At 46.1% G+C, this 284,772-nt stretch overlaps 9 protein-coding genes and 1 long non-coding RNA gene across 25 annotated transcripts in view; 5 read left to right on the forward strand and 5 right to left on the reverse strand.

The window, feature by feature from the left end:
* Positions 1 to 28,988, forward strand: part of NTNG2 (netrin G2) — a 49,085-nt gene extending 20,097 nt beyond the window's left edge. The window contains exons 3-8 of the mRNA XM_027687803.1: positions 1,823 to 2,466; positions 14,079 to 14,251; positions 15,975 to 16,001; positions 26,573 to 26,740; positions 27,392 to 27,526; positions 27,835 to 28,988. Of these exons, the coding sequence (XP_027543604.1) occupies positions 1,823 to 2,466; positions 14,079 to 14,251; positions 15,975 to 16,001; positions 26,573 to 26,740; positions 27,392 to 27,526; positions 27,835 to 28,058 (1,371 nt within the window). The 3' untranslated portion in view covers positions 28,059 to 28,988. The remainder of the gene's footprint in view (positions 1 to 1,822; positions 2,467 to 14,078; positions 14,252 to 15,974; positions 16,002 to 26,572; positions 26,741 to 27,391; positions 27,527 to 27,834) is intronic.
* A 5,465-nt stretch (positions 28,989 to 34,453) lies between these two features.
* On the reverse strand, positions 34,454 to 62,185 carry SETX (senataxin). 6 transcript variants are annotated; one of them, XM_027687660.1, is made up of 27 exons: positions 61,487 to 61,765; positions 60,997 to 61,184; positions 59,691 to 59,871; positions 58,249 to 58,459; positions 57,939 to 58,048; positions 57,482 to 57,701; positions 57,076 to 57,195; positions 56,225 to 56,396; positions 55,868 to 55,958; positions 50,768 to 54,994; positions 49,827 to 49,926; positions 49,203 to 49,379; positions 48,333 to 48,562; positions 47,671 to 47,838; positions 46,982 to 47,138; positions 46,032 to 46,133; positions 45,654 to 45,766; positions 44,963 to 45,034; positions 43,976 to 44,125; positions 43,380 to 43,487; positions 42,518 to 42,705; positions 41,802 to 41,894; positions 41,016 to 41,180; positions 40,405 to 40,545; positions 37,960 to 38,047; positions 37,136 to 37,494; positions 34,454 to 37,087 (listed from the first exon to the last, which is right to left on the reverse strand). In XM_027687660.1, exons 3-27 carry the CDS (start codon positions 59,868 to 59,870, stop codon positions 36,580 to 36,582), a joined length of 8,250 nt encoding a protein of 2,749 aa, XP_027543461.1. In that variant the 5' UTR covers position 59,871; positions 60,997 to 61,184; positions 61,487 to 61,765; the 3' UTR covers positions 34,454 to 36,579. The 6 variants fall into 6 exon arrangements, with proteins under 6 accessions (XP_027543461.1, XP_027543458.1, XP_027543460.1 ...); XM_027687657.1 differs by lacking the exon at positions 61,487 to 61,765 and adding an exon at positions 62,103 to 62,185 and having other exon boundaries at positions 34,454 to 37,494; XM_027687659.1 differs by having other exon boundaries at positions 34,454 to 37,494; positions 40,405 to 40,542.
* A 3,707-nt stretch (positions 62,186 to 65,892) lies between these two features.
* Positions 65,893 to 73,257, reverse strand: TTF1 (transcription termination factor 1). 2 transcript variants are annotated; one of them, XM_027687859.1, is made up of 13 exons: positions 73,226 to 73,257; positions 72,887 to 72,991; positions 72,456 to 72,555; positions 71,406 to 72,279; positions 70,351 to 70,601; positions 69,829 to 70,014; positions 69,323 to 69,401; positions 68,913 to 69,043; positions 68,169 to 68,397; positions 67,798 to 67,887; positions 67,525 to 67,590; positions 66,852 to 66,937; positions 65,893 to 66,456 (listed from the first exon to the last, which is right to left on the reverse strand). In XM_027687859.1, the coding sequence occupies exons 3-13, from the start codon at positions 72,523 to 72,525 to the stop codon at positions 66,305 to 66,307; spliced, it is 2,214 nt and encodes a 737-aa protein (XP_027543660.1). In that variant the 5' UTR covers positions 72,526 to 72,555; positions 72,887 to 72,991; positions 73,226 to 73,257; the 3' UTR covers positions 65,893 to 66,304. The 2 variants fall into 2 exon arrangements, with proteins under 2 accessions (XP_027543660.1, XP_027543661.1); XM_027687860.1 differs by having other exon boundaries at positions 72,452 to 72,555.
* A 309-nt stretch (positions 73,258 to 73,566) lies between these two features.
* On the forward strand, positions 73,567 to 133,635 carry CFAP77 (cilia and flagella associated protein 77). Its single transcript, XM_027688021.1, has 6 exons — positions 73,567 to 73,820; positions 109,004 to 109,103; positions 109,642 to 109,870; positions 122,080 to 122,182; positions 123,336 to 123,431; positions 133,413 to 133,635. The coding sequence occupies exons 1-6, from the start codon at positions 73,695 to 73,697 to the stop codon at positions 133,479 to 133,481; spliced, it is 723 nt and encodes a 240-aa protein (XP_027543822.1). The 5' UTR covers positions 73,567 to 73,694; the 3' UTR covers positions 133,482 to 133,635.
* Positions 133,636 to 137,457: 3,822 nt separating this feature from the next.
* On the forward strand, positions 137,458 to 144,892 carry BARHL1 (BarH like homeobox 1). 2 transcript variants are annotated; one of them, XM_027687590.1, is made up of 4 exons: positions 137,458 to 137,680; positions 139,001 to 139,720; positions 142,857 to 143,079; positions 144,598 to 144,892. In XM_027687590.1, exons 2-4 carry the CDS (start codon positions 139,270 to 139,272, stop codon positions 144,890 to 144,892), a joined length of 969 nt encoding a protein of 322 aa, XP_027543391.1. In that variant the 5' UTR covers positions 137,458 to 137,680; positions 139,001 to 139,269. The 2 variants fall into 2 exon arrangements, with proteins under 2 accessions (XP_027543391.1, XP_027543390.1); XM_027687589.1 differs by lacking the exon at positions 137,458 to 137,680 and adding an exon at positions 138,226 to 138,616.
* A 6,002-nt stretch (positions 144,893 to 150,894) lies between these two features.
* Positions 150,895 to 197,736, reverse strand: DDX31 (DEAD-box helicase 31). Its single transcript, XM_027687581.1, has 20 exons — positions 197,701 to 197,736; positions 195,981 to 196,228; positions 195,734 to 195,809; positions 195,274 to 195,317; positions 194,781 to 194,851; positions 194,495 to 194,559; positions 193,635 to 193,679; positions 192,320 to 192,361; positions 190,593 to 190,657; positions 189,662 to 189,781; positions 189,281 to 189,387; positions 188,328 to 188,563; positions 187,815 to 187,991; positions 185,102 to 185,161; positions 179,176 to 179,226; positions 177,031 to 177,170; positions 171,563 to 171,644; positions 165,153 to 165,264; positions 159,793 to 159,973; positions 150,895 to 151,270 (listed from the first exon to the last, which is right to left on the reverse strand). Exons 1-20 carry the CDS (start codon positions 197,734 to 197,736, stop codon positions 151,132 to 151,134), a joined length of 2,097 nt encoding a protein of 698 aa, XP_027543382.1. The 3' UTR covers positions 150,895 to 151,131.
* Positions 197,737 to 198,092: 356 nt separating this feature from the next.
* GTF3C4 (general transcription factor IIIC subunit 4) lies at positions 198,093 to 206,485 on the forward strand. Of its 3 annotated transcripts, none has more exons than XR_003534907.1 (6): positions 198,168 to 198,321; positions 199,604 to 201,424; positions 202,827 to 202,957; positions 203,619 to 203,707; positions 204,368 to 204,797; positions 206,085 to 206,485. XR_003534907.1 is itself a non-coding variant. In XM_027687580.1 (5 exons), the coding sequence occupies exons 1-5, from the start codon at positions 198,268 to 198,270 to the stop codon at positions 204,430 to 204,432; spliced, it is 2,160 nt and encodes a 719-aa protein (XP_027543381.1). In that variant the 5' UTR covers positions 198,093 to 198,267; the 3' UTR covers positions 204,433 to 205,257. The 3 variants fall into 3 exon arrangements, 1 of the variants encoding a protein (XP_027543381.1); XR_003534908.1 differs by lacking the exon at positions 206,085 to 206,485 and adding an exon at positions 205,382 to 205,584; XM_027687580.1 differs by lacking the exon at positions 206,085 to 206,485 and having other exon boundaries at positions 198,093 to 198,321; positions 204,368 to 205,257.
* Positions 203,894 to 204,349, reverse strand: LOC113969626. The gene is made up of 2 exons (XR_003534909.1): positions 204,275 to 204,349; positions 203,894 to 204,235 (listed from the first exon to the last, which is right to left on the reverse strand). It is a non-coding gene; the product is annotated as an uncharacterized LOC113969626 (long non-coding RNA).
* Positions 206,486 to 211,113: 4,628 nt separating the features above from the next.
* Positions 211,114 to 278,678, reverse strand: AK8 (adenylate kinase 8). Of its 5 annotated transcripts, none has more exons than XM_027687583.1 (14): positions 278,489 to 278,678; positions 276,334 to 276,418; positions 272,451 to 272,500; positions 271,644 to 271,757; positions 266,119 to 266,187; positions 258,500 to 258,581; positions 256,881 to 256,952; positions 256,128 to 256,328; positions 253,407 to 253,538; positions 251,452 to 251,541; positions 237,900 to 238,041; positions 221,793 to 221,863; positions 213,368 to 213,448; positions 211,114 to 211,709 (listed from the first exon to the last, which is right to left on the reverse strand). In XM_027687583.1, the coding sequence occupies exons 1-14, from the start codon at positions 278,579 to 278,581 to the stop codon at positions 211,513 to 211,515; spliced, it is 1,479 nt and encodes a 492-aa protein (XP_027543384.1). In that variant the 5' UTR covers positions 278,582 to 278,678; the 3' UTR covers positions 211,114 to 211,512. The 5 variants fall into 5 exon arrangements, with proteins under 5 accessions (XP_027543384.1, XP_027543387.1, XP_027543386.1 ...); XM_027687586.1 differs by having other exon boundaries at positions 278,449 to 278,564; XM_027687585.1 differs by lacking the exon at positions 256,881 to 256,952.
* A 33-nt stretch (positions 278,679 to 278,711) lies between these two features.
* On the forward strand, positions 278,712 to 284,482 carry SPACA9 (sperm acrosome associated 9). 3 transcript variants are annotated; one of them, XM_027687594.1, is made up of 5 exons: positions 278,714 to 278,841; positions 279,386 to 279,541; positions 282,123 to 282,325; positions 282,925 to 283,063; positions 283,178 to 284,482. In XM_027687594.1, exons 2-5 carry the CDS (start codon positions 279,398 to 279,400, stop codon positions 283,262 to 283,264), a joined length of 573 nt encoding a protein of 190 aa, XP_027543395.1. In that variant the 5' UTR covers positions 278,714 to 278,841; positions 279,386 to 279,397; the 3' UTR covers positions 283,265 to 284,482. The 3 variants fall into 3 exon arrangements, with proteins under 3 accessions (XP_027543393.1, XP_027543395.1, XP_027543394.1); XM_027687592.1 differs by having other exon boundaries at positions 278,712 to 278,841; positions 282,925 to 284,482; XM_027687593.1 differs by lacking the exon at positions 278,714 to 278,841 and adding an exon at positions 278,943 to 279,051 and having other exon boundaries at positions 282,925 to 284,482.
* Positions 284,483 to 284,772: the final 290 nt, after the last annotated feature.

Raw genomic sequence — 284,772 nt, forward strand, 5'->3', positions numbered from 1 at the left:
GGGGAGGCACCCAAGGCCCGTTTTACAGGCACAGAATGGAGAAGCTCTAAGTAGTTCCCAAGACCTTTGGTTGCCCAGCTGGCAGTGGCAAAGCACAGATTTTCCAAAGCACCTTATGTTACGCAGAGGTTTCCATGTTCAAAGCACAGCCCCAAAGCTCCCTTTTGCACCCGTTTGTACAAGCCAGCTCCCCTCCTCTGCTTTGCCTGGGGTATACACAGGGCACCCTAAAAGCAGGTCACAAGCATTCAGACTCCAGCAGTTTCCCAGATCAAAGCAAGCCACGGTGCAGGGTCAGTCCCCAGTGCCATGGACACAGGAGCAGCCTCTTCCCAAGCCTGCAGCAGGGCTCTCCCAGTCCAGGGACACAACCAGCCTGCAGAGATCCCAGCCCTGCATCTCGATTTTCGGAGCCCCCAGCTACCAGCACGAGCTCCCTGCACCCCAGCACAGCCCCAGCACTGCAGGAGGTCTCCAGAGAGGGGTAGGAACACACTGATCCCCCCAAGCAGCACCTTCCCATGGCCCAGCCACACACAAGGCACCCACAAACCAAACCACAGCACCCGGCTCGGTCTTACCTTGTAAATCCACTGTGCTTGGGAGGGACAGACCTCACACCCCAGCAGGCTCCTCACCTCCAGCCAGAAGCTCTGAGCAGCTCCAGCTGCTTTATCACCTCCTCCTCCTCTGCCAGGTGCTTCTGCCTCCCTGACAAGGGTCCCACTGCAGCAGAGCCTGCTGTTGTACCAATGCCTCTCCCTCTCCAACCCTTTGGATTTTAAGTCTGAGAGGGAGGTAAAGTGACAGCAAAGAGATGCTTCATATGCAAAAAATATTTGCATTGTGTTGCAGAGTTGATCTGTGGTCTGTACCCACTATAACACAGGCCTGCATTATCCCCAAGGAAGGTCTGACTCACACTCACTCCTGGAGGCAGAGGCTGCAGGGCAAGTAATGTTGGGCTTTAACACACATGTGGATGAGCAATAAACCCATTGGCACAGCTAATAACCCTGGTGCCCACCTCCAGAGCTTCCACCTTCATGCTATGTCCTGGTGCAGCTCAGCACACGGATGTGTACGTGTGTCCCTGCAAAACGCTCCAGCTTGGCCGTGCACTGTCATTTGTGGGCAAAATGGGGTGGCTGTTCCTTTTCTCCCATTGCGACATTTTCACCTGGATGGGATGAGCCATCCTTCCCTCCATGGTCCCTGCAGGCAGGAGAGGACCGTGGCACTGGGAGCACAAATCTCTGCTCTCCCAGCTACTCCTCAGTCCTGTCCCATCTTGGAGCTGGAGAAATTTGGTTTCCCTCCTCTAGCCATGCTCAGTGGTACAGGGGGGATGGTGTGTCCCCAGGATTTTTGGCATCAGGAGCCATGAGAGGCAGGGATGTGTTTGGGGGATTTAAGCCATGCAGTTCTTCCAAGGCAGAGCACAGCTTTCCATAGGCTTGTAAATTGGCCAAGCTTAACCGAAGTTTCCCAGAGACCATCTCAGGGAAGGTGCTTTCTATGAAAATTGCCCCTGTGCCAAATTGAAAAGCCCTTTCCCAGAGGGCCTTTCAAAGGAAACAGCTCAGCCGTTCTTACAGTGGAGGCAAAGCCGCATCTTTCTGCCTTAAATTCATTCTCAGAAACAGCTTCCTGCAGAGCCAGGCCCGTGGCACTCTCCAGTTCAGCCCAGCAGTTAATGTTTGACACGAGCAGCCAGATCCAGGGCCCGGTAACGGTGTGAGCTTGGCTGTGATGCCCACACAATGCCCACGCGATGCCCAGGCTTTGCCTTCTTCCCCGGTGACCGTTGTTGTTGTTCCAGGAGAACCCGTACCTGTGCAGCGATGAGTGCGACGCCTCCAACCCGGACCTGGCCCACCCGCCCAGACTCATGTTTGACAGCGAGGACGAGGGGCTGGCCACGTACTGGCAGAGCGTGACGTGGCGCCGGTACCCGGAGCCGCTGCTGGCCAACATCACCCTGTCCTGGAACAAGAGCATCGAGCTGACGGACGACATCGTGATCACCTTCGAGTACGGGCGCCCCACCATCATGATGCTGGAGAAGTCGCTGGACAACGGGAGGACTTGGCACCCGTACCAGTATTACGCAGACGACTGCATGGAGGCCTTCAGCATGCCAGCACGGAGGGTCCGAGACCTCTCCACCACCAGTGCCAACAGGGTCCTCTGCACGGAGGAGTATTCCCGCTGGGCGGGCTCCAAGAAAGAGAAGACCGTCCGGTTCGAGGTCAGGGACCGCTTTGCCATCTTTGCTGGCCCCGACCTCAAGAACATGGACAACTTGTACACCCGGCTGGAGAGCGCCAAAGGGCTCAAGGACTTCTTTACCGTGACTGACCTGCGGATGAGGCTGCTGAGACCCGCCCTGGGGGGCACCTACGTGCAGAGGGAGAACTTGTACAAGTACTTCTATGCCGTCTCCAACATTGAAGTCACCGGCAGGTAACCGCTGCTGTATTTCTTTGGGCGTCTCTTCTCTGAGGGATGAGAAGTTACTGCTAGTAAACTAAGCCATCAGTGTTTCTGCAAACAGTGTTTCTCCCTCTGACAGCCCTTCTCCCCAGGCAGGGCAGCACTGGAAATAAAACAGATGTGTCCTTGTAGGGAATGGCTGGGACACCTCCGAGGCTGTGTCTGAGAGCAGGGCTGTGTCCTCCTGCAGCCGGTGCTGGGGGAAGTGGGACATGGCTTAGATGGACAGTTGGGGTCTGAATTCCCTCCCAATACCCTGTCCCCAGCTGTGCAAACACAGCCAGAAGTCCCAGGGGTGATGCTGATGCATCTGGAGGGCAAGGAATGATGCTCATCCCACTAAACTCCAGCTCACTGCCAGTACAAGCAGGATGGGTCATCCCGAGTCAGCCCAGCACCCCCTGAGCGGCCTCGGCTCCGGCAGAGGAAGTTTGGGGTGAGGGTAAACCCTCCAGGCAGATCTGGGGCAGGGCAAGCGGGTGGGGGGTGTTTCTCCTGGGTTTTGTTTTTAATTTCTCTGTACGGTGCCATATGTTACGTTATGACATCAACCGAAAAAGCAAAGTAAGGTGGAAAAGTGCCGAGATGGCTGATTTCCCATCCAGCTTGTGCGAGACTTACAGGCGAGAGGGGAGAAATCTCCCCATCACCCACCCCGTGCTAACAAGCATCACCACAGCGACAGAGGAGCCGTTTGTATCGGTTCCAAACTGTTTGCTACTGAGACTTGCAAGTAGAAATGTTTTGCAGGTGCCACTGAGGCTGGCTTTGAACAGGCTCCAAGGGGAAGGAAGCTGCAGCGAGGGACGGGAGAGCCCCTTCCACCCGCCAGGGCAGGCAGGAGGCAGCGGTGAGGGTCTTTCTCACAGTGTGGTCGCCTGTCTGGGACGAGCAGCTGTGGCTCTCAGCTGGACTGGTGGCATGTTGGGGTGCCCACTGCTGGGATTGCTCAGGGAGAAGCCCTGAGGGGCTCAGGCACATGAGCAGAGGAGTGGCAGAGCCCAGGTTTCAGTGCAATGTGCTTCTGTGTAGATATGTGCTGCCCATAAGAAGCATTGCCAGGTGTACTAAATATCCACAGTCCAAAACCAGCTCAGGATGCAGCAAAATAGCAAAGTAAGGAGGGTGGAAGGGAAGGAAAGCAGGCAAAAAAGGCAAGGAAAAAGGCAAGTGCGTTACCATCACCTCCACCCCAGTGACAGCCAGTCCTGTCCCCTGCTCCTTCTCTTGTGGCCCTGCTCCCCCCCAGGTGGCCCAGCTGCCCACAGGAACACTTGATGTTACTGACAGTGGTGGCAAAACCACAGGGGTCAATCCCCAGTCAAAGCCCACACTGACCAGAGCATCTGGCAGGAAGGGTTGGAGCTGGTGTACCAACTTGTCTGGGCTGGTTAGACTCTGTAGCAGGGACACAGAGTTTTCAGCCTAGAAAGTGGTAAATTAGGACTAAAGGTTTGATGTCAATGCTTGTGCAATGACCTTTGGCTTCTAAGCATGGAGATAACTGCAGATAACCAAGGACTTGTTGCTGCTCCTGCAGCAGCTGCAGGATACTTAATGCTTCAAAGAGGTAAAATACTCTTGGTGTCCTGTGAATGTGATCCTCCTCCTCCTCCCTTTACCTTCCCTGTCTGGCTTGGGCAGCACTTGTTGCTTCAGTGCTTTGGATTTCAGGCCATGCTGACAGGATTCTCCCCAAACCAGCACCTTGCTGTTGGCTGCCCTCCTTCCCCCCCACCCAATCCCTCACCAGCTTTTGAACTCACCAGCCAAGTTTAACACCATTTAATAGTAGCAGCCATCGGTTCAAGAGATTAAAATCCAAAAAAATTCTGCGAAAAGAACTAGGGCAGGGGGAGGGAAACCCTTTCAAACACCCAGGGCTGGGGTGGGGAGGGGGGTTGGGGGTGTGTCACAACCTCTCGGAGACATCCAAGATTCCACAGCCACCTGCACCTCGAGGACAGGGCTGGCGAGGGAGGGCCGGGCTGTGAGCGCCCGGTGGAAGCTGCAATGCTGCTTTTTAGCTGGGGCCAGGATGAGACAGGTTGGGGTTTGTTGGCTGGTTCCTGGCAGCCTCCCCCCGGCGCTGGCTCTGTGCCGGTGTGGCCGGCTGCCCACGGCTGCTGCAGAGCAGCGGCTCCCGCTCTCCTCCACTTCCCTCTTGGCTCCACTCACCACGAGCTGCCTGACCCACTCCTCCCATGCAGCAGGGCCTCTGGGAGGACAGGGCTTTTCCTTGGCTGGGAACACAGAAAACTCTGAAATCTGCTTTTTTTTTCAGCCCAAACTCCCAAGTCTTGAGCTGCAGCAAGACCCAGCTTTGCTCTGCTCCAGCTCTCCCAGCTTGCTGGGATGGTTCCTGGGAGAGTGGGACACAGCTTGGACAGGGAAAAGGTTGATGCCTGTTCTGTGCTGACTCTTCCAGCCCCAGTGGGCACTGGGCAGGGAAAGGTGACTGGCTGAGGAACTGTGGATAAGTGGTGTATAAGATGGAGAAGCCTCATGTGAATTAACTCTGCTCCTGTGATTATTCCAGTCCCAGCAAGCAGGTTTCTCACTGAAAAGCAATCTAATTCCAGCTGTAAGCAAAGCCAGTTACAGTGCAGGGACTAAAACCAAATTAAATCTTGTGTATGGCTCAACAAGGGATGGGTTATTGAGAGGAAGAGAGGAGAAATCAATGTGAGCCTGACAGGAGCCCTGTGCAGGGAAGGGGGGAGGAAAGGTAGGCAGGGATGGGGATGGACACACAGTGCCACTTGCAGCATGTGGGAACGACTGTGTTTGAGGAACGGAAGGAAAGTTCCTAGATAAAACTGGAGTGGTGTTAGGGATCCACTGCAGGGGGCATGGAAACAAGAGGGAAGATGATTATGAAAAAATGAGGGCTCAGAGGCAAAAAGCAGCCAGAAAATTCCACCTGGAGAGCAGAGGTGTGAGCAGCCTTGGGAGGCTGGAGGAGCTGTGCCCGGCCATGGTGTGTGGCACTGGAGGAGCAGTGTGTGCTGTCAGAGCGTGGCATTGCCTCTGTCCCTGCACACCACCAGGATTTTGGCAGCAGCTGGCAGTGCCCACGGGGTGATGAGACACTTGGCAGCTTGTTTCTAGTTGATGTTCACAGTCAAGGGAAGAGTAAAACGCTTTGCCCTCAGAGCAGACCATGAGCCGGGGCAGTTTCTCGTGCTGCAGCCTTGGCTGGTGGATTCAGAGAGGTTTCTGTGATCCCCTCACTCCATGTGCTCCTGGGCCCCCATCCAAGCCCACCCTTTCCTTCACACCTCAGCCTCCCACCACAGAAGACCTCTCACCACAGTCTCCCAGAACTTCGGGGAAAAGCAGAAAGGGACAGAGCAAAGGACATGGGGACAAGGGGGAGGAATTCTCTGCCTTCTTCCAAAAGCCAGATGGACTGGGGTGGTCAAGAGTTTGACAGAGGATCTGGTGAATCCAGGGGGTCACTGCTTCTTCCCTGGGAGCTGGTGCAACGGGCTGGTGTTTCAGGGTCTCCTCTGCATCTCCTCCTCCCACAGCCTCAGTCGGGTCCATTTCTCCGTTCATGGCTGACAGTTTATTTTTACTCTCTTTCTTCTTGGTATCTTTTTCTTTTCTTTTCTTTTTTTTTTCCTCTCTTCTCCCATCCTGTCCCTATTGATCCGCGGAGTAACCGGAGACGCAGAAGAGTCAAGACAGGAATAGACACGAGCGAGCCCTTGGCCTGTGTGCTCTGTGTGTGTGTGTGTGTGCCAGGCAGGGTGGGGAAGGGAAGCGGAAAGACTTTCCCCCACAGATCTCTGCCCATTGCTTCGTTTTCTCCTCGGTGCAGCAATGAGCTCGGTCATCTCCTCGGGAACGGGTGAATGAGCTTTCCCCGGCTGCCAGGGCCGGTGCGATGAAAGCCGCTGCTTCTCTTTCCATTACACGCTGAGTCTCTTTGGAGTAATTTTTTCCCCTCCATAACGTCAGTCACCGCCGTGCTCAGCAGGCCAAGCTCCATCACGGAGACATTAATAAGCTGTAATTGAAGTTAATGTGCCATGGCCGGGACATGTGGATCCAGTTAGGAGAAATCACATTGAGCAGAAGCGAATCAATTTTAGGCTGATTTATATTAGGATTTCTCTCCTTTATCCTCCCCTGCCCCAATGCATGCACTGTCTGTCTGTCTGTCCATCCTGCTGGTGATGAGCAGTCCCTGGAGGAAGGCAGGAGGAGGGAGTGTTCTTTGTCCCTGAGCAGCTCCATGGAGCAGTGCCTCCTCTCGGGCTGCACTCAGGCCCAAGAGGGACCAACAAGATGAGGTTTCCAGTTTTGTAACAGCATTTCCTTTCCTCTTTTCTTGCTCTTCTGATGGTTTCCTTGGCTGCTGCTTTGGTTACACAAAAGAATTGAAGGGAAAGGCTCTTTGTGCTCCCCTCCTTCTTTCCCTACTTTCCCCTTGTGTGCTCTTGGTGCTGTGCTCGGATGCTCTTCGGGAGGCTCTTTGTGACTTGGAGAGTTTGTGCTAGTGGAGCAGACCAACTTTGCCCAGTCTCCAACAGCCAGGATCAGGCACTCCAGACCTGGAGGATCAAGGCCATCCCCAAAACCACCCCTTGCAATAAATGGAGCTGGTTGATTGTCAGTGGTACCCACATGCAATGGATGTATTTTTCTGCATTCATGGTCAGTTTTGAGGCGTAGGGATGCTCGATGCTGCATTGCTGTTAAAGATGAAGCAGTTTCTGCTTGGCCTGGTCACTGTCTCCTCCTCTGCCCTCCTGGCCAGCACATTGAAGCAGCTCAGTGAACTTCCCTGCAGTTGTAGCTCAGCTTAAACCAGGGGTGCCAGAGCAAAGTGCATCCTGGCAGCCTCTGGGCTGCTTTGCCCTGCTTGGACATTCCTCCTTCTGGCTCTGCTGAAGTTGTTGGAGACCCTCCAGCTGATCTTGGCTTCTCCAGCAAAGGTGTCTCTAGAAAGGAGAAAAGAAGCAGGTTTGGTCCATGGAACAGTCTCTTGTTGAGGGTCTTGGATTTTGTGTGATGGCCGATGTCCCTACTGAGCATCTCTCCCTGGGGAGCAGGGTGGGACCTGCACTGCTGCTGCTTTGCCAAAGGGGAACGGGCAGGACCTGGGGTGATCTGTGAGCATGGGCTTCCCCAGCTGAGCTTTCCCAGCCACAGTGCTGGAGCATCACCCCCAAAATAGCCACGGGCTCACCCAAACAACTCCCAAGAACTTGCCCAATGCCCCTGCAGCCCTGGGCCAGCTGCCACCCACACTCAGCAACTTTGGGAAGACCACAAAAACCAGGGCAAGCACTACCTGTGCCTGTCCCTGCTCCTTCCCCTGCAGCTCCTGGCAGACAGAATTCAGGTCCCAGGAGGTAGCAGCATCCTCGTGTCAAGGACGGCCAAGTCTGTGCCAATGGTGCGCCGTGTTCCTCGGCCCGTCCTCGCCTGCACGCTGGGCAGCCCCTGGGAGCTGGATGGCTGAATTTCCCTGGCACTCCTCCAGGCTGGAATTAGCTTGAGTTCATGCAAAATCTTGCTCTTGGTCAGATAGTTAAATTGAGTTAATGCAGAGCAACTGTTCGCTCGAGTCTTGCGAAGGTTTCTGCTCCCACTGCAGAACAACGGAGGGGAAACTTGCAGAATGAGAGGGAGGGAGGGAGTTAGCGAGAAACCCGGAGAGCTCCTCCTTCCCCCACAGCTCCTGACGCTTTGTCGATAGCCAGAGACGGATGCCCAAGGTCCTGTTACCTGCTCCTGGTTTCGCTTTGTGAGGGTTTTTATTTCCCCTCCGATTCTGTTGCCGAGTTGCGTCCGGCCCTGAGCGGATAATAGGATTTCATCGATAGACTGAGAAGGTGATGTATGTTAAAGCACTTAATATAAAAAGAGACTTCTACAGGAGCCCAAATTCAATTTGGCCAATGAACTCAATTGCAGGCATTATTGCATTCCAGGAGAAAGACCAAGAGCATTTATACACATTACTCTGCAAATATTTATGTTCACATATCCGTGTGATGTCCTCTTCACCCTTCCTCCCTTCTGCTGCCCGACCCCCTAATGGGGAAGTTTGGTTTCGTGTTTGCTTTTTTAAGACAGCTTTGAATGTAAATAATGTTCCACCAGTCAGCAGGATCTTGACAGCTGGTGAGTGTCAACTTATTTAAAATAAATAGCCTCTCGGATGGGAACAGCCAGCTAGCGTGCTCTCCACTCTGGCATCTTTTAAATTGTCTCATCTTTGTAACCCAAACCTCAAACCATTTCGAAGGGCAGCAAGGAGACTTCCTTCCATCCCTGCCACACGACCAAAAGTAAAAACCCACAAGGAAAATGACCCACTCACATGTCCCTCTGACCTAACTCAGGGTTTTGTTTTTTTTCATTTTTTTTGGCTCTGCACAAAGTAGTGAAACCCAGAAGCCTCTCACCCTGATTCAAGCTGAAAGAAACAACATGTTAAAATGGCTTTTCTTGCCCTTCAGTCCCTAGACCACAGGCTCCAGTAAGCTCCCAGTCCTGCTCCTGGGACGAATGAGCCACCTTTGTCTTCTTCAGCCCTTTCAGCCCTGCTCCAGGCCTGGCAATAGCAAACCTCTGCCAGAGCAATCTCCCAGCAAGGCAAATCCTCATATAACTGCTCCCCACAAAGGGACTGTGCTTCTTCCATGGCCCAGCCATTAGAAGCTATTTTTACCTGCTTCCACACGCACAGATGGGCCAGAAACAATCCAAGCTCAGCACCCGTTATGCTTTGCCCAAAAGATTTGCTCCCTGCTTTTGCTGAGCTGCCAAAACAGTTGCAAAGGAGCAGGTAAAAGTGGGTAAGTGATGGCCAGGCAGCTGCTGGAGCGTGCTGAGAGCAACGGCTGGGGATGACAATAGAGAGATGGAAAAGAGTTATTCATGTTTCCCCGAGAGCCGAGATCAGTTGAAACATCATTTTCCTTGGGGATGGAGAGGAAAGAGCTCCCTTCAAACACATCGTCCCATGAGACTCATTAAAGGCTCATCAATTACGGTGAGAGCAAACAATTCAGGGGAAGCTCTGATAAGCCTTCCTTTGGCCGGCAGTCATTAGCAGCTCTCTGAGCGCTGCCTCTCCCCAGCACCAGCTCAGGGAGCAGGGGGGCAAAGCCACACCGGTGAGGGTGAAAAGCAGGAGCCCAATGTCTCAGAAACCAGCAGGAGGGGACCAGTCTCCACAGAATCCCTGGGGACACATGGCAGCATCCTCGTGGTAAGCACAGGGTGGAGAGGAGTGTGCAGGCTGGGCTGGAAGGAGACTTGGAAAGATGGTAGCCCACTGTAGTGGACTTCTGCTACTCCATGTCCTGTCCCAGGATTTTTTAAGGAGCTTAGGGCAGTGTTGTCTCCGTGGGAACTCGGTGGAAGGTGCAAGGGGACAGAACAGCTCTCTGGGTCTCCAGTCAGCAAGTGATTCCTCCAGCCCTACCCCACACAGCAGTGGGGTCACTGCATCAGTCCTGAAGGGGAGTGCCAGCACCCCAACACTGTCTCGGCCCCATGGGGAGGGAGAGGGATAAGGAGGTGCTCTTTGCCTTTCTCTGCCTTACTTCCCTGCTCTGCAAGTGGGGTTAGGGACAAAAAAAAGAGGTTGTAATAAGAATCCTTGGAAGGAAAACAAAGGACTGGGAGGACTTTTTAACTTCAAAAGTCATTATTAATGAAAGCTCAGGGAAAGGGGCTCTTTTCCCAATCCCAGCATGGCTTCTGTACTCACCCCCTTCCTCTGCATGGGCATCTCCTTCCCTCACACATGGGCTTGGCACCAGACACCTCTCCAGCCGCTCGCTGCTGTGACCTCCAGGATGCTGACTTGGAGAAATGCAGGAAACTGTTCTTTATGGCTGGGAAAAAAAAAAAAGAAAAGAAAAAAAAGAAGGACACTTTCCTGTAAACTTTCCTTGGCGCTCCAAGCTCCGTGATGTTCCCTGGTGGAGGCATTGGCAGCATCAGATCACACTGCACCACTCTGAGGAAAGGCAGCAGCTGAACAACTGCACTGAAATAAAGTCCTAAATACCCCATTGTGCAAACTGTAACGTCCTGGGCCACACAGTGCCCCAACCTCCCTTGCTGGGAACAGTGTGAGCCAGTCTCTGTTTAATGCACAGTGCAGTTGTGTGACCTGCTCCCCAGTGCAGGGTGGGTGTCCCCAGGCTGTGGGTGCTGCTCACGGGTGTGCTCTGGGGCTGCTCTCCTCGGGCTCTTCCCCACCGTGGGCTCTGAATGCTCACTGAGAAACAGCACTGTCGCTGTGAGCCTTGACCCACGAGTTGGAGGAGAAACACTCCTGGCTCTTCAGCCCTCCAGAGCCGGAGAGACCATATTGCAACCAGCACTTTGCTGGAGCAGCCCCGGGGCTGGAGCGGGGCCATCGCTGCAGGACACGGCGCAGGTGTCTGCCCCGAGCCTGCTATTTAAGCCTCACTGCTAAGTAGCTCCTAACCTTTCCCTTCATCCTCTCCTTCCTGCCATGGCTGGCCGCCGAGGAACACGGGCAGAGGCGGGCAGGACTAGCAGCTCCCACCCAGGGGACTGGGCTAATGCCATTTACTCCAGTCTCTGCCAGCTGAGTCTTGGCTGTGCGCAGACCATCAACAAGCACATGTCCTTGGGCTGCAGGCCCAGAGAAGGAGGCAGAGAAGCCTGAAGAAGGGGTTGAAGACGAGCCTCTGAGCCCAAGCAGCAGGAAGGCTGGGATGCAGAAACCTTCTCCCCAAAACAAGGCTGGCAATCAGGGCTGGCTGACAGCACTCGGCTGTTGGCCATTAAATAATGCAGCCTGATTGATTGGGCTGAAAAGTGCTGTGCTGCGGGGTCAGCCTGCTGGGGTTACAGTTCTCTGCTTAGATTGATGATCCTCAAAGGTCAAATTCAGAAAGCAATTCCCAGGTAAAATTGATCCTTTGGATAAAAAAACTTCTGCACGGTGGCAAAGGGCGAGTAAGAAAAATCAGTGACCTGGGCCCAGGCAGGCAAGGTGAACGTCTGCCTCTGCTTTCTCTTTACTTAGTTTTCCTTGTTTACACCAATTAGGAAGTGAGGATCTTCTCTGGGAAGAGCAGAGCTCCATCACACCTACATGCAGTGGCTGAGGGACGTCCTTGAGCACCCACCCCATCTCCATCCCGCTGGCCAGGGCAGGAGGCAGCTGGGGCTGTCCCAGGAGCTGGTGCTCAGCTCCCAGCCCTCCTCAGCAGTAAGTGAGCAGTGTGTGTGTGTGAGCAGACACATCTGACTGCTCTTGTTTTCCCTAGAGCAAGAAGTCTGGGTCCCACTGCTTGGTGAGGGTTTTGTAGCTGGAGCCAAATTAACAGTGAACAGGTCTTGCCCTCCTGCACTGCAGCAGCTTGGAGCCAGAAGAAGCACCTCAAAACATCTGCTTGGCTCTTGGTGGGGGATGCCAGGAGCAACGATGTGCTATGTGTGGAGGGGGTTATTGAGGCTGTCCCAGGCCACCTCAGGGACCAAGTGGTGGCCCCCCAGGGCTGCTGTCCCCACTGCAAGACTGGCAGGGTCAAGGACTGGAGCCAAGTGCTACCCTCAACATCATCCCAGCCTTCAGGGAAAACAAGGGGCATGACAGTCCCTGCATTCCTTGTACCCACTCCCTGGGGCTCTTAAACTCACCCTCAGCTGGATTGTGATGCTGTGCCCTGGAGCTGGTCCCATCCCCTCGCTCCCACCACAGGAGGAGGGAGGAGAGAGGAGAGCTGCAGCTCCCAGAAGCTGTTGCTCTGTTCAAGCTGGGCCCAGAGCAGCAGTGGTGAGGCTTTGACCTGCTTTAACCCACTATCTTGCCTGCTTTGCTCTCGTCTGCTCATTTTGAAGTGAGAGAAGGAGGCCACACTGTGTGGACGCTGAATAATTCAGAGCCAGGCTCCGCAGTACTCTGGGGCTGGGCATCACCTCTGCCACAGGGCTGGGACAGCTCAGCCAAAATCCTTCCTCACCAGAGGCAGAGGGGACACGGAGCATCTGAAATTCAGCCTCCCTCCTGTGTAGGTACCAGCCAAAGCCACTTCCTTCCCCTGGATGCTTGGATTTGTGACTTGCTCCCAGAGCACCGATGCTCGGAGGCTGTTAATGCTTTCAGCCGTGACACGGCATCTCCAGCTCTCACCAACACACAGTTTCAAGTGGAGCATGCTGAGTGTGTCTGCCTCTGCTCCCTAGAACACGTTTTCTTCCTCCCTCCCTTTTAGAAACTGCAAAATTCCCTCCTCTGCTTGGTCAGAGACAGGGCAGGATTGTAAGATGGGGAGAGAGATCGTTCATCCAGCTTATGCTGAGCCTCTGAGCGGGGTTTGCTAGAATTAAGGGCAGGGAGGGGAGGGGGGGAAAATCATACATGAGGTCAGCTTATCCAGCCATGCGTGAGGAAAGCACAGCAAAGGCAGCCTCAGAGGGTCAGGCAGGTGGCTGGGGAGCTTCTTTGGGGGCTCCAAGGGAGAGGGGGAGAGGCACCAGGAGCTGGGGGGCATGTGCAGCACCTGCTCCCAGCTCCCAGCCTAATCCAGGCTGTTTATCCCAGTGCAGATAGAGCACAAGGAGCAGCAGGCCATGTTTCCTCTGTCTTCTCTGCATGTGGTTCATTCCCTCAGCTCTGCATCTCTTCAGCCTTGTAAAACAAAGTGTTGCCCCATCAGATTTCACCCGTGCACAAAAGGCTCAGTGTTACTGTTTTCCTAATGGTTCTGCTTCTGAGAGTGTAAATTATCGCACAAAGCATCGGGCTGTGCTAGGGATCGACTGTCTGGAATGAAATGAGATGTTTTGGTCCCCAAAGTCTCTGTCTGATGGTCTGAGCTCGGGCCCAGGAGTCACCAGAGCCACGTGTGAGTTATGGGCTCAGTCTCTGTGCTCTGCGCAAGTCACCTCCGGAGTGTGAGCAACAGGAATTATTGTGCACAGAGATAATTATTCCCTGCATACTGCACTACAGCTCATTAAAAGTTTCTTAATGTTTGCAAATTGCTGAATAGTGTTTTTAGTTGTTGCCTTCTCTGATGAGGCGCATTCTGATGGTGACTTGCTCTGTTATTTTGGTCACAGCAGGCTGGGGAAAAGGGTTTGTGCTCTGCAGCTTCACACCACGGGAGAAAACACTGCTGACTTTATCACAAGGGGCAAGGGCCAAGTCCCACCAGTGCTGGCCATGCTCCTCCATCTAAAGTCCAAGACTGCCTCCCAGTAAAAGCCTCTATCTGAGGTAATCACCCAGATTTCTGTAACAGCCCTGAAATGTGAGTGACTCCTTCCTGGAGTCTCAGCTGGAGACATTGACTTACCATTAAAGTCTGTGCTACTGCAGTCGGATGGTGGGAGAAAGCATCTCTCATCTTGGACTAGAGACAGCAGATGCACCTTGGGCAAGGAATTGGACATCATAACTCCAGCACATACCTGGGGAAAACTGCTGAGTTCAGTGATAAAGTCCTGCAGAAGGAACAGAAAGGGGGTGACCAGCCTGGCTTCAGCACTACATTTTCAGCACTACACCAGGGGCAAAGAGGAGCAGCAGTGACACCTGACAGCTCTTCCCTGTCTTCTTCCTCCAGGTGTAAATGCAACCTCCACGCTAACCTGTGCACCTTCAAAGAGGGCAGCCTGCAGTGCGAGTGTGAGCACAACACCACGGGGCAGGACTGCGGCAAGTGCAAGAAGAACTTTCGCTCCCGGTCTTGGCGAGCAGGATCCTACCTGCCTCTCCCTAACGGGTCCCCCAATGCATGTAAGTAACTTGCAGGGAGCCAGCCCTGGCTGCACTCCCACCTTGGGCTGCACAACACCCACAGATGGGAGCAGGGTCTCATCATGTCCTTCTCCGACTGGAATCGGTGCAGGATGCTCAGCTTTCGAAAGGGAAGCGGGTATTTACCCCTGTCTTTGTGCACAGAGACATGAAGGAGGATCTGGTGGATGCAGAGGTGGTGTGTTGGCTACTGGTAGATGAGCAATGAGCCTAAATGATGGTCAGGAATAGGGAGGATGACCTCAGGCCAAGACACAGGTCCATGGCTTTGTGGCAGTGCAGATTATTGTCCGTCAGAGAAAGCACTGTTAACCACAGCAGAGCACTGGCTGTGGAGTAGGAGTAGCAGTGCAGGTTGATTCCTGGATCCCGTTCTGTGCACGTCAGTGTTCCAGGCAAGCGCCGCGAGCTCCGGTCCCTCTGCGCAGCTCCAGTCTCATCCAATTGCTGCTGGAACAAGGCTCTGACAGAAGCAAAGACGGGATGGAGGATGCATCCCCACCATCGCTCGAGCAGGGGAATTGGGGCAGGAAACATCACAGATGGGCCGGTTCCTCCTGGGTTTCTGTCCAGTCCACATTAGCAGACTTGTTTAAATGTCACGGAGCCACGGTAGCCACTCCAGCCTTTCAAGCAGCAGCTTTGAGTGTTGCCAAAGAGAACCTTTTCCCTCCCACCCCCCAAATTTTTTGAAAGATTCATGTGCTTTAAGATGATCAAAGCTGAAATTCAGGCTCCGAAGGCCGTGACAGGAATGTTTTGTGTGTGCCAGGGCTGGTAGACGAGCAGGTTCTTTGAAAGGGAACGAGCTTGTCAGCTCCCACCAAGCGGCTGCATTGCTTCAAAGGAGCCTGGGAGAGTTTCTGGTGTTGACAGGCACAGACATGCTGTTCTGTCTCTCTCCCTCCCCTCCGTTCCTTGTGTCTCTTCCTATTTCTCTTTCTCCTCTGCTTGCTCTTCTCCCATTCATCTCTCTTCCCATCTGTCACTCAGTCTTCTTCCTCCTCCCCACCCCAACTCTCTCTGCTGCTTCCTCCTCCCCACATCAACATCCTCTTCCTCTGCAGCAGAGGCAGTTCTCTGAAGCCCTCTTCTCTTGGTAGTCCTACCTCTTCTGTTGCTGCTCCTGTGCTTTATATTCATGCAGAGCTGAGACATTCCATGATTCACCCACTTGTTACAGCAGGGAGGAGCAGGGCCACTCATCTCCTGAGTGCCAAAAGCCAGAAGCTGGTCCTTGGATGCACTTTGGAGCTGGTGCCTTTGCAGCGTCCTGTGGAGCAAATGCTGCAGTGGGAAGAGTGTCCAGCCCTTCTTGCTCACTGAGAACTGGTTCAGTCCCTACAGCTTGTCCTTAGCCCACTGAGCCTCAGAGGATGTGCTTGTCCTTTGCTGGGCTTTAAGGGCAGGTCAAGGAAATGGTTAAGAGAAAAAACCATCAGCAAAGGCCACGCTGGTTTTCCTTCCCCACATGACAGGCTTGAGATGCCAAGACCCCAGACAGCACTGTCTGGTTGCTTCTGTGGTTTGACAAAAGCAGCTTTTAAGCTGTTTGTTGCAGCAAACTGATGTGCCCATGAGCAAGATCCCCACTAATTAATTGCCATTTGCTCCAAGGTTATGTGTCTGTATGACCTGCTGGTAACAGAGCTGGTGGTGCCCTGCTTCCAGTGACTGGGCTTCTTCTTCTTTTTTTTTCCAGGTGCAGCTGCAGGCTCAGCCTTTGGCAGTAAGTAAAACCCAAACTGAAATGCTGGCATTTAACACCTCGGTGCATGGTCCTTGTGGATGTCACTAGGAGAAAGAAATATGGTTATTTTCTGTCCATTATCGTTTTCCAGGCAATAAGTCTTCCCTAATTGTGCCTCATTTTCTGTCTTGTCAAAGAGTCTTACATTTTCCTCCTTTGACTTCAGGAGCCTCATTTTGCCTCTTCCTCTGGCATGGTTTCCCCCCATGAGGTTCGTTAGTATGGCAGCCGGAAAGGAAATAAAAAAAGACTCTTCAAAATCACCAGCGCTCGCTGCGAACTCCCCCCACCCCCCAGGATTGCAGGATTCTGCTCTGAGAAGGAGCTGGGTGTGAATTATTTGGCATAGAATCCAGTCTGGGTCACCTTGGGCTATCAATAAAAAAACATATAGAGCATGTGTACATCTGCATGTACACGTGTAGGTGTATGAACAAATGTCTATGAAGTGTCGGCAGCAAAGGCAGCAGAGCTCAGTGGGGATTTCTGCTGCAAGATTGATGGGATGAGAGGACTCCTTATTTAACAAAGCTGGAGGTAGTTTGATATCAAAGAGCCTGGAGTTTTGGGTAAGCAGAAGCCTGGGTCTGAATTTTGTGGCTCAGAATTCCCCTCCAGAAGAAACAAATCAGAGAGCTGAATGAATAATGAATTCTTTGGTTTGCAGGCAAGTGGGAAGAATTGGAGGAGAAAGAGTTTCAGAGAAATGCAAATGCAATTAAGAAAAATGCACCTAATTGACAAGTGGAGGACAGGTTTTCTGGGTAAATGAACCATATTTAGATTTTAAGCCGTTAAACGCTTAAAATTTTCAAATGAAAATTAAAAGTCTCCCTTCAGTAATTTAGAATTAGAAAAAATAAATGTTTCAACAGTCCAAAATGTTCTTCAGCTTCCTGGTCAGAACCATTTTGATAACTCTTTTTTCCCCCCTTGACAAAGCTTGGCATCCTCAGCGCTACCTTTGTTTCACTGGAAAACGTTTCCCATCAAAATTTGCTGCTGGAGAGAAGCTTTGGGGGTGCTGGGAGCGATGTGCAGGAGGTGGACAGGAGGGATTTGTGTCCAAGGCCAGTTAAGGAGAGATTATTTAGCCCGCACAGGAGACTAGAAGTGACCTAAATTAAGTATTTAAACTAGCTCAGGGCTATTATGAAATTAAGCATGATAATCTGCATGAAGCAGTGGGACAAACAAGGACAGGAGGGCAGCAGGTGTAAGTTAAGTAGGAATTTGTGTTTGAGTGTTATTTCAGTTCGGGCTGTTGTGGTGCCGCACTCGGGGCCGCTCCTGCCCAGCTCTGCGGGGGCTCCCTGACCCTGAACCATCCTTTAATTTGCAGGGTGCCAGTGGAAATGAACAGGTGCCAGTGATCCTGGTTGGTTTTGATGGTGCTAAGTAGTTTGGGGGTGTCAGGAAGGAATGGTGCTGTGTAAGGAGCACAGCTGGGCACGTGGACACCGGGCAGTGGAAGCACAGCTTGGGCTGGGAGTTCATCCCGCCTGCACCTCACCCCATCCCTGCCCAGACATGCCTTCATTTCCCCTTTTCAGCTTAATTGGCAATTAGTTTATGATAGAGCTGTAAGTATTTAAGCCAATATCTGCACCAACAGAGTAAGCTGATACAGGCACAGCCTCCAGCCCCTGCACACACACACTCACTCACTCATGTGCTCGCTGCGTCCGCCGTCATCGAGCTGCCATCGCCTTAATCCTCTCGGTGCCCCAGTTGTGACCGTGCTGAGAAATCAGTCGCCAGTTCAGCCCAGCAGCAGCAGCCTCGTGGGAGTGCAGGCTGGCAAGGAAACCCTCCATTCCCCCCAGTAAGTGCCTCCCACCTCTTCTCTTTGCTTGTCAGCGTACGAGCGACCGCAGCGGGCAAACACCCCAAAAACCACCACTGCAAAAACGACCACCACAACAACGCCCACCACCACCACCACCACCACCTCAACCACCACCATCACCACCATCACCACCACCACCACCACGCCCCTACCAGCCACCACCACCCAGCCAGGTGGGTGCCACGCTCGCTGCCTCGCCTGGAGGCCGGGACTCTTCCCAGCTCCTCTTTTCAGCTGCTTCCCATGGGACTGCCGTGTCGGTGGCCCTGGATATCTGCTCTGTAGGATGGTGATAAAGAGACATGGATAAAAATCACCCTGACTCATTTCACATCTCCCAGCCTCCAGGCAGCTCTGGTTTGCTGTTGTCTCTATTCAGCTCCTGTCCAACATGAGCCAGGAACAAGGTTTATGGTCCCTGTAAGCGAGGACAGCCACAGCAGGTCCACCTCAAAGCCAAGAGACAATCACCCCATGAGTTGCCATCCCACCTCACCAGCTGTCCCTCTGTTACCATCAGGGCAGCAAGAAGTAAAGCCAGGACTGGATGTGGGGGAACCATCGGTTTTCCCTTTTTTTCCCTCTCAATTTTGTTGTTTTTTAAAAACAGAAGGTTTTCAAAATCCGTCCCTCCTGGAGCCACTTGGCAATGCTGTCCTGCACAGGGCTGGCATGGCTGCAAGAGGTGCTCTCTTACAGCTCCACCACAAGGCAGGGCAGGAAGGCAAGGAAGATTTTACTGTCCCATAATAAAGTTAAACCACACATCTCTCTGGAAGGAGAGGGGAACTGCACCCCATCCTGCTCCATCCCTGACCTCCTGCCAACATTCCCCAGGCAGCTGCTGTACAAGCAGCCAGGGAGCATGTGGGGCTGGAACTCACACACACATGCCAGAAACATCCTTTCCTAATTTCCAAAATCACCCCGTGGAGGAAAACTTGTGTCCTTTTCCTGGGGGTTCCTCCTTCCCTCCCCCCGTGAACAAGGAGACGGCGTTTTCGCTTGTCTTTTGGAAATGAGCAGATAAAACTTAACAGCAGGACATTTTTTTTAAGCTTCTCATGGGGGAATTAGACACGCATTCCTCCCCTTGCCATGCTTTCAGGGGCCTGATATTTCCCAGGAGGACGTTTTACACCCACAGTATGTTAGTAACAGTCTGTCTGGGGGAGCTGCCAGAAGCCAGTCAAAGGGATGAGGAAACTTGATTGCATGTTTATGCAAATATAGATTATATTCATGGAAGTACCCTGCTTGGGGAGTTAATCAGGAAGCTGAGGGCTTAAGACCAACTTCCATGGAGTTGGAGTGACCCTGGAAACAAAGTGGAAGTCTCAGCTCTGTTAAGAAGTGTTCCTCACCCAGATCCATGCTGTTCATGTGCAGGAGGAGCTTATTCTACTACCCCTGCCTGGAGCTCACACCATGAGCACAGCCCCAGCAGGGGCAGTGATCACATCTCCATCCACACCAAATGCTTGGGGTCATTTGATTTTTATCCATGCTCTCCTGTAGCAACATTTTAGGGCTGTTTTTTAGCTGTGTACACGTGGGTGATGTGCTTAGTGCCTCTCTTGTGTCTGACTTGCAGTGCTCTGCCTTGTGTCGTACAACTGGTGCGGGCAGGACGCATCTGTGGGGCTGGGGGTGGTGGGGGAAAATCTCTCCTGAGAGACATCATGCACCTTGGGGTTTATTCCTTCTCCAAAACCTGCTTCCTGGCCAGAGAAAATGTTTTCCTCATCCTTTCATTAACTGAGGGCAAGGGACAAAATTAATAGATTGCAGCCCAGCTGACAGATCCCTGCCTGGATACAGCCAGGCCTGAGATCTGAGCTCCTCGCCCCCATCTAGATCCCTATCTGTGCTTCTGCACAGCCAGGTCCTACCACAGAGTGGTGACAGTCCCTGGAGGGGCTGTTCCACATAAGAAGGCAGCCAGGGCCACCCAGGAGCTCAGGGAGCTGCTCCTACCTGGGCAACATGCTGGGTTTGATGACAAAGGTCCACCTGTGCCCTTGACCAGCAAAAGGGAATCAAGGCCCAGCTTAATTCTCATCTGCTTTTGGCCAGAGATGTTCCTCCTCCTCCCTGCAAAATGTAAAGTATTTCTTTAAACACTATGACATCCCCACAGGGTGCAGATCTAACTCACCTGGGCCTCAAGGGAAACATCCTGTTAAAGAGGTTTCCCCTCGAGCTCCTGGTAGGACACACGTTTGCAGGAGACACAATAACCCCAAGCAGGGTCAGAATCCCAAAGTGAGACACCCTGTTGTCACCTCCTTTCTGAGTTTTAGAAGCATTAAAATCCCTCCTTGCTTTAAAGCCACCTCAGTCAGCCAGGCTCTTAAAAAAGTCCTGTCAGAGCCCTGCCCCATCCCCGCACCGCTTCACCCTCTAACTGACACACTGTCTTCTGCCCTCTGAATTTCTTCTTCCCACCATAAGCAAGCATCATCAGACCAGCCTCTGAGTTTGCTGCCTCTGAGCCCGTGACAGAAACACAGAAAAAACCAGGTATTTAAAGCCAGCCCGATGTGTTTTCCCCCTTCTCCTTCGTGCCTCCGCACACCAGTGGGTAGCAGCAAGGCAGAAAGCAACGCTGCACGTAGGCTTAGAGGAGTAGATTAGATTTGGGTTGTCTCTGGGTTGCATGGATCTGCTAGACATCTGCTTCCTTTGGCTGCTCGTGGTGTTTTCCGTGGTCAAGGTGGAGCTGTGGTCGTGTTTGGAGGATGATTTTGTCGCCTGTTGTGCGGTGAGAGGGGAGAGAAGAATGAGTTCATGGGCAAGGCCTGTGGTCTGAAGGCAGTCGAGGCTGCCAAAATGGGTAGAAGAAAGGGAAACTGCAGAGTTACCCTAAGGAGGATGAATTAAGTGCCATTCTCCTTTGCCTTCTGCAGTTCTGTTATTTCAAAACCTTCCTTGAAGCCTGTCAGATTCTTCCTTGCCATTTGTTACATTTTTCCCGTGTTCAAAATAAGCAAAAAAATAAGCTTCCCCCCCCCTCTGGTTTGTGGCAGTTTCAGCAGTGCCAGTTCACCTCTGGGAAAAACAAAATAAACCTGAGCCCTGCTAGATGGTTACGAGCTCCTGACAGCCTGGCTTTGTGGAGGTCCTGCAGAAAGGGGACCCCTGTTTATGTTTTGAGCAGGACTTTTTCAGGGCCCCCCAATGCCCCAGCACTGTTTGCCCCAATGACTTCTTGCTTCAATTTACTCCACTTCTCCAGAAACCCACCAAGAGCAGTGATTTCCATCAGAGCTGCCCATCGTTTCCCGTTTGTATGACCTGGGTCTGGGGGCAAAACGTGTCTCTCCCCCTCCCAAAATGTAAAACTGTCCATTATGGCCCTGAGCTGCAAGGGAAAGGTTCTCAGGATAATGAGCATTAATAATTTTCCTGGCTCTGTAAATGTGATTGAGTGGAGGTGTATGTGAATGACTAAAAAGCAAAATGCCTCCAGGGCTGTTTTTTATTGTGACTCTAATTAAACCCTTGCCAATTTGCACCGGGCTTTTTTCATATTCTCTTTAACACCATATTAATATCAATTGGTTTCCACTTTCCAGCTGAAAAGGACAATGTCTATCACCTTCTCTTAGAGCTCGTCATTAAAAAAATTATTTTTTTTTACTTTTTCATTCTGTATTGTTTGTCATCCCCCTGACAAGGCTGGGAAATCACATTTTTCTCCTACTCGGGTTTGTCCTTTGAAACTTGGCAAGGATCAAGAGATTTTTTTTTTTTTTTTTTCCTCCTCCTCCTTATGTTACCCAACTGGAGCTCGAAATTAATAATATGGCTTTTAAAATTTTTAGTCCTTGGTTTGTTTTCTAGCAAACCTGAAGATTGTTACCAATACTGAGGAGCTGGGGAGGGGGATGGAGCCAGTGGGGGTGAGGGTTTGTGGGGAAATCAAACGAGTGAGCTATAAATTTCTTGCTGGTTTAATTTCCCTGCAAACTGGCATTTTCTGAGGAAAGGGCAGAGCCTGAAGGAAGGCCTGGAAGTTGGGATTAGGAACCAGGACTTGGTGCCTCCATCCCCAGACACCTGTGCTGTTTCTCAGCGCTGTTATTTCAAAGGGGTGCAGAGCAGGTGCTGATGCAAACACACAAGCAAACCCCTGTGTGTTGAGCTGAGCTGAGAACGGGCAGCTCAGCACACGCTGCCATCCTTCCCCTCCCAATCCAAGGGCTTCCCAGCCCCTCCAGAGCCTGAGGACACACTGGCCACCCTGTGCCACGAGCAGCGCTGGCATCAAGCAGGTGCGAGAACCCACGTGGCACAGGGCTGGGGGGTTTGGTTTGGGGCTCTGGCTCACCCTCGGGGTTCTGCAGGACTCCTCGTGGGACACCAGCCCTCCCAGCACACCCAGTAACACAACTTTCCCCTCTGATCACTCCAAGATTACACCGACTTGTCGGCAGCTGCCCCGCTGCAGGTGGGCTCTCCCCCGGCCCAGGCTGGCCCAGGAGCAGAAGGTAGGAGCCACTCGGTGGCTGAGCTGGGTCCTGCCAGTGAGAACCAGCTCCTGGTGCTCCAAGAACGCTTTAGTTTCCAGCTCTGAACCTCTGCTTTCCATGCCTCTCTCCTCCTCCACCTGGGAAAAAGCTCGGGGTTTGTCTGTGCCCTGCACGCAGCTGGGACTCTGGTGAGGCTGCATTGAGCCTCGGGGTTTAGTTGTGTACATGAAAGATGAGGATGGTAAGTGGTAGAAGGGATTGTTCACAGCTTGCTGCTGGGGTGAACGGAGAGGATCATGGAAATCCTGTCATCTCCCGAGACCGGAGTCTGTTTGTAGAGCAGAATCACTCTGTAAATGGATAAGCCTGTGTTGTCTAGAGCATAGATGCCTTCTTGTTCTCCTGAGTGACTGCCTAAGGTGAGCTGCTCCTGGTGGGAACCTTGGGAGGTTTCACGCTGGCTGTCGAGGCTGAAGCTTCTCCTCCTCAGGGTTCCCACCAGCACACACTTCAGCAGCTCCCGCTGGTGCTCAGTTCCCATTTCCCACCCAAGATCCTGTAGCTGCTCCTGCTGTAGACACTGGCATCACTTCCAGTGCAGAACACGGCACCCTGGGCCTGTCTCTGGCCTCACAGAGAGACAAAGCTCCTTTCGGTGCAGTAACAAGGGATGGGGCCACACCACAGCCATCGGGGCTGGGTGGTGCTGACAGTCTGTGCTGAACCAGGAGGGCTGTGCTGAGTCCTGACAGTGGTCTGCAGATTTGGCTTCTCTCCGTGCTTGGGCAATGTAAAGACCACATGCCAACACTCAGCCACCCAGCAGCTCCCACAGCCTCCCCTTAGGAACACTTTCCCTGTCTCTCTTCCCGTTTAGAAATGCTAATTTTCAGGAGACTTCATCTCTCCTTCCTGCTTCAGCACATCCTCAACCAGATACAGCTCTACCCACCCACCCTAGAGACCTGCCTAGAGCTTCCAGTGTCCCTTTGCCACCTTTGTAAGCAAACAAGGGGGGATCTGTGTTAAATCTGATGTTCTCTCTGATGCCACCTGTGATGACCCACCAAACACAGCAGCACTTGGACGCAAGCTGAAGCCCCCAGACCCTCCCAAGAACATGCGAGGTAAGGCTGTGCCCATCCCCAGGGTCAGGACAGGATGGGTTTCTCCCTCAGTGCCATAGGCCAGGACAACCCACCTGTCCTCAGCATGACCGTCAAATAATCTAGTCTCCCTCTTGGAGGGTCCATCTCAGCTCAGTTCTGCTCCTCCAGCCCCATGGAGGTCTTTTTGGAGACATGTTTGGGGCTGGGAGAGCCCATGGGCTGCTTTGGGAAGGGGTTTTATGCCATGGCCAAAGTCAATTGGGCTGATGGGCTGCTCTGGCCCATCAGGGCCAAGCCTTGTTAGCAGATCACCCTGTTCCCAACAGCCCATGGAGCCTCCTCAGAGCCATGGCCCCCTTCTCACTGAGGGCTGTTGCTGTCAGGACGTGACTGACACAGGTGGTTGTAGCTGGCAGTGCCCACCCAGCGCCTCCCTGAGCCCCACAGCGCTTGCAAGGGCTCATGTTCCACAAATAAACAGCGAGACCCGTTCCCAAACACCCTGTGGGACCTCAGTGCTGCTCCACCTTGCCCCTCACTGGGGTCACCAAAGCGCAAAAACCCCCCAAGCACCAACCAAACCCCATCAGCTCGATGGCCTTTACCCCCAGCGCTGGGTCATTCCATGTGGGACGGGGTCTGGCTGGCAGCACAGCCCCCAGGGAGCCCCATCCCGGCTGGGGCAGTCCCTTATCCAGAGGAAACATCTCAGCCCAACCATACTGGGCTGGCCCTGGGAGCCCTCTGCCCACCACAGCGCTCAGGCGTATTTTGTCCTCTGGCGTAGCGGCTCCGAAGAGCAAACCAGGGCGCACAGCACACTCTGCAGGCAAGAGGCACGGCAAAAAAACAGGTACGTGCTGCCGGGGACGGGCCAGGCTGGGGCAGCACCTGCTTTGCGGGACCCTGTAGATCCCCTGCCAGATCCCACCTCTGCAGCACTTTTCCTCCTCGCAGCTTTTTGGTGGTGACCGCCACCAAACCAAGTAGATGTTGGTTTTAAGCTGTTTAGACTTGTAGATCCTTATCCCAACCAACCCAATCCACACCACCGAATGTGCATAAAGGGGGGAAGATGTGTGAGTAGCTCCTCCCAGCTCTGCAACAGAGCCGTGCATGGAGTTTTTCATGCATCAAACTCCGAGGAGGGGAGAGGAAGAGGAGGAATTTAGCAGCTCCCAGCTCCCGGTGCAGAAATAGAGAGGGGTGTTCCTGGCTTGGCATTGTTCTCGTGGCAGAGCTGCTCGTGGTTTTAAGCAGTGAGAAAAAGCGTGTCTCTGATTTCTCTTAAGCGTCCTCAAAGAGCTCAAAACTCATCCGGCTCAAACCAAACTCTGGCCCAGTGGCTCCTATTGAATCATACAGAGGTAAGAGGAGGGAGGGTGGTGCTCCAGGGCTCCTTGTCTTCACTCAGGTGATATGGTCCAAGAGACTCAGACATGGAGAGCATGGGGAGGGTCAGGCTATCCAAGTCGTGGTTAGCTGTCAGCTGTATGTAGGAGTGCATCCCTAGACTGCAACAACACTTGGGAATTGCAGACACAATAATTTGAGCTGAAATTCTTTGGATATTGGGTTGTTTCACAGCAGGTCAAGATTACAACAGGCTGCCAGCTCCTCCTCAGGCAGCTGTGAACCAGGGGGAAACCTCTGCCCTGCTTCATCTTCCCTGGTCATCATCTCATTGAGACAAGTCTCCTTCTCCAGTTGCATGTGCATGGCAACCCACACCCTTCCATCCCATCCCTCTGCCATCCTTGAATGTTTAATGTTACTTGCCTGGAACAAAGTCCCAGCTCTGAGCTTTCCTCCTCCTCCTCTCCAGAGGCTGGGGAAGCTCAGACTTGGATGACACCATTTCTTCCCACATTATTCCCTGCCCATGCTGGCTGGGAACCTCCTGACCAGGACAGCTGGGACACAAGGGAACTAAGTCATCTCCTTTCTTCCTGCATTATCCTTTTAAACTCCCAGTAAGATCCAGCACCTGGATCTGACACTGCAAGGTTGTCACTGTCCCAGGTCATGGTAATAAAAAGCAAACACAAGAACCACATCATGCAATTCCTCTGGCTACAAATTCAGCCTGGCTGGTTGTGTTCTAACATGTGCCCACAGCAGAGAGAGGTCAGCCCTGTGGACAGGAGCAGTGCTTGGCCAAGTGACGGTGGCATCTCCCACCCCACCAGCAGCCTTCAGGCAGTGCTGTGCCAGGCAGCCCTGCTTCAGACCTTCACACACCTGTCCACCAGCATTTGAACAACCCACCCAAGCCACACTGCCTTGTACAGACTCATTTTAAACATTTAACCTGAGAGTCATCACCCTTCTCAAGCAGCACTGGCTTGGGAGACACAAGGGGTGTGCTGAGAAGGGACATAGAGGGGAAAAAAGCCAGAGACAGCAAGGTTTTACCTGGACATACAGCAGCTTCAGGTCCACCTGAGCACCCTCTGCCAGCCCCATCCCATGGGCCAGTCCCCTGTGCCCAGCGAGGCAGAGCCTTCACCAGGGCTCTGCACCCCAGCTCAGCTCCTCATGGGTCCTGCAGCCTCCCCAGAGCCAAACCCAGCTCTGCTCATTAACAAGGCAGCTCTGTAATTAGCACCTGACTCCCCTCCACTGCCTGCTCCCACAATTATGCAGTTCCTGAAAGAATCATACAATTGTAGAATCAGCCAGGTTGGAAAGGACCTCTGAGATCATCAAGTCCGGCCCTTGATCCACTACCACTGTGGTTACTAGACCATGGCACTCAGTGCCACATCCAGTCTCATCTTAGAAACCTCCAGGGACGGAGGATCCACCACTTCCCTGGGCAGCCCATTCAAGACATCATGTCCTGGGGTTGCCAGGGGCTGGCTCCACACCCCGAGGGGAGAGAGACCCTCACCCTGCTCTGCTCTCTGAGCGATGACTTCCAGCCCCGATGCCCCCGTGGTGGTGAAGAACAGCCACCCCTGTGTGCACTCATCCCGCCCAGCCCAGCCCTGGGTGGGCAGTGGCCATGACATTCCACCCGGGCAGGAGCATCCCCCGAAGTGGCTCCTCTCCTCCGCCCAGCGGGAGGGAGGGTGTGCCCAGCCCAGCTCCCCAGCTCTCTCGTCCTCTCCGCAGACTGTGAGTGCTACGGGCACTCCAACCGCTGCAGCTACATCGACTTTCTGAACGTGGTGACCTGCGTGAGCTGCAAGCACAACACGCGGGGGCAGCACTGCCAGCACTGCCGCCTGGGCTTCTACCGCAACAGCTCGGCCGAGCTGGACGACGAGAATGTCTGCATAGGTGAGTGTGCCAGCCCCGGGCAGGGCCGCCGGTGTCTGGGATGGCTCATCTGGGTCCTCGCTCTGTGGGGTGGGCTTCGGTTCAGCCCCTGTCTGGAGGATGGTGTGCCCACCTGCGTGTTCCGCGAGGATGATGGTTATTACAGCCTGTGCAGCTTCCCAAGGAAGCTCTTCCCTGAAAACAAACCCCAGATAATATCATAGAATCACAGAATTGTTTGGGTTGAAAGGGATCCACATTAAAGATCATCTCATTACAACCCCCTGTCATGGGCAGGGATACCTTCCACTAGCCCAGGTTGCTCCAAGCCCTGTCCAACCTGGCCTTGGACACTTCCAGGGATGGGGCAGCCACAGCTTCTCTGGGTAACCTGTGCCAGGGCCTCCCCACCCTCACAGTAAAACAGTTGTTCCAACTGGATTCAGATGCGTTGCTGAGCCAGGAGGGGCTGAGCTATGAGAGGTGGCCTTTGCACCCACGGCTGTTTGCACCATCAGGGTGTCTCAGGCCACCATGTCCTCCCTTGGTCTGTAATGTCCCTCCTGTAGCACATTGCTGGGCTTTTCCAAAGTCCCCAACACCTCCCTCAGGGAATGGGCATGCACAGAGGCCCCAGGCAGGGCAGGCACTGACCAGAATGTCTCTGGCCAGAATGTAACTGCAACCAGATCGGCTCCATGCACGACCGCTGCAACGAGACCGGCTACTGTGAATGCAGGGAAGGCGCCACGGGGCCCAAGTGCGACGACTGCCTGCCCAACTACTACTGGAGACAGGGCTGCTTCCGTGAGTACCGGGGCTGGAGAGGCACGGGGACGTGTGGATGGGTCCAGGCAGGAGGGGGATCTTCAGCACTGTGATGCTCGGGGTGGAGGGTGAGCAGATTCCAGCCATTCCTCCCAACTCCAAAACGACTTCGTAGCTCTGTCTGTGGAGTTTGCACCTCCCGCTGTGTTCCTCTGGCCTTGGAAGTGCTCTAGCGCTACGAGGGTTGGATAATTGAACCACTAGGAGCTAAAAGCTTCTAGTTCCTGCTGCAATCAAGGGGTTTAACACCCACACCCTTCCCTCCGTCCCTCCCTCTCGCCTCGTAGCCAACGTCTGTGACGACGAGCTCCTGCTCTGCCAGAACGGCGGCACCTGCTACCAGAACCAGCGCTGCATCTGCCCCGTGGGCTTCAAGGGGGTGCTGTGCCAGCAGTCCAGGTGTGAAGTGGACAAGAAGGACTGTGACGGTGCCCCCAGTGTGGGCGGCAGCCTCGGCACCATCGCCCTGGGGGTGCTGGCCCTGCAGCTGCGCGCCTGGGGGGACCTCTGACCCCACAGGGCAGGGGGCCCAGCCCAGGCACGTCGCCCGAGGGACCCGGGGAGCCCAAGGTAACGGGTGGCTCTCCCCACCGTCTCCTCCGCCTTCCTTCACGCCAGGACTTGCACAACTTTGGGCCCACTTTCCCAGCAGAGGTACCCGCAGAGAACCTGGGGTGGCTCCTGCCCAGCCGGGGTGGCCCAGCCCAGAGCCGGCTGCGGAGCGTGGGGACTGCACCAGCCTGTGCCAGGGGCGTGGGCACGTCCTTCCCTCTGCACAGGGACTCTCCTTCCCTGCCCCACACAGGGCAAGCCGGGGCCGGGGCCGCCAGGGCCCTGCTGAAATAGTGCCGCGATCCAAGGGAGATTTTTTTTATTCTTACTTTCTTTACTTTGGTATAGGCTGGGGTGTTCTTTTTATTTTTCCTCCTCTTAGTGTCCTGTTTCGGAAGAGCCTGTCATGACAACTCCGGAGCCCCACGACACAACAGGCAGGGGAAGGGGAGGGAGGGAAGGGGGGACTCTGGTCCATCCCTGCTGCATAGACCCACATCCCACCATTGGCCTGGCCTGGCCACGCACATACTGTTGCCTACAACTCTAGTTGCTGCATTGATTTTGTATTTTCATTGCTGGGTTTTCTTTTCTTGCACTTATGGAGGACACAAGGGGCCATGAGGCCCGTGGTACGTGAGGAGTGCAGTGTCTTATCCACACATGTCCGAATAGTGTACGGTTCAAATACTTTTTTTGGTAGAGACTTATTTTTGTTTGGATTAAATGTTATAACAGAACCACAACTTAAAGGGACATTTTGCCATGAGCATTTGATTCTGGTGTATTCTCCTCCAGTAAAGCAACTATTAATGGCTGCTTGATCACCACGTTTTCCTTTTTGTGTGCACAGTTAATTACAGGTAAAGACTTATTTTTTGATTCATAATGTCCTCTTGTGTTTTCTGAGTCACTACCAAGGTGCACCACATGGTGAGGGAGAGGGGAGGGAGAGAGAGGTTGCCTCATCGCTGAGAGCTGTTAATTATTTCTCCTAATTACTTTGCTGAACCTAGGTTAGACTACTAACTGTAGTCGATGAACAAAGCCTGAGTGATGCATTAAGCACTGGTATTTTGTGGAAAGGCCATTTCCAAATGAGTCTGTGGCAGGAGAAGACTGGCCAGTCCAGGGCTGCTTCTACAGGGGGACCTCAGCTGTCCCAATCCCATTCCAGCTCCCCCTGCCTCCAGCTGATGCTATGATGCACCTTTTGCAGACAATGCTCTTTATTTTAGCAGCCTAGAATTTCAGTATAGAGATCACAGGGACTAGATAACTTATTTAAGGCCCACAAACATGCCCCTGTCTGAGGAGGCATTTGCAACCAAGTGCATAAGCAAAGGCAGGAGAAACCAGAGACAAGAAATGATGTAACTCAGTCAGAACAATGGGAATGTCACAAACACAAGAGCTTTGGTGGTGTCATATCCAAAGATTTGGATTTCCTTGAGAGGTGAGCAGCCCTTGGTCCCCATCCCAACTCCAGGATGCTCCCTGAGCCAGCCCAGGAGCTCCAAACAGTCCAGGCTTCAGCCTCCACTGGCATCTCCAGGTTGCAGGATGGATATTGTCACTTCAAAGGGCAACACAAATCTGGTGCACATTTGGAGCAGCATTTAACATCACAAAGGCAGGACACAGGGCTTAGTTAATCCGCTGTAAAATAAAAGAGGGTTAAACTCACCCTGCTGAGATTTGATCCTTGAGGAAGTGGGCTGGCCCCAGCAGTGCCTCCCTGTCTGTAAAACTCTCTGTTGGTATCAACACTTGCTTTTCTTTGTAATTCCTCACTGCCATAGATTTAAATCATCATGTTACTGTTCTTACAAGTAATAGCAGAGAAAAGACTGTAACAAGATCAAGATCTCTAATGGCACTTCTGGAAGGTGAAGCAACATTCTCCTTTCCCTGCACTGGTGTTTTTCTCTAGAATATTAGATTAAGCATCAGAAAATTTACTGTTTCATAAAGCCATATCCCAGACAAGCTCTGCTCCCAGCAGATTCACATTTATTGCAATGCAGACAGGAACGTGCCAAGCAGCAGCACCAAATTCCTGCAGAAAATAACCTCAGAAGGGCACAACAAAGCTCAGAACAGCCCAGGAATGAAGACTGCTGAAGGCAATAGACCCCTGCACTAGACCTTTTGAGGTCTGGGGATTTTCTCTTGGTTGATTGGGTGTTGGCTGTTTGGCTCTGGGGTTTTAGAATCATAGAGCAGTTTGAGTGGAAAGGGACCTTTTAAAGGTCACCCAGTTCAACTCTCCTGCACTGAGCAGGGGCATCTTCAGCTAGACATTTTTAAGATAAAGCATCATTGGCTTCTAAACTCAGCTCCAGAGATGGTACCACCTCCCTATGAGCCCTGAATACCAGTAAGATTCAGCCCTGGACCTGCTTTATAACCAAAGCCCAGTGGATGGTTCTGTAACTCCCATCAGAAGCAGAAGGTTGGAGCACAAACCCTCCTGCAACTGTGCCACAGGACACCTGAAAAATGCTGAGGAACAAAACCACAAGTCCACCCTCCACACCATGGGCACCATCCTAAGGCTCTCCCCAGTCGTGCAGAAGCAAAACCCTCTGAATCAGTGACTGCAAAGAACAAACACATGTTCCACCCCACAGAACAAATCAAATGGCCTAAAGGCCGTGAGCAGGGGGGAGTTTTGGATGTCCCTCCCGTGGCTCTGCCTGCAGCACAGCTCAGACACAGAGCCAGCCCCATGTGTGGGACATCAGGACAGCATTTTACTTGTCCCAACGTGCTGTAGAACTTGAAATCACATAACACAAACCACTGCAAGGCAGAAAAGAAAACCTCTCACAGAAAAACTTACATTTGGTATTTAAGAAAATAATTTGAAGCTTCTGAAAGCTTCAGCACTGAAGATCCATTAACTGCAGACATCTGTTAGCACAGGGGTGTCTGCACAAAGAGAACTGAGCATTATTGAAATAACACAGAGAAACCCATCACAACAAGTACCCACAGATCCCAAAGTTCATCTTCTTTAAGATAGAAACATTTGTTCATCAGTTAATGCTTCCAAATGGGAGAAGTTGTCCAATGAGCTTGATGCTTTACTTGGAGCAAGGTTAACCAAAAGGTACTTCTCTTTCTGAGAGAAGCCACTTGCACTCTTTCAAGAGGCTCCATGTGCATCCTGTCACCAGCATTTGATTCCTTTGAAAAAGTTTTTAAATTACACTTCTGTCTGCAAAAAAGTGACCTCTCCAAACAGCACAAGTAGAGCTTTTGATTTTTCTTGTTTACCTCAAATTTCTACTCTGATTTTAACTATTTAGAGTACCAGCAAATCTAAATAACCAAAAGCCCCAAGGCAACAAAAACCTACCTGATGTAAAATGTTAAACCAAGAGTCCCTGGGAGCCGGAGACAGAAGGGGGGGGGAAGAATTCCATTGGCACTTCCCAGGTATGTTATCTGGGTTTTCAAAGATGAGGGAGCAGACATCTCATCTGCAGGAGTGACTCCTAAGGACTCCTAAGGAGCCCTGTGGAGGCTGGAGGAGAGAACCAACACTTTAGTGGAAATAAAATTAATGGTCTCACCTCCCAGTTCTGCTCTGTAATTGGCTTTCATGAAAAGACTCAAATGTAAATAAAATGAAGTATAAAGGAGGAGCTGAGTGTTCTCGCTCAGAAACAAGAGCAGAGCTGGGTTTTGAAGAGTTCTGTATCCCCCTCTTCTCAGCCCTGCTGGCAGGGAGCTGGAGTTTGGCCACAATCACATAGAAAATGGCTAAAGAAAAAAAAGTCACACCTTGATTTGAGATGCAGAGAAAAGCTTCAGACCCTCCTAAAGGCTCCTTTGGCATTTTGATTCCCTGCGTGTTGTAATAAGTTTCACTGCAGGGTGAAACGTGTGAGGAAAGCCTAAACCCACCCATTTCTCCTGGTCAGCAACAACACCAGGCTCCAAAAGCTCCATCCTGACCCCATTCTGCATCACTTCACGGATTAAAACAGAGGGGGAAACTGATGGGATTCCTCTGTAGCAAAGGGAGTTCTTGCTTCGTGCAACAGTGAAATCAGTGACGACACTGAACAGCTGCACCAGTGCAGCCTGTTGGGCCACAAAATGAGGTTTTCTCCATTTTCCCAAAAACAGATGTGATGTGCTCTCAAACCATCTTCACTTCCATCATGCTTTTCCTGGGAGTTGGTGGCAAATTAGCCGAGGCCAGAGCAGACAGGTACATATGGTGAGGAGGTCTCGTGTCAGCGATATTGGATGTCCAAGGCTGCTTAGCTCACATTTATTTGCACTAAAGAATAAGGCATTGGGCTCCTTTCCAAGCAGCTTAAAAAGACAAGAAAGGAGACCTTTTATATTACTTGGGAATGGACCCGTTGTGGCAAGAGACTGAATTATATCATTAACATTATAAATTCCATTTACAATACAGCAGTCATTCATCCATCATTTATTCATGCAGAAGGGAGAGGACGTCCTGCATTTTTAGGACAGTGGTTCACCCTACCCACAGTATTGCTCCAACCACAGGGCTGTGAATGAACAGCCCAGCTCCAGCTGTTGGATGATCCCAGGTTCTCCCTTCTCCACACAAAAGTGAACCCCAGCATCTCACCACACTTCAGTGGCTGCCAAAAACCAAAATCAGCTCTAAAATTACTGGTGTTCCATGTTATCTTTCAGATGCTGACTGAGAATGTTGTTTACCCCCAATCAGTAAGTTTGGTCACTACAAGTTCTGTCTTGCTCTGGAAGTTCTGTGCTTCCTCACATCAGAATAGCAGGGGAGGGGGCTGTTCCCATTCCATGGGCTAGCACAGGGAAGAGGGGAAGTGCCTTTCCAGCCTGCCCATCTCTCTCCCAGCTCCTGTGCCACCATCCATTAGACCAGTTGCTAATTAGCTACTGCACTCAGATGCTCTAGGAGACAGCACTGTAAAAAACTCATTATCCCACCAGTACTCCCAGCAGTGGAAGTGTGAATGTAGAGACTGGGAGGAAGGAGAGGCCGATGCCTCGTGTCCTCCCGGAGCCTGGCACAGCTCTTGTGATTGTCATTCACAACCCAGTGGCACCACCAGCTCTCAGCACCGCTCAGACCCCCCAAAACCACCACACCACGAGGCCAAAACCTCCCTCCTGCACTCCCCAAGCAGAGAATGCTCCTGCAAACTGCTGGTTTCCCTCTGGTGTCCCACAGACAGCTGGTAAGGCAGCACCCCACTGCATGCACAGGGACACAGAGGGAAGGGACACTTCCCAGAGAACAGCACCTGCTGGGTGTCACCACTGCACACACCTGGTTTGCTCTCACATCTCCGGGACTGGGAGTAACGACATGGAAAACGATCACAGCAAACCTTAAAGGAAAAGGGAACAGCCACAGTTATACTCCACCTTTACTGGAAAGCCTATTTTGTGTACAAAGAATAACTTTAAAAAAAAAAACCCACACCCCCAAATCCCCTGAACAAAACATAGTCCAACACTTACAAGAGACTTTTCCTTCTTCCTGATATCCAAGACCACAGAGGGAACTGGCTTTGCACTGGGAATTAAGCTGCCAAGCTTGGAAGCAGCATGGAAGCCTCTGTATAAAAACCTGGATGCTGCTTCTTCCAAAGGGTTTTGGCACAAACTCCAATAAAGTATTTTACATGAAGTTGTATTGAATATGTTTCTTTACTGATTTTTTCCAACTTTTAACACTCAATAATCACTGAACAGCCTCCTCTAATGGCCACCAGTTCTGAGACATTATAAATGACTAAAGCAAGTCTGTGCTCACAGTTTTCACACACTGACTGCCCATCACTACTCAGCACTTTGTAACACACAGTGGAAACAGCAGAGAAGATATGAAAATTGTACCTGATCTGTTTGTTGCCCATTGCAGATTTGAATCAGTGAGAAAAGTGCTTTGGATGGAATTTTGTTTGGTTTTCCATGTTATGGGTATAAAAACAAAAGGGAAAGAAGTTAATTACAGCTACAAACCTACTCTGAGCAGTATGTGAAGAGGGAGAAGTGTTCTAAGAGCAACAACCTAGCATTTTTTAATTAATAAATACATCATTAATGATACAGACTGATATGGCAGCAATAAGCCACTGCTGAAAGACTGACAGCTTAAGCCAGATAAATCTTGGATTAAATCAGCAAAAAGTCTGAGCCACTGACCACACCTCAGAGATGACTTATGGAAAAACACAAGTATTAGAGAGCACAATAAAAATGAAATATTAAACCAAAATTCCTTCCAGCATGGGGCAAGTATCTCTCTCAGAACACGTTCTGAAATGCAGATTGAGGAGAAAGAAAACTAGAAGACAAGTTTGAGAAACGTTCTTGTGACAAAGTTGTATTTAATTACCAGCAAAGCATTTCCTCATTTTATTTTGTTGCCAGCTTCACTTTATTTACATCAAGACAGTCCAAATGGCTTCCCCAGCCGTGGGGTTCACAGAGCAGCAGCCTTTTAATGTGCTAAGTACAAACAGCAGGCAGGGCAGCACAGCCCTGCCAACAAGAGCCAAGGGGGTTGAAAGATGGCAGTGTTTTTAAATATTCCTATTAACATAAAGGGAGATAACATACAGGGCAGGGAGCCTGTGATGTGGGAGTGACCGAAATGTCAGGTTCATTAAAGTCAGACTCACTCCAGCTGCCTTCCCTCCTCTCACAACAAGGGCCCCAGCAGCTGGAGAAGAGCACACACTGCTGACAAGAGGTGGTCAGGGCTCACTGAAGCCACTCAGATTGCAACAGAACGAGTAATTTAAGCCAGACAATGCACAGATGCTGCTCCCACCTCACAGGGATCTCAAGGATTCTCCCGTTACACTGAAATGCTCTGTCCTGCACAGCACAAGCTGGACAGTCACAGATGGCAACTAAAAGCCTCCCAACACACCCACAGTGCAGCTGCTGCCAGTAAAGCACCTTTGTTCCAGGCTGGGATGCATTAAAGGATGTTTTACTGGCAGTTACAGTGTGGTTAGTGCTGTAAGTCCAGTTTCCCTTGACTGGATCCCACAGACCCATTCAGGGGAGGGTTAAAAGGGCAAAGCTGACACTGATCATCAAGTGCAGGACAGAAACTGGAACTAGAAATGATGGCAAAGAGAATTCTGGTGGCTCTTTTGCTTCAGCAAAGCCCCTGCCCTGACACTGGTTCAGTCAGTGAGCAAGGGACAGCAGGGCCCTGTCTGCTTCAGGCTGTACTTGAACACACACAGGGAGATGGCCCAACACTCCCAGTGCACCCAACTGGCCCTGACACTACAACTACTGCATTCCCAAGGTGCTGCATTACCAGGTTGTCTCCTGCAAAATTCTGGGCAGGTGAAATGTTGCTCTTCCCCTCCCTGAGACAGGCACATGGCTCCAGAAAAAGAAAGTGATACTTCAGAGTGACCCAAAGGGATTCTTAATAGAAATAATTCCACTTTTACTGGGAGATGTTGTGATTAGAGGAAGGCTTCCTTACAAATAGTTTGGTTTTCCCCCATCCCCTGTTAGTGGCTGTATATTCCTCACCAGCACAGTGGAAAGAATCCAGTAATAACACCTAGAAAGAACTACCTGCCCTTTTTACCTGTAGATCTCAAAAAAGCTCCACACAAAGAAACTCAGGTGTTATTACCAATAACTGTTAACTAAATCTCTGACCAAGATTCCACAGTGCTACTGATTATTCCTCACATGGACACAAACGGACTTCATGGGTTTTAATCTGCAGGTTGTGTTGCCACTGCAACAGGAAAGGGATTCCAACTGATGGAGCAGCAGCAAGAGCAAAACTCAAGGCACATCTGTATAAACAAAAACCTCTTCTGTTCCTATAAAAACAGGCAATAAAATATACAAAATAAGTAGAATTCTCTCCATTCAACCAATGTACATCTGCCTCAGTCTTTCCTGAGGCACTAGTGGAGCATGAGGGAGAACCACTGCTACCACATTTTCAACATTCACTTTTGCTATTAAATAAATTAGACTCATTAGTGCAAAGGGAAAAAGAAGTCTGGCTGTTTTTTTGATTTGGGGGTGGTTTTGTTTGGGGTGGTTTTTTTGCTTTGCTCTGGTTCTTCATAAAAAAATTACATCTCTAAGAAATTAGCATTTACACAAGGAAAAAAGAAGCTACATATTTGCCAAATTAAATCTTAAAATAATTCTGTATACTGTACAAATATACATTGTTAAACATTTACAACCCTTAGCTTCCTAGATGACAAAATTCACTGCTCTTCCAAGCAATGCAGCTGCCCAACTTCTCTTTTCCAAACCTCAAAGCTCCCACCTGTCAGGCATAAAGTCCCTTCACAACTAGGGACAGGATGGGAAAAAGATCTACTGAGAGTAGTGGTATCAACAGGAGGGAGTTCCAGGTGTGCTGAATAATTTAAAATACAGTCCTTGCTAGACAGAAATCTGGGAATACACTTTTCAGTGATGAGCCAATAGTGAAGTCAATGAGAGATCTTTCTTCGTTTGGTAGTGCCTGATTCTGTGCTCTCTGGTGGTTCCTCTGATGGTCTCCTGGTTAAACCACGACAGTCCTTGTTCCCCTCACTGCTATTGCTTTGACCTCCTTCACTGAGGGGTTTTGAACCACTTTTGGACACAGCCCCTCTCCTGTCACCCTCGTGCTGAGCTGTGGAAGATGATGTGGAAAGCACATTGCATTGTCCCGTTGTTTGCTGGGCCTTCCCAAGGTTTTCTGTTCTGGAAATCTGATCCCTGGCAGCTGAGGATGCATTAAGGCCTTGCTGTGATGTGGCTCCTGGATTGCTCTGGGCTGACCAACTGCCATCTTTCAAGGCCTGCTCCTTCCCTTTTGTCTCAGTTCTACTGGCCAGCCTTGGGTCCCGTGGTTTCTCTGCATTGGCAGGAAGTGCTGCAGCCCCCACGGGCACAGGGGCACTGCCCGTCCTGGAATCTCCAGCAGGAATCCCCATGGATGCAGGGGCACTGCTCCTCCTGGAATCTGCAGCAGGAGTCCCCACAGGCACAGGGACATTGGGCCTCCTGGAATCTCCAGCAGGAGTCCCCATGGATGCAGGGACGCTGCCTCTCCTGGAATCTGTAGCTGGAGCCCCTGGAGGCTGTGGGGGCCCTCGGCTTCCTTGGGGCACTGCATGGCCAGGGCCAGCAGCAGCTTCCCGTGGGCTGCTCCCAGGATTTGTGAGCTCAGCCCTCTTGCCACTGTTAGAACCAGACTGCACCAGAGGAGCTGTTATTGTTCCTGATTTGGCCGAGGGCTGCATTGCTGGCCTGAGCTTCAAAATCTTCAGAGCATCTTTCTTGTAGTTCTTCTCCGCTGTCCTGATAATGGCACCTCTTTTCTGAGCATCCTGAATCAAGTGATTCCAGTTTTTATCTTCCTTTAAAAAAAAAAAAAGGGGGAAAAGAAAAAAACCCCAGTTATTAGCCAGAAATCAACACAAAAGGACAGAGGTGTCAGAGGATGAACAACCCCTTTAACCAAGGTACCTGACACAACTGTCATGGAAACCACTGTTATGTTCCTTCTGGAATGGAACAATCTTATGTTTCAGCTGCAAAACAGCTACAGACACTCTGGCTGCTGTAACACAGGGAAGGTACTTTGAACCAGCAGAAGTACCAAAAATGACAAATTCCCTATTTCCAGGGGTTTCTCTCACTGGCACGTGGCTCTATCGCCCTCTAATGGCGAACGGACACCCCCCGCCCTCGGGAAAGAGCAACCAAGGGCTAAGACACAAAGTTTATTCTCTTCCCGGGAGGAGTCTCGAGGGTGGGTTTGAGTTCCCAGCCCTGCCCCGAGGGTGGATCACAGACAACCGTCCAGCTGACACTGCACCTACCATGAGGGTCTGCAGCCTGCCCAGGATGAAGAGGCTGAACCTGGCTCGGGTGATGGTGACGTTCAGGCGCTGAAGACTCGCCAGGAACCTGAGTGACAAGAAAACTAAGCTCCTAAACTACTCCTTCCACAGGGTTTAGGGGTTGTGAGAAAAAGAGATAAAATTAAGTGTCAGTGAAATGAACAGCAGCAGTTCCACAGGCAGCAGCATCCCCAGACCCCCTGGCAGCAGCCCTGCCTTATGTGGAAGGCCTGGCATGAACTGTGTTTTCTTTCACCACACTGATTCCTTGAAGGGAATTCCAGTTCTTTCCAGCTCTTGCCGTTGATGTTTCCTTTCTTAGAGCAAATCCCCTCTTAATGCCAACCACTGCTTCCTTAAACGTTCCTCAAAGTACCGAGGACATCAACCTCACTTCACCTATCAAGACTTTAAGCTTCTTTTTGACTTGAACTGAAATAGATTAACAATATTTGGCATGATTAATGGGAAAATATCCTATTGAAATACTGAGCACTGGACATGAATATTTTATTTTAAAGGTGACCTGCACTGGAAGCACATCAAAGCAGACTTTTGCTTTGTCATGCTTCAAGAGTGGAAAGTGTATTCTTGCAGAACAAAGTCTGGTTTTGCACTGTGAAGAGTGTCTAGTTCTGTTTTTGTGGGATCACCAAGGTACTGAAACCTAAGCAAATGCTTAGTGTATTCTTAAAGGTTCATTTCTGTTAGGACTTACTTATGAAAACTGAAAAAAAGGTTTGTGAAACTATTATCAGCTATTTCTTATCTAATAAAAAAAGCTCCCCAAATGCACAGTTTATTCCATACTAAGCAACATCTGCAAATCAAAGTCCACGTACAACTTAGTTTGAGTGTGTTCACTATCAGTGCCTGACACTGCGGGCACTGCACTGAGATCTGATCTTCAGCAGATTCACAACCCCTGCAGTATAAACATTGCAAAAACCACAGAGTCACCTCCAAAAACTTGGACAGTGCAGGAAAAAAGCGAGAAAGGCAGGAAGCAGATGGGGGAGAGGATTCAGCAGCACAGGTATTGTAATTCTCTGGGTCTCGAGAAGTAAAGGAGGGGGGATTTTGAAAGACTACTAAATATTCTTAACAGCTTTTACAATTGAAAGACAGCAAGATTATTTTCTCAGGAAAGATTTAAAAAAATCCATTGTCATCTCTTCGTGTTTTCTCCTCCCTTTGCAAGTTACTTTCAGAGTAAATTTAACGCTGGATCAGCAACCTTGGAGAACAAAATACTTTGCAAAGCTACAAGATCATAGGTAAGGGTGTGGCAAATTTATCCCATCACACCTCACCCTGAAGCACAGATGTCCAAGTCATCAGTACCTACAGCTGCTAAGGCAAAACTTGAATATATAAACCTTCATATAGTTTTATAGTAAGCTGGAAAGTTTTCTTCCAAAAGAACAGAAAGAAGTTAAGTCCTGTGTCAGCCAAAAGAATTGGCAGGTTCCATCTGCCTTCAGTTTCCAAACTCAAATCAACCAGATTAAGAAAACTTCAAAAAGCATTATTGTTGTTTACTATAGGATTTGGATTCTTTCTCCTCCCACAGTAACACGGATCAGCACAATTAAAAGCCATTTGTCTTGCAACCAGAGAAACATAAGCAGCTTAGGGAAACCTGGTATGTAGAAACAAAGATTTTTGTTTATGCAACCAGGCTTTCTATAGTTTAACTTAGAAGCCAGCAAACTCTAAGAAGGCATATTTCATATTTCCACTACCATTTTTTTAACTAAAATTATCCACAAGTTACAGAAACAAATCAGCAACTGCTGTAGTGCTCTGAGGTTAAATAGCACATTCAGTGTTTAGTTCCTTCTGTTTCAGACAGAAAAAGCAACATATAAAATGAACAAATCTGTGATCTTGAATCGAGATTCCTGCAAATTTGCCCTTTACTCAAAAGACAAGGACATTCATCTACAAATCCCAGATCCAGCTCGGCTACATCACATTCCAAGTAACATATATAACTAGTTAACCATATTCTCACAACAGAATGCTGTACTAACAGGACAGCAACAGTCAGAAAATGGATTTCATTTTGAGAGAACAGTGTTCAGAAAGTTACAACGTGTACCAAAAGCTACAGGAACAGTAACTGCTGCAGAATTAATGCACAGAGCCAAGATCCCAAGGCCAATCCTGCCAAGCCCAAAGAGCCACAGGCTAAGGGAGCCGTGCAAAGGGATCAGCAAGGAACAGAGAGCAGGACACCAGCATTGCCCTGTCCCTTTTGTTCTCAGATCTCAAACCAGTAACACAAATTCACGCCCTTTAATTCACTGACTGGTAGAAGTGACTCGTTCTCTGTAACCTTCTCACTGGTCCTATCAAAAATACAACTTTATCCACAGTGTCATTGGAAATGTAACTTGCAACTCAGTGCAGGACACGTACCCAATGGATCCTTTGGTGCTGTTTGCCTGGACATATGTCAGTGCTGACCCCTCAGAGCTGTTTGCTCGGACACAGGACACTATGATACAATCCTTCTCTCGACCCTGGAACGCATCCACTGTGTCCACTTCTCCTGGGCTGTTGAAGAAAGAATTTAACAGCTTGCTAATTCTATTGGTTGAATTTTTCAGCAACTCACTGATGCAAAGAGTCCAAACACTGTCCTTAATGCTCTGTCAAAACTACCCAGGGTAAATTTTAGCTTCTGTGTACAAGTCTAAAAGATGAATTTACTTTTCTGAGAGCAGCATCATTACTGAAAAGCTGTTCTGGTCCACACAGCTTGGAATTTTAGGTTGTCTTTTAAACCAGCTTTATTCAGAACAGCAATATAATCAAAGCATGTGCACAGGCAATAACTAAGAAATGGTACAAGGAGACCATGCCTGTTTTAAGCAAGAGGGTTGCACTTCCCCTTTGAAGGCACAACCAAATACAAATTTTAGCAGTAGACAAAGAAGTTTGAGAGTTTTTACCATTACTTTAAGAGGATAAACAAAGGATTAGTATGCAAGAGCAAGGTCTCATCTGAAAACTCGTGGTTTCTTTACCTGTTATTCCTAAACACACTGTCCAGTTGACCTTGAATTCTCTTTTTCTGAGCACTGTAAGGGGTGATTATTCCAATGCGACGAAGACCCAGATCCTTCCTTTTTTCTTTAATTGTTCTAATTAATTCCATCACCAGCTTCACTTCCCGAGGGTTACTGTAAGAGCTAAACAGGACAAAATGGAAACATTACAGAAACACCTTTGACAGATCTTTCCAATTCAATGCCCAATTTGTTGGGGGATTGTGAGTCACAGCTTGGCTTGAACTTGTGCAGCTTCTTTCACACAGAGGCTCAAAGAATTTGGCAAACAGACTCTGAGGAGGGGCTGCCAACCACGAGAAGTGCAGGCAGGGAAAGGCTGCACTTCCATGTTCCTTTAGCACCTCCCAGCTGTGCTTTCCTTACACAACAGGCAAAGGGGAGGACTGAGCCTGCCACCTCCTGGCATCACCTCAGCCTGCACCTGGGAAAGGAAAGTCACTGATGATAAAAAAAAATTAGGAACTCAAACTATTATAGAGTTAGATACCAGTAAGTGCCTTCAGGCTCTGCTAACAGGTAAGTCAAACCAGGATTAAAACCAGTTTCAGATTTAAAAAAAAAAAAAAAAAGCCGAAACCATTCAACAGCTGTTTTTTGTAAAATTAAATCAAATCAAGTAAAAAAATGCAGTTCTAGCTACCTAGTGTATATTGGGAACAACAGAGGAGAGAAGACAAGCCTTCTCTAGGTAATTAATTATCAGAAAATCTGAACTTTGGCTGATTAAAATGCAGGACTTACTCGCAGTCTCGCTCCTCACGACCATCTGCTACATCAAAAATAAGGTAGGGCTGGAATGGCCAGTCTGAAGAACATCTGTTCTCTTCTATTGCTCTGTAAATAACATTTTAATCACTAGGTAACCATACAGAAATGCTAACAACTGATACTTCATTTGTTTACATCAAGGTTATCAAACGCAAGGAACTCTCCAGGATGAGAGGAAATGGCCTCAAGTTGCACCAAGGGAGGTTTGGATTAAATATTAGGAATTTTTTTTTTTTTCCAGGGAAAGGGTTGTGAAGCTTTGGAACAAACTGTCCAAGGAAGTGACAGGGTCACCATTCCTGGAAATGTTCAAAAATCGTGTGGCACTTGAGGACATGGTTTAATGGTGAACATGGCTGACACTTGAACTCGATGATCTTGAAAGGTCTTTTCCAACCTTAACAATTCTCTAACTTTCAGTTTTCCCCCCTCTGCCAGAGTCCTTAATTTTCACTGCTCCCCAAATATACTGAGGCCTAAAACTGAGCTCTTGGCAGTCTGTATGCTCCATTTTAAGGGATCTAGTTAACTCACCTATCACAGCCAGCACCGACAGGACATGGAATGCACAATTCCTCCCGTGAACCATCTTCGCCCCCCTCCCACAACCTCAAGAATTTTTAGACTTAAAAGAATATCCTGACCTGAGAAGTTACCTTTGACAGAAAGGAAAACAGAGAGCTACTCACTTGGCAGTCTTCAGGGTTTTGCCATAGACATAGTTGGATGGGAAGAGGCAGATGTCGGGGTGCATCCTGTACTGCACAGTGAGCTGCACCACGGGCAGGCTCCGCAGGACATTCCTCTGCACTTGCTCCTCCAGGAGCCTCTGCAGACGAGCCATCAAGGACTGGTCGTAGCCAAACTGCTGAGCTTTCTGCCAGAGGGAGAACAGGACACTGACTGCTGGGGAATTAAGTCCCAAATTACAAAGAGGAATTTGTTTGGTTTTTTTTTTAAATTAAAGCTATTCGTTTTCTTCTAAATCGCTGGCAAAATGGCAACTAGTTGCACTTCAATTTTTCATGTGTGTTAGTCTTACTATTGCAGTAAAGGTCAACCTGCATAAATGTGAATTTTTGTCTTTAGCAAGGCAACTTTCCTTTCTGAGTCACAACACAGTAACATTTTAAAAACATCAATAATGAAAAGCAAAGTCTTCCAGGTGGGATCTCATTAAACAAGCCTCTGGAGAATTTATGCCTCTAAGGAAGCCAGTCTGTTTTTCTCTCCTTTCTTCATCAGGTGCTTAAAACAGTCCAGAGTGTTGGATACAAGGAAGTGCTCCTATATGTTCACGCTTAGAACATGCCTGTAGGGTAAGGAAGTGTCCATACAAACAGGTAGTCTTCATCCTCCCTTCCTTAAGGAATGTGACACTTACTGAAGCTCCCATAATAAGATACCAGCCTGCCACAACATCCCTCACAACCCACCTGAAGTTTCTATTGCCACAATGAAATGTCTCTTTTCCCCTCCTTTAAGTATTTTCTATAAATACAATTTTTAAACTACACAGCAAGAAAAAAAGAGTATAGTTTGAACACTTACTACTGATTTTACAGTAGGAGGGAGCTGTTTGGGATCTCCAACAAGGACGAGTTTATTACAGCGATGGATCAGTGGAATCAGTGTCTCCACCTCACAGGACTGTCCTGCCTTTTGTAGATGCAGAGAGGACAAAAAGTAGTTGTAAGCAAAGGAGGGAAGTATGTTAAATTTCCTGTAACACAGCCAGATAACTTACATGCTTTAAGTCTTCTTAAAAAAAAAAATAAAAAAGGAAAAAGAAGGACTTTTCCCTAGTTAAAAACTGCAACCAGATTTATTTTATTATTGCATTTGCAGAGCTCTCCAAACAGATATAAATATAACCAAACCATCTGGAAATCTCTACAGCAAGAGCCACACTTTAGCCATGATTTTCAAGTAAAAGCTGCCTGCCATTAAAGCACCAAACAAGTCAGCAAAAGAGGCAATTAAAAGTCATTCTTTGTCCTCATGGTTCTACACAGGAGGACTGGCTGGGTATCAGTTAAAAGGTGGGGATGGGGCAGGAAACCCACAATATATTCCACCAGCAGCCAAACAACTACAAGCAGCTTAAGCAGAGCTAGAACACTGTAGTGCCAAAAAGCTCCTCTGACCTCATCCACGATGACACAGCTGAAGGGGTCGTGGCCTTGCCGTGCAAAAGCCGATTCCAGCAGACTCCCTCCACTGGTGCTCAGGGTGCAGCAGATGATGTCAGACTCCAGGATGATGTCTGCCTGGACCTTCTGGGAGTGCCCACGAACCTTCAAGTACAACAGGACACCTCTTTTAGCTTTCTGTAACCTCCTCAGAGCAACTGTTAACTGCCTGCACAGGTCTAATTGCCAATGAGCTCGTGCCTGATGAACCATCCCAATGGAATTGTTTCCATTATGACAAATGAAAGTCACAGGTTTATTAAACTGAAGTGTTCCCTTCATTTGAAATTACAGGTCAGTGCCATTGAGGGTGGTAAACTGAAAAGAAATACTCCTTTCTACAGCTAAAACACATTAACTGAGAGCAGAGTTTAGTTTGCCATCCTATTTGTAACTCCAAGCCTCCATGACCATTAAGGGTCAGCATATATTCATTAGAGGAATCTTCATTCATCTCGTTGTTCATGCTACTTCACATTAATTACTGGTTTTGCTATCAGTGCCTGTTTCCTCTTTCAGATCTACAAACACACAGAAAACCCTCCAGCTGTTGCTTTACTCAGAAACTTTTAAGAGTATCTCAATTCCAGCAGGACTGTATGAAAGTGTGGATGAAGATACATCCTAGAACATGAGGACAGGCACATTTTTATTACCTTATTTGTCAAACATGTTATGTTTGGTTTAAAATTCACCCTTAATTGTAACAGTGAATATTCCTGTTTGGCTTTTCTGTTTGTTGCTGGCTTTTTTCCCAGCCAGAGCACACACCCAGATTTCACACCTGCCTGTCCATAACTTACTCAGCTTATAACCTTTTATTTACTTTATAAATATTCCCAACTACATCAAAACCAAATTCCACCACAATTAAAGGACATCAAGTATATAAATACATCAGCTGAAGTTTAATAAAGAGCTGCCTTAAAGACAAATTCCTACCTCCTTTTGCTGAGAAGCAAGTTGTTGTCTCTCCTTTGCAAGTCTGGCAATCTCTTCATCTAACATTTGACTCTAGATGGGGAAAAAATAAAGAGAAACCACCTTTAATACCACCCATTTCCCATATTTCTTCTTTCCTCCCATACCCTACATTTAGACTTGCTTAGACTGACTTTTAATATCAGATGTGTCCAAAAAAGCCGAGCAGTTTCTTGCAAAGTTGTCAACATATTTAGGTTTTGCAACAGACAATACTACCTCTTACATTTCTGTGCAAATGGGAAATGGTTCACCATCAGAAATCTGTAATTTGAGCAGAAATGCCCAATTTTTAAACCAAAAAAAAAAAAAGTGGAAAACTTCAAGTGTGACACATATTCCAAAAATCTCAGGTCACAAGGTCTCTTACTATTTCCAGTGAAACAAAACCAGAGCTTTGAAGTATACAATCAAATTAAACCATTAAGATTTATAAATATGGTTATATTAAAAACTAACGGTGACAGAACCAAACTGAACACTAGAGCAACAAGTGGCACGAGCAACCAGTGGAAAACACTGGCATAAATAAACAAAAAAAATCCCTGATGCAAAGTTTTTCATTCCCTTTTACAGTTACTGCTCAGAGGTGACATAAAGTGGTTCTTTATGCTTTCAATTCTACAAACAGGATTAAAAGTTATGTTGCTACCTCTCTCTTCTCACATCTGTGCATGGCACGCTGCCGGGACAGCATGTCCAGCTTCTGATCCAGAGCTGCTTTTTTCTTCTGAACATCCTGGTCAGAGTCCCCCGGCTTTCGTTCTGTCACAAACCAAAGGACAAGTTACAGGAGGAACAGAAAAACTGTCACAATAACTCTTGCTCTCAGCCATGGATATGAAACTTTTAAGAGCAAATGGCCCATATATAAACTGCCACCTTTCCACTAAGACTGAGAAAACCAACGCTTTGCTGCAATACTCCTGTAGAAGAATCTTCCTTCTTACAGGACACATAGTCCCACGTGTAAAACATCACCAAGCTCTTAATGAAGACTGAGGGAAAGTCTGATTTGCATGTTACTTACTCATTCTATGCTCCACTTGCTTATCCAGGCTAAATGCCCGGACTTCATTGTTGATGGCTTTTTCAGCACCAAGTCGCACTAATTTGATATCACCACAATTTCCTGTTTAAAAAAACAGAGTAAAAATACTTTTACATTACTTCAGTCATCTCTCCACTTTGGTATGAGAGTTAAAAAAATGTGAACATCGTGGATATCAAACAAGGCTTTTCCTTTTCTACTTATCTGGGGTTTTCAACAATTCGCTTGTACTTATCTAAATGCAGCTACAAAAAGTCCAGTAATTCCAGACTCTAAAAAATAAAAATATTACCTGTGTTTTAGTGGTGGTTAACACCTAATAATGTTATTTTGAATTAACAGAATTACATCTTATTCTCACGTTTATCTAAAACTTACAGAACTCCTAATTTAGACAATTATTGAGTACCATCAAGAAATGCAGTTGGTAAGTCAATAAAAACTAACATTTGGTTACAACACAGATATTTTTTCCCTTGCCACAGACAAACTACCTTGTTCTGAATTCATCTACTTTGTGTTAGTCACAGACTGAGAGGAGGAAAAATGAGAGGCTCTGACACATCAAAACTTTCACCACTTTGTTCCGCATGATCAGCAAAGTCCGACTTTATTCAAAATCAAGGCAATGGCCTTGTGTTCAAATCTTTAAGTGCTTAAAAACTGATGAACTTAAACCAACAGCATGAGGAAAAGATCATTGTCTATATAAAAACAAAGTGCTATTTATTTAAAAAGAAACACACAACACACCTTTCAGAAAAGCATGTTAAAATTAACAACAGTGTGAGGATGTACCGGTCATGTCCTGTAAGAGGAAAAAGCTGCTCAGAGGAGCATGTTAAGTACAATGTGTAATCAACTGTTTCAGTTCCTCCTTCAGGTTTTGCCTATTTAACATAAAAACAGAATTTTGAAACAAGCCATACCCAAAGGCTCCTGTTTGTTTTGGCACTTTTCCTTAAATGCCACGATGATCTTTTTCATGAGCTCATCCACAGCAGCGTTTGATGGTGCACAGACCAGAAAACGGTTTGGCTTCATCTTGGAATTCTTTTTCCGGGCTGTTTTCTCATTCCTGGTGTTCTGTAGAGGAATTCACAGCAAACCAAAACGGGCTCTTTAGATGGTTTCATTTGTGATTTAAAAGCCAGACAATACGTTCACTTAATCAGCAGGCAGAGTGTGGGGGCTCTGGCACTTGAACATCCCTTCAGGTACATTTTATACTGAGGAACAAGCAGTCAAATATATTAATACTATTTGCATAAATTCCCTTCAATAATGTACTTGAATCTACTGGCTGCTTATATGAAAACCATTAAGTGGGATAGGCCAAATAACATTCTTTAATAAATCAAAATATTACTTTTTTAATGTAACAAGTGTTTATACTACAACTGTGCATGTTTTCTTGATTTTTCCATTTTAAGGTAAGTGTTCCAAACAGTATTATTTCCACCTTTCCACCCTATACAACACAGATTTAATCACATCAGCTTCATAAATTACACCCTCAGTAATTACCAATACTACATTTTCTATTAGTTTAAGCTATCACTGACTTCCATTGAGGAACCAAACCCCAGCACACGACCTTCACATCATGTTCACTCACTTCTCTCAAAACACGAGACAGAAGTCCTACAATAGTTTTTGATTTCCCTGTCCCAGGTGGCCCATGGATGAGGCAGATCTTGGGAAGCCCTGGATGTTGCTTTAGCATGGCATAAGCTGTCTCAATGGCTCTCTTTTGATCTTCATTGTATTCATTCATACACGAAGCCTGAAGGAATAGAGAGGAGGAAAAAATAACAAATTAATGTTGATCAAACCTTTCCTGTATTTTCAGAACATCCCCACCCCTCCTGCTACAACTCAAAAGCTGGAAGGGCAGGGAAGCTTTTGATTCTAGGTTTGCTCTTGATCCACACCCAATCCTGACCTGAAAGTTGCAAAGAAGATTTTGTTTACTCTCCACACCCTTATTTTTACATTAGCTTTTCTATACTGTGTCTTATTTCCTGAACACTTCTCCAGTAAGGAAAAAGAAAACTGAAAGCTGCTTGAAGCACACAATGTCAATATAGCACAAACAGCTGAGCAAGTTCAGACTCCTCTCCACCCAATCAGCCAGCTCTGAAAAGTTGTCTCAATGTCTCAGTGCTTTTGGAACTCGTTTGTTTGCCCTTGGTCACCTCCACAACCAGATTTGCAAAACTCCTAAGGTACAAATGCCCACTTTGTTAATCCTGCCCCCCTTGTAGCTGCAGGACTTACAGCACTTCCTGAGGCCACAGGCAGATCTCTGGGACAGAAGTCATTGTAGCAGGGGTTTATGATGGGTCTGGCCAGGGGACTCCTGCTCAGCAGCAGCAGACCTTTGAAGGTTCTGTGTGTGGTCACCAGGGACCCAACCACCACACACTTCACTTGCTTGTGGATGCAGAAGGACAGGTTGCCTCTGGTTTGCACAGTGAGGTGACAGACAGTGTGCTGCTCCTGCTGTCCTGGTAAAGGAGAGGAAGAAAAAACAAGTTGTTAATTCAAATATCCAAATCGTTAACTGAAAGATACTTCAGTAAGTCACTCCATTAATTCACCAGAACAAGGGGCTGTCTTCTACTAAGGAGCCAACGACTAACTCTTGCAGGAACCCCAACACCTCCCCATCTCCATTAAAAAAAAAAAAAAAAGACAAAACAAAACAAAAAATCAGTGCTCTGTAAAACTGCTCAGATCACTGCTTTAATCAGGCAGGTACTGGATACTTGGTGATCCTGGTAATTCACAATTTCAGTTCCAGAAGATAGTGACAAGTTCAGTCAGTGAGGTCACAAAAGTTCATGGCATTTATCTCCCATGGCAATGCCCTCCCTAAAGATGTGTGCAGAGCACTTACTCATAGTTAGCTTCTGTTCTTACATGAAGTATTAACATTTGTATTGAAGGAAGTCCCCAGGAAAACGGAAAGCAGCTCTGCAGCTTCAGTTCCCAACTTTTTACAAAGCTTTTAGCATGGGACATGCTAGAGTGGGAAAACAACCCCATTTCCTCTGAGGGAAGCAGTATATACCAACAGCCAGCTATGAAGAAGTATTTTATGGCACCAAGAAGAATCCCAGTCTCATTCCCACCACAGGTACTTACTCGCTGTATAACCAGACGCACGAGAAAATCGTGTCACGAGCCCAACGTGATTCACCACGTGGTTCTCCATCCCACTTTCTTCCCCAAAGGTGTCTTTTTCCATTTGGACCACCAAAAGGATTAAGTCATCCTCCTTTGGATGAAGCTGCCTTGCCAAGTCACCTTCTCGAAAATGAGCTACCCAAAATACACGTTGAAATTCGAACATTGAAAAGAAAACGGTTACGATTCCCTTCTGACTCCAGAAATGCTACAATCAACATATTATAGAGACTTCAGTAATACTCATCTGTTAACTTTTAAAGCTATTAAAAACTACAGCAAGGGATTATATAGAATTTTAACTTCATCCTGCATTCTTAAGCCTGAACACAGCACTGTATAAAACCAGAGCAAGTCAAGGACTACTTTATCAAAAGAAGCTGAAAGAAAATCCCAAATGACAGGCAGGGAAGACACAAATTCCCTGCAAAATACATATTTCTGTTACATGCATTCTGTAGAATAGCAGAGTCAAGATCTTCTCTGTATTTAAAGCAAATTAAAAAAACTCTAAGTGCCAGCTCATTATAAGGCATCACCTACTTGAAAATCAGAAGATTTTATTTAAAAAAAAATCCTTACCTGTAAAATGTGCTGTGTTCATGTCAGCAGAGAAGTTCTCCAAGGTGAAGCAGTAACTCTTCTCTCTTGCTTTCTGATTTTCTACCCACTCTTGTGCCAGCTACATGTTAAAAAGTAAATAAAAATACTTTGAAGGGTTTAGTGTATCAGAAGAAAAGCTTATCATGACTCAAAGGGCAAATACACTACCAGACTGCCAAGTAAATACATCAAGAATCTTACCCAGTTCTTTTTTTCACATAAGCACACACATTATACATAAACACACAGGGCAAACAAAATTGCTTCCTCCCCACTCACCCATTTAATGTACTTTCTTAAAGCTTTTCAAAACAAATGAGGGTTCCCCCAAGTGCATTTTCACCTTAAAATATCAATATTACTCTGGCACTGACTTAATTTTTTACCTTATTTCTATGGAGGAAGTAATGCAATGACTGAACTTGAAAGCATTCAGACATTAACTGAAGGAACACCATGTTTTGTTGTTATTAAACTATAAACCATTAAAGTTTGGGAAAAATACTTGGATTAACCAGCACTCTCACGTAAGTTCTTAACAGAAATCAAAACAGTAGGGTTTTATCCTCTTTTTACAAATGCTGTCAGTGAAAGACCTCAGTTTCTTAAAGATTTCTGCTTTGAGCTTTATATTCTCTAGAGGAACCACCTCCTTTGTCTCTCATTTTACATGTTATTGTGGATTTGCACCCAGGGGAAAAAAAAAAAAAACAACAAACCAGTTCACTGAGGTGAATAACCCTGGTAGTCCCCAACCTTAAACACAACTGTCTAGATTATTTTCCCCAAATCATTCCTCTACTCTGATCTGTATCTGAACATTTTCAGATGGTAAAACAGAGGACACAAACCAGGTTTTAACCTCTTGGTAAAATTTACCAGGGTTGATGCAACCAAACCGAAAGGCAGAGACTACTTACTGTTTCAAAGGCATTCAGCATCATCAACGGGAAAAAGGTATTAAAATAGTCGTTGTAGTCCTGAAATTGGACAGGAACAGAGGCTACCACAGACTGCAGGAGATTATTTGGAGTTCCAAAGCAGCTGAAGTTCGCAAACATTTCGTAAGTCCACTTGAGGACTTGATTAACAAAAACGCTGTAATCGCGCTGCTGAGCGCCAAGAAAGGAGGAATATGCTCCTCGCCCAGAGCCTCTGGAGATATTCAAAGCATTGTCATACTGTCTGTTTTGTGACTGGAGAACATTATTAGAGATCTGGGGCTGAGGGACGTTGCTGAAGCCTGGAGCCTTGCAGGGTTGATTTCCTGGTGGTGTGTACACTTTGGGGAGGGGTGGCCTGACCACCGCGGGTTTCGCCGCGTTCACTTTGCTTTTGGAAGGTGGGGGTAACTTTTTAACGTCTTCCAGGTCCTTGCTGAAGGCTGCATTCCGGGAAGAGCTCACTGAGCTGAAAATTTTGGTAGTGGAAGGCTTTTTTACTTTGGGAGGCGGGAGAGAAGGTTTGGCAAACACGTGGTCTGCTCCTGAGTTGGTGGCTGCGTGTTTACTGCAGGACTCTCCTGGTTTTTCCACTTTTTCCGTACAGTCTTTGTGTTTACATTTTGGAACAGCTGGGGACTCATTCTGCTGAAGGCTTTCAGCAACATTCATTTCCTCTGGGGTTTTACTAGCTATAGCAGTATCTTCAAAACTTTCCTCCTGAGAACATAATTCCATGTCCACGGGATCTAACTGAGTTAAAAACAGATTATCATCATCTTCTTCATTGCTTTCATATGATTTACACCCATTTGGTTTTGAAGTTTTCATCTCACTCTCAGGCAGGACAGTGCAACTTTTCCCTGAAGATTCATCTTTATCATCTCCAAGTGCAGTGGAAGAGAGACTTGAATCCACAGGGACAGGAGCCATCACACTGTTATCCTCCCATTTTCTGCTCCAGTCTGAAGAACCAGGCAGTTTAGAGGCACATGCCCCCTCTGCCACAGACAGGCTTTCAAATTTTCTCTCACTGGCAGAGGGACCAGCAGTTTCCTCTCTTCTTTTCTCTCTTTGGCTTTCAATAGACGCCAGTTCAAAACTTTGAGGCTTTTGTTCCGTGGATTTCACACGCGCCCCGGCACCTTTTTTGCTCCTACTCTCGGAGCTTCCCGCGGGACTTTTCACCCTGGCGCTTCTCTTGGGCCTCATCTGCCTTAAGAACTGCCGGTCCTGACAGGCCAGCAACTTCTTGTTGCGCTTCACAGACAAGCTCTGAGCGTCGATGAGTTTGGTCCTCAGTTTCTGCGCGGTCCCCACCCTCCCCGCGGCCTTGCCGTGGCTGCGCAGCTGCGCGACGCTGTCCCGGGAGGGCTGCGACAGCTCACAGGCCTTGCGGGGGCCCTTCTTCAGCCCGAGCTTCTCCGCCGTCGACGTCGGAGCGGGACGCTGCCGGATTTTCCTCGGAGGGACCACGGCAGGCATTGACTTGCCAGGCTGAGGACGTTCTGAGGCGCTCTGAAGCAGTTTTTTGTTTTGGGCTGTTTTAACGACGGGGCTTTTGGGACTCCTCTGAACGGCTGTTGCTAATTTAGGTTTTGCCGCGGCCTTCGGGGGGCTCGTGTTTTTCTTCCAGGCCAGCTTTGAAGCCAATGAGATGGCAGATGTAGATGCTCTGGGTTCAGGTGAGCCCAGGGTGAAGCCTTCAGCAGCAGCGCCTTTGTCTGCAAGTTTCTCCAGCTGCCCTTTTGCATATTCCTTGCTAACAGATTCTTGCAACATCAAATCAGTTGCCTTTTTTTTATCATCAGCTTCTTTTTGATGAGAAATATCTTCTACCTGCTTTTCTACCGAGCTTGCTGCTTCTTCCATGGTATCATCACTGAGGTAATCCAGATCATAACCCCACTCATTTATGCTACTGTGCAGGAAGTCATCCGAACTACTGTCAACTGCTGCTGGAACATCATCTTGTTTATACTCCTGAGTTGTTTCTACAGCATAGGCTTGAGTATCTTGCCAAGCTGAAAACATCTCAGTATCTGTTTCAAACTCAAAGTACTGAGAATCACAGTCATCCAGTGACAAGGGAGGCCTTGGAGATTCTGATTCCATTTTGGTATCTCTATCAGAAACGCTGTTGGAAGTCGAAGGCAGCTTTGCAGGACACACATTTTCATTCTTGGTTTTTGTTTCCTCCTTGTCATCTGCACCTTTTTCTTCATCAGACGAGTCTGAAATTATAATGACTTGATTGCAAGGGCAATCTGCATCACAGAGAGGTCTGGTACCTTGGCCTTCATTGGAAGATCTTACAGCACCTTTCACTTTCCTCCTAATGTCACTTAGATTATGGTACACTGAGCTTTCCTGGCTTGACTCCAAGGGAAAATTGACACTTTTGGCATAAGCAGCTAAAGATAATTTACTGAGTTCTCTATCAACCTGGGAGTCTGATAAAGTATCATCTTCAGAAACCCTCGTCACAAAATCCTCTTTTTTCCCCTCTGAAGTGTTTTCCCTCTTGAAATATTCAGAAAACTCCAACAACCTGTCACTTGATTCACGCTTCACTGACAGTGGCCTGATCTGAGGAGCAGGGTTGGACACATCCCCCTTGTTTTCAGACCTAGATGGAAAACAGCCATTTGCTGAAAATTTATTCGTACAAGAGGCATTTGAAATTTGATGTTTACAGTTGTATTTAGCCAGGTCATTTGAATTAGGCTGTTCCCAGTCTGAAGTTGGCATGTCCGTGTTATTCTTAGACACGGCCTTCAACAATGAACCTGATTTTTCTTCTGTTGATACTTTTTTCAGCGAGGTGTCATTAATCCCTAAAAGCAAAGTACTGTTATCTTCCTTCTCTTGCATACTGGGTCCATTTTTAGGGCAGTTAGAGCAATCTAAGGACGTTTCTGTTGATCCCTGTTTAGGGGGGACCACTCTGGATTGTAACACACTGTTTACACTTGTCTCCTGCACACTTTTGCCATTCCTTGAAGATGAAGAACCAAGATGAGTTTGAGCAGACAGATACTCTGCTGTTGAGGGTCCTGCTTCCTCTTTGACTTCCAACTCTCTGCCTCTTCTGAAATCTGAACGCTGCGCATTTGACTTACAGCCCTGACTATCTGTATTGCATTTCCCTGCCACAAGGTCATCATTCCTATTTTCCTGAACTTTCCTACACAGTTTTGCTGCCAAAGAGATAAATTCCTGAGCTGCCAAGTCATCGGGTTCCTTTTTAATATCCGTCAAGACGCCTTCTGTGGCTGTCCGAGATGTTGAACTTTTAGGTGCATCTCTAGATTCCTCTTCCCAGGGATTTTTTCTTCTAGGGAAAAGGTTCCCTTGACAATCTCCACTTTCCTTTGATATGACAAATGGAGAATAAAGGTCACCTCTCTCGTGTGCACTCGTCCTGAATCCATTATCACCCACATTCTTCTCCTGCTTTAGAGAAACAGTTGGCAAAGCTGTAGAGTTTGAATTGGTCCCTCCTGCCACAGAGGCACTCAACGCTCTGCCCTTTATACTCCTTATGACTTGCTTTAAGCAAGTTTGTAATTCCTGGGTCTCCTGGATGTTCAGCTGCCAACCCATGGAGAGATTTCCTCGCAGGAGGAGGTTGAGTTTGTCCAGGTACCTCTTGCAGAGGGCCTGCTGCCCAATCTGGTAGCCCTCCTTGAGAAGGCTCCGTATGAGCTGCACGCAGGCGTGCTGCACCGAGTTGGAGGCTTGGAAAGATCCTGCGGAAGAGCCTTTCCCACAGGGCCCGGGGGTTTTGTCCATGTGCCACGTAAACACTCTGGCTGGAAGAGTGGCACATCTCACCACTGCTTCCACCCACTCCTGGGAGCTGATCCACAGCAAATGCAGGCATTTTTTATTTCTGTGGAGTTCAACGATGCACACCAAGATGAGGAGGAAAAACTCGGAGATTTTGTCACACTGCTGGAGCTTTTCAATGAGAATATCTTTGATTTCCGAGCACAGGTAGTGGATGACCTCTACTATGTAGGCCACACCCAACTCCTTGAGATCCATGAGCGACTGAACAAAAGGGATGAACCAGAGGAAGGTGCTGGGATGGACACGCATGGCTTTGCCAATGTCGGACTGAAGCACATTAGCCAGTGTTTGCATATCTTCATACATTTTGGGGCAGTACTCTGGACAGATGGCAGCCTTCCAGCCAGAGTCCTGGAAAACAAAGCCACCACACATCACCCTCACTGATATGCACATCTGCACAGCTTAATAGGGCAGCTTCTTTTTCTAGCCATAAGTTACTTTCTTTCAAATGTATGTTCGCTAAATGTTAACACCTCTTATATCCCAACATAAAGCAAAATTTAAACTTAAAAAACGCAAAAAAATAAAGACCAAACACATGTATAAGGAACTATTTTCCTAAAATGTAACCTATAAAGTCAGCATGAAGTAGTAGTTCCTTTAAAAATCATTGTGAACTCCCCAAAGACACGGTTATGCTGACATAATTTAACCTCAGATAATCAAATACACATTTAAAGCCTTTAAAAGGCATTCCATAAATACAACACATCAACATCAAGACAAGCACATTCACAAATGTTTAATCTGCTTTGTAACAAGAAAAAGTGGTGCCATTTTGGAGCACTGCCTAACATTTGAAAGTACAGCAAACCATCTCATTACTCCAAAATCAATATATTAGTTCAGAATACTCAGAAACAAAAAGTAAAATACAACAACACGATCAGCTCCTTTTTTTTTAAATTGAGTTCGGCGTTTTCATTGAGATAACAATATTTCAGCCTTGACATGAATTTTAGGGCTTTAATGCCTCTCTGCCTAGGTCAAATATGTTCTTCTTTCCTCCTACACCCCGAAAGTACCAGCTAAGCAAGAAGTGACCAGAGTGGCTGCTATTTAACACAACAGTGACATACTCTGTTTCTATTAGAAGTGTTAAAAAGAAAAAATATCAAATAATGTCTCCCCACTTCCGTATTCTACAGATGGTTTTAAACTGATAATGTCACTCAGTGACCCCAGTTCAAAGAATGGGAAAATAAAATACTGGTTTAATACCTTTTGAGGCTTTTCTGTGTTGTAATTATACACAATCTGACTGCAAGTAATCATGTCATCACCGTAGTCTGACTCTGGTTCAGATTTTGTCCTAAAAAGAAACACAGAAAAAAATCCTAACAAGTGTAACAGGCACCAGAGTTACCAAAAAGTAGTGAGCACTTATTGAAAGAACCTCACAATTTTAGGGGACCTACTTCAACTTTTCACTGTTTGAAGTTGGAAACTTCTTTTACTTGCCATTTCCCTCCCCCCCAACACAAGTTACAGCAGCACTGACAAGAAATTCAAGATCAAGTCCTCCTCTAACCAGGTATTGAAGTCATACAACTGTTTTATTCTCTTAACAACACTGACCTCACAAAGCTATTGCGGATATTTTTAATTTCATTTTTGTAGCTCTCACTGTTGATAATGGTTTGAAAGGCTTGGACAGGATCAATAAGTTGACCCCAAACTTTAGATCCCAGCTGATCCAAAATAACCATGAAACAATGCAGGGCAGGCCAGAAGGGGTCAGCAGAATCATCTGAAATACAACAGCAACAGTGGGGACAGTTGAAATGCAAGTCCTGGACATTCTCAGACTCAGCTGAAAACGAAAGTAGTTGGTTTTCACTGGTTTTTCTTAAATATCAATACAAAAAGAAGTGTTCTGGTAAATTGCAACTATACCTTTTAATCTGGAAAAAGTTGAGCTCACCTGTATAGAGACACTGCTCCTTAGGCAGCCTTAAATCAACAAGAACCTGGATGCCCATTGCTAATATTAAATAATACAAATATTTCTCAACTCTACGAAAGGGATTCTTTCACACTGATTTTTGCTGGGCTGTGCTAAGAAGTGGCACAACTTACACAGCTGTGACAATTTATACCTCACATTTATACCAGAAGCAATTGGTTTTCCTTCAGGTGCATTCCTCCTCCTCCATATAAGATAATATATCCTTAATAAACACACTAAGTTTATAGAGATTTCGTAATTTAAGAGGCAGTCCTGCTCTTGAGCTCCTGTGCCACTCCAGAACTCTGTCATTTTTCAGCATTTGTCAGCACTGCCCAAATATTGTGCACCTTCCAGAAGATACATAAGCCTCAGTTAAAATCATCATTACACTACTAAGAACTTATCAAAAACTTTCTTGTTTGATAAAGAAGAAAAATAGGCTGTGAACTGTCTTTATCTGAGTATCAAAATTAGTTACCAGCTGCTTCTTTCTCCATAGTGTGAAGTATGGACTGCATGAAATCATTCTGTTTGTCTGGGCCCAGTAGCAAAGAGTCCATAGCTTGTTCTTCCAGCACTGACAGCAACATGCAAATCCCTAAAGAAAGGGGAAAAGGAAGCAACCTGTCTGCATATTTGCAAGAATTTGTTCAAATTTTCCCCAAATCCAGGATCATTTTCCAAATGCCATTACCAGTGAAACACTTGAGAAAATACATGAGCAGCAATATGAAACTAATTAAAAACAACCTCACTACTGCAGGTGTGCAACATTCAATTTTCCACTTGACAAAGGACCTATGAAATTCTAGAGCTCTGACCTGAAAGAAGTGCTTACAAATGTGAGAGATTCCACAAATTCACTTCTGATCACAAATACTCACCCAGCCAATAGTTCTTGTAGTTGGTTGTATCATACAAATGAGCTGGCAGAAGGATGAGTTTACCCTTTTCATACATTGAAGAGCTGTAAATATCTGGATTCTCAAAAAGCCCCAGCTCAATAACTTTGAACAAACAAGTCAGCACTTCCTCTAAGTCATAGTAATCATCCCTGTCAACCTTCCCTAAATTCCTTGCTGTCAGGATGGCCCATCGGCGAATCTAAGGATTGAAATAAAAAGTCATGTATTAATAAAAACAAATAAAAATCACAATTCTGTAAGATTATCATCACTACTGCAAATGGGACAAAGGCATATTTTTACTAATAGAATAATTAAAGATAAGTCTTTCTCCAAAATAATCTTAAAACCAGGCTCACTATACAGCACTCAGTATTAACACAGTGCATGAAACCAGGATTCACTGGAATTCAGCAGAAGAGAAAAAGGAACTTACCACCTCATTGGGGTGCACCAAAAAGAGATAAATCCCTGGGTATTTTTCAAAGACCTGAAAGGCATCGTGGCCGAGTTCCAACCTACAGAGGACTTCTACACACAGCTCACCTAAAAGGGTAAGATACAGTTACAGTAAGGACTAATCTACAGGCTCACAAAAAAATAAACTATTTAGTGTCAAAATAAACAGAGAAGATGTATATATACACATACACACTGATATTCTGGCTTAACTACTATTTGTTATTTGCACCCTCTTCATTAGAAACAATACCATTCCCTCCGAGGGTGTATGATCAGATACTTACTGACTCTCTCATGCAGCAGCAGATATGGATATTTCAGTATTTCTAGAAGGGGCACTCGCAGGTTATTCTCAAAATCAGGGCCCACATAACCAGACAGCCGAGTCTCTCCATTCTCATCCACTAGAAACAACTCATCGTCTTCCCCCGTTTCTTCCTGCATGGATTTCTCCATGTGGGCAACGAGACGGGCGGTTTCCAAGTCCCACAGGTCCTATTCAGTGGGGAAAAACAACTAATCAAAGTGCATTTGTGAAGAAAGTCATTCAGGACATTTATTAACACACGTAGACACCTTAATTGAACCTCCAAAATTTAAGACTTCATTTTGAAAAGCTTCTCTCTCAGCGTGGCGCAGAACACTAAAGCTTTGGCACGGAATTGAATTGGGCAAACCACAAAACTCTCACTTCAGGTTATCATTTTTAAAAGAGTAGCCTTCAAACCAGAAGCAATTTTATAATTCTGCTAAATATTCGTATTTCAATGATTATTTCAGGCCACTGGCCAATATACAGAATATACATAAGGACATGGTACAGAAAAATATCATATTTAGGAAGATGGGAAAAACATTTTTATCACATTGCCTTTTCATGGATTTTGCAATTAATAGAAGGAAAAGAACATAAATAATGCAAACAGACCAACTGACTTGCTGGATATTTGTAGGGATTTGCTCACTTAACACTACTCATCTTAAGTAACTGCTCCAAACCTCAATTAGAAACCAAGTTTATTCCCTGCAGTTAATGGACACAGAAAGGAACTTTCTGTAGTTCAGACACTCCACTTATTTCCAGTCAGATGGGACTGCACTCCAGAGAAATCTTGCTGACTAATCTAAAGAACAATGTTTTGGACACCTGTATTACGATCAGTTAGCTACAAATATGCACTTCACATACACAGACACAAAAGGGAAAAAACAAGCTTTCCAAAAATATAAAATTGGGTACTAGTGAGGGAGAATTACAAAATACTTCTAATAAAAAATTAAGAGGTTTCAAACTTTTCTGATTGTTTTTAATGGCACGGTCTCACAGACTTGCAAGGTCTGGCCTCTGAAATTCAAACATAGTAGAAAACTACAAGTGAGAAGTGAAAGCAAACAAAAAAAGGAAAGGAAAATAAACATTGCAGACATGTTGGTCTCGCAGATGTTCTTGGTTTCACATGACAAAGCACCACAGCATGAATAAAGTCCAAGCTATACTGTCTAGTCAGCAACTTCTCACTACTGTTTTAGTTCTTGCTGATTTGAATATATGCAAAACAAGAGGGTCTTCACTTAACAATCAGCTGTTTACAGCTCCACGTAAAAAGGGCACAGTTAAAAATCAACACACCCTATTCCCAAAAACCAATAAAACACAACCCCGGCGTAAAACTCCCCCTACGCTGAGGCTGGAACACAGAAGCCTCTTAATTAATCCCTTAATTACCTTATGCAACCTTGGACATTCTTCCCTTGCCTTGTGGTATTCAACCACACACTCCAGGCAGTAAGAGAGATCATCATTGGATCCCTCAAACTCTTCCTGGGACAGCTGTTCAGTGGCATAGTGCTTCAGGAACTCGGTGGTGTCAGGACCACTCGGGGTGCACCATCGGCATGTGCTCATTCTGGGGGTGGGAAAAACAAGGAATTAACTTCCAAGGACTGGAAGTGGCAAAATGTTTCCTTGCAGCCACAACAGCACCTAATTTTCAAGGTGTGACGAGCTTCAGGATTTCTGTGGCTGGTTAGCAGAGTAGATGCAGGTGTTCTTCTATATATATATTCAGGTGCAGGCAGTTAAACAGATTAAAGCATTAAAGGAACATCACAGAGAAATGCCTGGGGAATGGCAAACAGTAAGTGCAGAGCACCAAAGAGAAGTCAAATTTGCAAACTATGAGATAATGAGTGAAAATTCACTGTACATACAAAAAAAATCTCCTCACCCACAAATAACACAGTTTCCAGAACTACAATGCTAAAGGTCTTTATATTATTTTACAGGTGACTGTGGAATCTAGGTCTAGTGGTACAGAATTTAATTAGCTTTTTTCCTTAATCTCCTGCTAAAATTTATAGGTCAACAAATCCCTGTTGTCATAAGCAGAGGATATTTAGGCAGAACTTTGCTGTCTTCATTACTGTTAGAGTTACAAAGTGTGACAGGATTCTCACCACAGATTGCTTCCTTCTAAAAACAGAAGTTCTTCACTAAGCAGCAGCAGAATCATCTCAGACCCTGCTGGTCTGAAAAATTCAGCAGAACACTGGAATCACAGAATGGTTTGGGTTGGAAGGGACCTTAAAAGACCATCTCATTTCACCTTCTGCCATGGGCAGGGACACTTTCTACTATCCCAGGATGCTCCAAGCCCTGTCCAACCTGGCCTTCCCAGGGATTGGCAGCCACAGCTTCTCTGGGCAACCTGTGCCAGGGCCTCACCACCCTGAGAGGGAAGAATTTCTTCCTCATATCTAATCTAACCCTGCCCTCTGTCAGTGTGAACCCATTCCCCCTTGTCCTATCACTACAGTTCCTGATGGAGAGTCCCTCTCCAGCTTCATTGTAGGCCCCTTCAGATACTGGAAGGCTGAAAAAGCACAAACACTTGAACTAACTGTATAAAAAGGAAGATGGTAACTGCCTCCCTTATTAAGCATAAGAAAGAAAGCTGGATAAAGCCAAACCATGGTCCTCAAACATACATACACCTTGGGAAAACCCCAACAATTACCTCTGCAGCCTTTACCTTTGGAAAGGGAAGCTCTTTGCTGTGCCGGTGTGCCAGTCACATGGTGGGAAGGAGAGTAGCACTGCCCTGCAGGCAGGAGAGGTGGCTAAGCCCTTCAGCCATCCATGCCCTGAGTGCAGCACAGCAGAGCAGTGTCCTCAGCAATCCATCCCCTGGCGACCGAGTCTCAGTGGTATTTCAAGGATCTACAGCAGCAAAACAGAAATCAAACCACTGAATTACAGAATCAATTAGAAAAGACCTCTGAGATCTTTGGCAATCACTACCTTATCAACCAGACCAGAGCACCGAGTACCACCTCCAGCTGGTTCGTGAACACCTCCAAGGATGGCGACTCCACCACCTCCCTGGGCAGCCCCTTCTAACATTCAGAAACACTTTCTGTGAACAAATTCTTCCTGATATCCAACCCGAACACCCTCTGGCACAGCTGGAGGCTGTGTCCTCCCCTGTCGCTCACTGTAGGGGAGAACAGGCCCACCTCCACCTTGCTCCAACCTCCTTGCAGGCAGTAAATCGCCACAAATCAGAACTGCTTTGGCATTTAGAACAACGCGGGTTCTACTGAATGCATTCCGTGAAGCGATAAGAACGATCTGCAAATGAATCCCTTCCGTCCTTCCAGGGCGGGTAAGACAACACACGCTTTGCCGAGAAAAGGCGTAAATATTTATCTGTGCACGTTAATCAAGGAAACTGCTCTAACGGACACGCACGAACGCGGGCTGCGAGCAGCACCTTCCCCGGTAACGCCGCTACCGACCTGCACCGGCTGAGGAGCCCCGGCCCCCGCGCACCGACCGCCCGAGCCCCGACAGCACTTTCGGTTTCGCGGTTGGAGCAACCCCAACCCCAAATCCAACCCCAACCCCGCCTCCAACCCCCGCAGCGCCCCGTGCGCCCCCCACCAGCTGCCCCCGGGGCCCGCCGCCCCTTCCCGCCAAGCGGGGCCGGCCCGGCGCGGCGCTGAGGCGGCGTGAGGGACCCGGGCCGAGGGCGCGCCGGGGCAGCGCGGGCGGCAGCCGGGCACATGCACGGGCTGCACCGCAACACCGGGCGGGCGGTCCCGGTCCCGCTCCGCTCCGCTCCCCCCCTCATCTCACCCCGGTCCCGTCCCGGCGGTGCCGCCGTGAGGCCGCCGCGCCCCCCGCGTTTCCGGGCGCAGTCGGAAGCGGGCGCTCGCCTCGTCCCGCGGGAGGGGCCTTAAAGGGCCAGCGGGGCCGGGGAGGGGCGGGCAGGGGGAAAGGGGGACGTGAACGGCGCTGGAGCTCTCCAGGGTAGAATTAAATAAGTGCTGGAATAATAAAATCCCACCCCAAACGCACGGCCGGCTCCAGCTGCCTGCAGTGATGACCCTGGGGGCGCGGGGGTTTCTGGTGCGATGGAAGCCGCTCGTGGATACCCCTCGTGCCTCTTCGTGCGCATCCCACATCAGGCAGGAAAAGGGCTGGTCCCTGCTCAGGCCTGGCTCCTCCTGGGGCTGGGGGATGAAGCCACTGAGCTCCAGGGGCGCCTCTGACCCTCCGGGTCACAGGGGTGACACCACCCCACAGCCTGGGGGGCTCTGAGACAGCAAACAGGGATCACCCTCCTTTCAGGGATCACCCTCCTTCCATGAACTCCTTGGGGATGGGCCTGTGCAGGACTTGGACTCGATGATCCTTGTGGGTCCCTTCCGACTCAGCGTATTCTGTGATTCTTGTCTGGATTTAAAGAAACTCAACACCGGAGTTGATCAATGTTGAGCAGCATTCCTTTTTATTGACAGCGGTGGAGAAGCAATGGGGATAGTTCTCCATAAACGCCTCCAAGGAAATTACAAAAGCAAAAAAAGCATTATATTTTCTAAGGTCTTTACACATTCATGTTAAATCTCGCCTTTCAATGCCTCCTCACTATATAAATCTTTGCTTTCTAGTCCATAAAAATCCTTTGTATGATGTAGCTTTTTTGTCTTGGATGAATTACTTCCCAACCTTGAATGTCAAACGCTGATTGGTTACTTGTCCATTTGAAGAGATACATCCTATTTACTTGCAAAAGTTATGGTTTTTTTCCCAGTTGCAAAAACTATATCCATTATCTAAAAGTTAGAAAATTCTCAGCAAGTTAACCAAAAATGCAAGGTTCTTAATCCATTAGAAGTATACATAACTTTGGCTTAAAATAATTCTACATTAGTTCTTTATTAACTGTTTTCTACTTAAGTGTTAGTTTATTAAAATCTTAAAAATTAAAACTTTAAAGAAAAAGTTATCCACACTAGTAAATCCAGGCTTAATTGGGAATATACAGGATTCAGCAGCTTTTCAGTATACAATATTTGACAGCTCTCTTTCAGACTCGATGGTCTTTGTGGGTCCCTCCCAACTCAGCATATTCCGTGATGATTGTGTGATCCTTGTTTAAGACCTTACAGGTGCAGGGGGTGAAAAAAGGCAAGTCCCTGTTTGATCTGCAGCTGCTGCCACCATAACGCTCCTCAGCTTTGAAGTGTGTCTCTGCTGCAAACACAACCCTTGGAACTCATCTGTCTCTGCCTTTGATAACACCACTCAGGCCATGAACACGTCAGGAAAATGCTTGAAGAGACACATCTGCTTGAAACACCCAAGTTTTTAGGTGCTTTTTCAAGTGCTTTCTACACTAGAAGGATCTGTCATGCTCTTATTTATAATGCAGCCTGATACACAAAGCTTTGTCAATGTTATTTCCCTCAGCCTTCTGTGAAGTCTGTTTGGTTGGTTTTTTTAAACCTCTGCAGAGTTGGCTGTTAGCAATAATATTTAAATATCCACGTGAAACAACTGCCTTCCTATGCCTGTGTTCCCATAGGCCTGGGTAAGAGGATGGCAAAGGGAAAAGCTGCTTCCTCGTGCCATTATTCAGCACCTGGGAAACAATCAACAACTCCTCTCCTCCTGCAAACACTTGCAAATGGATTACACCCACTTTATCCAAGGATGCAGGTAAGGAGTTTTCTTACTCCACTCCCAGGGACAGACACTCTCTTTTCTCAGGTGTTTTCCCAAAGCAGCCAGTGCAGTGATGGCTTCAAATTTATAGTACCTGCCCTGACTTACATGTTGCAGAAAAACTGCTTTTAACAAAGATCAGGAAGTCTTCTTTTAGGAGTTTCTGTGATGATGCAACAGGCCTGGTGCCCTGCAGTGATGCTGTGAGCCGGAATGCTCCTGGCTCATGGCCAAGGGAGTGAAAGTGCCTCAGAAAAATATTTTGGAAGGTGGTTTTGAAGCCCAAACATGCAAGATAATGAAAGTAGAGAATGAGATAGCAGAGCTAAAACAAAGACAGCTGTGTTGTCTATACTACTGACTAACTGACAGCTATCTCACCCTAATGAGACTGAATGGCAGCAGGACTGCAGGGTGGGTGGGTGACTCCCCTGGAGCAGGGAAACCTCTCAAGGTTTGAGATTCCTTTTCTGAGATCCTTCGTTGCCCAGAGATGAGAGATCCCTTACTCTGAGAGATCCTTGGTGACACCCACGGGATTAGTACTAAAGAAACATTATTAATCCATGGGGTTACTCAGTATTAATTATAAATTTTACATATATAAACCACTGACCATGTGTGGGACTAAGCCTGGATCCAGCTGCACCGAGTCCTCTCTGAGACCCCCTCAAAGGGGTCCACTCTGAACCTCATGACTCAACAGGAGGGTCTTTCTTACCCTTTGTGTCTCCAGACTCTTTGTGAATAATTCTACCTTGATTCTAACTCAATTTTCCTTTGTATGTCTCTTCCATGCAGTAATTAATAAGGTGAACTTTGCCATCAAACTTACTGAATCTTGATAAACCACTGGTAAACTTGGAATTCCACTGAAGTTACCTCAGTAAAACATATTGCTGCTTCTCTGTTTTGAGTGAGGTGCATTCCACTCATCCACAACAGTTTTCCTTTAAAGCAAATAATAAAATAAATCTCATTATGGAGGTAGAAGTTTATTTCTGTGAGATCTACTCTACAAACTCTACAGTGAGACAATTGTTTGTGCTCCAGCACAAAACTGGACACAATTCAGAGATCTCCATATTCTAGGAAAAAAAACTCCTTGAAAAACACAAACTGTTTGGATGTAAAAGTCCAAGTTTTTCAGCTTTTCACCTTCAAACCCATAAAGCAAGAGAAGAACTGGTGTGTGTTTTCTTCCCCTCTGCCCCACTTCATGTCTTGGCTGGAAAACTTACCCTTGTACCTGTCCCACAAAAATCCCACTATCTTGAGAGAGACTAAAGCCAGACACAGTTAAATATGGCAAGTTCTCCTTTAAAATCCTTTGCTACAAGTCACATTCCAGACCCTCCAACAAGGCCTTTATTTCAAGCCATTGAAAGTTCTGGATTTTCAATAACCATTATTAAAGAACTTATCAAAATGACCCTCGAAAAGCAGAAAATAATGCAAGAAGACTCAGGCTCTAAAACAGTGTATGGGAAATATAAACAAGCCATACAAACACTTTACACAGTAAGAGATTTTGGGGGGTTGTTTTTTTCACAGTCAGTCAGTCAATTTATAAATAATCACTCTGGGCAGAGAGATAAAAATATCATACAAAGCCATGAGTAAAACCTCCATCTTATTGCTCATTTTTCTTATTAAAATGTAGAAATTATCCTTGACACAATAAAAGTGTAAATATATATACATGTGCATACACAGTCTGTTTTGTCTCTATATTCCAAATATTAACAAAAACATTTCAAATGCACTGTTTTGGTTTTAGCATGAAATGACATTACAATTATGAACAGAAATGGACAAATATCCTTTTTCTCTAGGAGGGTTGAGAAAAGTGTAAGTCTACATCAAAAATAAAATTAGGTGCTTTTAAGAACAAGATATACCTGTCGATATACAACACAGATGTCTTAAGGATTGGTTATTACAGAGATTTAAAACCAAATTGAAAGCCTTTTTCCAATTTCATGAATTTTAAATAAAAAAAAAAGTTCTGAAAACCAAGTTTATTCATAAAGGGAAAAGAGCAGTTCTCAACTTCACAGAAAACAAAGCAGTGGAAAAATCATATCTTGAGACATTTAAAAAGCAATGAAGGTTTCTAAAACCAGAGCTAAATGAAAGTAATAAAAAGTAGCACAAAAGCTCTGTTGAACTCAGTCTTCAATATGAAAGAAGAATATCAGACGTGCCCATCTTGACTTTTCCCATCACTCCACAGCCTGTGTACCTGCAGTTGTTGAGCTGCACCCACTCTCAACCAGATCCATTTGCAGTCAAAAATGCAAATTAGGAGTTGCTTTTAGGCCAGTCCATTAATCACTCTCTTCACTGGAGTCAAAAATGACACTGAATCGGAAAGCCTTTTTCTCCTGACTGGCTGATAAATCACCAGAACTAAGGTGCTGTTTTCTTAACTTTTCTTCTAATTCTGGGAGCTTGTATTGAAACAGAAAATCAACAATTTCTAGGGGGAAAAAAAAAAAGTAGTTTTAATTGGATCTATAAGGGAACAGGATCTCACAGACAGAAATAACATTGTGTTAAATGCACAAAATGTCTGTACTGTTCTGATCACAGTGGCTGCAGGGACACCACTACATACAAACATGCAAAGATAAATTAAAATGCACAGTCATAAAACTTTTAAAGGCAAGGTATTAAAAAGAAGAGGTTCACATGCACTGCACAAAGATGACATTGAAAGTTATTAAAAAAAAATTCAGTAAATTAAGTATAAAGCCCAAGATTTTAGCCAATTAGGGGAAAGCTACACAGGAAAAAATTCAACTAGAATAAGCATTCTTTATTAGATTCAAGCAAAAACCTTAAGGAGTATATACAAACAGCTGGGATACTGACCAGAAAAAGTCTTTTTTTGCCAAAAAGGGACAAAGGAGACTTTTAGCCTATAAAACTGTACTTGAAGATAGGCTGTAGGGACATCTCTGCAAAGAGAAGAGGTCAAAGAATCAGTGGTGCAAGGAACTATCACAAAGCTTAGTTGTTACTGAGTTATCCATTCATGAGTGATGCCAGTCAAAAAATAGCTTAGCTTTAGGTAGAAAGGATGGAATTCAAATTGTAATTAAAGCAGGTTTTCAAGACAGCAATTCCCCTTGAAGGTAAGAACCTGCACCGTGCCATCACACACAGTAAATGAAACAAAGTATGTGGGAAAAGGGGAAGTTCAGCATTTACAGGACTGGTAATTTTATAATCAACACTCTTTTATTTGGAAGACAACTGTTATATTGTATTACACAATCCTATAATCATCCCTTTTTCCCATTTGTTGATTAACACTTGGAAGCACCGATACACAACACAATATTTGGAATGCCAAGAGTTTCCTGATGTGGTTAAAAGCAAGTTTCAGATCCTGTAGGGATGGTTTCCCGCTCAGTGATATGCCAGGATATACAACTGTGTGTTGTCAAACTGAACATATGCTGTGGTTATAGAGCTCTAAGAACTTTGATTCATCTGCTTCAACTACCCTTTCTATCCATAAAAAAAGGGGGAAAAGGTTTACCCAATAGCATCACCGAGTTCTTCCCAGTTTACTTCATTGGCATCCTCCACTTTCATTTCATACAGCCTGTGAATGTAAAACAGGAACAGTTTGCAGGCAGAATTCAAGCCATAATTCAGTGCCCCCAGCTCCCCCAAGTCAGAAGGCACAGGACATTTATTCCAGAATAAGAATGGTTGCAAAACACATATCAAGCTGCAAGCAGGCTGTTCTCCCCCTGCAAGCTTTTATAAACCAGCTCAGAACCAACATCCCAGTGCCTCTGAACTGTACCTTTTAATAAGAGTGATCTTGTTCTGTAATCTCTTGATCCATTTATGTAACGTCTGCCCTTTGGACATCTTCTTTACTAAAATTGAATTCCTTTGAAAACACACAGAAACAGATTTCCATCATTTCAAGAAATTCCAAGCATCAAGATGCTACTGCTGTCACAGAGAGGCAGAAATCAGGCTTTGCTATCACAGCAAAAAGAAAACTTACCCCAGCTAGCAAAGAGTTATTTGTCCCAGGCACATTTGCAACACCTCTCCTGTAGTCTACAATCTATTACATGTCCTACCAAATGATCATGACAGCACAAAAGACAGAAGAAATACTCCCCAGAACACATCTGATTGTCTCAGGTGAGTACAAACCCTTACCATTTCTGTTTACATTGTCTCCAGTATCGACTTCCCACTTTGGTTTCAATCTCAGTCCATGGGAGTTGCTGGCACAGTTTCTCACGGTCGACCCAGAGATCCCTGTTTGACTGTTCCAGTGAGGAAGGAGAACCTCCATCTTCCATTTCCAGTTTTTTCCTCATCACTTCCTTCACTGCCTGCTTTAACTTCTGGATCTCTTCCTTTGTCCAAGGACCGTAATTAATAGCTACAATTGAAAAAACACCAGATTGAGGCATAATTTATCATATAGGATTAGGGGAAAAGGCAAAAGAGCAAGTGTTTCACTTTGCATTGTTATTATTTACAGACCAGCTTCTTAACACACCTCCTAGAAACTCCTCTCCATATCAGACTTGAGAGAGTTCAGCCTAATCACTAAAGAACAGTCTGATCCTTATTTTTTAAAACCTGCCTGCCAAACTCCTTCTGCCCTCCCTGTGAAACCATCTATTTATATGTCAGTTCTGTTTAATAAAGAGTTGCATTTGTTCCACTTCTTTTCCCTTTGCTATCAGAGACTGTTCTTATCCCTTCCATATGAAAATGCAATCAGTAGTCTGAAGAAAAGGACCACCACTGCAAAATAATTATTAATTTTTAAAAAACCCACATACTTGAGGGACTTTTCCTTCATGTGTAGAGTACATAAAACATACAGTTCTAATATAACTTCTCAAATTGCATTACACAAAATTAATGCTTTTTCTTAGAATTACTTACCTGACTTGATTTCAGAGAATTTCATGGCAACTGAGAGGTTAGAACGGGACATCAACTCAGAAATCTTCTTCCAGTCATTGCCATGCAGAGCCTGATACTTCTTTAATTGTTCTTTTTCTTCCTTAGTGTACCTGGTTGAGGAAATGGGCACAGCTGTAAATTCAAACCATTTCAATATTTTAAAAGAGCTGTAACCTCTACAGGTGGTCAATGTTATCATCACTACCACTTCAAGTCACACTTTAAAAGAGAGGAGTCAGTAAGGGCTAGTCAGAAAAATGACCTGTCCATTAAGACACAGTAACTGGCACAAATGGCAAAAATGATCTTCTTTTACATAAATTTTTAATGCAAAAATAACCAACAGATACAGATATGAGCATTCAGAAACCCTTAAATTATTCCCTTACCTTCCTTTATAATTATTTGGGTCAAACATCTTCCTTGCTCTGTAATAAATCAGCCTCCAGGGTCGGGGTATGCCCTCAGCTAGAAGGTAAAGGATCATTTTTAAGAAACATTTCTCACAGTGGTGAGGCCACTTTAGAAAAAAAATAAAGCCAAAACAAAACAAAACCCCAAACCCAACACCACACATTTTCATGATTGTGCTGCCAACAACAGATTCTACCCACTCAAGAGAATGTACTCTGGTAAATAATTGTGTAGGTGCCTGCACATGTGTGGGTGAGTATCAGACACTGAACTTCTGAACTCTCAGGCACAAACCTGCTCCTCACAAGCTACAAACTCTATGGACTGGCTGTGCATTTGATCCAGGTGTAATTAAAATTTAACTGACATAGTGAATACTCCCATGCTTTTTAAATAAAAATTAGTTTAAAAAATATATCATGGTATCACCAGGCTGTGGAATGGAACATTCAGCTGTTTGAGAAGGAACTAAAATACTCACAAATTTTCTCACAGAACTGATGCTTTGCCTTGAGGCGATTGATTGTTTCTTTATCTTCTGGATACCTGGAAGTGAACAGGAGTTTCTCAGCACTGTCTATCCCACTGATGGATAAGAACTCTTCAACATTTTTCCGGATTTGATCGTTTTCCTTCTGGGTAAATCTGCCAAACTTGACAGCCATGCCTAAAATACACAAGGTAAAAAAAAAAACAAGTCAAACCTCAAGTATCATCTTTTATATGTTTCAGGTTTTAGCTCAGGTTTAACAAGAGATCAACAAATCCAAAGGGGAAAAAAGAAAACTGAAAGAGACAAACCAGTAATTTACACACACAGTTTGGACTGCAATTTAACACTTAGAAAGTAGATGCTACAAAACAGAGAAACAGAAAATATGTCAGTTGGAATGAAGTGAATCACTCTGTGGATGCAACAGGCACGATACAAATAACTATTTTCCCTCTGTCAAAACAAGAGCACAGGTCCTTCCTTGCTGCAACAGTATTTTAGAGAGCTCACCTTGTTTTTTAAACTCTTTAAACCTTGCCAGGTCTCTTCCAGCCATCTTCCTGATGGAAGTGTCTGAGATATTCTTCACATGAGGAATAAACTCTTTCAGTTCTTCTCTGGCAGTATCCAAATCCATGAATGAAGACGTGAGAGAGTCCAGGTATTCATCATCATCCAGACTCACCTCATCAGAGGCTGCCATCTCAGCAAAGGAACTGTTCTGGTTCTTCTTGTTATTTGATGCTGAGGGTTCGGGGGTCCTGAGGTTTAAAAACAAAACCAGACATAAATACACCACTAGAACTCCAAACCAGAGTTTTTTCTTAGTATCTCTACCACTAAAAGAATGAATGTGCCCATTCATTAAAGGAAAAGGAACACTTCACACATCCACCCCCTTATATTTCCAACCTCTTAACACAGATATAAATTATTATCAAATTTCTATACTAACAATAGTTAAAGAGCTTTCTGAGGTTTAGAAAATCCACAAAGCTCTCACCCTTGGACACACTGAAGAAATAGTGTCTCTTGGTACCACTGGCACACAGATTTTTTTTCCATTTGTCCTAGTGCACTTATTGTGGGTTCTAGACACTGTAAAATCATCAAGAGCTACTTACAAGAACATTTGTCTGCACAAAACATTAAATTCTTTAGGTGACCTTAGTAGTTGCTTGGTTAAAATGCACATGTTCACTATAAATACCAAATTTAACACACAAACTCCCTTCTTTTCTCCCCCTCCTTTTTTTTTTACTAAATATGAATTGCTTGAACTTAAATTATTTCTATATCTACAGGTTTTAGAAAGGAGGAAAGAGCCCACACTGAAGGCAACAGTAGTGTATTCTTACAAATTGTTATTGTATTTCCATAAGATAATGAAGCTTTTAAAGTAGGTCTCTAACATCTCAATATGCTGTGTAAGTTAAAAGTTTTTCTTTAAAATACATACAAAACAGAACGAAAAAAAATCTGTGGACCCAAATAACATTAAAAAAAAACACATTTGGGGGGTGAGAGAAGGGGAAAAAAAAACAAAAAAGAACTCCAAAACTTACATCTCATCTGACTCTGAAGAACTTTCTTCCGTGACAAAAGCACTGCTTTTAATTGCTTTTTTAGCACGTCCTGGAGTTTTCTGAGCTCCATCAGGTGCTTTACTGGGTGTGGAAAAATCAGCAGGTACCTCCACTGAGGGCTCGCTCGTGGCAGAAGCAGCATCAGAGTCTCCATCCTCGTGCCTCTGCCCCTTCTGGGCAAGTGAAGGCCGCCCTTTGTCCCCCACTGGCCTGTTTTGCCCTGGAGATGACAACGTCTGGTCAGCAGCTCCATCTGCATCCTCCTGCCCACCGTGGACACTGCTGCCTCTCCTTTTTTTCTTCTTCTTCCTGGGTTTCTCTCTGCTGTTTTCGCTGGCTCTTTGGGAGGGAGGCCCCTCACGCTCCTCACCCCCTTCAGGCAGCTTTGCTTTTTTCTTCTTCTTCTTGGGGGGTTTTTTAATGTACACATAATCCAGAGTGCTGCCCTGGCAGCCCCCAGGGCTGTGCTGGTTCACCAACACACAGGTGACATCGCTCTGCTCGTCCGTGCTCTCACTGCATTCCTGATTCCTTCTCTTCTTCTGGGAAGCCTCCACTCCAGTTCCATTGGTAATTTCCTGGTCTATTCTCACACAATAATCAGCTATGGAAGCCTGCTGCTTCTCACCCTTGTTTTGGGCTTTTTTCTTCTTCTTCTGGCTGCCCTCCCCACCCTGTGCTGCTGTGTTTTCAAACAGCAGAGGAGAAGCTCGGCCAAGCTCCGGGTCTTCCCCACTCCCATCATTCCCATGTTGGTCATTGCACTCCTTTTGTTTTCTCTTCTTCTTCTTCCTCTTCTTGAGGAAATCCTGGCCTTGGAAATCATCTGCACATGCCATTCCTTTCATTTTTTCTTAGACAAAAGACAAGAGCTTTATTGGAGTGTTGTAATTTATTTACCATGACACATGTTAAACAGTACAAACCCCTCCCCCCCCAAAAAAAACAACAAAAAGCACAAAACTCATCCAAAACTTTAAAAATTAAATGCTCCATTTTATCTTAGGAACATAAAATAAAACCACTCACTTTTCAAACCAGCTGGTTTTGCAGAGTGCCTATGAAAAACTGACACCTTCTTTGTGGAACAGATGTGCATCACAGCTGGACTCAGCCTGAAAGTGCCTTCCTGGAACAGCAAAATACACACTTTAATAACTATTAGTTTGATTTTGAGTAACTAAGCACCGTCAGACTGTTTTGTTCAACTCTGCTTTCAGCACTGAAGCAGCAACAAGTTAAAATTAACAAAGAAGTATCAGACTAATCAGCACTAAACCCAATTCTCTAATTAGAAGCTTCTGACGGGTTCTGCCCGCGCTCAAACCGGCCTATGCCGAGCTCAGCCCTGCCGGCTCTGTCCCAGCACATGGCAATTCCTGAAGAATACAGTTACACACAGCAGGCACGAAGGATTTTCAGCACGTTTTCCACATCCAGCACATAGAAAAAGTACTTACCGAGCAACACTCGCGTCACGTTCGCAACACGAGCCCTTGAATTTCGCAGCCCCAGGGCAGTCTGCAGCGCTGGCCGGCGCCGGGCATCACCGGCTGGCGAAGGCCCTGTGGGCAGACACCGAACCGCTCACACACAGCTCGTCCCAGCGGCCGCTTACCTATAAACCCGCCCGTAGGCCCGGCCGAGGGCAGGGCCCCGCCGCTCCTCTCCACCGCCCTGGGACTACCGTGGACATGCACTCAAGGCGCTCTCGGCGGCGCCAGGACCCCGCAGCCCTTCAGGAACCCCCAAAACCCCTCATGGACCCCCAGACCCCCCGTCCCGTCCCCGCCACCTACACGTGGGGTCCGCCCGCGCCGCCGTCCGCCCCCGCCGCCGTCCCCCCCGCGCCCCGCGACCGCCGGATCTTCCGTTCCCCTCGGCGGAAGGGGCCCCGGCCGGACCCGTCAGAGCGGCGCACCGCCCGTTGCCCGGGAGACGGACGACGCCGCGCGCGCCCCGCGATCGGTGGGACCGGGACCGGAACCGGGAGAGACCCTCCGGGACCTGGAGTGGGACTGGGAGAGACCCCCCGGGACCGGGACCGACCCCCCGGGACCGGGAGGGCAGAGAGAGAGACACATCGGGACCGAGACTGGGACTGCAGAGACACTCCCCGGGACCGGGGCCGCCAAGAAACCCCCGGGACCGGGACGGGGACCAGGACTGGCAAGAGAGCCTCGGGACCGGCACCGGGACCACCGAGACTCCCGGACCGGCACTGCCAGGAGACCCCCGTGAACAGGGACCCCCGAGAGCTCCCCGGCCATGGCGGGGGGCAAGGCGGGGCCCCGGCGGCGGCCCATGACCTTGGCCGAGGCGGGCCCGGGCACCGAGAACGAGCGGCTCGGGGTGATCCGGCTCAGCATGTTCGAAAACCCGCTCATCATCAAGGTGAGCCCCGAGACCCCATTGCGAACGGGACCCCCGGGAGGGCGGGAGGGGGGGGTCACGGTCCCCGCGGCAGCTCCTCAGCGGAAAAGGTTCCCGTTAAAGTTGAAAACGGGAGGGGAAATTGGGTTTCCTCGCTGCGTCTTCGTGTGAAGTCCTGGTGGTCCCAGAAGGTGACGGGAACAGAGTTCTCCATTTGAGGGTCGGGGGTTTTCCCAGTCTGTGGTCCCACAGTTTGGGGAGCTCGGGGACAGGGACGGGGATGTCACTGAGGTGGCTCTTCATCCCCCACAGAAGATGAGGCAGAGGAGGGTGGCACACAAAGTGCACCTAAATAGCACCAGCACTGGAAGGGGCTGCCCAGGGAGGTGATGGGGTCTCCATCCCTGGAGGTGTCCAAGGAATGGCTGGACATGGCACTCGGTGCTCCGGTCTGGTTGACAATGTGGTGATCGGTCAAAGGTTGGACTCGATGATCTTGGAGGGCTTTTCCAACCTTAAGGATTCTGTAATTAGGATTTTCAGACCTGCTGTGGAGGCTCTGGTCCCTTCACAAACTCCTGGCACTTCTCAACTTGTATCCCCGCCCTGCCCACCGGCCGAGCTCGGGGGGGCCATTATGAAGTTTTAGGCATCTCCCTCGGTTGGTTGCTCCTCCTCGACCTCCACAACCCACTGCAGGTCCCGCTTTAACCCCGCCTGCCCCGGACCGAGCAGCAGCTGAAAGTGCAGCTCCCGTCCCCTGGATGGCACTCGCGGAACAGCTTCGTGCCCGAACCAGCGCTCCCAGCCCGGTCCCCAGCAGGGAACGAGCCCCGAGCCCTCCGGGCCGGGGGACGCGGCTGGTACAGCTGGACCGGCTGCTCTTTGGTCCTTTCCCTGCCGAGGTTCTGCTCCAAATCCCTGTTTTCCCAACGCAGCCAGCGGTGACACTTTAACCGCGGAGTTCGGCTCTTGAGCTCCCTCGGTAATCGCACCCCGGCTTGGAAGTCGGCCATAAAAAGTTTGGAATATCGCTGAAAATTTGAGTCTTTGCAATGTTGAATAACTTTTCTTGCTTTCTCATGAAACTCTAAAAATATGTTTGGAAATTATATCAGGCAAAGAAAAAAAAAAGCAGGCTTTGCATCAGAACTCAAAAGCAGCTTCACTTGTTCAAATCCACAACTTCTTTCTTTCTTTTCCTCTGGATCCTGTAAATCTGATGGGAAGTGTCTTTGCTTAAATGTGGAATAAAGGGTGATTTCTCACCTAGTTGTCTCCCAGAAAGAGCTGGTGTGATACAGAATGTGAACCTCCTCGGGATGGAGGCAGCCCCACACCTTCCTCATCCCTCCAAACTGATCTGCCTTTCTCAGCAAGGGGTGTTGGTAAATACCCTTGTAGGTAATGCCTGAATATGCATCAGAAAAACATGTAATTATGTGGCATTTCAGGTATGAAAAGGCATAATTGAAGGGCTTAGGTCGATTCTACTTATTTACATTCCTTAAATTGCAATATGTATAAACCACCCATCAGCACTGTGAATCCCAGCTCCACAAATGGAACACTGGGAGAATTATAACACTGGAGGGAGACTATTTACAAGGGCATGTAGTGATAGGACAAGGGGGAATGGCTTCAAACTCACAGAGGGCAGGGTTAGATCAGATACCAGGAGGAAACTCTTCCCTGTGAGAGTGGGGAGGCCCTGGCACAGGTTGCCCAGAGAAGCTGTGGCTGCCCCGTCCCTGGAAGTCCAAGGCCAGGTTGGACAGGGCTTGGAGCAACCTGTTCTAGTGGAAGGTGTCCCTGCCCATGGCAGGGGGTGGAACTGGATGAACTTTGAGGTCCCTTCCAATCTGGATTTCTGCTCTGTGGCCAGGTAAAACTAAAATTAGAGCAAGTTTTTTGGGGAAAAAAAGTAGTGTTGAATTTTAGCATTCTGGACAATTCCTGTTCTCTCAGGACTTCCTTGCCAGGAGGGTGTCTGCTGGTAGGGATGTAAGGAGATTTGCATCCACCTGATGGAATCCTTGAGCGTGGAGCAACCAGGCTGTTACCAGGGATGGTTTTACTCTTGGAACCAGCAGTAATTTCACCTCGGGGTAGGTTCTGTTGTAAAGTTTGTGGCAGCAAACTGCTGCCCCCCTGCCAGCTGCCTTCCCACACTGTGCTGTGTCCCAGCAAATGCTGGATTTACCAGGGTGTCCTTCACTACTGGGTGGTGACAGGGAAGGGATGGCATTTGACTGGGTGAACGCTGGCACTTGGCCAGTCCCCCTCACTGGTGCACACACTGGCACTGGCACACTTACAGCATCAGCCCTCTGCCACATCTCCTCCTGCTTCCAGCTGCAGTTTGGAGCTTCTTTTCCCTCAGGAGAGCCCTGGGGACCAGGCATTTTGGAGAGGTTGGCCAGCAGGTCCCAGCCCTCATGCTGTGCAGGGCCACCTGAAAACCAAGGACACAGAGATGGTTTAGGAGAAAGGGACAAAAGGTTTTGAGACAACTGCTGCTTGGACAAGTGCTGCTGGCAGCTGAGGGAGGGCATGAGGAACACACAGCTCCAACAGCTGCCATTCAGGTCCTCTGGGCAGCAAATACACAGGAACCTGAGGCCCAGGAGTGATGGATGGGACCTTGGTGAAAGTGTGACATACCCCCACTTTGCAGCAGCCAACAACAGGATCTGCTGCTTTCTCTCCCAGTTCTTTTATTTATCTTCTAAATGTGGCATCATGTATCCAAACAAGACCACTGCCCAGACTGTTTCTGGCTCTGCCCAGCCCCATCCCACCAGGATGTGTCCACACACACTGGCTATCACAGATTAAAACCATCATCTTCTCACATCAAGATTTCTAGGGATAAATGCTCTAATTTTTCTCTGCTAGAATGTATGATGTGTTTTAATTAATCGAGGAGTTAAATTAGTTATCAATATATATATTTGCTTGCAGCATAAAACTGAGGAAAGTATTTCATCTACTGATGCCAGTGAAAAACTGAGCGAAGCATTTTTGGTTTGTTTTCACCAGTAAAAGCCTTAGCCAAGCACTTTTCCAGTACAAACTTACTGAAAACTCCTGTGTTACAAAAATAAACCAGCTCTGGGAAGGAAATAAAGAGTTTACCACACTTAACCCCCGGCACGCTCAACAGGAACTACAGAAAAAGTTGTCCATAGAAGTTTGGTGACATTTATATGGAGATCTTCTGGCTAACATGGCATAAATAAGTTCCAAAGTCATTGTGTCACCAGTGTGAAATCAGACATATCCCTGGGGTGTGAAGGTAAATGGAGAATTCAGCCCCAAAGCATCCTCCTACCTGTTTAAATGGAGCCCCAGCACATGCAGAAAGCAGGGAACTGCTCTCCAGGAAATGCCCTCAGAGCGAGAGGCACCTGACTCACCTTCAGAGCCCCAACAGCAGCTCTCAACATGAAAAAGTTGCTTCAGAACTGGCAGTTCTGAGGAGGAAGAGGAGGATGGTGAGAGCACGGGAAAGGCTGGCACCAGGTCTCAGTCCAGGCTGCAGGAGAGACAGAGATTTAACAAACAGAACTGCTGGAATGTGCAATGCTTGTTTTAAAAGCTGGTTATTTACATGAAAACTGATGCCAGGCTGTCTGTATTGGTTTGAATGCCAATTGGTTTAGGATTCATTTTCCTAAGCTTTCCTCTCCAGCCCTGAGGGCTGGAATTTTTTCTTTCTTCCAAATAGGATTGAACAAAAGCCACAGGACTCCAGCAGTAAAATTTCAGTAGCTACAATCTCCAGAAGAAGAATAAATATATGATCAAAAAAAGCTCACAAAACCACAGGAACTGGCACACAAGGGTCCAGTAATCCCAGCAGAGGAAGGATTCACTAAACCAGGGAGAGTAAACTGCCCTTTTTGTGGAGGAAGAGGAGGCACAGGAGAGCTCTCCCTGGGCTCCCCCAGGAGCTGCTCCATGCTCAGGGAGGGTGGGGGTAACAACTGGACACTAACCAGGTGGCCACAGGACTCCACTCCCTAAGTGGGTACCAGATAAAGGCAGAAATCACTCACCAGGCTTTTGTTTTTCCTCTCACTCCTCTTGAACGTTATCACAAAGTATTTCTGCCACAGAACAAGGCACTGCTGAAAGTTCTTGCAAAATCATTTCGGTTTCTGGAATGAACCACAGGATGGACACTACAAAAGCAAGCAGGGACATTTGATCAAACTAAAATTGTGGCACATCGTGAAAAAAGGGGGAAAAAAGCTGTAATTAAGCAAGAGACAAATGTGGACAAATGCACAGTGTGAAAAAAAAATGTTAGAACTTGGAGCTGTAAACTGCATCATCACAACCATCTCTTGCAACAGTAATTACTGAAAGGGCAGGTTTTCCATCACTCTGGAGCTGAAGCTTTTATTCATAAACCTGCACTGTGGCTGCAGTGGGGCTTTCACATCTGAATGTTGTGTTCTATCTTTAAACCTTTATCCCTCACCTTCCTGTGAGGTGTTTTTTTTTCAAACATTCTCTCCAAATCCACTCATCTTCTTTAGCTTTTCTTGCACCAGCCTGCCGAGGAGCCAAGGTGAACCCAGAACCACGCTCCCATCTTTCCAAGTCCTTTCCCAGAACCAGGAGGCACCACTCACCTGTGTAATCCTCACCCACCTCTATGCAAGGATTGCTGACCTGTGCAGGAAGGGAAGGTGCTAAAATAGAGGCTTCCTTAAAAATACCCCCATGGCTGGATGCTCAGAGAGGGCTGGATGAGCCATCAGAAATGTGCAGGGGTAGTGTCTGTGTGAGGGCTGGCACTGACAGGAGCAAAATCATCCCCTTTCCACAGGGCACCCAGGCTCTGAGTGAGCTGAGACAGCCCAGGCAGGGATGTCAGATCCCCTTATCCCTGCTCTCCTCCAGTGATCTGGGCCTTCAGCCACAGCCAAGATCTCAGAGCTGCTTCCATGTGGCCCAGCTCTGCTGCTGGCATCACAGCTCTGTGAGGCAGCTTCCAGAATATTTATATAAAACTTCCCTCAGGTGTTAACTTTGATTATTTAAATAACTCTGTTTCCTCTCCCAACCTAAACCTGCTCTCAGCTGTTTGGAATCAATACAACTGTTGAAAATTTGGTCAGAGACCAGGTTTTAGTTTGTTTGCTCAGGTAAAGAACCCCCACAACACAGAGCAGAGTGGCCACAAGTGCCTTGAGCTGTATTTGCAATAAGGTTGTCTTATTTGGTGTTAATTATACTATTTACCTCAAATCACTGCATGTGCTGAGCATCCTGCCTTCTGTGCTTCCTGCTTGGGGACACTGAGGTTTAATTAGTGTTTAGGCAGCATTTTGTGTGCTTATTACTATTATTATTATATCACTCGTACCATTATATTTTTGCAATCTAAGACCAGTGTTGTGCTTTTAAAAATGTATTCTGAAATGTCTACATTGTACAGCTCAATAATTCATTAGAGAAATAAGCTAATGAAGGGCTGGTTAGTCAAATAATCATTAGGTTTGGTTCTGAGCTTTCTTTCCAATGCTCCGACTTCTAAGGGTTTTCTTCTCAGCATGAACTCATTTAAGATTTTTAAATGAATTATTTGGTACACTAAAAATTAAACTCCTTATGAGCTTTAGTGCCCTCCCATATTTTGCACAGACACCACTGAAATAAATAAGGTATTTCCAAGAGGCAAATAAACATTCTGCATGAGCGAAAGGAGTGGTTTTTTTACTCCTGGTTATTTGAGCACAGGACTTGGGCTGCCAGCTGTGATCCAGCAGGCAGAGGGACAGCACCAGCAGCACCAGGCATTCAGAGCTGCTCACCCCCAAGATCCACATGCAGGATGCAAAATCAAGCAAAAGGGCATTTTGATCCTTTATGTGAACAAAACAATGCAAATTGGTGAGACTAATAAGCCCAGAAACGTTACAAGGTGAATGCCTTTTATGTTCGTGAAAATCTTCTATGTTTATTTGTCTAATACAATGGAAATAAAGCTTCAAAGGCTCTTTGATTTAAAAGTGCATTATTGAAGTCAGCCAGCACGATAATAATGGTTAGACCAAATTGTTGCATTATGACCCTGATGGCAGCATTGTCATAGCAGAGAACATCTGTACAGCCTCTTGCCTCATTTGGTGGTGATGTAAAAGCAAAAATTAAGCCAAAGGATGAGAGAATGAGGGCAGAATAGGGAAAAAACTAAAATGAAAAAAGGTCACAAATGGGTCCGTACATTCACAGTGCACCCAGAGCTGCAGCAGGATATAAATTTTTATGATGAACCTAAAACTCAGGCTTTATTATCTGAAAGATTTAAGAAACTTTGGGGGAAAGCCCCCACCAGTTTATAGTGCTGGCCTTGAGCCACAGTAAGGCAAGAGATTATTTTCAGACCAAGTCAGGGATATTCCAAATCCCGCTAATATGACCTTAACCCACCAACCCTTCTCCAGGGACACCAACCCCAGCAGACTGAGAGCAGCACCAGAGACCCAGCTAAAACTTGTAAGAGCACAGGAATAGCTCCCCCCTCTTTCCTCTCCATCCTCAGCTTCCCACTCCACCACCAATAAATATCTCTCCTTCTCTGGAAGAGGCACCAGAAAGTGCCCTGAGCACAGAGGAAAGGCTGGTGGGGGCTCAGTGAGGACAGTCCTGGACAGGAGGGTGTTAGACAGACAACTGTGGGGCAGCTGCCCAAGGAAGAGGTGAAAAGCTCTTTATTTTTACCTTTCCCACAATCATTCCCCTGTTTTTTGAGGGCTGCCTGGCAGAACACAGAGCAAAAGGAGCACATCCTCGGCAATCACAGGGACCAACATTTTCAGCTCCTCATTTTTGCAAGTTTTTAGCCTCACTTTCCCCAAGGGCAGATTGCTTTCCATGCAAATTCTTAGAGATGCTCTTATGCCTGATTATTGAATTTGAGAAGCCTTTGTCATCTTGGCTGCTCACATTGTACAGATTAGATAGAACCTGCATTTCTGAGAATATTTCCCTTTTTAACCATTTGTATTTTATAAAATAAATTACATTGACTTTTCTACTCACATTTATTTGAAGTAGCATAGATAAATGGAAGTGGGACTCTATTACTAGATTTCCAACAACAGCCTTTAAGAAAACTTCAATATCAAGGGAAATACCTCTAGTTTGATTTGTTTAAGCAAACCAACACAGGATTTGTGCCTAAAAATCTTACAAGTGAAACCTGATTAAAAATAATAGTGTAACTCCCAGGCTGGGGGAATAAAAATCAGTAAAGCAAACACAGTGAACCTTGTAAAGAGCAAAGTAGCCTGAAAAATATCACTGGTTTTTATGAGGAGCTTCGGGCTGCTCGCCCAGGTAGAAGAGCCCCTTTGTTTGCAGCTTTTCAACTTCCCAACATTTGCTGTCTCCATCACCCTTCCAGCTCCCAGGAGATACCAACGGGATGGTCAGGAGGCGACTGTAACTCCACTAATGACCACGTATTATGGGGTGTTAAAGCCCTGCTCTAACCCAAACCCAAGTTTCCCCACACAGGCTCCATCCCTCATCCTTGCCAGGCTCCCGCTGCCCGGGAGGGGCTGCAATCCCACCTCTGCCAGAGTCAGGGAGCTAAAATCGTTCCCAGCTTAGCCCCAGCGCTGAAAAGCACAGTCCCAGATCACCCCCGTGGTTAGTTAGCATTTAGATAGGCTGGGCCGGGGCTCTCCACAATAGGCATCAAAGCTGAACTCTTGGTGCAGCGAGAGGGATTAATTTCTTTAACCAACATGCCTGATCTGGCCTATCTCATTACCCTGCCTTGTCAGTGTCGATGTTAGATTTGATTGAAGATTATACCATTTAGGCCTTTCCCCTGTTTTCCACAGAAATCAGGCCTATTGAATTGCACATTCTTCCATGGGCCCCTGTCAATACTCAGTGGCCTGAGCCTCTAATTCTGCTTCATTTAAACTTCATCAACTTTTCCAATCAAGTGGAAGGATCTGAAATAGGCTCCGTAAGCAGAAAGGCCCTTTTTTCCTTTTGTCAGATAATTTATTCTGTTTTCTCTTTCTCTCCCCCTCGCTTCCCCACCTCTTTCTCTTTTTCTTCTTTTCGCTCCCTTTCCCTGATGCTGAAAATGAGATTACAGTATTTAAATGACTATGATAATCAATCGGGGGACCTTGAGCCGAGATTGAGGTTAATTTTTCTTAGCAGAACAAAGAAGCGTGATGCCATCGGGGATTTGAAGGTGCAATCTGTGTTTCATGCTTGTATTCCTGCCTCCCACCCCCCCCAAACAGAAACTGTAGTTTTAGGAGTCTTTTCTTGTTTCTAACTATGCAGTTGTTGTGATTTTTTTTTTTTTTAAGAGGCAACCCCTAGGAGAGAAGAAATGTAATTTTGGGCTGATAAACAGCTAACAGCCTTCAATCAACAATTTTAATATGAAAAAAAAATCACTTACATGGTGAGACTGTACATCTAATGAAAATGCTATCATTACCTTATTTATTTTTAAATATATTTGGAATAATTTTCAGCAGTGCTAGGAGTAGTCCTACCAGCCTGCACAGCAGAGTTGGGAACTTTTAACTGAATCCCCCTTTTATCCAGCCACTCTTCCTACTTAGCAGCTTTCTTGGTTGCCTGGAAAAAAAGTTGAAACTTTTGTCATGATTTTGCTAATCAGAAATGGAATCACTTATGTTCTTCTTAGAACCTGCCTTGAAACGGCTTGTTAAGTCTTTAGATGATGTATTTTTGGTTGTAACACGCCAGCTCACCTGGATCATTCCCATTCCCTGCTCTGGAAGAGAGAAAGAGAAAAATATGCATTTCTTTGCTTCCATCCTAGCTGTCTTGTCAGTGCTGTTTTACATGCTGCCACCCAATGTTATCTTTTATTTGTGTCAGGAGAGAGGATTTGACAAGTTCAGTATACAATGTTCATTTGGCAAGGCAAATTTTTCATACCAATTTTGAGCAGAAAATGAAACCATCTTTCAACACAACGAGCGACATCATTTTTGGACAGACTTATTATGAGAAGAAGAATTGCAAAACTTTATTTCCCTGCACGATCCAAAAGAAAAACAAACCTGGAAATGAGACATTTAAACAAAAAAATAAATACATGTATGAATGTTTGAGGCCATCAGTTTGTTTCAGAAATAAAAAAAATAACCACCGGCTGCTGTCAGGTAGCTGTGGCCTCCTTTTTGTTAATCAGATGCTGCTGAATTTGGTTGCATCATAATGTAGCTTTTGTTTCAAACCTTTTAAGCTGTCAGATGATTGGGGAAGGCAGATCAGACCGACTTGAGAAGTTTTCAGCATTTGCCAAGCAAAACAGTCATTAGTCAACAGCGTAGGCTGAGCTTTGGGAAGGGGCTCAGGGCCTGAGCCAGGGAGGGACCAGGGGCATTTCAAAGGGCTCTGGATGCTTTGCCTCCCCCCCCCCAGAATCCCAAATGTAACTTCTGGCAGTACTAAATACTCTGAACAAGCCAATTAATGGAAAAATCTCATTGTAAATTCTGCTGTCCCATGTGTCTCACAGCAGGTTCCTCAGGGATGAGGTTTTGTTTCTGACAGTCCCCCACCACAATGGGCTTCAGCTCCACGACAAGGACTTGCTGGCGCAACTGCACAGGCAGGACCCAAGACAGTTAAATAAATATTTCCTAAGGAAGACCATGCATTAAAAAAGGCTGTCAAACCTTCAGTGGGTGACAAATTCATTTTAGCCCCCAGGATCCCTGCAAGGTTGGGGGGTGCAGCCTGGGAGCCCATAAAGGGCATGTTCTGCAAGTCCACAGGAAACCTCAGCCTGTGGTGGGAATTGGGAGGATCTCTGACGCCCCAGCTACACCCCACTGTGAGTTTTACCCCCAGGATGCCTGAACAGCCTCACAGACTTCTCTCAGGCAGTGGTTTGCTCTAACAGTGTCCTCTCTTTAAGCAAATGTTGACTCACCACGGGGAAATTAAAACTCCATTAGGCTTTGCCACATTGTAGAGCAGACCCCATTATAGCAGGCGAGTTGCAATTAATTGGTTTCCTCAGATATTACTCAATTCTGGGAAGGCACAGTTAGATGGGAAGGACAGGGCTGATCTAAACAATCATTTCCTAAAATAACATAATCTAAATAAACTAATGAAGTGATTACATAGTTATTAATCTAAATATAAAGAAGAGTCAAAAGAAAATATTGGGTATATAACAATTTAGAAAGAACAGTAGAGTTAATACCATTCTGGTTAGACTCATCATGAGGCAATCAGCATTTGTGCTTAGGGATGGATGCTGGTTTAGCAGATTAATTATATTTCATGCAAAAAGCTGGCATTTCAAAGAGTCCCATCTTCTGCTTATTTTGGCCTGTTGTGCATTCTACTCAACTTTTCAACACATAGATGGAAAGGTCCATTGCCTACGTGGCACTGCAGGTTTGGGGGTTGTTTTTTAACTAAAGTTCATTTTGGATTAAGAACTGTAAAGCAAAATAACCATAAAAACATGCTCCCTTGTGTGCAGACAGAATAATTACTAATTTGAAAATACTCTGGCCCAGGGAGGGCCCTGCACAGGCAGTCCCTGTGCAGACAGGCAGTGGGGAGCTGCAGGCTGGGGGTGCCTGGGCAGCAGTGCCTTGGGTGCTGGGGGGGTCCCCAGGGCCATGTGGGGTCCCCCAGCCTGCTGCCAGTGCAGGGAGCAGATCCAGGCATCTCCCTGGGAGCTCTGCTGTGCAAAGCTCACTCCCTTGCATTATCAGGGTAGAGAAAGCATTTGGCTTCAGGAGAATAAATAACTAGGCCTTATAAGTCATTAAAAATGTATTACAAGAAAAATACAGTGCAGCTATAAATAGAAAACAAAGCAACTCCTATATAAACTTTTACAATGACTGTTACTCAGACTATTTTTCACTGTCTGGTTTTAAGTGAGTTGAGCATCTGTGATCTCTGGAGACTGAGATCCCTTGAAGCTGCAGTTCTCCTGCTCAGGCCTGGCAGTGCTCTGGCCTCTGTGAGGCTCCCCCAGTTTGGAAGGTGGCATTGGGTGACAGTGGCTCAGGTCTGTGACCCCCAGTTTGGAGGGTGGCATTGGGTGACAGTGGCTCAGGTCTGTGACCTGCTCAGCCTCTCGGAGCTGAGATGGAGACAGAGGTTCTTGTCAGTCCCAAACTGGAACTTTGGTGTTCCCCTCCTCCTTTTTTTTTTTTTTTAACTGGAAATATTTTACTTGTTTCTAATTCCCTTACATTTGTGACAGTCTGACACATGGCAATTACTTCCATAAAAGACATCACCTCTCCCTGCAAACCTCCACAGACACAGACCTTGACTTAATATAAAATAAACTCTATATAGAAAGACATTAATGATTCAGTGATATTTCATTACTGCCTTCCTTTTTGTTATTACTTTAAATAGTTCACATAGGTAACATCAAGCATTCAGAATAATTTTTAAGCCTTTCTTAAGGAATGTACACCTTTTTTTGCAGAAACCAATATTAGTTCCACATTCTGCTCAGTGCTCCAGCTGAAGTCAGGGCGAGCTTTCTTTCAGGGGGAGATGAACTTTGTATTTTCAGACTTCAATGTTAAGAGTTTTTGTCCTCTGGTCTGGTTTTCTTTTTGTCAAGCAAAAAAGTGGAAGAATTAGGTGGTTAATACACCTTAATGCAACATGGCAACTCAGCAGCAACTTTCAGCTGTGGCATGTTATGACTTTGAAGAATCAAATCCTGACTGTGATCCCAACATAGAAACTCCACCTTTTAGTATTCACAGCACTTAAACTCCCACGTGTAGCTAATAGTTTGCTCCAAGGGAAAGACTGAGCTGCCTTGGCTGGACAGTGATGAACAATTAGAGGTTGCAGCACCCAGGTGTACTGAGGAATCCATAGTTAAATATTCAGGTCAGGGAAAGTAGGCCACGGATCTAAATGGGGACTCCTAATAGTTCTAATAATCCTAATAGAGTCCTAATGATCCTAATAGAGTTGTGGCTTCTTGGTAAGGAGGACATTTTGTGCAGCGTACATCTTAAAAAATGTGATGCTTTCATCACTGTTCTGCTGGACACAAAAGAGGGAGATCCTGCAGTGTGGTCCAGAATGAAAATGTTCTGTTCATGTGCAGGACTGTGAAATATCCAGGGGCTGGGAGGCAAGTTCAGATCTTCCCAAGTATTGGGGTATTTAGGATCTGTTTGGTTCCATTAATGCATCTCTGATTCAGGATCCTGCAAGGGGGTGAGAGATCTTGGTTTGCATCTAACCCCTGACTGCAGTGGAGTGACTCAAACTAGTTTGAAAATAAGCCTGGGCAGTGCAGTGGGGTCATTCATGGGTGGGAGGGAGGCAAATACCTCTTCTACATGGACCTGTGCTCTGGGCTGCACTCCCAGCCATGGAAACTGCTAGCTGGAAACACTGGCTGAGGGTTTCTTACCAAAACAGACCCTTTGGGCTAATTCCTGCAAAAAATGTGAAATTCAGCAAAAGAGAATTGGGAAAAGCAATTTCCTCTCCATGAAATGTGGACATTCACTTTGTTTTCTTCCTAAACTCTCAAGAACCTCTTTCTACAATGCTCCATCAGCCTCCCCCAGTTGGGGTCTTGTTGCCCACCTCCCTCCTACAAGGTTGTTAGCGGGCTGCAGTCCCTTTAATTTGGGAATTTTACAAGTAATTCTAAATTGGGATGCTGGAAAACCTGTGACCTTATCTACCGTGTCTATCCCATCAGATGTGGTTCTGTGCTTTCACTGCCATGAAAACAAAGGGGAAGAAAGTTGAACACATGGTATCCTCAGCTAGAAAGGGCTTTGCTGTAAGAGGATATTGAGTTGTTTTGTAAAGCCCAATATTACGCTTGAATTATGCCTGAATAAGGAGAAAGGACATTGTTAAAGAGCCCTAAACATTGACCACAGTGGATCTTCTTTCTTCCAAGCCCTTCAGTGGTGTTGTTTTTGGCTGTTAATGATTTGGTATTGTATTTATAAGCTGTCAGGGTAATCCAGAGAGCAGCAGGAGGGGCAGTTGCCTTAAATAAAGCTTTACAATGCTGCTAATTAAAATGATCCTTCCTCTCCCTGTGACGACTAATGAGACAGAAAGAAGAACCGGGGAGGGTTAATGAAAATGTTGCCATGAGATTCCCTATTTTTAATTGGTCTTTTTAATGTTTTAATCTTCTTTACAGTGTGAGGGTGGAGGTGGAGAAATTTTCTCTCAACCTTTCTTGAACCGTGTCCAATAGGTTGTAACACGTGGCATTTGAAACGTCCAGTTCCAGCTTTTTATTAAGAGTCTGTAACCAAAGGTCTTCCTTGAGATGGAAGAAGCAATTTTGGACTTAACTGAGACCAGAAACAAGAAATGTGAAACCTGTTTTTAAGCTCAAGCTTCCAAAACTCCAAGGGAGCATCCGTACCCCGAGGACTGAGGCCAAGATCTATTGTGAGGGATTGGCACTGATGCTCAATAGTATTTAGAGCTTTAGGTCATGATGCTCTGTTAAATGCAATATTTATCCCATGAGCATGTCACAGTTCACCTCAGATGTCAAGAATTCAATTAATATTCTGTTTAATAGAACACACCATGACCTAACCTTTTAATACTCTTAGTGCGTCTGAGCCCTCCTTATTAGTGTCACTCTCTAACTCTCCTTCTCAGCTGATGCATCTAACAACAACTGGGATGGAGAAATTGGGAGCAGGGAGAGAGGGGAAGAGATTTAAATTGCTTTTGGACCTCACTGTGAGGGTTCAGCAGCTTTATCCCTTGTAAAACCCAGTTCACAGGGTCTTGGCACACCCCGCTTTTCCCATTTTTACAGGGTTTGTGTCTTGCAAGCTTCAACTTTCTGCCAATTCAAACCCACAAAAGGCACCACCGAATTTTTCATGGTTTGAGCCGGTCCAGTTTCACTGAAATTGCCCCTGCCTGACACCACATTATCAAACTTGGGGTCAGGGGAAACCATTCATGTGAGTAACACCTGCAGGACCCAATCTCTGGCTGGAAATTTTGTCTGTGCTCTCTGATGGTGGGTTATAAATACCCAGAAATCAGCACTGCAGAAATTGCCCTGCCTTGCATCTGGAAACTGGCTCAAGAGGTGAGACCCCTTGAAAGCATCGTGATTTTATAGATCAGAATAGAAAACTGGAGGACTCCTCCTGGCCTTAAGTCTGTGAGTAAACAGGGCAGCCCAGCTCCTCTGTTTGTGGTGGAAATCAGAGGCACAGAACCAGGTTTTGCCATCCTTGTGTCACCTCTAATGAGCTACCAGAAGAAAGCCATAAAAACCCAGTAAATCGTGTGTTTCAGATCACATGAATTAGGAGACAGGCTTAGTAATCTAATGGGGTTTATATCCAGCTTTTTAAAAAGAATAGAATTAAATACTCCTAATGGGGATCTGCTTCAGGCTGATACTTTTTCTGTGCAAGACCTGCATAACACATTAGAAACGGAAAGAGCTTGAAAGCAAGTAAGTGTTTTAAATTATTCTGTGTTGTGTAGCCTTTACATTTTGAGAAGCACTAAACAGCAAGGCTTTCTTTGAGGCAGCATTTCCCTGCCTTCAGCCAGGAGGGGAAGGATGGGGTGAGCACAGAGAACACCTGCCTGCAGCTGGGAGGGGGCCACGCTATTACCACACCTGTGATTTCAGTAAGATTTGTTGGGGAGATCAGCCAATAAATACAGAGGCTGTACTGCAGCTCCTTAGAGGAGGAGGAAGAACAGACATTGTGCCAGATATTTTCATGCAACTATATTCATTATTTATGCAGAAGAAGAGATATTTCAGGAAAACAGAGCTGAACCATGAGTGACAAGGTATCTTTCCAGAGTGTAGGGTGCAGGAAAATTGCACTGAGGTTGACAGCTTTTTAATGTAGAGTCTCCATTTCACTGAATTACTGCATGTTGGCATTTCAGAACTACAAGATGACCTATTTATTAGCTGTGAATCAAACAGAAATTACATGCTAGAAAATAAAAAAAGTTGTATGTTTCTTCCAGCTGGTAAGATGCTTATCCTACAGAAATAATATATACATAAAGGAAAACCTGGAAACAAAGGATCATCAATCACAAGGCACTAAATTTAACGTCGTAGGACCTATATTCATCTTGTAATATTGCAATCATATGTGCTTGTTCCCTTACATGTGATGTAATATTAAATGTATGTGTGTCATAATACTTTAAAATTTCACTATCCTTGCTCTGCTCAGGCTCCTGTCACCCCCTTCCCTTTTGGAGAGGGAATATTGGCTTGGAAATGTGGCTTTAACAGTAACATGGATCCTAGAGCAGCACAAAATGGCTCTCTGAGATCAAGTTTTCCACATTCCTGGCTGACCTCTTCAGGCACGTGCCCTCTCCCTGTACAGCCTGGCATCAGAGATGTCTCTGATTTGGGGGTGCCAGGCTCTAATCCTTCCTCTCAGTACATGCAGCACTTCTTTTATCTCCCCAAAATTCTACCCAAGCTTGAAAAAGGGCTGCCCAACATCACCTGTAGTGCACAAACCGAATTACAGTTCTTTTACATAGAGGGGTTCCTACACCACGTGGAAAAGGCAGGTGAACATCACCCATGCAGTGTCTCTCATTCACACAAGGATGTGCTTCTGTTGTCCATCTAATAAATACACCCCCCCTAGAAATACTATTGTTCTTATTTTTCATCTGATGGTGATGCTGGATTTCATTTTTTCATTGGAGATGGCATCATCCCATGGCTTCCAGGCAATATTTGTAGGTCAGCAATAGCTAAAGAATCCCAGAGCCTCTGTTCTGAGCAGCCTTTCAGGGTCCACCGTTAGAAAGGCAGCTGTTGCTTAGAGGAAAGCACCCTGTTCACTGCTGCTAAAAACTAACAGAGCCACAGCCAGCCCTGGGGCTTCTCTGTGAAGTTGTAAAATAGCAGGAATTTATCCACAGCTTCTAATGCAGGGAAACTACTTCTGAAAAAGCTGAATATCAATATACAGTAGAAACCAAGCACCACATTTTAGACTCGTGTCAGAGCCATTCTTTGCCTTCCTGCTTGTAAATGGGCAGTGCCAAAACCTCAGGAGGAAGGTAACCAGATACCAAACTAAATACTAGAAACTACCAGGACATGCAGATGGAACATTTCCCTGTGGAAAAGGCAAAGATGGGAGGAAAAACTGCCAAAAGAGCCCAAGAAGTAGCCCTGCACTTTCCCAGAGAGGCAAATGCCACCTCTGAAGGAAATATCCTTACAAAGCATGACAGCATGTCATTTGAAGAGTGGAAATTTGGCTTTCCCTGGGAACTTTGAGATCTAAGATCTGAGCAAAGGCCCAGAAAGAAAAAGGTAAAATTGTTGGATTTGGCAACTGACATTCAGATGAAGGTGGAACAAGTTCTTGCCTTCTCTTCCCTTGTGTTCTTACAGAAACAATTAGATAAGTTGCAGGAGCAGAAATGTCCAAACCCAAACCCGAAGCAATGTCAAATGTTGCTTTATCAGTGTATTTCATGTACCTTTTAGCTCAGAAAGTAAATAAATTTATATACCTTCCATTTTTCACTCCAAGTACCACCATCATTATGAAGAATAATCCCCACAGAAAAAGGGCAAATACATGGAATATGAAAAGGTGTGGAGAAACATTCAGGAGAGACATGGACACATGCACAAACAGTTGCTGCAAGTGTACAATAGTGATCTGATGGAGAGATTGCTACAGGCCACCAGCAGTCTGTAAATACCAAAATCTGCAGCATCAGGGTGAGAAGGTGCCTCATTTCCTTCCTCACCAGTCCCTCCTGTTCCCCCACACTCTGTAGCACAAAGTTTTGGTGTCTCACTGCGTGGCCTGGCTGTTGTTTTCCCGGCCAGAGCAGCAGGATTTGTAGGGGAGATGAAATGATTGCTGACTCTTTTCTTCTCATTAAGTTTGTTTACTTCATGGACCATCGAGGCTTCCTGGCTTTGTGTCTCTCATACTCTGCCCTGAGAATCCCCAGCATTCATAAAAGTGAATAAACCTGCACAACTCTTATGTTACTTAGAAAAGTCCATATGAACTTGTATCACATTTGTAGCGTTTTGCTTTTTTAACAAAAATAACCCTGAAACCCACAAATTGGCTGTGTAAAAGAAGATTGCTGCCAGGCTTATCCTCAGACCTGGCAGTTATTGTACCCAAACCCATTCTGGAACAGCAGCTTCCAGAATCAGGGCTCCATTTATACCCCAGTGACTATGGCCAAGAGCACCAAACTCATCCTGACTTCACAATAACCACGTCCTGAAGAGGGCAATTCATCAATAACCCTCCAAGTTCAATTATCATTCCTGCTAATCCATCCCTATGGCAGGGAAAGGGAGGACAGCATTAAAAACTGCTGCTCCAAAAAGAAATGAAGGAAAAATAACACAAAATTCCTGTGGACATATTTGAAACCCATTAGTAGAGGCACGTGGTGAATTTTATAATGGCACCTTTGGCTCTCCCACTTTGCCCTCCTGGGACTGCAACAAAAGGTCTTTCACCAACCTTAAATTCAAATCAGCTTTGCAATTAATCAGCACCCCTTAGATAATATAAGTGTATATATATATTCTATCAGTATAATTTTCAGACTTATCAGTACAGTGTCTACTCACAATAGCTGGATAAAGCACATTTTTAAATACCTGCTGATCCAAGTATTTTGCAATAGAAGCAGGGCAGTTATTTCATCATTGCACATTCATTCCAAGTTAACACACAGGATCTTTGGGAAAAAAAAATCTATACATTAGAAACATTTAATTGACCACTTGATGTTATTCCAATCCCTCTGTGTTGAATCCTGAATGGTAAAACTTAACAGGACTCTTTTTTGCTTGAATTATCCTCCTGCTCTTGCATATATACAAGCTACATGTTCTAATGCAAGGCTCATACATTTGTCTTAGTAATTTATCTCATTTCCTTTGGAATGGTGTCCCTCAGTGGCTCAGAGAAAGTGGAGCGGTTGTTTTAATAGATTTGAGTTTTATCTGCCTCTCTATTTGCAGCAGGGCATAATAATAATAAATTATGATACTAATAAGTAGGTTGTGCAGAATGGACTACAGTGGTACCACTTCCCTCCCCCTCCAAAAAAGTAATTTATGGGTACATTCTTGTGACTTTAGGGGTGTAATAAATTATCAGGGTTCGTTTTTCCATCCAATTTGAGGCAGTGCAGCTGTGTTTTGCAAGCAATAAACTCTCTTGTTGTATTTCTTAGCTAAGCACTGAAAAACACGGGGTGATTTTTTTTCCCTCCCTTCCCAATTATTGTTGCAATGCCTGGTAGCTTCTCTGTAGTTAAGGGTTTGCCAGGGCTTCTATTATAAACCTCAATTTTCAGGGGCCTATAACTTTGCTCTTTTAAATCATAGAGGGCTAGAATTTGGTATGTACATCTCTCTAAATTTTATGCTTTTTTAACTGAGAAAAAGGCAAATTTTTTAAGGAGTCCAGGACTTAATATTTGAGCCATGCGTGGAAGTCACACATGGTAATGCTTGGTTACCTTTTCAGCTCCTGAAAAGCCTATGAGTGCCTCTTATTTTGGACACATTTTGGGGCAGTGTCTGGATCCTAATTATGTTTCTGACACTGTACAAGAAGGGGAGCTCCACATGCCACTTTCCTGCTGGAGGTTTGGGGATCAAGGACGAGTCAGCCAGTTGCAGGAGCTGCCTTCTTAGAGGTGATGCCCTCCTGTTGAGTGCTGGCCCAGGGGTTCAGTGTGCTGCAAATACAGAGGGTGTAAAGGAAACTGCAGCAATTCACCCTTCCCCGGCAGCCACGGGCAGTCTCAGCCAACTGTATCGACCAAAATGCTGTCAGAGGGGCTCTGGATTCAAGGAGAGGTTAAGAGTCTGGACCTGGCTCCCATTCCCATACCTGCCCTCTTTGCATTCAGCCTGACACGAGAAAGGGTCAAAGAAGGGAGGAAGGAAACGAGAAGATACAACAGCAACATTAGAATTGCACAATCTACAGCAACCTTGGAGTCCCAGGGCTGGGAGGTGCAGTGTGTGCCCAGCTCTGCCAGGAAATGGTGCATTCCTTCCCCTTGCAAAACCTTACTGAATGGGGAAATGAGCCAGTGCTGCTTTGTGCAGGTACAATTATGTCCTGTATGTATTTTGCAGCCTCTGCTGTGCAACAGGGAGCCAAACACCTTCCAACCCAAGGGAGTAAACCAAGAGGGGAGTAAAAATGACTCCAGGCTTCCAGGGTGCTCTCAGGGAGGGAAGGAGCAGCTCCCAGCCCCTTTGTGCAGGCTGCTCTTCCAGCTGCTCAGATCAGGCCATGCAGCACTGCCAGACTAATGCTGCTGCTAAAGCTGCCTTCTACGTGATCAGCAATTAAGCTGTGAAGTCAGCCCCTTAATATTATGTTAACATAGTTCAGTATATTAAATGTAAAACAAGTCATAATTTTTAAAGGTACCTCAGCTTACTGAGTTTAAATAAAGGCAGCAGTAGGACTATCACAGCCGTATGCAAATCACCTGCATTTTAAAGCTAACAATAGATTTTGCTTTATTGTTTTGGCATTTAACGAGTGGGAAAATAATAAATTAAGCCACATGGGGAATCCCTGGTGTTTTTACAAACTGAAGCAGTGCCCATTTGGAGAGAGAACATTCCCCATTTTTCTCCCCAGCTGCATTTCTCTTAACCCACCACCTTATTAAAGCTTATAGGGCAAAATTCTCTTCTCATATTCCTCTGGCAGCTCTTAGTCCACATTCAGCTCTCCCTGCCTTCCTGGCTGTCTTTCATCCTGCCAGCTCTCTCTGCAGACAGGAAAGAGAAGAAGAGTAAAGACTGGCTGGGCTATGGGGAGTCAGAAGAAGGATGTTGTCATAGTTTTAGGAGGGTTACAATAGCTATTAGAGCACGGGCAGCTTTTTCTGCCTGCTGTAATAGGGGATGCAGTCAGCAGCTACCAGAGCAAGGTCTGTGGAAGAGGCAGCTGCATTAGGCTCTGCTCAGAGCACAATGGATCCATGCAGGATCCATGCAGGATCCATGCAGTAAAATAACAGGGCCTCTGCCATGTGTGCCACCATGCCAAGGAGCAGCTCTGATACCAGCACCAGCCCAGCAGAGATGTGTTTGCTTGGGGCTGTACAGCCAAAGGAAGGAGGGGGCTGAACACCTTAGCAAGATGACCTCTCTTGTTTGAACCATTTTTTAAGAGGTTCAAAGACTGCCTCACACACGGCACGAGCAAAATAAAAGAGTTGTATTTTCATTTTAACTCCCCCAGCTCTTACTGATCAAAGCCCTGAGCCAAAATCAAGCTCGGCCAAGGTGGAAGTGACCCACAAGACTGATTGAATGGGCAGGTGTTGATCTTGCAAGTAGCAATGTTTAGCTCTCTCATCAATAGTCACGACATGCAGCTGAAAGAAGATCACATCAGGGATGTTGAATGCCATCCTGGATGTGCCTTCTCCAGGCCATGTTTTTACAATTCACCAAAAGGAAAATACACCACTGCTCCTCTGTGGGAACAACCACAGACTTTCCTTGTGCAGAGCAGGCACACAGTTGTGTTCAACATGTGTTTGTTTCCCATGTTATCCGGGAGAAGTATCAATTATGTACATCCATGAGCATACCCCTGCATCTCCTGTCCCCCAGGAACACTTTTACCAACACCAAAGGATGCAACAGAAATCAGGGACCAAGGCAACCCAGCCAGCCTAAAGTCAGCACAGCACTGCAGCATTAACTGGCAACAAAAAATTGCCAGGGAGGGTGAAAATTTAAACAAACAACAGGAACACAGAAAAATACTTTGAATGGAAACCTACAAACCTCAGACAAGTCTGGAACGTGCCTGGGGATAATTCCTCAGCTTCCATCTCGTGGCTCTGTACAAGTTCTTAGAAAAGCCCCTGTGGTCTTGCCACACGTGTCTGTTTTCTGTCAAATCTGCTGTTTGTCCTATTCAACGCATTTCATCACTTGTGTGTAACGTTTGCACTTACATCTGCACTACATGGGGAAATTGCAGGCAGAAGGTTTGTGCAGCCCCGTGAATATGTGAAGTGCTCCACAAGGATTATGGTTATTTTCATAATAATTCTCCACCCCTGCCTACGTTTGAAGTCAGGGATGTCTGGTGGCTGAACCAGACAAGCAGAACACATGCAAAAGCCCAATTAGCTCCGTATTGCCAAAGCTCTTACAAACACTAATGCATTAATCATCGTAAAACTAAGAGAGGAGCGTTGGTCTGCACTCCTGGCTCAGTTCAGTCAGGTTTTAACTTGAATTATATGATGAATCTCGTCCATTCATCTCTGCTGTGCAGGACAGGAAACAGAAACAAAGGCAGAGCATCTCACTGGCCACCCTGACCTCAGTCCTTGATGTCCCTTTGTAAAACCTGATCAAGTCTCAGCTCAGGAACAAGCACATCCTAGGTTCAGGTCCAGATGAGCATCAGTCCTCCGTGCAATGCTTTCTGTTACCCTGTTAGAAAATCTGGATGCTGCTTAAAACATGGAAAGTCTGAAAATGACATGAGAATAGACAGGGAAAGGCTAAACAGCAAAATAAGTGTTTGGTTCTGTAAGAGTTGCACAAGCACACAAAAGCAAGCTGGCTCTAGGAAGAGCTTTTCAGATTACTTGAATGTCTCTTAAAAAAAATGGATTAAAATACAGATTCCCCCTATTATTTTTCAATAATAGAAGTGCAGCACAGAACAACTCACTAGTGCCACAAACTACTTTTTCATTTCTGTTTTTGTTTCATGCTTCAATATCTTCTTCCAGCTGCTTCATGTCTCCTTTTCCTTCTCCTCACTTTGATCTATTAGTTTTCCCCAGAAATGGGGTTTATAAATCATTGTAATGCAGCCCTGGGAAAGACGGTGCTTAGTGCAGGGAGAAATACATTGCAGCTAACAGCCACGGCAGGGAGGAAAACTCTCACCTCGTACAGGGGCTTTGGCGACAGGTTACGGATGGCGCTGGGTTATTTTATGTCTGCATTCCTGCCATCAGGGGCAGGGCCACAGGGAGCGCTGCCTGCGCCCCCTCGCAATATTTCAAGCTTCCTTCTGCCGGCAAAAACAAACCGCTCAGGGGCACGCAAGGGAAAGGAGAGGAGGAAAAATTGCCAGAAGAAGAGGAGGGGAGGCAGGACAGGTGGGGATGGATCACTTAGTTCCTGCTTTTGCACCGTGGCATCTTTTTTTTTAAAAAAAAAAAAGAGAGACATTTGTCTCCTGCCCCCTGGAAAGGTGCTAATTCCATGCAGGTCCCATCCATTGGCAGCAGTGGCAGGATCCAGCTCACCCATGAACATTTCCACCCCTTTGTACCAAAGCTTTTGTGTTCCCATTTGGTGCCCAGGAAACTTTGTTGCTGGAGGCCCGTGGCCAAAGCTGACCCCGAGGTTGAAGCTGGGGGGTCCCACAGGAGCAGCCCCTCCAGCCCTGCCCCAGTTTGCCTCCCATGAGAGCAGGTGCAGACACACCTGCTTATGATGCTCAAAAATCTTCTTGTGTTTGAAACCTAAGGATTGAGCATCTCTCTCTAGTCAGCATTTTGAAAGTTGGCTACAGTTATTAAAAAAAAAATCATCTAGAATATGAAACTGGGAGCAGTGCAAGGCTGGGCACCAGGTCACTGAGCAATCTCAAAAACAGCCTTTCCAGGGCAAGTTTGTGGCTTTAGTGTTTGTGGCACGACACTGTGGCCCACTTGGGTGAAGGTCTGAGCGTCTTCCCAGCAAGGGGAGATCCCCTGAGTCCCCTCCTGGGAATAAAGGTTAGTTCTAAATGCAGAAAACCCCACATCATCATAGAGCCAGAGAGACAAACCTCTGTCAGCAGAGCTTTATGTACTTATCTCCTGCCCTGGAGTGCAACATGGATTAGGGGAACCCACTGCCAGCCCTATTTAATTAGGGAGGAAATCTTCATATGCTCCTAAGAGCAGCACAATCACATGCAAGCTACAGGCATTTGAAGCACTTGCTGTGTTTTTAGGATCACCAGCTCCTAATCAGACCACCCCGGGCAGACACACCATCCTTTAGTTCCGAAAGCACACAAAAGAGACACCATGCTGGAATCTTACCTCTATCTTTAACAAAGCATTACCCCTCCTCACCCTCTTCCCCATAATTGCCTTGTTATTGTCATTGGTGCCATTGTTCATTGGCTCGGCCCTAGAGAGGCCCGAGGGAGCAGTTCTGCCTTAGCTAAACCAATATCTCCTGCAATAACCCCCTGCAGTTTCCCCTTTGCTATCCCATGTTGAATAAATCCTCCATCTCTGTTTGCTGAATGATCATAAAGATATGATTGAAGTTTCAGATTTATGGTTTCCTTCGAATCAAGGAGCAACTCCAATAATGCCAGAGCCTGTTTGCTGACTGCTTTTGGCAGGACAGATGTAATGGGGGGGGTTGTAAGAGCAGAAACAGGAAAGCAAAGATTAAAGGGAGGTATTTTCTAGACATGCAGTGCACACATATGCAGTCATGTACAGGGCTTGAATGCACACACAACACTTCCAGAGCCTCCTCCATCCAAGGACCTCGCTGTGGTTCCCAAGCCCCCTGCAAGGCAGGGAGTGCACACAATATTTTACTCTAACAGCAAATCTGTCTCGAGCAGCCACACAAGGGACCCACATGAACTGGTTGCCTGGTAAAGGAGGATTCCTGACTAAAGACCTCACTCAGCTGTACTGAAAACTGAAGTTGCTGAAGGCTGGCAGAGGGCTGTATATTAACGTGGTCCTTACTGTCAGCTCCATGTGCCATGAGTTCTCTCTGAACTGTGTTAATGCAATCCTCTGGATGCCTGGGATGCTTTGGGGAGTGCAGAGAAACCCTCTTGCTCCTATGGGGGAACATCCCAGATGTTTCCTCTGATCAAAGCACCGACATCCAAAAAAAACCCCAACAACCAACCAAAGGGGCCTTACACTTGCAGGGAAAAGCCTCCTGAGGACACCCAGCCTTGCACCCTCCCCACTGAGGCAGCAGTCTCCCAGGGAATCTGGTGCAGGATTGTGAACCTCAAACTAGGGATAATTATCATCTTTCCCAATGTTAATATCCTGGCCTGAGTGCCAAACCCTTCCCTTCCCCATCAGCCCAGCCCAGCAGCATTTAGTGTCTCTGGCATACAGCTGTATCCTGGGAATTACACAGCATGGGGCACATTGCTATTCAGATTCAGGTCAATATTAGTTTTTTAATGAATAAACCACCACAAAGCTGCAGTGAAAACAAAAAGTTTGTGACTTTGGTGTCAAAATCTGAACAGAGCATCCAAAATGCATTCCCTCAGCCTTGAAGCTGTGGCACATTTGCTTTTCCCTGATTCACAGCCATTTATGCTCATTCTCATTTCAACAGAAACCTATAAAACTCTTACAGCGTGGTGCAGCCCTAAATTAAATGCACTTTAACATCCCTATATAACAAGGGAGTCTTTGCTCTTTTAAATTAATGCCTGTAGCTGAGAAGGGGACCTTTCCTGGAAAATTTATTCCGCTTTATTTGGAGACAGAAAACCCCACCTCGTTCCACCTTCTCTGAGAGCAGAGATTATTTTGTGTGTTATAATGAGGAATTTGTAATAACGAGAGCGTTGTGTGTTGGACTAACTACGAAAGGAACAACAGAAGACTTTGGTGAACAGCACTGTTTGTGTGATGTATGGTAATATTTTTCCTCAGTGCATTACAAAAGAAAAAAGCAAGACAAAAATATCTTCCATTTTCTCCCTAATTTGTAGTTTTCTGGTGTTAGCAAGGCTTATAAGACACATGCTCCCAATTAGCTGCTCCTCTTAATTTAAATGCTTCATAAATTATCTCCTGCGCTTGTGGATTATCACTTCATAATGCGAGTTAGCATTTAAATAAATAGCTGCGATGTAGGAAATTAGAGAGGTTTACAGTCTGAGGCAGCAGCATAATGAAGGAAAATACCACAGCAGCTGAACAGGGGTTGGGAAGAGATGTGATGAGACAAGAGATTTTTTTTCCCCCTTTACCTTTTAGCAACCAAATTTGGACTGCAGCAGGGAAAATATGGGTCAGAACTCCAGCAGAGCAGGAGCCTTTGGTAATGGCTGAACATGAAGGGAACATAGAGAATTCTTAAGCACATAAAATATCTGATTTAGCAAATATGATGCAATTATGAAGTGACTTTTTTGAGCCAACTCTTGGTTGCCTCAGAAGGTCGCCCCTTTGAAAGAAATTGGGCTCCTCATCTACGTCACCTGAGCAGTATCCAACCCCTTATGTTCTACCCTTTCCAAAAAATATGGGATTGGGGAGAGAAAAAGGGTAGAACAAAGCAGAGCTGGAATTATATTGAGAGAATTTGGTGGGGAGAGCAATGAGGGAGTCAGATGCAGGATTTTAGAAATATATACCTTGAAGAATACAGGCAATTAATTTGTAAGCCAGATAACTTTCACCATGTTTTCAGCACCATTAATAAGATCGATCCATGGCCAATGATAGTTTTTAACCATTGGCAGCAACTTCCCAGTGCTATTTCAGCCCAGTTTCACAATTATTGTCATAAATGTAGAAAATTAGGAAGACAGGGCAGGGAAAACCTCACAACTCTTTCTAGGAGGATTAAGGGTTTCCTCCAGGGCTTAATGGTTTTGTGGTTGGTGTCACTGCTGCTTCTTCTGCCACAGGAAAAAACTCTGAGCAAGATCCTGCCAGGAGTTAAGCACATTTGGCTGCCAGGCTTGTTCAGGAGCTGAAGACAGAGGCCCTGGTGGGCTCAGGACCCTTTGGTGTTTATCTTGCAGAGCACCCTGGGTTGAGCACTGCAGCTCCCAGGGAATTCAGCTGTTCCAGCTCTCTCCTTGCTCACACACAGAAGCTCCCAGCGTGTCAAAATCATGGATATTTTTTTCAGAAACACAGGAAAATCATAGAAGCCTTGACAGCCTTGACCAAAGTCCAGCCTTAGGCAGGAGTAAAGTTATTAGCTACCTGATTTCCCAGAGAAAGTCTGACACATTAGGATTTCACAGTAACTGGCTGTAAGTGTAATGGGCAGGGTGTGATTTTGCTCACTAGGTTTTGCAGTTAAATTCCAGCATGTTGAATACATTTTGCTGTAGGACAGAGCAAATGATTCAGGCAGATTCCTGCATTAGCACAAGGCCCCCTGTGCTAAATGGGAGTCCTGCCTAACTGACAGCACAATTTGGGTCTTCCCTGTATTTAATACACTTCAAGAGCGGGGGTCAAATCGTCTCATCATTTACATCCCTGCAACCCTGCTGATCCCAGGGGAACTGCAGTTCCTCTGAAGTCAGCAGGAATGAACATGGGCAACTGGACTGAAATCTGTTGGAAGGAGATTTCTGCCTGGGCCCCTCAGGACTCAGGTGGAGTTTGCAGCCGTTGCCTGGAGATGCAGTTCACCCTGCAGAGAGTTCAAGTCAGCACAGCAGGACCCCTGTTTCATCCTATAATTTTCTATTCCAACACATAATGTTTAGAAACTAAAAAAAAAAAGGGACTCATCCCTCTCCAAGCAACATCTGAAAGTTTACAGCTCTTCATCTCTCCAAGTTTCCAGGTGCTAAAAGAAAGGCTCTGGGGGCCAGACTGTACCTGTGGTCACAGCTCTGCAGTGGCTTTGTCCTCTGGGGCGTATTTGCTTCTCTATTATCACTTTGTCTTCTGCACCAGGCAAGGAATGGCCACAGGTGCTCTTGGCTTATTCTGTGCTTGAGCCTGATAAGCCTCAATTTTGCTGGGCTACGAGGACACAGAAAGCAGCTCTTCTGTCCCAGCTGCAAGGGCTCTTCAGGTCTAAGAAAAACCTGGCAGAAGTGCTGAGAGCTGAATGCAGGAGATCAGACTGGAAACCCGAGGACTAGATTCCTTCAGGGAGATGGTGCCACTTTTTACAGAATCACCTTTTCTTCTAAAAGGGCATTTTAAATAATAAAATTGGAAGCTGCCGCATATCTTTCCAACTGATCTACTAATCATATTTCTTCAAATTTTATATCCCTGACCCTTGTAAAGGGATTGCAAGGAAGGCATTTTTTAAGCTGCATTTTAATAAGTCAATATGAAAGCTCAAAATTATTTAAAGCTTCTTAAATAGGATTATATTTGATTTCTTGTGGGAATAGTGGGGGATAGTCTAGTAAAGACGTTCTGTCCTGCTGAGGTTTTATTACATTAAAGAAACAGCATCCTTTTTTTAACAGCAAAAACTTTATCTATTCTCTAATGAAAACAGAGATTATTCTGTACATGAGGTGACTGAAGTTGGTAAGTTCCTGCATCTGTGATCAGAGATTAGAGTTTCTCCTTGAGTGAAAGCCCAGAGATTCCTGAACCAGAGGCTTGCCTGAATTTAACAAGTTGTCTCCTTGTGTAAAATATTTGAACTTTGTTCTAGGAGGTACCACAAGTGTATTGACTTCAGACAAATTCTTCTTTGAAATAACAGGTAGCTCTCAAGGCAGCCAGTATCTCATTTTGCAGCCAGGGATTTAATTTAGCCTAAGAATCAGAGGTCTGTGCTGCTGGGGAACTATTTTACTGTACAGGAAATGTGGCCATATTCAGTCTGCTCAGAAAGGCCCACAGTCAAATTCTCACTTGAATTCAACTCCTTTAATGTCACTGTGGCTCATATGGATGCTATGCTGGCAGCATTTAGCTTAATATGTTCTATAGCACCCAAAGAAAAGCAGGAGGGTTGAATAAAAACTGGAGCTGAAGGAGCAGCAGTGAGTTACATGGTGTAAACAGCAGCTTCACTGAGCTGAGTTGCTCTGGACATAATCTGGGCCAACATCTGGCCTCGAGAACATAAGGGGATTTTTCTTGAAGTAGCAGATGGAGAGGTTCAAAGAACAGATACTATTAAGGATGAAACACAAAGAAAAGGTCATAACTGCTCGAAAGGGACAGAACCTTTAAAAAAAAAAAAATCAAACAGCATTGTCCATTCTCTTTAACATTTAGAGAATGTTCTCTCTCATCCTCAAACAGTCCACACCCCGTCTCAGCTAAACCTGGTGCTCCCACTGAAGCCAACATCAACATACCCTGGCAGAATTTGACTTCAGGGTTTGCAGCACAGCAGGTACACCCAGTGCTGTGGTTCTCTGGGAAATAACCCCACTACACCCTTTCCAGCTCCTCTCTGGATGCCCCTCATTTCTCTGGGCAGTCAACTGCAAAGATGATAAAACAGCTTTTTTTGGCCAAGTTACTATTCACTGTTCTGCCCACATTACCCCCAAAGCTTCCAAAACTGCTGCCACATCAAAGACAGAATTATTCCACTGATTTTCCCACCCTGATCTGTCCATCCATGCCTCCATTTTCCCCTTTTTGTTGCCCATAGGGAGAGCAAGGACTCGGAGAAGTGTCCCTCCATTCAGCTGCTCCACCCCATGCTGCACCAAACCTCTTTGCCATTGTCCCTACATCTCCTCAAATCTATCTCAGGTTCATTCTGTCTCTTAGAGGTAAATGGTGGTTGCAGCTCAAGAAAAATCATATACAGGTAAAACCTCAGTCTAGTGATAGCTGTAAACTGCCCCCATCTTCATTTAGCCCAGGTAACCCATCCCTCCTGCCAGGGACTTTGTCTGCTGACTACAGCCCCTGTTTGTTCTCCAGGGCTGTGAGTAGGCAGGGGCTGATGTGAACTTCACAAGCTGTGACACCCTCTACAGAAACACATGTGCTTCTTTGACCTTCAGCGCTGGCACAAAACCTTACACAGCCTCAAATTTATCTTAAAGGCAGGAGCAGATTTAATAGAGCAGGAGAAGATCGTTTTCAATATTTCCATCTCAATTATAGTCAAACACCTCGGTGAGTCTCAGCCTTTGGGGCTGTACCTGGGCTGGCTGCTCCCAGCGTGGAGACTGTCGGCAGAATCAGCAGAAATAGCACAACTGGGCAAGGTGTTGGTGATTTATCAATGCTGAAGTAATTCATCCTGACACGGAGGCGCCGAGGAGGAGCTCAGGGTCCAGCAGGTGCCCCCAAAGACCTGAGAGTTATTCGGTGCCACACATCGACAGCGACAGACTTGGGATCTGACTCCTTAGCAAAAAATATCCCTTTCTTTTTTTTTTTTTTCCAAGCCCATTTTCAAACAGCAGAAAGGAGCAGCCCTGTTACGGAGAAAGGCAATTTTAACAGCTGCAATACACTACTGCTAAAATTGTTCCTCTAACGGCACGTTATCTTCTAACTCAATAAAGGCTGGTATTCAGAGTGCCAGAATTTTGGGGCAAACAGGGTTTTTCAATGGAAAACCAGAAGGTGAATACACCCTTGAAGACAAACGAAAGTGTTGTGTACGCAAATACTTTCATATGTGCCTGGCCCTTTAAAACCAAAATGATAGAGTTCATTTGCATTTAGATCTCTTTGGCTCCCTCTTTTCATCTAAAGACAAATCCTCACAAAGGCTGCTTAATTAGACCAAATTAGATTTCCACCTAGTGGCTTGTCATTCATTAGAAAACGCTGTTCTTTTTTTCTGTTTTGGTAATTATAAGCTGGTCTCGCAGTGTTCACTTCAGGCTCAAAGTCTGACTTGCATTCATGATTTTGTGCAGATGAGAGGAAAATTATTCAGTCGCATCAAGTCTGCCCATTTTACAAGTTGGATAAAGATCATCGCTGGAGTCTTTTATGTAATGGGGTATACTCTTTCTTAAGTCTTTAATGATTAATTGTAATAGCATATCTCAGGGCAATTTTCAAGACTAAAAGCTGAGTGCAAACAGTTCGCACACGAAGTGGCTGTATCAGACAGTGCCTTCCCTAGATGGGGGTTTCTGTGCTAGGGACTCGTGTGTGGCCTTTGGTTGTGGGTGTTACAGCCCTGTTGTGAGCAGGGAAGATGGTGCCTGGGGTTGGGAAGGGAGATCCTGGGCTGGAAGTGCCATCTGCCTTCTCTACCTGCCCTATCCAACCCAGCCTCCACTGCCAGCATTGCACAAAACGCAGCTTTCAGAGGGCAAAACCTTTCAAACTTAGACCTGGCACTCAAAGGTTGGTATCTAATAAGGCTACAGCTCCCAGTGCAGGTCAGTCAGGAGCACTGATTAGCACAGATTGCATGTGTAGACATACTCTGGGTTAGCAGTGTGTCCACCCTGTCTGGAGCATTTGTAATGATGTAAATTTGAAGGAGTTAAACTCACAGCAAGATCCTCGAGCTTTGCCATTCCAGACTCCAAGGACAGCAGTTTGCCCAACCATCACCCTTTTCTCTGGAATAATCTCACATTGCTATGGGACACTGTAATAATTTGGTCTCCCACTGTGAACTCAGTGACTATTAGGAATGGTCTGCTTCTCTCCTCAGTCCAAACTCCATTCCCTTTGCTGTCCTACATGGTCACACTGATTCCCCGCCTCAGTTTCCCCACTAATACAGAGGATTAATGCTCAGTGGAGTGTTTTGAAGCTTAATAAATCAGGGACAGATTTTGTGGTGGTCCATCAAGCAAAACTTCCTTTGACTTTGACCTTTAATGCTTATGAAAAGCTTTGAAGACAACTGCCAACTTATTATTAATAATCTTCTTGGAAGTGGAAGTTACAACCAGTTAGCAGCAGGCAGCCCAGCAGCCACCAGCCCCTGCTAGGATTTCTTCTGCACTAACAAATCCAGATTTTCAGGTGTGTTTTTATAACAACATTCTTGTTTTCCTGTTTTGTTTTGTTTGGGTTTTTTTGTGAGAGAGGGAAAGTTTTTCCCTCCACCCTTAACAAAAAAAAAAAAACAAATCTCATCAAATTTGCCTTTCTCAAAACACTGAACATTCCCTTTCTCATCTACCTAAACCTGATGTTGAGTTACTGTCCCCCAGAGGCTTTCAGTAGCTCAGTTCTGATGTATCCCTGCACTTTGTAGCTCACTGCCTTCTTAGAGTGTAATCAAACATCAAGCTAAGTAGCAAATAAATCTCCCGATCTCATAAGCTGCACAGCAAGATCATGTAAATGCAAATGAAGGGCTTGATTTCAAGCTGTCGCGGGGGGAAGGAGGGAAAAATGCTGGGCCTTGTCACTGCAATCACTTCACTCTGCAAGTGCAGTAAATCTGCAATAATAATAGTAATGGCAGCGTGACGGGAGGCTTTACTGTACAAGGGGGTGTCATGAAAAGGGGAACAGAAGGTGGGAGGGAGGCAGGGCCTGGCAGGATGAAAAGGCACCGGCGCAGAGTTTGCAGGTGGCCACAGAGCCAGAGAGGAGGGGATGGGGCAGCCCCGGCTGATTCACGGATTTGCCCAGCATTTCCTCTCAGTGAAGGGCTGCAGAGGCAGGGATTAAAAATCCATGCCTGTCTCTCGCTCTACCTCTGCACAAACACATCTCCAACCCCTCTCAGTCTCAGTCGTCTGTAGAAAATTGATGCAGTGTGTGTCATGGGGCCATAAATACCAGGTGATGAAACACAAATATGTCTTGCAACAAAACCTGAAAGGTTTTGTGCTTCCTTACACCTTTACAACACATCCACCTCTCACAAACAGACCCCTTCTCTTCCTTCGCAAACATTTTCCAACACTCAAATACAAATCCAGGGCTCAAGCCCGTGGCTGCAGAAATTAGAAACTACCTGGCAAAGGTCAGGGATATTCTGATACACCCAACACCTCTTGCTTTTCAGGCAACCAAGGTATCCCCAGTGATCAAACACCCCCAGCACTGTGCTGGGGCTGGTCTGAGCATGGCACCCTCCAAACCCAGTCCACACACACCCGGTTCAACCACGAAAATCATCATGTCCGAGGGGAAAGGATGGATTAGCCAGGTCCCTAAAGACAGTTGGAGAGAGCAAACAAAGCCTCGGTGCACATCTCCTGCAGCCCTGGGAGGAGATGTTATCTCTGCTGGGTGCTCTGGGAATGCTTCAGGAAAAAGTCTAGAGTTGTCCTTTCCAAACAGGCTGGGTAAACAGCATTTAGGATGCTGGATTTTCCTCACTGAGGTCATAAAGGGAGAAAACTTGCAGAAGGTACCCAGAGAAAATTAGGACCGCCTGGGATGCAGAGAGAGACGGTTTTAATTAGAGCCAAGAGGTGGGAAATAAGGCAGAGAAATGACATCTTAATGAGGTTTAATGAAGTTGTCTGCTGATGGGCACAGCTGTCAGACAGATCTGTATTCCAGCCAAGCAGCTTTGTGACAGCCTAAACCTGAACACAGGGAACGGTGCTGGAGCTGGGGGAGAAAAAAGGACCTTCTGCATCAACTTTGGCTCGCTCTCCCCACTGCTTTATGACAGAGCACACCTATAATGCCCCAGGACAAACAAATGAAACCAGCCCATGAGCTGGAAACAGCATTTTGTTAATTTATGAATGAGAAAGGCTGTAATCTTGGATTACACCAAGCAAGATTCATTCCTGCTACATCCTTCCCCTTCTTTTGTAGGTAAAAGATGTTGGCAGGCAACCAGAGTCCTCTGAGTTCGTTGATTTTGATTCAGGCACAGATTCTCTCCATGTTCAACATATTGGACCAGATTTTTTTTTTAATTAATTATCCAGCACCTTCAGCTTTATTTATTCAGTGCAAAGTGACTGTAAAATGCCACCTGATCATAAAAGGAAACAGCATGCACTCATTTTGAGACGGAGTAAACACCCAACTGTGTTAACTTCAGGTGCTCTACAAAAGGGACTCTTTAAATCCCGTAATTTCTTTCGTTCTACACAGTTCTGCATTCGAGGGTCTGGAAGCAGCTTTGTCACAGGTTACAAACCTCTCTCCTTTCCTGCAGCTTCTCAGCAATTTTCTCCCATCTGCCACACCTTTGCCATCATCGCAGATTTCTGACCTCACTTAACTGATCTGGTATCAGAACATGATCCCTGGAAAAAGCCTTTTCTCATGTGCCTGAGGAATGTTACACCATTTCCCTCGTACACCAGTGACAACCAATCTAAAAATAGCTGTAAATACAGGGGAAATAGATCAGCCATGAAAGCCACTTCATCATCCCTGGCAGAGGTTTGTGTGCTGTGCGTGAGCTCCCGACTCACACGCAGCGGGCACATATGGCTCAGCACTGCCGGGGTGGCATTTCACTTGTGGCAGCACTAAAAACACACTCACTCCCCTCGTGCTCAGTGCTGGACACACCTGCAAGGGATGGTCCCTTCCTCTGCCACAGGCAGCCAGGGAAATGCAGCCATGTCATGCACAGGTTGCATCAGGTAGCTGAAAGGATGGCTTTCAAAGAGGTCTGTTGGCAACAAAGGATCTGTACTTTTGCACAGGGCAAGGAGCCTCTCGGGGGTTTTGAGCCTATCAAAGGATCTTAGCAAGTCCAGAAAACTCATCTTCTGGTGAACTTGTGCTCCTGAGAGTCATGGGGATACCACACCTGCTTTATAGTGTCACAAGTGTGTGGGTTTAACAGGAACAAGATGAAGCATCTCCCTCCCAGACCTGAGAAGTAAGACCCCGGATTTACTTGAAAGAATCACTGTACTGGTGTGCAGACCCAATGATCCCACTGATCCCAAACTGGCAAAGCTGGCAGCCAGCTTGCCAGGCTCTGCAGAGGAGCAGACCTGTTGTCACACCATGATCAAGGCACCACCATCTCCCCCCTGGACACACTGGTGAGGATCACAGTGCCACAGCCACCGTGTGCTTTCAGGGCTTGTGTAGCTACATATAGAAACAGGAGCTGAGAAACCCCAAACTGAGTGCACAAAGAAATGTCTCCAGGTGAAAAAGTTTGAGGAATTAAGAGCAAATTCTAGAGAGCTCAACACAGAGCCCTCTGGAAAGGTGCCTGTTTTGGGCAGGGGTTATTAACCTTCATTCTCCAGGGAAAACTGGATCAGTGAGAGTTTTGCCTGAGCTGAGGGTGATGCCTGAGCTGAGGTGTGCAAACCTGGCCAGGGTTTGCACAGTGCTGACTGGGAGCAGAATGTAAATTTGGGTTTGAATGATGTTCCTACACAAGGAGCTCCAGTAAACTGGGTCCCTTATCCCTGCTGTACAGCCTCAGCCTGCCAGAGTGGGAAGCTGGAGTTCATTTGCAATCTCTTTTCACTTGGTCTACATTTGATTCAGCACCTCCAGATCCACAGTGTTCACCCTGGAGTGTAGTAATGGTCATCTCAGTGTTGGTGTTCAATGAGAAGCACTGGAGTAGTTGGGAGAATGAAAGTGCTGAAATACAAGACCTGCCAACACCTACAACATCCCAGCTCCTCTAACGCCCTTCCCATGGAAAATAACCTGTCCCAAGGCACCCACACAAGGCCCTCAGGGCTCCTGGGGACTTGTTGCCTGACCCTGCTCCAGCTTTCCCTCGCAGGGACACACAGACCAAAGCTGCTGCCAGGCTCCCACCCCTTCCCTTCCCTCCTCCACAGCCTCTCTTTCAAGCAGCAATAAGGTTTCAAGATACACCCATCCTGCAGTGACTTCACCATGGAAATGGGAGGGGAAAGACAAAAGGGGTGAGGGGAGGTCAGTTAATCCCACAGACACCACCAGGCTGGGACACACATGGGCTGGGGAAGAGTTCATTTTAAAACTAAATAGAAATGAGGTTATTGAGCTCAAGTTCTCTTCCATGCTATAAGCCCCAGGCTCTGCTGTCCCTTCTTCATCCCCCTTCTCCTCCTCCTGTAACATGCCTTGTGTCTTGATTATTCCCAGGCAGGAGCAGCCATGTGATTGTGCCTGGGGAAGTTTATGGCAGTTTTCTAGAAGGATGCACAACTTGGAAATAAAATAACTCAAAATAAAGTAAAGACTAGCTTCAGTCTCCCCAGCAGACACCACAGCTGGGCATCCCAGCCAATTGAGACATTACCAAACAAGAATATTTCAAATCCATATATATATTGAGTCAGGACCTCTATTTCCTGCAAGACTGGGTTGCTTTATAACTCAACTACAAACCTGTGTGAAATTCAGCATCCCTTAGAGGCTTCAGCTCCTTCTGCACTGTGCTTGTGCAGTGAGATTCAAACCCCTGCCAAGGGGAGCCACAGCCACTCCTGGTACTTGTGGCCATGTTCTGTTACAAACTTTTATTTTCAGGGGCTTTGTCGTATCAGAAAAGCTCTTTATGCTTCTCTTTTAACTTCACTTTTCTGCAGCATGAAGTGGGGAAGCCTCTGCGAAACTGCTACTCCCTGCCAGGCCTTGACTTTACCTATGGGATGTACGTGCACAAGAGAGATGGAGGAGTTGCTGAAGGTATGACACTGCCACTAAAATACAGACCTGCAAAGTCCTAATGCTAGCAGGGACTCTCCTCCCCTCCCCAGGGCTCTTCAATACTTCTCATCAGGCTGGAGGTGCACAACTCCAACATTTACCCACTTTCATTAATATCTGCTTGGTGACCAGTAAAGTTTCTCTATCATACTGGAAACTTTCAGAGGCTCACACAGAGCCCAGAGCCCAGACAGAGAGGGGTGTGGCACTTGCAAAGGGTGATACACCCGACCACTGTCAGAACTCTGTTAGAGCTCCTACTTTGTGCTCTCAGGGACAATTTCCCTCTGAAATCAGGCCTCCTGAGCAAGCCAGGGTGGAGGGTGAGAAGACATCCACTTCAGATGGGAGGTGTCCCCACGTGAAATGCAGTGGGACAGGATATGAAGTTCACTGCACAGTGAAGCCATGACAAAATGCATCTTGGCCACACAGGGCCCTCAATGCACAGTGCACAGACATCAGCCTCCTTTCCCAAAGAGGAGTTAACTGAGATGCCTCTCCTATTTCCTTCCAGCCATAGGCCACTGGGACTCAATAAAGCCCAGGAACGTGGGACTCAGTAAAGCCAAGCTCATGCCCCGGGACTTCCTCACCATGAACCGCGGGGCCGTGGAGGCCGGTTGTACCACAGCCCCTGAGTTCAGGCTCTACTACAAGTACATGGACATTCGGTTAAAAGATGAGAACAGATTCCTCAGTTGGGTTCCCAAAATCCCAGACATGACTTTCGGCAGGCCAGCACGGTAAGGAAGACTTGGGGCCCTTCTCAGAATGAAGTTATCCCTTCCTACCCTCACATCTACATCTCTCCCACATCCCAGGTAGCACAGGCCCCAAAACACAAGTGCCCTGAACCTGCACAGGCTGCTGCTGGGTCATAGATCACTTCTGGGGAGTAATGGATAGGGTTAAAAGTTAAAGGAGAATAAGAATTACAGGAGGAGACACAGCTGCTGCTTCCCAGATGAAACATGGTCAGGATGCCCCACAAAGGTTCCCTAAACACTGATAATCACCTGTTATTGGAGGTTGCACTGGGAGAGGGGTTGGGCATGTCCCCCCCCTTTCCACATGACAAATTCCATGTCTGATTACACTTCTGTCTGATAATCAACTACCTAAATCTATCATACATGCCACAAGACAGCCCCATTCCACCTGTGGCATTAAGGGCTTGGAACCTCTTAAAAATATGTTCAATGCCAACCCCGTAAGTTCAAGGAATATGAAGAGTTATAAGCCAGAAAAATGGCTTCCCAGGGTCAAAAAATCAGGGCAACAGCATTTCTACTTGTCTGCACTGGTTGAAATGCTCTGGTGGAGTTAAGGATCAGTTCAAGCTCTTTATCCCACTCTTTCCCACTTGTTAGTTCATCACCCTGCATGGGGCAGAAACTGGTAGTGGAGCAGAACAGAGGCAAAGAAGGTTTTCACTGCTCCCTTCTGCTTCCTTGGGCTCCCTTCCCAATGGCTGGAGGGGAGCTGGTACAAGCTGACCCTCCAGCACCCCCTCCAGAAGGGCATAATCCTGCCCATCCATCCCTTGCAATGCAGAGGGATGTTTAAGGCTTCACTCAGGGCCAGCTGGAGAGCACAGCAGGCTGAAAGAGCCAGTGGACTCCAGCACAAACCAGCGCTCAAAGCCTCTGAAAAGTCCTGCTTCTGCTGGAGCACAGAGGCTTTTTCTTGCTCTGTGCAGGTCTGGACCAGACATTAGGTTTCATTTTAAGAGCTAGATAATAATCACTACCAGAAAAATAACAGCTACAAATTCTAGAGAAAAGACATGATGAACGGCACCGTGTATTTTACATGATAGTAAATGGCCTTTGCATATGCAAATTGAATGGATTTTAAAATGGTATTTAATGACAATTTTCGTAGCAGACATTAACATTAATTGCATCAAAATGAAAATGTAGCATTAGCTTGCTGTTAGCTGCAAATGCCCCAGCTATAAAGCTTTATCTTTATCAGTATCAGCCCTCACTGATGTGACAGGGCTGCTCTGCAAATTGCAAGCAAAAGGGCTTTTATGTTGCAAAAGTATCCCCCAATGTAGACCAAAATCAACATCAATTTTGCTTTATTTCTTCATAAACGGAGGTTAAATGGCTGCCTGTAAGAAGCCTGGGCACGTTTCAAAAGTTTTAAGGAAAATGTGCAGACCCCACAACAGCAGAAGTAGTGAGAAAGGGCTTTTAATTTAAAGTTATTATTGTACAACTAGCCTGCTCCTTAATAGCTACCTTTTATGCAGACTGATTGTATTTATCCCTTTACTTTAAAAGCACGTTATAGATAAAATCAAATTACTGGGATTACCAAGGAGCTGTTACAGCCATTTTGGTAAAAGTGGGAGTTTAACACACTTTTCCATGACTGGCAAGTTAAAGAAACGAGCTTTGGTGAGCACTCTCCAGCCCAAGCTCATCCCTAGTAACAGCTCCCCAGGTTCAGCAAGACCTGTCTTGCTAAAAATGACTTGGTTGTCAATGGATTTAAGTTGGGTTTGGTCTCTAAGCCCTGTAGGATGCTGTTCTTAGTGCTGCTGACTGGGAAGGCACTTCCAGCTGAGGTGTGTGCTTGTCTGGGGGCAGAAGAAAAAAATGGTGGCATATGGTCTCTTTCCATGACTCCAAGCACTCCATGCCTGTTAGAAATAACAGCCTGGATAAACTTCTCAGGTGCAGTGAAGTTTTCCAGCAAGAACAGAGCCTGCCAGTCATTCCCCAGCCCACAGCACAGACAACGTGGCCAAGAAGGGCAGAGAGCAAAGGTGCTTTCCCAGTGCACTGGAAGCAGCTGGAGACGCCCTTCCTGATGCCAGTGGTGCTCTGGGACAGCCCCAGAACACCAGTGCAAACCCTCCCAGTCTGTACCCACGGCCCTGCTGTGGCTCTCCCACACCGTGGGAATTGCAGGGGCTGGGCTGCCCCCCTGGGAACGGCAGCACAGGGCTTGGAACCCAAATAACTCAGCAGCTGCCACAGGAAGGTGTCTGTGGTCAGGGGATGATGCACAAGGGGCTTCTCAAACCCTGCCAACTTATCTCCAGCCCTTGCTCAGCCCCAGGCTCAGGCTGTGCTGCTAAAGGCTTCTGTCTCCTAAAGACACCAAGGTCAGGAGTTCTCCCCAGGCTCACATGTACGAGCTCTCCTGGATCATCCCAAACAGAAACGAGCACAAGTGCTGCGGTTGCTATTAGTGCCTTATTAATCACGGGCTGGCCCTGCTGCTCCCCCTAGCACAGCAGAGCACTTGTGCCTGTGCTTTCCCCTCACGGTGGACGTGTGCTGCATGGAGCATTTCACCAGGCAGCCTCAGACAGAGTGGGCTTTCTGAAGCTTTGAGGCCTCTTTCCTTTCTTTTCCTGGGATATTTACCTTCAAAGGTCACCCATACCCCTCTATTAATTCCCCGTGGGCATCTTCCAGGGGAGAGAAGCAGCTCTGCTTTTTGCTGATTCCCCCCTCCCCATTCTCTCCCTCCCTTTTCCCAGAGTAATGTTTGCTACGAATCATGTGGCCAGCTTTGTTGTGAGAGTCATAAAAAGGACATTTTTCATCTCTCCTTTTTCCTGCTCTCGCTCCCTTCCCTCTCTCAGTATCAGACAGAGATTTATTCCTTCCCTGATGCCTGTGGCATTCGGAGCTGGGAGGGGTCAGGGGAGGCACTGATGGGACGATAATAGATAATGCAGTGGTTCCCCAGGGTCTTGTCCAGCTCCGGAGCCGATCCATCAGCAGGCAGTGCTCGTGCCAAGGTCAGCGGTAACGAGGATGTGGTGGGGTCCCAGCCTCCCCCAAGGGGCACCCTCCAGTCAGCCTCCCCCAATTCACACTCCAGCTTCTGATCTCTACCAGAGCTGCCTCGTGCAAGCCACAATTTGCAAGAGAGCACATGGCCACTGAGTGGAGGCGCCGGGCTGACAACACACAAGCAGGTCTACAGGTTTGTCTCCCAAGGAAAATGCCCATCATCATTGGCAACACCTCCCCTCCAGGAGCTAAACCCCATCTTCATGCTCTGTGCATGACATTACAGAGCTATAAGGTGTGTGCAGATGAGGGTTGCTGTCCTCCTGGCCCTAAATCCCAAGTCCCTTCATTCAAAATAACCCCACAACACAGCGCTACTGGCAGGTTATTCAACCTCACTCTTTGCAATAATGACCTTGTTTTACAAGGGGGAGGATGGAGGGCACTGAGAGGGCTGGGGTTTGATGATAGTGGAGACCTAAAGACACAGAGGGTCTGTGAAGACTTCCAGGAGCTTCAGTGGTGTCAATACAGCCTGTCATTCAAGGTGCATTTGGAAACCCCAGTCAATGTCCAGACCCACATTTATCCTCCTGACCACCTTTTCTGATTGAATTTCACTGGGCACTGAAATTAGCCAACGTTAAATGAACAGATTTTGGAACTAGAAGTAATCACAAAGATGTGGATGCTGTCTATAGCCAGATTTTAGATTACATTGATTCGTGCAAGGTCATACAAGGAGTTTGAAGCCAAAACAATACCAGCACACAGTTGGTACCCCAAGCACAAGTTCTCTCCCCAGGAGCAAGCAGAGTGCACCCTCAGCATGAACACACTGCCCAACACTGCCAGGGCTGCTTTGAGAGAAAAGCTTTCATTCATCTCTTAGTAAGTTCCCTAAGTCTTCCCACTGTGTCCCAGAACCTATTCCTGGACACAAGGACTGCACAGACGTGCCACTCTCTGCCATCCTGCACCTGGACCTCCTTCCAACCCTGCATGGCCATAACCCTGCCTCCCACGTGCTGCCATCCACTTGGCAGTTGGCCTGTAGGTTGGGCTGACCTTGGGTGTGCTGGCAGGATTTCCCTGGCACTCTGTCATCCCCATGGCTCCTGCCGGGTCCCCCCCACTGTCTGCCTTCGCTTCAGTTGTCCCTTTCCCAAATTTTACATTCCATTTTCCTTCTATCTTCATCTCCTCCCTCCATTCCACCTCCTATTCTCTAAAACTGGTCTTAATCCTTTGGCAGCTGCTTTCACCATGTTCCTGCAGCAAACTCGCCTCTCTAAAGTATTTGGCCATTGCAATCTCTCTTTGAATTGTTACAATTGGCCAAGGGCATCAATTATCTAATATCTCCTCTTTTATTTGTATCATTTGCAGTTGTCCTAATCTTTCACCTTGCCCGAAAAGGAAGGTTTCAATGTTCATGCTCTGCTTAGCAAGTGGTCTTTCCACCCATGATGTTTTCACACAGAACAAAGTTTAGAAAGCTCCCAAAAGGTGCTGAGGTATTTCCAGCATCTCTTCGGCACACAGAATGCACTGGTAGGTTTATTTTTGAGACACTTAGAGAACATTTCAGGTCATTAATACATGGCCCTGAAAAAAAAGCTAATCTAGATATAGACCAGCTGCAAAGATATGATGTTGAAAAGCAGAGGATGTTCCTGGAAAGAACCCACCAGGAAAAGCTGGACAGGCAAGAAAGTTTAATATCACAGCAAGCCCACATCTGACCCACGAGCACTAGAAGCCAAACAAAGAGAGAGTAAAGCCATTAAAATCCTAAGGATTAGGGCAAACAAAACTTTTAGAAAAAGAAATATCTGAGCACTGACAAAACAAGTTGTAAAAATGTGACATAGTGACTGGAATCTGTCAAGATGACAGTGCCAGAAAAACGCAACCAAGTTAAAAAATACAGGACTCCCATCGGCTCGGATAATTACATATCCTATCCAATTCCACAGTGAAAGGCACTTTGTGTCTCTGCCACCATTCTCACATTGCTAAGACAAGAATTTCTATTTCAAGAATAGTTTTCTTCCGCTGGAAGTGTTCCAGGCTGGGTATGTGCTCTCATCACTACCGCAGAGCTCCCAGCCCCATCCACCTGCATCTTTGCTGCCTTGTGCCCCGGTGGCTGCAACTTCTGGTTGGGCAGAAAAACCTGTTACGCCCTTCAAAAACTCCTGAGTGCCCCATGAAGACGCTGATTCTCCTCCAGTGCAGTTATTTACTGCAGTTATAATAGTTTCTGACTACTTCAGGTTCACAGCTTAAGAGAAAATAAACAGGCAAGTCATGGTTTGGCATAAGGTTTGGGTCCTGCACGTCAGGCACAGAGCTGGGAAAAAAAAAGATCTAAAGAACAGAGATTTAGATCCCTTATTACCAGTTTACACTGAATAGGAAAGTAATTTACTCTCTCACACAGACTGGCTGTTGTCTGTGGGTTTATCTCCATTGATTACAGCTGGCTGAAAAAATTCTTCCAAAACTTTTACCATCTAAAACTACTTCTTGCCACAAGTGGATTTTTTCCCCTTACCGACTTCTGCTTTTGCTGCCTGTGCAATGAAAACCTGGGTCAGGGGGGAATAACCACTGAATCCTTTTTGTGAAAGCAAAGCTTTTCAGCCCTCATTGACATCTTCTCCTTTCAAACAAAGTCATGTTCCCACCCATCCAGAGAGATTCAAGCATGGGATGGAGGTCAAGGGGAAGACCTTGCTCTTTGATTTATTTTGCCCAGCATTGGAGGGGGTTTTTTCTTGGTTTTTCACTCATTGGGATGTTTTGCATTTGTTGGTGGCTGCAGACTGAGCACTGTTCACTCTCAGCCACGGACTGAGACCCCAGGCAGAACAGCTCTGTCCCAGAATCACATCCCACCTGAGCTTCTCAGAGAGTAACAGCAGAGTTCCAGCCTGTAGATAAATGTTGAAGACAACCCTACATAATCTTCAACTGAGTCAGCCAAAGGGTATCTCCAACCCCAAAAATCAATGCTAACACACAAATTTCAGCTTGTAAGGCCAGTTATTTAAAGGGTAAGAGCTGGCTTGGTATCTTCACTGCAAGACACATGTTTCCATATGTGCATTTAGGACTGTTGCAAGTAAACATCTCACTCGGCCTGGGAGGGAACAGTAAAGCAAATTGGTGCTCTTGTATCCATGTGTACTCCTAAGTACAGCTCTGAGCATCTGATAAATCTTCTAAAGTGCATGTTTACAATGGATTTTATTCTTTTTACTGTTCTATACATACGAGCCCTCGGAGCAAAATAACAGATCCTCTGACACTTAGAAGAAGCCACTGCCTCATTGGCTGCCCACGGTGAAATAATTTATATTGTTATTTCCTCACCCAAATTACAAGGATTGTAAAGAAGCTTTGGAAATTCAGAGTAATCAGTGCCTTGGCAGCACAGATCCCGCAGCTGCCACACGGGTGGAAGACCCACTGTTGCAACTGAGAGTTTTGCCAGCCCAAAGACTGCAAAAAAAAATTGGTCCCTGAGTGTTCTCTACCAATTTTTTCTCTTGTTATTTTCTTCAGTGGTTAATGGAAAGTGAGGACAAGTGGAGATCATTTGAAAATGATCTTTTGGGCCTCTCCATGGGTTTACTGCCAGGACCTATTTAGAGGACCATAAAGCTGCAAGGGGTGTATAACTTTATAGTCTACAAGCTTCTTAGGAAAATGAAGAGCCTTTAGACTCACACCCAGCGTGTTTTGCTGTCTCTCCCTCTCCTCACAAACACACCCACACACGTGTGTGCGGGGACTTCAGAGCCGCTAATTGAATTCACCCCTGTGAAAGCGTTAACAAATTGTAAGTGACCTTTTATACAAATTTCAAAGTCAAGAATTCACCACTAACTGCACATCCCTCTTCTGCCATTCACCCTTATGCAAAACCCACAAACAATTAAAAGAAATAATGAAGAGCCCAGCGGCCCTCTTTCCTAATTAGCTGCAGGAGGCAGTGCTGGGGAGGGTGGCTAAGTGCTTCAATTACCTCGGCCCTCCTCGCAGCCCTTGTTAGAGGAGACAGGTCCACCGGCCAAAGGGGAACAATTAAGGCGAGGCAGAGCCAGGCAGTTTGCAGGGGGATGCCGGGGCCGTGCCGGCTCTCGCACGAGGGCCAGAGCTGTAATCACACCCCAGCTTCCTGCTGGGCTACGCGGAGACAAATTAATGGGAGATAGATGGCCACCTCCAGCCCATCAGTAACCAGGGAGGAAGGGAGACAATATAGCAGGACAAGGGAGCTGTAAGCAGAATCTTCCTGTGCTCTCAGCCCCCTTTCAGGGCAGAGGGAACTGAGGACTAATCCCTCACTGCTGCCTGCTTTGGGGGTACTCCAAGGCCCTGAGCTGAGTCACAGACCCCCCAGCTTGTGCTTTATTTGCTGAAGATAATATGGAATATCTGAAAATAATCTGTCCAAGAGATGCTGGACACCAAACTGCTTCCCAACAAGAAACTAGTTAGACTTGATCTTGGAGGTCTTTTCCAACCCTAATGATTCCACAAGAAACGACCCTGAGCTGGTGGGAACTTCTTCTGCTGGCCTGTCCAGGAGCCGTGGAGAGATCTCTGTACGGACACAGCTATCACGGGACAAACCCTTCCCTGCCTGAGGTACACTAGAAAGGAATACAAAAGTAGTGCCCCTGCAACTGCCTCCCCTGAGGACTGAAGATCCCAAAGACACATCCTGGCTGTGCAGCAAAAGCACCTCTTAGATGGAAGGACACCACAAAGGACTAAACCCCCTGAAACGTCATTAACCTTTCAAGAAAGGGTTAAAGTTTCGGGATAAGCAGTGGTGCGGCAACACGGTTTTAACATCAGGACTGCAGACAAATTCCATTCTGTGATTTATCTGTTGCATAAGCACCTTTGCAGGGCCAGATCCTGCTGCCTCTGAAATCAGAGCAGCGTTTTCGGCGCAGCCCAAACAGCTGCGCGGCCGCCGGGGAGCCGCTGCCTGTGCACATTGTCCTCTGCTCCCTGCCCCGCTCCCCGCCCGAGCACGTCCTGACCGGCAGCGGGAAAAGTGCTGCAGGAGCTGCCTGCCCTGGCTGGAGAGCCACCCGGAAAATCCACGGGCTGGAGTTGGCACTGAAATATTTACAAGCCCCTCTGCTTTGGAATTACACCAGAAGAAAGCAATCACAAGTCAAGTTTTTATCCTTTTACAACACAACTTAGCAATCAAATTGATTGCACCTTTCAAGCTTGTGTAAACCTCCTTCCTGAGCAAAGTCCTTTGTATCCGCTTTTCCCAAGTACCTTTTTTTTTATCAGTTGATATATAAACCTTTGAAAATAAGTTTGAGGGGAGACTGACAACCTTGAAACCTCAAGAGCAGCATGGCGTTGACGGGTGCTACTCCCTGAGCTGCGCATTATAGATAGATTTTAATTTCATTTTAACAAAATAGCTGTCTCCAGTGGAAGAAGCATCAAGAGCTAAATGAGGACCCGTCTTGAGCTGAATCACGCTGAACAGACCTCGGCGCTGTCATTGATTTTCTGGGAAGAAAAAAAATGCCTCTGGCTACTAAACCAAATTAGTAGTCACTGATGACCAATTATTTTGCCCCACTGTGAACGGAGAGGCGTACTAAAATTCCAGTTTGTCAGACCCAAGGCTCTCTTCTCAAACACCTTTCAACAAGCGTGTACCAAAAATCCCTCAGATGGTTCTGACGCCTTCCTGTTTTTCGGCAACTTCTCCTTCTCCAAAGTTTTAATGAGCTGCTGCTCCGAGGATGGCCTGCCAGAAACTGAGCCTTTCCCAGGGTGGTGGAGCACTATTTGGCATGGCACCAATCACAGCTGTCAGAATTTATACACACATACACAGAAAAGTGTCAGCCTAATGTTTGCAAATTATAATTACCATTTCTCTTGCATGTCCCTGGTGCCTTCATTTTAGATAAATCCCAGCTCTGAGGTATCAGCTGCAAAGCACTGAAGGCTCATATTGAATAGAATAGATTTAACTAGTTTGTAGCTCATTTAAGGCCTACACTGTTTTATTTTAATATTGTTAATACTTTATTATACTTTTTAACATTGTTTTCACAGTGAAATAGCCTATTAGGAGGCTGCAGCTTCTTTTCCAGGAGATTTCTGGCAGACTGGCATTCCACATTGTATAACCAAGTTAGCAGGTGCTTGTCATTTCAGTTGAAAATAGGTCTGTACCCTGACTCTTGAAAGTAAATTAGAGAGATTCTATTAAAGAGACAGGAACTGTTTCAGGGATAATAGTTTTGAAAATGTGCACAGATAAATTTTAAAATATTTAGGAAATGTCAACATTAGAAGTGGCTCCAACTATTTGACTATAAAAGGAAGCAGCTGAGGATTTTTTTTTTCTACAATTATAAATAATTTGTTACATCCTATCAGAACTTCTTTGCCTTTCCTTTCTGTGGCAGGGTGCTTGTGCCAAAACAAGGAGATCTGAGTTACTCTGGATGAGATGGATTTTAATCTGCAATAAGCATTTTCAGCAGATGCTTCCCCTGCTCTCCCCACAGTAAAATCCTCCCAGTTCAGGAGTGACATCTGGGCAGGGTGACAAAAGGAAACAGAGCACACAAGCCCTTCATTCCTGTCCTTAAGTAACACTGAGGTGAGAGCACATTTTCCCAAAGGCCAAATAAGCTGCAAATAAGGGCTGTCACCCTGCCAAGTGTCACCAATATCGGGGCCAAACTCCCTGTCCACTCCTATGAGATCAGGGTTTGACCTACAAAGGAAAAGCTGCCTCACTGGAATTCCTCCAGTAACCTTAGTCAAAGTGTGTTACCTGATATCCCCTGCTCTTCCCCACTCTCTCAGTGTTTCTCTCAAAGGAGGCAGGAAAAGCCAGATGAAGCCTCATGTCCTGCAGCCCCACCAGAGCTCACGTGGATAACTGAGCACACGAGTCATTCCCGCCGATTTCAGAGGCAGTTCATGCGTGTACCATTCCAGGCATGACTCTATACTTTGCTGGATCAGGACTTAAATGCGATTAATCACACGGCAGGGAAGGATCTCTGAAGAGCATCAACCCAAATGTGTCCTTTCAAGCATTTACTTACAAGCCAGCTGTGGACTAATCAGTCACCAACTGGCTGGCCCACTGGAGATGGTAAAAGTCACCTCCATAGAGATGTGAAAACCCATTCAACTTCCACAAAAATCAATAATCAAAGACTACAAAGGCTCAGTGCTTTCCTGCATCCCTCCCTGGTATTCCTGCACACCAGGAAGGCTCCTGCCTTGGAGAGCAAAGGGGCAGGAGGAGAAAAGCTCATGTGCAATGTTCACGATGTATCAGGAATACCAAAATTTACACCACACAATGAGGCTGGAGACCCCACACAGACAATAAGACACTTGACCGCAGGTTCACCACATCTTTTAACCTTCCTAAATATTTTGCCCAGCTCTGATCAGTGTGAAATGCCAAACTGGAAGGGAAGGAGGGGGAAGAAGAGGGGACAAAGGGTAAATGTCAGCGTCGCCTTTGGCACCGGGTGTCTCCAGACAACGGTCTGGAGCAGCAGAGCTGATTTGTAAGCAAAGGCTTGAAAAGCCCTGCAGCATGTGATCTATGAAACAGGAGGTCTGCAGAAGGATGTCTCCTCTGATATGAATGCCCCCTTGGGATGTATATTGCTGGATTGCACATCTAGTATCATTAGAAAACACGACCATAGATTAGGCTGTTTTGAAGCATGTGGTGTGCAATAATTAAGTAATAAAAGTCACCACAGGGGTGAAGGAACAAGAAACAGAAGAGTTACTATTTGCATACGCGCTGCTGGTGCCCTCTGTGATCATCAAGGATTCTCCAGGCTGCTAAAAGCTGGCGGCTGTCAATTTTGAACCCACTCCTGCCAAGAGCCACAAAGCACCAGCTCACTCTGTGGCACATGGGCTCTTCGCAGAAAAAGACCTTCTGGTGGAGCTGGTGGCCCAGAATTTATCCCAAATCCCCAGTGCCTTGCAGTTGGTCCAGACAGGCAGGGAAAGCACCGTCCCTGTTACAGGAGCTGCAGCTGAAGGCACTGCAGGCCACAGGTGGGAGCTCCACAGTCATCGCCTGCTGCTGAGATCAGCAAAGTCCCTCCTCAGCAAGGTGTGCAAGGACAAGGACCAATAAAACTTGAGATCGAGGTCCTCCATCACCTTCAAGTGTTTGCTTCTGGGGGAAAAGAAGAGCAGCAGGACCACAGCAATAACTGATACGCTGTCCTCAAGGCAGGAGTCCTGCTGCTGCCACTGCCAGCTCTGCCTCCCACACTGGCTGATGAAGTTAAAGTATCCTCACTTGCAAGGAGCAAGGCTCAACAATTTCAGGCTGCAGCTCTGCCACAAGCTGGTCAGGTTAATGCCAGCTCAGAGCAGCTGAATGGGACACTGGCCAACAAGCCACTGCCTTTTTTCCTGTTTTTCTGGAAACATAATCTGCAGCTCCTCTCCACTGCTGTCTCCCCCTTGCTCCCTGCACGCTCTCTGGAACCCTGTTTCAAGGGGCAAATAAATCTGGTCTGTGCAGCTCAGGAACTAGCCCAGGGCTCAGCATTCCAGCTCTCCTTTCTGCTGCAGACACCTGACCATCTGCATTGGGTCCATTTTTATCCCTATTCAGATTGCTTAGGACAGCACTTACTCCTCTCGCCCAATCCATCATCGCATCTGTTTGCAGCCTTTGGTGCAAACATGAGAGAGATTTTAATAGCAAAAGCAGTGTCATTTTAGCAAAACACACTTTGCACCCAGTGGTTCCTCCACTGGGGGGGATCCAGCCAGAGCTGCTCCTCTGATCTCTGGGGTGGCAACACCAAAGCCCAGCCCAAAGTTGAGCTGAAGTCTGTGGTGCTCCGTGGTCCTTCCAGCACACCAGGGTCTGGACAGAGCTGCTGTAAAAGGTTGTGCAAAGATAGAAATTGTGCCCAGGTGTGTGCAGGCTGTGGTGTATTAACTGCAAATGAATGTGGGTTTGAGGTTTCTTGAGGAAGAAAAAACCTTTCCCAGTGCAAGGCTTTATTCTTGTTCTCACCAGTCACACTTTCCAGGAGCAGAGATGTGAACCAGCATGGGGAGGCAAAGAGAGGCATTACCCCTGGAAATTATATTGTTGTCTTTTCAATGTTTTCCAGGCCTTCCACTCCCATTTATGACATCATCCAACACAGATACAAGGAGATGTGGATGGAGCGCCAGAGAGCCCGGACAAGACTCCAGATAATTGAAAAGAAAAAGGTGATAATACTGCAGCAATGCTTCCCCTTGCTGTGCACTGCACTGCTACTGGGCAGAACCCCCCACTGCCCTACCCCTCAATGGATGGGGAGGGCTCTCAGCTGGGAAAACATCCTCCCTGACTACTAAAAGGCTGATGAAGCCTAACAAAGGTGAGCATCCCTGTGCCAGGAGCCCCTTGGACTGTCCTTTGGGCAGCATCAGTTCTGCTCAGGTTACCTGTGACAGTGGCCACAACAAGGGGACAGCCAGTAAATGTTGGAAGGACCAGCCCTGCCCCTGGCATGGTGTGGTTGATGGCAGCACCCACAGCAGTCGTTGGAGTATAACACTGGGTTGTTAAACACACCAACATTGTAATATCATTTAAAAGCAGCCAATGACTGTTTTATTAGTTAATGGCTCAAAGAAGAGTCAAGCTAATATGGTAATGACCAATTTCAATGGGCTTACTGCCATCACAAACTATGCTTTATAGTTGGAGTGCAGGAAAACAGTGTCCTTAATTAGCAGCTCCTTTATGAATACACCAGCCTGGGATGCTGGAAAGTGCATCCCTACTTTATCTATTAATGACTGATGTTTTTACTCCCTAAGTTTTCTCCACCAAGTTCCCAAAGCCTGCAGCCACCAATTACTGAGCTAAACAACACAAACCTACATCCTAGACCACAGAGCAGACAGACTCCCCAGGGTTTCATGCAGTGGCCAAAACATTCACCAGGTACCTGCACTGGCTTGTGCTGGGACTATCAAGCACTGTGAGCTGCAATTAATCAGAGAGCAGCACACACCAGGCCAGCCAGCAAACCCCACCATGGTGGGGGTGGTGGAAGTGGCTTTCCCAGCTGGTGGTGAGCCACTGCTGTAGCTCAGGGCACAGGGCTTCCTGCAGGAAGTGGTCACCTCCCTGGGATGCTGTATAAAGCAGGGACTGAGAGCTGACAGCTGCTCATGTTTTCCTCATCATTACATTTTAATACCAGTATCAGCTGCACGGGCATGAAAAACTGCCCACATCAGGCACTTGTGGTCATCAGGCCAAAGTGACTTTTAGCCTTGCCCACCCCAGTGTCCCTGCATTGCATGACACCAGGCTGCTGCTGTGGCTGTGCAGCCGTTTGAGCTCGTTGTTGTTTCCCTTTGGTTTCAGCTGGACCAGGTGCGAGGCAATCGCACCACGTACCTGCGCACGCACCCACCCCCCGTCAAGGAGGAGTCCTTCTGGCACCCAGCCCGCTTTGAGAAGGTATGGAACACTCTGACATCCCACCACAACCCCCCTTCTGGCTAAACTCGACTTTTCTTGGCTCTACAAGCACCTGAGTGAACTCAGGGACACCTTCTAGCCCACATGTCCCAATAACATCCTTAGGACACAATGAGGTTCTTAGCTCAGAGCTCCCCGACACCCAAACCTTAAAGTGGTCCCAAATATGTTCAAACATCAGCCCCTTTTGGACTTCAGGGTGGGATTTTTTTGCCAGCCATAAGCCCTGGAAGAGAGGGAGCAGTTGTCCAGGTAACTTATTTTCTAACTTGTGTGCACGTTCACTCACAATGAGATGAGGAGCATCTTTTTATGTATCACTGTTAGAACAGGGGTGGCCTTTGTTCTCTGCTGGTGTTCCCACAACAGCCCTACACAAGCAGGACAGTCACACCTGCATTTTGGTACCCTGACATTTCATCAGCTCTCACCACAACTAATTCAAACCACACCAGATGTTTCAGGAGGCTTTCCCACCCAAGAATTAGAGCTTTCCAGAAAGCTGCACTCTCGATACCTCTCTAAACTGCCTGATTGACAATATTTATCCTGAGACTAAGCAAAGGGTCTGGCCAGGTTGTAGATGTGCATGACACTTCCTTTAATTGATCCAAATAAGAGCCAAGGTGAAGGTTTCTTGTTCCAGCACTGGGATCTAAACATCTCCCTGAATTCATCTGTGCAACCTGCTGTGCTCTGGGGTGCTTGTTTGAGTTCTGTTACCTTTATTTGTGGTGTAAATTGCAGGGAAACTTCAAGTGAAGAGCTAGGGGGCATTTTAGGAAGGAAAGGGAAAGAGCTGGGCAAGTGGAATGGAAAGGAGACACCAGAAAATGAAAGCACTGAAACCCTGCAGGGAGTTTACGTGGCCAAAATTATACCTGGCATTGACAGATACCACTGCAAAGAGCCTCTGAGCTCCCCACCCCAGCCCTTGTTCTGATGGGGTTATTTTTTTTGCCACACTGCCGATTTTTAACCGCGGTTCAAAACAACCAAGAAGCCTCGTGACTTCCTGAAGCTGATTTACTCGTACAAGTTGGGGAGTTTTGCCCAAGAAATGTGTTTTGCAGCACCTTGATGTATTCCTCTTCTGTCCTGTCTCAGACTGTCCGATTAGCATATGTCAGTAATCATTTATCCCCACTGCCTGTCAGCTCAGAGCTGCTGCTGCGGCGAGTGTCAGGGAGAGAACATGACCGATCGCTGTTAAACAGATTGTGGAAGTCACACGAGATACTGGGGCAAGCCTCCTCTTTAGAGCTCCTCTCACCCCAGACCTTTCCATCACTGTTCATTTTTCAGCCTGTGTTCCTGCTTCGTGCTTTTGCCTTTTGTTTCATCCATGGCTGTGGTTGGGTTCCTCCCCCAGCCACGGTTCTCAGACCTCAGAGTCTTTTCTTCTTTGTGCCTTTCTCCTTCCTCTCCTCGTCCCTGCCTTCACAGGAGCAGCATCCAGGGAGGAGGGACAGCTCATTTTGCACAGCCTCTGCAGATTTCTGTATTCCTCCTTTCTCATTACATTAACCTGGAAGGTTTGCATTTCCCCAGCTGCAGATCTAACAGGCACAGCCCACAACAGAACTTGGATCAGGGAGTTTGTTACTCACTTGACTTTCAGTGCATGGTTTCCTCCATGGAAAAATAACTTCATACATCCATAAATGCTTCCCCATATAAAAGCAGCAACAACCCAGAGAAAGTTGATTCTCAAAGACACTTGATGGCCACCAAACAGTTATTTAACTACTACTGTAAAGGTGGGTTCTACAAAGGTGGTAGAATGGTCTTGAAAGCAAACTGGCCTAACCCTTCAACCAAACCCAGGCACTCCAGGAGTCAGTGTCAGTCCCTTCTTTACAAAGGTGACAATAAACCAAAACACTGCCTTTAATCCATGTAACACCCTTATCCTAGTGTGCAAAAAAAAGTATGAAAAGCAACCACAAAAGTATCACTTTACAGAAAGCTTGTTAGCAGACTCCATCTGCATATTGTTTCCTACCAGCCTTCAGTGACATTGTCCTGCTCTGGCCAGTACAGAAAACTCTCATGACCTGGGAAATACTCCAAACCCTGGACAAGAATATTCAGAGACTCCATTGCCCTGAGCACAGCCCCACTTTGAACTTTATTTCCATGTGACCTGAGGCTGGTGTGAGGTGCAGGAGTGTGATGTTCTCAAGCCATTTGTTCTTTCTTGTCACACTCACCCCATCATCTGGTGTCATGCCTTTAAGTCTGGCCCACTCTGGGCCTGAGGGGAGCAATGCAGAGCACCCAGCTACCGAGGTGGTTTATATCCCAAAACAGGCAGCAGCAGGAAGGTGAGACTTGGTTCCTTTGGACCCATAAAAATCAACAAGGAAGATTTTTCTACTCCCATCCTGACCCCTTACAAAGAGCTGCAGAAACTGGGCATGAATGTCACTACTGGCTCTTAAACTGGACTTTCCATTCAGTCCCTCCAAGACTCTTTCCTGGCACCTTGCTAGAGCTTGCCTAGGAAGTGGAAGAGAACAAAACAAAGGAGCTTTTCCCTCCCCACTAATTGCCTCTGCTTGCTCCCTGCGCTGCCAGAGCTGCATGGCATTACATAGCCATTCAGTCAGTAAAGTACAGACAAATTGACTATATTTTCATTTGGATTTAGGTTTCAGCCCCACTGCTTTAGAATAATGGCCCACACTATTAAGCTAACCGGGTGGTTCACAGGCTCTCCCACACCGGGTGATCGCTCCTGTTCCGCTCTGGAGGACCAACCCGTGGTCTCCTGGGCCCCCCAGCTCACCAAGACAGACAGGTCACAGGGAGCCAGTCATCTCCTGATGGGTAGTTCATTAGGGAAAGTATTGTAGTGGGGTTTTTTTTAATTATTTTTTATATTGTTTTAACAAAACCAAACAAATTAACTCCTTACTACCCTCAGCAAGATGCTTCTACTGCCCTCCTCTTCCTCAGTCATCCCTCAAAGCAAACAGCCTCTGCCTTGCTCTGCCTGCAGTGACATGATTCCTGGGCTCAGGTTTTGCCAACACGGCTGGGACTGTGCACCAAAACTTAATTTATTTGTAGATGAGGGACTACATTCCCTAGGGACTGTACTCTTGGGCACCCAGCACATACATAAATCATAGAATGGTTTGAGTTGGAAGGAACCTCAGAGATCATCTCGTTTCTACTTCCCTGCCATGGGCAGGGACACCTTCCACTAGACCAGGTTGTTCAGAGCCCTTTCCAACCTGGCCCTTCCAGGGATGGGGCAGCCACAGCTTCTCTGGGCAACCTGTGCCAGGGCCTCACCACCCTCACAGTAAACAGTTTTTTCCTAATATCGAATCTAAACCTACTCTTTCAATTTGAACCCATTTCCCTTTGTCTTGTCACTACATCTCCTGTAAACAGTCTTGCCCCATCTTTCCTGTAGGTTCCCCTACTGGTACTGGAAGGCTGCAATTAGGTGAGCCCAAAGCCTTCTCTTTCCCAGGCTGAGCAACCCCAATTCTCTCAGCCTTAAGTACTCCTGTTCCCCATATTCATGGGATGTGTCCCATCCCTGTGTCACTCCTCACTTGCTGGCTCAGGCAGAACAGCATCCTTGGATGCTGGAAAGGAACTCTGGAAAGGATGTTGCTGCCAAAATGCATCATCCCCACAGCCATGGCTGTACTATCCTGGGGTGAGGCTCCAGTTACCTCCATCTGCACATTTGATGGTCACTGCCTGTATTGGCTCTGGCTGAGATGGAATTCATTTCCCCAGAGCAGCTTTGCCTGGGAAGGAGAGCGATCGAGGAGCTGGGTGGGCACTTGGTGTCCAGCCCAGGTCAACCCACTACACTATCCAAACCAGTAAGGCAGTGCTGGCCACTCTGTGATAGATTTCCAGGGCTCTGTCAAGTCAATCCAGAAGGATTCAGGTACCAACACCTCCCAGAGCAGCGCTGTAGGACAGAACCCACCCGTGCGTCAAAACACCTCCGTGCGCCGCGTCACGGACACGCCGGGGCTTCTCCTTTGCTCATTAGAGAATTCCAGCTTGCACAGACACTGAGGTGGCTCATTTCCTTGACCAAACAGGGGGGAGGGAAGAAAAATGCAGCAACTTTGGACAACACTTTTGTCACCGGCGACGCTGCCTTCCTGAGCAGATGAAACGCACGGCGCTGGGTGCGCGCTATGAATAAGCGATAAGCCATTGACGAGCAAGTGTTCGGGTACCTTGGCAAAAGACTTAATTTGCAACCTGGCACAAAATCAAAGGCTCTGTCAGCGGCTGAGCGGCTCTCCCGCATCTGCCTCGTGTTACCTGGGAAAGCTCTGTCAGGTAAATTTCCACTGAAAGTAATTAGAGGAATCCCCACTGTATAAACTTTGCAGCAAAAAATTCTGGGCTCTGGAATTTGATTCTCACCGGGGATCCGATATGTGCTCGCAGCCTGATCCTTCGTCAGAATTAACAGTGGAGGTTTAACACGTACACACAGAAGTGTTCCGCATTTTTTTTTAATGCCTTACCTCTATTTTTGTCTACAGAGCTGAACTGACAAGCACAGCTCATGTAATCTTGCAACTGTTGTCAGAAAAGCCATAGATTCTGCTTAAATAACCTGGGCTTGATGCACACAGCACAGGGTGGGCTGGCTGTTCAGGTACAGCATTGGTCCTCCTGGCTTTGAGGGCAGAAAAACCTCCTGGACTTTGATTATTATTGTAACTTTTCTCCTGGGGCCTAAGTAGTGCTTAAAAAAATAAAGCAATGAGTTCGTTCCACCATAGTACCAGATCAAACCTCCCTTCAGCTGGAATTTTGGCTGACCAAAAAAAATTAAAGTCAGTGTCACCCGATGGCTGTTCAGTGGCACAGGTGACAAGAGTTGCTGGGTTCCAGCCCTGCAGTGACAATCCAAACCACCATCACTGGCTTGCAGCAGGCACAATGCAGAAAGAGCACAACACCCTTCAGGGTTCCAAAGGGGCAGCAGAGACTCAGGCCTGACTATGATCCCTCCACGTCTCCTCTGGGACCAGAGCAGAGCAGTCACCTCCCACACTGCAGCCATTCCAGGACTAACTGCAGGCTCTGGGCCCCTCTCACCATCACTACATTTCATTGCACATTCTGGAGGTTTCCTTGGTTTGCCTGATAGCTGAAGCTTCCAGCAATAAAACTGCTCAAATCACAGCAAAGCATCTTCATGGTCCAGTCTTTCCCAGTATTCTTTGTGCCCTGGACACTCAATCTCTCCCTTCCACCCTAATGCTGCCCTCTGCTACAGAATAGTTCGGGGTTTGAAGGGACCTTTAAGGGACATCTGGTGCAACCCCCCTGCAGTGAGCAGGGTCATCTTCAATAGATCATGTTTCTCAGAGCCTCATCCAACCTGACCTTGAATGCTTCTAGGGCACCCACCACCTCTCTGGGCAACTTGTGCCAATATTTCAACACTCTAATTGTAAAACAAACAAACAAACACCCCCCCCCCCCCCACGCTTCTTATATCCCACCTAAATCGACCCTCTCAGTTAAAACCATTACCTGCCTTGCTCAGCCCTTTCTTGTGTCTCCCTCTGCCATTTTCATCTCCTGATTGACACAACCAAACACCACCCTCCTTGTGCAGCCTTACAGCCTGGACCCTCTCCAGGGCAAGCTCCACCTACATCCAAGCCCCAGCATCCTAAGGCAGCACAGGGAAAATGCTTGGCAACCAATTCCCATTGCTGTAATACAGATATTCCACTGTGAAGAACAGATTTTGGGTGCTCACAGCTTCATGGCTTGTAGCAGAGTAAAACCACACACACAGTGTTGGGTTACAGGTGAGCACCTACCATTGCTTTCAGTGCTACCTACTTCCTACACAAATCCACAGAAGCACTTCTGAAATGGGTTTGGGATTTCATTTGTGGACCTGTTCTGACTTCTGCAGAGATGCTCTTTATCAACAGACAACTTTAAGTAAAACTCTTGCCTGGCATGAGAAGGGTCAGGATTCAGATCTCAAGCACATGAGGTGAAAGCTGCCAGCTCTGGTCTGACCCAAAACACCAGGGGCACATGCCAGGTTACAGCTCTAGTGGGTTAATTCTCCTTTCCTCATACTATTGCCCAAACCAAGTGACCAGTGAACTCCAGCAAATATCTGTGAACATTATTTTCAGGAAGAAAAAAAAAGAAAAAAATCCCAGATTTCCATGGGACTTTAAAATACAGCAGCCAAAAAAATCGCTGAGCACTGTTTGAAACCTTCTTGGCCTTGAAGCAAATAAGGATCATTTAGCCCAGGCTCCCTTGTCCTGCATTCCCCTCTGTTCTTAGAAAGGTGGGGAGAGAAAAATCAACCCCATTCATTAAGCCAGTTAAGCGTGCCAGTGGCAGGAAAAACCACAGTATTTGTAACCCTAATAATCCAACGCTCACCTCTGAGCACAGCTCATCTTGGACAGAATAACGTCTGTTTTAAAAGTACCTGCCTCTCTCTAACTTGTCATGGCATTTGTTGACAACCCTATTGAAAGCCGCTCTCGATGCGGCTGTGAAGGATCTTTCAGCACCTCTTTCTCTTTCCTAGACAGTTTTTGAAAGGGAGGGGAGGAAAAGAAAAAAGCCATCAATACAGGGGGAAAAAGGCATCAGCAGCCAACATCGGCTGATGAAGCGCCTCACCTGGGCCCCCAGCACACCGCCTCCAATTAAATCAAAATGGTTTGTTTTTAATGGTCTTTTACACTGACAAGTGGGCTATCATTCCAGGCCTAGAGAGCTGTCAGGGAGCCGAGGCAAATCCTCCGTTGATAATGCCCAATGCTTCCAATTAGGAGCCGAGGCCGCTCCTGGCGCACTAACGATTCCCCAGCCTCCCCCAAGGCCCCTTCGGCGTTGGCTGTTTCGTCTTCCCTCTTCCTCCGCCGCAAATTACTGACACAAAACGGAGGCGCCCCGGTGCCTCCTCACCACGCCGGGCCCCGGCCCTGTTGGATTTAATGAGGCGATGGAAGTTTTCGCGGATCTTTCGCTAAATTCTTTTCTTGTTTGACAGCTGCTTGAGTGTTGACCTTATAAAAGATTTAGTGTTTCTCATTATTTTCTGTCAAGCTTTACAAGTGATAGCTTCACGGGAAAAATCATTTGCATCCCGATGGCGCGCGGGTTTTTTTTTTGCCTGTGCAGGGGGATGCTCGGCGCCGGTGTGCACGCCCTGAACACCCTACTCCCCTCTGCATTGTTTATTTTACTCCTTCCTCCCCCCTCCTTGGAAAAAAAAAAAAAAAAGAAAAATCTACAGATTTGTGTTGTTTTGGGGAAAAAAAAAGAAAAAAAACCAACAAACCAACAACCAAACCCGCAAACAGGATAAGACTTTAAAGGCCCAGGATTTGTTAGACTCCTGTAAATGAGGGAGGTTTTGAAAAAAGAATAGGGATTGGTTTCCTGTAAAGAGAGCTCAGCAAAGTGTTTTGTCACCCGCTAAAAGGATTCGATCAAATGGATGATGGAAAAACCAGGCTGAGCCCCGGTGCAGCTTTGGTGTTAAAGTGAAAAATCGTGCGAGGCTGGGGAGCTGCCTGTGAGCAGGTGGGCAGAGCCAGGCAGGTGCTGGGAGAGGAGCAGGTAAAGCTGCATCTCCCTGCAGCCCAGTGTGGATCCCTCCAGGGCAGGGGGACAGCCTGGTGCTGCTTCTAACTTGCTTCAGCCCCTTTCATGGGTTCTTTCTCAACAGCTCCTACAAGTCATCACAGTCCATTAAATCCTATTAACTAAAACTCCTCTCCCATCAGCTGAGCTTACTGAGCACCCAAGGGTGCTCACAGTGCCCAGCACCTACAGCACACACACCCCAGCACCCACCTACACAAGGACAAGCCCAACACCCGCAGCACCCACAAAACCCTGGTCAGTCTCTGGGGTTTGCTGCCATCAGGGGAGCTCTGCCTTCCCACTGCACCAACTCAGCGTGTCTACATCTCACATGCTGTTTCTGAGCCCTACCTGCTTTATTTTATCCTCCATAACTGAGAAACCCAAATTAAAATACCCCCAAAAAACATATTTAAGTTTTAGGAGTGGTATTTTTTATTGCACCTCTAATTCTTTGAAGCAAACACTGATATGACATCCCAGCTCCAAGGGTCCTGCAGGTTTTCATTTGTCAATAGCAAGTGCAATGAGCAGCAGCAAAAACATTGCTCCTCATCAGCAGCTGAAGCCCATTGCAGCTCCATCATCTGCAAGGAAAACCACCCAGCTTTTACCTACAAACTATATTCCTGTCCTGCTACAGCCAATGCTCCAAATCCATGATTCAGACAAAATCCTGACATAACAATCCACTACCACATCAGAGTAATGGCAAAAATCATCAGGAAGTACCTTTGGGTTCATCATTTAAAATATGAATTAGAAGAATCCGAGATGAGGATTCATCACTGGCATTGACTTCTCAAGACTGGTCTCTGTCATAAGAAGACCTTTGACCCAGGGACACCCTTATCTGGGCTCTAATTACTGGCCCTCATTATGAGAGGGTTTCTCATTTTTTAAAATAGCACTTGTCCCTGTCCTACACCTGGTGCTTCCCACTCACTCATGCTGAGGGCAGGAGCTGGAATCCCTCACAACTTCGTCAAGGCTCTGCTAATTTTAATCACTGCCAGTTGTGGCTCAGTGTGACATTTCTCACCCCGTAGCTTTGTACCAAGTTTGGAGTGAATAAACTGCTGTTTCCTTTCCTGTGGCTTCAACCCAGTCCCAGGCAGAAATTTCCCTCTGCCCAGTTCCCAGCACTGGTGGGAAAGGCAGCACAACAGGAAGGCAGAGGCACATCCCAGAGAAGCAGCTCAGCTGTCCTTACTTGCGAGCACTGGATTTTTCCAACAATCCCAACTCTGAGGGGAAAAATGCGTGCATCTTTAATGGGAGGCTGGAGTTGGAACAGCCAGGGATTGTCCCTGCCAGCTCCCTGGGGCTACCCACCTCCTTTAGCAGCCCTTGGTTCTGTCTCCCCCACCTTTCCCTCCCAGAGAGGGGTTATGTCACTGCTGCTACTTGTGAGGAAGCAAAAACATCCAGAAACAGCTGTCTGAAGTTAGGCACTCAAATGCATATTTAAGTACCTGAACGCCTTCCTCCAGAGAGGGGGAATAGCTAAATACGCTTTGTTTGTCTTGATTAATGAGATCACTCGCAAGCTTTTCAGGGCAGAGACTGCTCTGTATTTTTACATATGCAAAACCTGACACCCAGCCAGCCTGAGCAGGGTGGGGGAAGCAGGAGGCAGCTCACCACATCCACACGAGGCAGATGTATGGCACAGGGAGTTGGGCTGGGGCAGGTAAAGCCCGTGGCCCCCCATGGCAAACCCACTCCCTGCAGGGGGACACATCTCAGTAGCTGCATCTCCTGTGCAGGGGTGCTGTGAGTGAGCCCCACTGCTCACACCAAACAGCCCTGGGACCTTTCTCCCCCAAAGTGCTTCCCCTTTGTTTGTTGTCATGGGCATTTATTCACCCTCTCCCCACCTCGAAGGTGATTCCTGGGGAGATGCTGCTTCTGTGGTTGTCAGCCAGATCCTGATCCCAACAGTGTCTTCCCTGGGAGCTCTGAGCCCACCCTGCCCCCTCAGTGAAGGACACAAGTCCTGTGTTGTAGAAAACGAGTCATATTTATTTCAGGGTCCACCTTAGGGCATCGCCAGCCTTTGAAAGTGTCAGACAACAAACACACCATAGTAAGACTACAGAGTTTTGTTACTAGAGCAGGATAAGAACATCCTGAAGTCAATCAGAAAACTACTCCTCATTTTAAACAGGTTAAGTGTTTAACTTGAGCTGGAGCAACGTTTTCCAATCACAAAACCCCTCATGCAATCCGCAGTCTCTTCTCTGTCTGTGCTACAACCTACTTTCCGTGGCTGACTGCTGGCTGTAACCAATCCTCTCTCTGCTCCTTCCCTCATAGGTTGAGCCTCATCTCAGTACTTTTCCAGACCCTGAAGCTCGTGAAAAGGCACTCAGTGCCTCCCATTGAGAAGTGCCTGCCAGAGGTGCTGCCCTTCCCCAGAGCACCCACCCACCGCAGACCGCGCTGGGCACTGCCCTGTGACCCCACACAGACTTTCTCTCAGGTTTTACAGAGTTATGCTAATGCAGATACAGCCAAATAAAGCACAAATATAATAGGAGTGATTCTGTCTCAGCCTGTTCGTTACTTCATGTCAAGGGCACAGCACCTTAGTCTGAACATCACGATTCTCATCGTGCCCAGGGGACCCCAGGAGCAGGGCAGTGTTCAACCAAGATTGGTTGAACAGGGAAAGCAGGACAGTCTCCTTTGCTGCTGGTTCTGAACAATTACATTAAATGCAGTCGGTATCAAATCTAGAATATCTCATACTCCATCAGTCCTTCTCATTTCTTTGCCAAATCACTGCCTGATGCAGCAAATCCCTTGCCTGTGTGAAGGAATCCAAACACCTGCTTTAACCACTCTGCCAAGCTGAGGCCTCACCACAGAGAGAAGCCTCCACTTGCAGATTACTCCAGCCAGCTCCACACTCACCCTCCAAGAGCTGCTGGTGTCTTATTCCCTCAGGGCTGAGCCTCTTCAAGCACTTGCTGAACAAACTCAAACTCCAACAACAACTCGACATCACAGCACCCAAACCCCAGCTTGGTCACCCACAGGTGACAGCAGAGGCTCAGTTACCAGCACATTTGGAACCTATCTCCTCCCAACAGAGCATTTCACCTCAAGGCAATACCACTTGGTAATAAGAGTGATTACTTTAACTGTGCCTCTCCATTATTGCTACAGGAATAATTAATTACTCCTGTGTAGTCTGCCTCTCACATCTACTGTTAGAGCTCAGATTGTACCAGCTATCTAAGTTGAATTAGCATTCAGTTTTCATATCCATCATCCCACTGGCACTTGGAGAGCTCAGGTGTGTTCTGAGCCACACTCTGAGAGGTGAGATCTGCTGCCCTGGGCAGGCCCAACTGCATCCCCAGCTCAGGAAGGGGCTGGGAACAAGCACTTGAAGGGTGGATGTGCCCAGAATAATTTTACCCCTCACACTTCAGCACTAAGACTAGCCCAGTCCTCCTACATAGACCCACCAGCAGCCAAAGGACATGAAGAATTCATGTTGAGCCAAGGGCTCATTGCCCACTGGATTTCCAGCCAAACTTTTAAGCCCAAACCTCAAAGAGAAAAGTTCTTCATAACATTAAACTGTATCACTCAAGATAAAAGAACAAAGTAAACTGCTTGGGCAGATTCTCTTACCCCTCTCAGGACAAGGAAGGCTCCCCACCAGCTGCTTCAGCATCTCCCACATCTCCTCCTCAGGGGCAACTTGGGCCTCAACCTGCCCTTTATATAAGAAAGGAGCTGTAACAAACTCCACCCTGCCCACACCTGAGCTGAGGGAGGAACAAAATCACCTGCTCCACACCGGGGAAATCCTGGGATGTGGTTGCCTCTTTTTAGTACAGGCCTTTAAATAAACCCCATCTAAAATAACGAGGAGGATAACAGCAGGGTTTGCAATGCTGGCAGAGGAGGATTATAACCAAGGACCTTTCCCACCTCCCCAGGGAGGGAGGAAGCCAGGCCTTAAATACTTCTCTTGCTAAAAATGACACTGTGAGTGTGTGAGAATCCCAGGCACAAGGTTTGCCTGGTGGGAGCCACATCCAGCTCTTGGTCCAGCCACAGCATCTGTGTCCAGCTGCACCAACCACTCAGGTCCTTGGGATGCACACAGGGAAGGAAACAGAGAGTCCTGCCTGGCTGGAAAGGGCTGTCACACAACACGTGTGAGCCAAGCCCCTGTGAACCTGCTGGGTCAGGACAGGAAGAAGCCAGAAGAAGAGACCAGAAACCCAAAAAAGGAGACGCCTCCCCATGGGGGTTGCAGCCGACAGACCTGCCCCGCTGCGCCCCGAAATCCTGACACAAGGTGGTGCCCCAAATGTCCCGAGTCTCACAGCTCGGGGGGGCTGCCCGGGGGTAGCGAGGGGCGTCGGCACCGCCCGCACCCCCCGTGGGGGACCCCCCTGGGCTGCCCCCGACCCAACCCAGCCGTGAGCCGGCGTGTTCTCCCCGCTCCCCCCGTGCCGGCGGAGCCCGGTGCGGGGTCCCGACCCCCTTCTCGCCGCCCCCGACGCTCCTTGTCCTGCAGTGACACCCACCGGTAACGGGGTTTTACCGCTGCTGCAGCTTCCCCGCCGCGGGCCCGGCTCCTCCCCAGCACTGCGGCCCCCCCGGCTGAATGTCCCCCTCTTTCCTGCCGTTTCCCCCCACCCCGAACCCTCCTCTCTCCCATGGAAGCGCGTTCGTTTCGTTACCGGAGCATCCCACCGGTGCCTGTCGCTGCTGAGCGTCCCTCCCGGCGCCTGCTGGGCACGGCTTTTCCGAGCACCCAGCTGGGGTTCGGTGAGAAATCCAGTGCAGCAGAGCCTCCTGGGAATTCCTCCCTAAGCCAGACCCTTGCAGGACACCGGGCCGTGCTTCACCAGCAGATATTTCTCAAATGGCTCTTACTAATCATCATCCCAGCTCAGCAGTCCGTGCCCTCCAGCCCCTGACCCAGCTGTGGAGGTGTCCCCCAGCCCAAGCCTCTGGGAACACCTGGATCAGCCCTGTCCCGTGGCCTCAGGGCCAAACTCACACTGGGAACAGGTTCTAGGAGAGCCTGGCCATGTCCATCAGCATCTCCCAGCAAGGTGGGATGCAAGGAAGCTCCCAAAGCTGCCAAAGTCCTGGATCCAACCCTGGGGTGTGACTGGGGCTTGTGAGGAGGGAACTGGAAATGTGGGGATCTGTTCCACATACAGACCAGTCAATGGTCTGTACACAGAATTTCCTACCTGTGCTGGGAGCTACAGACAAATAATTTGAACCCCACTTGTCCAGTGTCTGGTGACACCACATATAGGCAGAGTGGGGCACGTTTCTGCCTGGGGGGGGCTAGTTCTGAAACAACTTAACAATAACTTTAATAGTAATAATAGTGATAATAATATTAATGTCAGCCACACTGACATTAGAACGTGAGTAGCAAGTGCATCTGTAGCTGCTGGGAGCTCCAAGTGTGGCCTAGGAGTGACAGTCTCTGTCTCCAGGGCCTTGGCTGGGGATGGCACAGTGCAGCACCTGCTCAGGGATGAGCTCACGTCCCCCCCCAAAATCTTGCAAAGCATCAGGAAGTTGCTCTGATCTGGAAACTTCCTTGTGGTTATTTGAAGGCAGGTGCTTTATTCAAGAGCAGGATATACAGCAACAAACTCACCAGCCCCAACCTGTCCCTGCATGGCTGATCCAAATCCTCATTCTAAACCCACTCCCAGCCCTGCTCCATTTTCTGCTTCCAAACACGACCTCAGGGCTGCTTCTGGTCCCAGTGCCAATCTCCATCCCAAATGGGATCTCCTGGTTGGATAGGGACAGGGAGGCTGCCAGAGCCCAAGAACCAACACAAACGCTGCAAAGAGCTGGGAAACCCCATCGGGGTCTCACCCTTATTTCTCACTGGGACCAGTTTGTGCACATCCATCGCTCTGGTCCAGCCCCAAGTGACATTTGGCTTGGCCTTGTGGGTAGTGGATGCCGCAAAACTGCCCCTGGACAGACCAGGAGCCTTCAGCCTGGCCCCCAGTCCCGGGTGCTGGGGCAGCACTGCTGTGATGGGAGGAGGACAGGGCAGAGCAGCAGCAGGAATCCTTGGGACAGGGAGGACGGGCAGTGCCCGGCTCGGCCGCGTTGCATCCCCGAGGTGGGGGTAGGCTGGGACCGGGGCTGACGCTGATTTTGTTCCTGGGCTTGTCCTCCTCTGAGGTTCTTTTGTTCCGCTGCCCCGATCCCAGCCGGCCCCGAGCCTGCAGGGGCGAGGGCAGAAGGTGCTGGGGGCCCTGCCTGCGCCGCTGCCCGACAGCTGGCAGCCGGGCTTCCCGAGGGGGGGCTCTCCCCTCGCTGGTCGCCTCCAAGCTGCCGGCCAAGGGCGGCTTTGGAAGATGGACAAGATGCAGCTGACTGGCCGGGAAGGTGGGGAACGGAAGAAATCGAGTATTTGAGAAATAACCGGCGGCATCGCTTTAAAGTGGCACAGCCTCGCACGCCCGGGTGTGGACATTTTCCTCGTCTCCGCGGCGAAGGGTCTGCCCGCGGGAAAAGCCCCTAAATAAACCCTCGAGGAGGCAGGAGCTGGTCTGACCGGGAGGAAGGTGGGAATCGTGCGGGAGCCGGTCCCTCTCCAGCCTGGGAGACCAACAACGGCAAAACCCCCCGACGGGACGGGAGGGAGGAAACTTGGTGTGTCTGGGAGAAATGGGCAGCCCTGGCTGGGGCTATGGGACTGACGGCAGGAAAAATCCACCCTGAGTGCGGCCCCTTCCCAGTTGCACCAGTAGGTACCGCCGCTGGGCGCTGGGAGAGCGGGCAGAGCGGTGCCCGGTCCTCGCCGCTCCGGCAGCGCTGGGCTGGGGTGGCGGCTGCCCGGCGGCCCCGCGGACCTCTCTGTTCGGTCTCAACCGATTTCGAGAGGATTCAACGAAATTCGCAGCTCCGAGGCTCACCTCGGGCTCAGAGCAGCCGCCTCTGTGCTGGGAGCCTGGGGAGGGTTTCGATGCTTTCCCTTTTCCTTTAATTTTTCTTTTCTCTTCTTTTTTATTTTTTAATTATTATTTTAACGCCCAGCAAAACTTTCCCTGCCTGGGAGGGACCTGCAGATCGGCTAGTTGCGGGGGGAGGCGAGCAGAAAACAGCAAGCCCTCGACAACCCACCACTCCCCCCCCCCCGCCCCTTCCGCGGCTAATCATCCCATTACGAGCCCTATCAGCGGGATAATGACGGCAAAAGAGGGCGGAAACCGCCCGGAAAGCGCGGGGATGCGGGCGGCAATTAATTCCCGTTAATCAAGCTCCGAGGTGTCGCCTGCTGGGGAGTGACATCCCCCAAAACGCCCGGCGGCCAATGGGCGCGTTCCCACGGGGTGGGAGGGGGGTGCCGAGGTCCCCCAGCCGGAGCGGCCCAAGTTCAGGTTTTCTCCCCATTTCCCCCCGTTCCCCCCCCGGGGAGGGCGCGGTGCTCCCGCCGCTGTCCGAGGTGCTGAAGGCGCCTCCTGCTCCGGAGCGACTCCGGCTCGCGGGCTCCGTCCGAGGTGCTGAAGGCTCCGGAGTCACTCCGGTTCTCCCCCCCCCGCCGGTGTCCGAGGTGCTGGCGGGGAAGGGGGGGCGCCGCGGCGGCCCCGACGGCTGGCCACCCCCTCCGCCCTCCCCTCGCCCTTCCCCATTGATTTCTGGATCATTAAGTGGTTAAGGCGCTGCGAAGCCTCCACTATCGATCGCTGCCTCCCCACCTCCGGCTGGGAGCCCCCCGGGCTGCCCCCCAGCCCCGCGCCGCCGCGGCTCCGGGCACGGGTGGGGTGGCCGGGACCCCGGGTGAGGTTGGGGTCCGTCCCCCCTCACCCCACCCCCTTCGCGGCCAAAGTTTGACTCTGCCTCCCTCTCCCCCCCCTCTCCTGTCTGTCTGTCTGTGAGTGCAGCTGGGCGCGATGCTGAAGACGGAGCAGCCTTGGATCTAACGCGCGGCGCCTCGGAGAGCCTTGCAGCAATTGTTGCCCGGATCCCAGACTGAACTTTGCTCATTTTTTTTTTCCTTTTCACCTTTTTTTTTTTAATTATTTATATTATTTTTGCCTTCTTTTTTTTTTTCCTTCCCCTCCTCCTGTTATTGTTAATTATCATTATCAAACCGCTTCCGCCGCGCCCTCCCCGCCAATGCCCGTGTGAGCGCCGGCACCTCGCGGGGGCCATGGAGGGCTCCACCGGGTTTGGGATCGACTCCATCCTCTCCCACCGAGCCGGCAGCCCGGCCGTGCCCAAGGGGGACCCGCTGGTGGGCGACGGCCGGTCCCCGCTGGAGCTGAGCCCCCGCTCCGAGGGCAGCAGCGGGTGCCCCTCGCCCCGCTCGCCGGGCCGCGAGTGCCTGGAGGCGGCGGTGCCGCGGCCGGGCCTGGATGCGCATCTCCAGCCGGGGCAGGTCTCGGCTCCCTCCCAGTCCCGGACCGTCACCTCCTCCTTCCTCATCAGAGACATCCTGGCCGACTGCAAGCCCCTGGCCGCCTGCGCGCCTTACTCCAGCACCAATGGACCTCACGGCGGGCAGGAGCCGGCGGGCAGGATGCCCACCAAGCCTGGCGAGGATTTTAGGGAGAAAATGGAAAAAAACACCAGCAGCTCCTCTTCGGACTCGGAGTACAAAGGTAAGAGCCGCTCACCCCGCTGGGCTTTGTAGGGCGGCCCTGACCCAAAGCCTCGGGCGGCCCGGGGGTCTCCCGGTGCTCCGGGATCTCGCTGCGGAACCGGCCCCGCTGATGGGGGGGGGTCGCGGTATCGATCGCCCCCGAAACGACCACGGGGTCGGCACCAACTTGGGAAAACTTGGGGTTCGGGGCTCGGTGGGGCTCGGCCCGGTGGAAGGGGTTGGGGCGATCGGCGCTTCCTCAAACGCGCCCGGGGTATCCGCCGGGCTGTTTTCCGCGGGAAAGATCCGGCTGGTTTCGTTCCTACCCGCGGGGATATGGGAGAGGAGAACCGGAGACGGATTTCTGCCTGAGAAAAAAAAAATTAAAAAAAAAAGGAAAGGAGAAAAAAAAAAAGGGAAGAAAACAATAATAAAATAATCACGACTTTGCCAGGTATTTCCCCCGCTCCGCTGAGAAACGAACAAGCCAGTCGGCGGGGTTTGATTCGATGTATTATTTGTGTTATTATTTTGGGGATGGTTCAAAACAGAGCACGACAGACAGGGAACCCCGGGCTGCATCCACGGCGGGGCTGGGGATGGATGCGGCCGCTGCTCGCCCCAGGCCGGGGGCTTCGGCCTCCCGGGCCCCTCGCAGCCCCTTCCCGGCCTTCCCCTCCGGCAGCCGGGGCGGGGAGAGGCACAGGAACAGCACGGGAGGGTTGGGGTCGGTCCTCGCTCCCCGGAGCGGTTTATCCCGGGTGCCTTCGCCCATCGCACCCCCACCACCCCTACAAACTTTTACCCAGGAAAAGTGTTCGCAGGCTGTTGGAGAGGGGAAGGCGAGGGTAACCAGCTGGGAGGAGAAAGGGGAGGCGATGGCACCTTGCGGGGTCGATGGATTTGGGAGGCTTGGCAGAAAAAAGCGGGGGAGGCGCTGAGCTCTGTCCTGGCTGCAAATGCACCCTCGGCCCGCCCGGAGCGGCTGGGCTGAAATCCGGTTCATGGAGGAAAAAATACTCGCCCAAAGGAGCCTCCAAAGGCGGCGGAAACCTCGGGGCATCGCAAGGGGATTTTCGCTCCAAACGAAGGACGGAGCCCGGGGTCGGTGCCGGGGCTGGAAGTGCCCCGGGAGGAATCATCGGCCCCGCGGCTCTGCAGGGCCGGGATTGAAAACAGCCGCGATTCCCACCTTGGTGGTTTGTTTTCGCCTCCTACACCCGCCCCAAATTCCTTCAGCTCCTCTCCCCTTCCCCCAAATCGCCAAGACGCGAAAGAAGCGGCGGCGGGGGGCGGGAAAGAAAAGCGGGTTCTCCGCATCCCCCAGAGCCGGCCGAGCCCGGGCAGGGGGGGATGGATTTGGGTGGGGGCCGTTCCCCGTCGGCGCTTGGCTCCTCTCCTGGCTCTGCCACGGCCACGCTGCAAACGCCGCTGAAATGGGGGGAAGAAATCCTTTAAGTTGCGGGGAAAACACCGCTCTAATCGTGGAGAAAAAAAATGGCCTAAATGAGGGGGGAAAACAGATTAAACGGGGGGAAAAACACAGTTTAAATGGGGGGGAGAAACACAGCTTAAATCAGGGGAAAATCCCTGCATTAACGGGGGAGCGGGTGAAGGTCCTCGCTTCCAGCACGATCATTTTTTTGCTGCTTTGGAAATAGCCTTTCCTGGGGCAAAACGCCCCTGATTTATTCCGCGAAGGAGCTGCGGGACCAGGCCTAGCCCGCAGCGGCCAAAATGCCAAAAAATCCATAATATTTATTTATTTATTTATATGTATAATTTTTTTTTTAAGCCACGAATAGCCAGGGAAAGATCCCAACGGGCTGGGGAAGCCGCTGCCGCCGTTCCTGCAGCCCTTTGGAAATCAGGAACTTTTTTAGGAGCCGAGGATCAGCCCGGGGGCCGGGGGGGATTTGCCGTCTCGGGATGCTCGAGGCCTGACCCGCTTTTACTCCGCGGAAAAACTCCGCACAAACTTTGGGGCCGTTCCCGGGAGGGAGCGGGGCCGCCCCTCTTCCCCTGCCCGGTCCCGGCGCTGCCGCTTTCCCGGGATCTGGGGCCGAATCTCCCCGCTTAAGGCTCGTCCCCGGCTCGGGCTCTGCCTGCTCGGCCAGAGCCGGGATTTCTGGTTGAAGGGTTTCGCTCCCCGGTGGCTCAATTAACCGGATTATTGTCTTCCTACAGAGAGAAATCAGCTCGCGTTCGGCTGAAGCCCTGTCCCTGCTCACCCCCGCCACCAGCAAATTTAACATAAACCCCTGTGAAAAAAACACAACAAAACAACCAAACGCCACCGATTTGTATAAACCGAGCCTTTTTGCTCCATAATCTCCTCCAGGAGGGTGGGGAAGGCGCGCACAAACAGGGATTTATTTTTCCCCTTTTATTTTTATTTCTGCTCGATAATTTTTCCATCACCTACTAACATGTTGTGGCGTAAGTTCCCGCGTTGCTCCGCCGGCGCGTAGGTACCGACGGCGCCAACGAACCACCGCCAGCCCCTCTCATTCGGCATTTTTTAAGATAAAAAACAGCCCGGGCAGAGGCTTGCGGAGCCCTTCCCCAGTATTTCGTTGTGCGCCCTGGAGAAGGGAGGTTTGTTCCACGCCCCGGGAGGACGGAGGTTTCTCCTCAGCGGGGAAAAGCAGGACCAACCTGGCAACATTCCCCTCCAAAAAATGTGGGCTTAAAAATTTTCAGTTTTAGTTGGTTTTGTTTTCGGTTTAAAAAAGGAAAAAAAAAAGAGAGAGAGAAAAAAAAAGGAAATAAAAATTATCCAAGCATCGAGAAATCTGTTGGGTTTGGGGGAATAAACTCAGAGGAGGGCCCTGCCCCGTGAGAAATGAGGAGTGAAGGGGATAAGGGGGGGGTCTGGGCAGGAGGGCGGCGGGGCCGGGCCGGGGGTCCCGTCGGCACATCCCGGCGCTCCGGCCCCACTCCCAGGCCCTCGGGAAGGAGAAAGGCCGGGCCCGGTTCGAGGAGACCCCCGAGTCCCCCCCAAGGTTAAAATTTTCGGGGTTGCAGAGCAAATGTGCCGTGAGCCCGACTCGGACCTGAGCCCCTGGCTCACGGCTGCAGGGGGTTACCCCCTTCTTTTGAGGGTATTTCCATTCCTGCCCTGACCTGGCCTCTCTTCCTCCCTCTCGGCTCAGTGAAAGAAGAAGGAGACCGAGAGATCTCCAGCTCCCGGGACAGCCCCCCAGTGCGGCTGAAAAAGCCGCGCAAAGCCCGCACCGCCTTCACCGACCATCAGCTGGCCCAGCTGGAGCGCAGCTTCGAGAGGCAAAAATACCTGAGCGTGCAGGACAGGATGGAACTGGCCGCCTCCCTCAACCTCACCGACACGCAGGTGAAAACGTGGTACCAGAACAGAAGGTAAAAATGCACCGTTCCCTCCTGCCCGCAGCGCCGGGATCCCACCCTGCCCCTCTCCCCGGCCCCGCACCCACAAACCGGGCAGGGCTCTTGCACCCCACAACCACCCCGTCCCTCCTGGCACCAGGAGAGGTGCCATGTCTGTCCCATCCCCGCCTCCCCCGGGGACTTTTACCCCAAAGTCAAGGGGAGAAAAGCGATGCCGGGGGAGGGCGGGGGGTGGGGGGCAATCCGTGCCCCCAGCCCGGGCAAGGCGAGGAGGCAGGACCGGGCTTCCAGCTAAACACAACAGCATAACACATCGGCCCATTAATAATAGATACCAATTACTGCTTTGGGCATCAATAATTAACACCCTTTACAGTAATTACACAATTATTATTATGATGAATAATTTACTGGTGGAAATAGGTTTAGCGCTTCAGCGACAAATCTGTAAAAGGGTTGGAGACGTGTGGTGGCTTCAGTGGGTTTATCGGGACAACCCGAGCCCCGACCATTGCCACCGCCACCAAACGAGGGACCCCCGGCTGCAGCCCCCACACTGTCCCCCCGCTCACCCCAGGGTTTGACCCTCCCTCCCCGTCATTTCCAGTCCCGCTTTGCCATCTGCAAAGATTCCCCCCACGTCGGTGATTTGGGGGTGGCTGGGGGCTGTGTGATCACCTCTCCGCTCCCAAAATCCCTCCCGCAAGGACGCGCCGGAGCCGAGCCGGTGCCTCCAGCCCCTTCCCTGGCCAACCCGGCCCGCCGGCGGCCCCGACGTGGGCGAGATCCCGGGGCCGGGGATTCTCCACGAGATCCGGCACTCACATATATATATATATAGATATATACACACACACACATATCCTACGTACGTATGTATGCATATATAAAATATATACGTGTGTGTGCATATATATATATATGTAGGTATATACAGAGAGACATATATATGCCGCAAACGAATGCCCCGGGACGCTGCCCCACTCGTGTCCCCCCGCGGGACCCTCGCAGCCCCCCGAGGGGCCCGGCCCCGTCCCGGCAGCCCCGGCCCGGGGAGGTGGTCCCGGAGCCCCGGGCGGCGGATCGGGCCGGGGCATCGCGGCGGCCGCAGCACCCGCGGGGCTGAGGGGAGAGGATCCCCGGCGGGTCGTGTGACAATCTGGAACTTACACCCCCCTGGAAGGGACTGAAATGATGGTCGCGATTTATATCGCCGCGATTTACGCCCCGCCCGTGGATCCCAGCCGGGCTGTGGCTCCGGTAGCTCCGGGAGGGCTCCGTGGGCGCTCACGCCGGGCTGCCGCGGTGGGAACACCAGGGAGATAAGCCCCCTGCTCCGATTATTGGGGTCTGCATCCCCTCCCTGCCACACAAGGAAGTCTGGCCCTGGGAGCCAGCGGTGGGAGCGGGGATGCGCAAGGAGAGCAGAGTCCGGGGAAAGAGGGCATGCAAAGGGTAAAAAGAGCTCGGGAGCGGCTTTGGGAGCATCCCTTTCTCCCTGACCCCCTGTCTCGACTTGTGCCCCCCCAGGACCAAGTGGAAACGGCAGACGGCGGTGGGCCTGGAGCTGCTGGCCGAGGCCGGTAACTACTCGGCCCTCCAGAGGATGTTCCCCTCGCCCTACTTCTACCCGCAGAGTTTGGTCTCCAACCTGGACCCCGGCGCCGCCCTCTACCTGTACCGCGGACCCAGCGCGCCGCCCCCCGCCCTACAGAGACCCTTGGTGCCCCGCATCCTCATCCACGGACTGCAGGGCGGCAGCGAGCCCCCGCCGCCCCTGCCCCCGCTGCCCGGCGTCCTGCCCCGGGCTGCGCAGCCCCGGTGAGCCCCGGCCGCCCGGGAGACCCCCCCGGCACCCACCGGGCCGGGGGGCTGGAGGGGACCACCCCACCTCTGGGGCCGCGAGCAAGCGACAGACTCCCGCTCATCCCCGAATATATATATATATATATAAATATAAATGACACCTCCCCTTCCTTTTTTAAAATATATATAAAGAATGCAAGAAGCAAGGGCAGGCCTGGCAGGACGGAGCCGGCGGAGCTGCCCCCCGACCCCGCGGGGCACTCGCCGCCTTTTTACCCCCTTGTGCCCCCGAAGGGCAGCGGGGTCGCTGTGGGTCCCGCCACCCCGGCGTGGGACGGCGCCTGGAGCACGGGGGGAGGCGGATGCTCCGGGGGGGCTTTGCCTCTCTGCCCCCTCCCCAGGAACTGTCGGGGGGACCGAGCCATACCTGCCACGGACGGCTACGGGGAGCCCTCTCCCCGCTTTCCCCGGCTCCCCGACCCCGGGGCACCATCCGGGAAGGGCCGTGGTGGGGCCCGGGCCGACGGCCCCAGCGAGACTTTGGGACGTCTGTAACTTAAAATTAAAAAAAAAAAAAAAGAAGAAAAAAAAAGGAAAGAAAAGAAAAAGGGGGGAAAAAAGCGCGGTGGAATGTAAATACGGTGCAAAATGTATATGAATTATTTATTTGTGAACCCTGAGGGCGTATTTGTGTAAGTGATTCTTGTCAGTCTGTATCCCGGGGCCGGCCCGGCCGGGCGGGGGGCGCGGGGGGGGACACTCGGGGCGCCGCGGCCGCTCCCGCTCCCCCCTTTTTTAAATGTGGAAATAAAACTTCTTTACAAACAAACGGGTCTCGCCTCCGCCGGCCCCTTCTTCCCCTCCCGCTTGTTTGCTCTGGCGGAGCAGCCGCCGCCGCCGCCGAGGGGAAAAGGGAAGAGCAAAGAGGAGTTTTCCCACCTCCCATGGCAGGGTTCGCCCCCTCCGCGGGTCCCGGTGTCCCCAGTGCCGGTATGCGGGACCGGCCGCGGGGCCGTCGGGGGGCACCGGGGCGCTGCTGCCCGGCGCGGCGATAGCGAATTAATGACGCTAATCTTAAGTGTATAATTGCCTAAGTGCTTTAAATGATCGCTTTGCAAAATGGATTGTTTCCACCCTTTAAAAGTGTCGCTCATCTGGCCGCGGCCAGCGGGCCCGGCAGCTGGTCCCCGGGACAGCCGGGCAGCGGCTCCTCGGCTCGGGGAGCCGACAGATGGGCTGCGGGTCCCCCCGGCCGCTCCCCCGGCCCCTCCGCTTCCCCCGGCCCGCCTGTCTGCGGAGCATCCCCCCCCCCGGCACCCACCGGCCCTACAGATCGCCCTCCCCGGGGCCGGGTCCCAGCCCGGTGCCCCCGGCCCGGCTCCGTCCCGGGGGCTTTGCCCCGGCACCCCCCGAGCCCCGCGGGGAGGGGGATTGTCGGCTCGGCCAAATGCACAGCCACGCCTGGGGGAAAGAGCCCCCGGCCTTTGTGGACGGTGCTGGTCCTTTGCATGTGAATGGGGGAGTTTGGTAAATCCCCGGGCCTCGGCTGGGCGAGGAGGAGGAGGAGGAAGGGGGGTCGCTCCCAGCTCACGGTTAATGAAGTGGGAAAGGAGTCTTTCAGAGAGGCCTGCAAACAACCCCCTCCCCGGGCAACAACCCCCCGTCCCAAATCCTACATGGATTGACTTAAACCCAGGGGATAAGTGCTTTAAATTAATCTCATTGAATAAGAATGAGGCCAAACAAAACTCTTTAAAATCATATTAAAAATCTATCAAAGGACAACTTGCAGTGGGTGTGCTTTTCATTTTGTGAGCGCGCAGGCAAGGAGCATACAGCAACCTTCCTCCCATTTACACAGCAGGAATGTGAATCAAAGACATTCTCTAATATTTAATTGTCCTTGTAGCCATAGCAGATTCCTCCTCTTACATTAATGAAGTACAAGGCTTCGTTACAAGTTTGTAATTGCAATATTTAAATTTGCCATTTCACATCTGGAAGGAGCTGGAAACTCCCCCTGTACCAGCGGGACTGAGCCAACGCTGTAACACAGCGACAGAGGCCGGCTCGTGTTACAAGGATGGAAGGAGAGAGCGGGGCAGAGCCCTGAGGAAACCTCCTCTCTGGGAAGGGGGAATGGCTGTGCCATGTCTGGCTGGGAAAGAAAAAGCAGAGGGGAAGCGAGGGCTGGAGCTGTCGCTTCCAGGGAGATCTCACAGCAGAGTCAGGCAAGGCAAGCTTTGAGATAAATCAGTTTAGGGAAGACACTACAGGCTCTCAGAGAGCACAGCACTTGCCACATGAACAGCATCTCGTGTGGGAGGATCTCAGCAGCCTCAAAAGTCGCTGAAGGACCAACCTCACCTCCAGGGACTGAGATAAAACCTGTTGTCCTACAGCAGAACCCACCAGCACTCGTCCTGTACCTACAGCAGCCCCTGACCAGGCTGGAAACTACTTGTTTCCAGAGGGCAGTGCCAGGCAGGCACAATCCTGGCAAGGCCTCAGGCGTGGGACAGGCTGTGCTGGGTTGAAATTAGATGAAGCAGTAAAAATGGCCCAGCTGAGAAGGAGCACCAGTGCCATGAAGGAAACCTTTGGAGTATTGCACCAGTTCTGCTCCACCGACCTCCCCCAGGGTACAAAGTCCAACAGACAGGCTGCTGGTGGTTGGTTTGTCAAGCTCTGGATCCAACACACAGACCAGATAGTGCAGTGGGTTTGCCAGGACCAAATGCAATCCTGGCTCTCAAACCCCTTCTGGGCTTTTACCCAGATCAAGGTCCACCTTCCTCCCCTCCTGACACAGCTTTAACCAGGACCACCACCCTTGGAACAGACAGAGAACAAAAGCTGCTCTGCTGAACATGCCAACACACAAATTCAGTCAAATCTGAACTGTTTCTAGCCAAGGTATTTCATGGCTTCTTCCGAACACCAAACAAAACTATGTCAGAATGGAAAGCCCAGAACACAGGTGCTTTTCCTGCCCTCTTCCCAGGTTTGTGGAGAAAACAAATTGTAAGCAGGAGGTTCTGTTGCTTTCTACCCTGCTTAGTTCTGGAGCTATGTCTTGTGTCTGACCTACACCCTGGAAGTGGGTGTTTAACTGTGACCCTTGTCCCAAGGTGACCTCCTTGCTTTTTCCTAATCCAAAGCCTTGAAGTGTGAACTCAAGGTGCTCCAGTTGCAGAGGAGAGGAGGATGTGGGTTCCTTCTACAGGTAAAGGACAAAAAGCCAGAAGAGAGCTGAGAAAATGCACAGGAACATCTCCTGGGAGAGGCAGGACTGGCTGTGAGAACAGGGAGTGGACCAGCAAGGAAGGCAAACCCAAAGTGAGCCCAGGTCTGACTCACAGGCAGCTTTACAGAAAAGCTTCACAGTGCCACCATTTCCAGACCAAACACAGAAACCTCAGGGCTGCAGGGCAGGAAGGCCCCTGCCACCCACTACAATGCAGACAAGAAAGCAAACCTGACCAAAGCCAATATCCCTACAGCCCAACAAAGCTGCAATCCCACCAAACACTGCCCAGAGCTCATCTCATCTCCCCTCCCAGAGGAGCTCCCACCCAACCAAACCCCCTGCAACACCCACCACGTACCTTAGAGCATGAAGGGACAAATTCAGGAGCAGTTCAGGGTGACATCTACCTGCTCCACGCCACAGGAACCCACCATCACCCCCAGCAGCTCCTCTGGCATTTGGGTACCCACAACACCCCGTTCCTGCTGCAGGTGATGAAGGGCTGCAGGTGATGCAGTGATGGAACCCAACAGCAACTCAACCAGCCCTGCCCCACCACAAGGACCACACCCTGCCCTGCCTCAATTTAGAGGTGATTTGAGCACAAATTAACTCCAAACCTACCAGGTTCTTCCTGAATCGAGTGGTGCACAGGGGTAAAGCCGCCTCAGAGCCAATTTAGAGCTGCCCAAATATAAACAAGGAATCAAATTCTGCCCACCCAGCCACAATTCAAACACATTTTGCACATCAGCCTTCAAGTTTTTTACAGGCAAACTCAGCTTAACTCCAGGTGCATGTACATATCTTTTAACACCTTTTCTTTCATATTTAACAATCTCCTCCTCTCCCTTCCCTTAATCACATCAGTAATCCAGCACTACCTGCTAAAAGATGGTGAAGCTGAAAGAAAAAGGCATTCTACCATTTTTAAAAATCACATTATTCATCATAACTGTTTGTAACATTCCATGCCCAGTTAATGCAGGCAGCAATGAGATTTCCTGATGTCTCTCACCCATGTGCTGTTGGTCTTTATTCCTACTACTGTGAATTTGCAAATAGTCCCTATTAATTCCTACATGACAGTCAGCCAGGAGAAGGTCACATATTTTCCCCTCATGCACAAGATCATTCCCAAACTTGCACTCCCTGCATCACTCTGAGTCATTTTCATCCTCAGGGGTTTCTTTTCTGTTTAAGTTGACATTTGCCTTAAAATCTGATTGCTCTTCCAAATAGTCCTCATAACCAAATCAGGTGAGCTTTGTTGTTATTTTAATCTAATGAATGTTAGTAACTTCATTCTCTCTGCAAAATCATGGTTAATTTGATACTGGAGCCTTCTTAGCTTCTTTCTGAAGTGTTCAAAAGAGTATCACAGTGAAATCAATGTGTTTGATAAGCCACTGGGAGGAAAAAAAAATTCTGGTTCTAAAAAGTTACATCCACTTCAGAAATTAAATACTTTGGGGCTGATTGCTTCTCTCCTACAATCCTTTGTATGACTCACTACAGCCCAAAGTAGGTGCCCTCAATTCTGGATTCACAAAGCAGGCATCATTTTCATCTGCTTATACTCCTTTTTCAGTAGTTTCTTCCTTCTGACATCTGGAATTGCCACTGTTTGAGCACTTTCTGCTTCTGCATTAAACATGCCTGGCTTGGGGCACGGGTGGGCTGCCCTTCCTCATCCCTCTCAAGGAAGACACATGCAGGTAGCAGGAAGTTGTGTTTTGGGAGGGTTTGCAGTGTTTTCTCCTGTGCACTGCTTGGTGTTTGTGTCACAGGAGGTGCTGGAAGGAGCAGAGTGAGGAACTCAGGGAGAGGGAGGTGGGTGCTCACCTGGGGGAGTTTGGAAGTGCAGGATTTTGGGGGCACCTGCTCTCCTCAGCACCTCGCCAACTCCAAGGGGAGTTTGGGTTCCATTTCACACACTGGGCAATGGTGAACAAGCACCAGCCTCAGCACATTTAGGGCCAACCAGCATCCCTTTTCTCAGTGTCCCAGTTCTCTGAGGAGAACAGGATGGATGGCAAACGGGAAAAGCAAGAAGAGAAATCCATTAGCTTGGGATGTGCTCAAAATAGGCCCAGGCAAGGCAGAGAACCCCAAAAGGCTGGGTTACTACTGGCAAGCATTAGCAAGAGCCTGCAAAGCTTTAATGTTCAGAGAGGTGAGACATTCCATACACCCTCTGCCTTCTATAATTAGGTGTGACAATGCGCTGCAGGCAAGGAGAAGTTTGGAGATTGCTGGATTCCACACCGGCTCCTTCCCAGAGTGACAACGTTTGTTCCCAAACTCAGGAGTTTGGGAACGCCTGACATGAAGTTTTGACGTGAAGTTTCGTGCCCATGAGCTCTGCCCCAAAGGGACCACGTGTCATTTCTCCACAGTCCCACCACCAGCCTCATGACAGGTGGCAAATTCCTGACCGGGGACAGACGTTGCCCCAGTGCACGGAGGACAGGAGAGGAGATGCAGCAACGTGGCTTTGTTACCTCAGGCAGGAGCAAAGTGCCCCCTTACAGTGACAGGGAAGGGGCAGCCTCCCCTCTCCTCTTCAACGTGCTCCCCTGCCACGACTGTTAACCAGGTTCAAAATGGCAAGTGAAGGGATTGTGGAGCGTTTCTGCAGGTCTTTAAACAGAAAAGCACCTCCTGTGTGACCACAGTCGTCTCACTTTTATGTTACACAGACATCACGTTTCTCCGAAAACCATATTGAACCTTTTTTAAAATTATTTTTCTTGCAAAAAAAAACCACCTTAGAAACACGGCACATCTTCAGGAGGCCACGTTTAATTGCAGCAGCACAACAGGACACGCCTGGATTCGATTCCATTTGGACCTATGGAATGAAGGGGAGGAGGCCAAGGTCCCCAAGATCCCTCCCACATTTGCCTGATAAATTGAAACACTCCTCAGTTGGTTTGGCAGGTCACCCTGCCCCCCGGCTGAGGCACTCAAGCAGGTTTTACAGCCAATGGCTGGGAGGTCCTGGCTTATGTTGGAATCTGCTGGTTGCCAGGTTTCCTCCGCCTTTTCTTCCTCCTGACCTTGGTGTCCATCCCACTGGAATATTCAGAGCGCAGGATCTCGGCAAGGCGACGTTTGCCGTGGGTCTTCTTGAGCAGGTCAGACCTGGGAAAAAAGCAGAGGGAAGAGCAGAGGGATTAGATGATTCCCTTCTCCCTGCTGGGGTGGGACCGACTGGAGCGGAGGCGCCGAAAAGTGACATTTGCGCATTAGCGAAGGAACGGCTTCCTCTTCTCCAGGCTTGATTTGAAATTCTGTCTCATGCAAAATTAGATATTGTTGTGACAGGTTTTCACAAAGGTGGCAAAATATCACGCCGTTTTTAAAAGCAAGCCTTTGTTCTGTACAAATGCTCTTGCAGGGGCGGCGGGGAGAAGGAGGGAAGGTTTGTGAGCTGAAGGCTGATGAATTAGGTGACACAGCAGTTTGAAAATTATAAGAATAATAAAAAAAACCCTAACAGCCGCATGACACTGAACAATGGAAACACTTTATAAACAGAGCTGAAATCCAGAGCTTGAAAACAAGGGAAGGCAAACAAGGGAAAAAAAATGAAAATGTCAGGAGTCTCAACCCAACAGAGTCTTTCCTTGCAGTGTCCCGCAGCCATCACAGGCACCTCACAGCCACCCCTCCAGAGACTGCCTTTTGCAAGGGTAGCTGCATTCAGCCCATCCCCTGAACTCCAACATGGATCTCTCTGTAGCCCTAAACTGTCAGCTATAAATATAAAAACCCACTCAGCATTTTTCCACCACGAGTTCTGCCACTGTCCTGATCCATAACCTTGGGCAAATGTGGTCCTGGTTGCTGCTGTTGCCCTCACTTATCTAACCTGTGATCTCTTGGGTGCAGGACCTGTTGTTCCTTACCATGTTCCCATGTTCCTGGACACAGTGGGTGTCCACAGGTATTGGACACTCTCCTCTTTATAGTCACAGAATCACAGAATGGTTTGGGTTGGAAAGGACATTAAAGATCATCCAGTTTCAACCCCCTGCCATGGGCAGGGACACCTTCCACTAGACCAGGTCCAACCAGAGCCCAGTCCAGCCTGGCCTTGGACACTTCCAGGGTGCACCTCTCTGAGGAGCTGGTCCTGAAAAGGACCTGCAACAGATCTCAGAGAAGTGAACAGAAATCAGTCTGTCCCTCTAAACACCAGGGAGTTGAAGAGCAGCCCCACATCCACACCAGCATGCTCTGGTGACAACACAGGGACCTCAGCAGTCCTAAAGGTTGACACCTTATAGCACTGCCTCATTATTCCTTCAGGTGTCCAAACCCATGCTGGGGATTGCAGGAGAAGGAAGAACTTTTGGCTGCAGCAACAGATCAACCCATTCAGCAGGGCAAGCACATGAAGAAGGAAAGGGGAGTAAACTCTTGGCTGTCTGAAGTATTTCCTTGCCCCCTTTCCACAGCTTGTTTTCCATCCCTGTGTAGGTTTCATGGCTGGGGTAGGTTTGGAAGGCTGGATCAGAGTTATAAAAAGGATGGTGTGATGGTTACCAGCAAAAGTTTTCCCTGGAACAGAAAGCCTGGAATACACAGACACTGCTACATTCCCTGTAGCCTCCATTCTCACACGAATCAAACATTCCAGCTCTGCATTCACAGAAGGGCTGGAGACTGGATGTGCCAGAGAAATCAGACCCACGGCCACCACACAGTTTGAACTCACAGAAACCAAGTCAAAAGGACATAAACACTTCAAAAGTGGCTGCAGTGCAGAGAGATCCTGTAGGTGCACACACAGCACCAGGCCAAGGAAGGCTCTGGCAGGGCAGGTGTATCCTCTGCTCGGCCCCTCCATCACTGGATAAAGTTCCTGTTTGACACTCTGGTTGTGTCTCCAAGCTCTAACTACAGTAACTCCAGGGTTACCAAGCAACAGTTTACTTAACAACAGGGAACTATCTGCTGCAAAAGGACAAGGAATCCACCAGTAGCTGCGGGGGCTGAGCTGCAGCTCAGCAGGGGGGTTGTCGGACACTTTATTATCAATCAGGTGAAATCGCTGCCCAATTAGTAAATCAATACCCCCTGCTGAGGTGATCAGCTGCACACAGAAAAGCAGGGATGCAGGGAAAAGGGAGGCTTCTCCCTCTAACCCGGGGCCACGAAAATCAATGGAGTTGTGCTGTGGAACCTGTGCTGATCACTGAGAGAAGAAAAGCAGCTGTCAAGGCCCCGTTTAACCACGAGATGGAAGAGTTATAGGCAACGGCAACAGCCTGCAGTGACAGCACACCAGGAAGAGTGTGGAGCCAGGGCACCAGGTCAGGAGTCCTGGCTGGATCCTGATTCCTGCTGTAAACCTGTAAATTCCCCTCTCTGCTCAGCTGGTGACAGTCTCTGGGGTTCTGCCAGAGCATTGCAGATAACACTGGTGAGGAAAGGTGCCCTGTGGTTATGAGACAAAGCCCAGGAGAACAGAGGGAGACCCTGCTACTCACCCCCCCGAGCATCACTGGGCAAAGTATTTAATCTCTTTGGCTTCCATGTCTCTTCTCCCACCTCCTAACCCGGGATGGCCGTGTTTTCCCTGCTCCTGAAGGCTGGAGTGATGGTAATTCAGGAGAGCTGTGTGGTGACACTGGATACTGTGGCAAAAAGCTTCACAGAAAGGCTGCAAATATAAGATGCATTTGCAACAGAGACAGAACCCGTGTTCCCATCACTGGATAAACACATGGATTGTCAGCATCTCTGTCTGTGATCTCATGTCTAGGAATCATATTGAGCCCTAATGAGAACACATCATGCTGATAAGGGGCAGAGAAATCCCCACCCTTTAAATCCCTCCCTCCAAACACAGCAATCTTTGGGGGGGGAATTGCACCGATTTGGGTGGTGCAGCTACTGGGAAGTCACAGGACAAAAAAGATTCTCTAATGACTGACCCATCCCAAAGTGCTACAGTGCCATGATTTCAGCAGTGCTTAAAGGAGAAAGGAGTGTTCATATAGATGGGAGAATATTGAGTTTTATTAACTGGGGGTAAATGAGACAGAAACAGTCATAACTCGGTTTAGAGCTATCTGAGCACATCTGTAATTAAGCTGCAACCTCACAAAAGGTGGTAGCAAGAGCCTCAGCAGAGAGACAACAGAGGAATTGTCCCCAGATGACTTTGTTAGATCCTGAAAGTCTGGAAAAGACCAGGCCAGAGACAAAGTTTTAAAGGTAAAAAAAAGCTCTGTCCTCCTCCAGAAAATTGGAGGAATGAATTTATTTACTCTTTAAACATGAGAAACTCATGAATCTTGCTAAATACAGAATTATCTCAGAAGAGATTTGCAGTAAATCTTTCTTCATATCATGAAAAAAAACCCCAAAACCAAAAAACACAAGGCGTGAAAACAGCACAGGTGATGAGTATGAAATCCTCCCTGTTGTCTCCAGCTGTCTCCTGCTCTGCTACACGATACCAACTGACCACAGAAGTCCCACCCAACTTACAGGCATCACCTTAACACACTCAGTTTGTGACTTCCACACACCTTGGGGGACCAATGGCTTTGTGGGTTCCAAAGACACCATCCACTGAATTCCACAGTCACCAACAACAAGACAGTGGAGTAACAGAGACTGTACTGTGGCAAAGAAAAAAACCAAACACACTGAACTAAGCCCTGAGGATGTTTTCCACAAAGCTGAGAGGCTGTGGACGGCTCCAAGGCACAGAGGAAAGGCGAAGAACAGCACACACAAACTGTTCTGTTTCTATTGAACATCCCCTTTATCTCCCAAGCACTGCTGAGCAGATCATAAGGATGATCAGGTTTCACCTGATTTAGTTGGACTGCATTTGTTACAATATGCAAACCACCATCCTGGATATGGAGACTCAAACCTTTCGGTGGGCAGGGACCAAGTAACAACAACAAGAAAAGGGACAAGTATGACACCATTTTTCAAGTTCTTTTCAAAATCTCAATATGTGTGTCTCACTGGCACATCTGCTTCATTAGAGAACTGAATGACAAGCTGATCTCCAAGCCAAAAACTCTTTCATGCCACAGTAGTGGCACATATACACGAAGGGTTCCTTGGGTATCATCTGCTGGCTCAGAAGATGCCTCTGCTCATCTTTTTACCTCAGTGGTGAGTGAGCTTCTTGTTAGAGGTGTCTCCCTCAACTTGGTTGGCACCGCTGCCTGTTCCTTTGTCTTGAGCTGTGTGAAATGCTGCTGCAATGCAGTGCAGCAAGTGTGGTGACCTTTAACCAACTCCCAGCATCTGCAGCAACCAAAGGCTCCCCAGTTGCTCCAGCTGAGGGACAAGGAGTAGGAAGTTGTGACGCACGGCCCCAGAGCTCATGGTGTGTCTTTGGAGGAGACAGGAGTGGGCTGTTTCATTTATCAGAAAACATTTCAACCTGGATTGCACTATCAATCTGCCTGACAGCATCTCCAACAGCTCTTTGACACCGTGCCAGCAGCAGAGCTGGGTTACCTCTGGGCCAAGGCTGCTGCAACACCTGCTTTTTCTACTTATAGTGTTGGATGAACCATCTGCAGCCAATGCAACCCTGTTTGGGTTGGTTTTTCTGCTGTTGTTTTTGCAGAGTGGGGGCAAGAAATCCATCAGCAATACTACACTGCTCTCGACAGGTCAACAGATGGCCCAGGTCCTCTGTTCCCAGCTGATGCAGACGCTGGAGAAGATCGAGGAAAATTATTACCCAGCCAGAATGAGCACCAAGCCTGTTCCAGAACACCCAGAGCAGGGTGGCCTTCATGCCAGGGTGTGCTGAACAGCAAAGCCCACCTCACCCTACTGAAGTCAACTGTATTTCAGCTACAAAGAGACAAACCCCCAGTTTCACTTTCACTACCATCCCTTGGTCGTCACCCCACGGAAAAGCAGCACTGGAAGGTTGGGAAACTTCCCAGGATTCTTGCTTCTGTCAGGCTCTTTCCCAGCCTAAAGGACAGAATATATTTCAATTGCAGAGAGGTAATTTTTGGTGCATGCCACACAGCACAGAGGTTTTCCAGCACTATTTGCTTGCTCAGAGATGGAACAAAGGCTCTGTGCTGTGGCCACGGTGGAACAGGACAGTAATAAAGGGCACTGCTGTGTGCAGATAACAATCAGATGGATTTTACAACTATGAAACTTTAATTCCATAACAGGACTTTTTTATAACATCATGATGTGGTAAACAGGACTCATCTGTGTCCCTGAACTGCCTTAATGAAGAGTGATGGTGATGTTTCCTTTCGCAGCAGCCACGTCTCTTACTCTAATTTTTGGATCCATCTGCACTCCAGCCCATGGATATACACTCTTACCTGAGCTCCAGTCTGGCTTTCTAGAGCAGAATGCCCAAACCAAGAAAATTCCCAGTGGGCAAAATTCCAAACTTGCATTTTGACTAATTAAGTGATATTAAGAAAGCTCTAAATGTGCAGGTAAAAACTGGCAGGCAAACTGCTTCTAATGATTAGACAATTGTTGTTCAGGGAGGCCCAGCTGCAGCCTCGAGTCACAAGCCCTGCATTAGTCTTTCCATAATTGTCAGTGCCAAGATGTTCAAAAGTGGAATCAAGGATATGAGGTGGGAGAGAAGATAAAAAGCTACGAGCTTTCACCCTCTGCTGCCTTGACCATGCAAAGGAGGACACACAGGGTTACAAGGTGTATTTCCCAGGAGTTGTCCAATTCTATCTGACCACTAAATGCTGAAGAATGAATTAAAACAATGATCTTGCAGCCAAAACCTTCAGGCCATGCTGACCTCCATATTCAGAGCAATGGCATTCTAATAACGATGTACACAAATGCCCTTAAACACCTTGGACACCTTGGAGAAGCACCCTGGACACCTTTTCTTGATCCCATTTTAGTTAAGCATTGCACTTAAACTCTGAAGCATGAGGGGATTTTCACCTTAGTTTTTATATCACTTTCTACACGTGCTGTAGCAGCTAATACGTTATTTTAAGTAAACTCAATCTTTCTGAGCATTTCTGGCATCAGAGATTCCTCTAGCAAGGAGTTTCACAGATTCTATTGAACTTAAAGATTCTTCTCTTTCTTTGTAATGGATTGAACTCACAAAGAAGGCAAATTAAGTTGCAACTCCTCATTGCAGTGGAACCCTTCGGGGGGCACACACCGGGCTTCCCGAGTTCAAAAGGAGAAAACAGACCATCAGTCGCCACAGAAGCCCATAAAAGCCCACTGATCCAAAATGCAAAAGACTGAGCAGCACAGGGATGCATGGTGGAATGGCAGTAGGTCTTTGGCATCTGCATTGTGAGGGAGTCAAAAGATGTGTCTATCTGGTGTGTCAGTGACTTCCTCGGCACGCTGCTCCTCCGCAGCGAGCGAGGGACAGCTAATCCCTCAGTGGAAGTGGGATCAGCTTCCTTGCATCCACCCTGCAGTAAAAGCATGAGCCCAGACACTTACTAAGCTGATGTACTGTAACTCAATACACAGTATCTGGTTCGTGTGCTCCTCTCTCACCTAAACACAGCATTTCGACTTTCGCGAACGTCGCGAGCAGTTATTTTTTTCCTTCTTCAGGTCGGGTTTTGCAGGAACCACCGCGGCAAAGGGGACAGCTGGTTTGCACAAAGAGCTTTAAAAAATACATGGAAGTTTACATGGGCATTCAGGAGAGGGCTGCTCCCACATTTCAGCACTGAAACATCACACACCTGGCTGCTCCCTCCTGCTGTCTCACCTTCCCCAAGCAGGCTCTCCAAGGAGGCGTGAAGCACAAAAGGAGACTTCAAAAGAAATGAGAAGTTTTCTTTGTCCTCTTAAGGAAACACTTAACGACTGCCTTTACCCCACTTTCACCCTGGACTGCCTGTTCTTTATTCTCTAGGCAGGTGCTGAGAGATGAGGCTTTAGTGAGCAGCCTGATCAAAAACAAGTATCGGGTGTTGGGAGACAATGTGTAATACGACAACCAGCACTCACAGTATCACGTGAGAAATATCATTAAAAAGATTGCTCTGAGACTGTGCTGTTATAATTTCTAGCCTTGCATTTTACAACTAAAACCCATTTGTCTTCTAAATGGCAGGCTGAATTTTGCTTTCTGCTCTGTCAGTGTGAAATCAAAAGCAATTCTCTAAGTTAACAGCACTATCTTGGATTTATGCCAGTGGAGACTGAATGTCAATCTATATTCACTTTCTCTAAACTATCCTATAAATACTAATTTATCCTCTCTCTTGATTTAATTTTTTAAGCACACACAGAGAAAGCTGATTAGAAACAAGTTTCACAGGCAGGAACAATTGTTGCACATCACAACTTTGGCTGCTTCTGCAGGGTCTTAACTTTCCAGATGCTCCTGGATTTGAAATCTGGAGCTTGAGCCGTGACAAACCTGAGCAAAGTCTGCCCACTTTCCCTGAGCTGCAATTATATGATCCACGTGCAAATGAGCTTTCAAATCACTCTCAGACCATTTGTTCCAACACCTCCACATCCCCCAACCCCACACATCCTGTGCATAAACTACCTACTGTATCTTGAGCTTGTCTGTGCTATAATGGGATGAAGAGTTGGGGAGGAGGAACCCGAGTCTAAAAGAGGTTTGTAACAAGGGAAAAAGTAGCTCTAACAGAGTAGCAACATCACAGGAACAGAGAGAGGCATTGTTACAGCCCAAGTAATCCTGTGACACGCTACTGTCAGTCATAGCTTGACACCCTGCTGGGCCAGCAAGACATCAAAGCCCACCCCATACCATCTTACATGCTCTTTATCAGCTAATCAGGCTATTCTTCCCGAAATAAAGCTCCGTTAAATCCCCTGCTCACAGGGGCATTCCCATCCTGTTGCCCATCTGCTGAGGAGGGTCAGCTGGAGCAGGAGGCAGAGCAGTGGCCTGTCCCTGGTGGCTTCTGAAAGCAGGACAATGCAGGCTCCAACTTTTTATTTTAAAATCCCTTCCCCTTGCATTTTTTTTTCTCCACAAGATATGTACATGTGCAGGAGATGTGACCAGCCCAGGAACAATGATGTGGATTAGTGCTTTAATTGCACAGCTAAGGTTTGCTAACAGAGTTTGTAGCAACAATTACATGGGAAGAGTCACAATTGATGCTGATAAAGAAGAAATATTCTGCCCCTTTGAATTATTGCAGTGATTTTACTGGCAAGCCAGAGGTTCCCACCCTGCCATTGAGGGAAGAGAGCATGTCCTTAACATTGTAATATCAGGATTATCTGTCCTGTGGAACCAACTCAGAGTAGCCAGGATCAGATGTACTGAGAATCTTCAGCTCCCTTTCAAGCACAGAAAAGGATTCAGGGCTCTGCTCCTCCATCAGGGAGTCTCCAGTTCCTTACACAGAACAGGAGTACCCAGGAACATCCCTGTGCACACACCAGAGGGGACAGAGCTCTAACTCCAGGTTTGCTGCAGACTCTTCCTGGGAGAAGATCCCACATGATTTTGCCAGAAATGCTTTTGCCAGAACTACTTAAATCTACAGGGAGCAAAGCACAGGTTTGTAGAAGGATCATTTCTACCAGCAGATCTGCCTTTTGATTTACACTCGACTCCTGGAGCAGGCACGACCACCTTGAGGAGCAAAGCACACCACAGTGGTGTTCCCTGGCTCAGGAACCAGCTCAGCTTGGCTCACCTTTTTGGTCTTGGCTTGGTTTTCTTCTTTGAGCCTGCAGTTGGAAGAGCAGTCAGGTTCTGGGGGGCATCTCTCAGGCCAAAGCTCTTGGCCACGTGACCCAGGTGGAGAGACTTGATGTGGAAGATGTGCTTGAGGTTCCTGGGATAGGTGGTGTAGGCACAAAGGAAAGACTGCAGTGCTGAGGGGAAGGAAAAAAAAAAAAAAAAGGGGTGAATTCTGTTTGCTGCTGCATTTTTATATATATACACTTAAAGATTCAGCTGTTCCAGCTGAAAGGACATCGGTCTTGTCCTTTGGGACACCTTCTGGTCAGCAGCTGGTAGGAAAGGCTGGTATGTTAAAAATCTGTGAAGGTTGCATAGTAATAGTACAATCCCAAAAGGAGAAGGTGGGTGCTGGAGAGGTGTCAGGAACTGAAACAAAGCCACATTAAATTGCATTGGGTTTGCCTCCTGCAAGGAGGCCCCTTCAGCCCAAAAAGGTGATGTTTGTAGCACGTCTCGTAAGAGTCACTGACAGTGAATGGCTACAGAGGAGGGGAGAGAGGGAATAGACATACAGGGATGAAGAGAGGGAAGGAGAAGCACGGAAATGGCACAGGAAGGCTCCTCTGATATTAGAGTCCCAGTAGTCCATGCATTTTTCACCAGTTACCAGCTAGTCCCTTATAAATATCTGAGAGCCGGATGGATTTCCTGACTCATCAGCACACTGAGAACAGAGCTCACCTTCTCAAAAGGGAAAAATAATAGAACTGTGCGCAAATTTCCCTTCACATCTTTATATTCCTGTAATGCCCTTCCCCTCAGGGCTCATTGCTCTAAAGACAATCATCCACTAATATGAGCACTACCTCTGCTCCTCCCCGGAACGCTCACTCCACCCAGGCTGTCCCCTCTGCTCTGGGAATAGAGGGACTTCCAGCAAGGAAACTCTACAGCTCAGAAAATGCCTCCCTTCAATCCCCTGCTGCTCCCCTGCTTGCTAAACCCCCTGTGTCCCCCCCAAGCCCTCACTCCAACCAGCACCTGCCTCTTTCTCTCCCTCTCCCTCCTGGCAGCAGCAAGCTCTAAACTCTCACCTCTCCTGCCCTTGCCCGTTGAGCCACCGGACCAGCAAGTTTGCCCACAGCTTATGTCTAATCTCTTGGCAGCAGCCGGAGATTGGAGTTTATGAACAGTAATAAAAATGTCATTTTAGCAGATCAGCTCCTGGAAGGACCCAGGGAATCCATCAAAGCTCTGTTTACTGAGCAAAGCGAACTCCTTTTCCCAATCGATGAGAAGAAAAGATTGAGTTTTTTGTACCTTCTTCCCAATTTCACAAAACTCCTCTTTCAGAGGCACCCGAGCACCAAGAGACCTGTGTTTTCCCAAAAAAGAGAATGCTAAATTCCAAATACTCTGTCTCGGTGTCTCTTCTGAAGGCCATCCTGCTGAAGGCTTATAAACCATCTCAAATGCCTTCAAAAACCCCTATTCTGCTGCTTTTTTTTCATAAAGTTATTGGTCAAATTCACCTGTGAGAAGGTGTAACTCTTCAAAAGGAACAATAGGAACTTGCTCCCGCTCTGAATTCAGTCCCATTGGAGCCAGTACAGCTCTGTCTCACAGCATCTGGAATGGTGGATACTACAGATCCTGTTATTACGAAGGCTGAGCTCAGCTCCCACAGCCGTGCAGAGAGGAAAAGCTGCTGGTACCAACTCCCCAGATCAGTTAAATAATCAAAGTGTCAAAGGCTCCCCTCTTCCCAAAAAGTCCTGACAGGCATCTGCCAGACCCAGCTCTGAGTCAGGGAATGCTGCAGGACACTAACCCAGAGCTGAACCAATAAGTCAAAACCCCAGCCCAGGAAACTGCTTCACCCCCCAGGAGCTCAGAGCTGCTGATGTTCATTACAGCACCCGTGAGACTGAAATGAAGACCTTTGCAGATGTGAAAATCTTTACTATCAGGTCTTTAGACCTCTCAGTGTTGTCAGAGTCATGTTTTCTGGCTTTTATGTGCAATTAGAGTGGCCAGATACTAAAAGCTTTTTTTTTTTTTTTAAAGTTCAAATTCTTTTATGATTTTGTGATCAAAGAGACAGAGCTTTATAAAAACAACTCACAAAGACTGGTAACAGTGCTGGTCAGGCCATAATTCATGTAAAGGATTCCTCATCTTAATGTCATAGGAGCAAACTGACTGAGCTGTTACAGTTTTTGCCACACCAACACGAGTCTAAGGCAACATATATTGGCTTGGGGTGGGATTCAAACTTGAGCTCATATAAGAGAATGGATTTAGATTGGTCCTTTCCACCTGTGCATCCCCATCTTTCTACAGGAAATGGAAGTGTGGAAAGTCAGAGGAAAAAAGAAAAAAAAAAAGGTGCTATATATGATGGAGGTTTAGATAGGTTGGTTTGTTGTTCTTTTAACCAGAGGACAAGAGGGTAATGAGGTATGAAAGTGAGACAGGGGACATAACCTGTTCCCAGCTGAGAACTCCCAGCACTGGCCCCAGGGCACAGCCTTAGCTACAGGAAAAACCAGGAGGCACTTTGCTGGAGTGGGAACAGGAGGGAAGGATGCACCAAACCCATCATGGATTCGAGCATTGTGCCCCAGCAGTGGAATCCTGCAACTCTGCTGTCCCTCTCCACACTGAGGACAGAAAGGATAAGGCAAAATGCTCAACTGTTGGCTGTAACATTGGGAAATATGGAGGAGGACAGCAGGGTTTGCTTCCTTACCCTTTCTGCACTCTCAGGGGCACAAAGGATCACAGTCTCCTGAGCTCTGTCTGTCCCCACAGCTCCGAAAGGAAGCGCCTGTCACCACACAACCCTTGGGATGAGAACCCCCCACTTCCCAAAAGGGGCTCCACACTTGATCAATCCATCCTTTGAGTAGCAGGGCCCAGCCAGACCCCTCCTCCCACCCACCTCACTGCTGCTGATCAGTCAATCAAGTTTGAAGGGCAGCACCTTCACTGAACCATTCGATTTGAGTGTGAAAACCACGGGACCCCGAGCCAGAAGGGGAGAGCGGGCAGGGAGCCACTCGCCTTTGGAAAGCAGGGCTGCAGAGCAAACACTGCTTATTAACATTGACTGGGTCAGAAAAGGGGGAAAAGCAGGAAAAGAGAGAGAAACAAATGCATCTCTGGCACAGTTTCCAATTGATTGTCTGCCATGAAAGCAAAAGCCAGCTGCCATGTTAATTATTCATGATGCCTGGCTCAGGGGGGAGGAAGAGGGGGCTTATGGAAGCCACTCAGCAGTGGAAAATTTGCATATGTAGATAGCAGAGTTGGAAAAAGAGGTGGAGTGCTCCTCTACAAGATAAATGGGATGCACACCATTTCAGCATTTCCTGATGTGTTCTCTGCACTTCTTGTCTGTGGCTCAAGAAGTTATTAATGCTGAGCTCAGCAACAGGTGTGTGTGGGTGGGTGTGTGCACACAGTGACACTCTCTGTGTAGAGAGAAACCACTGAGGTTTTCTAGGTGTGACCACAGTGGTTGTCCCTGTCACAGACATCTCAGGTTAGAAGTTTGCATGGGGTATGTGAAATCCCAGGAGAGCAGCAAGAAGCTCATCCATGCAGAATGAAGGATTACGATCATATTGGCCACATGCTTTGAGACTGTGGATTTAAAAGCTATAAAAGTAATTACACCAGGCAAGTAGAACAACACACCTGAAAATGGGTGCAAGGTGCTTGTGTAGCAAGTCTCCAACACTTTCACTGTAGGAAAAAGGTGTTTCAAAACCCCAAGGGACTAAAATCAGCACTGCAGCAGTTGGAGGTGGGGTGAGAAATCAGCCCAGTGACTTGCAGTGGCAGGGAGAGAGCAAAGAGTGAAACAGCAGAATTTCAAATACTTTGCCCATTAACATAGCCACACATCATTAAAAGCATTGCAGATTAATTTGGGGTAAGCAGTCAGTCCCAGTAGCTGCTTTAATTATTCTGCTATGTCATCACCTAATAAGTTAGTACAACACTCAGGAAAAAACAGCCCCTTTTGACCTCTTGAACAATCACTTCTCTGGACTCCAGATAATTTTCTTATCTTGAGAACAGTCTCCCCTTCTCCAATTTCTCCAGATATTGTACAGCTCAAAGGCCAATTTCCCCATTTGGTTTTGGACCCCTCAGAGTGTGATTTAAGTAGTTTAGCACACGTGGTACACCTGCACCAGACCTGTATGCACGTGCATACAGAATGGTAAACAGAAATGATGCAGACCATTAAAATCCATCTCACCAGGACCCCTCTCAACTGGAAATGCTGCAGAACTGACCTAACAGGACTTCTACACAAGCTGAGAGAGGAGAATTTGACTCAGATCAAAGCGACAAATGAGGTAAAAAAGAAAACAATCAGGAAGGGAGACGTGTGGGAAGAGGAGACTCAAAAAAGGGGAAAGGCTCTAGTCCTAAATATTGTGAGCAAGAGTAGTTTAGTCTCTCACATAAAGAGTTTGTGTTTTGTGGGCTCGTCTCAATAACTCAAATTCCAAGTAATTGCCAAGGAGCTCTGGGGTTCCCATATTCCCCTCACAACAGCTCTCAAGTTCTCAGGTGCACAAACTCCAAACACAACAGCACATGGAAAAGGGGTGCCCACCCTGCACCACCTTTTTGGCTCCTCTCTGGTGACTGCTCAGTGTTTGTTTTCCTACCACATCCCTGGCAAGTTTTTGATCTTTCTCCCATATATACCTTCCTCTGAATTTTCCAAACTGAGAGGCAGAAGGGAAGAGTCTTACACTGCTCAGTGACAGTGCATCCTGTGCATCCTGCTTGGCAAAGATGGGAGATCAAGCCCCAGATTTGCACGTTACTACAACTATTAAATCCACCCCAGTTTTTTGTCTTCCTGCCTTCTTGAGTTGTTGCCCTCTCTCATTTTTCTCCCATCCCACACAACAACCTCCTCTCATATCCCTGCCTGTTAAGAGTTGCTCCCAAGGCATCCTGCCTTACAGGCTTCAAATTCATCCCTGGTGTGAACTGAAGGCATCCAACGGGAATTGCACCAGGATGTGGTGGAGCAAGTCACCCATTCCCTTCCCAGCACAACACACACAATCCATTCACTCCTGTGACTGGGTCAGAGCCCTTGGAAGCGAATCCCATCAAAAGCCAAGATTAAATCCCATTTGCACGTAATATGGGAACGCAAGAAATTAACATTTAATATCATCCCAAAGCCTTCTGGGCCCATCTCAACCCCCTACAGAGCCCAGCGGCCCCAAAATTGTTTCTTCCAGGCCTTTTCCCTGAAGCTCTTCCCCAGAAGAAAAGGCTGGCAGCTCATCTGAGCCCTCCTGGAATAGCTGGAAGGAAGCACACACTGACCTTTCTTTGCCCACCGGACCGTCCCCTCGCTGGAGTGAACGTGATTTTCAAACTTGGTCTGCAGGACCGTGGCCCTCTCCCGGACTTCCTGAGGGTTCGTGCCACAGGATTTCTACCGGGGAGGCGGGAGGATTAGAGGAAAGAGAGAATTTGAGTCAGGAATAATGAAGCAGTTTACAATAGATTTAATAACAGTAAAATCACACAGTAACTACCCAGGGGCCAACAAAGGTAATCCTCTCAATATTACTAGAGGAAAAAAAAAAAAAGAATCCAGATAAAGATGTTAAAGTCAGAGCAGCCAGTGAGGGCTGTGTGGTGGGGAGAGCAAATCAGTTTTAATTTTGTGTTTTCTAACATCTATCACGTATCTTTTTTTATCTTTTTCCCCTCGCTTTTTTCTTTTTTTTTCCTTTCCTCTTTTTATCTTTCTTCCAGGTTCAACAGGCCAGATCCCACTCCTTGTTTCCATTGGAGTTATTTGGAGTAACTTCTCCCAGATTCTACATTAACAGTTTTAGGGTGATGTTGCAAATTCCCCTGTGCACTTCCCCAAAACACCTGGACTGTTGCTGGGACTTGTGGGGCAGGAGATCCATGAGATCTACCTTTACCCCCAAGCTCCAGAGAACAGACCAAATTCAGTACCTGTGAACAAAGGCAACTAAATGAACTTCTCATTAATTCCTTCATTGATTTCTACATGGCATTTTCTCATTGTCAACATGTCACACTTGACTGGAACTGCCATCATTTGGCTCCTCTAGAAGAAGACACCAAAGGCATGACAGAATAAACTTCCTCAGACCAAAAAAGGCAATTCTGCACGTGCTCAAGCTTTCCTGGGATCAGACTGAGGGATGCAGTTCAGGAAATGGAAAACAAACATTCCTGGGAGCAAGCTGTCACTGGGAGGAGAAGAGAGGCTGCCTCTCTCCCTAAGGTACCCAGGCAGAGAAAGGAAGTGTGGACCAGAAAACAAGTGAATTTTTGATGGAAAGCTGACAGCAAAGTGCAAAGCCAGGCATCCATGGATGTGCCCCTCTCCCAGAAAAGGGCCACAGTTCTCAAATACTCCTCAGACAGGAACCAGCATCCAAGTCTAACAGTGCCAGATCCAAGGGAGAAACTTGATACCAGTCAACCCCCTCATCTGACCAGGGCTGACTGACAACAAACATCCAGCTCCCAGGATTCTGGAGGAGGCCTGTGCCAAGGCAACAATCCTGTTGTCCCTCTCTGGCAGATCTGCATGTTAATGCTGCAAACCCCTCCTTCCCTCACAGCCCTGCACTGCTGCCAGTCCAGGGGAGCCACAACACTGACACCACAAACCCCGGTGATCGTGGGCAACGCTGCTGGAACTCCACACAAAATGTTCTGCTCATCAAATCTGCCACTCCATACCCAACACCAAATGTGCCCACAGACAGACCTCAAATGTGGTCTAAATCCCCTCCACAGTCCCCTCTCTGGAACCCAAAGCTTCCAGGTTATTCTCCAACAAAGTAAACACGCTTGGGGCCTGGAGCTCCTGCTCACTCGCTACCTGGAACTGTCCACCTGCATCTCCAAAGAAAACTGTGGGTATTTTAAGGCTCCCAGATTTCTGGTCTCTGCTATCTGTCTCCTGATCCACTCAAGAAAGACTCACAACACAGCTCACAGAATCATTCAGGTTGGAAAAGATCTCCAAGATCATCGAGTCCAATCTGTGACCGACCATCACTTTTGTCAACTAGATCACAGCACTGAGTGCCGCATCAGTCACTTTTTGAACACCTCCAGGAATGGGGACTCCATCACCTCCCTGGGCAACCCATTCCAATGCTCAACAACCCTTTCCATGAAGAAATTCTTCCTGATGCCCAACCTGAACCTCCCCTGGCGCCGCTTGAGGCCATTTCCCCTCATTCTCTCACTTGTTCCTGGGAGCAGAGCCCAACCCCACCTGGCTCCACCCTCCTGTCAGGGAGTTGTAGAGAGTAAAAAGGTCCCCCCTGAGCCTCCTCTTCTCCAGGCTGAGCCCCCCACATGATTTACTCTCTAGACCCTTCCCCAGCTTCGTTGCCCTTCTCTGGACACGTTTCTCAGACGCCTTTTAGCCTGAGTTAACCTGTGCCTGTTACTCAGCTGGGACAGCCTCCAGCCCGGGGGCCTCTGCAGGGGTTTAATAAAGGCCAAGTGGAGGTGCCTCCCTGAAGTGGACACTCCTTGTTGTCACTAACAAGTTTCCACTGACGTGAAACATAAAACTTTCCCGCCCCGCCTGCTCCTCCTGCCTCCATCCCTCTCCTTTTGTTAAGCCTCCTGGCAGCACAAAGTGTCACCTTCCCAGCGTTTTTTAATATGAATGTGAAATTAGTGAGGTTTGCCCTTTCCCCTGGCGGACAGAATCCTCTGTTATTAAAAAGTAAAGCACTTTAATAATGAAAACTTTTTCTCTTTTTCCTGTGTTTTAACTGTTTAAAATTAATGAGAAGGGCATAACGGTTGTCAAAGCGATATTGAAAGCCGGGTAGCCAGGACCGAATAAGCACGAAAATCCCTCCAGAGTGTTAAATAAACAGTGCTTCAGCCCCCTCTGAATCCCTGTGTTGGTTATTGTATACATTCTGTAACAGCACTCAGAATAGATCTGAGCACCGGGGAGGCAGAAAGGTTTCAGAATTCCAATAAAGGCCTCAAATTAAAGACAGCCTGGTGCGAATTCCAGGAGAAAATTAAAGAGACCTCAAGCTTAAGTGACAGGTGACTTGCTTCTGTGTCACAACTGTCAGGGGATTTAGTGATAATATGGCAATATATTACAAAGGACTTTTCTTATTCCCCCCTTTAGGTTTCGAAATGAGGCATCTCTTCTTCCTGGTGCTGGGGGAAAATAAAAAAAAAAAAAAGGGAAGAAAAAAAAAAGTAAGACAAAAACGAGGGATAAAAAAGTAGGTGCATAATTTCCAAAGTGTGAGGTCAGTCCAAGAGATATAAACAAAAAACAAAGCAAATGGCAGGAAACATAATGTCCTCGGAAAACAGCTTCTCCCCTCCTCCCAACTCCACCTTGCCTTTTATCCCCTTCAGCCCCTTGAGACAGATCTCATTTTAAAATTGCACCCTAATGGGCATGAAAAAAACCCCCCGTGTTTGATTCTTGCCTTCCAGGGAGGTTCATCTAAAAAAAAAACCCCAAAAACCACCCCAATAATAATAATAGAAAAATAAATCTAAATTTAAAACTGACTCAGAGGCAAACTGTGAAAATAAAACCTGCCCACAATGTGAGTGTGTCTGGACAGATCAAATAAACCAGTGCCACTGGAAGTGCAGGGAAGCCATCCCATGTGCTTTACGCACACAAGCAAGCTTTAATCCTGCTTGTATCCTGCTTTGGATGAACAGGACAATTAATTTGAGACCCTTACACATTTTTCCAAGATAAAAGTGTACCCCAGAGGTTTGCTTGATCTGCTCCCCATCTAAATTTGTTACATCTGTTAAAAAAGCAGCACTATGGAGAAATAGTGGGATAGGAGAACTTTCTCTACCTTGTGATTCCTTAAAAGCCTGTTCTGACAGATCCTGAACCACTGGCAAAATGACTGTGGACAATTACAGTATTTATAAGCTAAAAGAAGAGAAGCAAGGAAGAAAGTCTGGGTGCAATGTTAGGTAACCAGTTCAAGACATCAGGAAAACTCCCCCAAATGCCAACTCCACCAGGAAAACACACAGGTATTTCTGTCAGAAGAAGGAAACTTCCAGTGATAAAGATGGCAGGTTTTAGGTTTGAGAGGTTGGGATAAGTACTGAAAACTTCTGATTTCATTAAAAGAATATGATAATGAAAAAGGAATTGAGACACAGTAAGACCAGACTGAGATAGAAAAGTTCATTTCTAAAACAGTAAAAAAAAAAGAAAAAAAAAAGAGAGATGGAAAAAAAACCCCACCAAAAAGCCTGGCTGTAACATCTCCTGCTTCCATTATACTTCAAAACAAAATGAAGGATTTTGTTTTAATAACAACTTTTTACTAACCTCCACACACCTTCTCTAGAACTCACCAAGTCCCCCTGCCCCCCTCCATAAAAGTTGAAAGATCAAATTTATTCTCTTTGTAGCCAGGTGAACATTCACACGCCCAGACATAGCCACATATATATTTTATATACCTAAATATAAAATATACATTTTACAGGCACTTCAGCTTGCTCCCTGGCTGCACACACAGAAGCCCAAAAAATACATGTTCCAACGTGGTACTTATAATGGACTTGAGTTGAGGCAATGAGAACTGAAGAGCATTATAATGAGGTTCCTGTGTGCACCTATAATATATACATGACTCAGTGCATGCAGAGCTGATCAGCAAAGCTCACACTCTCTCCAATGGCAACACCACAACTGGAGCAGCCTCAGCTCCTCGTGACACCTCCTCGATCCCTCTCTGTCCCATGCAATGTCCCGCTGCATTCCCAGCTTATTGCACTGCCTGTATGGCAAACTTGCAGGATTTGATAGAGATTAACCCTCATCAAACCTTGGAAAATGCCCCTGCAGCCTTCTGAGGCAGCACTGCTGACCACTCACAGAGCCCTGATGGCAGTAAAACAGCTAATAAACACAATGAATCTTGATTGTATTTAATACATTTTCTCAAGTAATTCCTGGTGGGGTCTATTTTATATTGACAGAACTGCTGCAATTTCATCCCCATTAAACGACACAGAATTTTTTCCATGAACTCCATTCCTCAGTCCCAATCCTTTCAGATTCTGAGTCACACAAAAACTGGTTATTCTGCGTTTGTAAGTTCCTGCAGCAGATTAAGACCCTCCTACAGCCACAGTGGATATGTCTGAGCTCCAGTGATGTCAACAGCACAGTCCCACTGTCAGAGGGAAAAGAGGAATTTAATCCCACCTTTGACTGCAAGTGAAAGGAAGCAGCTCCTTCTGTGCCACCTCCGTGCAGCACCTGCCATGGCAGGGCCTGCCCAGCAGCACAGCTGAGCCAAACCAGGGCAACAGCTCCTTTCAAACAGGGTTTGGGTTTATAGTTGTTGAGGGAAAAGGGGAAAGCCAAAAGTAGAGTATTGAAAAAAAAAATCCGTGCTTAAGTATGCAGAATGAAATACCAATTTGAGCAGCCTTGGGAGCAAGCAGGTTTTTTGTTAGGTTTTTATTGCTGTTCCAAAGGCATTTTCTCTTGCCACTTTTCAAGACTTAAATCATAATTTCCTGGAACAAAACATGTTCTTTTTTTATTTTTTTTTCCCCACTTTCCATGAAAAGAACATTTGTCCTCAAGCCCAGAACAGGTAACATTCTGCCCAACATCAGCAACAAATTTAAAGTGCAATTTCTGCATAAATATAATTGGTGAAAAACTCTCCAGAGGAAACCCAAAGTTACCACCCTATAAGCACATTTGGGAGAAAAGTATTTACACACAGAAGAACCCTTTAAAATAATTTCTGCATTAACAAAGCACAACTAAACTTTTACGTATTTGCTGAGTTGAGAGGTCATATCCTAGGCGTGATCCAGACATTTAAAATATAGGCACTACAGGCTGATTTCAGCCAAAAACTGTGCAGTGGTGGGAAAGAGCTTTAAATAGAGCTGCACAGAAAGCTCAGATCTGGCTTTCTGTGAGACACAGGGTGTGTAGGAACACTGAACATCTTTCAAAAGCATGTTTACCAAGAACACCACAGTCATCCCCGGGAAACAAGGCGGCTCATCCGCGGCGTAACAGAGAGCACGAGCAGGGAAAAACAGCATCAAGAGGAAAAAAGAGCTGCTGCATCATGCCTGACACATTCTTGACTTCCATTCAAAATGAGGGTTCTTGGAGGATTTAATTTGCCAGGATGCAGCAACGCCTGGGACATCAATTGCAAATGACTGAATTCTGTGAATTAGCAGCTTGAAGGCAGACCCAGAGCTGGCCCAAGTCAATAAAAAAGGTGCCTGACAACCCAGGGAGCTTTGGTTTAGGCTCCAAGTAAATACAGATGATAAAAAAAACCCCGTGTAACACATCACCAAATACATTTTCCTTATTTCTTCAGAGAAGTTTAGTGCCATTTGTCATCTCCAACAGTATTTTAGTGCAGAAAACCCAGGAAGAACAGAAACACTGGGGGGGGGGAGAAAACCCTAAGCTCTTGCAGCCAGAAGCCTTTATTGTTTTTTACAAAGATAATTGCTGAAGAGCTAGTAAGCAACTGCTTTTTGGGGACAAGAAAGTCTGGAAAATTGTGATATAAGGCAGTTCTGTAATTATTTGGACTGCCTGACATCATGGCTATACCAATCCTCGTGTTATAAAGAAGCTAAGGCAGGAATACTCGTGGTGTTTAACTGGTAAATGAAAACTGGAGCAGTTCCAAATCAGCAGAGTAACTCACCTTTCTTCCTGGTCTGTGCAACTTGAAGCGATCATCTTTCATCAGGCTGGTTAACACCTTCTCCATCTTCATCTCTGAAACACTGAGGCAGCAAAGACAAAAATTACTATTTCTCCTACTTGGAAATACGAAGTGGAACAAGTCACAGACTGGAAACACTTGAGCAAAAAGATTGAGATTTACATGTTCAACTCAAGGGTTTATCCCTGAAATACATGAGGTCTTAGCCCAGAACTCCCTCAGCAACCCTCAAATTATAACTTTTGTGAAATCTTGGCCCCAGTTAAACTCACTCTGTGTCACAGAGAAACAGTTTCACCCACAATCTTGGCACGTGTTGTAAGTCACCAACACACACTCCAGTTCTAACAGAGCTTCAAAATAACTGAGGGTGGACTTTAGTTCACTGAAAGTCTCCTTGGCTCTCAACCAGAGGAACTGATTGAAGAAAAATTTACACTTCCATTATTTTCAGAATTTTTCTTTCCTTGCACTCAGAAGCACCAAGACAATTGGGAACCATCTGGTTACGTTTTCCACTAAACATAACTCCAGACAGAGTTGAAGCAGCTCATAACATTAATGCTTCTTGTAGATTTGCTTTGTAACTCTAAAGAATAACATCTGCAACCTCCACCTTGAACCAAGAGGTTGTCAAACATTTCACTGTACATTTGATGCCACGGGCAGGGAGCAGGAGGTGTTTGTATTTGGTTGGTTGTGCAACTGTGAGAAAGAGATTGACTGTAACACACACACAGAGGCTGGAAACGTGCTCCACTTACTTTGCTACTTCTCCTACATCTTGTCTCCCCCAATTTAGCTTCCAGAACCTCTGGAATAAGAGACACTCAACCCTCACTCAAAGGATCGAAATGCTTTGCTGTTTACATGCATTTGTTTCCACCCCTGTTAAGAGACCACGCTCCCAAAATGATGAGCTAAAGCTAAAGCTGTGTAAAGACACAGCTCCTTCCTCTCATAGTGACTCAGAGGATAACAACAAAATCCTAAGGATCTTCTCCTATCATGCCAATTCTCCCACACCTTCCTTTCTTCTGGTCACATCATCACTCTTTCCCACAAGATCTGCATCATTCCAACTCCTGGCTACCTTGCCTGGGTCAAAGCTCAGAGACACCTCCCAGAGGACACACTCACCCTCCAACTCATTTATAGCCTCAAAATCCACCTCTGACACCAGATACACAGTTTGATTTCCTTCCCTGTTCTGAGAACTCACCTTCCCTCTCATCTGAAGTGCAAAGCCCAAGCCCAGCCCATTAGGGACCCCACAGCATTTTTTTCAAATGCAGGAGCCTCAGTCAGCTGTCCTAGCCAGGCTTCACACTGGGCATTTATTTTCATTCTGTCGACTCACATTCCTCCTGTAGACTCAACCAGATGATTTATTCTCCAGTCCTGCTTTCAAGACACTGCTGGGCACTGCTATGGCCCAGATATGGAAATGCTTACAAACCTGCTTCATTTCCAAGCAAACAGTCCTACTTAGAGGTGCATTTACAGGAGACTAGGAATTCTTTGTCCTCTTTAACACTGTCTTATGGGGCACACACACACACACCAGGTGACAACACAGGAACAGCTGTGCAGCTCCAGGCCATTAATATTACAGCTGCATCCAAACTGGGTCCCGTTTCCAAGGGAATTACTCAGATTACAGAAGCTGAAGTTTGTGGGTCCAAATTTTCAGTAATGGGCAAAGGTCATTTCTAGAAAAGAGATTCTTTTCCTTTTAATACCAGAATAAATCATAAGTGCACAGAAGCCAAGGAGTTCATTTGGGATGACATCGATCTTAAGGAAGAGAGAAATCTTTGGGGTCCAACAGTTCTCAGATGGCCAGAAAGGTGCCTGTGGGTTCTGAAAGGAAACATTGCTGATATTCTTAAATTTGTAAAGTACAGCAAGAAATTATAAGAACAAGGATATTGTTTTCAGTCAAAGCTCTCTAAACACCTGGCTAGCAGGAATGGATGAATCTTTGCCATACTGTGTACAGTGATCCTCACCTGCTTCCCAGTCCTTCCCAGTTAAAGCAAAAAATACATTTACTTTTGCAATCTTGCCTTTTCAACCCCACCTCCGCATAAGAAGAGGGAAAGAGATGGCCCAGAGGAACAGGGACAGGCCATAAGATCCTCCTGTATGGGAGACCAGCCCCACTGCTGTGCAGCTGGGAGATTCCTTTGCAGAGGACAGGGAGAAAGGCGGGGGAGCGATGGGGGAGAAAGGGAAATGGAGCATAAAACGACAACCGAGGGTTTCTCTGTTTGTAGAACAGTAAATTAAAACATAAATGGCAACCACTTAAGCAAGAGAAAAGCAGGCCTTCCCCCTCCCCACCCCCGGCAAAGGTTGCTTTGACGCCGCTATGAATGAAAATGTCAAACCTTTGACATTGATTTGTCGGAGTTGTCACCCCCTCTCCGATCCTCCCCTTGCCTGGCGCGACGCCAGCGCGGCAGAACAGATCTGTGAGCCTGGTTCACAGCGGGGAGCAGCCAGGGGAGCAGGGGAGGGGGGTCTGCACAACCCAGGAGAAGGGAGAGAAACGACTCGTGCCTTCACGGTGATGCCTTTTCCTTTATAAATTAGTTAGGCCGCCGTTAGGAGATAAAGAAATTATCTGATAGCTGTCGAGGCGGGCGCTGCGAGATTGCAGCTGAAGGGACTAAAAGAGACATAAAGGAAGGGGAAAAAAAAAGTGAACCTCACAGACTTTCTTCTGCTTCGCGCCTCCTCCCTTTGAAGGAAAATCTGTTAGTTGCGCTCGGAGCTGAGATAGAACCTTAAAAAAAAAAAAGAGAGGAAGGGAAGAGGAAACGCGCAGAAAACATGAGTGTGCATGTTCTGCACGCAGGAATTTACAGCTGGGGAGAGGAGCCACAACTTCCAGCCACACAAAGCCCGGGCAGAAAGTTGCAGGGAGAGGAACGCAGCTTCCCCGAGCCCCACCGGGAATTCCCGATCTCAGCAGAGCCAAAGTGAGATGGTTTTGGCAAAGGCTAACGCTGCTTTTCCACACTGGAAGCCAAGGAGAGGCTTCAGGTACCGGTGAAAATTAATTGCGAGCGATTTCCAATTTCAAAGGCAGTCATCTCTAATTCCGAAGTGGATTTTCATCCAGGAACAAAGCCATGTCTGCTCTCATTACTTCCGACTCTCAACATTCCTGGACTTACTCCCATGCATGCTGGGGTGGGTGGAGGGGTTTAGGAAAAAACTCTGGGTCGGATCCTCATCTGCTGTAAAGCAGCACAGCACCACTCGTTTACACCAGCTGAAGGCTGCAGGGACCCACCTCACGCTTTGTCTTCTTCAAAAATACATATTTTATGAAGTATTTACATTTCAATAAACCCAGCGGGAATTTCATTTAAAAAAAAAAAGGAAAAAAAAACCCCAAAATGAATTAAAAAAAAATTTTCACCACACACACTCATCCTCGACAAAAACTCGAGAGATTTAAAAATTAGGTAAAGAATTAAAAAAAATTTTAAAAAATGCAAACTCCAGTAACTTGTGCAGACCAAGTCAAAAGCTACAAAGACTCAGGGTAAAGAACAAAAATGAGCAGTGCTTAAGAGGCTCGGTGACAGTCCAACACATGCTGTCTTTCGCCCTCGCACTGAATTAAATTGTCAGGATTATCACCATAATGCTCTGTTTATGAAGGGTAACGGCAATTTGTGCTGATGGCACTTGCTGCCTTTAGCTCCGAGCTGCCTTCCTGCATCTCCTCTGCAATTCATCAGCTCCCTGCTCTGTCCTGGTGCCCCTTCCCACATCCATGTGGGAAGAGCAGAGGCCACACAGTTGCGAGCGGCCGATGGCCCTCCCGTGCCAATTAGACACTTGCTTCCTTCCCTCTGAAGATGGGGGTCAAGGAAGGCAAATTACACTCCCTTTTTGGCCAGTCCTTTATCTGCAGGGCAGCACGTTTTATGAAGAACATCAAACAAACAAACACGAAAAGACAATCCCCAGAGTTGTTCGGCTGCGAAAAGCGAAGGAAAAATAAATTCACATAAAGCTCCCCCTGCTCATTCAGAGTCTTCTACAGATTCCTGAAGACCATGGCCAGCTCAACAACAGGTCCCCTTAGCAGATGTAATTACCAGCCTGAGCAAACTTAAACTTGTTAAAAACCAACAAAATTGGATAAAAGCACGAACATTTAAAATAAAAAGGAGGGAAATCTCCCTCTCCTTCCCCTAACGCTTCCAAAACGTTATAAAATAGAAAAATAGAACTTTCCACCTGGAGTTAAAAATTCACAATTATGTGGGATTTCACCTTTAAATGTCAGTGCTGTTTGTTACATGAAAAAAACCCCCTGTCAGCTTAGCCTTCCATGTCTTGCTGGTGTCTGCTTAATAGATAGTTACCTGGGATGATGGATGGCTCTTTGTTAGACCACTAAATGGCTCACAGCCTAGAATAAGCCTGTATTTACTGCCAACAATTGTTTGTTTCAAGGATGCAAAACCAAATTCGATTCCAAGCAGCTCCGCCCGACAGAAACACGAGAAATAAAAGAGAACTAATTTGTGCACGAGTTTACAGGGCTCCATCAACACTGGAACAGCACTGAGGGGACTCTGCTGATGTTCTCAAACGCTGAGAGACAGCAGTGCAGGGAGCAAGGGGAGTCACACACACCCAGCTGAGGAGGCTCCAGACCCACCAGCACTCCTGCCTAGCAATGTGAGCAGCCAGTTGTGGGTTTTCCCCACAAAAGGACCATTGTGCAAGCAGAGATGGACTAAAATCTCATCGTGTGTTGGCCACCAGGTACCTGACTGCACACTGGGCAGGTCCTTACCGAGCCTGGCTTGCTCTCCTTGCTGTCTACTCCCAAGTCTAAGCTAGAGCTGATGTGAGAGAAGCCTTCCCGAGGCTTGGAAGCACACTCCAATTTGGTTGCTGAGTCCACCCTCCCTTTTTGCCTTCCAGGACTGTCACAAGCCACTTAAACAACACATCTTGGTCGATTACCTGCCAGGTATGACCCACATCTCCCCAGCAATTTCTCCACCAGTTCTCTCCTGAAGAACAAGCACAGTCTCTGATAATACCTCTGATAATATGGTGCCATGCAGGCAGATGGCCAGGGAGCATCTGACAGGCTCGTTTGACTTGTGATCTCCACATAGTCACGATTTGAACCCAGGGCCAGAGAGAAAAATATGAGGTGAAAAAGACCCCTGACTATGGTCTCCTCTCTGCCCCTCACCACACACACTCACTCATGCACAATCTGTCAGGCTGACGATTTTCACACACTTCCCCTCTTCTCCTTTTGCTAGTCTGGGGCCAGTCCTGGATCACGAGAATTAATAAATTCTTATTAAAACCTGCACGAGACACAGTCCCGCTGAAAGTGCCACGGAAGGTTAATTAGCAAGGATGAGCTGAAACTTTTGCTCGCGTTTCTGACTCACTTAATCTTGTGAGAAGCCAGCAAGCTGACATATCCTGCCTCCGAAGGCGCCAGGACAAGCAGGCTGTTCCCGTGGCAGCCAATGCGAGCCGTCCTCCCGATCCGGTGGATGTATTCCGCAGGTGAAGCCGGAGCGTTGCACTTCAGAGCAGGGAACACGGGGAGGGGAAGGAGGAATTAACAGGACACGGCGTGTTAATTATAAACGAGACGCTCGCCCCGCTCATCTGGAAGCAAAAGGGATCTCAGCAAACCCCACGGTGGGGCTGCAGCTCCCCTGGAATTGGGCTGTTTGTGAGGCTCGTCCCTGTAACCATCACTCAGCCCCCTCGGCTTTTTGACATGTCAACGTGACACGTTGGCCAACTCTCAGGTAATAGGACAGTTTCCCCATCTCGGTGTCTCTCTTTGCTTTTTACATTTTATTTCGACACGGGCATGTCAGAAACCTGTTGGCTTCCCCTAAAAAAAATTCATATAAAATCAAATCTCGCAATGACCTCAAATCAAACAACTCCCAGGACTGCCCACATGGAGCAGGGAGTTGCCTGCTCTGGATTTGGGAGAAAAGCCACAAAATAAAAGGCAACTGATTCAAATTTGGAGTTGGGCTAAATTGCCTTGTTTGGATTAAAGCAAATCATAGCTGGTTACTGGACAGAATAAATCTAAGAGAGAGGAGGGAGTGCTTTCAGCAGTGTATGACACAGGTGGCAACTGTCTTCCCATGTAAAACTACCAGGCACTACAAAAATGTTGCTTAAAGACCCCCCAAATATAGCAGTGCCTCTCATTTACTTCACTGGGAATCAAAACTGCCCAGCCATCTGCAAGATCTGATAAAGGGTGACATATTTCCCTCCCTTTAACCTCCCCCTATTCTTGCCCCCCTCCTCTCTTTCCTGGAAAAATGAACAAGCACAGAGATACTGCTCAGAAATGAGCCCTCAGCAGTTTAACTGGAAAAAACCCAACAACCAAAGCCCACTCTAGTGTTTATACCTGTGCCCTCTGGCAAAGTTTCTACTGGCTAGAGGTGTGAGTAAGATGCTGTGAGCAATCTAATTGCTCCCTGCAGGTCCTTGCTCTTGGACACAGCTCTCAGGACAGCTGAGATTTCGCCTTCTGGACACACAGAAGTCTCCCAGGGCTTTAGGTAATTTGCACTGCGTTCTAACACTGGCAACTATATCTTTGGTTAAATTATATTAATATACAGATCTGGGAATTAAAGACTTCACTTCCTCAGCCTTCTCCAACTAGCTGGCTGATATAAAATCATTCTTTTTTTTTTTTTTTTTAAAAACACAAAAATCAAATCAAATTTGTTACCTGAAGGGATGAGGTAGAAATTAAAAAGCTTTGTTGAGGCTCTGTGCCTTGTTCCTTCTACCCAGGTGGCACTTGATACACGAGAATCTCTGGATCAGTTTTTCCTCAATTCAACTAACCTTTTTTTAATTATAAATCTTTTACAGAAATGAAACCTGCCTCATGCTCTCAGCCTCCTCTTTGAAATGACAGGCTGCTATTTTTAAGGTTCAATCCATCTTCCTTAGTTTCTATTTTTTTTTTCCCAAAGACTATGTTCCTGTCAACAGCAACACAGCAGTGTGGGGGTTTTGTTGGGCTTTTTTTTCAGGGAAAATCTGAACTACACAGTTCTACTGGAAGCTGGATGCTTCCAGCTACCCAGCCTCAACCCAGCAAAGCCTTACTCCAAACACTCAGGTCACTGCACAGACACTGTTGGGCTCCTCGATGTTTAACATTGGGATTGCATTTAAACTCCTCGTGGAACTCCCTCCCTGGAAAGCTCAGGAAAACAGAAACACAGAACTGCAAGACATGGCTGGGACTTCATAAGATTTGGCCTCCTGTGGGGGGAAAATGGAGGGTGTTTCATCCCAGCCAGTGCAATATTATTCCACAGTTGGTAACTTCCACTGTGGAAGAGAAAATCAGACTAAAGATGTGGTATCAATGTTGTCTCCTCATAAAACCCTTAGTCCTGCAGTCAGGAAAACGTGGGTCTCCCACACTGGTAGGCATCAGCACCAAGACCAGAAAACTGCAGGAAGGTCCTGGACTGAAAAGGGATTTCCTCTGAGCACTTAAAACACACAGACACTCACAGCAAACCCACCTGTACGATCCACGTAACTTGAGGCAGGTCTAGTCCCCGTGCTGCAACATCCTTTAAAATTAATAAGGAAATTACTTTAGTAAAGATGCTTTGGAGATACCAGGAGAGTGACAACTCTTCTGGGATGGCAATTATGTCAGAAGGCAACTGGCTGTGCAAGAAGGAATTGTACTTGCCTAGTTTGGGGAGAGATGGACTGAAGGTCAGAAATAACGTTGAGGGTTTAAAATGCAAGGACTGTTGTTAACAGACTAATACAACAACCAATGACCCACTGCTATGGCCCAAAGCCTGGAGGATATAGACATTTCTATTTCAGGAGGGTGGTGCTGAATTACAGCAGTTTGCTACAGTCATTTTACATTTTCTCTCAGAGAATCTACTGCCTGAATGGCCTTTGGATCATTAGTTTGTTTCACTGATGAAAACAGACCTACTACCCAAAAAAATGAGAGGCAGAATTCAACCTCTGAAAGGCAACATCATCTCTGAGCACATCTTTCTCCACAGCAAGCCTAAGTACCAAAACCAGGCTGCTTATGATGAAAAGGGAAGGAAAAAAAAGGCAAATGGTCAAGGATCCCTGGCCTTGAGTGGAATGTCCAAAGATACACTGATCTCTACCTACAAATAATTAGTTGTTTCCTAGGTGATGGGCTGAATTTGAGGAGCAGATGACTTGCAGGTCACCTGGCCCTAAAAACAAAGGTCAACAAACAATTCAGCAGAATCTGTGGGAAGCTGGAGCACAGCTCGAGGAGAGGGGACTTCAGCTCTCCCTTAGATGTGCACCAGTCTGGCTTTCATTTGGAGAAACAAAATTCAGCCATGAAGAAAAGAGTCTGAAGCTGCTGTCAGGGGTGTTATTTGATGTGCCAGCTGGTGAGAAAACCCATCAAATTGGAGAAGGACTTGAATGAGACCCTTTGGTTATCCACAGCCAGTACAGCTCAAAAAACACACCCTTTCAGAGAGAAAAGAGAGTTTAAATATTGCCCAAAACGGAGAGTGCAAACACATTTCAATCTCTTCTTGAATTTCTGTTCATTAGTAATGTCCTCACATCCTCCTTGGATTTTACATTCACCAGGCGCAATAGCAGAGCAGGTGTGCAGATTTAACTCTGTTAGGAAATGTTTTGGAACACATGTATCTCTTAGCTAGTTGCAAAATAGAATATATTAAGGACGTAAGCAGGAGCTTAATGTACTAAAAATGTGTCAGCCACCCACTGAAGTGTTTTCATGCAACTCCCACACACGTTAAAAGACCGGGAAGCTGATGTTTTGGCAGCAAAGGCCTTCCCACAAGCACTAGCCAGGCTGCTTTGTGGCTCCAACTGCAGTAAAAGAGGAGACACTTTCCACAGCGCCCACTCCGAAATAACACACACTTGTGCTCCAACACGCTCATTAAGAAGCGACTTGTTCCCAGAGTCAGAACGAACAGATGTACAAAAAGCCATTTAAAGGAGGTTGGAGAAAATAAATCAAGAGAAGTCGGGGAATGTGTACGGCAGTTACCGGGATAACAAGACTATAAACTCTACAGCACGATCAGACGGGAGCGCTGACGTCTGACTCCGAGCTGCCGGCTCTGTTCTTCCACGCTGACAAGCCTTTGGTCTTTTCCTTTGCTGTGCTCTTCCTCACACCCAGGAGGTGAGGAAAGGCTGTCTGATGAGAGGGCTCTGACCCTGGGACAGGGTCAGTTCCCCCAAACCAAACCAACAGCCAAGCCCTCCCTGTGGTCGAGAGAAGGCAGCTCCAACACGGGAAGGAGCAGACAGCAGGGGCAGGAGCCACCCCTCTAATCTATCCAGACTTTCTCCCTCCTTCCAAGATACGTTTTCTCAACACCTCAGGTTGGAAAATCACTGCCACAAACAGCGTTGTTCTCGTGTGCATTTGCCAGAGTTGAAAAGAGTAACCAAAAGCCTTACAAATAGCCAGGGACAACACTTAGGAGAAGGCTCTCTCCCATCATCAGCCTTGTATTCACTGTTGCTTTCACAACGCCACCAAATCCCCTCAGTCCTTACTGACACACATCAGCAGCTATTCTCCTGGGGTTTCACTTGGCTTTCTTTCACAAGTCTCTTGGGATTTACTGGTAATTGGAGTGTTTTGCAAACTCTCAAAGATTCCTCAGTATCAGTCCACCTGTGTCTCCTGTAGTTCCTTTTCCTCAAAGGCCCCAGCAGACAGCAGGAAGGTAGAACTAGGGTAAAAAGTTGGAGTTGATTTGCTTTCCTCTGCTGGCAGAGCCTGTGAGCTTCCACTTCTCAGAATTTTAAAAAATTACTTGTGGGTCAGCTTACCAGGAGAGAGAATACAGCTCAAGCAACAATTACCCAGTCTCACTAGCACACATTTATTCCATGCACAGAAGCACTACCCTGCTGCCAGCACTCTTTCAAGAAGCCCATTAGATTTCCACTGTTCCTCTCTTCCACCCATCAGACATTCCCCTTTCCGTGCATGACCTTACACCACCATTCCTTAATTACAGGGAAATCAAGGATATGACACCTTGGCAGGTCACTGCTGACTCCTTTCAGTGGGCAGTGGAAGGCAGAATTCAGTGACCACCTCATGGGAGCAAGGACAAATAACCTACACCAGTGCAATTTTAAAGAAAGCCCAGATGCCAAGCAAATTCTATAATCTAAAGCCCTGACCACGTTCCTGCCCTGATCCCAACTGCAAGGCACAGAAGGGTACAGGATCGAGGAACAATCCACCTGGGGAACCCCAGAAAGGCTGACATTTCTGCTTCTAATAATTGATGTTACCAGCCTGTGCTTGTGGTGGTGGGGTACAGGGGGTGAGTGCAAGGGAATGGGGGTACAGGGGGTGGGTGCAAGGGAACAGAGAACTAAAAGGCCACCCCAAAAGCAAGGCCTATCACTGCAGAAGATCAGAACCAACATGGCCACAGAAGTTTTGCGAGGCCCTCGGTTTTGCTCAGTCCCTCTCGCACAATCTAATTAGGGCAAAGGAAATTGCTAAAGTTGCTTTTGAAAGACACTCAATGGTGAGGTCTTGAAGGCCCTGAGCTTGACAATTGGCTGCCTACATGAGGCCTAGAAGTACAGATGGAAGGCAGCTTGCTCAGGTGCCAGGCTGTCAGTTGGATTAAAATGACTCATTTATTTACCAAAGAAGCTCACAAAGTGCTTTAGCTAACAGGCAGAGAGGGCCTAACGGCTCTCCAAGCTGGGGAAGAAGCTCTCGCGCCTTCCCGGCCTGCCAAAAGTCATTACTGCCGAGTGTGGAAAGCCATCAGCAGGGTAGAGACCCCCGTCGGCAGGGTGACAGATTGGGCTGCGTAATCAGAGGAGGAAGGGGAGAGCACAGAAGCTGTCAGAGGCGAAAGCTCTTGGCTGGGGCCGCCAGAAAACTGGCAAGATGAGTTAGCGTGACTGAGTAAACAGCAAACAATCTCCAAATGATCTTTCCTCCCTCCCTGGAAGAGATGAACTTGTTTAAAAGGCACGTCCCAAAGGAAGCCGCAAAGAACTTCGGTGAAGGAGAGAGAAATAAATCTGGATGAGACCCTCTGAGATGCGCGGCCCTTCTTTATTTTCTTGCCTGCCAGCTTATATTGCCTGGCAAAAAATATTTTATGGAATATATTAATATACATATGACATAGAGCAAATTAATAAAAGGAACAGCAGGTCCCATTGCTTACTAGAGCGGAAAGATGGGTGGAGAACATGGCATAAGGGACAAGGGAAGGACGGCAACATTATTTGTGTTGCTCTTTTGTGAGCCAGGTTTCAAAATTTTGTGGGCACAAAACGTGATTTCGCGGTGAGAAGAACAGAACCATCTTTTTGCAGAACGTTTTTTTTGCCGATATGAAGGAAAGTGTCAGAAAAAGCAATGCCCTCGGAGGCAGGAGGTGGTCACAGTGCCTGGCTGCCCTTTGGACATCTGCGTTGGGGAGGCACCTGTAATGTGGGACTGGTGCAAAGTGTATCTCTATATTAAGGTGTCCATATGGTCCCCATTACTGTGGTAACAGGCCACCTCCTGGTTTCAATGCATTTGTCCTCCCAACATCTCTGTAAGATAGAACTGTGCTACTTTCCCCATTTTGCAGATGGGGAGTTGAAGCGCTGAGAGATTTTGGACTCAGACACACAACTTACTGTGCTTAACGTGCTGACCGTGTGCCAGCTGAGCCATGGTCACCATAACCCTCAGGATCTGCATCCCTGCCTTGCAGGAAATGCAAAGTGGCTTAGATTGAAATGGAGGAGGGGTATGATAAATGTGTTACCTTACACCACCCTCTTCATGGCAATCCAGGTTAACTCACGTTACCTCCCAGTTGTGCCAAACTCAACTATCACTGCTCAGCTGACATGTGGCTACTTGCCTTGTCATCCCAATTCCATATCCACCTGCACAGAGCCTGTGGCACGGCAGGAAATCAAACCACATCTCCAGTGTCTCAAGAGGGGAATCCCATCCACTGGGATTTCTTTATCCAACTTCTTCTTCCTACCTTGTCAACAGTTGTACGTTTCCTGACAGATTTTTCCTGTCACAGGCTGCACTTCCCCTTCAAATGGTCTCACCCAGGAATGATAGCCCAGAGATTGCAATGATTCTGCCTTCTCTTTGTCTAAAATTGAGCATTCACCGTCTTTCCTAACCCATTAAATTGGAATTTCAATAACAGGATATGCACCTGAAATTTCTCAGATATAGTCAGCAATGTGCATGAAGCATAACAAAGTTTAGCTACTTATTTTTTGGAATTTACCAAACACTTTTTATCTTCAAATCACTTAACCTACACCACTGAATGATCTAAGCTTTGCCATTCTTCTCAATTGAGACACTGAAGTATTATCTCTGCATACAAGGAAACCAAGTTATAGTTACAATTATGCATAGCAAGGATGCATTTTGACCTTGATCAAACCACTGAAAGGTCCTGCACACAAGCAGGACCAGGACTAGCATGTAACAAGTATCGTTTTAGAGGTGATATAATATAATACATAATTTGGCAATGCTAAATCAAACACTCCCATACACACGGCAGTCCTGGGTTGAACTGCAGGCATAAAAATAAGAAAAAATCCAGCCCCCACTCTCTGAACAAAATTGCAACTGGTTTCCTTTAAGAACACTGGGCTGCAAGAAGAGGAGTCATTTCAGAGCTGGAGAGGGTTTCTCAGCTCTAATTACTCCCGATCGCTGTAATTTACAGGTTTGCGGTGGGTAGAAATCGCCAAGATTCACACGTTTGCAGATCAACAGCTGCCACTATTAGAGAGCAAATCGTGCAGCCTTCTGCACCACTGCAGCAGGCTGTGGCACCCACAGGTCAGCAACGAGAGGGGAAGGTGCCACCACAACACAAGGGTGCCAGCAAACTTCAGTAGAGGACAAGAATTTCTCCCTCAGCGCCCCTGGAAGAAGCTTGAAGGGCACAGGGTGTGGAGGGCAGCAGAGTGTGTGCATTTGCAGTGACCCTCTTCTCTGGTTGGGCTCCCCTTCCACCCCTGCAGGTGTTTGGTTTTAACCCTTGGGTAGTTATTAAGATGGAAAATATCACATTACATCCAATTTTTCTGGCAGTTATGGGGTATACTACAAATCAGGGTTGCATTCTACTGGCTGCATGTAGAGGGCAAGGATCCAGCTTCAAATGAACAGATTTTTCCAGACATAGGGCCATGCAAAATACTTAGTGGCCTCTGTATTGCAGCAAAAGATCATATAACAGTTTGCAAAGAGGGCCCCAGTCCTTTCTTAACATGTGAGATGCAGAAAAAGGAGATGACTTTCCTCAAGGTCAGACAGAGCTGGAATCAGAGCTCAGTGCCAAATCCTCTGGTCTACCATTAGGGATCAGACAGGCCCATTAGTGTGGAGCTGCAAAGGGACTCCAAGTTACTTACAGTGCAAAGCAAGACCCCGGTCTTGGATTTTAGGAACTCCTGGAAAACCTCTGTTCTTTCCTAGAAGATTGAAAAATAAAAATTAAAAGACTGCTTATGCAGATTGCAATCAAAGACAAAGCAAATTAGCTAAGGTAACAATTTAAAAACTGTGTGTTGTTCCCTAGATCATGTATGGCTTCAAAACCAAAGGAACTGGCCTCATGAGTTCCAGTAAGACTCTTCCTGCAAATGGAAAAAATAAATCTGTGGCACACAGGTGTGATCCCAGGTAGGAAGGAACAGTGTCTGGGGAAGGCTGGATGCATTTGGTCAAAACAAAGCAGCCAACACCTCCATGGTTTGCACAGAAGCACAGCCTGTGTATGCCAAAAAGCAGGAACAGTTTTACATGGAGAGGGGATCCACAAAGGATTAGGCAGCACCAGCAGAAGCACTGGCACACTATGTGGGCAACACAGGCTTTTGTGAGTGCAAGGAAAAGCTGGACATGTTCACTGCTGTCTGTCCAGTCACACGATGGGCAGGATAAGCCCATTTTGTTGACACAGTGATATAATCACATCACAAGAGATCAGGCTCATCATGTGCCCAATGGGCCGTGCAGACAGCCCTGCACTGACTCGGGGGTTATTAAGTATCGGAGATGCTCAGCTGCACAGTTGCTCACATGAACTGCTGTGGGACAAGACTTAGAGTAATAGGGCTGGAGAGATGAGAGCTTGGCCAGAACCCCCTGTCCAAGGGGGTAAGCAGGCAGGACTCCTGGGCTCTCCAGGCAGCTCCCAGGGCACCCTCCCTGAGCCTTTCCCTCATCCTGGCAAAAGCTACCAACAGGGCTGCAGACTCTGGGACAGAGGCTGTTCCTTCCCACGAGTTTCAGGGCAGGTGCTCCCCAGCCTTGTCCCCATCGTGGGTCTGCACCAGGAGAACTCCTGCAGCCCCCACTTCCAATACGGGCTCAGGCCCCCAGGCAGGGCCAGCCACAGCCCCCAGATCCCAAATTATCCCACCAGCAGTCTTTGAGCCACTGAGCTCCAGAACTGCAGGAACCAAGTACAGCTCCTCAGTTACCTTCAGAAGCCTCCTGCTTTGCCAGTGCCCAAACCGTCCCAAGCACACTCTTGTCAACTTAGCTGACAACTTTGGGGGCTGTTTTTAACTTGATAAAAGCCACAAAAACTGACTCTCGAACTCACATTACACCCCAATGACATCTGCTGTCTGACAAGACAATCTCTGAGCACTAATAAGCAAAGGCCTCAGCAGCACTTGGTCTTTGCTTGCCAGTACCACCTCTGCACCTACACTCCCCCTCTGTAGTTGTGGGAAACAACTGCACACACACAGTCCCTTGATCTGGTTCCATTTGCTCTTCTGCTTTTCAGAGCTTAGGTCTTCTCTGGCCTCAGAAACACCAAAACCCCTTTCCCTTCTGCGCCCTCCTTCCAAAACATCCTTGTTTAATGTTTCAAACCTTCCTTCCCAGAGTTCTGGCTGGGAGGCAAGTGAATGTCTTGTTATGCTGATGATATAGAAGAAACCTCACACACTTCACTCCCAGCTAGAGGTACAAAGAAGGGAAACTTGGGCCCTTGCTTACACACTGAACCCTCTGCTGACAAAAATTAAAGAAGAGAGCACGCTGTATCTTGTTGACAATGACAGCAGCCGTGCTCAGCAGTACCATATGGGATCCACAATTTAGCTCCATTAATGCTCTTAATTTGAAGACATCAAGCACTAATTACACACTGGGTACTAAAAAGGCAAAACCCTTCCCCTGGTGCCAGCTACTTAGTGGTGTTCTGTTGGCTTAACAGCTGGTCAGGGTAGAGTTGGGCCAGACCAGGCCTGCTCACTTGCTCAGGCAGGCAGGTTGAGGAAAGGCCAGACTGCAGGGACAGCAAAGCACATGTTTCTGGTCTCCACAGGATGGGAATGAGTGAGAAAAACAATGGCTCTTCACCTCTTGCTTCATCAGAAGAGCTCTATTCATTTACCATCTCTGCTGTGCAGCTCAGAGTAGAGTGGCAACTCTCTCCATCACAGACCAAGGGCAGGATCAGGGCTGAACCTCCAAGGGAGGTCTCTCAGCTACTCAGGGAAACTCTGCAGTGACAGCTCATTTGACACTCTTCTCCTGGCCTCTCAGTCCTCTGTAACAAGCTCCAACCTCTTCATTGAGGCCTATCTGACTAGAACCTAAACCTATTTTGAGGTAATCATTATTCCATCCAGGGAAAGGAGCAATCTGTCAAGACAGTGTTCTTCAAAACCAAAGCCAAACTGCTCCATCCTCATCTAATGGGGGCAACCTATTAGGTGGTAACGTTTCAGGGCTTGGGCAAGGTTTTCCTTTGGCATTAAAAGTCTGTCTGGACTGCATGAGAGAACCACAGGTCATAATGGACATTGTGACCACAGGATATAAATGGTTTAAGTACACCCACTGGGAATACAGAAAGGCTGCCTCAGCCTGCTGAAATAACACCTCTTGCCTCTTCAGCTGTGCTTTTCAGATACAGCTACCAAGGTACTTCCCAGAAATGGGACAATATCCTTAGTCTCATTAGCAGATGGAAGAGTGAGGCCCCTAGAGGTGAAATGACTCTCTGTCCTCTCTTCTGCCCTCCTCCCCAAAATAGCCACATAATAAATCATAGGGAATAAGGAATAAAACTGCGTATCCTGACGTTTTGGGAATGCTTACTTCCTGTTCCATGTCGCCGTGCAGACGGAGAAACTGTAAGGACACGGAGGAGGGAGATGAATGTCCAGGTTGTTCCAACTCTGGCCCTCCTGCAAGGACCTTTACAAGGAGATCATAGTAGAATTCCACTTGTTCACAGCTGGAGAAAAAGATGATCATCTTGTGGTGTTTTTCAAACTGCACGAAAAACAAGAGAATTGTACATGACCACTTCCACAGGACTCTCCCAATTCCCTGATCACTAAAAGATCCCAGTGGTTTACACTTCTGGGGATATAATTACATGGAAAAAGGATTACAGAGTTTGACACCAAACAGTGAGCTCACAAAGGAAGTGTGAGTACACATCTCGCTGCCAGCACAAAAGACACAACAGCACCTCAACTCTCTTGTGGTTCAAGACACATTTCAAAGCCCTGGATCTAATCCATGCTATCCTTGACAGAGGAACAGATAAAGGAGCTGGAAAGGGCAAAGGGCTACTTAGTAATATAAATGCAAACAGAATCTCACCTTGCATTTCCCAAGGATAAAAGCTGCTAATGTGACAAGCCTCAGTTTGCTGGGGACCATCATGAAATACTGCTTGAGCTTCTCTGGAACAGCAAAGTTTTCCTGCTCCATGCAGTTTGATGAACTACTGGCTTCTCTATCCTTTTGTGATGGTGGTTTGAGCACCTTCTGGAGTTCATCTGCTATGGAAATGCTGATGGGATCATTCAAACTGATATCGGCCAGTCGAGTTACTCCTGAACCACAGAAAGTGAGAAACACGTGAGGCCCAGCCTGGTCCAGTCTGGGGTGTGAGGATGTGTTCACAGAAACCAAACAATTCACACAATTCCAGTGAAAAGGAGTGAAGGGCAAGGACCTAGTGAGCCATGCCTATGCCACTGACAGAACACCACAAGCCTCAGACTTAGCAGGGTTTACCAGGCTTAGCTGCTGTGGACCCCACCAAAACCTTCACAAGACACTACTTCAGCCAACTGTGCTATTTCCCAGCACATAAATGTCTTTGCAGACAGACAGCATTTGGCAGTCCTGGTTTTAAATATGTGTGGGAAAAAACCCAACAAATCTTCACTCTCAAGAGTGCAGGAGTCATGAGGCCTGGCTCAACTCCTGCCTAAGCAACTGACTGCTTGGATGACACAGAGCAAATCACACAACAGCTTTCTTGTCATCAGCTTTCTGCCTTAATTCTGCATTTGCAGAGCAAAGAAACCAATCAGTGCTTCCCAGGTGGCTTTGCTCTCAAATTTGGGAGACATATGTAAGGACCATGTAAATATATACACTGATAGCAATTCAGTACTGAAGGACAAGTGTCATAAGCCAAAGAAATGAACAGGCATTATTCCACTTCTGCAAAAAGCTTCAAACTGGGTTGTAATAGTCAGACTCAACCAAGTATTTTGCAGTTGCCTGTGCATTATTCAGCTAAAAGAGTGTCTCTAACCCACCTTCTGTGAGGGTGGCTGACAGCAGGACATTCTGACGTGTCTCCCTGTGGGCATTTAAAGTGTTGAGTATCACAGCCACATCCTTCTCAAAGCCCAGGTCCAGGATCCTACAAAAACAGCAGAGGGGATAAAAAGTGCTGTAAGAAGGAATGAGGAGAAAGTCTTAATACTACATGACATCTTTGCAATGAATAATTGTACAACAATCTGTCCAAACCGGGTATTTCTTCCTAATCCCAGACATCTGGTGCTTGGCTGAGGCCACTGAGCATGAATGGCTTAAGATCACGCTTTCTGTTGTATTTTTTTTTTAATATTTAGTGAATTATGATGCAGAGGGCATATCAGTTATTTTCCATATCTAAACACTTGGAACTTTACCTGTCTGCTTCATCAATAATGAGCCACTGAGTGTGACGGAAATGAATACATTCTGTGGACTTGATGTGATCAACCAGGCGACCAGGGGTGGAAATGAGGATATTTATCCCTTTACGTAATCTGTTTAGATTTAAAAACAAAAGAAAAAAGAAAATCCCTGTAAGAAAAAGAAAGAAAAAAACCCCCAAAACACATAGGTTACAAGTAACTCTGGAATAGGAAGCCAGAGTGAGGAGCTGGAACTTACAGATGGGAAAAAGGGCCACAGTAAAATCAGGGACAGTGCTTTCTCACTGATTAAAACTGAAATTTCTTGCACAGCTAAAATTTATTCTTGATCATCACTTATGCTCTGATACTCAGAGGCATAGTCAGTGAGAAGGACGGGGTGGAAAGAAATATCAATATTAAAAAAATCTAATACACCTAAGCTAGATTTTCCTTTCTAATTGAGTACTTGTTTTACTGCAAAGAGTAAACTTCTTTTTGTGTATGCTTATATAGAGAGAAATGAAAATTCCATTTTGGATTACCAGCTTACAATTCAATTTTTAAAAAGGGAAAAGGAAGGGATTTTTTAACACCAGGAAATCTCTTTTCCAGCAAGCAATTTCCCCCATAACAAACACTGTAGGCAGCACTCGGTGGTAAGCAAATACAGGAGCTTGTCAGAAGAGGAAAAAAAAAATACTGACAGAAGAGATCATCTTCTCAGAAGGCTCATCAACATTTTAGAAACAGATCCAACTGGGGGAAGTGAATATTTGCTGCTGACCCAGTCACGGTGTCTGTAAGATCCAGGGGGATCACAGCTTGATCCAAGCTCACCATCCTCTCTCCCAGTAAGAAAAACGCTCAGAAGATGAGTAACAGATAAAGACAGTGTAGAGCAGAAGGACCCAAAATACAATTTAAGAAGTTGGCTTCCTACCTGGCTTTTTCTGATTTTCTCTTTTCTCCCCCCATTAGCACTCCAGGCACAATCCAGGTAAATGGCTACAAGAAGGAAAACAAGACCAGTACTGATTTCTCTTAATAAAGAGACAAAGCCTAATCAAAACATGATGATTCTTGGCAGAGAAAGGACTGGGGGCTGATAGCAGCATGTATCTGGTGTGATCTAACAGCCAGTCTCCATGCACTCTCTCACCCACAGCTCCCCATCAATGGCACCTTTAGTTCTAGCCAGTAACTCACTCCCCACATCATCCAAGAAGATGGAAATTAAATCGGTTTTGCACTGCTTCCAATCACATTATAATATTTCTTTTCCTTCTCCCCACATAGCCTCAATGTTCAAAGACAAGCTACAATGCTATTTCTTCATCTTGCCTTTAAGCAACATCTTGCTGTGGCCAAGGGAAATTTCAGAAAAGCACAGGACTTACAAAGTTTATGGATACACACCCGGACCTATGTGCACACAGTGCCTGTGTCTGTGAACATGAAATGTCAGCCTCACTGATACTGCAGGAGTTTTTGCCACTTACTTTAATGAGGTCCAATCCTTCACTGAATCTACTATTGCCCAAAATTTACAGGGGAGATAATCAAAGCACAGCACTGCCACTGCCTCACTCGGGAGCAAACCCAGGACAGCAGCAGAGCAGGGGCTGCACATGGGTGTGACTGAGAAACAGGCTTAAGTTTGCACAGGTCACTGCTTGCCAGAAATACTCCTACAAAAAGAGTTTCTTTTAAAGGTTTAAAGTAAGGAAGATATCCAAGCAAGTTGGCATTACAGTAATTGCATCAGGAGAGGCTCAACTCGCTTTTTTCTCCCTCAGTACTGACATAATCACATCACACCCTCCAGTTATCCAGCCCCTCCAAGGGCCAGTCAGATCATGATCTAAAACTCCTTTGGATCACTATGACAGTTTACACACTGGATTTGATGGTTACTACACACGATATGCAGGAAAAGCTAAAAGGGGTCAGCCCAGACTGACCAGAGTTCATCCTCTGAAGGACATCAAAAGTCCACTATAATAACTCCTAATTACTATGGAAGAAGACTGAAGTACTTTAAACCCAAGCATGACACAACAAAATCTTACTTGGTAATTCCAGCACTAAAAAAAGGCTTGGGAAGTCTCATCATTTCAAGGAAAAAAAAAAAAAAAGAAGAGGGAGCAGGAATAGGGGTGAGATAAATGACTTAGATACCTTCTGGCCCCATGGTAAGATAGTCTGCCTCAATTAAAAGGAAAGCACTATCACTTAATGATTTTAAAAGCCTTCTCATTTCTCCAGTCATTCAGTTGGCAAAGCAGTTCACCAAGTTCTGCTCCCCATCTGAAACCCATCTGGCCAGTATTAGTTTCATTGTCACTGTGAGAGTCTCCATTCATAACTCAGACTGAAACAATGAAAGGGATTTCTAAAAACAAATCACTCTGAAAATCAACTACTCCTGTTTATCAACACATGTGCAACCAAGGTGCCATAATTAATCACTTAATTGCTCATGTAATAGTTTAAAACATGCCACAGGGGAGTCATGCACTTAAACACATTTATCTTTAAGGACTATACATCTTGCCAGGTGCTGGATTTCCTTAAACATCCAGCTGAATTCTCAGGAACTGAAAGTTGCTTAGCCCCTACAGCATGAGGCTCAAGGAGTAGGAAGAACAAAGAGCATTGAATTCTTACCTTGAGTAGTTTCTGCATTGTATCAAAACTTTGGAGTGCAAGCTATGGAAACCAAGAAAAGAAAATGAGCTCTGACAAAGTCTCTCTGGACCACAAAACTGGACTACAAGTCCCTATGGCTCAAAAACCTGTAAGCTAATCTAGTTATGTCTATCATCAGAATTTTGAATACATCCTTAATTTTTCTTTTAGAAGCTGCTTATTAATTTTTTCTCTTGAATAATCCCTCCCTTATTATATTTGGACCTGCTCAAAACCCTCTCCATGGTTCATCCCCACAAGCCAGCCCTCAGGACAGGAGAGAACTCTGCTGGATTCTGTGGATGCCCCTGGGAGAAAACAAGCTGAAGGCACAGGAGAATTTGCTCCACTGGAGGAGTAAAAGGGAAAATGGCACGAATTCTGGAAGAAAACCACTATGAAAGGGAAATGTAGCTCAGAGTTTAGTTATCTTCTGGCAGTCAGGGCAGCCCACACTGTTCCCTCCCCTGACCCACGGTGTGATCACGCCACTGGGACTTCCTACCCCTGCATTTCTTTTCTCAAGGAAAGCCATTGCTTCCAATACAAAGTAATATCAATTGTAATTACAAATTACCTTCCTAAGTGCTCTCAATGGCAGCCCTTTAAACAAGCTTACACACAGTTTCCTCCAAGCTTAGTATTCACACAGCATCCTTGAGATGTGTAAGTTGCTGCTGTGAAAATTTAAATCGCTTTAGAGCCTTCTCCTTTCATGGAACTGAGCAGAGATATTCCACTGCAGGTTGCATAAAATATTGTGCCCCAAATGAGACACCTGCAATACGTTCCCCACATGGAAGTTATTATCATTTGTCATACAAAAAATTAAAAAGGTTGATACCCTCCTCTGACATTGCCTTTGCAATTGCAAATAACATAAATGAAATAGAGGAGAGTTCAGTGGAGAAACCAACTCTTGGAGGCCTCAATTTCAGCTTTCACTTGTGGATTTGAAAGAACAGCTTTAAAAATGAATTGTTTGTATAAACCTGCACATTTGCAAAGCTGATTTCACTGGTTTTACTCACTCCCCCTGTGTGAGTTAGGCACGAGGCATGCACTGAGCTAGAGAGGTTCTGCAGGCTTCACAATTCACAGGGAAAACTTAGAAACTCCTTCTCCCTTACTCTGGTGTGGCACTGAACAACAGTGACAACGCTCTTCCTGTGAGGGCAAGATCCCAGCAAAAGGACAGAGAACATGAGGAACATTAGAGTTCACCTTCCCTGGTGGACCCACATCAAAAATCAGTGTTCAAACACTCAGATTCAGAAGGAAAAAGGCCACCTACCTCTCTTGTTGGGACGAGTACAAGTGCATAAGGGCCATCACTGCGCTGCAAACACACAAGATCAGGTCCACTAAGAATGTAGCACTGAGAAAAAGAGCCCTTCCACACCTCACAGCTCTTAGACAACACAGAGAGTTCTGAAGGGCTTTAGTACAAGTTTGTACATGACATTTTAAGGTATTCCCACCTCGCAGATTTTTTTAAAAATCAAGTCTTTCACGTATCAATCCTGTATTGGCTTCTCTTCCCTCCTGGGAACCTGCTCACAGTCAAACCCAACATTTTATTCCACACACACGTTATTTCACTCATATTTCTGAGCTGCACAAACACTCCTGTTTGATGCACAGCAACAATCTACAGGTAACACCAGTAACTACCTAGGATGGCTTGGAAACACTTCCACCTGTAAGTCAGGATGATCTCTTTCCATAAAAAGATGGAAGATCTGCAGCAGCATTTCCTGGTCAACCAGATGCTCCAAATTGGGAGCAATAATCAAATCTCACTCCATGTCAAAGACTAGTTAATCTCAAAGACAAGGCAGTAACCTTTGTTTTCAGTTCTCCCAACCTCCAGACCATTGTCTCTCCTGCACTCTACCTTCTCCAAACCTGATAATTCAGCCCATTTGCAGTTTACCCTGCTCCAAGGAGCAATGGGGAATGGGTGACATGGATCTTGGATCAGCTGTATCTCAACAGAACAGGAGGATCACACACATCACATGCACAAATAAAGGGGAAGACACACTGATTGATCTCTGCATTGAGAAGAGACAGTAATGACTACAAGAGCTGGATTTTATCTTTATTTATCTTATCATCAAAAGCAAATATATTTAATTCTCTTGCACCTACCTGTATTTTGCACTCCATTCCTTGCAAAGACTGTACAAGTGGAATTCCATAGGCAAGAGTTTTACCTTTTTGAAAGGGAGAAAATCAGAAAACTTTCCATCAAAAGAAAACCACGTGGCAATTACAGCACTTCAGCAAATTAAAGCACCATTTGTCCCACCATTCTTAAGCTGCAGTCAGAGCCTGGCCCCCACCAGCCTTCCCAGCCTGGCACTGTACGAGCTGTACTGTATTTGGGATCCAGTTAAAATGTCCTAAGGAAGGAGAGTGACAATTCAATACTGACCTGAGCCAGTCTGAGATCTCACCAGAGCATCTCTGCCTTGCAGGAGCACAGGAATTGTTTGCTTCTGAACACTGTGTGACAAACCAAAGAGGCAAGGAAATACAAATGAAACAGAGGATAGAATCCAACAGCTTTCCTATGCAATTTGTTTCCCCCAAATTCCACACATTCATCTCTGCTGTGTGGCTACATCAGTTGAGGTGATTTCCAAGCAAAGCCATTAGACAGGCATCAGATGTGATCAATTCAAATCAGGTTTTATGATTCAAGGACCAAACTAGAAGGCAGGACTCCCAGGTTCCACCTTCAGCTGTGACCTGCTGTGTAACCAACAAATTATTTCCCATCCCAAACTTTGGAAGCAACAAACCCCAAAGCAAATGGGACATCAGGCACTGTGGTCTTCACAAACCAATTACATATAATGAAACAATCACAGATGATTGGCTTTAATGGGTAGTGAAGCACAAAGATTTTATATTAATTTGCTTACCTGGTCATGCTACTTATGTTTAGGACAGTGTTGATGGTGGAGATCTAGAGAGATAACAAAGAACAGTAAAGGTTTCATTGTCAAACTGTTCCTTTTGTCATTTTTTTGTAGCACAAAGAGCAAAAACCAGAAGCCTGATACTTATTCTCTATATAACTGGTTCAGGGCAACCAAATATAAAGTTCTCATGTCCTTGAAGTTCTTCTAATTAATCAGAATTACACCACTGCTGGTTTTCTGGGTTTTTTTGGTATTACAGCTGCAAGCAGTGAAGGTGCAGGGACTGTGTTTGGGTCAGGTCAGGGGCCAGCACCTTGAGCTGAGAGACTGCAACAGAATCAGGTGAAGTACTGGCAACCCTGTCCAGGTCACCACGAATAAAGGTGCCTCTCTCAGCTCTCTGATCTGCTCCCCACCAAAAAAATCATGTTTTGAGCTGTGCAGCTTCCCTGCCACTCACCAGATGAGGATGGAGGTCCAACTGGCTGAAAGAATCTGTAGTGAAAACATTTTCTTGCACCTGCTGCACTGCTTTTCTGAGCCAGGGGAAACAAAGCAAACAAAGCACACAGTGGGGTTAAAAATTATACATCAGCATTCTGTACAAACAGCAAAGAAACTACAGTACCAAGCAAGGGCAAGAATTTGAGACACTGACTATCAAGGCATTGAAAGGGTTTTTTTTCCCTCGCATTTGTCTCAAATACCTGTGAATTTCTGGGATATCTGGGTTGTTTTTGAACAGGCTGGACGTCTTAATGACAGGTCTGCCCTTCTGGCTTTCATTTTGGTTGTCAGTCAGCTGCTTCTTGGGAACTGGCTTTTGTGGTGGATTCCCCTTCTCCCTCCTGTCAGCCTCTGTGGCACCTTTCCTGAAGGTGTTCAGGGCTGGTTTACGTTTCACAGGTGGGTTTCCATGTGGTGACTGGAGCTTCCTCTTCAGAACACCAGGTTGCTTCAACATGAACAAACAAAGCAGAGTCATTAATGACCGACAATTAACAACGTGATACCCTAGTGAGCACAAACACCAGCCCACAGAGCCCTTATTTTTGGAGTCTCCCACTCCACGATTGAAGAAATTAAGTCTGACTTTTGCAGCTGCACAGTTGCTACTCCAGGAGATCCACCACCACGTCTGGGATTTCTGACACTTTCAAAAATCTGAAGTCATATCTAAGTGCCCATCCCTAAAGGATTTCATCCAGCTTCTCCAGTGACTGAGCAGAACACGCTTTAAAAAACCTCTCTTGAAAGCTCTGCAGATCTCCAGCCCACGTTAAAGCCATGCCTGCAGGATTCCCTCTTTCTGTGGGCACAAGGGATGGCCTGGACTTCTCTCCAACTTATGCTTCTGCCAACTCTCAGCCTTTCTGAGCTCGATTTCTTCTTCTGCAGCTGATCTTCAGTCAGCAAAGCTTTTGGTCTCCCCACATCCCTCCAGGAACAGTGAATTAGCAAATTAAACTTCATTTGGTCCCAAAGCTCTTCAGTGTCCCCCATCCCTTTTTCAATGAACTTGTTTTTCCCCATCACAACTGCAAAACTCCTGAAACATGTGAGATACCAGCAGAATCTCATCCCATTTTTCCCCTCTCTCTTCCCCACTCTGAGTTGTCTTCCCACAAACCACACTGTTCTCAAGCTCTCTTATTTTTTTCATTTATTTCTTCACATTTTGGGCAAACAACCAAAACTCAACCTCCTTCCACCAACGATCACCATCAGAAAAGTGAGAGTGCCTTGTCTCAAAGCACCTGATACAATCAGGACAAATCCTGTCACTCCCTTTAGTCACACACCCTTAAGCACAATATTTTAAGAAGAATTTTAAAACTCGGAATAACAACTGAAACAGCCCAGAATCACTCTAACAACAACTTTAAAACTGAAAACGTGTATTTAACCTGTTCTTATCCTCCTTTCCTCAAAACAAAGCACCTATTCCTGCAGCTCACAGCACGTCCACAATTAGAAGATTTCTTGAAAGTATAAGACTTCCCCTCTGTGGCAGCATTTTAAAGCATCCGGGGATGGGGCAGAGAGAGCTGGGGGAGCATCACCCACGGGCCGGTAACAGGTGAGGGCAGGGCTGGGCTGTCCCCCCGCAGCCCACCCGCGGGAGCCAAAAGCCCCATTTAACAACTTGTCGGACGCTGACCCCCCGATCCCCGGGCCGGTCGGGGTCCCGTGTCCTGTGTTTCATGTCCCGCAGGCTCCCCTGTCCCGCACATTCCTGTGTCCCGCAGTGCCCCACGTCCTGTATCCCGCAGTGTCCCGTATCCCCTGTCCCGCACAGTCCCATGTCCCGCCATGTCCCACGTCCCGCACAGTTCCCACGTCCTGTGTTCCGTGGTGTCCAGCAGTGTCCCGCACTGTCCCGCAGCTCCCGCTCCCCTCACGCCCGTCCCGCTTCCCCGTTCGTACCGCGCCGGTCCCGCGCGGCCCCGCTCCCGCCGCCATGTCCCTCCCTCTCCTCCGCAGGCCCCCGGGGCCGCCCCTCGCCCGGCCCGGTCCGTGAAGGCAGGGTGACAGCGAGCCCGGGTCTCCCTCCCGGGTACCGAAGCCCTCCCTTCACCCCCTCCCCACCCCTCAGCGCCGTGGGGAGCTCGGGGGTCTCCCCGTTCCCCCTCCACTCGCGCCCCGGCCCCGCGGGGCGCGCAGGCAGCGGCGGGGGCAGCTCCGGGCCGGGCCCGCCCGGGGGGGGCTTCGTCGGCGGCGCGTGCGCGCGGCCCGAGAGGCGGTGGCAACATGGCGGCGGCGGGGCGGGAGGAGCCGCCGCTGAGGCTCGAGGTGGCGGCGGAGGAGGCGGCGGCGGCGAGCGCCGGGTTCCGCCTCACGGCCGTGCGGCGGGAGCCCGCGGTGCGGCTGCAGCACGGCGCCAGCGGCCTGGAGCCTCTGGCGTGGTCCGAGGACCACCGGGTGTCGGTGAGCACGGCCCGCAGCATCGCCGTGCTGGAGCAGCTCAGCGACGTGCACAGCGGCGGGCAGGACATGGTCATCCACCGCACCGCCGTGCCCGCGCCCGCCACCGCCTGCCTGCTCAAGGTGAGCGCCCGGCACGGCCTCAGTGGCACCTCGTTAGTGGGATCTCGTTAATATATAAAGGGGGGGGGTGCCACGGGGATGGAGACGGGGGTTGGACATCAGGAGGGATTTCTTCACAGAAAGGGTGATTAGACACTGGAAGGGGCTCCCCAGGGAGGTGGAGGAGACTCCATCCCTGGACGCGTTTAAGGAAAGTGGATTGTAGCGTTTGGTGCCATGGTGTGGTTGACACGGTGGTGTTGGGTCATGGGTTGGACTCGATGATCTCTGAGGTGTTTTCCAACCTAGTTGATCCTGTGATTTTGTTTTGTGTTGCCAATCACATGGACACGAGGCAATGGGCAGAAACTGGTGCCCAGGAAGCTCCACCTGAACACAAGGAAGAACTTCTTCACTGTGCAGTGACAGGAACAGGTTGCCTGGAGAGGGTGTGGAGTCTCCTCACTGGAGATATTCCAGAGCTACCTGGACACAATCCTATGTCATGTGCTCTGGGATGGCCCTGCTGGAGCAGGGAATGGAACAGATGACCCACTGTGGTCCCTTCCAGCCTCACCCACTCTGGGATCCTGATCCCCCTCCTGGGGAGCCACCACAGAGCTGCCCCTTCTCCACACAACTTCCTGCAGGATCTCATGTGTTGATGTGTTTTAAAAGCACAGGGGAGAAAAAAACCATATCCCAGTGATGTCCAGGGGAAATGTGATCCAATATTGAGGGGGTTTCAGGGATTCTAAAGTTCTGTGGTTTTTCTAAGAATCCCTTGAGCTCCAGTGCAGTTATTTCAGTACAATTTTAAGTAGGAATCTTCCTTGGTTTGCTGCCTAAGCTGAAGGATTTTTGCAGCAGGGCTTGCTTTGTCCTTCAGGGGAGTACCTGATTTTTTGCAAAGTTGGCAAGTCTGGGTGGATATTTTATTAAATAATAATTCTGTTATTGTGGATCTGATTTTATGTTCCGAGACAATGCTAAGAATATGGAAGAGTTGAAATATTGAGCGTTTTACACTTTAAATGTTATACAGCAGTATGAAAACAGGCCCTTTGATTCAGCAGACAAAAAAATTCAATAGCTGAGAGTCAAAACAATACGAATTCCTACAAGTTCATCAGGGCATTAATGAGGCTGAAATCTTTAGGAGTGACCTTAATTAACCATTGCAACAATGTAGGGTAGGTTGTCATAGGGGATGCTCTGTTTCAAGTGGGAATTAATTGCAAGAAAGCATTGCTAAAAAAATAGTTGTACAGTTGTTTTAATAGTTCTTTTTGTTGTCTTGTAGGTCGGCCCCAAAAAGGAGGTGGCTGAGTGCAAGGAGAAGTTTGCCAGCTCCGTGGATCCGACCGTGAGCCAGGCGTTCATGCTGGACCGAGTGTTCAACCCCGAGGGGAAGTCCCTGACGCCCATGAGGGGGTTCAAATATTCCAGCTGGTCCCCTCTGGGCTGTGACGCCAACGGGAGGTGCCTCCTGGCCGCCCTGACCATGGACAACCGGCTGACCATCCACGCCAACCTCAACCGGCTGCAGTGGGTGCAGCTGGTGGACCTGACCGAGCTCTACGGGGAGCGCCTGTTCGAGGCCGGCTACAAACTCTGCAAGGCCGACGCTCCCTGCGGGGAGCTGGGCGACTTCCCGGAGTTCCAGCGGCGGCACAGCATGCAGGCCCCCGTGCGCATGGAGTGGTCGGGAACCTGCACCACCCAGCAGGTGAAGCACAACAACGAGTGCCGGGACGTCGGGAGTGTCCTCCTGGCTGTGCTCTTCGAGAACGGCAACATCGCCGTGTGGCAGTTCCAGCTCCCCTTCCTGGGGAAGGAATCCATTACTTCCTGCAACACCATAGAGTCTGGGATAAGCTCCCCTAGCGTGTTGTCCTGGTGGGAATACGAGCACAACAACCGGAAGATGAGCGGGCTTATCGTGGGCAGCGCGTACGGCCCCGTTAAGATCCTCCCCGTCAACCTCAAGGCGGTCAAGGGCTACTTCACGCTCAGACAGCCCGTGGTGCTGTGGCAGGAGATGGACCAGCTGCCCGTGCACAGCATCAAATGTATCCCCCTCTACCACCCCTACCAGAAGTGCAGCTGCAGCTTGGTGGTGGCTGCAAGGGGCCCTTACGTGTTCTGGTGCCTCCTGTTGATCTCCAAGGCGGGCCTGAAGGTCCACAATTCCCACGTGACGGGGCTCCACTCCCTGCCCATCGTGTCCATGACGGCGGACAAGCAGAACGGCACGGTGTACACCTGCTCGAGCGACGGGAAGGTCAGGCAGCTCATCCCCATATTCACAGACGTGGCTCTGAAGTTTGAGCACCAGCTGATCAAGCTCTCGGAGGTGTTTGGCTCCGTCAGGACTCACGGAATTGCTGTCAGCCCGTGCGGGGCGTACCTGGCGGTCATCACGACCGAGGGCATGGCCAACGGGCTGCACCCCGTCAACAAGAACTACCAGGTTCAGTTTGTCACCCTCAAAACCTTCGAGGAGGCGGCTGCACAGCTCTTGGAATCTTCTGTCCAGAACCTTTTCCGGCAGGTGGACCTGACGGATCTTGTGCGCTGGAAAATTCTGAAGGATAAGCACATTCCTCAGTTCTTACAGGAGGCACTGGATAGTAAGATTGAGAGCTGTGGTTCCACTTACTTCTGGAGGTTTAAGCTGTTTCTCCTGAGGATTTTGTATCAGTCCATGCAGAAAGCTCCCTCAGACGCCACGTGGAGACCTTCACACGAGGACGCCAAAATCTTGATCTCGGATTCCCCTGGGATGGGCAGCACTGAGGATGATCAAGAGGAAGGAACTTCGAAACAAGCCAGCAAGCAAAGCCTGTGTGACACGGGCAAAGGTGTGGACTTAGATGACACTGCAGAGGATTCTCTCCATCAGTCAAGTGACATTGGAGGGCGGGAGCCAATGGAGGAAAAACTTCTTGAAATACAGGCCCAGATTGAGGCCGTGGAAATGCACTTGACACGGGAACACATGAAACGGGTGTTGGGAGAAGTTTATCTACACACATGGATTACAGAAAACACCAGCATTCCCACCAGAGGAGTCTGTGACTTCTTAATGTCTGATGATGGCTACGATGACAGAACAGCACGAGTAAGTGACCTCTGTGCTCAGGGGATTCCATGTTAGGGGTTATTTCCTTCTCCCCCCTCCTGAACATACAGCTGGGGTGGGAAAGAGAAGTGCAGTCGTGTCATCCTTACCAGTCAGCTCCTCCAGAGCATTCAGCTTAAATTGTCCTTCCTTCAAGTTGTGGGGTAGGAAGGAATGTAAATACAGATGGTGCATTTTGGATCAGGTACAATAAAGAATAATGATGCCTGAGGTTTTTGCAGCACAAGGGAGAGGACCATGGTTGTTCTGCTTCTCTCAGTGGCTTAAAACATGTACTAATTGGGAGAGATGTTTGTTTTCATGACTGAGCTTATTTAATCTATCATCTCTGCAAAACTAAACTTTGGATGCATTTCCTCTAGTCAGGTATGCTGCAGTTCCAGTTTTAAGAACTGTAGAAGTATAATTTCTGAAAGTATCTATAACTGAGCTCTGTGGCTGTTCAGGTGGTACATCAGGTCTTGGCCTTGCTCCCTGAGCCTTCAGTGGAAGGATCAGCTCCAGAGCTTGAGACAGGTGGGAACACTCTGCATCAGCCTCCTGGCTCTTAAGACTCAATGACAGGAGTGGTTCAGGTGTCTCTGTTCCTCTCTGAGCAGAGAACAGTTCTTTTTCAGTCCCTAAGTTCTTAAATCACTTGAACTCTAAAAATCAGCCTTTACTTTGCATCCAGAAGGACAGGGGAAGGAAGCACATGTCCATCACTGATGTGTGTGGTGTTCTCCCTGCTGGAATCACAGGCAAGTGTGGCCATCAGTAACTCACTGGGAAAGTATTCTGGCACAACTGCTGGGTTGTTACAGCATCCAGTTACTACGAATTGAAGGTTTGAGAGGTTGCTTTTCTTATCTTAGAAGAGATTGTTCTTTTTATAGTGATTAAAAGCTGACTTCGAAATTGTATTTTATCTGTTTGCTGTCACACTTTAAAGATCCTTAGGATATGGTTTATATCTGTTGAAACATCAGAGACAAATTTGATCACATAAATGTTCCACTATACTCCAAGCTGGCTGCTAAGGACATGTATCCAGGTGATTTCTGAACAGGAATTATTTTTTAGCACATCCACTGTGATAGTCATGAGGGAAAGCATTGCTGTAATGGTCAGTGGTGTGATACCAGTTCCTTCAGTACTTTTAAAATAGCTTAACATTATTGCTTTTCAGGTCTGTGTCCCTTTACTGTGGGACAGAAACTTTGGGAGGTGACAACACGAGGAGAATAAACGAACACTTAGTGCTGTGTTACGTTTCTCACACCTTCATTTCCTTGAATTCAGTGCAATTCCTGTATCATGCTCTGAAACCACAGTACCCTGGGAGGCATTTCCACCCTTCAGCTGTGTTCCTGTAATCCCTGCTGACTCCTGTGTGTTCCAGGTGCTGATTGGGCACATCCTGAAGAAAATGAACAAACAGACGTTCCCGGAGCACTGCAGTTTGTGCAAAGAGATCCTGCCCTTCACCGACCGCAAGCAGGCCGTGTGCTCCAACGGGCACATCTGGCTCAGGTAACAGGCTCTGCAGGAAGTTTTACCCTCCTCTGGATCATTTAAACATAGTTTAAGAGTTCACCTAAACTTCTTGTTAGTGTTGGAGTAAAAAGCCATGAAACACGTTATCCATGCTGCAATGTTTGCTGGCTGTTATTTGTCCTCTTCCATGAGAGAGAGAGAGGAGATTGGATTTGGTTCCGTAGCAGTACAGTGTTTTTATAATAAAATGCTTTTGATCATTTTTTTTTCCACGTGGGAGGAAGGTGGGGACAGGGAAAAAGCAGGCAAGGGAAAATTAAGGACAAGTCATCTTTTGTGGAACATTAGGTGAAGGAGAGTGTGTTCTGGCTCCTTCAGTGTTTGAAAACAAAGGCAATTAAAAAAAAAACAGTTGAAAATAGGCACATTGAGAAGTCAGACAAGTTCTGGAACATCTAGAAAATAAAATCTTCCTGTGTGGGGTTCACAGAGATTGTCCCTGAAGCCTTGGCAAGACAGTAGTCTGTCACAAAGAAAAAACTTTGCCTAACAGGTACTATGTGCTACCTTGGGTAAATACTCATGCCCTTAAGGAGCCTCAAGCTTTTCACCTCCTCTACTGCATGCTAAAAATTTTTTGGCCAATGATGAAACCTTTTTCAGTGGTATATTGATAAAATGCCTTGTCCTTCCACAGGTGCTTTCTGACCTACCAGTCCTGTCAGAGCCTGGTGTACAGGAGGTGTTTGCTTCACGACAGCATTGCACGGCATCCAACCCCAGAAGGTAAATTGTCCTTGGCAAAAGGGGCAGGATTAGGGCTTTTTAGCTTTTATCTGCAAAATGTCTTGAATTAGTTTCATTGGCTTTTCTCTTTCAGGCAGTTACCACGTGAAGCTCTAGTGCTCTGCATTTCACAGTGTCCTGTTGTCTGACATGTTAATTACTAATCAGTGACTGCAGAAATTGATATATAAATCCACATTTTAATGAGAGCTGGGTAAACACAATCTGTGCTGGAATGCTACAGCAGTTAGTTTATATTCAGGTTGAATATATTAGCATCCAGTTATGGAAGAGGGACAAAGAAACAGGAACCAAGGGCTGTGTTATGTGAAGGATCTAATTTCAGTTTAGAAAATGAGAACACTACATTTGTGCCATGGTGAACCTTTAAATTTATTTCCTATATAGGTATTTAGATGAGTGTGTAAGGATATAGCACAGACTGTTTCACCTTCATTTTGTCTCCTGCTGAGGTGGAATTTAAACTGGCATTGCTTAAAATTTCAGAACAGAAATGGAGTTGGATTCCTCTGAATTCTCAGCTACTCCTGCATGGTGAATATATACAAACTGTTCAGGATTCCTCTTTGTGCATCTCAGGTGTCATTCCTCTGTTCACCTCTACCCCCAGCTTTGAACAACTTGTTTTCTTATTTGCAGATCCTGAATGGATCAAGAGGTTATTGCAAGGACCTTGCACGTTCTGTGACTCTCCTGTGTTCTAGAGAAAAGCTCTGCAAAGACTGAAAGCATTTTCTCTACTCCATAAGCTCCCTTCAGCCTCGAAGGACACAGAGCACAGGAACACAGACTCTGCTGGAGGGGGAACACCTCATCCACAGCCCTGTACATAGAACATCAGAGGTTCTGGAAACTCCTCAAGTCCAGAGCCCATTCCATGCTCCAGAAACAGGAGTACACCTGGAAGAGCCAGTTGAAAAGAGGTTTGGAAGAGCACCCCATGGAAGGCTCAGCAGCTGGACACTGACAACTGAAGTGTTGAGCACAGTGTGAACTGTCCTTTCTGCCCAACTGTGTCATTTCCCAAAAGCTGGGACGGGAACATGGAGCTGCCTCTGGAATGGTCCTGGTGGGTAGAGAAGGCTTCAGCTTGTAGTGCTCCCTTTGCTTTTTAACAAGCACTGGCACTTGCTGCAGAATATTAAACTATCAAAAGAATTTGTGGCTCCAATTCCTTGCTGAGTGAAGCACGTGCCAGTTACAGCCACAGGAAAGAAATTGGCCATTCCAGTAGTTCCCCTTAAAGTCTAGAAGAGTAACTGCCTCGTAACTGTTGTAACACTATTGAAGTCAGGAGGGGGATATTGGCTGCCTGAGTCAAACAGGGATCAGTAAAAATAATTTTTAAATGTAATAATTATTAAACTAATACCAATTAGATTAAACACTAATAATATATATAATTTCCAGTGCTCTTAAGTCTCTTACCCCACTTTCTTTTTCTTTTCAGCTTTTGCCAATGTATTTGCCCTTGGCTTCACTTAACCCTCTACCAACAGGAATCATCTTTTCCAGTTTAACTCAGTTACCAAAAACATTACTAATTTACCTTATTTTCAATTAAATTGCAAGTCTCCCTCATCCAGGAATTGAATTTTACACAAGTTTGACACACAAGCAATCAGTCCCAGCTGACGGTTTCTCTTTTCACAGCAACACAGTAAAAAAACCCCAAACAAAGAGAACACCCCAAACCAAACCCCACCATGGCTGACACGTTCTAGGTAAGGCCAAGGAGGCTGGTGAAGCTATTCATGGATCACAGAATGGTTTGGGTTGGAAGGGACCTTTAGGATCATCTCATTCCACCTCCCTGCCATGGGCAGGGACACCTTCCACTATCCCAGGTTGCTCCAAGCCCCGTCCAACTTGGCCTTGGACACTTCCAGGGATGGGGCAGCCACAGCTTCTCTGGGAAACCTGTGCCAGGGCCTCACCACCCTCACAGGGAAGAATTTCTTCCTAATATTTAATCTAACCCTGCCCTCTGGCAGTGTGAAGCCATTCCCCCTTGTCCTGTCGCTCCAGGCCCTTGTAAATAGTCTCTTTCCATCTTTCTTGTAGGCTCCTTCAGGATAACCCTGATTCCCTCATGCAGAGATTCATAAACACACCAATGATGTAGCGTGGCTGAGCCCGGGCATTTATTTTGCCTTCTGACTGTCCTATCAGAAAAAACATCTCTCTCTCTTTGCCATCTGTTCCTACCAGGAGCAGGAGAATCTTTTTCAACTTCCTATGCAGTGTTAGAGGAATAACACCTCCAAAACGTGTCTGGTTACCTGGTACAGTTTGTCTTGTTAACTTCAATCCATGCTGTCAAATAATCCTGAGTTTATGTATTTCCATTCTGCAGAGCATCAGTGGCAGAGGTGTCGCCCTGTTTGTGATTCCTGACACTTTAACTGTGTGGGAGGTGCTCTACAGCTGTTGAGAAATCATGGAATTGTCCTGACAGCCTCAGTCTCCCACCAGTGCATGTGTGATTGGTGCTTGGTTCCTCGATTCAATGACTATGCATATTTTGGTAACCTTCCTTCACCTTCAGTAGGAACAAGTTTTTGTTCAGCTCACATTAAACAAGTCAGCTGTCCTTCTGTTCAGTGTCTCATGCATAAGCATGATTGTGCTGAGAATAATATTACTACAGTAGCCTAGAACAGCAGAAGCACATTCATCTGTAAAATAATTAGCCTCGTTTGTAAATATCCTTGGAAGTGGTACCATAATTGTATTAAAGAAATGTTTAGTTTTTTATTGCTGTGCATTGAAAATTGAAATTACTTCAGTGTGTCTGCAAAGAAAGGAAATGTAGCTCGTGATGGCATCCAGTAAAAGACAGAATAACCTCGATACCCAACGTGTGTGGAGTTTGGGGCCAGCTCTGGGACAACACTGGTCTCCTTCCCAGTGCTGATGGGGCTTGAGGGGAACAGAACATCCATTTCCAGCATGAGCTGAACAGGGGGTTTACTTGTGGTGCTTGAGAAAGTATTCTGAGTGGAAGCTGCAAGTCCTTGCCCTGACAGTCGTGACCTGCTCATCAGTAAATGTGCCAATTGAGAAACTCTCCTGCCTGTGGAAAAGGGGAGGGAGCTCTGCAGAACCATGTCAGTGCTCTTAGAAAAAGTCAAAGGTCACTTCTTTGATAGTGGCTTAGAAACCATAAAAATATCCTGATCTGCTGAAGTGTTTTCAGTCTGGCTGACCCAAAGGTTCAGCATGATAACAGATCAGATTAATTCCTGGTGATTACTTCTGGAACTCTTGAATTTCCCTGGATTGAGTTTTAATGCTTTCCCATGTAGAAGCTTAGCACACCTCACATGAATGTGGCGGCATTAATGTTTATTTTCCTTGTCTCTCAAGGCAGTAAATACTCAGTCTAGCATTGCCAGTTTATTTAACCTGGTTTCAGACTGCTGGGAGAAGGGAATTTTAAAGCCCACAATGTCAGCTTTGCATGCCAGTGGCGATCCTTTGGCACGAAGCTTTCACTTCTCACCTGACCCATTCACAGCAGCACACAGGAATTGTGATTTCATTTTTGTTTAAACCAGCACTCATCCCTCAGTGCATTTTTAACCAGCACAGGCTGGAATAGCAGAGCCCACCTCAGGCAGTAACATTTAACCCCTGGTGCTGCTCTGACGGGGTTTTTCTGCCCAGTGAGCAGCTGAGGCTGCTGCAGGAGACCTTTTGCCTCCTGGACTCCTGATGTGCAGTTCTGGGCACACAGAGGTTAGTCCCGTTCCTGGAGCAGTGTAACAACCCACACACTGTCCTAATCAAACCTCTTGCTTTCATCCCATGGGAAAAGCAAACAAGGGAGCGAGGTGGGAGCACCTGCTGCCAGATCCTAGTGCTATTTTGCCACTAATGGAGTTGCCTCCCCAAACTAACACATAGCAGAGACACAAGGTGAAGAGTTGCAAGAAGAAATCCCACGGAATTGGGGAGTTTATCTCACTATGGTTTTGCCTAAGTTTTGCAGGATATTTCAAACAAGTGAACAGTTGAAGGTTGTCCTCAACTACTTCACCATTTGGTGGTGAACACTCTGGCTGTTCATGGTGCCTCATCTCCAGAGGGAGAATCTCACCAGCAGACACTGAAGGTTCCTGATGCACTGCTGCTTTTTTTTTTCCTAAAGATCATGGTATTTGCTCTTGCAGCTGAGAATTAATAGCCAAAGATTCTGTGTCCAAAGCTAACATGTCACTGTCCTTGATAAGCAGCTTCTGATAGCATGTAAGATTTGCTACTCACACTGATAACAGTTTATCCCTCCTCCACTGGGATGAAGAAATCCAGGCTAATCCAGGTTTGATGGATAAGCAGAACAGCTCTGGATTGCACAGTGTCTCAGTGCCTTGGTGCTGGATGCCATTCTTGGAACAAAGGTGGAAGTCTGGGGTTATGACGACTCAGTCTTGTCTCCAAATTACACCCCCTGCTCTGGAAGTGGTGACAGGGGACCTCATTGCTGCCTTTTACCTCAGTTCAGCTCTGGGTCAGTGCCTTCATCATTCAGTCACCCTTTCCTTTTCTGTGTTTCCTCATCCTGTTAATCCTGTGGCATATTTCTAGAGAGGAAATGCTATGGATGCTAATGCACAAAGACAATAAGTATCTCCCTCATTTTCTTAAATTTACCAGGATGTCCACGGGCTAATGTATCATCAGTGATCATGAGCAACACAACACCACTTACTCTGTCCCCATTAAGGGTTTCTTGACATAAAAGAACTGAATGCAAACACAGTCCTAGTTCAAGGCCAACAGATCACACTGTTATGCCCTTAAATACCCTTTTACAGGAAACCTGTTTGTACAAGTGTAATCTCTCCAATACAGAGCCCTTCCTCTATGACTTCCCATTTGGGAAGCAGGACAGCTTTGCAGGCACAACTGCTGGAAGCTCAGGTGCACCTACAGCTCTGGCATCGGGGAGAGGATGAAGAAGAGCCATTCCTGCTCCTCAGAGCCATGGAGCAGGTCGGGGTTAATGGCTGGGGCTGGTGCCATCACCTGAGCAGCATCCAAACCTCAGGGGAGAGGTAAGAGCAGGGAAATCTTTCAGGAGCTACAGGGGGTTCCTGCAGAGATGGTGCCGGAGGTACAGGGTCTCCTGGCCAGGGGTGTTCAAGTGTCCTTCCACCACTGAAGGATCTGGTGCCTGGAGCAGGTGGCACAAAAGTTTGTGGAACAGTTGGACAAACATCTTGTTGCTCAACTAGGTAATGAACAGCATAACATATAGGGTATGGCACAACCTCCAAGCAGCCCTCCCTGCAAAGTGTCTCTGGGAAGCAGAGTGATGGAAGATGTCCATTCCAGACCCAGACAAGCTGTACAATAAGTAAAATCTAATCCCTGCTGTGTTCTTCCCACCTCCTCTTTACCTTGTTTTTCTCATTGCTCAACATTTGTTTTGCCAGAATCAGATGCTAATAAAATCAAGCGCAGTTACCAAATTGGTTTTCAAGTGTTGCATTCCAATTATAAAAGCCTAATTCCTCCTTCCACCCACTGAACCTTTTTGGCATTAACAGGCTTTACTATGCAAAGTCATGCAGGGGCTGTTTCGTTTACAGTAATTAAATGAATGTCAATTGTTTTAGTTGTTTCTGAGGGAGAGTTCTACATGAGTATTAGCATGTTCTGCTAACCCTTACGTTCTGCACTTCAGGCCTGCTGCAAACCCTTGGGGGTTGACCATTGACCTGAGACTCCATACCCAGACATGCCAAGTGCATCTCAATGAGACTGAGCTCTTTTTCTCAGTTTCTATGGAACCAGCGGAGCAGAACTAATATAGAGCCCGCATATAGATGAAAGAATGAAGAGGAAAAAGGGCTTTACAGCTAAATTAATTAAGCAGATGTACCTGTCTAATTAAAGATGCGCTGTCCCTTTTGTACCCCAGCTGCAGTACAAACAGTATTTAAATACACTCTCTTCCCATTTCATCTATCAAAATATTTAGTAGGAACGCTCAGATGAAGGTGATATTAGCAAGATGAGCTTCCCATGTATTATTAATAGAAGGGCTCCCAATTATGCATGAATGCTACAGCATGTCTTGATAGCAATGGCATAAAAACCAGCTGCCCGAGCAGTTACCAAACAGCACATTTGTAACAGGTAGGACTGTTACAAATGCCTTGCCCAGCTGTACACGAGAGTTTGTGGCTGAGCCCTGTGCCCTGGGAGCAGCCTCTGCCTCAGCCTGGCACCAGGAGCTGGAATTTCTCAGTGCAAGAGGCATCGAGGACTCAGCTGCTTGGATTTGGCTTTCTTAGATTTCAAAGATACTCACTCTGAGATTTTTAAGATTTCCGGCCCTCAAGGCCGCAAAGTCCAACTCCCATTCACCAACCCTGCCAAAGGTATTGAAAATTCTGACTTTAAAGCCTCCCAAAATAACACAATATTCCCATAGCTATCCAGATAACCAGGGTCTTCCTGCCTGAAGTTACTCTAGAGGAACAAGAAGAAAATTCGGCACGTACATCTCTCAGTTCTCCAAACAGACACACACAGTTAATAACAGCAACAAAGACCCAAAGCTATTTACAGTAAGTCAGAGAAGTCATCTAAAAACCAAAAGGCTTCTAGAGGCCTGTCCTCTCTGAAGGGAGAAGGCATTTGCCTCCTGCACATTCCCAGACACAGAGACTTCCAGGAGAAAGCCGAAGCTCCTCCCCATCCCCTGCTCAGGGGGAATTCACACTCACACACAAGGGAGGAATAGAGGGAGCTGTAATAGAGGCATCAAACGCAGTTCCCCTCTGAGCCACAGCACAAATCACATCCCTTTCCCACAAGCATTAAGGATGTGCAGAATCAGAGACAGCTAAACGAGTGCTGTGCCTTTCATCAGGGATTTGCCAGTTAAGAAAGACTTACCTGAGCATTTATTGCAGCCAGATCAAAAATCCTGGGCACCAACCTGCCCTGGCACAGCCCAGTCAGGGCAGCTACAGGCTGGGAGCTGTGCTTTCCCCAGGAAAACAGAATTAGTAACTTCTCTGCTCCTGCAGCTCGTTAGGTCCTTGATTGGGTTCTGAAAGTGATGAACCAGCAGCCAGTTTCCTGTGGCTCTGGAGATCTTTTCCAGCTGTTCTGAGTCTTCCTGCCCAGCAGAACAGGGTGACAGGGATGGCTGGTGCTTCTGCAGAGGGTTTTATCAGCATTTTTTAAGCAATCTGAGTTGACAAGGGAGTAAAAACCTCTGCACCCTGACCTCAAACACTGTGTTGTCTTTGGGGACAGTTCACTGCAGAGCTGGGAGCTTTGTTTTCCTCATTCTTTAGTGGTTGCTGGCAGTAGCCCGGGACAGAGCAGTGCCTGTGTGGTTTTAGTGGAGAGCACTGGGTGAATTAAGACACAAACACATCTAACAGCTTTAATACTCCAAATTGGCTTCGTGGGTATTGTGCAGTTTAGACAAAACTACTACTCAGAAAGAGAAAAAGATATTTGAATTAAACAGGACTTCCCTTGCCACAGTGTTTCATACTTTGCATCATGAAGCAAAAGCCAAAAAAATTTCCTCTAAAGCCCAGTTTCTTGCTCTCTGTACTTCACTCAGCCTTGGTGAGCTCCAAATTTAACACAGCTTGGCTGACTTCCTCTTCCCTTGTGATAACCTGCCACTTCAGCAACCAGACTGCAAATATTACAGAGAAAAATTTAAAATCAACTCTTCCAGAAACCATCCTTTTTTAATTACAAATTTCTAAATTTCCTACATGGAAGGGGCTTAATGATACAGCTTTCTATGAACTCAAAGACAACATAAGGGTCTTGGTCAGCATTGACATAAAAGGCATCTTCATAAAAATCCTCCAGGTCCTTGACATTCCTGTAATAGGTTTCCAGGCGCTTCTCAATATTTTCTTCCTGGTCTCTGGGGTTCTGCCTGAGCCGGGCCTGGATCTCGGGGGTGGGAGCTGGTCTGAATGTAGTGTGGTACCTGGAGGTGAGAGAGAAATGCCACTGTGTCAGCCCAAGCTGAGGACACAGCAGCCATTTCCTGATACTCCATGGTTTTGCCTATCACAGTTCCTTGGATGTGCCTCTTTCTACTTTAGGTTGGGGTTTTAAAACAAAGGATTCAGCAGGACAGAGGGTTCTCATCCCCAGAGTCCTGCCAGGTGACACCAAAGGAATTCTGAGGGAGTTCCAGCACTGCCAGAGGCTCCCAAGAATCTCTAAAAGCTCCTTTGCAATCAGGTGTTTAAATTCCCTGCCACGGGAATTGGTAATTCTAACTCTGAGTAAATGCCTCCTCTGCCCTGACACTAAACCAGTTTATCCTTCTTCCTGTACAGCCAAATTTTCTGACGGTTTTGGGATAGATGAAAAGGCAAGGAGAGAAGCAGAGATTGGGTCTCTGCACAGAGTTGAATCCCAGCTGCAGCTGGTACTGGACATGGACCCAGAGTCCATTCCACAGCAGAGTCACTGAGGGCACAGCTGAAGGCCACCCTCTCCCCTGCCCTGCAGTGGTGCAGCTTTAACACGATGCCAAGGATTAGACACAGCACCTAAAACAATTCAATTCACCAGGAACTGGGGAGGAATAAACCCCAGAGTTTGGAAGAGGAAAGTGTGTTAACTGGAGCAGATACTGAACAGATACTAATCCTGATGATAAGAAATGCAAAGATGTGTGAATGATTTGCTTCAGCCTGTTCATTTCTGCTGAACAACCACATCACTCATTACTAAAGCAAAGAGAGCAGTTACAGCAAATCACTGCTGCTGTCACTAGTTAATGCTGCACCTCGAGTGAGATGTCTGAATAATCAGCTCTCACTTCGGGACAAATCCAGTATTTATGGCCTTAATCTTTGAGGGCTCAGTATTTGTCTTCGATGCAGAAGGATTCAACCTTTAGAAAAGTAAAATAGTGGTTTAAAAATTCAAGTGTGGGGAATCATAAAAACAGGCCACAAGTGAAATTGTAAACACACACCATTTCCAGCAGGTATTTAGGAAGATAAATTTGTTACTTGTTCCCCAAAAAGCAAGGGGGGAGAAGGCAGCAAAGCTGAAGGTCATTGGGGAGACAAGGGGGTCTGATGCCAGTGAGATGAACTGCCACGTTGGAGAGCCCAACCTTTCCAGTGACTCAGTGGCTCCAACGAGTTTGCTCTACTGAGCAGGAAATGTATTAATACCTCCCAGCAGACAGGACCATCACAGGAGCCTGGGGAAGTAAAATGCAGCAAGTTTTCCATTTTCCCCAGCTGGGAAGCCTTCAAAATTCCCATGGGAATGTCTGAAAACCATCTGCATTTAGGCTTGGTTTCAAACATCTTCCCTCAGCATTATGTTACCAACCAATTTAGTTACCATTAAAATGTTAGACCCGAGCTATTTGCTCCTGTAGGTTTTAAATCCTGTAGGCTCCAGGATTTAAAATACCCTGTTCTGAGAGGAGCAGCTGCTGCAGCAGGAAGGTGGATTGGTGCTCCAGGAGCTATGAAAGTTTGAACTTTTCTTTTAAGGAATCCCTAAGCAAGAGTGCAGTATTCCCGAGTTCCTGAGATTTCTGTGAAGTCTACCTGGTGCTTTCATCTCACTGGCAGTCTTGAAAAACGTTAAACATGAGGCAGGAGTGCAAACCTTTGCCCAGTGATGGGATCCGTCCTCCGCTGGGACAGTCGCTCCATGATGGACTCATAGGGCAGATTAAAGAAAAATACCCTATGGAGAACAGAACAATTAAGTGCATTAACACCCCAAGAACATCACCTGTGACCTTCAGAGTATGAGTTAATCCTTACCCAAACGAAGAGCACAGTCAAACATGGCAGTGACAGTAGCACCCAAACCTGCAGTGTCACCCACACGAGCACAGGCACAGGATCTCCCCTCTGCTCCTTGTCCTCACAGGTTTTTGGTCTCCAGCTCAGCAAGGCAGCAGCTCTCTGGCACACTGACTGTGTGTGCTGTGTGCACTGACAGGGCAACACTGGAGACCAGTGAGGGAATTCCTGCTGGAGCCTCTCTCAGGGTCCATCACAGCCTGCTCACCATCCAGCAATTACCTCTGAATTTCTCTGGATCCAGCTTCTCAACCCAACTAACAACTACAGTCACAATGACATTCTGCAAAAGGCAAATTCAAAATGTCTGCTGTTCCTGTCAAGGACAGAAAAAGGGCTTGTCTGCCAGTATTATGCATTCCTCCCTAAAACCAGCACTGCACTACTTGGTGCCCATGAGAGGGATTTTCCTCTTGCTGTTTTAGTCCACTTCCACTTCTTTTGTCCTTGTCTCCCCACAGTGAGAGTCCTCTGGGCTCCCACTCCTGTCCTGCATCCTTGGAAGTAGGATGAGTAACAGGACATAAGACATGGCACATGCTGCTGCTGACAAGTCCCTGTCCCTCAGGGAGCAGTGCCCGGCACGGGGAGCAGCCCTGCCCAGCAGAGCCTTGCTGGTGACACTGCAGAAAGCAAACATTAATGCTTCATTTTAACATCAAAACCTGCAATTCTCACTGAGTCTGAACAAGAGAGAATTGCTCAGCACCTTAAAGGCTCAGCCCCTCAGTGCCAGTGGTGAGGGTTCCACACCAGGAACAGCTTTTCACTAGAGGATGGAGTAGGACTTGTCAACTCATTTCTTATGGGTGACACAAAAGCCTGACTTGGATCAAGGATGCAGAACCAGAAAACAACATCCAGCACTCTTGACCCCAGGCACACCACACTGTGCACATAAACTGTTGTGCCCATCTCACACTGACTCCCCCTTGGCACTTTGGTTCATTATAATGGTCCTGTTAATTTTATGTTCATGTTCCAAAGCTCTTCAGTAGAAAATTCCTGACAAACTGCTGAGCTTGAGCAGACCTGAGTCCCCTGTCCCCCAGCTACTGGAGATTAAAGCAGATCTGCACAAAGATCACATTCAACAATTAATGCAATAAAAATAAAAAATAAGGCTTCCTCTGAATCTATGAAAATGAGTTTTTACCAAGAGAGCACGACCTGAAGGCTGCAAATACATCTTTCTTTATAATACACCATCTCCTGCTGCTGCCTTCAAGGCCAGGCTTCCTATTTTCATTTTTGTCTGCCTCTCACAGGAGATACTGCGTGCTTTAGACAGTCACCAAAGGAACATTTTACACTGACTGGGTGGGATCAGACCAGATGAAAGGCTGAGCTTTACCTTGGCGTGCACATAGCAGATTACGAGAATCCTTTGTAGGATTTAAAGTTATGAAAATCATCTCTCTTTTCAAATGTTTACAGATAATGACTTCTATTCACACTGTGGTAACAAAATAACAGCCAGGAATAAAACATTCAAGATCTTGGAGATTCCAAAGACAGGAAAAGAACAACAGTTTCAACACTCTTTTATCCCTTACACTCTTAACATTTTGTTTTTCTTTGTTTCTGTTGCCCAACAATGGCACAAAAACGTGATTGTCAGAACAGGTAACATCTGATGATGTGTCTCAAGATGAATATTCTAGTAGAGAGGAACAACATTTATACAGTCATGATAATTGATACGGCTTCCTATTATATTCTCAAATAAACAAACCCACTAAAGGATTATAACCTGGCATATCAAGAAAGCTTGTCGTAATTCATAGTTACTAACACAAAAAAGTATTATGGTATTTGAAACAGAAGAGCCTAAAAAACTCCACTTAAAAAGCTGCCAACAAAATGAACTCTGAAAGCCTTGTCTGAGATTCCCTTCCTTTTTAAACAAGATGCTGCTTATTATCCAGTCTGGTGTCACCATTAAAGAAGAGTGCAGGGAAGATGTGGGAGGGTACAGACATCCCTGCTAATATGGATTTTTTCCCCAACATCCACTATATAACAACACACTCAGAAGATGCTGTTCAACAGCACAAACTCCCAGTCCAAGGGTCCTTCCAGGGGAAGGTGGGATGCCTCACCCTGCCATTCCACACATCTCCTATAGATAAGAGAAAACAACACTCCCCGGGGCTGTCAGTTTAAAATCGTTCAGAAGCAGGAAAAAAAGATGAAGGGGAAAACCACTGACAGAACTACAGTCTAGACTTAAAATACTTCCAATTAGAAAGCTTTATTACCATTTTGAAGGAGAGACATACCCCACACAGTCTATTATGCAGCCCCAGGAGGTTTACTCACATGAGTAAAGCCCATTTACATGTGTGCACTCTGTGAAGCCTTAGCCTTGGCTATGTGATACATCTCCTGCAGCTCCTCAAGGTATTGCTGAGCAACATTTCGCCTCTGTCCCTCTCTCAGCCTACTGTGACTCTGATCACATAACAAACCCTACTCTCCAAATGTCCAGGTAAAATATTTGTCGGATTTCTCTTGGAAATCCCCATAAGACAGAGAGCTGCACCCATGACCTTGATCCAGCAGTGACTGGAACAACTCCCTGCAAGCACTGGATTCATCTCCAAGCAGAGCTTGGCCCCCTTTCACACACCAAGTGTGATTTTTTTTCACATAAATGCATCCTCTGTAAAGCTCACTTTAGGAATCAGCCAGGCTTTGTATGTTGTAATGTGTCACAACTTCTATCAAGGGGAAATATGAAACAGATGTCATCAGAACTGGCAGACAGGGAGGCGAGGAAACACAGCCTCATATCAAAGTACACCACATTATCCTGCTGGATTAGCATCCAGCACAGCTCCCCTTCCAGGGCTGTTAGTTCAGCTCCAACAGGTGAGTGGTGTCAGTCAGCGCCAGGTGAGGTGCTCCAGGAATCCTCAATCCTGTGTCACAGGCTCAGCACCCACCCACGGGCACCCAAAAATCACTGGCACCCAGTTACAGACTGCTGCTCCCAGTTACAGACCGGTGCTCCCAGTTACAGACTGGTGCTCTGTGGGGCAGAACTGGGTGGAACCTCCCAGGTCTCTGAGGACAAACATCCCCCTGACTCCCACTGAGTGGCAACATTGCTGCTGGATGCAGGATTGGAGCCAAGGGATTCATCAGCACAGCTCTGTCCCTTCTCCTTTGTTCCATCTCCCAGGAGAAGGTCCAGCCCTCGCAGGTTGCACTGATAATAAAACCATTAACACAAATATTAAAAGGCAAAATGAGTGTCAGAATCCTGCCTCCTCCTCACTGTACTTGACATCACTGATCTGATCTCTTGCAGCTTCCAGACACAGTAGAGATTAAATTCCAACAAATTAATAATGTTGATGACACCTTCACTGTGTACCCAGTCAAATGAGAGCTGGTTGCCTTTGGACGACGATGGAATATATTCCAGTTCTAACAGCTGGAATATAACGTTGTTTTCCTACCAGCCATCTGGCATTCCAAAGGGGTATTCCAGTCACTTCTGGCTACTCAGACAGCATCATCTAAGATCCTGGAGGTCACCAGGGCATCCTGAAGCCTTCTCTTCTCAAAGGGAGAGAGGAGAAGGTGAGGCACAGGTGGCAGAAGTGTTATTTCACACCTGATCGTGAGACAGCGTTTTTGGAAAAATGTGTCACAACCACACAATAAGTGAAGGAAGGTTTTTTTGACCTACACAACAGCACTCAACTAATCCTGAGCTGCATTTGTTCCAGATGGCAGCCAACCCAGTTAATCCAAGTTATTAACAACTGGCAGTGCTCAGAGCTGTCCTCAGAAGAATTTATTTGGTGGTGGTTTTCCTGTTTTCTGGGTATAATGTCACCACTTAAAGTACCTGTAATGAAAAATTACGAGTGTTGCCATAAGACAAACAAGTGCTGTGCGCCTGAATCCTGGTATCCCTGTGCTAGGGAATAAGGAACACTCCTCCTGCTATGGAGAGTCCCTTTCCAGGATGGCTCCACTGCCCTTCCATCCAGCTGCTTTCACATCTCCAGAGAACTGAGGCTCTGCCACAGCCTTCCACCCCTTTAGGTCCTGTAATTTAAACCCAGCTGTTTTATGAGGCTGACCTGGATGGATCCAGATGTTGACTGTTCTAGACCTGAGCTATTTTGTTAGGTCAGATTCTCATCCTTGGCACTTCCCATCACCTGGAGTTGCTCTGGATAGACATTGGTGGAGTGGAACCCGAAACCAAGCCCTTTTCAGAAAACTATTGTCTGTGAAATTAGACCTAAAGCATTAAATCCCATCAAATTCATACCTTGTTTTCATTTAGGGATGTAAAGACAACACAACATGATATCTGAGACAGGATCCTGACTCCCCAGATGGTTTTTAAAAACAGAGACTACTGACTTGCTTGTGGTTATACCAGGGCCAGATCAAGCCTTGCAACAAAGTTAGGATGATGGAATTAAAACAAAAATCCAACACCAACCACCACTGGGCCACTTTTAAATGTAGCATTTAAACTTTTGATTTGAAACTGCAACTTTAAAAATAGTAAGCTATTAATCTTTCCCTTATTTTCTTGACTCCTATATATCTTCCCTGTCTCAGGCAGGTACCAGCTGCCATATTCCCATTCTTCACGCTCTGCACTCTGCAAAAAAAAAAAGAGGCCCCTGCTGGCCAATTCTTGTTTAAAATTGTGCATAATTGATAGTGGCAAATCTACCCCAGCTGTGTCTAAAACCTCTCCAGGGGCAAGAAAAACACTCTCTGTGACTGTCATTAACTACTAAATTAGCAAGTGCTCCTGGCAGTTTACAACGTACCACATCAGTCTGCTTTTAAAAAAAAAAAAACAAACAAGAATGTGAAGATCAGATGCTTTGTGTGATCTCAAAGTTACAGCAAACTTTGGTGCCAGAACTTTGACAGAACCCCAGCTAAATCAGAGCAAAAGAGAACAGGAGAGTGGAAGAAAGAGAGGAAGGGACACAAAGTTACCTTCTTGTCCAGGCAGATAAATAGAAAAAATATCAAATTCAAGGCTAGAAACTTGTGCCTTTCATAAGGCACAAAACATCTGACTCCATATGGAGATGTCAGCAGTGTCACCTGATGCTATGGCACAATTCCCCATGGAAAATAACTCTCCTGGAGGACTCAGTTCTGGCAATGCATCCTCTGTACAATTTTTGTAATTTTTTGTAATTGAAATATAAAGCTGAGAAAGAGATGAGGCTGTTGGAGTGTAAGGATTCAGTAGCTCCCTGAAAGGCCACTGCAGGTAAAATCCTTATGTGATCCCTGGCACAAACACAAGCTCCTCCCTTTGGTTCATGAAACAGCCAAAGCAGGGGGAGAAGGGAATAACACAGTTCTCACAAATGCATGGAAAACCTGGGGGGGCATCATGGACTGAACTGGCAGAGGGACAAGAGCCATCTCTAGGAACTGTCCTGGATTTGGCTCAACTGTGAGACCCATCAAAAAAACTGACCATGGTTTTTTGGTGTTAAAAGTTTCTCAAAAAGGTGTAAAACTGCAAGAACTTGTGGATCATACAAGGATCACAAGCCAGATGGGAGAGGGATGGCAGGTTTGGTCAAGGTACCAAAAGTTTGCACTGCAAAAAGGTCTTTTCCTTGGGTAGCATCACTGAATGATGACAATAATATGGCAAATGAGGTTAGTGGTCCAAGCTGACAGCTACAGATAAGTTTAGATTTGAATCCAAGTGCCTAATCCCAGCTAAAACCCAGACCATCTTGCCTTTAATGACTTTCCAGCCAGAGATATTGACTTGGATCAATCAGTTCCCCTAAAGAATGTTCCCTTTCCTGTAGCACAAAGACACCTTGAACCTGAAACCTTGGCTAAGCCTCTTCTCAAGCACTTTGGCTCAGTCACAGGATCCTGTTTCCATAATGACATTCTGCATTCCCAAATCCCCTCTTAAAAATTAAAAACTGGTTACACAGATCCCATCAACCTTTTCCCCAGACTTGTTCAGGTTTCTCACAGTGCAGCTCTAAACCAGCTGTTTTGCCCATGGGTAACCAGACTACAAAGGCTCTTCTGAGGCTGCACTACTGACTGGACATGAATCTCAGTTTACTCCTTCTCCTAAATACTCCTTCTGCCTGTCTCTGCAATGGATAAAATGATCCTTATCTCTTATTTATGGAAGGAGCTGTTGGGAGGTTTTATTCACTGATTTCTTTCAAATACTGGAATATCTTCTAATGAAAGATGCTCGAGTCTATTTTGGGAAGTAATTTCACCCTCTAGGTTTCAGCCATGAGGGAAAATACATTGCATAAGCACTAAAGCACAGGTTAATCAGCACAAGTGTTTTGCTCATCGAGCTCCTATAATGATTCATGGGATGACAAGCTATTTCCAGGCACTGGATCTTTTCAAATGGATGCATTTCTGCCCAATAACTACAAAAGGCAGCTAAGTGGGGCATATTCCCAGGATGTGTCTCCTGGCCAGGGGAGAGAGATGAACAACATCCTCAGCAGCTGCAGATGTTCCTTCCCTTCACCAGCAGTGCAGAGTAAAGACTCCATTGGATGTTTTCCACCCACCAGTTCCACGTGCTGAGCTCCACCAGCCCAGACAGCCGAGGTGAGGGGTCCCTCCCCTGTCCCACCCCACCAGCAACATCCCACCCCAGCTCACACGGTGGGAACGGGCACTGGCTGCCTGTTTGACAGAACAATGGGCTGGATTCAAGCTGGGATAAAGCAAAGCAGCTCCATGGGCATCCCATGGATTCACACCAGCAAGAACCCCAGGCCCATGGGCAGGCAGAGCCCTTCCAGTGGCCTGCAGGACTCGGGGCTGTGTGAATGTCACACGAGCACAGTGAAAGGCACACAGAGACAGAGCAGATGTTTTTGTAGGAGTGGCTTCAATGCATTTTTAAAGCTTTTTTTTTGAGAAGGCAATATTAACTCTTCCCATCTGCAAGGAGTGGCGGGGATGCACTGATACCTCCATTCAAAACTGCTTTACATTTTTCCCCTCATTTTTATTCTTTGCCTCCTCCTTACTCTCAGCTGTTATTCCAGCATCTTTGCATTCCCCCTGGAGTTCATTCCAGCGGTGCTTTTTGAATCACAGAATAAGATGGCAGCCAGCACTGCTCTGGAGTGTTGTGGATGGCACCATTCCCACCCTGGGCAGGGTTAATCCAACCCCACCTCAGACAATCGACAGCCTCTGCAGCCCCAGAGGCCCGAGGTCAGGAACCTGAACCCCCTTCCCCAAGTGTTTCCTCAGATCCCTGCAACCCTCCCCTGCAATAATTAGATGCTGCAAAGCAAATCTGAGTGGAGCAAGAGCTCCAGGGTTAAGAGCCAGCAAACTCATCTCAGAAATGATGCCTTTGCTACCTGTCTGCAGCTTTCCTTTGGCACCTCCTGCTCCTAACAAGGAAACCTATCCTTTTCTTCCTTATTAAATAAATTGAATCAAATTTATAGTAAATGATACTTAACCCCCACCCCCAGCATTTAAACACTAACTTTTGCTGTTAGTAAGATATCTGGGATGTAAAAATAAATAAAAGAACTGACACCAAAAAACTGTACGATTTGGGGGTAAGGGGAGGGAATAAAGGAATGGATTATAATGTGTCATTTTATATATGTGTCAAAGGAAACCAATTTCATAATAGGGAATAAAAATTCCCTGTTTAAATACTGTCAAATAAATCCTCAAATGTAATAGGGTTCACTTCTGGGGAAAGGAAAACTAAATCTGATTAAATATTAATGTGGCGTAGTATTAATTAAGAGAGAAAAAAGTCCATCAAGAGAACCCCAATATGTTTACTGTGTCCCCAGGAAGCTGGAAAATTTCACAATCAAGTGTGTAAATGTTCTAAAAAAGGGTCCTGAATATTTTATGAATATTTGTCATAAAACAGAAATAATAACCACTGTGCAGAGCTATTAGAATTAATATTTATGCTGCCCGCCATGAAATATTCATGGGGACAGAGAAAGGGGGGCCCGTAAGACAAGAATTAATTTACATTGGGCTTGGTTTACCCGCTGGCTTGATGTTTAAAGACGGCTTGACAAGGCTCCATATGAATCCGTCAGTCACTTGCAGCGGTAGGTGGGGTGAAGGCAGGGGGAGGCGGGGGGGGGAAGCGGGTCCAGGCTGCTGACAGCTCACAGATTGAGTTTCTGACAGCCCTTAAAAAAATCTAAACGGCCCCCCACCTTTTTTTCCTTCTTCCATTGCCCAAGGCGCTCTGTACTGCCACCGTTCATCCGATCTCCCCTTCCATCTGCTGAAATTAAGGAATTAATGAGCGCTATACACTTTACAGCAGGCCCCAGGAATGTTTACTGGTGATTAAATTATAATGCAGCCGAGCTGTATAATTCATGAACCAATTAAAGGAAGTGTTAGTTGATTTGATGGGATGAGGACGTACAAAAAGCATTTAACTAATAGGGAACCGTGGGCTGCCGGTGGCTTTGGCTTTCTCGGATTACGTGGCTAATTGCTCTGCTTTATAGGGCTGTCACAGATAGCCATACATATTTCATTGTTCTCAAATACTTCAATTGTTTGCTTTCGTGTTGCTGCTGTAATATGTAGAAGCCCAGCCAAACTTCAGTGTAGTTAAAGCACTACTCTGCAAAAGCAGGTTGCTCTGGGAGGAGGGAGGGACGAGAGGGGCAGAAGGAGAAGGCTGGCTGACAAAGGAGTAACTTAAAGCCTCAGAGTTAAATGTCACTCAGCAATTACATGATTAAAAGGTGCAACATATGATAGTCTTTTGTTTTACAACTTTTTGGACACTGCTATTCTATGCTGACTTCACCACGGGGAAAATATTGGTACGATGAGCTGCTTTTTGTTTTTAATACTGAGAAGTGAAAGGAGAAGATGGAGAGGGGAGTATATCTAAAAAAATCCAGCAAGGAAGAGCTAGATTGCTGTGGTTATCAAGAATAATATATGGTGTTTAAATTTACATGGTTTGATATTCTAAAATACATGAGAGATGAAGGAGGCTGATTTCCCATCTGGGAGAATGCTCAGTGTCTAATTCAGAGAACTGCTGAGTTGTGCCAGCTACTCATCCCAACAACTTCAGTTTATTACACAAGGAATGGGGTAATTTGCCATTCCTGCAGTTTCACAAAGCACTCCCCCACAGCTGACAGGGCACAGGGTTTGATGAAAAGGATTCTCTGGATTTGAAGAGGCCTATCAGTCAAGTTACTCCTGTCCTCAGCCAAAACAGGCACGTTCCTCCAGCAGCGAAATCCCAAGCCCATATACAGAATACAGGTATTGCTGAAGAAATTAGGTGCCATCAGATAAACATCCCACACATGTGGTTAGGCCCTGAAATCTGTTGAATAAACAACAAGCTGGGTGAATATTCTCTTTCTGTGGCTCAGCAATGACTGCAGACCTCCAAGGGTCCCTAACAAGGTGTATTGTCACCCACCTGGGGGACACCACAGTAAATCCTGACCCCTTGTTTAATTTAGAGCTTTGCATTGCAAAGTGTTGAACAAACAGTAACTCAATGACTTTCAAGATACACTATTATGTAAAGCTTATAATCTGGTTCATCCCCTTTCTCCCTATCCCTCCAGGATTTGGCTTTGGAAAGCAATCCCTGTGGAGTGCCCTCCACCAGAAAAGCAGAATGTCTTTGCAGGCCAAGGCAGGTGTTCACCAGGGAGGCAAGAGACCTACAGTCAGTGAATACTTACCTTTTTCTATAAAGCAGAGCAAGCCTAAGTAGCCCCAGAAAGAAGGAGCTGAACATCCCTTTTCCCAGGACAGTACTCAGATTAGCAGGCTAGGGGTGAGGTTGTCCAGGTGGAGAAACAGGTGGGAAAAAAAATCTTGGGCTACTAAAGAAAAAAGATTTCTCATATAGCTTGACCCTGCTTTTAAAAAAGTAGTATGCAAAAAAAATATTATTTTTAAGTCATTTTCTTTATTGAGAGTTACCACATGTTGATAATTTGTGCCAAGCTTCTGGGTTAAGTAATGCAAAATTTTGGCTTAAGAAATTAATTTAATAGGTAGGCTCTGAAATTAGGGATAATGACACCACTCACACAGTGGGAAAACTTGTCATTAACCCACTGGGAGGTGGAGTAAAATGGAAATTGGATTGCCTGTTCTAGAAAATAGAAAGGTTAAATTGTCTGGGAGATAAAGTTGATCCTAAACTCTCCTAAGTGGGCAGTGCCTCGGCTCTGAAATCTGATGAGGCAGATAATCATCTGGACAGTTCCACACACGGTTGAAAGCCAATGTGTGATCTTGGGAGGCTTTGAATTCTATCACTGTTGGATTAAACACCTCTGCAATTTGGCAAAATCCACTAAATGCATGCAGGACCTGGGACAGCAACAAAGAGTGTTTATTAATAACAAAAAAGTGTGTTTGTGTAGCCAAAGTGAGCTCAGGCACATCCCAGGAACAGGGAGAGGCAGCAATGTGGGTCTTACATGGGGGAAGAGCAGAGGTGAGCCCAGGCTCAGGAATCACTCTGTGCCAGTGATTGCAAACAGGAAACGTCAGAACTTGGCAATGTCAAGGAATCAGAGGCACTGCTGAAAGTATTTTCTTTGTTTCTTTTGAAGTGCCCTGGATATAATCAATCACACAGGAAAAGCTCCTATATTTTGGTTCGATGTGGAAAGAGCTATTTGCATTTCAATATGTTCAACTTATCCTGCCAATAAAAACATGGAATCATGAAGAAGAGATCAGGCCACTGGAGTGAAAAACAAGAGATGACATCCTGCAGACCTTTCAGATAAAACAACTCCTTGTTTGTAACATTTCTGTTGACGTCCCAATATTTCTGAATGATTGGGTTTTCAAATGAGATCAGTCAGCATGCAAATGAGGAAACAGGATCAAGACATCTCCCATATCTGATTGGATAGAGAAATTATCAAAAGACCCTTTTTTCATATCAAATTTCCATCACAAAAGGTCAAACTTTCAACTCCCATTACTTTTGCTAACTGCATTTCACTGTGCCTGCCAGCTCATTGCTGCTGCTGTTTGCAGAGGAAAAAAAAGAGAAGTAACAAACGATTCCATCTTCTCCCACATCTGTCACACAGGATGGACAAAGATTTTCTAATCTTATTCTCTTTTTCTCTACAGCCCTCAAAATCCTTGCAGCCAAAACATCCCTTCTAACCTGATTAGCTATTCCTGGGTTGCTTTTATTTTTCTTACGGGTTCTCTTCATATTTTCTACCCTCCAGACTGACAGAGCACCAGCTGTGTTGCCAGAATGGTTTGTACTACAATTTGGCCATTTAAAACACTTTTTGATGTGTGCTTTCCCAAAATATATTTCCTTGGGTGTTGTCTGGCTGGACTGATGCCTAAATACACAAGGAATGGATGTTCCAGAAAAACAAAAGACAAAGAGAGAGAGTTTCAAGGATTTCCCTTGAAATCCTCACACAGGTGCATTTTTTCTTGCAGTTCATGCTGGCCACAAGCACTGCCTGGCCTTCTGCAGACTTGGAACATCTGAGCATGGCCCAAGATTCCAAGGTTTTGCTCAAAACAGCTCACACAAATTCAGAGGACTTACACCCCTGTGTCCAAGCAGAGGAGCAGCTCAGCCCCCCAAGGTGCCACCCACTGCTTTTCAGCTTTAAAGCTGAATTTTGGAGCAGCAGAGGCAGCAAGTGGGGCAAGCACATGAAAATGAATTCATTAGTAAAAAGGGCAGGACTCAATTTGTACTCACCAGTATTTGGTGCTACTGGTTCCATAAAAACTCTCCCTCAACATTATTATCATTGCAACATATACAACCCATCAGATCAGTACCTTGAGATTTCTGTTATCCTGATTTTCTCTGTTGTTCTTATTACTCTACAACTAAATGTTTCACAAAGCCATTTCCTACAGAAATATTTATGTTCTCAAATGTTTATTGTCCCCTCTATCATGATCAAGCTTTTATGAGCACTCTATACAGAACACTGAATTAAATACATAATTCCTGCTCTATCAGATCTCGATGCTCTGTTTGTCTATTTTACACAGCCAGGCACTGTGGTGAACTACAGAACACCTTGAAGAAAATCCAATTTATATGGTAAAGATATTTCTATCCACGCTGATTACGTGGGCTGGTGATTACAGAAAGCTAATGAGGACGGGGAGGATGGAAGGTTTAAATTCCATTAAAGGTTTTTATTCATTGTGCTGGTTTTCCTGAACAAGGTTTTTCACTGATTTCTACACAGCTGTGGGCAATAAGCTCTGAACCATCACAGGCTGGAAGGAGATGGAGGATACTCTTGGAGTCCTCAGGAGTGGCTGGAGCTGTGTCAGGGCAGGGTCAGGTTGGATCTCAGGGAAAGGTTCTTCCCCCAGAGGGTGGTTGGGCACTGAACAGGCTCCCCAGGGCAGTGGGCACAGCCCCAAGGCTGCCAGAGCTTCAGGAGTGTTTGGACAACGCTCTCAGGGACAGGGTGGGATTGTTGGGGTGTCTGTGCAGGGCCAGGAGTTGGACTCGATGATCCCTGTGGGTCCCTTCCAGCTCAGGATATTCTATGGAAGTAATGATGAATATATTTTATCTACAGGTCTCTACTCTTCACAAGTCTGTTACTATTGAAACACTAATCACCAGGCCACCTAAACATTTTAACCTTTCATTATCTGAAAGGTTAAAATCTGTAATGTTTTCTTTTTTTCCTGAGCAAAGGTTGTTCAAAGATGAACTGGGGATCTTAGTCACTAGATAAGGTCTGGAGTTCATGAGATTAACACTGGGCTCTTCAGTGTAGAGGAAAAAAACATAAAAGACCTGCTGAATGGAAACTATATTTGACATTCAGATACATTCAGAACTGAGTGTGGGGTTTTAATCATGAATAACTGTGTAGTAAGTTATTCAGGCTTGGATTGATTGCACAGGCAACTTTTAAAGAGTGATTTTTTCCTCTAAAAGATACTCTAGTTCAAACAAGACTCTGTCTAAATCTGTTATGAATTACAATGTGTTTGGAATTAATCAGACAGAATGTGATATCTAACAAAAAAGAAAGAGATGGATTTTTCTTCTTAGAACTGTTTTAAACAAAGATGCCTGTTCCTTAAAAGGCTTAACCACTTTGCATAACTGTTTGTTCCCAGAAATAAACTGAAGGTAAGGGCACTCACCTCCACTTGCAGTTTGCACATATCAGGAAAACGTGGAAAGCTGAATGTTTATAGTTATTCTCTCCCTAACACAACACAGAATCCTCCCATAATGAAAAGCACCTTTTACACAATCAAATCCTCTGCTTCTTCCGAGGGCAAAACTTCCAGCTTACATAACAATTAAAGATTTATGGTTCATGCAACCACCCCAACTCACTGGCACAGACTTGGTAAGAATTAGGCATATTCAGAAATACTAAACCTTTTTAAAGGGCAGGGAGGAACCCAGAGCAGGGTTTTGTGTCAGCTTCCAGGAACGAGCTCACAGTGCCATTACCATAAATCACCCCAGAATATCCACAGTGATATCACATCTTTCATTAAAAAAAATACTGCAGCTTCTTTCAGAAGCACTGCCACTTGCCATTTCTTTGAGGTAATCAGATAGCTGTTAATTAATAAACCTGTCAGGTGAATCGTCCTGCTCCGGTCATCATTATCCATTCTGTAACAGGATCCTGCTATCAGCACTGCTCTCCACCCCATAGCTTCCAGCTCAATTAACTTAATGCTATGCAAATGAGAGGCTCTCCTCATCATTAGCTTATAGCCCACAAATGTTAATAACATAATTGGGCCTTCAACAGGGTAATTAGACACGATTTCTTCCATTAGTCTTACAAGGCTAATTATTGTTGATAGGAGAGAGGGGATGAGTCCCAGTGCTGCATGCAAAGAGGGGCATCTGGTTAAAGCAAATATAGACAAAACATCAACAAGGTAAAACAACAGTTGAGAGCTCTAGCAGGGTCAGGTAGGGGTGGGGAAGAGGAAGACATCATGAGGAGAAAGTTAGGAACAACTGGAGAAATTCTCTATGAGGAAGGACCTAAACCCAAACATTCCGCTTGACTCTGGAGCTCTCCCGCTCTCAGCAGTGAAACAACACCATGCTTAAGAAATCCTACGAAGATACTCTCAAGCTTTGGCAGACAGGACACTTTGGAAGCTGTACTAATCAAACTTGCCAGGTCTGAAATGCAAATATGCAGCCAGGAGACCTTAAGAACTGAATCTGATCCTCCATCTCCCTGGTCATTGTGTCCAGCCCTCTCTCCTGCCATCACTGGGGTTCCTGCGTTTCATTGCATGGGTTTTTTCTGAGTAACAGTTACTTGCTGTAAGAACTAGAGGAAACAGCCTCAAGTTGCAACAGAGGAGGTTTAGGTTGGATGCTAGGAAAATTTTCTTCATGGAAAGGGTGGTCAGGCATTGGAACAGGCTGCCAAGGGAAGTGGTGGAACCACCGCCCCTGGAAGTGTTCAAAAAACGTGTGGATCTGGCACTTGAAGACATGGTTTAGTGGTGAACATGGTGGTGGTGCCAGGCTGATGGTTGGACTTGATGGTTTTAAGGGTCTTTTCCAACCTTTTTAAGGATTTTGAGGACCTTTAGGATTCGGTGATTCTAATTACAGAACTGGAATACACTGAATTCTTTCATCACCACAAAGCAAAATGCATTTCAGCAATGGAAAGCTAATAAAACCTGGATTCAGCTGAATGGACTGGCAGTAACACTTTTAAAGAAAAAAGTGTGGCAACAAATTTCCAAGCTGAGATTATATTCTGGCTGGTGGAATGAAACCCTGGGGTTTGTTCCTGTGCCAGTTAATCCCGTGCAGCCTCATCCATGGAGATTAGAAATGTACAACTGGAGACAGAGTTCTGTGAGGAAACTGCACTTTTAAAAGGAGAAAGTAAACTTTACAAAAATATGGCAGGTTCCCCATAGCCACCACCACTTGGCTTTGACAGTTTAGTGTTTTACTGCAAACCCTGTTAGGAAAAATTCATGTCAATCTGAGGAGCCCACAGGACTCAGGGGGTTGAGAAACCACATTATATCTTTATTTTGTCTCTTTTTACTTTAACTTTGGGGCACGTTCATGGCCAATATGAATCTTTTTATTTCACTGCAAGTATATGAGGAGGAACTCTTCCTATATACTAGGCCTAAAAATCACCTTAAATTATATTCACAGAAGTAGCAGCATTTACCAGAAGGTTAAATGAAACAATTACTCTTTTAACCTACTGTACCCTGAGGTTTGGCCAGTTCTATGAAAAGAACAGACTGTCCAGTGGCTTGTTCACCCAGTGTGTATCAGTGGGATATTAATCAGCATTTATATCAGAACAATATTCGACCACAATTTTTTTAAGAATTATTTTTACCATGTGCAAAGCACGGCAGTGTCTTACTGAGCTCAGAAAGACAGAATGTGTTAGAAAAGGATAAATTTAAAAGCCTCTGTGGGACAGATAAAAGCCTTTCACAAAATGTATTTAAAGCCTTAAAAGGACAGCTTTCCATAACAGGGAATTTTTTAAGGAGAATGAATTTGGGGGCAGAAAATATGATCCTTGCATGGCACAAAAACCCTGGGTCACCACTTACACCAGAGCCAAAGGAAGCCAATTTAAGTGATAGTGATTAATACATTTGTGTGACTGCAGGTGATCCAAGGCAATAGAATTAGACCCAGTGCATCTGTCAGACATAAGGGATCATTCCTACATCTCTCCTGCAGGATAAGCTATGACAGTATTCAGTTCTGCTCTCTTAAATTGCCCTGCACTTACTAAATTTACTTACTAGAAAATTCCGAGCAAATATCTTGTTCCAAGGCAAACAGCAGTAAATCCACCGATGTTTTAATGAAGATTACACTTTCTAATCCTCATGGTAATGACAAACTAGTCTCCATTCAATATGCAATATTAGTTGTCAGTTTTAATCACCCAAGCTGTATTGTATTTGCTACAGACTGATGCACTTGTCTTCCCAGATCTTCAGCCTGGAGAATCCAAGCAAAAGCAGTGTAGTGCCTGTTCTGCTGATGATTTTCAGGGTGGGCCAATTTTGCCAGCCACACCAGCTCTGAGTAAAGCCTTACCCTGGGATTAGTCTCAGATCCAAAGAGACCACTAAATCAAAGCACAGCTGGCACAATCCTGCCCGAGTTTTTTTAATCCAGAAATCCTGAATTCTAGTAATTATAGTTCATAAACTGAGTTTTAACCTGTACAGACATAAGGGTGGCCTTACTACATTTAGTCAGAACAATATTCAGCCAGATCTTGCTACCACACCACTGAAGTAAATGGTAAGAGGTTGAGAGGATGTGAGATGCTGGACAACACTTGCCAGCCCTCCCTTCCCCTTGTGCTTTCTCACACACTAAATTCCTTCATCCAGTGTTCACACATGCAAAACTCTCACCAGTTTTATCTATATGTGTTCTCTTACCCAATGCAAAGTAAATGTATTGGTAAATTAAATAAAAATGCTGCAGCACCTTTATATTTAAAGTTTTTCTCCCTCATTTATTTTTCAGAAGTTTTTCTGGTTCCAGTCAGATCTTGAAACCAGCATCTTCCTTACAAAAAGCTCCTAAATGCTACAAAATCAGACTTGCATGTATATGGTTCTTATTTGTGTGCGAACTGCTGAGTTAATTAAGGTGAAATGCTGCAAATGACTGCTTTAGACCATGAAGAAATAATCAGAACTGAAAAAGCACATCATATTTTACCCTGAGAGACCAATCAGTGTTACATTCCTCGAAATGCACTGATGGTGCATGACTGTGCAGCCACAGCTTTTTCTTACAGCCCCATCTTAGCAAAACTGTTAAAGTGACTCTGTAGCAAACAGCCTTGGAGAAGAGCTGCAGGATGATCCCTCAGGGCCAGAGCTACAGCACTCCCACAGCACCTGGAGCATCGCTGGATCCCAGCCGGAGTCAGCCATGGACAGCAAGACAAACGGACAGCAAAGTGGGAGACCCCAGGGAAGGCAGGACTAGAGAGTTCAGTGAGCTCTGGGGGTGCTCTTCGGTGCCCAAAATGTGTGAATAAAGACTTAAGCAAAGAGAGGGCGGAGGGGAAAACCACAGTTAGATGACTTGGCTACTATTTAAATAACACTTTCATTTCCATGGTTGTTTCTTTTCATTCCTTAAACAAAAGTCGTGTCTTAGGTGAACGTCCTGAACAACCCTTATTGATTTGTAGAGATTAGTACCATGAAGTTGTCATTGTGAACTAGGATTTTAAAAGTCTGGTTCTTCTTTCAGGCAGTTCTCAGATCTCCTCTCAGAACAACATGTTTTCCCCTGACAAGATGGAAACATGAGATTTTCCAATGTTCTCCTCAGCTCAGCTTCCTGAGTAGTGCAGGAAAGGTTTAAAAGCAAACATGAGAACTTGGCTACAAGGGTCAGTAAAAATCCTCAGTTTTTTCTGGGAACTAGAAACAATCTCAGATAATGCCCCCACAGTAAACAGTTTTGGTCTGTAGGGACACAAGCCAGTTCTTTGCCCAGAAGTCAGGGGGAACAGGAAGGACACAGGACTTTTGGGGAGCTGACCAAACTTCTGTGATCTTGCCTCTTTCTGCAGTGTTGCCTGGCTTAGGTAGCTCCTTCCAAACTGCAGAGGCAAGTGTTCCAACAAAAAGCTTCCTGTAATGTTAAATTTGACATCAAAGTTTTTGGACTCTTCAAAATTCAAATACAACCCAATGTCACCGACTCAAAGTCACCTTGATCAAATTGCTGCTGCTACACAGGCATCTAATTTTGGCAGCCAAAGGAGGAGCTGGGAGCTGTGCCTGGAGAGCATGGAGACTTCCCAGCACTTTGGGAGGAAGCACTGAAAGCACAAACATCGAGCCCAGTACTTTCCCAGTTCGACTGTGTTCCCATGTGGAAAAAGCAGAGACATTGCTGGTTTGGTTAACCTTGTCTAAAACTTGCTACCATTGCCAAAAACATGAAAAGTAGCCCAGACTCTATTGCTTTTACAGAGTTTTCTCTATTCAGTTCAGTACTGAGTTCAGAAAGGCAGCCTTGATACTGGTGGTAACTTCCAAGAAAAACAGTTCCAACATAAGGGCAATCAGGACAGAAACTCTTCAGGTTTCCTAACGTTTGTTATTTGTTAGAGATAGCTACTGCAAAAAAATCCCCCAAAAACAAACCCTTCTTTAAGCAGCAAAAAGAATGAAAGGGTTGTGCATGTGGTTTTGGGTCCTTAAAAATAACAATAAAACCAAAAATATTTACTTAGAAGTAGAAGCTTTTCTTCTTTCTCTTCCTGGAGGCTTCGGAAGCTTGCTGAGATCAGAGATCTCCTTAATTGCTGCATCCAGGATTTCACCAAACAAACTCCAGCCATCAAAAGGAGCTTGTATGAGATGAGGTAACTTCTAAAAATAATCCCTGCCTCCCACAACCGAAGCCAAATATACCTCCTATTCTTGTTGGAGCAGAATCAGCTTGTGACAGCAAATGCAGCATCCTCCAGAAAGCCCCTAGAATGATTTTAAAATTGCATTTGATGTTTTGCTATTGCTGGCTCAAGATGCATATTAATGCCCTTCCCCAGGAGAGAAAGGCTCTTATGGTACCAATATAGGTCAGGAGCTGCTTCCACTGATTTTCTGTGGGCAAAACTCTGTGTATGGGACTTTTTGCACTACGTGTGGGTGTGTTGAACAGAGCCTCACACCAGAGCCCTGCACACCTTCCTGTGCCCAGCTGGTTCAGGGAAGGTGAGAGATCCCCTGAGAGATTTTCCCCCTTACGCTGAGCTCAGCGATGCCTCTTGCAACAGAGGCAGATCAGGAAACAAAGACACATGACTTCAGGAAAATCTTGCCAATGATCAAGTCTCCCAGCACTTGCATCAAGAGATAACACAATAACTTAATTACTCCTGTAGCACGGAAAAGGAACTGTGGATTAAACTGATGCCACTCACTGGGTGAAGCAGACGAGTCATTTGCCAGTCCAGGTGAAAGGAAGATTCCTGATTTTGCCCAGTAAATGCTGGGATTTTGGTTGGGGCCAGGGTGTTGAGGTCCCTCAGAGCACAGCTGAGGGTGCAGTCCCCAAAGGTAAGAGGGTGAGTACCTCTGCTGGGATGGGGAAGACAAAAATTCATCACCTAAAACCCACTTCCCAAAATAAGCTTCTGTTTCATAAGCACCCCACTGACCTCAGAGAGATCCTGCTCCTTCAGATCCCACTTTTACCAAAAGCCTGTTTGATTTGAACACGTCACGGAGGAGGAAGAGCCCAGCTGAGGTGGCAGCACCGATATGCAGAGGGATAATGAAAGGAAACCCATCAGGATTAGGGAAAACAACAGTCACCAAACCAGCAACCACAGAATGGTCTGGTAAGAGTGGGCTGAGAAAAAAATGGGAATGATTGAAACAGAGAATTATTCTGCCTATTATTTTTACTACTTCATGAATTAAGCCAAATCCTACGTAAGTCACTTGGACTTTTCCTATTGTTTCTCTCTCTCCCTGGTAAAGACTAATTTTATTGTACTGATTTAGTACCTTGATTACCACATAATTTTTTCACCCTGAAAATAAGGAGAAAATAAGATATAATTATAACATTTCTTCTTCGCTACTCATCAGATTTCTGTATGCCATCAATTAAAACCACATCTAATATCCATCATTTAAATTAGGCCAAAGTTTTAAAAATGCTCTGTAAGATTTTTCCATGTCAGAATAATTCAATCACTATTATGTTTCCTTGATGCAACTATTTTGGGATTTAGCTTGTTCCTTGATAGGAATTTAATTAAGTCATTTACATGTAATTTCCAAATATGTAGCTGTTGCAAGAGGCAGCGAAGAAACGAAAAGGCAAAAAGAAACCTGAGGAGAGCTAATCTTTAACAAAAATATTTCTGATATAAAAATGAATCTGAGGAATACATATTCAGTGATAAGTATTCCAGTCCATGTCTGGTAAACTCTCAGATAATGGCAGCATGGTGGGGTCACTGGGGTTCTATTAGCTCAATTAATGAGGAGTAAGATAAGGCTAACACCCAGCTCTTCAAACGGCTCAAAAATAGAGCTGATAGTAATGGAGTTATTAACCTTCGCCAGCCATTGAATTTTGCTGCTGATTCAAACTCCATTTCCTAGTTCAGGCCTCCATTAATAGGCTGTTTATTATCCCTAATCCACATTGGGATCAGCTGCAGAAATATGAAAGCCCCATGCAAAGAGCAACTAGTTAAAAAAAAAAAAAATATTTTTTTTCCATTCTGATTTTTCCCTTTTCAACATATTCAGAGATTCTACCTGAGAAATTAGGAACTTCATTATCCTAAACTGTTTGAATACAGGTTCTTAGCAGCGTGATGAAAAAGAACCTTTAAATATATTATGTAAAAAGATGACATAATTGGGGATACAGCCACATCATTTTGAAAACTAAATATAACACAGCTGGAAAACTCACACTGGAGAAGCTGTTGCTGTTTATTTTTTCTACTGGGGAAGAAACAACTTTAATATTGAAAAATGGGTATTTGAAATACATTATATATGCGCTGTGAGGTCAATCCTCTAGTTCATCCCTCCCCTGCTCAGCTTTGTCTGTCCACTTGTATTATTTGTAGACACTACTGTAATATAATTAATCAGTACTGAAATGTAAAACAATCCAGCCTGGATTCAGATCAGATGGACAAAAACAAAGGAAATATTTGAACAGAGCAACTGGCAATCCCAGGACATGTAGGAGCAGAGCCCGTTGGCACAGATGGGAGGGATTGAGAACTCCAAGGCAAAGCTGGCTCCAGTTTAACTACAGAATCTTGAGTTAGGGGGTCTTTAGGCTCCTTGCTGAGACTGGACTCACTAATTTGGGATTTTTGACACTTTAGGAATTTTCAGTGCATTTTCAATGAAAGAGACACAATTTAGTTACCACAGTCCACACACACAAGAGGTTCTTCCAAAATCTTTCACATTTGAGAGAAAATCAGCAATTCTGAGTCATGGAATTAAGACAGAAATAGAAATGTTTATGCTACTACATAAACCTCCAGCACACAGTGCTGACCTCGAACTGGAATGCAGTTCTGGCTGTCCCATCCCAGCAAAGGAACAGCTGGAATGGCCAGTGAAGGAGGAGAACTGGGAGACAGGATGATCAGAAGAGTGAAATGACTACTAGGAAAGGAAAGGATAACCAGGCCAAAGCTCTTTGGGAAAGGGATGACTGAAAGGCAACAAGAGGCTTAGAAAATCAGGAGTGTTGGGAGACATGACCAGGGAATGCCTGTAACTGTTTCTCCACGGCACAAACGAACCTGGAAAAAAACAGTGAAGCATTTTCATGTGACACCCAGTGAAATGTGATTTGATTTGGTGGCCAGAAGTGCAGCCTTGAGAAAGAGACTGTAAAATCAAGGCAAATGGGTGATTAGACAGTTGTCCAGATGACCCTCTGGCTCAGGGAATCCTTAAACTGCTGACTGCCCTAGGCTGGCCTGGACCCAGCAGACAGCTGGTCATGGACCAGCTGAAGGTAATGACCAGAGATTCACAACAGATGACACTGTTGCTGCTGAATCTTATTTTAACTGTAAGTTTGGGAGAGAGCAAGAGGGATAAGAAATATTTTGGTGAATATTAAATAGAATTTTCGGTATATTAGAACTGCTCATGGCTTTATGATACATTTCTTGTTGCTGCTCAAGCACTTATGATTAAAAAAAAGCTAAACCACCTATTTTACAGTGGTTTGGGTGAGGAACTGAAGTCAGTCCTCTGCATTAGTTCAGAGCTTGGGATGCCAACCTGTGTGTGGATTCCCACTTTCTGTAGGCACTAAGTGGTTAATGGTGTCTTTTACTCCAGAGCTGAGAGGCCACTAATGGATTCAGCTCCTCATTTGCCCTAAAGGCTGCCACAGTTCAATAGGATTGGGATCCTGTCCACTTAGGCAGGAACTGCTTCACAGGGAGGAACACAGAGAGCAGCTCATGTCTTCTGTGAGCACAGGGACAGCAGCTCTTTGGGAGCCAGGTTTTGCTGATACAGCTTCCCCTGCACTCAGCAAACCCTCACTCCACTGCAAATTCTAATTTAAAGAAAACCCCGTATCTCACCTCTCCAGTGGAAACTGAATTATTTTCCTTTTTGTTCCAGGGCAGTTCTTTGGATGCAGTAGCTGATGCTGTATGAGTTTTTTTATTATTACATTTTAACAAACTTTATAGCCCATTTTGTTTGTTTTCAAATAAGTTTATTTTCCTTCTTTTCTACCATCAATTACTAGGTTTGTTTTTCTTTCCATAAGATGGAGGAGTCAGGAGACTGATCCTGCTCAATGCTGTATAATTTAGTATTATGTATAGTAGCTTTATGAGGTGGGAGTCAGATAAAACATAGTATTTGAACACTAACCATTTATTAGCTCTAAGGAATAGATTTGTGACTTGACAAGCAGACAATAACTCTGTGTTCTGATCAGCCAAAGAGGTCTACTCTGAGTTCAAAAACCAGAGTAACATTCTCTTTCACAAATAATTTTGTTTACTGATGTGACTAGATTTTAATAATAAACTTGATATATATGTAAATTTATTTTAATCTAATTTCATCAACGGAGCCCTCCTAAAAATGAGACTTTGTAGATTGCTCTGTGTCTGATTTATAGATTTCTACATCCTATTCCCAGATTGATTTCAAGGCTATAATTCTATCAGGTTTTTCTCCTGATGTCAGAAACACCACCTCTGCAGATAGTGTTTTATAACTAGCATCACAACTGCAACTGAATTACTGCCCTGCTGTCCTATGCTGCAATATGTCCTTTTGTTTATAATCACCCTCTCTCCCTTATATCCCTACTACTTCAGCTTCATGGAAAATATCAGCTCCCAGATCAATCAGGGAGCACAATGTCTATTTTTGTCCCTTACTTCAACCCCTGTGTGAACCAGCAGGGGCCAAATTCTTCACTCAGATCTGAATGTGCAGAGCTCTTTAAAGCAAAAGGGAGCTGAACAAATGGATCAGTGCTGAATTTCCACACATCCCATTTTATAATGAGTTGTTCTTCCTCACTTGATGAGGTCTCAATCCTGCAAAGGGGCACGTGGGGCACACTTGAGGATTCACACTGATCTCAGGCGCTCAGACACATGTTTAGGGATTCAGGACCTTCCTTCTAAATGCACACGAAGAATAATCCATGGGGAATGTTATTTAACTGACTCTAGTGTAAGTTTCAAGATAATTTCTCCATTTTTTTCATAAAATGGATTCCTGTTTAAGATGCAAATTGTCTTTGAATGAATAAAGCTACTGCTGTTTTCACACACTTTCCTTTTCAGACCTTGAGGGATGACTGTCAGCTCCCTCCCTTTGCACTCCCCTCTCTTTTCTCTCCACCTCAATCTCACCCTTTTCCATCTTTTCCTCTCCCCTCTACAGGGAGTGGGGAGGGAATTCAGGGCAGCCACACAGGAGACACAGGGAGAGAAACTTTGCCAACCTAAACACTTATGTGGGTAACACACCTTTCCTACTTTTTAGATAAGAACAGCTTCCTGGAAGCATAAAGACTACAAATTTCCATGGATGCCTTTGGAATGGCCACTGTGCCAGCCAATGGTATGGACTGAACCAGGAAGCCCTGGGAAGGGAATGGAGAAGCCTCTCAGCTTTGAGGAATCCACCAGCACTTCAAATCCTCACCACCTTTGGACCAGCTGTGAAAAGTAACACTATTCTATGTCCTTGGCGCTCATAACAGTTCTTTTCTTGATGCTGATGCCTCTCATATTACATTTCTGAACAATTCATTAAGGCTCAAATAAAATATAATTCTCATGTTGTTTTTAATTATTTCACAAGCCCCAAAAGTCTCATAATGAACTCCTTGCAATACCAATATATTTCCGTGGTATTATTCCAGTGCTGAAGAAAGAAGATGTAGATCCCCCCCTCCTGCTGCAAATAAAATGCACCTTCTGATATAATCCAAATTTTAATCCGTTTCTTGTGGGTTTGTCTTTAGAGGTAACTCAAACAAATAACCAGAACAACAAACCTCTTCTCTCTCCCACAGTTTGGCCATCTGGAGCATTTGTAAGGCCAGGGCTCTATCTCCTACTCTCCAGGAAGCAAGACCCCTTTGCTAGCTAAGGAAGCCATAAATAAATAAGATGCAACAGCACATATAACATCAATAAAGATCTGTGTCTTTCCACAAACAATTTTTTAACATATGTAATGCTGTGATTGCTCAATTTCCCTCTTACCTGTTTGGGTTAACCTGTGATTTCTGCAGCTTCTCTGCCTGCTCGATGTCCCTGGGGAAGCCGGAGAGGACCCAGCCATCGGTCAGGCAGTCCAGGGAGCTCAGGCGCTGTGTCAGGAGCTCCAGAACAAGGTTGTCTGGGACTGCAAAGGATTCAAAAGGTGACATTTATTTTGTGTGCTGAGTCTGCAGTTAAGGAGGATGCACACAACTTCCTCTGGTTAGACTGCTCCAGAAATCACACAGAGTTATTCCTGATAGATTTTGGAGAAAGGAGTCACTTGTTGGCTTTTGCATATTTACTGTGCCACCACGGAACCCCCAAACTCATAAGGAACTGCAGGACTAAAGTAAAGTATTTGGTAAAACCTGATGCCTCCATCATTTTGCAATGTGCTTTTTCTGTCAGCCACACTGGACTGATGTCACGGTGACGTGTGTGAGACAATCTTATCAAAATGCAAAAATAATGACCTGAGTTGTGTAAAAGAAATCCTAAAACAGGAAAGACATTTCTGAGCACTCTGTGTTGAACCCAGCAGGTGACAATGGTTCTGCCACAACAGGCGACCTGTGCTATTGCTCCAATTTGCCCAAAGGCTTGAAGACTTTATGACTGAAAATAAATTTTCAAAATGTATTTCAGCTACTTTTACTACTCCACTGATGACTCCCTAATTTTAGAGATAAAAGTTCTTTTTCCTCAATTATTATTTTCTTTTAGGGCAAGAGAGAAAGAGAGAGATATGGGTATGTTGTGCTGTTGAGCTTCCAGCAGATCCTAGGAGATTCCCCAGTTCCAGGGCCAGATTGCTTCCATCCTTCATGTGGGAAGGAGAAACACTGCAGCCCACAAGAAAATTAAAAAGATGCAAGATGCTGACTGGGGTTACAATTACCATGCAGCTTTAAAAATTCTATTTAATGGGACACAGTGGTAAGGAAGTGCCCTGCATATTTTCACTGGAGTCTTCATAAAGTAAAATATTTCAGTCAAGATATTTAAACTCAGGTAAATTGGGGGGCATGAGGGGGAAGGTGCTTGGTTTTTCTCAGAATTAAATTATTAGGTTCAACCTGAGTGACTGTAAATTTTCCAATGACCGTTGTGATGTGTTGGGCTCAGTGTCAAATAACCTCAAAGAAGGGACAGCAAAATCACCTCGAGCTGCTTCCCAAAGCAGCAGCCAAAAAACGATTCCCAGGCAGCAAGGAGAGCCCCTTCCCTTTATCTGCTCACTCTGTCTGACACACCGGTGCCTCTGCTGAAAACAAGCCAGAAAAATTGCTACATAAATCCCCATCATGGCATGTGGATGTTTTGATGCTCACCCTGCCATCACATCTGCATACAAAAATACAATAACAAGTGCTTGTAGGAGAGTGTATGTGTCAGATTTCTAACACTGCACTTCGCTTCAGGACAAGCTGACAGGAATCTGCCTGGATTTTAGCAGAGTGAATTATTAGCAGTGCACATTTCTACCCCGGGTACGAGCAGGTTTTAAACTGCAGTAATAGAACCCATCTGCTTCCTGAAATTTAACATTGCACCTCTATCGTGAAATTCATTACTTCTCCTTTAAATAATCAAATTACTGAGTTTACAGAACTGCACTCAGGATTCAATGTACCAGCAAAAAGGGAGGAAAACCGCAGGGAATTAATTAGAAAACAGATTAGTGTATTAATTGAGGATATCCACTTCACATTATAAAAGAACAAGTTAAAGAGAGCAATATTCTCCATCTGCTGAAATGAAGAAAAAAAAGAAAAAGGAATGGAATAAACCCAGACACTTGACAAAGAGCAAAATGACAATGCAAACCCAGGTATTCCATTAAAAATGGGATTCATAAAATTAACTCTACAATAGCGCAGCAGCAGGCAGGGATGTTCTCAGACAGATGATACTTCTCTATCCAAGACCTGAGCTGCAGGCAGGGATGGGAGGGATAACAGGAGGATTTCAGTGCTCTTTGCAGGGCAGTTCTTCTGCCCACCCTCCAGCTTACAAGAACTGGGACAAACTCAAGACATCCCAGGAATAAAGAAAAACAAATAAACCCGCCTTCTCTTTCCCAAAAATGTATTCCACACAAAGACCAGGGGAATTTTCCCGTGCTCCTGAATTTCTGGCTGCAGCACTGAACTTCCTTGTCTTGATGCATGGTATTTTATGACAATTCTTACCGGAATCATTGACATGGATTTACGGAGATGCCAAAATACAGGATTGGTTTGGGGTTTTTTTTTTTTTGGAAAAAATGCAGAATGCTCAAAACAGTTTTACAAGGAATTGCAATAATATCTACAAACTCATGAGTAAAACTGCAGTAGGATTCTGCCAGAGCTGACATCCCTGTGAGATGAACAGGGAATCAGGGCAGAGGCTGAAAGCCCCAGGAATGGCACAGAGACATTAGTGGGTATGTTGTGCTGCTGAGCTTCCAGCAGATTCCAGGAGATTCCCCACTTCCAGGGGCCAGATTGCTTCCATCCTTCTTATGGGAAGGAGAAACTGCAGCCTACAAGAAAATTAAAAAGCAATTGTGATAAGAGCCTGGTGGCATCTCCTGGATCTGATTACTCCCCCGAGGCCTCCTGTGAGCCCTGATGAGCAAAATCCTCCACTTTGGTCGGTCACTATTTTTGAACAAAACTGAAGCAATCACAAGAGGAAAAAAAAAATCAAGCTGTAGTGACAATTAATTAATATTTCACCTAATGACACTGCAGGTTTGGGGTGTTTTCAGTAGCACTGGGGTGATGTGGTAACCCTGGCACCTCCCTCACTTCAGCTGTGAGTGACTGGAAGACATCAGCGATACCCTTCAGGTTGTTTGTTCACTCATGTACATATATACATCACTGAATAATATAGATGCTTACATATTTTCTGTGCCTCCCTCTAAAGCTTGATGGTGAGAAATAAAACATAAACAAGTCAGACAGCGAGCTCTGCTCTCCTCTTGATTAGCAAACATACCTATCACTTCAACACAATGGGGGAACAGAGCTTGTTGGCTGCTCGGTGGCATTACAAAGTACATCAGCTGCCCTTGAACAGCAACAGTCACACTTAAAACAGCTGCATTAAAACTGTAAAACACCTTCCACAGACCAGAGGGAAGGAAATAAAAAAAAGGAGAAAAAAAGGAAGGAAGGAATCAGTATTATTCTTATTTTGTAGTACAGACAGAGTAGGTAATGAAGAACTCTGCAGTACAGTATTCCTTTTCACTCATGTGGAACTGTCTCTGGAATGTAAGGCAAATTAATAACCTGTAATTGGAGGGGCACACGGTCTGTGAGGAACTAGCCAGAGGTCTCCTGGCCTTAAGCACATGACCCAATGGGTATATAGCAAAGTAAAATATAGAGCTTTACTGATGAGACAGTCAATCCCCATGTTTTAAGTAGATTATGAAGCACAAGAGCTTTGAATAATCAATTCCTTTTCAACATAAGCCTGTGTGAGTTTCCAACTCTGCAAGTTGGGGGAATGAGACTCGAGAGAGATTTTACTTTATCATTAGAGAAGTCCAAAGATAAGTTTCGTGTAAAAATTACAATGTGCTGCTACAAAGAGCTACCCACATTAGGTAATGTGGAAGCACATCTCTATTAGGGTGAGAAATCAGGTACAGGAGTAAAATTCATCCCTTAGAAGTAAAGCTGCACAGCCACTACAGTGATACCTGAGAGCATCATTTATAGCTGTGGACCAGGGTCACAGTGACATCAGACATGGAATACAGGGCACAGTGAGGCCCCAACCAGCTCCACATAGAAATGCAACTCATTCATGCATATATTCCCACCTAACACCAACCACACACCACTGTGTCCTTTATCTCCCAGCCTGTCTGACCACATTAATGGTCCAGACTACCCAGCTGAATTAGCAGCTGAGGACCTAAGGAGTGATCTAATCAATTCAAGGGTATGATCAGCCAGGGGACAGAAAACTGAGGCTTAAAGTGCTGCTGTTCATGCTGGATCTGCTGCGTGGACACCCAGAGATTTTCTGTCTCCAGGGCTGTCAATCAGCACCTTCCAGCAGACCATTTAAAAAATAAATTTACTTCTCAGAGCTTCAAAGGTTTTCACAGGTATCAGGTACTTCTCATGAAGTTCAGAGCAGTGTGGCCTATTAGCTCTTCCCCAGCCCATGGATCTGCAGGACTAATAGAAACCTGGATCAGGCAATCAGCTACAAAATCATACCATCTGCTCAAGACAAAAGTAACAGAACATTAAAGGTACAGTCTGAAAGGCAAAAACGCCACTTGAGAGATTACAGGGCACTATTCTCCAATAACTTCAAAGTTGTCAGTGCTCCAAGCTATACAATTACCATATTTAAATTAATTCCTCCTCTGTATATTTACCTTTAAAACAGACTTTTGAAGGGTATTGACTCACTTCTCCAAACCTATAAAACCTCAATTTTAAGCATACCATAAATGCATTTGCAGATATAAATTCTGTCAGCTTTGTGCTGTAAAAGGTTTAATGTCCTTTTGACAATACTGTCCATTTACACTTCATCCTGCTCATAGAGATTTTTTTTTTTTAGCTGGGTCTGAAGACTTTCACAGCTAATTCAGATGCCCGAGGCTTGATCCCAGTAGTTGACAGTTAACATCTTGCCCTGAGAATAAGCTACTGCCAAAGGCTACTTTCCTGGATTGTCCTGTCAATCCTAAATTTAGCAAAGCATGAGATTTGCTTATCTTATTCCTCTAGAAACTCTGGATGATTCATAAAGAGTAATTGGGTTTTCCTATTCTGTTTTCTTGCCCACATTAAGGTCCTCAGAGATTGTATCGATCGAGACTGTATCAATTGTTTTTTAATGTGTTTGAGAATGATTTAGCAGTGATTTGCCGTCGCGTAGGCTGATCGATAATTGAGCCTAATCCTCCAAGCCGCCCGGCTGGAGAGGACGGGCAGGTTTGGCGTTCAGCCGGTTCGGTCACCGGCGATAAACAACCATCCAAGTGCGAGCAGCGGCACCGGGAGGAAAAGGGAAAAGTCGGGCAGGGAATCGGTTCTCAGTTACAGGATATACCGAGTTGGAAGGGACGCACAAGGATCATCGAGACCAACCTTTAGCCCTGCACAGGACTATGCCCAGGAGTCACACCACGTGCCTGAGAGCATCATCTCCTCCGCAGGGACTCCGGCCCCGCGCACCCGGAGATTTCCCGGGGGGATTCCAGGGGGCTCCGATGGGCCCCGAGGGGCTCTGGGGAGCTCCTGCCCCGCACATCCGAGGGGTCCTCGGGTTGTCCCGGCGGGTCCCGTCCCCGCACACCCGGGGTTGTCCCGGGGTTGTCCCAGGGGTCCCATCCCCGCACACCCAGGGCTGTCCCGGTGGGTGCCGTCCCCGCACACTCGGCGTTGTCCCGGGGCTGTCCCGGGGGTCCCATCCCCGCACACCCGGGGCTATCCCGGGGTTGTCCCGGCGGGTCCCATCCCCGCACACCCGGGGTTGTCCCGGGTTGTCCCGGTGGGTCCCGGCCGCAGTTGGATGTTCTCTGTCTCCACCCCGCGGTCTCTCCGGGAAGCGCAGCCGGTCCCGCCCCGCGCGCAGGAGCCGCCGCGGCCCCGCCGCCAAAATCCCGAGAATTCACGGAAAAACGAGCCCGCTCCGGGAGCTGCTGTGGCCTCCTGGGGTATCGGCACCATCGGGCTGGCACGGAAACACCGGAAGCATCCGCGGTTTTCCTGTTTTTGGGGAAGGGACAGAGGCAACGCAGCAAAGAGCGGCACCGCCGAGGGTTCGCGAACGCAGCGCGGGCGGTGATCCATCAAAGGGACCATTCCACGGAAATCGCGTCTCCACTCGCTCATTTTACACACACGGCACTGCTGGGAGAGAGTTTCTGTAAGAACCGGCATAATTATTTTAATACAGTAAAATAAATAATGCGATAAAATTTTTCCTTTCCACATTTTAAATATTTTTGTTTCTTCGAATAGATTAGAATCCGTCTTTTTTTCTTCCTTTTTTTTTTTTGTTTGTTTTTGCTTTTGTTTTGGGGTGTTTCTTTAGGTTTTTAGTAATTTAAAGTAGGAATTGGCTGTGTTAAAGAGGAAATGCTAACGTTTTTAAAGCAGGTATGATCCCAAATCATCAATCAAACGACACGGGAGAAATTAAGACCTTCAGAAATGCCCTTTAAAGGAGAGCAAGTGCTGCCTCACAGGTATCCAGCCAGAGATTCAGGAATGTACATCTGATCACATTTAGTGACGAGGTAAGATGCCAGCCCCTTACACTGCTTTACCTGTCAGCAGCAGTGAGAATTCAGTCCAAAATGAGTATCCAGCACACAAATAAAAAGCTTGTTTTCCCCTAAAAATGGCCTCTGTGCTGTTTTTTGTGTATTTGCCTAATGGCACAGGCTATCAGGATGATCCAGTGGGCTCCAAGGACACAATTCCACACCCCTGGGTTCCCATCTACACTCACTCACTGATTGCAGCGAGGCTTGAGCCCAGTGGGGTTTTCTGCCTCAGTTTACCTGCCTGTGAGGCAAAAGCCACTCCGAACTATGTCACAGGGGTGTGTCTAACCTGAAAGTTTCTAAAACTAGAAACAAAATGTATATTTGCACTATTCTTTCATTGCTTTGGCTTCCACAGACAGAATACAGTACGAGGCAGCAACCACAGTTTGAACCCAGCGGACACATAATTCCCATTATCAACCAAGTTCCCTATTTCCTCCTTATTTCTAATAGTTCAGCTCTACTGAAGAACACAGGGCTTGTAACAGCGCAGAATTTGGCCTACAACCCCCTTTTTGATAGTGATATTAACAAAAAAAAAGATAAACATGGTGTGATAAACATGGTGAAAAACATCTTGGCTTTTTACACCCAATGCTGCTTCCCCATGCCATGAGAAGGGAGGATGCTCATCCCCTACCAGGGATACCTGGTCTAGATCCCAAACAGTCCTGTGTCTCCTCTTCCCACTCCTCCTGACACCTCCCAGCTACATTAAAGGGACATTTAAAAATATAAACCAATACACAATTAAATGAAATATAGAAATACACTATTAAATGCTTTGCTTGTCATTAAAAAAGTCTGTTTCATACAGAAGCGTGATTCTGTGTATGACACTCTGTGAAACAGAGACAAAGGCAGAATTTTAAGGTAAACTCCCCAAAAAAGGGGATGCTGCCAACATGTAATGTGCTTTTCCTTCTGGTTTTTGTATAAAAACTCATGTGATATCCCCATCCTAAACTCCAAAGAGAAAACCACACAGAATTCAAGTCAGCAGCCCTTTGCTGAGGAGATAGTGTGCAAGGAAAGGAAAGCCCACTTTTCCAAGTTTTTAAGAATGACTGCCACCAATAAAGATCAATATAAGAGATTATAATCTCAGTAAGAGATTAATACTTCACATTTATACTGTACTTTGCTGTTTAAAAGCCCCTGACAACCACGAGGCCACAAATGACCAAGGGCCACATCTTCACTCAAATCCGTGAGGGTTTGTGGCACTAATATTGGATTATTGACCCTCCAGCAACAGCAGGAATGGTGAATACTGCTGGAAAACCAGGAGACTGGCAACCTTTGTATAGGCAGGATCACATCCACTACCTGACTGATTATCTCAATTGCTCCAGACAACAACTGCACTCGTCTCTTAAATCAAACCACATTTCTTTGGCCTGGTCTGGCTTCCAGGATTGGCTTTTTTGAGGTGTTTTTTTTTATTGCTCTGTTTTTACTCCTAAGCTGGGTGGCCTTAAAAAATGTCTTTGTAGCCCAAGTCTCACTCCAGCTCTGAGTATCTGCGAGACAGATAAGCCAATTTTGATTGTGCCATGTGGTGTAGAATAAAAAAAAATACATTCAAGATTTTCAAAAGAAGGAAAAGGGAGTTGTAACTTATCATCTTGCAGTGATTCAACACATAAAAAAGTAAAAATCAGGAAAGAAAATGACAACTTACTACCTATATGCCTTCATGTAAAACTTTCTATGCTACAACCTTGCATCTTTTATAAAAAGATGGCCACCTAAAACAAATTAAAAAAAAAAAATTAAGTTTTATTTTGTTCTCTTGACCATCAGTTTTCTCCAAGTAGAAAAAAGACTGCTACCTATTTTCCATAAAAAAACCTTTGTAGCAGTCCCAGGGGAAAAGTCAAAAGTTTGACTTGAAAAACGGAGCTACTTCAAAAGCATTGTCAAACAGAGGTGAAGGTTTCTTAAAAATGCATAAATTAAAGTATGGTGTATTCATAAATATCTCCATAACTTTACACAGTCTATTTGGGGGTGAGGTGCACATATAGGGGAACATATAGAACTGCTCTAAAACCAACTTGAATAAAGTAGAAAATCGATTTGTTTATTAGCTCCTGTTTGGACTCTGTGTGTGTGTGCGAAAAAATGAAAGAAAAATGGAGAGTTTTTTTTCAATAATAAAAAGGGAGTTGCACTGCAGGGCCCCTAAAGCTTGTGAAAAATTAAACTCGACGGATTCAAACTGTCCTATTTCCACTTCAAAAGAGAAGAGGCACTGAGCTCTTCCCAACTTATCTTCAAACGCCCAGCACCCTAGAAAGTTTCTTTAAAAAAAATAAAGTCTCTAGTTCCCCCAAGCACTGTACCCGTTACTGTAGCTGCTGTCTCTCCCTCTTCTAATTATACCCATGTGAGTCTATTAATCAACTTGTAAATTATTTAGAGAGCCATGCGCTGTCTTCAGCCAGTACAAACACACTGCATGCAAAGACTCGCTGAAAACCAATGGAGCTCCCAAAGGGTCTCTCCAATGTTCAGACAGCTCACAGCTCGCCAGTACAGCTCTTAAAAACACGGAATAACACTCAGCTTTACCTCCTCAGATATAAAGATTTACTCAGCCTTTCAACTCTGAGGCTCCTTGCAAGTTTTTTAACAAAGAGGAAGCGGCTCTATTGTCAGAGCCGTGTTTCACACTTAGTGATGAGAATATTAATTTCCTGTCAGAAAAATAAAATAAAAAAAAAAAATAAAAACAGCCCGAGTGTTTTCGGTGAGGCTGTGATCGCAATCACCAGGGGACCCCAACTTTCAGAGGCTACACTGAAAAAGCACCCCTTTAAAACCATTCCAATTTAAAATACGGGGAAAAGAAATCTATATTTGTACAAGTAATAGTTTTTATTAGGAAAAAAAGGAGAAATTAGGGAATTCCAGATTTTACCCCCTACGTGCAGACTGCCATTGGGGACAGCTTCAGATATTACTGCTTGAAAAAATAGAAAAAGGAAGGGGGAAAAAACAACACAGATTGTGTGTGTTCAACTCTAACAGGCTGCAAACGGTGCAGTGTTATCTGTCTTCCATGAATCAGCTCTCTTACCACCTGAATCTTCATTTTGGTGGAAAAAACCCACCCAATTACCCAAACTAATAGCAGTTCTCCCAGCTGAAAAGCAGAATCTTACTGGTTTGGGAGTGGGGATCTTTTTCCCCCCTGCTCTTCACGGTGTTTTCCAGTCATCTCACTGTTCTTGGCTCCATTTATTGCTGCCTCACAAACAGATATATTAATTAGCAGTGATCAGTCCATGCTATATCACCCTGAAAACTGGACAGAATGACATACAAATTTCAACTGACTGATGACCTTCCCTATTTTTGTGATTTTTTTCATTAATAAGATGCAAACATCTCAAGGGGCAAACACCAGGGACATTTGGGGGGATGAAGCAAAAATGCTTTCTGCAATTTTTTTTTTCTCCCAGGGTATCAAATTCTGACAGGCACCTTTAAAATGGTGAACACAGATCCTGTAGATGGAGGATAATTTAATTTTTAAGTTAATGTGTGCCCATGTTTTCAGTGAGACAGGTCCAGAAGTCAGTCTAGCCCTTCTCAGAACTGCAGGGACAAGGTCTTCTTCAAGCCTGGAGGGTCTAGGAGGGGTCTATCTACATCATCTGTCCAGGGAAGGACCAGCCTTCCAGAACATTTCAGAAGGAATCAAGCCAAATAAATTAATTTATGGAGTTGTCTGCTGCCTGTGGGAGGGTTCTGGCCACTACACTCACCTCTAACTTCAAACGAAAGTCTCCCCAGGCTGCCCAAGCAAATGGAACGAGCTAAATTTAGCATTATTGACCAAGATTTAACCTAACTGGAGTCAGTGAGCAGAAGACTGGTCTCAGACTCCAATGCTGGTAATTTTCTGCCCAGAGTATAGTTAGTAATAATTGCCCAGTATTCAGTGAAACCACAATATCCTAAAGGAACAGTCTGAGCATTTCAGACTGGTTGTCCAAAGCACAATTCTATGTTTATGACAGACAGAAAGCTGTCAGGTTGCTGAACTTATCACCAAAAATGCATTTTTCAATATCTAGTGTGCACCTACTAGACTGGTATGTCCTGGGAATTAAAAAATTAATGGGCTCAAAAATATCTATGCTGCCTTCATTAAGCAAAATAAATCCCTGTACACAAAATTGAGGAGTTTGATAAAGCAGGTCTTTATGAGACAGCAAACACTAGAAAATACAGAAAATGGGAATGCACTGGGTTGCCTTCTGGGGTGAATAATAGAATTGTCTGGGCTGTTCCTGAAATACATGATGAATACCCGAGGAAGCAGTACAGGAAAAACAGCACAAAGGTTGTTTGTGAATCCTGAACCCATGAAGAGATGTGAGTTAGTCAAGCTGAACTAGAACAGCACAGGCAGTGGAGAGCCTCAGTAACTCAATAACGAGTCAGCTTTGAATAAGCTGGGTTTGAGCCTTGTTATGACACCACAACATGCCCTGTTGGCATCTCTTAAATGACTAATTGCACACCATCATTTGTGTCCACGAGAAGGGAAACACACTGAGATCAGTCCCCTGGGTGAGCATTTTAAGAATATATGAGGCAAATCCTCGAGATTTCATGGCACGAGTCTCCTCAAATCCAATAATGATTTGAGTGCAACGTTTTTCTTGGTCTGCCTTTGGTTCCACTGTTCTGTGACAGTGGCACTGGCACGATTCCTCACCCAAAGGACAAACTAAGCCCACTTACAGCTAGAAATGTAATGAAAATGTTGAAGTTCTAATTGCTTTCCTGTTATGACACTGTTTGATATTGACTGCACCAACTCTTTTCAAGTGAGATTTTCTTGAAGCTGAACGTGGTCAATAATAGTGTGAGAATCTTTCCCCTGTTTTAACCTGGTTGTAACTCTGCAGCAAGAGAGCAAAGATGCAAAGGTTCTTTGCCTACCTTTCCTCTTCAGTACACTGCGTTATTTCATTTTCTCCAAGCCTCTTGTGAGGGCAGTAATGAATTCCTGTTAGTGTTTACTAATGTAAATTCATTCTTTGTTATCCCTGGGAGAGGAGGATTAGCAAAATGACAGAACTTATTATTTCTGGTATTGCTATATGATATTTATCTTTATTCAGCCCTTAATTTTGTGGTATGTCCCACTAAATAAAATATATATGTGCATACAAGCAAAAACTAAGGAAGAATTTTTAGCATAATGTACAGAAATATAGTTATGATCCCTATTAACATTCAGAAGTGTTGTACAGCTTTATTCTTGCATGCTGTATTAAAAAAATTAATCTAAATCTGAAATAACTTCTAATTTGGAGGAAGAAAGGAATTACAACTTCAATTTCATTTTCCTGAAATGAAAGCAGCTCCCTTGGACTAAGGATGTGCATATTTTTAGGACTGGCTAAAAATTATGACCTGTGCAGTTATTTTACTCTACTGGGAATGCATTTGGTATCTCCTTAAAGGAACTTTAGTGGTTAGGATGAAGTTTATAAAGTATACAAAGAACATTTTAGTAAAGCAAGCTCGTAAAGGACCTATCTTTGAATAAATAGACCATCCAAACTCCCATCTCAGCCATAAGTGAAATTTAGAGAGTGAGGCATTTACAATGGTTGTCCTCCTCTTCATAGAGATGAGGAGGAAGTGAGACCATGAAAAACACACAGACACAGCTTAAAATTATCTCAGTGTGTGAGTTACACACAAACAGCCACATTCAGGTCAACCAGACTGTACATGTGGAGAAGTTATTCCCACATAAGAACACCTCAGACCCACTGCATCAATATACTGAGACCTCCTGCCTTGGAGTTAAATGGTCACTCTGAGCAGCAGCATCTCTAAACCAAAAAATCCTCTCCCAGATCTCTGTGCCTGTTCCAGCTTCTCCCTTCCAGGCTGCAGAGATCCATGCTTTCCATTCCCATGGTTCCCATATAAACTCCTATTCCCAGTAATATGGTGGCTGCCACAGGAAATTAATGAACCGAGTTACTCTATTATGAATAAATGCAATCCATTCACTAGGGACGAAGTTTAGAGTTAAAATATATTACCTTGTGGCTTGATAAAGTGCCTGACAGAGGGATAACACTCCCAAAGCTACAGGCTGCCAAAGGTCTTTTGGAAATGCTTAGAAAAGTCCTGAATCCCTTGGTCTGGTATCAAGGGAACCTCAGTTAATTTTACAGGCTCATGTTTCAGATCTGTCTAATTCAGTCTCAGAATTAAGCTATTGTGCAAAAAAAAAAAAAAAAAAGAGGGAGTTTCAAGCTTTCCACCTTACCAGATAACTTTCTTTGCTAAAAATAAAAGGAAATGAAGATTCCTCTTTTCTCAGGGGCGGTTTGCTCAAAATTCCATTAAAACTGGAGCTTAACTGAGATTTCTCCATCTTCAGCACGTTTGTCTCCTTGTGTTTGTACCACTGGTAACTCTTTGGCCTGCTGCCAGAAACAGGACTGAAAGTGCCTTTTCCAGGCCATTGTAATTTGGCAAAATAAACATTCTCCCATTCTTACTGCAATACAACTTCTCCTTTGTAACTACAGATCTGCTCTGATTTTTAATACCCACCACACACAGACAGCTCTCCTCGTGCAAGACAACTCACAGGCAGACAAGTCGAAGCTGCTGCCCTAAGGAGCTCACAGTATTTGTGATTTATCTGAAATCACTGCAGAGCCTTCCAAAAGCAAAAGTGTGCTTAACATTCTTCGTGGTTGTCCCCTCCTACAACCAAAAATGCTGAGAGAAATGAAGTCCAAAGAAATTTTATGTTTAAAATATTTGTGTGGAAGTAGAGGAATCTAGAGTAGCGTTCTAGAAGTCAACACCCACATATAAAATGAGACACAATGCTGTGCTTTATAACCAGTTTAACACAATAGTGTGCCTTAGAAATTATTTAAACATTTTAAAATTGTATTAGAATTCTGATTTTGATTTAGAGATAAAACCATGGAATTCGAATTTCGAAATGCACACAAGAAATCTGAATTTCACTGGAGCAGTGAATTATTTGCTTTGAAGACATAAAAAACCCTCACAAATCTAACTTCTGTTATGCAGTGCTACAAATCACATGGAGTGGATGGAATTAATTGACTTCCAGGTTACTCTTAAGTAACTCAGATTAGAACCTGACCAAGAAAAGTTCACTCACAATTCAGTTTTTGCCACAGATTTGTAACTATGGTGTAATGAGAGAACAACATGCCCTACCTGGCCATCCATTCTCAATGTAAGGCTTAATGAGTTCTCCAAGATTTGTGTTGTCTGCAACAGCTTCCTTTAGCAGTTGCCCACAGCAAACTAACAGGAAGGAAGAACAAAAAAGACACAAGGTTAAATTTTAAAAAGGAAGCAACAAAGAAAAGAAAAAAAAAACCAACAACCAGAAGCTGCATACTGGGATAAGGTCACTGAATAAAACAAAAGTTGTGTGGTTTTTGGGTTTGTTGTTAGGATTTATTTTTTTTTTGGCCAAGCAGAGTGAAAAGCAAAGAGAGGGAGAATATTGAATAAAAAAAAAGAATATGTTTGGTAAAGAATGTATTAAAAATGGAGATAGAGAGAAAGACATTAATCAAAAATGTTTCTGAAATAATAACTCAGGGGATTGCCAGTGGTTTTCCCTTTTTATAAACTTGTAATTACTGAATAAAGTTACACCTGCTGAACAGTGCCTGAACCACACTGCTGGAGGTGCAGATAATGCACAGTTCAAGGAAGGGACTCCCTGGATCACTTAATGATCATGTAAGAATTACATTTAAAAAGCTGTGCTAATGCAATATTATCACTGACTTCAAATACACAGAGCACCAGGAGATGCAGATTTAAAGTTTTAGCCTTGTACATGAAATATTGTTACTTTGGGCTTGGACAGCACTTGGTGACCCAAGTGATTGAGTCCCACCTGCCCTACCCAGGTCAGATCCAACAGAGCCTTGTTTTCCAGAGTGGGAACCAAGGCATGGAAGGTTACACAAATCAGGGCTTTGACTCAGTTTTGGGAAGTATTATTTTACATCCACTCTGTACATTATTGCGTGATCCCATCTATTAATAATCCTAATTTGATTCCACCTTTCCTGAAGTCAAAAGCACCAACACGCACCGACTTTAAAGGAAGAAGATTGAGCCCTTTCATCTGCTTTACCACTGCTAATCACACTGTTTAGCAAACAAGAATATTCCACAGCAACATTCCTGGGACAAAGCTGATAAAGTTTAATGTTTAAATCACAATTTTAACTGTCACTAGTTGTCCTGGAGAAGCAAATTTATATTCACAATAAATAGTGTAAAAAGATAACAGGAACTCAAGTGCATAGATCCCAATTTAAGACCTAAAATGTACACACCTAAATTCAATCCAATTCACATGATATTTAAACACAAGTTTAAATTTTCAAGCCTGTGCTTCAATCACAATGGCTTAACTGGAAATAAAGAGGGATTTATTTAGTATACATTGAACAAACACTAATGAAACAAACTTGCCTTTGTTTAACTAATAGAATATGACTGATTAGTCATATTTTACAGATATTAGACATTGGTTTAAAATAATTTATAGCACTATTAGAAGATGTTATAGAGCACTTAAATACTGCACCAATCCTATCACCAAGCTGCACACTATTACAGAAGTTTGTAACATTTGCCTGCTAACCATGAACAAGTCTCATTCAGAATTTTTTGGGCCTCTTTTACAAAAGAAAGAGAATGTATTTTTCACTCCTTCATTTTCTCACATGTTACTTCAGATGGGCAGAACCTGAGTATTTATTAAAGTTCAGAGTAAATTCTATTTTAAAAGTGCCCCAATTTTGGTCAGACAGCTGAAACTGCAAGGACATTACTCGTAATCCACTGATCCACAGAAGAATTCAGAGCACTACAGGAATCTAACAATGGGAAAATACGGATGTAAAGGGCATAAAAATGATGAAATGATGACTAAAAAAATGTTAGAGCTGGTTTGTCACAGCACATATTCTTGGCTTATACTTCTTCATTCGAATACTTTTTACTTCTCTCGAAAACCTGACATCCATAGCAAGGGACAGACAGAGACATTTTATGAGCAAGTAAGAAAGACAGCAAAAGATAAATGATCAAAACCAGAGGAAGGGGGAATTGAGCAAAGTGCATATTTACTGAGAACTTACTGTTGACAACCCCGTATTTCTGAGCTATTAGTGCTGCCTGCAGGCTCTTCCCACTGCCTGGGGGGCCACAAAAGATGATCCGTGGGGTAAAGGGAGCAGCTGATCTGTGCCGGGTTTGGACATAGGTAAGAACTAGAACATGAGAGAAAGGCAAGAAATACAGCTTTTAGCCTATTTCTTAAAAAAAATAAATTCATTAACTTCTCTCTTCTTTAAAAAAAGGTTGTCGTGTTGATGATCATGATTTAATCACTGAAACATCCAGACATGCAACCAAAATAAAACTGTCCCATCAGCAACTTATTCTGAGAGGCATTTTAGAAATCTTACCATCATTACACTCCTCTGCTTTCTTTCATCAGTAGCTGTGAAATCATTTTAAAGAGCAGATTCAATTAATAATTGCTCTTTTCCCATCTTGTTTTTAGCAGAAGTAATTTTTGCTTGATAGCTGCAATTTTACCATGCAAATTATAGAGGGCTATAATTACATTTAATACTTTCTGCAGTTTCTGAACAAATATTTAAGTGTAAAAACTCAGGATGTTAAATTAATGACATTTATCCAGCTGTGTGTGATTAGGACTCCTAATTACAACACTGTAGACTTGTAGCACAGGGTGTCACAACACAGCACTGACAACACAAAACTGAGTATCTATGTTTTTTTTCTTTTGTCCATCATTTTTGTGTAATATGCAAGGAATATTTGAGCTTCTCTGTCTGATTCCACTCATTTGCTGGGCATCACTCTCCTGAATTTTGCATCATGCAGGAAATAGAACCTCCAGGTCAATGTGCAGGTTATGAGAGCTTTGGAAAGGCCACAGGACATGTGAAGCAGCATCAATGTTCCCATATTATAGAGATCTGAACATTGTTACAATCTCAAAACAGTAATTGAGTGATCACTAAGAAGCCAAAAGATGTCACAGCTTGGCAGTGAGGACAAATTGGGATTGAATTTGGACATGGCCAAACACTCTCACTCCTTGTGCCCATTTTATGGCCCACAATACCAGAGGAGGAGCAGCTCAAGCTGCAGCCTCACTCAGCTTTTGTGTGATCTTCAGTTCCAATAAAAGACTCTCCAAAGGGTCCTTGTAATAAAACAGTATTTTAGTCTAAGCAATAAGACAAGCTTGTTTGTGTGAATCAGAAGCCCATTTAAAAAAAAAAGGACAAAAGGGTTGGTGGAGAACATCCCAAGGGATCAGTATTTTAACCGGTCAACACATCGCTCTCGGTTTTTCTGAGAACCTTTTCTTTGGTATCATTAAAAAATCTTATCTAATAAAGAAGAATCTCCAGCAAACTCCAGCCTGCAATTTCTAGACAGTAGACCTAAAGCATTGAGAAACTCAAACTGCAACCCCATGGGATCATATCCCATCATATCCCATCATATCTTCCTGCAGTGCCACAAGCTGGGATCCCACACCACCAACTGAATTTGATGTCACATCTCCTTGCACAGGGTAGCAGCAACTGCATTGAACTTTACAAAATGTTATAATTATGTGAAACAATCCACAATATTACTAATATTTATGAGAGATCTCCTCTCTCTTTTTTATCTCTTGCTGGAGATAAAAATACTTATAAAACACTTAACAAAAACACCTGGAAAATCATAACAGAAAATAGTGTGTTTGCTGCATAACTTCCTAAAACCCAAGTATCAGCTACCCAAGCAGTGCTCCAGTTATTCTGAACATTTTCCATAACCCAGTGTATTGAAAAGCACAAACATTACAGGCAAAGCACCCTGCTTACAAATGATGCTTAATTTGCAGTAAATAACCAAGTTAATTAGGAGTAATGATCCCCTAGACAGTCTCCACATCTAATTATTCTTTAAAAAAAAAATCTGGCTGCTTGATGCACTGCAGAAAAAAAGATCTAGAGAGGATTTTTTCATTCCAGTTTTCAATTTATCTCACTACATTATTAATTAATAATAATTAATATTCAGGCACTCACATTTTTATTTACAATTCAAGGCATGAATTCTTTATGAATGATGATATGAACTTTTAAATTTAATTAAGTAATTTAGAGGTAATTAATGTGTAAATTCAGAATATAAACTTCCTACTTGTTTATCTTAAAAGTGCAGCACTCGTTATTAAAAAAAAAGACCTTTTTGAGATGCAAAATTACTGGGATATAACAGATCATCTGCAGACTGACAGCTACAAAGTACATCATCAATTGGTCTTTCTGGCAGTTTCCTTATTCTCTTCTAGAAGGATCAACAGTAGAAGTCAGATTGCATTACAGTCAAGCAAAGCAAACAAGAATTGTTGAACAGAGAAGCCACCAGCACAAACAGCTTTTAAACAATGAAATGTTACTGGCTTTGAACTACTCCTGCGTCTTGTTATCAGACTTTGGAAGGTACCAGCCCTTTGGGAGATCAACAATCGAGCCACAAGGCTCCTTTTAGAGGGAGACCCACAGAAATAACGGTGGCATTTGCTCGACCGAGCCCGCTGTTCCTTGGCAGGACTGTGCAACTCAGGCTTTCCAGTTATCTGCACTTACTCCAGTCCTGTAAAATAATTACCAGGAGCAGCCCAAACGCTGCACTAGAGAGAACACAACCCAGCTGGGAGCCATCTGTGTTGACTAATCCTACAAAGTGCCTCTAACAGCCGGGAACTACCTTTCCAACAGGACTTTCCCAACTGGCAGATTTGCCATGAAGTCCATATTTACCCTGGGAGAGCACATCCACGGAGGGCTGGTCTGCATTGATCGACTTCAGAACTTTCTGGTAGATCTGGAAAACCTCAGGGAAGTTTCTGTGATATTCCAGCAGTTTCTTGGACACCTCTTGTTCAGACAGATCCTCTGGTTTCACCAGCCGCTCCTGTACCAGGGGATCACTCGGCCAGTCGAAGGTTGTGTGATAAACCTCTGCAAGTCACATTGGGAACTAAGAGCATGACTTAATAGATCTATCTCTAGATAAGAACATTCCCCCAATTCCCCTCCTAAAACATTCAACTTGATTTTTTTACTGAGCAACATTAGAATTTTATTTTGTGATGGTTGATTGATAATAAAACTCGACAGACGACACAGAGCAAAATCTGTTTGACAGTGACTTAATGGAAGATACCTAAAAGCATATCTGCACCTCAGAAACAAAACAGGACCTGGCAGAGATGCACAGCAGAATTCTAAGCTCAGATGGACAGATTTAACCTTCAAATATTCTGTACTGCTTTAGTCTGCTTTTTGCAGGCTGAATACTGATCTTTACATTTTCCTATATTTTATTGACACTCAAAATAATGCAACATCAACAAATACTGTTTTCAAACAGTTTTAAATTTATAATTAGAAATTCCTACTAACTCTTAAAGGGATACCATTTAAATTTTAATCCCATTAATACAACAATGATTTTGACACCACGTAACACTCCAGTTTGTAGTGGAGATCAGGAACAAACACATACAGCACCTTGTGTGAGGGGATCAAGCCTTTTCCCACCGTTCCTCTCAATCAACACAGTGTCTGAAGCATAAAGCATAACTAGGCAGCAAAAAAGGAAAAAAGAAGAAAAAAGAAAAAAACCGTAGCTCTTGTTAGTTACTTGTTTTATTTCCTGTGACTGTTTAAATGTGTCCTAATATTAAAGGTGGCTGAATGCCCTTAAAGCAGGTTTGCCTCATTCTTATTTCCCAGTATTCTCCCTGCAAATATTTTAATTCACTTTTAATCAGAATTTTGCTTCACCTACTAGACAATATAGTGGGATAAAATAGCCATGAATCCAGTACCCATGAGCATTAGCTGTGCCTTCTATCACTACCAATTAACAACTGTCTCTGGAGCCTGGGACAGAAATACCACAAAGCACTTGGGACTGATTCACTTCTATACCACAAACCACTACTTTTCACCCAGGTACTTTGGTAGTGAGACCAGTGAAACTTATTTTTTTATAGCCTCACAGAAAAGTGTTCAAACTTGATGAGAAGCATCAAAAGATGGAGCATCTGTCAGCTCCCTGGGTTGCTTTTGGCTAATCATCCTCGCAGTTAAACACTGTAATTTAATTACTATTTCCAGTGCATTTGATTATTGTTTCAAACAAGTTCCTTTTACGATTTTCTTCTCTGTATCAAATAGCTCTTTCAGGCACTTTTCTCCCTATTAAGGTACTCACACATCACAAATCTCATCTCCTCTCAATCTTCTTTTTGATTAACTAGACAGACTGAGCTTTAAGATTCTCATTCAGGTCTTGGTGGCACAGATATAATTGTGAGCAAAACTCAACTTCAGATGTTATTAGGTATATTAAAAATACATGCAAGTACTAGACATTAAACACTTTTGCCTGACTCTATTGCAGTGATTCTGAATTCTTCATTAACAGTCAAATATCATCCAAATCAAATCCAAAGTGACAATTCATCAAGTTGGATAACGTTCTGTTCAGTGTGCACTGGCAAGCTCTACATTTATCATTTCACACTGTATTCCACACAACTGTAATGATTTCTTACATTCTAAGTAGGCCCTTTAACTATATTAATTTGGGACAACTGGCTTCTCCTACGTGGCAAGGGCAGCTGTCAAGGTCTTGTCTATCAGCCCTTTGCCAGGAAACAAACGTTCTGTCCAAATCAAGGCAGAATGTACCCTTACTCTGAAAGGTCAGGCTTAAAATCACGATGTTTCCACTTCACTTGGTCAAGTTTACATTCTCTAATTCAACAGAAGCGTGAATTTGTATTTCAGTACATGAAGAATTGATTTAATCTGAGGATAAAGGCTGATTTTTAGAGATGGAAGTCGGAAGCAAAGCTACTTGTAGCTGCTCAGAGGCACTGCAGGGTCTTGGATTCACAGAACTCTGATGTGTAAGAAGAAAAAGGTTCATGTGTGAAAGAGTTTAAAGTCTCACAAGTTATCTCAGGTTTCCAAGTGAATCTGAACTATTCTGAAATATTCTGCTTTCTGGTGACTCTGGTGTCCCAGCACCACTATTTGATTTATTGAGGATTTTTTGGGACAAATGCTTCTAGTCTTTCCTACAGGATGCAATCACACATAAACCTTGTACTGCTTACCAACATGTCTAGGAAAGATGCCAAAGGATTGCAGCATCCATGCCTGTTCCTGATTTTCAGGGAAGCCTTCCAAAATCCATCCCTATCGAACAAAAAACATGAAACAGTTATTGATCCTGGAAGAGAAAAAACCCCAAAAATTAATACTAAATATCAGTGCTGTTTGCACAAAAATTACCTCATTCTCATCCCACAACAGCACAGGATTTCTTATGGATGCTTGTGAGAGAAGAAAGCAAACATGGAGCACTGATATTTTTGTGAAATGCATGCACTGATACCACTGCCACAGAGCAAGGGGAACTTAGAGGTTGCAGCAGTGATTTTTTTTCCTCCACGTTTCAATCTTAAAAAAAAAGCAAACCAACTTCTATCTTGAATAAAAACAGCCCAAAACAATTTCTACAGTTTTGAAATATTCAAAAGGATATCAGCCCACACTGTGTATATATATATATAAAAAAAAAGAAGCTAAACAAATCTAAAGACAGATTTAATGCCAAGAACACTGAGGAAAATATGCACGCTTTCATTATTTTCTTAAATTATACAGGAAAACTCACAGTAATGGAACCAGCGTTCCCAGAGCTAATGAAGCAACAGAGCAAAAGAAAGAAAAAAGAAAAAAGAGCCTTTTGCTCCCTTAAGTCCTTGTTATAGCCAGCTAAGTGTTGGATTGAGCATCTTTAAAAAAACATTTACAGATCTGTGAAATACCGTAGGAGAGCTGCTGCCTCACTCAGTTTTTGTCTGATGCAGTATTTGAAATCTAATCCACTTCCCGGTCTCAAGCCCGAATCTTCTGAACTTTCCCTAATTTATCTGTTACTTGCTTGACCACACATGTCCTTGTTCTATTCTATACCTCAAAAGAACTTTGGGATATTACAATAAATCTGGGAGCCATCTTTGCACCGAAATAAAGGAGATATTTTAATATTGCATTAGCTGGCAGTTGTTATCATCTCCACATAAATCTGATGCTCTGTCAGTGTGGGGTCCACGGTATTTCAGGGAAACATATCTCCACAACTTCTGTAGGAGGGAATGGGCCATTCCAATTACTCAGGAAAATAGAGGAGACTATTTAAAAATCCTGTAATTAGCCTGGTTTCAGGAACGTGTCATCCTGCTGATACCTGGAGAAAAGAAGAGACTCAAGTAACTGCAAGGCATTTTTGCCACTCCCAGTGTTTGCTCTGCCGAATTGGAATGAACCACTGGCTAAGGTCACACAGGTGCTGAGAAATCAATTTATCCCCTGGGACTTGCAGGAGGCAAAGCTGCACAATATTTGTACTGGTGTGCTCAGAACTTCAGCACTAGTTTGGAATATATTGTGTACAAAATAGAGAGACATATATATAGGCCCAGATCTTCTTCTAGAGAGAAATGGCATCTGAGGTCTGAAGCAAATAAATTGATGCCAATTTACACAGACTACAAATGTGGCTTATTTTCTCCACTCCAACAGCAACACTTTTGGAGACTAAAACAAAACAAATGAAAAAAAAAAAACAGAAAACACCCACAGAACCTGATGTCACCACTGCTTATTGCTCAAATCACACAATGTGCAACAGGCAGTGAACACAATATTGTATTTTAACAATCCATAGCAAACTTCTAGAGGTTTAGATACAAATTTCAAAGGCAATAAGCAACTTTATAGAGAAAAGTTTTTTCTGTTTAGGAAAACATAGCTCAATAAACAGCTTCCTGCAACAAATACATTTTAGGGCATTAAACAAATGCAAAATAAATACACAGCACAAAAATAGTGAGCATTTTGGAGCTGATTTCCAAAGGTCTCTGAGTTCCAGGGTATCAGTCAGTCCCTAATTAGAATACATTATCCATCTACTTGACACTTCAGTGAAATGTCTATTCCACCACAGAGCTGCAGCTTTGTTCAGAACAGGTTTATTGATATTCTGCTGCATTCCCTCTCCATACCCCCAGTGGCTTGGTTCTGTTTTATCACACATCAAAAAGGCCGTATGCTCAGGGCACCCCATGCACAGCTCAGAGCTGGAGGTCTGAACAGCTGCAAGTAGTGTGGTATCACAGGAGGGACAAGCTCCAAGCAGATGTCACAGATAAAAAAAAAAAAAGGGGGGAAAAAAAAAAGAGGGAAAAAAAAAAAGAGTGAAAAGGGAGTGTGGCTTGGGAACGAAGCAAGAGGAAGCGAGACACAGCAGAGCAAGACCTGACTTAAAATATGCCTATCATGCTTTATGCAAACACTGGTCTTTTTTGCCCTCCTGACTATCATTAAAGTGTAATTAGTAACTTCACATGGTAAATTTGTTTCTTTAAGAAGCCATCTATTTTTTGTTCTTGATAGCAGTGACCTCCCAGCCACACACGGGTGGCACCTCATCACACCAAGGGTGGAACAAAGGCTAAAAGTGAGGAATTCCAGGGTGCCTTTACTCTGTGGCCACTGTTCCCTCTCTTTCAGCTGGAAACCTCCCTCCCTTCCCACATTAAATAGCGCATTCTGCTGCTGCCTTAAAGCCAGGTGAGGTGATCCTTGGAGACCCAGGCCATGCTGAAAAAATCAGCACCAAGGAAGCACTTTCAAAGGCATCACTCTCCTCTCCAGATCTCGGGAATCTGGAGAAAAGGAAATGCTCAAGGTCACTCCCAAATGAACATCTCCCTCCTTTGCTGGGAGTACTCTCAGCTATAATACCAAGCCTACAACTTTCACACTTTCCACCACAATAATAATGACTTGGGTATTCGAGTTCTCTCTTGTTATTTGACCTGTACATCCTCCATAGTTTTTTTTTAATTACAAAATCCAAAACTGACAGTGCCTTTGAATAATGAGAAGGGATAGCACACAGAAATAATGCTGAATTACGAGGCATGTCTGAAACAAATCTCAGCCACAAGCCTAAAGATCAAAGGTCATGAATACGTTGCTTTTAGAAAAACAATCACAACAATTTTCCCACATCATTATTCAGTGGTTTTGAATAAGTATTACATGGTTTTCACTTCCAGCTGGAGAAAGGGGGCAGACAATAACACAAAAAATATCAGTAATAGCTTTGCCAGTATGGATGTAAAATTCTGGAGATTTTCAGACCTCACCAGACTGAGGAGTGCAGTGGAAATATGGTCACCCCAGCTCCTGCAGTGTGGATGAAGGAAGAAGCTCAAGCTTTAGTAAAGTCCCATTAGAAAGAAACCTTTTATCCCCCACATTATTTTTGTTGGTTGAGCAAGATGCAAAGCTATTTTTTAAAGTCCCATTCTTCTCAGAAAGCAGAAAAGGTGGTGAATGGGCAGATTCTCTCCCCAGATAAATCTGTGTAACATCACATTCTTTGCATGGAGTTTCACAGAGACAACATGATGATCTTCAGCTACCAAGGTAAACCCAAGAAGAGACAAGAGCCATTGCTCTTCTTTGCCTTCCCTTTCAAGGACAGCCACCGCTCTTCTGGACTGTTTAATACCCCTCTAAAGTCATTCTGCCACTTGTTTTGTGTGAATCACTGGCCTAAGATTAGTTTCTAAAGATCCTAAGACCCCAGGAAGGTGGCCCAGCTCTCTCTCAAATACATCCTCTAGCAAATCTTTTCACTGGCTTTCTCCAGTTCCATGAATTCCCTCCACAATCCCAGCAGTCAGAGGGGCTGCAGCCAACCTGTACAACCCTGGAAGAAGAAAAGTCTCCATATCAGCTTCACAAGTCCCATAATGTTTGCAATAAGTTTTCTGGGTGTGCTGGAAGACCTCCCCATCTGATCCCTCGCAGTCCTGACCACATTTGTGTTAGAAGAACACATAACACAGAGTCTCAGCAGAGCTGTTGATCAATAAGAATGTTCTCCTCAGAGAATGCCTTTGACATCCATAAACCTGGGAGTGTCAAAACAATGGCACAAAAAATTCCGTGTTCCTACTGTCAGCGGGATGAAAGCTGCACAATTAATGCCAAGGCAATGACACCACAAGGAGAAATAAAACAAACAGCTGGTGGTAGTGTGGTCCAACACACTGCTCCTAATCTATTAACATTCTCACTAAAAACATGCTGACTCATGTTTTGAAAGAAATGGCATAAATCTGTTCAAATGATGTAAAAAAATCCACAGCATTAATTCTATTTTGAATCACACAAGGAAAATATTGCAATTAAAAGGCACAGATCCCCTTTTGAATGAGAAAGACATACACAAATTACTATCTGTTAATGTAAAGATTTTTAATAACCATCACACCTTTGGAAAACCAATTATGTGGTTTTCCTAAAAACAGCTGAAACCTTAACTAGATTGAAAACATCCACTCCTCCATTCTTGCTGAATGTCAGGGAAGCTTTATAAAGGTTTATTCCCCCCTAGTTGTGTAAGACATCCAGCTCTGATTCAGTGCTGCTGGTGATAACAACAGGAACATAAAATGTAGGCAGGACTCTATGCAGCTGTTGGCATTTTAACCAGCTTGTCACCTTACTTATTTTACATGACCTAATACTTAAAATCTCTCTCACTGAGAGATCCTCCCCTCACTGACAGGAGAACTAGAGCCATGCCAACAATTACAGAAAGCATGGAGCAAAAAACCATGGGGTGGATGAAGCCTTTGGAAAGCAACGGAAATTAGCTGTTGAAAACATACATTTTTTTTTTGATCAGGTAAAGAGACTTATGGGGAAAATAACTTGGAGAGGTTTTAGAGCTGTTATAAAAGCCCTAAACTGAAGAGTTATTCACATACTTGCTAGTTTACAACACCTCCTGCCATTCAGCAGCTCTCCTCCAGAGAGTATTAGGGGACAGATTGTCCCAGCAGCTCCTACCTGTGAGAGAGCATGTGAGAAAATATTTAACCAAACTACTGAAAATAACAGGGAACCTTCCCTGTCCTACCTGCTCACTGCTACAAGCACAACCAGAGGAGCTGTTTGTGTTCACCTGAGGGGTCTGACACCACCCAAAGCCTGGCAGTCAGGAAAGCAGTTCCTCTCCTGGTTTATCATCTTTCTAACTTGCTCTCATTTCTGCAGGTTTAGAGATATTTTAAACATCCTCACTCGAGGAGAAGCATCACCTGAGATCGATGTTCCACATCTTGCCCCAAGGACAAGGTAGTAAATCACACAGTCACCTGACTTGCTGTATATCCATGATATCTCATTGCACTGCCTGCATAAAAAATGTTGACATTCATAGTCATTTTTTTGCTGCTCATTTGCTGGTATATCCAGAGTTGACAATATTGGTTTCTACAGCTACACTCTTTAATCCAAAATACCACAAAAATGAACAAGACAGTACACCACATGTGTGTTTTTAAACAGGCTCTCCTGCCAACTGAAGGGCCTAAGTCCTGTGTGAATTTATTGCAGAGAAACAAATATACCAAATACTACCATATATTTGATCTGGAGTGCTAAGTAACTGTAATGAGTCAAAATAAAATAAAACAGCTCAGCTAAAAAGACCTTCAAGAGAAACCAGACTGACCCATATAATTCAAGCACAGTGACTACCAATGCAAAAGTTTAATTCTACTTTGTAAATTTAAAATTAATAGACCAATTATGGAGTAAGGGATGCAGTATTTTGTGAACAAAAATTGATACCCCTTAGGTTTTCTGCCAATCCCTTCACTCCTTTCTTTCTAAGGATCCAAGAAATCATTGTTTCAGTCTCCCAGGTGATGAAGCATGGAGCAAGGACACAGGATTCTAAATCTCACCAAAAAATGTTCCACTTGGAAAAGAAGGGAGGGAGGTCATGTCCTTCTACATAATGTACTAGAACATTCTTCCAATGCAGGAAGGGAACTCAGAAACAACAGCTTGGTTTGGTTTAGCTTAATAATTTTTTTCAGTAACACCAAAAACCAGCAGGCAGCATTAAAAGTTAAATTCTCATGCAACCAGTGGCTTAGATATTGGGATAGGTCAAGGTTTAGCTATTGCTGGTTCTAAAACTACTGCTTAAAGAGAGCAGCAGCTGCCCCTGGCTACAGCTCTGTGCTCTCAACAGACACACAGATGTCTTCCAGCAAACCTCTCCAGCAGGAAATGTAAGAGATCACATCTCCACATATTCATGACCATCCTGACCAAGTTCTCCTTTCCACAGTTCACACACAGTGACTCTGATCCAGCTTACACAAGGCAGGGCCATTGTAAGACACCTCCACCACTGGCTTAGGTTAAGACAGCTGCCTCTGCACCGAGGCACTGGAACCTTTGGCAATCACTGATGTCATCAGAGTTCTAAAAGCTGAAACCTTCAATCAGGTGTAGAATTTTTTTTTTTACTTATTCTTGCTAGTTTTGTTGACGTTTCCCTGTACCTGCAAACACCTCTGCACTACAGAATTACCATCCTAAAAACTACAAGTGGCCCAGCCCTTGAGATGATTTTGTTTGATGTGGATGGAAGGATCCAGCCTGCAGATCGTTGCAGACTGCACCAAAAATCACAGAGACAGAAGCAGAAGACATGAAGCTTTCAGCATTTCCACCTTCTTTCGGTGTCTAATGCTAAGAAGCTTTAGGAAGCAATTTTCACACTTCAATGACATGTTAATTACCCGCCCTGCTTTATTCAACTGACAAGGCGGATGTTGATGATGATGTTGAGAAGCATCAGATTTTATTATAAAACTCTGAGCCTGGCAGTATCTGCATGAGGTGAGGAAGTTCTACCTGTCCCTTGACTCAAAGGGGTGTTACAGTGCCTGCTATGAAAACATGGACTATTGAAGAGAAAAAAGCTCTTTAGTCCTTCATGAACACAACACCTACTTTGGACTGCACTTTTTCCTCTCAAGAAGTGCATCAAATAATGTGCCATCCTTATTTTGGCATGTTTACAAACAGGGTTTTATCCATGAGATTGTTATATCTCTTACAAACAATCCCTTATAATGGGCTGACCATAAACTCCATAAACCATAACAACATCTGAGATTTTAAAGAAAACACATAAAAATGATTTTGCTTTCCTTGAGTCCAGACATTAAATTCAACCAGCAGCAGTCTACTAAAGTTCTCTGTGTTAAAAGCCTCTACTTACATCAAGGCTAAGCAGGCAGGGGAAAAAATAAAGCCACACGTCTGAATATAGCTAAACCTATTCAGTTGCCTATTTGTATAAGCTAAGAGTGAACATATTAATTAATACCTAGAAAATATTCAAATGCAGTTTTTCCTAACACAGGAAGAAAAAAGAGGACACAATGAGAAATAAATAAAATTGAAATGAGTAACGTTAGACTCTTTCCCCCCCTTTCCTCAATAAGAGTTAAAACCTTAACATATTGATTTTTGTATATTTTCTGTTTATCTGTTTTGTCCACTCTATCTCTGCCAGTTGCCCCAGGCAATCAACAAAGCTCTGCTTGTTCAGCCTTTGATCATCTCTGTGCTGGAAGATTAGCATATGCATACTCTCATCCTCCCCTTTATCCTGTTAATAAAGCTCCAAACTCCCTCCGCTGATGTTCAAGAAAGCAACCGGCTCCAGAGCCCCCGATGATTTGCCCCCATTCCCTGCTCTGCTCAGGACTAGGAATGCTAACTACTGCACGAGTTGTGTAAGTGCTTATCCACCGGCCCTCTGAGGAGCAATTCTTACTTGTTTGATGCAGTCCACGTTTGACAGACGTTCCTGGATCAGATTGGCCCAAAGCGCGTTGGGAATTTTCTAAAGAAAGAACAAAAAAAGGCTGAATATTCACAATTGAGTTCAAAAGGAATTTTACCATGCAGGCACATTGTGGTTAAAGGTGAAGTGAGATGTCTTCTTAAAAATAAAGAAATAAATAATTCAGCGTAAGCCCCGGGTCATTAACATGAGTTAATGACAAAGAGTTAATAAGGGCACAAAAATCAGTGTTAAAGGCAAGCTGAACACAGAGCATGAACATCCAGGGGGTTTTTTGCATGCTAACGTGGAAGCAGTGACAAGTCTTACACACTAACACACAAATGGGCATCAGACCTGTAAAATCCATAAGAAAATCACATCCCTACGTTGTCCTTTTTACCACAAGTGTCTGATCCACGACTGTATCAGTGGGCTCAGCATCAGGGATCTTGCCAGCTATCAGTGAGACAAACAGGATCTCAGACACTGAGCAAACAACACAAAGAGTCTGATCTTCAGCTTTGTTTCATACTTTCAAATAACTCTCTGTCATCATCCAGAAAGTTTATTTAAAATGTATTTTATACTGAAAGATAGCTTATTTTTAAACTCAGGACTGTGAAAGGGGATGGAAACTGCATTTGCCAATATTTTCAGAAGTGCTGTTTAGCTCTGTGATTCCTACTTTGTCCAGATCTAGAGATATTTTATAAGGCAGTATTTTCTATGAGACAGAAGAACGAAGTTCCTCTACAGATTTAACACCTCCCCAACACTTCTTCTGTTGTATTAGACTTCCTGACAAATTAGCAATACCCTTCTTTCTTCTAGTAAGAATTTTTTTCACTATCTCATTAATTTAGACCTTCATTGTATGCTGAACTTGGTTAAACTCTGTTAGACAGTTTAACTTGATAAAGCCTGAACCTCTGTCCATACCACCCAGAACAGCTGCTAATCATTTGACTAAATGCTTTGTCTCAGTCTCATTTTGTCATTATTGAATGAATACTCAGAAGAAAAACTCCTGCAATCAGATTAAAATCCCAATTAAAATAAATTATCTTTCACTAAACAATGTGACCTTTACTCTTTGTTTCCTGCGGTTCCACATATTGTAGATTCTCTTTTTTTTTCCTAACCAAAGACTGAAGGGTATAAACCCAAAAAGGAGCATTTCTGTAGGCTTGTGTTATACTAACAGAGGTAGAGAGATATAATGACAGTATGGTTGACTATAAGGAAAGATTTAATAAAATCTTCTTTATTGTATCATGAAATAATTTCACCAGGAGTGGTGGAAGTGCTACCATACAAGTCACTTTAAACAAGGATGGAGAAAACACTCCAGAACACACAAAAGAGGCCAGTGTGGCACAGACAAAGTGGCCCAGCCAGGCAGAGGGTTTGCTTGGTTTGTTTATCTCTGCTGTCCCCAGTTCTGAGCGCCTCTCCTCGTATCAGCCATTCATAAGGCAACTTTCAAGCAGGTAAAAGAGAAAAAGGGAAGGAAATTGCTGTGTTTCTTGGAAGTCAGCAGGTCCCAGAGGGTGGAGTGTCAGAGCCTCCTGCAGCCCCTCCCTGCTGGAGCTGGGCCGGTGCCTTTGAGCCTGTCACCTTCCAAAGGGGCCCCACGCTGCTCCCAGGAACAGCCAGTGCCTCCCTCACTTCTTTCATGTGTCATGTCAAGGCAGGCTGGAGACTGCTGGGGGTCCTCTCTGCTAAGCCTTGCCAAACCAATTTAAACCAAAATGAGACCAACTTCTTTCAGTGCAGTGGTGTTCTCAGCCCTCTCTTTGGAGCTTATTGCACACAAACAATCAAGGACACGCGTTCAGGTGTTTCAGTGGTTTAGCTCCTTCTGCTCTCTGTGGCTCAATTCCAGTCTCATTTCCTGGGCAGTTTTCCTCCCACTGAGCAGTGGCCTACAAAATAATTTTCAAGGGGTTGCTTGCAGAATGCCTAATTATTCAACTGGAAATCGTTCTCTCTGATACCTGTGATAGCCCGTTTGTAATTTCTCTCTCATAAACACATAAATACACCGTGAGCCTGGCAGACGGGACTGCACCTCCCAGAAATCTGCTATAAGGGACAATGACACACATTTGATTAACAGCCAAAGCACACCTTGCCTGCAGCACTCAGAGCTGTCCCAACATTCAGCTCAGGTAAAGGACACACCTGCTGCTGTGGGATTTTGTTTATGTTCAGACCACTTTTCTATACACACAGTTTCCATACTGCTGAAAAACTGAACTCAGTCAGGATTAATTTTAAATATCCCATGTTATTTCAGGAACATCATACTTCAACTTCCATGCCTGATCTACCCAGAGTTATATCTTAATGATCTTTTCATAAAACTTTCACCCTTTTTTTTGGTGGGGGAGCACTTTCACCGGACTTCTTCTTGGAAGTTTTGGATATATTCACTCTGAAAACAGCTACAGCTAAAAACTTAGGACTTGTCCAAGTTAGCACCTTGGAGAGAACAGCAATCAGGTTTCAAGAAATTGGGTTTAGTATTCTCAGAATCATGAATGGTCAGATTTAATTTGTTCAGATAATACACATGAAAGGCTGGGCTTTTATGGATACAGAAAACTGGAACAGTTCCTATTTGTTCCTTCATAATAGCGTACCCTGGAATAGATTGGAATGCTGACCATGCCTAGATAAGGATGCCTTGGGTTTTTCTCTCTTAAAAAGCACAGGGACATGATGCAACTCTAGAGCAGTTTTAAGTTACTAAGGAGTATGCAAACACCTCAACTGCGATTTAGTGTAGCATTAAAAGCACACCCATCCCCCAAACTCACAATTACCACAGTTGTTTCAACTTCTTATTTTATCCAGTTAACAGGAAAAGTGAAACATGAAATAGCTCATCATTAGACTTCACTATAGGAAAACCTGAAGATGCTTCCTATTAACATTATAATAACTAGAGATGAGGGAATAATTTGCAATGATTTATCTAAAAATGTAGCCTCTTTTTCTGTTCATGGAATATTTATTGATAGCCCATGGTTCCTGAATATTCCAAAAATATTTGACTTCTTTTTGGAGCATTTTTACATGCAGAATGATCCCATTTTACTTTGAACAGTCAATATTTAAAATTCACTACCTGAGCTGTGCTCATTAGTAAGTGGCCAGGTGTGTGTGGGTGAATGATTGCATGTCCAACTTGAAAAACTGAGCTTCAGGGAATAATCACCGATTTTAAATATGCCTTCCATGGATCCTTGTGCCAGGAAAACCCAAATGCTTTAATGCTTGCTGTGAGCGAACACAAAAGAGATGAAAGCTTGGCTAAAGATAAGTGGGTAAAATATGTGAACAAACATTTGCAGAGCTTTTTGCAGCATTTGCCCAGATCTGGTAACATTGGCCTACTGACCTAGAACTGCCTGACCTTTGGCACTGGGGTTAATTCAGCCCCAGTAACTTTATATGTGTGAAACGACATTAAATTGTGTTATATGATCTTCACACCAGACTTTCAAAAACCACGGCCTTAGTTCCTGCTTTTCCTCTTCTCCATTTATTAAATTGCTTTGGCCAGGACTCCCAACTTTTTAATGCCCAGGTTGTATCAAAGGTGGTGTAAACAGCTATTGTTCTGTTCCTGAAAAGAGATCCAAACCTATTAGTGCTAATGGATGCTCCGGGTGCTGGAGGAATCATTTACCACTTGCTTCAGCAGAACCAGGGCTCAGTTACAGCAACAGGAGATTCAGGCAGCAGCCAAGAATCAGGAAGGGAAAAATACAGCTCTTGAGATGACAATTTGGCCACATTTTAAGTCGCTGTAAAGCTTGCATTGATTTAGAGGAAGCAAGGAGTTCCCTCCTAGTTCCAGGAGTTATGTTTGAAGAAATAAACTCATATGAAAGAACAAAATTACTTAGCCAAAATGTTCTTCTAGACTCTAAATCTCAAAACTAAAGGCAGAGTGCACAGTGCTGAACCACCACCAGGCTCTTTGGGCCCTCCTCACTACCTGATTAGCCTTGACATTTTTGACTTTCATCTTCCACACCATCCATCTTTTTAAATCAAATAAGCCCAAAAGGATACCCTTGAAAGTGCATCTGTATAGTCTGAAATATGTTAATAATTACAGTAATTAAACCAAAGGGAATTTTTGTTTTAAATTCTCCCCCTCCAAGTATAAATTTATGAACCTATCAAAACAATCTTTAATAATTAGCAAGAAGATTTCAAAGTACATATTCTCGGTAAGAATAATTCTGTATCATCCCAGCCAAGTGCAAAACCTTTTGCCAGTGAGTTCAGTGAGTTCAATGAATTCTTTCCTCTCAGATCTTGAAGTATATTACTTGAGCCATCTCCAAACTTCATTCACTAATTCAGTGTGATAAGATTACCCTATTTCCAGCCCAATTTTCTAAGGAAAAAAACCTAATCTATGTATCACACTGTCTGCCATCTCAGTAAATTATGAATCTGTTGGCCAATTCCAATCTTAAATTGGATTTAACAGGGTTGTAGAATTCTCACAGATATGAAATTGCTTCAATTTTTATGAAAATAGGTGATGAGGGAGAAAAGATATATTCAAACTAGTGGACTTGTTAGAATGAGTCCCCCAAACCCAGACTTCTTCCACTTTATTTCTCATGGAACACCTTGACATCTGGAGAAAGAAATCAGCTAAAAGGGCAGGAGTCAGTAGCAGAGATGCTTCTCTGTATTCAACATATTTTTCCCATCTACTTGTCACTAATTTTTAATCAGGACACCCGGAAAAAAATGTTCTTTGGACCAACTGCTTTGAACATCAATTAGGAGGCCCACAACGAAGCATGAAAGGATTTAAAAACCTGTCTGGAGCAAACACAGTACCTGGAGTTGGGTAGAACTGAACAATCTGAGTAGCTGCTCTCGCCTCAGTTTGAGAGCTCCAAGGGCTGTCAGTCACTGCCTGGATTGTCACACTCCTTTGGAGTTAATGCACCAAGTAAGTTATTTGTGTCATGCTACAGAGAAATCAAGCATGCACAACTAAGTAGCACTGTCAGATCAAAAAAAGTTCTTTGTGTACATATTTTCCAGAGCATTTTGTACCAAAGGAGACCTGAGAGATTAATGCTTATTTTATCGAGATTATCAAACATGCTCAGATAGAAGGCTCTGTGTTTAATGATAGCAGGAACCATTCTGTAAATTGTATTGTGCACTCCTGGACTTATCCCAGTTCTGTTGCTTATTTCAAGGTTAATTTTTCAAGATCTTCATTACTTGACATTGTCTTCCTCTCCTTCTGTGCCCTGACACACTTCTCTTTGTTCATATCTTATCCTGCACAGCTCACCCTTCTCTGAAAGGCCCTGCACCTACACATACACAAATGTACAAACTACCACAGACAGAGGAGTATTTACTCTCATCTGATCAACTCATAGCAGTGGAAAATCACGGGAATGCCACATAATTCCTGTTCTGTGACATGAGAACAGCTGTTATTGTATTCTCTTACACACCTGATTTTTTTCTTTATGTGCCTTTGCTTCCTCTGTCAGCGCTAATGTTTCGTTGAATAACAAAGTCTCCTGAGAGACACGTATGGCATCAAAATGTTTACTAAGCCACATTGCCTGAGGGAAGAAAAAAAAAATACAGGTTGAAGTATCTGGAAAGAAAATGAAGCATTTTTTTTCAGAAGGCTGCAGAAAGACAGAGCTTTCCCAGCCATTCATTTAAGGAGACAGACTTTACGTGCAAGTTTAAGTGTTTCTTATAAAGATGTTCAAGAGTCTACAGTTTGAATAAGGGCTTTTTCATCTCCTGTCCCATAACACAGAATTTAAAGAAAGAAGTATTCTCCCTAGCATCACACACCACCATCACCTGCAGTTTCTGTGGTCAGCTTTCTCAGTGGTTCAAATACAACTCTGACATTTGCAATTAAGGGGTGCCAGTGGACATGAGACAAGTGACCATGCAAATGGAGAAACCCACAACAAGGGAACACCACAAATGTGTAATTACAGTGCTTCTCACAGGTTAATTAGTCCTGCTAAAACAAGGCAGGCAGAATTCTGTTGCATTCCAGCAGTATCACTACCACTGCCTGAGCTCTCGCAGAGCTCACTTAAAAATTTCCATTTAACCTGTAGTGTAATGTACAGGTGTCTCCCTCAGGAATGCCACCCTTCAATTGGCCTTGTGCTCTTCTATCACTTAGATACATCTGAAAGTGATTTTTCCAGAATGAAGTTTACACAAATGCTGAGCTCAGTGCGATGTAAAGAGTGAGCAGTGTTACAACACTGAATTAGGCTACTTACAACTGTAGTTTTCCCAGAAGCAGGTGGACCGAGTATACAAATTTTTGGAGCTGTGAAACAAGGATATGTCAATGTCAAGATGCAGAACAGCAAAGATCCCAACCAGTTTCTCACTATTGCATTGCATAATACCAGTGTAGTCACAATGAAACAATTATTTCAGATGGAAAGCTGCCTCAATGGAGGCTTCAGGATTGGGCTCTGCTGGGGAAAAAAAGGGGGGAACAGTAAGACAGTGCCAGCTGGGTCCTCCTTTAATCTCCATGGTCAATGAGATTAACACTCTGACTAACTCTGCCATTTGGAGAGATATATGAGGTCTATATATCTCAATCCATCCAAACACACGGATAGTTTAGTGGTTGAACCAGAGCATAAGATACAAACATTTCCTTACCCGAGTTTGACTTTTATTCCCAAAGCAGTTACTTAGAACAAATATATTTTGTGATGAAAAATTATTTCCCATTTTAGTTTCACCTAAATAGGTTGTGTCAGGGTTCAGAGGAGATTTAGATACTGCAAAATGAAGCACGCTCTCGCTGCGCTTTTTGACAGCTACCTTCACATTTTCTAGTCATCCTTAAAAGCAGTTTTCCTCATTTCTGCTTCTTGTGTTTCTCTACTGCATATCCCTCTCCTTTCTCTGAGGGGGAAAGCTGCAAAAAAGGCATCCCAGTTCTGAGGAATTCTTAATCCAATGCATACAGACAACACAAAAGGCATTACCTTCATAAGCTTCGTTGGGAATGAATGAGAGCCAAGACAAGAGAAAAAGGAGTAATTCTTAGGAAAGCATTTGGAACTTTTTCCAGCAATACACCTTGGGCTGCGACTCCTTGAGCTGTTGTTTTATATTAACAGCTTTGATGTTTTTCCCCCCTACACCACAGGGAAAAAAAAAATCCAAACCAAAGCAGATTATCTACAGGAGGAATTGGTTAGTATTTACTGGGAGTAACGTAGGTCAAAGCAGAGGAGGGATCTACTCACCCAAAAAACCTCTTCAGCTCTCGATAACCAAGGGAGATGGTGTCTGATGGTTACAGACAGGCAAGGATGTGAAATGTATTTTTATGAGGCCTTCCAGGCACTTAACAGTTATTGGGCAGGTGCAATTTTTAAACATACATGAAACCCAAATTACGGATTCATCTTTACAAAGTTATCTGACTTGGAAGGTTTAAGAACAACTCCCCCCTTATTGGTTCTTGCAAATGCAACAGAACTAGTACACAATGTAGAAAAATACTTTAAAAGGATACATCAGCTGTTTTTATCACCTAATTTCTTTCAAATGTAATGTGATTAAATCCTAGGGTTTTTTTAAAATCTAACACCTTGAAACTCCAGCCCGGTACTTAGGAATTATTTATAAACAGCGTCATAAAAGAGTGCTCGGGTGCCAACACTAATCAACTTCTTCAAACCACTTCAAAGAAAATCAAAAAACCTTTCCATCCACAGATCCTTTTGAGGTTTAACTAGGAGCATGATTTAAAATTCACAAGAAAGCCCTTAGGTATTGAAGCTTTAATACACAGCTTTCTTGGACAAACGTTTGATAAAAAACGAAACATACCATTATATACACCATCTCATGCTTTAATATTGCCCAGGGCTACTGTAAATGCTCACTTTGTACTAAATCTGGTTTTCTCTCTGCTTAGTGGCTGGCAGCAGATGGGGCAGTGTAATTCACTGATTTACTCATTTGCACACTTGTAAGACTCCTCTAAAGCTTTCTCCCCAAACATATGACACAAGGGCACAACCAGGACACGATGTCACGTTTAACCCCCTCCAATCAACAAAGAGTAAGTGTTTAATACCAGAGATCTGAAGCAGAAGCCAAAGGAAGTCAGGACATTCCAGAAAATGCCTTTGTCTTCAGTAACAAATCATATTTCATTCTGTGTTTAGTCCTGATGAGATGTTACAGGATTTACTCTTCCTAGTAAAGTAACTTTTAACATTCAACAGCGATTTTATCAACAACAAAATGAATCCTGGAATAATGCAAAATAACAGCTGGACTCAGTGACTTCCATTTAAATCCAAAAGATTTTATTATTAATATTAATGCAAAGAAATTTGTTCAACTTGTGAGAGAAGTCCTTTGTCAAACAGAAGCACATGGTACATGCTGAACATTCTTGCAGAATTTTTTAACATTCCTTCAGAAGTTTGGCTGTAAAGGAAGAACTCACAGAAATGCCTCTTGGATCCTGAAAGCTCTTTTTCATTAGCACAAACCAAGACACCGTGTAGAAAACTTGCACCTCTGAATGTGAAAGAATTACCAGCCTTTATGTGGCCCTTTAAGGTTTTTAGAAGGAACACATAAAAGAACAATAGTGCAGAGCCCTGAGCACAAGCACTTTGCCACACATTTGACCTACGGGGTTTTCAAGGCAGATGTAAGCCATAATCATAATTAGGCTTGTTTATATTTTTAAAAGTACTTTAGATCCTATTATTAATTAAAAAGGTTTTCTAACTTCACACCTGGGATAGATGCAATGCCTCTTTTCCACACATCTCTGTTTGAAATTTTCTCTAGGGCTAAAACTGTCTGGCAAGGCAAGATCATGAAAATTCATCACTCTCCTGATGGCTCTAATAAGGTTTTTTTTCCTTCTAAATAGTCAGCACCTTCCACCATGATCAAAAAGTAAAAGCAACTCTGCTACACATTTCCGTTACATTATTTTCCATATAATTTATTCTTAAAACAACATTTAGGCTTTAATTTTAATTGGAGTTCCTCCCCTTCCTTAGTAGGTTTTTCCAGCCCAAAAGCAGACAGCATTTTCCCTTTGACAAACAGCTGCTGTAGTTCTATCTTTAGCCTCTAAGTAGTGAAGTCCTGAAATGGAAACCTGCCTAATTCTGTTTGAATAATACTGAGGGGCTTAGGGACAAATGTAAGCTCAATGTGGAGAAATTTTAGCAGCATTCTATCAAACTGCATGAAATTCTTCCACATATTTTCCATGGGTCTCTAAACTAGATTGATTCCTCATGCTGCTGCATCAGAAAAGGCTGGGAACAATTGGCTGGATTTGGTTTCTTTTTTTTTTTAATGTATTTAGCAGCATTTCAATCAACACCCACCTGATCAGCACCACTAAGAGCTCACAGCACCTCCAGTGATCACAATTTCATTGATGCTGCAGCAGAACTTTCATAATGGTTTTACTCTGGTTTTAAAGAAACATCAAAGCCACATGACACCAGCTCTCCCTGACAGCTCATGCAGAACAAAAATTAGAGTTCACTTGTGCATATCCAAATATAATCTGCCTAAGGGTGAACAGTTTGTAAATCAAATAATTTGATTGAGGGTACAAGCTTTTTATTGTGCAGAATACAGACTTCCTATTCACTTTAGCAGGGTTTGTTACACACAGGAGCAGACACACTCACTGTTCCTTCAGCTGAGATGCCACTGAGCACTGGAACTCATTAACAGCAGCCAGTAACGAACTAATCAAAACACAGGGAATCTGCCAGCCCAGGTAGAATAGGAAACCAAATTTACACCTGACAAAAGGAGTAATTAGCGAGCTTAAAGACAACAGGAAATATCAGATGGGGCACAGAAGGCATTAATAATTGATACACCAGAACTCTTTGTTATTCCCTTAGAGGGTTTCATTGTTATAACTGTTAAAGTGCATTTTTTATTAGATTACCCACTAAAAAAAAAAGAAACTGAAAGCATCTTGCCTATAACTATTCCAAAATGCTCACCAGTCTTGTTTGTTCCCCCCTCCTCAGTCTGAAAAGTTTTATCCATCACCTGCCAAGCGCAGCAGTTTCCAGCAGCTGTTTACAAATAAGGGATTGAAGTATTTATGGTGTCTCAATTTTCACTCACCATCATCGTTGTTTTGCTTTAAATGGTTTATCATGAACTCAATGGGATCATCTGGCTTATGAATTAATAGCTCTTCAAGCATGTTCTGAAAATAAATAGGACAAAGTCAGAGGAGAATTTAACAGCTCTGCAGTCATGGTATCCTGCATTTTTACAGCACTGTTACAATGAGGATCTTAAACAGCTTATAAATGCTTATTTATTTTCTTTCACAGGCAAAATTGAGACTCCAGAGCCTGTTTTAGATGCTGAAAAAATGAAGATGGTCAAAAAATTGCCAGTAAAAAAAAAAAATCCCAACCTGTTTGCTTTGGCTTATTTGTGGTACATATGGACACCAGGAAGGTTTGACTCGAGCAGTTTGGGGTTGACAGTGGCTGAGTCAGAGTTGACATAAAAACCATACAAGGAGTGGCAACTTTCCACTGATTTCAGGGAGGATTGTGGCTTTCCAGGCAGAGAAAGGACTAACCCTGAGAATACCAACCCCACAGATTTCCCAGTAAGACATTTCAGCACAGCCATGAACTCTGTAACTAAAACTAAACATCAAACAGAACTAATATTCTGACTCAGATAAGCTGCAGAAATGCTCACACTGGAATAGACATCGAGTTCTAAAAAGCAGCCATAACACTTTAATATTTGGAAGTAAATTCCATAAAGTCTGTATATTCCATGAAGTTTTATATCCTCACCAATTGATTGTCTTTTATTGGAGTGGCCTATTTTCCTTTTCTACTTCATCCACTTCACTGGAATAATTAAACCACTCAATTTTTTTTATAAACTGTTTCACTTGCAAGTTCTGATGCTTCAAGGTCTGAGTAGCAAAGAGCACAAACCATAAAAATTATATTTTTATTGGAAGTTCATTTAAAATTATTACTTCCTAGCAACCCTTATTTAAACATAAGTTTGGATTTGGCACTGCACTTATCAGCAGCTTTAAAAATAACAAACCTGAGCAAATCTGGGCTTATTACTATTCAAAAAAGTTCAGGCTGACAGTGACTGACACTGTTACTGTTTCTTGCCCAAATCCTACCTTCAAATCCTTCATTTTATTCAATTCTGCTAAACTCAGTTTAATTTCACATGAGTAGTTCTGTGAATCTCTAAAGGGAGGTTCGTGTTTTGGGTCCCACGTTTTAGCTTTCACATTTTGTGTTTTGTAAATGTTTAAAGTTTGGGACAACAATTTGGAGCTGTGTTTGTTTGTGTCACTAAGTTGCCACAACACAACTGAAGTAGGAAAAGAAAACAAGACTCTGAGTCAGTCCCATAAACATTTTATGTACAGTGAGGTCCTGAAGCTGCAAAACACAGTATTTCCATTAAAAAGCCCCACAAATATTATGCTACACTGGCCATACTAAATAGCTTTAGTTACTTGAAAAAAAAAATAAGAGGATAAAAAAAGATGAGGCAAGAAAAATAAACATTTGTGTGTATTTCAGTGAGATCTGAACAAGTAAAAAGGACTTTCTAACAGAATTATGGGTTAGCAGCACACAGGGACAGCCTCTCTCTGTCAGAGACAGAACAACACCAGAATATTTAGTCCCTCGCACAAACCTCCACACGAAGGACACAAGGGCTTTCCCCAAACTTACAGAACAAAACACACCTTTTCCTAAGGCAGGGAAACCAAATTTGCTATTTACTGAAATCTCAGCGACGCTGGAAGTGCCGTTCTGTTGCTTTATCTGTGACACAAATCTCACGGAGCAGCCTCAGCAGGAGAGGGTTTTAGCGGGATGACGCTAATGAGGAGGTGGTGACTCTGACAAAGGCAAAACCGTCACCGCCGTTCTTCCTGCACTTAATTTGTTATTAATTTGTTATTGTCTCCCCCTCCTCTTCCTCCTCCTCCTCCTGCTGCCAAGCCCGCCTCGCCTTTCACAGACTCCTTTTTTCCCACTGGCTCCCACTTTTTTCTCCCCCAAAAAACGCCAGGTATGAACGGCAGCAACTGCCAATTAACATAATTAACGTAGAGAGCGCTCGGCCGCTTCCCGCACAGGGGGACACCCCCCCGTTGAGCTCCCACAGCAGCCGGCACTCGGCTCTCGCCGGTGCCCTCACCGCCCTCCCTGGGCCGTCCCCGTTCACCTACAGGATCTGGGAGAGCCCCCGCACCGTCCCCGCTCACCTGCAGGATCTGGAAGAGCCCCTGCTCCTCCGCGTAGGTGCCCACGGGCGGCGGCCACAGCTGGGCCGGGTCCTCCATGGCCGCCTCCGCCATGGCCGCCCCTGGCAACGAGACGCGTTGCTAGGGATGACGTCATCACTGCGCGACGGGGCGCGCGGCCGCCGACTCGTTAACCGCAAAGGGAATGGTAAGAGACGTCATCGAGCGGCGACGGTTGCCAGGGAGACGGCGTCGCGGTTGCCGTGGCAACGGCGGGGCGGAGGGCCCGCGGTCACCGCTGTCACCCCGGCCAGTCCCCACATCCTGGCCCCCCCCGGGGAGCTGCCGCACCGCCCCCGCCCGCACACCGGCCGGTAGGAGCCGCAGGGCTCGCTGGGCGGCCGCGGAGCGGAGGGAAGGGGCCGCGGGGTGTCCGGCGGGCGGGGCTGCGGGCGAGGCCCCCACCGGAGCTTCAGATCCTTCCCCACGGCCACAATCAGGAGGGGCAGGTTAAGCACGGCCCCCGCGGCCGGCCCCGGTTAGCGGGGGAGGTTTGGAGCCGCTCGGGCGGTGGTTTCAGGGCGGTAAGAGGAGCCCCGGCTCTCCCCGCGGTGATGCATCGCCGCGTTGTCTTTACAACAGACCCACTCGGGTTTATGGCAGCCCAGTGTCAGTGCTCCCCTCTGGGCTCTCCGCCTCTCTCTGCAGCATCATTACTCACTGCCTTACTGCCTGGGGCTCTGGGGCTGCACAGTTTTCACACAATATATCTTCTCTTTTTGCTTATTTTTACTTTTTTTTTCCCCGAAGTTTTCCCCCGACCTACACGATTCCAGCTCAGGTGAGGGAGTAACATACATAGAATCACATCATTTCTAAAAAGCAGCTTCCTTTCTCTCCTTCTCTCCTCAAATCCAGAAATAACTAAACATGAATGAGGTAGTGGAGACTCTAAGAAACATAGAGCAGAACTACAAGATCTTCCAGCAGCAGCAGTTTACATTTACCAGAGCATTGGATCACACCCGAGAGGAGGCCCATGACTTGATCAGACCTGTGGCCAGCATCGTGCAGGTACAAAGTATCCAGCACAAAATACTCAGCTCCCGACAACAGGGACAACACAGTGTCAGGTCAGGGATGAATAAATGTTTTTACCAAGGGAAAATGGGCAAAAACTCCCTGGTAATGTTTGTTATAACTCTGCAAACCAGTGGCAAAATCTGGGGAGAGAAATACGGATTTTATTAACACAGAAGGAATCTTATTCCTGAGCATCACTTTTGATTTAGTTTAACACTAAATTAAACTGGTTTAGTTTAACACTGTCATTTTGCTGCTGAGGCACAGCCAGAAATACAGGGCACAAGAAAACAATCAAACCAACCCTCCTTCCCCAGCCACTCATGGAATCTGTAATCCTTAACTTGGAGGAACCAGCAGGCTTGGCTCTTCCCCCCGGTATTGGTGCTGCTGTATCTTTCTATAGTGCTTATTAAAAATAATGGCTGTGTTACAGAGGGAGGATGATGGATTGAGGGCTGAGAGTCCCAAGTGGGCACAGGGTTTTTCTGGGCTAGTAAGTGAATTGTCTTGGAATTTTTATAACACGGGATGTTTTAAGTAGAGCTTAGACCACCTGGAGATGGAGGGGGGGAAGTGGGTGAAGAAAAATCTGAATAAAATCAGAATTGTGGATTTGAGGCAGCAGAACCCAGGCACAAAACCCAGGTGGATGCCAAAGGCAGAGTGAAGGCCAGGCTGTTATTAGGATTAGGACATAGAAGGAGCTGGCTGTGTTTTCTAAGGGCTGACTCTCTCTAATATAAGGGCTTTGCTCATTGCATTGAAGAGGATTGGGACAGACATTAAACTGAGCTATTTTTTTCCCCCAAAAATAGGCATTGAGATGTATAACATTATAAAAATGGCAATATTCCAGTGGTACTGAGCAAAGCCTGGACCCCACTTCTTGGCAAAGGTGGAAGGGCTGCTTGTGGTGGAGGGTGAAACCTCTGGGTGTGACCTCAGAATTAGAGGGATCCACAGCATCCTCTGTGACACAGCAACATGGGAACTGCAGCCCTGGGGGTCCAGCCACCTCATCCCAGGGGGAGGATGGGAAAGGGAAAAGAGTAAATTACCAGGAAAACCAGGGAGCAATTGGTGCAGCATGTATTTGAGCAGCAACTGAACTGCTACCAAAAAACTCCCCTGGTGACAAAAGCAGGCACCCATTTTACCCACTGCCATTCTCCCTGTTTTTAATTTGTCATAGGAGGGCACAAGAATAAAAGCAACAAACACAGAAATATGTGTGGTCTCAGCCTACAGCTGACTTGACTGCCAGCTTTCTTTGCATGGAAACTACAGGAAAAATGAGATTCCACTTGAACGTGGCTAAATTTCCACCCCCTCAAGCTTTTTGTGGCAGCATTTTTAGAATAGAGTGATGACATTCCTTAGAGAAAAGAGGAGAGCATAGGAAGGTGGAAAGGTGGAAGTGCACACCACAGTCACACAATAGCAACAGCTTCTTGAAGATTTCTACATGGAGTAGGGCACAAAGTCAAACCCCAAGTGGTTTTGTGGGACCAGCTCCTCAATTATTGCTTCAGCCAGAGCCTCAAACCCCCCAGGGAGTCCCTGCCTGCAGAGCCTGGCTGTGGTCAGGACCTTGCAAGTGGTTCCTGTAGTCCTGTCCCTGTCCTGGTCACTCAGGTGCATTAACTCCCTGTTGTTGATATGGCCAACAATTCCTCTTATCCCATCTGTGAACATCCAGGCTAAAATGATACTCTCATTAGGACTATTTCTGCTCACAGCAGCAGTAAAAACTCCTGCCACTCACAAGGACACAACACTCAGCAAACAGTGTGGAAGGAGGAATCTGTGCTGGAAATGGACCCTCAGGAGCAATTTTTTATTTTCCTTACAAACCTGCTGAGAATTTGGCCAAGCACATTCCATGGCTTTTCTGTATGCAGCAGCTGTACCCACGTTGGACAGCTACATCCTTCTTGGAATCTTACAGAAAGCACTGGAGGTGCTGGAGTCCAGCTCTGGCTGCCAACCAGCCATTCAGAATTTTACATTCTGAAGTGCCTGTAATTTCTTTGGAGAAGATATTTAATCCCTTGGCATAACCTTTCCTCGTGCAATGCCCCTCGCTCTGAATGACTCAACTGCTCAAGGCAAGCAGGGAATAGCATTTCTGTAACAGGTTGGGGAGGGTGGTTTCGGTTAAATGGGTTGGGTTTGCAGTTCATGGTGCCACAGAGAGAACCATGAAGAATGAATGATGCAAACACATCACTCCAAACCAGAACCAGTTTGGTCGCTGCCCTCACTTCCCACCCTGCTCTGCCCAAGCAGAGGGAGCAGATAGATCCCACTCACATTCAGCCTGTTCCTCTGGTGCTGGGTTTGGCTGTGGTACTCCTACACTTCTCCCAGAAGTGAGGAAGACTCACAAACAGCTCCCTCACCCCAGCCTTCCTCAGTCACCAGGAATGACAAGCAAACATCCCACAGTGCCTCACACCTGCAGAGCCACAAGAGAAAACAGCTCCTCACCTGAGCAACTTTGCAGCAGAAGTTAGATTGCACCGAGCAATGTAACATCTAATTTACCTCTGTTTCCCCCCATGGACAGGTGCAGGTCCTCAAGGACCACCACTGCATCAGTGCCACCGACAGGCGCATCCTCAACATGTTCATCTGCATCTGCAACGACCTCCGCAACCTCTGCCAGAAGCTGGAAACGGTGCATCCCGGGGACCAGGTGACCAACGGCCTGTTGGAGAGGTGCAAAGTGCTCCTGAACGACAGCAATGACCTCAGTGCCATCAGAGCCACGTAGGTGTTTCCTTCAGCTCAGCCTCTGGGAGTCCACTCTTGGTGCTGGGAGACTGGCACTGAACATTCCCACTGGACTTCCCCACCAGTTCTGCCACAACACCTTCCCAGCTTTGGTGAGGGTACAAGGTGCTCCCCAGGTTGCTGTTGGGAAACCATTGCCAGACTCCAGTCACAAAAAGGGAGTTGGGTGTGTTTATTCATCATTTTTACTGGTGCATGGCTGGGCATTTACAGGCCCTGAAGTCCCATGCGAGGTCATGACCTTGCAAGTTGTCCCTCTAGTCCTGATCCCTGTCCTGGTTACTCAGGTGCATTAACCTCCTCCCTCCTCCTATTCCTCTCCTCCACAGGGCTAATTTCTCTGGGGCAAGTGTCTGTACATTCTCTCAATGCCTTCCAGATGCATCCCAGCAGGCAGGGTGGTGTGTTTGGCAGGACTCATTCCTCAACATGCAGTTCCACCCATGCCTTTCTGGTTTTGGGAAATGGCTGGCTGTGCAATCCTGCTCTTCCCAGGAGGATCTCGGGGGGGGCCTGTGGGCTCCCAGGGTTGCACTGCTGGGTTCCTCTGCCAATTGTTTCCTTCTGTCCCACAGATACCCCCACGGTGTTGTGAATTACCTGAGCTTTGAAGAAGCAAGGCATACTTATGGAGGTGTGGTGAGCCTCATCCCCATCGTTATAGACCACCTGAAGGAGTGGGTAACCTACACTAAAAGGCACCTGCTGCATCAAGTGAGTCAGGGACGTGGCATCTCCAAGAAGGAGGCACCCACTTCCCAAAAACCATCTTCTGGGCGCTTTGCAGCTCACACCTCCGTTAGTAACAAAAATACTGTGCAATTGCAGGAAAAGGATTTCCAGAAGTTCCTGCTTGAAAATCAACGTCCGAAACAAAAAGCTCCCTGGAGGCCACCGGGCAAACACCCCTATTGAAGGATCACACCTTCTGCTTGCCACCTTTAATCAGCTGGCTGATTAAAGACAGTGAAATGCATACTAGAGATCTGCCCTGAGTCCACTTCCTGAAGAGCTGCCCTGCCAGCCAGCCTGGGACAGACACACACTCTTCTCCCTTGCTGATATTTCCAGTCAAAGTCATATCCTGACAGAAGTAGCTGTAGCTACACCTGGTCCCTGGGACCAGCACTGCAGTGGGAGCAGGGAATAGTCAAGAGTCATCAGGTTGTAATCCCTCAGACATGAATCTTGGACAAGCTACCTGAAATGGGATTTTACACTTTCTGAGGAACATCCCCTCACTCGCCACAGCCAGCGGGGTGAAGAACCTGAGTGTCTGAAGGACATGACCCAGAGCAGCAAAGGCCTGTTATTATGGATTCAGACATGTCTTTGAGATTTAGACTTGTCCCAAAAATTCCCTCACCCTCACTGAAATTGTTTGGCTTTCTGGACCACAGGATCCATGTGTACAGGACACTGGTGTGTCTCCTGTACGTGCCACTGGCCACAGAGGTCAGAGTGCTCCGGCTGTGCTCTGCTGCACCTTTCCTGCAGGTTCTACACCACAGAACATCTCCCCTTGACCTGTTTGACTCCTTTGCTATCAAAACCAGAGATGCAAAGGAGAGCAGAGTTCAGTTTGCCCCTAGTTTGTGTGTACTGACACAAAACACCCCTGTGCTCCTCAGGCCTCTGCAAAACTGAAAGTCATTTCCAGGCCAAGTGATTTGTGGGAATCTGGTGGGAACAGAGAGGGTGAAAGCTGTGGTTCAGATGGTTCCTTTTCAAATAGCAAGTTAAACTGTCTGTGCTTTCCCTTTTTCAAGATGAGAATCCAGCTTGTCTGGCTCTCAAGGATGTCAGGAGGCTCAGTTCATTAAAACATATGAAATATGTTTTCATACCAGCTTTCAGAGCAGCCCTTGGCAACTCCAGCACAGTTTATCCCAGTGCTGGAAGCATCTCTCATTCCAGCCTGCTCTGGGAGGGTCAGCAGAGCCCCATTCTCTGGAGCTGACAGAGGTTTTTGGGGTGCTTTTAATCAAGCACTGTTAACTACAAACTGAAGATCTCAGTGATGCAGTGCCTGCCCTGTATCTCACTGCTCTTTTCCCCCTCCCACAGGCAAATCACCTCCTGCTCTTTGCTTCCTGTTGGAAGACACTCCTGAATAAACAATTTCCCTTTGCATACCTGGCTCAGTTTGCTAAAATTATGAGAAAGCTTCTGCCTTAAGATGACCAGTCTCTGGCAACAAGCAGCTAAAAAAGGAGAATACAGAGGAGGGAGCACAGGGAGGAATGAGAGCTCAAGTGAAATGGGAAGTATTTTCAGCAGCATTTTTATTCCTCACATAACCCCACTTTCTTTTGCACTTTTTTCCTATCCCTATCCACTGGTACTGCAGTGCACCCATCCCCTCTGGAGCAGAAGCCTATTTTTAGGGAGACATGATCCAAGTGAACTGACCCTTGGTGGAT

Source organism: Neopelma chrysocephalum, unplaced genomic scaffold (genome assembly GCF_003984885.1).
Source record: "Neopelma chrysocephalum unplaced genomic scaffold, ASM398488v2 Primary Assembly neopelma1_74, whole genome shotgun sequence".
Classification (NCBI taxonomy): Eukaryota; Metazoa; Chordata; class Aves; order Passeriformes; family Pipridae; genus Neopelma; species Neopelma chrysocephalum.

Coding starts and splice junctions, on each gene's coding strand:
- GTF3C4 (XM_027687580.1), top strand. CDS start 198,268: ATGGTCATCCACCGCACCGCCGTGCCCGCGCCCGCCACCGCCTGCCTG. Junction 202,958..203,618: donor AACGGGCACATCTGGCTCAG/GTAACAGGCTCT, acceptor GTCCTTCCACAG/GTGCTTTCTGACCTACCAGT. Junction 203,708..204,367: donor ACGGCATCCAACCCCAGAAG/GTAAATTGTCCT, acceptor TCTTATTTGCAG/ATCCTGAATGGATCAAGAGG.
- CFAP77 (XM_027688021.1), top strand. CDS start 73,695: ATGGCGGGGGGCAAGGCGGGGCCCCGGCGGCGGCCCATGACCTTGGCC. Junction 109,871..122,079: donor ACTTTCGGCAGGCCAGCACG/GTAAGGAAGACT, acceptor AATGTTTTCCAG/GCCTTCCACTCCCATTTATG. Junction 123,432..133,412: donor ACCCAGCCCGCTTTGAGAAG/GTATGGAACACT, acceptor CTTCCCTCATAG/GTTGAGCCTCATCTCAGTAC.
- BARHL1 (XM_027687590.1), top strand. CDS start 139,270: ATGGAGGGCTCCACCGGGTTTGGGATCGACTCCATCCTCTCCCACCGA. Junction 139,721..142,856: donor TTCGGACTCGGAGTACAAAG/GTAAGAGCCGCT, acceptor CTCTCGGCTCAG/TGAAAGAAGAAGGAGACCGA. Junction 143,080..144,597: donor ACGTGGTACCAGAACAGAAG/GTAAAAATGCAC, acceptor GTGCCCCCCCAG/GACCAAGTGGAAACGGCAGA.
- SPACA9 (XM_027687592.1), top strand. CDS start 279,398: ATGAATGAGGTAGTGGAGACTCTAAGAAACATAGAGCAGAACTACAAG. Junction 279,542..282,122: donor CTGTGGCCAGCATCGTGCAG/GTACAAAGTATC, acceptor CCCCATGGACAG/GTGCAGGTCCTCAAGGACCA. Junction 282,326..282,924: donor CTCAGTGCCATCAGAGCCAC/GTAGGTGTTTCC, acceptor TCTGTCCCACAG/ATACCCCCACGGTGTTGTGA.
- AK8 (XM_027687583.1), bottom strand. CDS start 278,581: ATGGCGGAGGCGGCCATGGAGGACCCGGCCCAGCTGTGGCCGCCGCCC. Junction 276,419..278,488: donor GGCTCTTCCAGATCCTGCAG/GTGAGCGGGGAC, acceptor ATTTATTTTCAG/AACATGCTTGAAGAGCTATT. Junction 256,329..256,880: donor GCTTGATCCCCTCACACAAG/GTGCTGTATGTG, acceptor TGTGACTTGCAG/AGGTTTATCACACAACCTTC.
- DDX31 (XM_027687581.1), bottom strand. CDS start 197,736: ATGGCGGCGGGAGCGGGGCCGCGCGGGACCGGCGCG. Junction 194,560..194,780: donor GAGATCTCAGACTGGCTCAG/GTCAGTATTGAA, acceptor CCTTTCAAAAAG/GTAAAACTCTTGCCTATGGA. Junction 179,227..185,101: donor CCGGGGTCTTGCTTTGCACT/GTAAGTAACTTG, acceptor TTAATTTTAAAG/GATGTTGCAGCACGGGGACT.
- SETX (XM_027687657.1), bottom strand. CDS start 59,870: ATGAGCACATGCCGATGGTGCACCCCGAGTGGTCCTGACACCACCGAG. Junction 58,460..59,690: donor AATGTCCAAGGTTGCATAAG/GTAATTAAGGGA, acceptor CCCACTGAATAG/GACCTGTGGGACTTGGAAAC. Junction 45,767..46,031: donor GCAAGTGGAGCATAGAATGA/GTAAGTAACATG, acceptor GGTTTGTGACAG/AACGAAAGCCGGGGGACTCT.
- TTF1 (XM_027687859.1), bottom strand. CDS start 72,525: ATGCACATCTGTTCCACAAAGAAGGTGTCAGTTTTTCATAGGCACTCT. Junction 68,398..68,912: donor ATTCTCTGAAATCAAGTCAG/GTAAGTAATTCT, acceptor TTTCAATTGTAG/CTATTAATTACGGTCCTTGG. Junction 67,888..68,168: donor AGACAATGTAAACAGAAATG/GTAAGGGTTTGT, acceptor GTGTTTTCAAAG/GAATTCAATTTTAGTAAAGA.